The sequence below is a fragment of the Eurosta solidaginis genome, chromosome 3 (genome assembly GCF_040869045.1).
Source record: "Eurosta solidaginis isolate ZX-2024a chromosome 3, ASM4086904v1, whole genome shotgun sequence".
NCBI lineage: Eukaryota > Metazoa > Arthropoda > Insecta > Diptera > Tephritidae > Eurosta > Eurosta solidaginis.
Window position 1 is genome coordinate 160,731,095 of NC_090321.1, and position 288,358 is coordinate 161,019,452.

Sequence of the window (288,358 nt, forward strand, 5' to 3'; positions counted from 1 at the left end):
GTAATGATGAAAAGTGTAACAAACCCACTTGAAAGTGAAAGTAATACTGTCAAATGTGTTTCCATCCCTAAAAAATCTTACAAAACTTCCAGCTTTGTTGGAGGTAGAAAGTTAAACGTATAGGACATACGTATGTAGTACAAACTTTTTCAGAAGATCCACCAAAAACTCTTTACATTTTAATTCATGATGAATTACTAATTTACACAAATTATTATTTACCTTTTATTTATTTATGCGAGCCGGATTCATATATTTCAAAGGACAATGCATGTCTGTAACATTCCTCTATATTTTAGGGGGATGATTTATATGTAAAAACAGAAACAGAGGCACCAGTAATTGGGTAGCGCTGCCCATCTAAAACTCTTGGATTGATGTGACAGTTTTTTTTTTCAAAAACCTGCTTAAATTTTTTAGATTTCTACCATAAAAACCATCTAATACAATAAAAATTATCTGCCGTTCGGAGTTGGCATACAACATTGAGATCCCACCATTTTATGATTATGCGGAATTGTTTTGAAAACGGGTACCAAAATGCTTATCCTCCAATAAACATGCTTATAGGTCAACTGTGGGCAGGGGTCCAAAGCCAAGCCTTCGCTGATAGTTGTTGTTGTTATATTAATGATAAAAACACTCCGCGAAGGTTTTGTGGAGTGTTATCGATCTTGATGGTCCTTTACCTTTTATAGATCCGGAACGTTCCGGTAACAAGCACCATTGAGGTATTAGCCCGACCATCTTGGGAACGATTAATATGACCACACTAAACTTTCTGACACCATCGCCTTGCAATCGAAAAACGCAAATTTGTGGTAAGATACTTCACCGTCAAATACCGATATTCACGCTTGTGGTGCGAAAGCTTCGTCCTGATTTTAATAAGTTAATGAACGTTTCATAATTCATTTTCCAGAGCCCTCGTTCTGATGCGGAGAGAACGCGGGAATGCACAAGCACTGCCCACGCCATAACATAAGTCATGCTTGTCGAAAACGCCAAAACTGGCAAATATTGACCCGTATTAGGAACATCCAGCCCACACGAAGAGGCCCCATGGTTGTTGTTGTGTAAACAGTGCCTACATATTTCTGGAATTTTGTCCAGTTCGTTGAGCTAGGGTTTCTAAATGTTCCTCCCTTATCCAACCTCTCAAGGGGAATGCTGAGGCTGATGCACGTATGTTTTGTAGAAGGATGGTCTAGCTGGAATCATCCAATCATACCTTGATATATTACGTTGAGAGCTCAATGTAATATTAAGAACTTTGCTGGATGTTACCAACACTTCGCCTGTTTGCAGGATGTAACAAAAAATAAACTCGCTTCTCTCATTCGTATTTCCTCCTCCCATGCATTGTGGTTCACATTTGCATCCGCGCCTATAACCGCCCTTTACGCCCTTCCTCCTGTACAAGCCTCTTGCATTCCACCGTTGGTGCCTGCGCCGTATGAGCCATATAAATGCTTGCTTATTCTTCTGCTCGGCGGCCACCACTGCAACGTCATCAGTAGTGTAATGAGGCAGCATATGTAAATGCAGCTGTCTGCTTACCATGACTGTAGATTGCACCCTTCCTTCGATTTGCGCGCTAGGATGGCTAGGAGGAGTTCGCTCGACGCCACTTTACTGTGTTGGGGGTTTATCTGTAAGACTCGCAGCACCATTAATCTATTTGCCTCCTCCAGCACCCATGTGGTGACATCTACGTCCCGCTCTTGCCCTGTGGTTTTAAACTTTCGAGGTCCTCTGCAGCCTATCCCGCTTCTTGCAAATAAGGATTGTTATCCTCGGGACTTCTTTTCCGAGGCGTAAATGCTTATTCGTTTTCTGAAGGAAAACGAGAAAAAGGCATCATAATAAGTTTTGTTACCTGAAAACTTGTTGTAGATCCTGATTAAAGCGTACTCGCTTTTAGATTTATAAACCTTTTGAGAAGCATCGTTAGTATGCTACGATCATAGTAAGGTTCAGACCCTGCCACTTAATATCTAATATATAACGTTGTATTCACGACAAGGCCAAGAATCCAATTAAAACTAACCTGACTAAACAATTTAACCCATTGAATAAATTTTGAGCAACATTTGTACTGCACAGAGTTTCTCCATTACTCATTTGACCTTTCTCACGACGCGTCGCCTTCATTCTACAAGTCATTTACCTATGTACATTTACTATCCTGCCTGCGACTACAATTTGAGTGCAGTGTAACAAATCGCCAATTTCCTTTTTCCCACGTCTAATTTTTGTGCTCAAATAATGAATGCCACAAAAGGTTAATCCTATTGAAATTTTTGTTTTTGTTTTTATTTCTTTCAAAGAAATTGTTGATGCATTTTACAAAAAGGTCAATGTAAGCTGATCAAGTGAGGTAACATTCTATGGTTTATGTGCATATATATTTACTAGGTTTATATGTATGAGGCATAGTCTATAGGGCCGATCACATTCAACACGGCATCTACAGACCACAACCACAATAAAGAAGGCTTGACGACAACCGTAGCCAAGCATTGGCTTCGTGATTATTTTGAAAGCGGCAGCCACCAATATAAATTACAGCAAACAGTAGCGAACAATTTAGAAACATATATTAATTATGTTTTAAAAACGCCCAAAAGAATGATTTTAGCTTTTATTATCTGTTATTTACTTATATTTTAGTTTTTATTGACAAAATAAAAGGACGCCACTCACTGTCGCTTCTCACAAATAGAATTAGGTTTAATCTGGCTACAACGGCTGTCGTGATTGATTGTCGTGCTGCTTTGTCGCGCCGAAAATAGCGACGCTCATAAGAACATGTGTAAAAATAATATGACAGATGTGGCGGCTACACCGCCGTCGTTAATGTAGTCAGCCCCTATGAATGCATTTACTTTTACCTGCAAATACGAATATTATATTATCGATATATGTTTCAAATACGAGTTTGTACATTTAATTTATAGGGCAATAGTAAAATGTCCATAATGTAGTTAATAGCTCGAGGGTAGCCAACTAATGACAATTGTCATTATCTTGCGCAATGGAACCAAATTCCTGTACAAAGTGCTGACAATGAAGTGGCAATGATTTCTGTTCGACGCACACACACCAAATACATATTTATCTATGAATATTTTTATACTCAGTTGAGCAGAGCTCACAGAGTATATTAAGTTTGATTGGATAACGGTTGGTTGTACATATATAAAGGAATCGAGATAGATATAGACTTCCATATATCAAAATAATCAGGATCGAAAAAAAATTTGATTGAGCCATGTCCGTCCGTCCGTCCGTCCGTCCGTCCGTTAACACGATAACTTGAGTAAATTTTGAGGTATCTTGATGAAATTTGGTATGTAGGTTCCTGAGCACTCATCTCAGATCGCTATTTAAAATGAACGATATCGGACTATAACCACGCCCACTTTTTCGATATCGAAAATTTCGAAAAACCGAAAAAGTGCGATAATTCATTACAAAAGACAGATAAAGCGACGAAACTTCGTAGATGGGTTGACGTTATGACGCAGAATAGAAAATTAGTAAGATTTTGGACAATGGGAGTGGCACCGCCCACTTTTACAAGAAGGTAATTTAAAAGTTTTGCAAGCTGTAATTTGGCAGTCGTTGAAGATATCACGATGAAATTTGGCAGGAACGTTACTACTATTACTCTATATGTGCTAAATAAAAATTAGCAAAATTGGATGAAGAACACGCCCACTTTTTAAAAAAAAATTTTTTTAAATTCAAATTTTAACAAAAAATTTAATATCTTTACTGTATATAAGTAAATTAAGTCAAAATTCAACTCCAGTAATGATATGATGCAACAAAATACAAAAATAAAAGAAAATTTCAAAATGGGCGTGGCTCCGCCCATTTTCATTTAGTTTGTCTAGAATACTTTTATTGCCATAAGTCGAACAAAAATTTACCAATCCTTCTCAAATTTGGTAGGAGCATAGATTCTATGACGGTAACTGTTCTCTGTGAAAATGGGCGAAATCGGTGGAAGCCACGCCCAGTTTTTATACACAGTCCACCGTCTGTCCTTCCGCTCGGCCGTTAACACAATAACTTGAGCAAAATCCGATATATATTTACTAAACTTAGCCCACGTACTTACCTGAACTCACTTTTTCTTGGTATAAAAAATGGGCGAAATCTGACCATAACCACGCCCACTTTATCGATATCGAAAATTACGAAAAATGAAAAAAATGCCATAATTCATATAACTGGATTGGTTTATTGACGCAAAATATAACTTTGGAAAAAACTTTGTAAAATGGGTGTGACACCTACCATATTAAGTAGAAGAAAATGAAAAAGTTCTACAAGGCGAAATCAACAGCCCTTGGAATCTCGGCAGGAATACTGTTAGTGGTATTGCATATATAAATAAATTAGCAGTACCCGACAGATGATTTTCTGGATCACCTGGTCCACATTTTGGTCGATATCGCGAGAACGCCTTCACATATACATCTAAGGGCCACTCGCTTTTAAAACCCTCATTAATACCTTTAATTGGATATCCATATCGTACAAAAACATACCAGAGTCACCCCTGTCCCACCCTAATGGCGATATCTCGAAAAGGCGTCCACCTATAGACCTAATGCCCACTCCCTCTTAAAATGCTCAGTAACACCTTTCGTTTGATACCCATATCGTACAAACATTCTAGAGTCACCCCTGGCCCACCCTAATGGCGATATCTCGAAAAGGCGTCCACCTATAGACCTAGTGTCCACTCCCTCTTAAAATGCTCAGTAACACCTTTCGTTTGATACCCATATCGTACAAACATTCTAGAGTCACCCCTGGCCCACCCTAATGGCGATATCTCGAAAAGGCGTCCACCTATAGACCTAATGCCCACTCCCTCTTAAAATGCTCAGTAACACCTTTCATTTGATACCCATATCGTACAAACACATTCTAGAGTCACCCTGGCCCACCCTAATGGCGATATCTCGAAAAGGCGTCCACCTATAGACCTAATGTCCACTCCCTCTTAAAATGCTCAGTAACACCTTTCATTTGATACCCATATCGTACAAACACATTCTAGAGTCACCCTGGCCCACCCTAATGGCGATATCTCGAAAAGGCGTCCACCTATAGACCTAATGCCCACTCCCTCTTAAAATGCTCAGTAACACCTTTCATTTGATACCCATATCGTACAAACACATTCTAGAGTCACCCTGGCCCACCCTAATGGCGATATCTCGAAAAGGCGTCCACCTATAGACCTAATGTCCACTCCCTCTTAAAATGCTCAGTAACACCTTTCGTTTGATACCCATATCGTACAAACATTCTAGAGTCACCCCTGGCCCACCCTAATGGCGATATCTCGAAAAGGCGTCCACCTATAGACCTAATGCCCACTCCCTCTTAAAATGCTCAGTAACACCTTTCATTTGATACCCATATCGTACAAACACATTCTAGAGTCACCCTGGCCCACCCTAATGGCGATATCTCGAAAAGGCGTCCACCTATAGACCTAATGCCCACTCCCTCTTAAAATGCTCAGTAACACCTTTCATTTGATACCCATATCGTACAAACACATTCTAGAGTCACCCTGGCCCACCCTAATGGCGATATCTCGAAAAGGCGTCCACCTATAGACCTAATGTCCACTCCCTCTTAAAATGCTCAGTAACACCTTTCGTTTGATACCCATATCGTACAAACATTCTAGAGTCACCCCTGGCCCACCCTAATGGCGATATCTCGAAAAGGCGTCCGCCTATAGACCTAATGTCCACTCCCTCTTAAAATGCTCAGTAACACCTTTCGTTTGATACCCATATCGTACAAACATTCTAGAGTCACCCCTGTCCCACCCTAATGGCGATATCTCGAAAAGGCGTCCACCTATAGACCTAATGCCCACTCCCTCTTAAAATGCTCAGTAACACCTTTCGTTTGATATCCATACCGTACAAACATTCTAGAGTCACCCTTGGTCCACCTTTATGGCGATATCTCGAAAAGGCGTCCACCTATAGAACTAAGGATTACTCCCTTTTAAAATACTCATTACCACCTTTCATTTGATACCCATATCGTACAAACACATTCTAGAGTCACCCTGGCCCACCCTAATGGCGATATCTCGAAAAGGCGTCCACCTATAGACCTAATGCCCACTCCCTCTTAAAATGCTCAGTAACACCTTTCGTTTGATACCCATATCGTACAAACATTCTAGAGTCACCCTTGGTCCACCTTTATGGCGATATCTCGAAAAGGCGTCCACCTATAGAACTAAGGATTACTCCCTTTTAAAATACTCCTTACCACCTTTCATTTGATACCCATATCGTACAAACACATTCTTGAGTCACCCCTGGCCCACCCTAATGGCGATATCTCGAAAAGGCGTCCACCTATAAGCCTAATGCCCACTCCCTCTTAAAATGCTCATTAACACCTTTCGTTTGATGCACATATCGTACAAACACATTCTAGAGTCACCCCTGGCCCACCCTAATGACGATATCTCGAAAAGGCGTCCACCTATAGACCTCATGCCCACTCCCTCTTAAAATGCTCAGTAACACCTTTCGTTTGATACCCATACCGTACAAACATTCTAGAGTCACCCCTGGCCCACCCTAATGGCGATATCTCGAAAAGGCGTCCACCTATAGACCTAATGCCCACTCCCTCTTAAAATGCTCAGTAACACCTTTCATTTGATTCCCATATCGTACAAACACATTCTGGAGACACCCCTGGTCCACCTTTATGGAAATATCTCGAAACGGGATCCACCTATGGAACTAAGGATCACTCCTTTTAAAAATACTCATTAACAGCTTTCATTTGATACCCATATCGTACAAACATATTCTAGAGTCACCCCTGGTCCACCTTTATGGCGATTTCTCGAAAAGGCGTTCACTTATAGAACTAAAGCCCATTCCCTTTTAAAATACTCATTACCACCTTTCATTTGATACCCATATCGTACAAACACATTATAGAATCACCCCTGGTCCACCTTAATGGGGACATCTCGAAAAGGCGTCCACCGATAGACCTAAGGCCCACTCCCTCTTAAAATGCTCAGTAACACCTTTCATTTGATACCCATATCGTACAAACAAATTCTAGAGTCAGCCCTGGTCCACCTTTATGGCGATATCCCTAAATGGCGTTCATCCATAGAACTATGGCCTACTCTCTCTTAAAATACTCTTTAATACCTTTCATTTGATACACATGTTATACAACCACATTCCAGGGTTACCCCAGATTGATTTTCCTTATTTTGTCTCCATAGCTCTCAACTGAGTATGTTATGTTCGGTTACACCCGAACTTAGCCTTCCTTACTTGTTTTCTTTTTTTTTGTTCTGTTGCGTGCTCGGACTCCTTTTAAGGATATAAATTGAATTCTGTTTTGGCATGACAAAGAAGAAACATTATGCCCAAATATCTGACTAATCCTTTTGGAATTTCTCGGACAAGTACATAAATATTTGGATTGCAAAAGTCTCAAATTTAAATAGAGATTATCTTTTCAAAAATGACAGTTGTAGGGTTATCTACTTAAATTAAATATACTGTATTTTTGTAAATTATGTTTATTTTACTTTACTATTAATGTTCTTTCAAAATGAAAATTTTCAAGTTAGTTATTTTCAGAATTTTTAAAAGATATAAAAATAAACGCTTTTTGTGAAATTGATTTTCAACAAATAAAATAATAATATTTTAAAGAAATAGTTTTTGTTGGCGATCGTGCTTAAATTGTTTTTCTAAAGATGCTGAATAATTTCACGCGAATTTATAATATTTATCTGTGAAATACATTATTTTACATTCATAGACAATTAAATCTATACATGTATCTTATCTGGATGACAAAATAACGCAGAAAATATAAAAAAATAACTCATAGAGGAACATATCAATCAAATTTTAATGCAACTTCAGCTACTACAACTACCATTATATGCAACAGCAAAATAATTTAATATCACTTTCACGGAATTTAATTTTTTTTCATCAAACTTTAAAACTTTCCGAAATTTCCGTTGGTATTTTTTTGAATCAAAATACAAGCAATAACAATTAACTTAAGTGCAGCACCAAATCGTATTGGAACAGTTTATGCTAAACGGTTTTCATATGCAATAATAATAACCAATTTAAGCCATTGCAACAACTTTGAAAATTTATCGACAACAACAACAATCAATAATCTGACTTAAAGCCATTGCAACATCTTTGAGGATTCCTTGACAACAACAATCAATTATAAAAATTTTAATTGAAATTCACAGCAAGTTATTTAATCATATTTTTTATTTATTTTAATATTTTATTAATATTTAACTTTTTAATTATTTTAAAAAAAAATATATATTTTTTCTTGATTACCTTTTAATTGAATGGGATTTTTATTCATTCAATTAAATATTTTCAAATTTGTTTTTAACTTTACTTCACGTTTAAGTATTAGTTTTTCTCTTGTGAACTTCCTTTCCAGAGAACAATTACATTTTTAAATTTTAATGGTTTTACGTTCACCAATTAAAACTCGTTCTTTTACATTTTCAGAGAATTTAAATAATAACTCGAATAACACAATGTCTTTAAATCAAACACAAAATACAAACATTAATACTACTCCAGACACACATTCAGACAATTCTACACAAGGAGATAACTTTAGATTCAATTCAAATAAATCCTTTAAATTACCTCAATTTTGGTCAGATTGTCCTGAAACATGGTTTTTACTTATTGAAGGACAATTTGAAATAAATAACATTATTGATGATAATATAAAATTTCAAAATGTTCTTATTTCACTTCAATAAGAAACAATATCCAAAATTGTTGATGTTATCAATCCTCCTCCCTCTATTAATAAATATGATACAATTAAAAAAATTCTTTGCGAAAGATTTTCTCTAAGTGAAGAAAAAAGACTTGAAAAATTATTTTCAAATACTGAATTGGGAGATCGATCTCCATCTGAATTTTTTAGATATATGAAATCACTAACAAGTTCGTCATCTATTGTTAGTCAGGAATTACTTTTCAAATTATGGATCAGAAAATTACCACAAGATATTCAAATACATTTAACTTCAAGTAATATTAAAAATATTACTGATATAATTTCACTTGCAGATAAACTTTTTGATTTAATTAATAAACCACATTCTTCTAAAATTTCTTCAATAGCTAGTATTGAAAACAATGTTCTTACACAATGTGTAAAAAATTTAACTGATTTAACTACTACAATTTTTCAAAATTTAAATCAAATTACTACCGATATCAATGAATTAAAAATTCGATCTAGATCTAGAGAAAGAAATCAATCTAACTCCAGAAATTTTTCTAGATCTAGAAGTTTTAATAATGATAATAATATATGTTGGTATCATCGAAAATTTAAACATAATGCTTTCAAATGTATTAAACCCTGTAATTTCAATGTAAATAAAAATAATCTAAATTCAAAATCAAATTCTTTAAACTAAACAAATCCGTTATGACTGTGGGTAATAATGGAGTTAATAATCAATCGTCCCACCGTCTATTCATATTTGATAAATTCAATAAATTAAATTTTTTAATTGATACATGTGCTATAGTTTCAGTTATTCCTTCTTCAAAATTTAAAACTTATAAACGTTTTTCTGACCTTAAACTTTCGGCAGCTAATGGATCTAGCATAGAAACTTTTGGAACAAAACTTTTAAAAATTGATTTAGGTCTTAGAAGAGATTTTGAATTTCCTTTCATTCTTATACTGTTTTCACACAGAAACTTAATGCTCTCATTTCACCTGCTAATGAAATCGTAAATTTGTTGCTTTCACACAGAAGTAACTGCTCGATTAGTATGAAGGATGAGACAGACAATCATGGCGGAACGATACAAAGTGGGAGCATGGTGACATACCTACAAACAAAAAAAATTCCATGTTCTTGTAAATTCGATGGACAAATGTCAAAATCGTACTGCGCCGGTAGTTGATGTATCAAATCAAATAAAAAAGGTTATAATCAGCTGTTCGATGCGGCCACCTTGTATCGTTCCGCCATGCAGACAATGACATTTGCTTTGAAAACTAAGAAGCGGAAACGGAAGCGGAACGCTGCCAACAGAGTTGCATTGTGCTTTTGACTTCATTAGGCATTCGATTAGCTACTAATGAAATAATAATATATTCGAATTTTGTAGGGAAGATTGAGCTCAATAAGCGTCTTAATGTAGAAAATTGCGTTTATTAACTGTTTTCACACAGAAACTTAATGATCTCATTTCACCTGCTAATGAAATCGTAAATTTTTTGCTTTCACACAGAAGTAACTGCTCGATTAGTATGAAGGATGAGACAGACAATCATGGCGGAACGATACAAAGTGGGAGCATGGTGACATACCTACAAACAAAAAAATTCCATGTTCTTGTAAATTCGATGGACAAATGCCAAAATCGTACTGCGCCGGTAGTTGATGTATCAAATCAGGGATGCACCTTAACGTTAAGCTAATCGTTTATCAAAAAATTTCCACCGTTTCCGTTGAAACACTTCGAAATATTATCGATAAAGAAATTATCAAAATAAATTGTATCTCGTTTTTAACCGAAACGAAAAGCTTTCGTTAACGTTAAAAACGTTAACAAAAACGTGATACTTTATGTTTGAATTGTGCTGGCAATGCTACAGCCATGGTGAAGCCGTAAGGTGGCAACAACGAGCGCACATACACACACAAACTCTATGTAATTTGTTTGTGTAATTCGTTGGTGGTAATGTCAAAAATACTCTGAGAAATGTTCGTACTGTCAAAATTCAAGAGAAAAGTTGCAATCAGCTTGGCTAATGCTTTCACCTTTAATGACTCCGCCATCAATCAGCTTTGCCAGCATAGTTTGAAATTAATAATCAACATAAACGATTTGATTTCGTTTTGATATGGCAGAAAACGAAACGAAATCATTTCGTTAATTTGACGATCTTAACGTTAATAAACGAAACGAAATGAGTTCGTTTCGTTTATTAACGTTGATTATCGTAACGAAATGATATCGTTTCGTTGGTTAAGCATGCCTGTATCAAATCAAATAAAAAAGGTTATAATCAGCTGTTCGATGCGGCCACCTTGTATCGTTCCGCCATGCAGACAATGACATTTGCTTTGAAAACTAAGAAACGGAAACGGAAGCGGAACGCTGCCAACAGAGTTGCATTGTGCTTTTGACTTCATTAGGCATTCGATTAGCTACTAATGAAATAATAATAGATTCGAATTTTGTAGGGAAGATTGAGCTCAATAAGCGTCTTAATGTAGAAAATTGCCTTTATTATTCAATAAGCCGTCTGTGTGAAATTAGTATTACAGATATTTCTACTCCAATTATCGGTGCAAATTTTTTAGAAAAATTTGGTATTCTGGTAGATATAAAAAATAAAGAAATTACAGATTTGAAAACAAAATTAAAAGTTTCTGGATCTTCTGGTTTTTGCGATATATTTTCCCTTAAGATTCCTATTTCAGAAAATAAATTCACAAATATTTTAAATGAATTTCCTCTTATTACGTGTGAACCTATTTATACTGAAAAAGTACAACACAAAACAGTTCACCGAATAGAAATAAAAGGAGTATCTCCTTTTTCTAAACCTCGTCGCCTAGATCCTATTAAATTAAAAATAGCAAAAACTGAATTTGAATTTTTAGTCAAAACTGGTATATGTAGACCTTCTAACTCTCACATCGCTTCTCCACTCCATCTGGTCCCTAAGAAAGATCCAAATGACTGGAGACCTTGTGGAGATTACAGACGACTTAATTTTATAACAATACCAGATAGGTATCCCTTACCTGTTATTTTTGATCGAACAATTGAGAAATGTTTTCTAAGTTTAGTAAGAGTTTCATTTGTGTTATCAATTTCATTATTATAATTAGAAACAACTAATTCACCAGGAAGTCTAATTGTTTGTCCATATACAAGTTCAGCGGAAGAGCATTTCAAATCTTCTTTAATAGAAGTTCGTAAACCTAAAAGTATCCAAGGTAAAATCTCTGACCAATGTGTGGAGTCGTCTGAAGCTGTAATTGCAGTTTTTAAAGTTCTATGAAATCTTTCAATCATTCCATTTGACTGTGGGTGATATGGAGAAGTGTGAATTTTATGAGCCCCTAATAAAACAGTTAATTCAGTGAATAATTTAGATGTAAATTGTGAACCTTGATCTACTGTAATTTTGAGTGGAATACCGAAACGAGGAACATAATTTTGAACAAATGTAGTCGATACTGTTTTTGCTGAAATATCTTTTAACAGTGGACCAACTAGATCCATATGTATATGTTCAAATCGTCCTGAAGGAATATCAATTTTTTGCATAGGACTTTTCGTATATTTAGAAATTTTACATTTTTGACAATTGATACAACTAATTGCCCAATTATTAATATCCTTACGCATTTCTGGCCAAAAATATTTAGATTGTATGAGACGTCTAGTTGTTCGAACACTTGGGTGAGATAAACAATGAATTTTATCAAATATAATTTTTCTCATTGAATTAGGAACATATGGTCTAAAAGGTTTTTGAGTAATGTCACACCAAATATTGAGATTTAGAAGAGGAATATTAATTTCTTTTAAATTATTTTCGGAACTAAGATCTGAAATTAATTTTTTAAGAATTTCATCTTTTTGTTGTTCATCATATAATGTTTGAAAATTAATATCTTTTGTTAAAATTGTATTAATATCTGGAATTCGTGAGAGAGTATCAGCTACTGCATTATTTTTGCCAGAAATGTATTGAATGTCATTGGTGAATTGTGCAATGTATTCAAGATGACGAGTTTGACGAGGTGATCTGTCTGTTTTTGAATTTAAAACATGTGTTAAAGGTTTATGATCAGTGTATATAGTAAATGTTCTTCCTTCAAGAAAATGTCTAAAGTGTTTAATAGAGTTGTATATTGCTAGAAGTTCTCTATCAAAAGTAGAGTAATTTATTTCAGTTTGAGTTAATTTTCTTGAAAACTATGCAAGTGGTTCTAAGGAGTTGTTACTTATTTGTTGTAGAACTGCTCCAATTGCAACATTTGATGCATCTACAGCAAGTGATAGTTGACCATTTTTATCAAAGTGAGTGAGTAGTGTTTTTTTTGTAAAAAGTTTCTTAACATTTTCAAAAGCTGAAGTAGTTTTTTCTGTCCAATTTAATTCTTTAAGTTTATTTTTGATAGCAAAATTTAACATTTCATGTAGTGGACTAAGTTCTTTTGCTAACATTTTAATATATCTATGGTAATAATTCACCTTACCTAAAAATTTTTGTAATTTATTAATTGAGAGAGGTTTTTCAAAATTAGAAATTATTTCAACTCGTTCAAAAGAAGGCCTGATTCCTTCACTAGAAATTTCATAACTTAGAAAGTCCAATTTTTCAACTCCGAAAATACATTTTGTAGGTTTAATATTTAAATTATATTTCTCAAGTCTTTTAAAAACTGTTTTTAAATGTTCTATATGTTCTTCCTCATTGTTACTAGCTACTAATATGTCGTCAATATAGACAAAGATAAAATCTAAACCTGAAAATACTTCGTTTATGAAACGTTGAAATGTTTGAGCACTGTTTCGTAATCCAAATGGCATTCGTACGAATTCAAACATTCCGAATGGAGTTGTTATAGCTGTTTTGTGAATATCTTCTTCTGCCATTGTTTTTTGGTGATATGCACGAATGAGGTCAATTTTTGAAAATATCTTTTTATTTTTTAAATCTATGTTAAGGTCATGAATATGATCCTAACATTCGGTAGCAACGTTCTTCATCCCCATCTTCAGTGTCGGTCCCGACTACAGCAACGGTTTTCTTCAAGTTTAGTACCTTTTTTGAGTTAGTACAACTGCGGTGGTCATGGCCCATCTTCCAGCAACGGAAACAACTTCCCACCGGCATTTTTTCGTATGGACATTTGCTCTGAAAGTGTCCCATATGGGTGCAATTGAAGCAGCGTATTTCTGCTGCATCAGTTTCATCGTTCTTTGGCGTATTTGATTTTGATGGTTTCGGTTTTTGAACGTTGTCGTATATAGATGGGCGAGATGAGCGACGACGCTCGTATAGGTCAAGCGATTGTTTGAATTCTTTCATCGTCCTTGCGTATATTATTTTGTGATGGTATGTTCGATGTCCCGAAAAGTTAAACGATTTGGGATTTGTAGCCTACCGTTACCAATGGGGGTGTCGTTTCGTGCGTTTTGGAATTCACGTTTTAAGTCCGCAACGGATTTTTCCAACGTCAGGATTTCTTTTTCCTTTCTTAGGATTTCTATCCTTTTGTTCAGTTCACCTTTTATATGTTGTGGACTGTTACGCATTTCCCCGTATAATATGCCTGCAGCTTCTTCAGTGAACTCGGTTGTGGTATTGGCCATAGTGGCAGCGGTGGTGATGGCGTCGGTATTGGCAATGACAGCGGCGGTGGTGATGGCGTCGGTAGTGGCAGTGGCAGCGGTGGTAGTAGCAGTGGCAGCGGTGGTAGTAATGGTGGTGGTTTCAGCGTCGGGAATGGCGATGACAGCGGCGGTGGTGATGGCGTCTGTAGTGACAGGGACATCGGTGACAGCGGCATCAGTTACGGCAGCATCAGCAGTGCCGGAAGCACCAGAAATAATAACATCATTGGTAATGTTTTGGTTATCCGCGGCAAATGAATCATTTGTATTAATAGCTGAAGGAACGCGTACTGCAATATTGGTGGAAGGGATTTGGCCAGTCCCAACCACGTTTTTTAACAAATTCCGCAACTGCGTTGTTGTAGCTGTTTGAGGAAATTCCACCCCAGCATCAGCCAAGATATTGGCCATTTCCTAACGAATGTTCATTTTTCAATTGTTTTTGTGGTACGTAAGTTCTTTTTTTCACACCTGAGCTATAATTCCGGTTTATTTGTAATAACAATGCCAAGGTTGAGTTATTTATGTATATCCGTTCGCATTCAGTGCTCTATTCTCAATCAATCTTCTTTTTTTTTTCGTGTCTACATCATTGCCATATTTTCACATTTTTTTTTTTAAACATCTTTCTTATAATAAGTTACCGATGTTTTTCTACAGAGGGCTGCGTCAGCTAAGCAAGAATCAAAGCGAGCACCTGATTGGCTGATCGCCAGATTCTTGCCTAAAAGACAGCGCTGCCATACTTATATTTTTCACATTACACCTTCTGCTCGTGCAACCGATCTGACTGTTAGATGGCGTTGGCTGCAATCCATCCAGTGACTATTAGGGCTGGCACACAATTATTACTAACGACGAGTGTCAGTACCTTCATTTCTGATGGATTACAGTTGATAGCTTCACTTCCAACTGGAGTGATCCTCTAAGTTGTCATTCATAGAAACTTTTCTACTTCTTCGTAATATTCAATTCCCCACACTTCTGATGCATAGCCCAATACTGTTCGTACAGCTGCTTCAAATAGTTTGTACTTATGACTATGAGGAATGTATTTTTTAGACAAAAAAGAACTCCAGGTGCTATTTATAGCGTATTTTGCTGATTTAAGCTTACTTGACAAATGTTTATGGTACGAGGCATTGTACATAATAACTACTCCTAGATACTTGTATTCCTTAACCTTCAATATTAATAATATAACTATAACCTATAACTTTAAAGATGCAAATTATGATTCTCTGAACCAAAGAAATAAGTACTCTAAATTATACAATGCAACCTGCCATCCTGCTTTTAAAGATCAGTATACTTTTTATATGACGTAGTTTAGTTTTCTTGATAAGTTTTGGTACAATAAATATGTTTCTCGAGCCGAAGATGAGTCGAACGTTTGTCCAAAATCTTTTTGTAACTTTTTTCGTTCAAAGAAAGTTTGTTCCAATAAACCAAGCTGTGTTAAATTTAATAACATATGATCAAACAATTTGATCGGTTCGTTTGTTGTTTAGGCGAATAATTTTGATAAAAGTTTTTTTGGGTTGTTGTTTATATCTGAAACCGATATTATCAAGGATATATCTTCCCTACAGTCTTCATTTAAAAATGATATACATAGATGGATTTTTTATTTGAAAACTTTAGTATTTCAATTTGTGTGCCATTGTGGCACATTTTCCATATTTCGCTATCGAGGAGGCTGGCGTCTATTACCTCTATCTTTAAGTCTGGAAATAAAAATGAAGTAATGAATTGCAGGCCAATATCTGAATTGTAAACCTGTTCCAAACATTTTGAAAAGGTAGTGAGAGACAATTCATCATTCGCTATCAATGAAATAGTTGATCGATGCCATGGTTTTACTGCAGGGCATTCAACTGTCACAAATCTGGCTGCTTTCTCACAATTTTGGGTTTCGGCGTTTAAGGATAGATCTTAAACTTTCTCAACCAACTTAGATTTTTTGCGACGATATGCGAAGTAGTATGCCTCAGTCATCTGAAATCCGATACATACACACTCCTTAAGAATAAAAAGAATTCAGCGCAAATTCGTACGATTCGTTCTTCAACCTCTACACTTTGATAATCCCAAGCCACCCTACAATGCTAGATGCATGCTTATCAATGTCTTGCCACTTGAAGTCAGCCGTTCTGTGCAAAATTTAATGTTTATTTATTTTACATAATATTGGTCGCCATTTGGGCAGTTGACTTTCAATGTCTCTGACAGAGCTCTCCGATTTAACAAAAAATTCCGTGTTGAAGTTCTGAATTGGAATTAATTCAGCTTAGCACCTCATCTAAGAGGACTTGGAGAATTTAATCGCCTATTCAGAAGTCTTGGTCTGGACTTTGCCATGCCAAGGTCTCTGTTTAAGTCATGCATAGAGTCTTGTAACTTATCTTAGTAAATTTTATTTTAAAATGTTAAACTAGTAGTAAGTTAACTTGTAATCTAGTCAGCAAGGTAAAGATATATGAAATATGAAATCATTCCATATTTGGTTTAAAAAAATTTTCAGTCGCTGTTGATGCTCGTCGCAAAAAAGGAAAGATAAAATGAAAATGCAAAGTTCGTTGAAAATTCACCAAAAATATTTCCAATTTTGTTTTTTTTTTTTCGTTATATAAAGTGTATGAATTTTCCGTGCGAATGGCCACGTTCTAAAAAATTATAGATATTGGCACTATAAAAGGAGTCCTAAATATACCGTTATCACCGTCGACTATCTTACAGATTTTTATTTGTTCACCGAATTACGCGACTGCATTAATTATGTAACTTTATGCGAATGGAACTCCCTAGGGCTACTAAATGAAATCAGTTATCATCAGCAAGAGCTGAGTGATTTTTTGAATTGGGCCAGAGCCGTCTAGGCAGTGAAGCGCCAAGAAGAAAGATCTATACACCACTCCATAGAAGATCTACATATGTAGGTAATTTACCAAAATAAGATAAAAAAAAAAAAAAATTATGGGAAATATATGACTGGCGTTATGTGTTTGTACAAAACTGTAAGTGTACATTCATTGAGAATATAATAGATGGGTGGCCAGAGTAGTTGAGAGCCAAGCAATAAAACTGCCCAAACTTCTTCCAGTTCGGCACATTTCTATAACGTACTGTGAGATAATTTTACTTAACGAATGCTATTTTTTGCTCATTGGAAAAGTAATCGAATAGAATTTAACTGAGCAAACGAGCTGGTTATGAATGCATGAACTGTGAACACCTGTAAACAAAGCAGAGAAGAAAACGGGTTTCTAACCGAAATACCTGATCGCCTATGCATACTTTGTAATTGATAAATCGTAGTATCTTAATGTACACTCCATTCACCGATCGAACTGGTTGATCACAGTCAACTTTTGAAGAGAGTAGGTATCAACATTGATCTCCATAGATTTACGCTCCCTGCTCTGTGTTGTTCAACGAGAATTCCATGACTTCCAGTTTGAGTATTTGAATCATCTATGTAAACCATTCCGCTACACTCCCCAATTTTAATGAGTCGCGTAAAAGAAACTCATAGCCGACTCCGCGTAGGGGCAGGAACAAAGTATATTTGAAAGTAAAGTAGACTTTAGTCATCTTGGAAGTGCCGACCGTTAAGGTTGTATATAGAGCGTCAAATCGTTCTTTTGTGCGTTTTCTTTTCCCTTCTTTTATGTCGTCGGTTGCACTTGCGACTGTTTCACTTCGTATAAAGCCAACAGCAAAGCAACATTTTGAAAGTACTTGATGGCCATTATTTCAATGCAATAATAAAAGACAAACAAGCGATTGCAATTGATGCAAGTGCAAAGTGAGGTGCGTGTGTCAACTGGCAAAGCTAAAGTGTTAATATACTTACATACTTATAAATGTATATATGTGTCGTTTAGATAGCATATCCATATATGTATAAATAGTTCCAGACATGTATTCAAATTTACATTAGACTGACCTAAAAAAATTGAAGTCTCTTCGCTTTGTGGGTGCCATAGGTTTGCGTCTTGTACCTTCTCACCAAGTGCTTAGGATGTTTCGTTCTTCAAACAGTGCGTTCAAAAAGAGTAAGTTGATTAATTATTAATATCTGCACCAACTTACAGTGTACCTATTGCAAAAATTTATAAGGAGAAAGTCGTTTGTAAATAATAAATAAAAGCGGGTTTTTGCAGGTATAGACGCCTGAGTGATACATAGCCCCATTTCGGCTGCCAGTTCAAAAACGACCTTTCTCAGAATTTCAGAACGCGCTTTTAGTTTGTTTCAAAATCGTCACATCTCAGAAATTTTTCATAAACGCCCTATCTCAGCTCAAAGTGGATTGAATTTATGCTGAGATAGGTAGGACGATTATAAAAAAATTTTGATTAAGTCACGAAAATGTTTTGGGGATGACTCTTTTAAGTTATAACGGAAACTAAAAAGCCATGAGGCTAAAAAAGAGATTTATAGTTTTTCTATTTGGTCCAATATAAGTACACACTACATATATATATATATATATCTATATATGTATATATTTATATGTATAGGTATATGATCATATACGAGTTTGACTTGTGAGTAAAGAGTTATGTAGCTGGTCGTTGATCATTGCAACTTACACGTAGACGCGTATGCATAGGCAAGGGGGAGACTTATGTGTTAGTGTTGGTTATTTGATATGTATGTACATATGTACAATATTTAATGTGGCTGTGTTTAAAGTTTAAACTGACATGAGTGTTTAAATAGCGATTTTGATCTTTCTTGTTTTGCTTTTGGCATTTGTTTTCTTCATTCTTTATCGCGTTCTTGGCGTTGCGAAAAGCTAAAAGTCGAGGTAAATTCGCATTTCATCTTTTTTTTAAGTAATCGCGTTGTAATGAACATTTTCATGATTGCATAAAAGTTAGATGCATATTATAAATAAATATCTACATATATTACTCACATATCTACACACAAACAAGTTGAAAAGAAATGCCTGAATTGAGTTTTGAGTGAGCCATTTGTGTTTCTGTTTACTTAATTTTTAAATAAAATATGGATAAGGTAAAATGGCAAAAAAAATTTAACTTTTTCAATAACTGCATACTGACATGAGTTGGTACTAAATAGCGGCATATGTATGTACATACGTATGTGTGTACACGTATATTTAGAGCCATACATACATATGTACATTTATTAAGAAAAAAAAATTAGTAATGTTTATTTGGTATTTGTGTTTATCTCTTGTACGTGTTTTATGTCTTCAGTTACATTATGAACTGAGCTAGAGACTTACATAGGTAGTTATGTGAAAGTGTACATACATACATTCATTATACATAAAATAGGTAAATTTACTATTTTAAGTTAACGTCGTAACTAAAGTTGCAGATCCGAGAATATACCAGCTAATGGTAAAAATGCGTTAAAAATGAACGGAAACGACAAAATACTAAATGAATCCAAAAATAAAATTATCTTAATACCTATGAACTCAGAGTGTTTTCACTTTTGACAGTTTTGAACCATAAACAAGTGATATGAAACGAAAATGGTAAACAAAAAGAAACGGGTGACAAAAAGCCTTGGTTGTGTGTTTTTAAAATAATAAAATAAATAAAATTTAAACAAAAAAGCTGGCAAACGAAAACTAAAATAAATAAAAGTGAAAAACACTGGACAAACCACAACTCATTAAAAATTAAGAGTTGTGTGCTGCTGCATAAATACAGTTGTGAACATTAAAATAATATAGCAGTTTGTATTTTTTAAGACTCCTATTTATCGAAAGATAGACAAACTGCCTTGAGCCATTAAAACTTCAAAAGGTTCTTTCTCTAAACCAATCACGTTCAGGTCATTGGTCACTAACCGAACTTAGATGAACGGTTACTTAAAGTCCATGTAGATTGGAAACTTCGCAGTAAAGAGGATATTGAACATCTATAAACGTCACAATATCTTAATATTTTTGTCTTTGATAAGCTGTTAGAAATAGCTATGTATTTAAATTTCATCAAAAGTTATCAAAATTACATCTACGTTTATGGTCGAATTTTCCGCCATTTACCGACTTTTGTTTCACTATCTCGTTGTTCTTAACCATGTGTGAAGTTTTAAGTTTGTAGCCCACCGGCAGGGCCGTGGAGAGAAAATCCGGGCACGGGACTAAACAATTTACGGGCTCCCTATAAAAAATTCACTAATACATTTGATTAATTTGAATTAATGACGTCTCATTCATGAATCACTATTGATGGATGACCCCTTTAGAATTGGCTGAAAGTTTTTCTTCTTTTTCTAGCTTACGAAAGACGTTTTTCAGAATTTTTTCAAATTTTTCCATCCAACTCAAAAAAAGTTATGAATTAAAAAAAAACACCGTTTTTGTTTTCAAAATGCTATAACTTTTTCAAAAATTGACCGTTTGGGATCTTTTTTATTTTTTAATTTTTTTTTAAATGTACATTTCGGAAAAAATACAAAAAACTTTTTAAAGTTTTTTTTTGTAATTTTTCAGTTTTTCGAGATTTTTCGAATTTCGCCATTTTTTTTTTCTCATAAAAAACGTCAATCAATTCTGAAATCATCCCCACTAATCCCGGAGTGGGCCGTTTTTTTTTTTTTATTTACTTCAAAAAAAAAATTTTTTTTTAATTTTTTTGTATTTTTTCCGAAAAGTACATTTAAAAACAAATTAAAAAAAAAAAAAGATCCCAAACGGTAAATTTTTGAAAGAGTTATAGCATTTTGAAAACAAAAACGGTGTTTTTTTTTAAATTCATAACTTTTTTTGAGTTGGATGAAAAAATTTGAAAAAATGCTGAAAAACGTCTTTCGTAAGCTAGAAAAAGAAGAAAAACTTTCAGCCAATTCTAAAGGGGTCGGGTTCAAAATTGGTCGAAATGGGATGGAATACCTCATATATACCTATAACAAGTTTAGCAGACAACCCCCGATGGTAACCCTACTTAAAAATATTTATATTACAATACAAAGTAAAATAGCGTTTGATACCCACATTGGCAAGTACCGTATAATTGAAACAAATTCAAATAGGTGGTAACGTCGTACAGACAACCATATTGGCAAATCGGACCCGGTGTCTTTTTCCAAGCTCCACTATATAAGTGTAACAAATTTCAGGTTGTTTCAGTTGTTTATGCGTGGTGCTCTTCCCAGAATACCCACTCAAAACCTTTCACATTTATAACATAAAAATATAAGATAAAACAATTGAGAGCGTTCAAAGTTTAGTGAGCATGATTTCACACTGTAAATTTAAGTTTTTAAGAGCCAACCTCCACTTTTTTTTTTGTGTAATTGCGAAATAAGATTTTGGAACTTTTACTTATTAACTTTTTGAAAAAATGTATTAAATTCTATGGATTTTGAATTTTGTTTTCCTAAGCAAGTTGATATTTCGGTAACTATTACTTTGTGTTCCAAGGCTCCGGATTCTTATTTGCGAACTCTAAGAAATGTAGTCCAGAACATTGAAAACTTTTAGAGACTTACGGCCATTTCACCAACTTCGGGTAACACTAACTGGCACCTTATTTGACAAAAATCGTTCGATGATCTATTAGATAAGTGTCAGTTAGCGTTAACTGAAAATGTGTAAACAACCCTTACAGACAATTTTAAATCCACAAAGGTACAATTTGTCGATCGAAAAAAGGATAAATTTTTGTAAGAAAGTATTATTTCATGCATAATTTTTAGTGATTTTTTCACCCTTCAAACCTTTGGTCAGTTAATCCTTGTTGTTGTTGTTGTTGAGCAGTGCTTAGCCCCAATAGGTGCAACCGATCACAAATTGTCGTCAATATCCTCTAACGGGAGTCCAAGGAAACTTGCTGTTTCAACAAGAGTGGACCATATTACAATTAAAGAGATGGTTGGTGTCATGTGGGGACACATTGCAAGCAGGGCATACATTTAGTATGTCGAGGTTGATTCTGGATAGGTAAGAGTTTAACCTGTTACAGTATCCAGATCGAAGTTGACAGTGACTCGCGTTACCCTGGGAGTGTGCGTTCCTCTTCCGTAAGTTTTGGGTACAGTTCTTTGAGTACTGGATTCACCGGGCAATTCCTGTCAAAAAGGTCCGACGCCTGTTTGAGGAGTTCACTGAGGAACCGGCTTGTGTTTTTTTCTTCATACGGCTGAGTTCTCAGGTGCCGTATTTCCTCAATTCTTACGGAGATGACTCCTTAAGCTCCTGGACGGTGTTGGCTCATCAATCAGATGTCTGTTGGGATGCCCAGGTTTCTGGGTATTCAACAGGAACTGTTTGGTTAGCATTTCATTTCTCTCCCTGATGGGGAGTATTCTCGCCTCGTTATTTAGATGGTGTTCTGGTGACATAAGAAGACAGCCCGTGGCAGTTCTGAGAGCAGTATTTTGGCAGGCCTGTAGCTTCTTCCAGTGGGTAGTTTTTAGGCTTGGCGACCATATAGGGGACGCGTATCATGCAATCGGCTGGCCAATTGCTTTGTAAGTGGTAATGAGCGTTTCTTTGTCTTTTCCCCAACTCATTCTGGTGGCGAGGGTAGCTTTGATATGTAGAAGTTAAACAAAAGTATAAGAATATGTTAGCTTGTTTCCCAGGCTTTAGTAACGGGACCACCTTGGCCATTTTCCATTTTTCGGGAATGACAAAGGTGGAAAGAGGCAGGTTGAAGACATGCGCTAAATATTTGAAACACTCTTTCCCTAGGCTTTTAAGCATCGACATGGCTATGCCGTATGAGCACACTGCTTTGGATGGTTTAGCCTGACTGATGACATCCTCAACCTCTTTGGCGGTGATGGTAATTGGAGACGCGCTGAATTTATGTTTATGTGCGTGTCTGTTGGCCCTTCGTCTATCTTTGTCGACCGTAGAATGCATTATATATTGTTGGCAGAAAGCGCTCGCGCATTTTTTCGCATCCGACAGCACTTTATCGCCAAAGGCGATGGACATTTTGTCATTGTGCTTAGACGGATTCGATAGGGACTTTACGGTGGATCAAAGCTTACCTACACCGGCAGAGAGGTTACAACCGCTTAGGTGCTCCTCCCATTTCGCCCGCTTGTATTCATCCACAAGCAATCTGATGCTCTGGTTTATATCCCTTATTTGGGGGTCGCCTGGAGCGAGCTGTCTTATAAGGTCACGTTCTCTCGGTAAATTTGCGGCCTCCGCCGGAAAGTGAGGCCGAATTTCGGGTATTATACCGGCGGGAATGAAGCGAGCCGAGGCGGATTCATTGACATTGCGGAAAGCACGCTCCCCTTGGCGAGCATCAGTCGGGATGGGGAGGGCAGCAAAGTGGTTGTCTGTAAAGGATTTGCATTCGTCCCACTTTGAAATAAAGTGCGTTTTTCTGTGACGATGAAGTCGGCGGTAAGCTTGAGCGAAATAAGTATAGGCAGGTGGTCGGATGCCAATGTTACCATACGTGTGGGGGAGTCCCCGTTTATTGTGCAATACATCGTTTCTTCTATTTGATCCGCCAACATCTCACCCCTACTGTCTGCCTGAAAGTTTGAATGCCATAGATCGTGATGGGCAGTGAAATCGCCTAAGATAATGCGATTATTGCCAGTGAGTAAGGCGCAGATATTAAGGCGGTATACACTGGGGAAACAGGTGGCAGGAGGGATGTAGATGTTGACGATTTCTAGGTTTGCATCGGCTGACCGGACAGATAAGCCTTGACGTTCTAAGACACCGATGGCCGATGTCGGGATCAAATATATGATATTGCACAGAGTGGTGTATGATAAACGCGAGGCCGCCTCCATTTCCGATCTCGCGATATTTTCTGTGGACATTATACCAAGAATAAGTCTGCAGAGCAGATCTTGCTGTGAGTTTAGTCTCTTGAATCGCAGCAATGCGGATGTTGTGCCGCTTCATGAAATCGACTATCTCCGTGATCTTCCCAGTTAATCCATTACAGTTTAACTGCAGAATCCTGAAGTGCAACGGGCGAGACGTCGTCACGCTGGGAGTAAGTGACGGGTGACTACGCTTGGGTCGTGAAAGGCTAGGACGCAACTGATATAGTGGCCCTGGGACTGGAAGTCCTTGGGTAAGCATTGGGGTACCCGGTGTATTTGGGTTTGGGGCCTGGTAACATGGCGCTATGATACCCGTCGGGGGGTTGCCGTCGCGGAGACCAGAACATCTAGGAAAGTGGCACCGTCAAAGGTAGGAGCTGTATTGGGCGGATGTCGCAAACATATATATTCTGTGATGGCAAACGGTGCAAAAGGAGGTAGGGACTAAGAGTCTCTTTCCCTGACCTACACGATTGCTGCCGGAAAAGAGAGGGGAAGAAGACGGGGGCAGGGGCTGATGCTCGGCATTGCTCCCGACTCTACTACGGAGGTTGTAGGTATGAGTGGGAGCGGCCGTATGAGTTGGTGGTGCCGTGGGGCGCGAGCAGCAGCGGGTACTTCTTGTGCCTTGCTGAGCAGCGGGCCTGCTGGAACGTAGTGGGGGGGGGGGGGGGGGGGGGGGGCGCTAAGGCGTAGACTACGGGACGCCCTTGGGCGAGAACAGCAAGGAGCCACAAAAGATTTATAAAAGTTACGTGGACGTCGGGTTTTGGGATCTAACCCAGAACAACCTATCCGATGCAACCATCCCTTGCACGAGACACACTGGCAAGAGTATGACCGTCCTAAAAAGATTCTTTGCCGACAGACGCAGCAAAACCATGCCTCAGGACCGAGGTCAGGAGACGGACCCGGATTGGATTCGATACCTTCCCGAAGCAAGAGAATATGGAGCAGTCCTGCTGTAAGGAGCTGCTGTGAGGATGACAATTTGTGGGAGGGACGCAACAAATTAGTGGGGTTACACTGAAATGACAGTCCTTAGTCGGGAAAAATGCCGAGTCGCTCCGGTACATAGAACCAACTGCCTTGGGAAGTTAATCCTTGTCGCCTCTTTTACTCTTGCTGTACCGTCTTTTATCATCGCCATATGTGATGAATATGAATGATGAATTTAAGTGCTCATTAAGAAAAATCCCCTAGAAAACAATGAAAAATTTTGCAATCCGCTGTGGTAGTACGATTTTATATAACTTCATAGTGCCAGTAAGAGGCAAATGGCTAACATGGCCACCAAAACCAATGTGCAAAACTTCCTTATATTGGCATTGTAATTTTTTCGACAAAAAAAAATAATTTTTTTAATTTGAAGGGGATGAATGGAGAACAAAAATACGGAATCGATCCATTCCAGAATTTCAACATAATGGAATAACTCAAGCTAATCTCCAGCAGATACAAATATACAGAGTTTCAAAAAGCAATTACGAAGGCTAAACCCTAGAATCGAAGCAAACTCAAATATTTCGCCGAGAAACAAAAAAATAATGCATCTATAAAACAACAGAAAATAGTATATAAATTCATCTTTGCGAGCTGAATGCAGCTTTTTTGGCTGCCATGGTACTTAGTCCTACCAGCTAAGAGACATTTGTTTTATATTGATATTAACAACAAATAAGAAACTCCACTCAAAAACAATCATTTAAAAAAAAATTTAACCTCATTATATTTATAGAGAGCCCACTAGATTCGTAGCACATTACAGTTATTGTAAATAAAATTAAATGTTATTTCGGATTTATGCTAATATTTTATGTATTTCATTGCCCTGCTCACTTGCGCTTCTTTCTTGTCGTAGATCCGCGTTGTAAAGGTTTGCATGCATTTGTCGAATACATAAGTTTAATAATTTTATTTATTTACTAACTTATTTATGTATGAGCTCATATGTTGAGTAAATATTTTTTTCATGTCTCTTTATTCATGATTGGCACTTTTGTGTTCGGCTTGGTTTGAGTTGTTTGGTCAGCGAAGTGGGGACATGGCTTTGCTCCTACTTTAAGTTGAGTATTGGCGTCGACGGCGTCATACATGTGTTTTGTATTTAAATGTAAATTTGTATCTATATTAGGAATACCTTTTTTAAATTTTTGTAGTCCCGAGATTGCCGAGATCTCCCAGGATTTGGATATACATTATTTTGCAACTGCTTAGCTTCAAAAATATGAATTAATACTTCTAATGAAACTCCAACTGAAAAATAGATAACAAAAAGTTTTTGTTATTTATATTTGTTTTGCCGGTTCGAGGTGAATTAAAATAAAAGAAAAAACAAGTTTCCTTTGAAAATCATCCGATATATACTCAGCGGTAACCGTCTTCAGGGATATAAACTACAAAATTATATAAACAAAAACATACCACAAGCAAAAACATTGATAAAACAATTGATAATGAACATTTTATTCCACAAAAAGTTTTTTTTTTAATTTTTAAGTACTTTCTTTATATACATAAATGGACCCGAATAAAAGTAAAATGTCTCTTCAAACAAAGACATAATCTTGTCGAACTTTGATATTCAAGTTTTAACATATACATTGTCAAAATTTTTACTAGGAACCAATAGAAAGGTAAAAAAATAAAATAAATGTAAGGCGCGATAACCTCCGAAGAGATCTAAGGCCGAGCTTCTCTTCCCATTTGCATCGTGCTCCTCTTGATTTTCCCTACAAATTGGCCGGACGGGACCTACATGTGGTGATGTTAAAATATGAATATCAAAGTTGGCAAAATTTTGTCTTTTTTTAAAGAGACATTTTTCGTTTCCTCTTGTTCGTTTGTATAGAGGAAGGCCTTAAAAATGTTTATCTTCTTTTTATTTTTTTCTTTTGTTGCATTATCAAGGAGTAAGGTTTCATGTTTTTAGCTGAATGAGTAGTTACTTGAAAATCTATCGCAAGATTCCAGAATTCTAAATAGATTTTTACGCACCATCTCGACTTCTGCTCCATCTAGGAATCTCTTTTATCCTTAAAATTACAACCTAATAGAGCCCGAAGCTATATTCAAAGTTTGAGGTTATTGGGCAATCGGGAAGTTCCTTAAGGCTCTACGGGAAGTTACTCAAATAGCAGTCGCAAGATTCCAAACGTTGTAAATGGACTTCTTGGTAGCTCTTTTATCCCAAATATTAGAACCTAATAGAGCCCGAAGCTAAGTTCAAAGATTCAGGTTACCGGAAAGCTCCTTAAAACTCGAAAGCGAAATTTCCAAGATCCGATGTTTCTTAGAATTTTCACGATACTTAGACCACCTGGCAAAGTTGTATCCCCTCATATTAAATTTCCAATTGGGTTTCCATGCGTTTTCCAAGGGATGTTACTCAAAAATATATTGCAAGAATCTCCCAACCTAAAATAAAGGAAGTAAAAAATAAATACTTGGCGTGATTCAAGTCCGAGGAGATTTGGCCCAGCTTCTTAGGAAAATGATACAAACAATTTCGTCCAGCAGAGTAAATAACGTTACTTTAAGTTACACAGTGAACCAATAAATAAATACACAAAGGTGTTCGACCTTTAATTTTTCCAAAATGTTCGCAATATTTTCTATTGCAAAATACTTTTAGCGACTTTTTTAATATATAGTATTTCATTTTATAAAAGCAGGTTTTTAAATGCGAAAATGCTCAAAGTTTAAAGAATTACATGAAATTTTCCAGCTACCCATTAAAAAAAAAGTGCTGTAAACGCTATGATTTTTTAATCCTTTGCTACGAAAGGCGACTTTCGTACCCCCATTTCTTATATTTGTTAAGATGCTAGAAGGACTAGTTCCCAAAAAACCGGACACTAAAAAAGACCGACATTCCGGGATTGACATTTCTAATCCATGTCGATACTCTTGGAATTTAAAGCTGCTTAGCTATGTATGTATATATAAAAATACATATGTCTGTAAAATATAGTAAGCAAGATGGCTAATAAAAATTTATGTGCTTTCTTGAAGTTAATGTTGAAATAATGCAATTAAAGTAAAGATAAAAATTAATAAAAAAATTAGTAGTTAGCGTTAGATTAAGGCCGAGCTGCTCTTCTAGCGCCTTGGACAAATTTTATATACGACTCGATACACTGTGACTTTTACTTAGAAATTATAGCTAACAATCAATAGACAGTTTTGTATCCTCCAAACTTAATTTCCAAAAGTTTTTTTTTGTTTCGTTATAATTAATTAATTATTCTTATTTTTTCAGTTTTCTCATATTCCACCATTTTACACGAATATTAGACAAATGTCGCTTTCTATTTGTTTCATATTTTGTTTCCAATTAATTTCTTCGAGTTAAAACTGCTTCTCTTATTTCTTTCACAAAACCAACACGACTAACAAATATAAAGAAGGTATTTGTGGTTGAATGTATGGAATGTATTAGGGCGGACCAAAAAATTGTAGGCATCTAGATTTTACACACACCAAATATGAGCTCTTCATACAAACCAATTTTACACATGGGTTAGAAGAAAATCCCCATTTTTGGTTGACTTTTTGGTAAAGGTCTAGTAATACGCTACCAAAAATAACGAGAGAGGTGTCAAACGACGCGTCTTGACCTCGACAACAATAATTTTATCTCTGTCCGGAGATATTTGGAGTTGAAGTTGGCGATTATCATGTGGTTGTTGTAATGTTGTGGTACCCACAAAAAAAAGTGAACATAAGTGTTTTGCGCGGATATAGTTTTGCGTCGTTTGACCCTCTCTCGATATTTTTGGTAGCGTATTAGGACCCCTCAACTAGACTTTTACCGACTTTATTTTCTCTTAAAGTACTTAGAAAACTGCGAAAAAATAATGTTGTTTCTACTTATAAAGCTGTTTGAACACAAAATAAAAAAAATTTAAACAATTTTTTTTTTGGTTAAAAATATTTTAAATACATCAAAATCTTGTAATTAAAATACGAATTTATGTTTCTGTGAATCATAAATTAGTAGAATTAGGAAGTTTAATTTGTTATACAATCGTTTGAAATAGGATAGGGGTCATGACCCTTTAATCGCAAAAAAAACTTACTCTACCTCGCAATTTCTGATTCTGACAACAAAGCTTTGAATTTATGACTTATTTTGTTTTGTTGATTTTCCGACAGAATGGATAAATGATGTATATTGGAACGATTTTCCGTCATCCCTTGTCAAATTTGCTTTCGAGACAAACCGGTTTCGGCGTTGTGGCATCATCAGTGTCGATTTTCGTTCTGATCTGTTGTTGTCGTTTGTCTTGTATTTATAAATAAATAAAATAAATGTAAGGCGCGATAACCCCCGAAGAGATCTAAGGCCGAGCTTCTTTTCCAATTTGCGTCGTGCTCCTTTTGATTTTCCCTACAAATTGGCCGGACGGGACCTACATGTTTTATGCCGACTCCGAACGGCATCTGCAAGGCAGATGAGTTTTCACTGATAGCTTTTCATGGCAGAAATACACCCGGAGCGCTTGCCAAACACTTCCGAGGGGCGACCCCGCTTAGAAAAATTTTCTTCTAATTGAAAAACTTTATTTCTGAAATTTTGATGTTGCTTTGCCCGAGGTGTGAACCCAGGGCATACGGTGTGGTAGGCGGAGCACGCTACCAGCACACCACGGTGGGCGCCATCTTGCATTTATAGTATGTAGTATTTGACGTGTCCAACGCTTTCATTTAATTGTCTCATCAACGCCCGAGATTGATGAGAAGTGTGATGACTTGTACCTAGGACCTACCTAATTATTTTCTAGCTTTTAGTATTACTATTACTTAATGTAAGTATTGTTTTCAATAAAACCGTTTAACTAAAATTTTTTTTTTAACTATTTTATTTTCAAGTGTTTAGTCTTTATTTAATTGCCTATTGTTTCTCATTCTATTTAGTTCATTTAGTGACTCATTATTACAAGGACTCTTTCCTGACAATTTGTTACAATCTAAGTCCTCAATACATAATCCTTCCAAAGACTTTGCTCGACTCAGCGCCACATATTGTCTCTCCTCGAACTCCAAAGTATTTTGATGCCACTTCAACCGGACTGTATGTAATGTTTGTTCCAAATATGAGCCAAATCGGACATCACAGGTCGCTTTCTATTCATGTATGTATTATGTGTTTCAAATATGAACCAAATCGGAACACAAATACGATTTTAGAAATATTTCGATCCATGCACCATCTATCGGAGTTTTTTTCTTATTATTGCATTGTCTTTACCATGCCTTTACCATTTTCATCGGGTTCTGAACTATATTCCAAGTTTCAAGCTTGTAGCTTATCGCGAAGTTACTTAATTTTTAATTACAAAAATTGTAAACAATGGCACGACCGCTACGCAGAGTTAAGCTAAATAAAATCGTTTAAAAAGTGGAGCGTCCAAACAGGTTCAATTCGGTTTTTGACTAAAAAAACATCGCTGCAGAGATAAAAGTTATGTACATAATTATAATCCTTGTGGTTTATTTGCCATTCGTATAACGTTTTCATTAAGCCGCTCGTTATAAATACTTTTTTGTAAATATTAGCTTTGTCGACCGGAATATAATAAACAGTGATCTTAAAATATTTCGTGCTAAATTTCACTCGAATTGGATAATTCTTAGAACTGCCACGTTGCATTTGAATTTTTTTTTTAAACCATTGCATGCACGCAGTTTATATAAAGTAATTGACAAACCTTAATTTGATATTCATATATTACGTTTAAAAACTCAGAGAATTATATTATGAAGGTAAAAATCAGCAAACGTGTACTGGTTCTAAGATTTTGCGAAGTTATCGACTTTCGAAATACAACAAAACCCCACTCTCGTTCCATTCAAAAAATGTTGTACTTTTCAATAGTGGTACTCATTATAACGCTCACGTGCCTCGTGCATGCAATTATGTACTTGCACCACTGAAGCATTTGACAGCAGACCGTCAACCTTAACAAAAATTTGGTTTTAAAAAGTCAAATTTTAAACTTAAAACATTGTTTTATAAGTGTGTTATGCGAATTCAAAAGAATGCAATTTATATATTTTCGCTAAGGTTGTATTGCAAATTTTGTTGAAAATTTTTAATTTGTGTTCAGATTTCCATTATAAGCAATGTTGGTACTTTTGTGTGGAAATACCACCACAGAAATTTATTAATTAATTATCCCCTTTTGCATGCCTTTACCACGCGTTCTTAACTTATTAAATCGTGGGTTGATCTATGATAGTTTCTGCTGATTCATTAATTAAAATACATATGTACTTATACATAGTTCAGATTTAAGCGCTGTTCTTTCAAAAGCTCGGAGCGGCGTTAGACCTGTAGTGCGAAACTTCCCGCTTTGCATGACTGTATCCCATTTTTCCTGCAAGGTTATTTGGGTCACATTGAAATAATTAAAGAAATTCTTAGTAAAACGATAATAATTTAATTAAAATTTTCTCTTTAAAATTAATTGATTTTTTATACAAGTTTTCATTTAAAATTAACAAACTAAAATTTAAGATAAAAGCAGCTGAGAGCATAACAGTACAAACCTCTAATATATTTTGCAAGAGGGACCGAAGCGATCATAAGAGAAACAACAAACGCCACGCTAGCAGCAACTCCAAAGTAGTTTTTAATAATGAGCGGGTTGTAGGAACGTGTTTCTATGTATTATAACCTATGTATGCATAAAATACCAACAAAAGGGAAAAATAAAGTTAACAAAGAAAAGAAAAAGTGCAATTTTGTTTTGGTTAAAAGCGTTGCATATAATTGCCGTCATCCGGTGGCAAAAGCCTGAGCCAGATAAATAATTTTGCATGTAAATGCAACAACAACGATTTGAGCCAGATAAATCCAGATAGAAGTCTGGTTCAATTTGTGAGCCAGATAATTTGTTAATTACTTGTCTTTAGTTTGGCAACGCTGCCTTTAATAAACCTACTTTTTCAAAAATAGATGCCTCTGCTTAGCCTTTTGCCGTATGAGTCAAATGAAAAACAGCAGCGACATCTACCTATCACATTTAACGTGTGCGAAAATATCATGACATCTGCTTCTCAAGTCTCTCAATGATCCAGAGCATTCCCATGAGAATTGAGGGGGAGCCGGAGCTGTAAAACTACTGGATGACGGCAAATAATGGATTAGGGGAAGGGAAATGTGGTCATCTAAACTCGAATTTGAAATGGTTTTAAATGTGGCAACTATGTATGTATACGTGCATATTAGGGTGGCCAGAAGAAATCAATTTTAGATTTTCCGCTGGGGCACCCCCATAAAATATGCCAATAGATTAGAAAATGATACATACAATGTTTCAGGCCAATCCGATAATGTTAACACATGCCTCATTGAGGTCAAAGTTAGGAAAAACAGCGATTTTTCAGAAAAATTTTTTTGTATTTGCCAGTAAAAGTGAAACCATTTATGCCAAGAACTTGACTCGTACACCATTCGATAGGTAATTTTATTTGTATTGATTTTGATTTGAATAATATTTTTATAAAACGGTTATTTTTAGCAGTATTTAGCTTTTATCAGATCAGGTAATAGTGGATATCCCTAATTTTTAATTTCCATGCAAACGTCTCTGGATATTGCAATATTCAATGGTATACGAGTCAAGTTCCTGGCATAAATGGTTTCACTTTTACTGACGAAACACAAAAAAATGTTTCTGAAAAATCGCTGTTTTTCCTACTTTGACCTCAATGAGGCACGTGTTAACATTATCGGATTGGCCTGAAACTTTGCAATAATCCTTTTCTGATCTATTAGCATATTTAAGGAGGGTGCCCCGAAAGATAGAACAAAAATTAAAATTCACCATATACCTTGTAACCACCCTAGTACATATGTACATAGTTGCATGTGGCTTGCCAGCTCGCCATAACATAAGTAACTTTTATGATGTCTATTGCAAAATCGAATGACTGATGGACGGATTGACTAACAAGTTGATGGCCACAATGATCGATTAGCCCGTACAAAGCTCTGATTGTCTTAGGGCCATTCTTAAAACAAAAACAAAATTCTCTTTCGAATGCAGTATTTAAATATATAAATGTGTATATATGTAAGATGACCATCGTGGTCATCTTTATTCTTGCGTCGTAGTTGACGCAGGTTATCGCCCAAACGCTTTAACGCAACTTAAGTAAGGCACACAATATTAATTGCGTAGACTTCTCGCACACACACCGCTTTCAATACCAAAACAAGAAACTGATGAACTTTACTCTTTAAACATAGTCTTTTTAAAATTTTATTTGTTGAATATAAAAATGTTCACAAACTTAGAAATTTAATATATATGTGAGCTGCTGAAAACTTTTGCTTCTTGACGAGTTGAATGCGCGAAATTAATTGGCGTCATTCAAAGTGACGTTTATGAAGGTAACCCTCATTGTGAGTGATTGGTGTGGTCAAAAAATTGACGTGGTTAATATTTAATGATTGATGTTATGGTCACTCAACACTTATCATAAGGGTTGCCTTACATCATCCCCCTTTGGAAAAGAAGAATTGGCCAAATTCTTCTGTCCCAAACGTGATGTATTTTATCTTAATAAAAGTTTAAGACTGTTAAACTAAATTTAAATCTACATCTATGTTTAGATCTAAATTAAAAATGAAATTCTAAAGTCTAATTCTAAAGTAGGACTTAAATTTAATTTTTATAATTAAAAACAATTTTTTTGTGTTTTAATTCTACTGTATGAATTAAGTTCTTAATTTTTAATGATTGTTTAAATTTATTTGATTTCATTGTCTTTTTGTGTTTTAGATGCGCATTTAATTCAAAATTCGTAATTTTACCACTTTTATCATAACTTATTTGGGATTTTACTCTGGGTATTTTCTTTGAAAATTTGTTTGAAAAATTATCATAAACTTGTAATTTTATGTTTTCTTTTACTTTTTCTTCTTTGAGTATTTCTTGTTGCATTAATTGTTCTTGTTTTGTCTGTGATCTTGTCTGTACTGCTAAAATTGATGTTCCTGAATTTTTTATTTCTTCTATTGTGATGCGAGAGAGTGCATCTGCTCCTACGTTCGTTTTACCTTTTATGTATTCAATAGTGAAGTTGTACTCTGCCAGTTCAAGTCTGATACGTGAAAGTTTTGAAGAGGGATCTTTCATATTGAACAAGTAAACTAATGGACGATGATCGGACTTGACTGTAAAGTGTGTGCCATATACGTATGGTCTGAACTGTTTTATTGCAAAAAATATAGCTAAAAGCTCTAACTCAATTATTGATTTCTTTTGTTCTGAATTATTAAATGATTTGGACGCGAAACAAATTGGTAAGTCAATGCCATCTTTATTTTGACTTAAAATGGCACCACAACCAATTTTTGAAGCGTCGACAGTAATTATAAATTCCTTTTTGAAGTCTGGGTATTGGAGAATTTGAGGAGAAATTAAAGATTTTCGGAGTTTTTCAAATGCTATATCACATGGCTCATCCCATTTAAATTCTACTCTTTTCCTGCTAAGTTTATTTAAAGGTGCTGCTATGGAAGCAAAATTTGGTATAAACCTTCTGTAATAATTGGCGAATGCCACGAATCGTCTTACTGCATCTTTATCGGAAGGTTTCGGATATTTCTTTATTGCAATTATTTTGGAATCGTCTGGAAGTAGACCTTTTGACGAACATTTGTGTCCTAGGAAAGTGACTTCTGAACGCATGAAGTTGCATTTTTCGGGATTGAGACGCAAATTAAATTTTTTGCATGTTTGAAAGACTTGTTCTAAATTTTTAAGATGGTGAGCTTCGCTACACCCAATGACTATAAGATCATCGACATATAAAAAGGCTTGGTTTGGAGAAATTCCTGAAAAGGCAATTGACATCATTCTTGAGAATGAATTCGGAGCTACGTTTAAGCCGAATGGTAAAACTTTCCATCGAAAAGCACCACGATCAGTGCTGAATGAAGTGATGTCTCTAGAATCTTTATTTAATGGGATTTGGTGAAAACCTGAATACAGATCCAATGTAGAAAAATATTTGGCTCTGCCTAGATTATCAAGAATATCGTCTATTCGTGCAAGTGGGAATTTGTCTGCTATCAATTTTTTGTTTACGGCTCTAAAGTCAACACACATCCTGTAGGATTTCTGTCCATTTGGATTTTTCTTTGGCACAAGTATCAATGGACTATTATAGTTGGAATAGCTGTGTTCTATAAGATCGTTTTGCAATAAATTATCAACTTGTTTATTAATTTCCTCTCTCTGACAGTATGGTAAACGGTAGTTTTTTATGTAAACAGGATTTGTATCTGTCAATCGTAATTTCTGTTCATAAAAGTTGTTAAGTGTCATACGATCGGTCTTTAGTGCAAAAATATCATCATATTTTAGACATAAATCGAGAAGTTTTGGTTTGGCATAATTTGGCATTTGTTTTTCTAAAATTGATTTTAATTCCTCTGACCTTTTCGAATCTTTTGAAAGATCATTGATTTTATACACGTTATAGTTGGTGATTTCATCCGTAACTATGTTACAATTTCTTACGTATTTTACCTCGTCAGTGACGTTTAATACCTTTATTATCGGATTGTTAGTGTCAACAATACACTTTGCGGTGAACACACCACTACAAATTTCCTGTGCGTCTATGAAAACTGGATGTTTAGATTTTTTCAGCTTAAATAAGCGATAAACTTCGCATCTAGGAGGAATTATCAATGTATTATCGGTTGTATTATGTAAAATTGAAATTTTATGAATATTTTTGCCAATGCCAATTGTTATGCTCTCGTTTGCATAGTCTATGATGCAATTGTATTTTTTCAAAAAGTCTTTGCCTAAAATACCATCTGACGGTATGTTGAATTTGTCATCTACTACATTTAAAGTATGTGGAATTGAAAAATTTGAATAAAAAAGTTCTGTTTTAATGGTACCCAATGTTGAAACTGTATCTGTCGTAACACCCGTTATATTTATAATATTGTTGTTATTTATAGAAACATTTTGTTTTAAACTTGAAAGTTTTATAATTGATATATCAGCCTGTGTATCTACTAAGAAAGTACATGTTTTAAAAGAGTCATTGCAATTCAGTTCGATAAAATCTGAGTAGTTCAGGTTTAAACAATAAATTGATTTATTTTGAAAAACGTTATTTAATTCAGATTCTGGTCCCCCAGTGTTCGCTCCTGAGGGCCGTTGGCGTTTAAAGTGCGTACACTAGCGTTATTTGTAGTATTTGAACGTCGATTGTTGTTGTTACTGTTGTTATTGCTGTTGTTTCTGTTTACGGGCCTGCTATTATTTCGAAAATTACCATTATTTCGCGAGCCATAATTATTGTTGTTATTATGCCTATAATTGCTATTGTTGTTTCTGTTAAAATTGTTGTTGTACCTCGAAAAGTTGTTCCTATTATATTGATTTGACCTGACGTTACCTCGAAAACTATTATTTTGCCTGTTATGACGTGATCTAAACGCTAGTACCTGCCTTTCACTTGTTTGGTTATTTTGTTCTACGATCATTTTCGCAACTACATCCTTAGAATCAGTAAACGTAGTTGACGCTAAAATTGATTTTACTAGGTCTGAGCGAGTGTTAAGCCGACAAACGTTGACGGTTTGTTTGACTGCCATTTCGTGCGCTTTTTCCTGAGTCATTCCTTCTATAACTAATGATCGTTCTAAAGCATCGGAGAGTTCCTCAACACGTTTAGCGAATTCAGTATGATTATTATTAAAAACTTTTAACGATGCAATTTTTCCTGCAACAACTTTTGAGTTGTCAGGTTTTATTCTACCTTTTAATGCATCTTTTATTTGTTGAATTGTTGTTACTTCATTTGGAATTGCCTCACGCGCTTTCCCTTCTAACTTGGATTTTATAAACGAAATGAAAGTATTTGTCAAATTTTCTTCCATCAAATCTTCTATCAAAACTATTTTATCTATAAAGGATGCAAGTGAAAGCGGATCGCCGCTGTAGTTTTCTCTAATTATGGATGCACACATAGTAATAAAAGTTTTCTTTTGCTCTGAAGTCGCCATTGTTGGTTGTTCTTCGCTAATTGTGTCTAAATTATTATTGTGGAGTGAATTGGAAAATCCAGGGAAATCCTCAAGAAAAGATACGTGACTTTTTTTAATAATACTAGCTTTGTAAGCTGAAGTTGTCGATGCGTCGGATAATTCTTCCTCAGTGTCAAAATCCGAACTTGATTCGCTTTCTTGTATTAATTCAGAAAGATCTTTGGGTATTTTTATATTGCAGTTAATTCTAGAAAAACATTTAGTGAGTTGTTCTCTGCACTTTGACAAACTTTCGATTATTGAACTAGGCTTATCTCGATTTTCAAAATATGAATTTACTTGTATTATGATTTGGTTATAGCTTTTAATTAAAGCATCTTCATATTCTATTGATTTTTTCGCTGAGATAGATCGGTTATTTAAAACTCGTTTAGTAACTTTAGTGAAATTAGAGCGTAAATTTTTGAAATTGGAATCAAAATCTGACATTTGACAACTGACATCTGAAAACTTTATTACATTTATTGAAAATGTTTACCTCCGTGGCAGAAAAAAAAATGTTTCATAAAAAATTCGGAAAAATGTTAAAACTAACGCTGTAGGCACTGTTTATATAAGAGTGAATTTGAAACTATTCATTCGCTCAGTAATTGTGTTTTGTAATTTAAAAAAATTTTTTTTTTTTTTGTTTAAAAATCAGAGAATATTCGAAATATTCAAAATCGATGAGTTAATTGGTAAATGGTAAAGATTCGCATATTCGAAAGGCACTGTATTTAAAACTTATTTTGTAAATGCAAGTGAATGTTGAAATATTTTAACCGCACTGTATTCGTTTAATAATGCAAAGAGAAAAAACTGTTGGGATATTTGAAAGACACTGTATATAATGCACAGTTTGAAAAGAGTCGCAAATGTAAGATATGTTGAAATATTTGGAATACACTGTATTCGTGTGATGCTTCGAAGGAATTGTTAACTATTTGAATGGCACTGTATTTGTTGCAAAAAAAAATATGTAAATGTTTAGACATCTATGATGCTTAATTTCCGAAGAAATAATTGGAAAAAGAGAAAAGTAAGCTTCCACCGATAAAATAAATTTTCACCATTACCATTATGTGACTGTAACCTGTCTATATTGATATTTGAAGTCAATGAGAGATTTCAAAATTGATTAGCTTCGAATAATTATCGCAAACTTTTGGCGAAAAGATTTGATATTTTTGGTATTATACATATAGAATTGATGTATAATTTGCGTTTCAAAAAGGTTTTAAAAAAAATGTTTAAATTTGAAAAAATATTTTTCCGATTGTATTTATTACGAAGCAGTGTTCGCATTTAAAATAAAAAAATTCGAGTTCCATGTTAATGTTTGAAAAAGAAAGAATATAGTAATATATGCGTGATAATTTGCATGTGGTGGGCGTATATTTGAAATTACTTTGTTTAATGTACATTTGAATTTTTTCGAAATTTGAATGTTTATATTTCAATATAATAATTTTATGTATGTAAGTAATTTGAAAAATTCAATTTCTTAATTTAATTAGTTTAACATGTTATTGTCTTTAAAGTAGAAAAAGTATGTTGCTACATGCGTAGTAAACAAATGTTTAAGAAAAGTACGTTTATAATCAAAAGTGTCAAATTGTGTTGCTACATGCGTAGTAAACAAATGTTTAAGAAAAGTATGTTTATAATCAAAAGTGTCAAATTGTGTTGCTACATGCGAAGTAAACAAATGTTTAAGAAAAGTATGTTTATAATCAAAAGTGTCAAATTGTGTTGCTACATGCGAAGGCTACATGTGTATTACGAAAAATTGTTGCTAAGTTTATAGTATACATGTATATATACTGAGAAAGCCAAACTACCTACGTATGTACAAAGTTAAAATTTTATATACGTATATATTATGGTACTGTACCGCCCTTTTTTCTGCTTTGCTTGCTGCCTTTGCTTGTATACTGCTGAAATTTGTTGTTGTTGTCTTCCTTTGCTGGCGTTACTAAGTGAATCTTTTCCGCTTCTTGCCTCTCTTTCTCTCCTTCTAATTGTTCTCGGAATTTTGATGAATTTTAGGATGATGAGTAGGATAAGTAAATGGCGTGTCGGTGATGTTTTACCGCTATTAACGGTGCTTATTAAAGGCGTCACTGGTGGTTGTATTTTTAGTTCCACCGTTATGGCGTGGTACAGCCAGTTCAAAAATTAATATTTCCATATGCATGTATGTATGTATGTAACACTACAAAATGTCGTAGGTTTTGTGGAATTTCCAAATTTATGTTTATTAAAAATTGTATTTTTAAATTTCTTTTGGATTTGTCCAAAAAATGTATATATTTTATATAGTCCATTTTGCCATTTGTGGCTTTTTGTTTGAAATTTTAGGTATTTTTTTTTCGTATTTTTTTTGGAATTTTATATTTGTTTTGTAGGTTTTGCAATTTTATGATTTTGTATTTTTGAAGTTTTATTAAAAAATTGTTAGTAGCCTTTTTGAAATTTTGTAATTTTTTTTTTTTGTAGACTTTTTGTAATTTTGTAGAATTTTTTTTTTTGTAGTCTTTTTATAATGTTATAACTTTTTTTTGTATTTTTTTGAAATTTTATATTTTTTTTGGAATTTTATATATTTTTGTATTTTTTTTGTAATTTTTCGTAAAGTTTTGAAATTATCTTACTTCGAGTAATTTTCTTTTTTGCATATATTTTATGAATTTTGCAAACAAATTTTCTTCATATTGGCACAACCACCACGCACTTTATCGTCGCAACCACCACGCACATATTCTTCCAGATTTTATTTTTAATTATGCTGCTTTTGTAGTGCAGGGAATTTTTTCCTTCCCCGACGCCAGTTTTTGCCGCAGGCATGGCCACGGTCGCCATGTAAGATGACCATCGTGGTCATCTTTATTCTTGCGTCGTAGTTGACGCAGGTTATCGCCCAAACGCTTTAACGCAACTTAAGTAAGGCACACAATATTAATTGCGTAGACTTCTCGCACACACACCGCTTTCAATACCAAAACAAGAAACTGATGAACTTTACTCTTTAAACATAGTCTTTTTAAAATTTTATTTGTTGAATATAAAAATGTTCACAAACTTAGAAATTTAATATATATGTGAGCTGCTGAAAACTTTTGCTTCTTGACGAGTTGAATGCGCGAAATTAATTGGCGTCATTCAAAGTGACGTTTATGAAGGTAACCCTCATTGTGAGTGATTGGTGTGGTCAAAAAATTGACGTGGTTAATATTTAATGATTGATGTTATGGTCACTCAACACTTATCATAAGGGTTGCCTTACATATATGTATAAATATACATATATTTGTTTGTGTGTAAATGTGCATTTGAATGAATGCGTCAAAGGAAAACATTGCGCGCATATTGATTTTCGCCTCTACAGCCATTTTTCAATAAAACTTTCTTTGCCTTTTCGTGAAGTTAATCTAATTCTTGGTAGTTCATTGCAGTGTGCATGTGCATTATAATCTAAATAAAAATAAAATTCAAACCAAATTCAAATTATTTTAAGAACATACAAACAACTTCAATACTATACATACATATATGTATATCAAGCAAGCAACAACAAAAACAACAACTGTAGAACCGTCAAGTGTAAAATAGCAAATCAGCAAAAATCGTGTCGTGGATACCTTTTGCTGTATTTTCATAGAACAACAAAACGCCAACTTTTATGGTGCCTGTGGAATTTGTTCGGATCCTGAATTACGAATGACAGAAGAGTTAAATCAGAGGTAAGTGAATGCAAATCGAATACTAAATTATAGATTGAACATTTAAAGTGATGGAGAATATTGAAATGCAAATATACCTACACACCAGTGACGGATCTACGGTTTCACTATAGCATAGATGATAAGGAGAAAGAAGATTTTGGCTAAGGGCTTAAAATTAGTTATCCCTATGCGTTTGAAATATAAAAGCAAAATATTTTTTTTTTTTTGAGTTTTAAACTTTTACTTAAGATGTGTATGGAAGTGAAGAGTTATGGATTTATTTGGCCCTTTTTGACAAAAATTACTACATATTTTAAATATTACATTTTTTCATGTTTATTCTTATAACATACATATTAAGAATTAAAAATCATTGATATAAAGTTATTTTAAGCATAGATATTGGTTATTAGTACTTACGCCCATTTTCAAAATTTTTTATCTTTTCCATTTTTGTGTTGCAACAGCACTTTGCAAGTAAAATAGCATTGCTATAAGGTTAATATTTGAAAACATATGGGCATGGTCATCAAGCCATTTCGTTCATATTTGCAGGCCCAGAACCTATTTTAAGAATAATCTAGCTGACGATTTTTATGTTGATAGCTTAAACGGTTATTGATTTATGACCAATAATATTTTAGAAAAGATCTTTACAAAAGGGAAATTTACGAAAATTTACAACAAGGGACATTATTTATCGAATAAATAGGACGTTTTTTCCTGTTTTCTGAAATGTTAAAAACATAAAAGTTTTCGTAGCTATCGTCCGATTTTGGTCATTTTAAATATCGATCGGAGATGAGTGCCAACGACCCTACGTACCAAATTTCAAGATACCTCAAAATTTACTCATTCTCTTACTGAATTTCTTTTTCTTCCGAGAATAAATATATATGGAAGTTCATATTTATCTCGACTAGTTTTTGTCATTATAGGTTACCGTGAATTAATATACTTTGTGAGCCTTGCTCAGCTGAGTTTAAAAACAGAAACAAACGCCTAACAAAACACAAATATAAAACTCTAATTGTTTTTGCTTGATTGGCAAAGGATTCCGGCTTCGAATTCGAGCTCAAGGCTTACAACAAAACTTTTTGACTTAGCTGTGTAGTTAAACGGTTAGCGCAGGGTGCCTAAAGCCTACAAATGATGAAGGCTTAGGAACCTTCGAAATGGATCTACGCGCATCTATGCAGGTGTCTGAAACATTTTCTATCTTCTATTCCAAATTGAAAAATAATTTTTCAATTGTAGAAAAATTAAAAAAACAATAATTACCATAAAAATTATTGTTATAGGCCTTGAGTTAAAACTCAAATTTTAAGTTATTTTTTTTTTAAACTCAGTTTTAGATTATTGTTCCTTAACTCACAAACCTTACTTTGTGGTATTCGAATATAAAATAGGCTACTTAATTGAAATTTATTAAATAATTATTAAATTCAGGACCTGCTCCTTTTCAAGAGTTATCTATCGAAAATTCTTTTATAAGTTTTTCTTTATGGTCCGGATTTAGAATATTGTGATCAGAGACAATATTACGGGGAACTGCCATTCGCGTGAGGTGGATGTCTTTAGAATAGTTGTACCATCCGTGCAGCATTAATACATTTGCTTCTAAGGATATTTATGCAATGCTTTTTAACATACTGGCTAGAGATTCATGTACATGTTTCGCTTGTAGGATTTGGTTATAACTCCATCCAATATAAAACAATGCCACACATGTTTGTGCGCGGTCCCACGTAAAAAGATAGCTGCTATGACACACTTAGTAGTAGAAGTGATATCAGTAAAAGGAGTCAACTTAGCAGATCTAGATCAAGAGCATCCTGCAAAAGATGTTCCGCAGTACGCTGCAGCAATTTTTCTGTTTTATCAGTCTAGCTCCCAAGATTTGTAAACTACAAAATATAGTTGACTTATGAAAATTATGTTGTTCCAATCTCACTGAAATGAAATAAGTATTTCAGACAAAATTTTATATAATTCGTAAAACCGAAAAGTTCCGAAGATCTCGGATAAGTTGGATCGGGTAAGAGATGCCTGACTTGGCATCCCGAATACATTGTACCTATCAATCTCCAATTACTTCTACATACATATGTATGTATGTCTATTATTTAAGACGTAGTTAGTACATATAGATATTATGTATTTTTATTATTGTTGTTTAGATTTAATATTCAATGATGTATTCACATTTCAGTGCAAGTCAACAATTATTGTTTAAGCTGACATTTGTTTATTAACATCCGTTCACATATGGGTATGAAATGACTTGAGTATGATGAGAATATAAACACAAATGTTAAATTAAGCATTTGTATAAATAATTTAAGCAAATATTTGCAAGTACAAATGTATAAGCCTGTGTATAGGTTTTATATATTTTTTATTTATGTCACATCCTTAGATCTTATGCATACAACTTTTTAATGAATTCATTTGTAGACTAAATAGCGGAATAAGGTAGGAAAACAGACTTCAGATATTCAACTTTGCATAGAGAATAATAAGAAACTAAATACTTTGCTTTTTTAGCAAAAACTGAACTTGTAGGTACTAGATAGTGCACAGGTCACATTGACGCTACATAAATATGTGGGCTTAAACCACATCGTAGGTCATTTGTTATCTTACTCTTCTAGATCCCGCATGTGGATACATCTTCCGTTTTCAACAGACTGGTGAAATGAAGGGGGATTCCCCCATCCTTTGTTGCCAGCGGCATTCGCACATCTACTAAATACCAGTCATCTCAGCAGCTCAACTTATTTATGTATGCATCAAACTCATCTACAAATCTCCTTCTTCTATGTCTGTAAAGTTGGAAGTAGGTTTCAAATAGTTCTAGTTTTCCTGAAAAGGAGATAATTTTCTCTTTTTTTAATTTTCAAGTGCTTAAAAATGTTTGACTTGTGAAATATGTGAATATTCGGCGTAATTTTAAAGAACTTTTTTCTCCTTTTCAGGGACTTCAGAACCATTGAAAAGCTACTGAGATCAATTTTTTTGCGAGATTATATATACCAACTTTACAGACATACTTCGTGTTCCCAATAATATTCCTCTCTTATACTCGAGGGTTGTCCCATCCCATCATCACGAATATTAGCATCACTAAGCTGTTAGTATATAATCACACAGCAACAAAAACATGAAGCAGCCACTCTAATGTACATTTACACATTAAAGCTAGCAACATTTATGTAGAAGGCGATGAAGAGCTATCTCACACACACAGATGTGGTCATCAGCCGAAGTAGTTACTCACACATACACACGCATATGGCTAAAACTACAAATATGCATGTACTCATATAACTAATTACCAAGCAGGAGCTACAAGAGTTCTAGAAGGTGAAATGTCTAGACCTTTGGAGAAATATGCGAACGGAGCAACGATGAGTATAAAAGCAGCGCAGCATGAACAATCAGTAATCAGTTTGATTTAAACACGCAATCAGTTGCGAAGTGAAGTATAATTTTACTACACCCAAAGTAGTCTAATAAAGACCATTTTGCAATACAGAATATTGGAGTGATTTATTCAACAGTTTTGCGATTCGAACGTTAGCAGGTTTCAGAAAAGCGGGATTTCCCAAAATTCGTATGTATGTAATATGTATCATGGCAGGTATGATAAGTAGACTGGGTCGATTTACTAACCTATATCGCGTCATCGATTTTTCGATAGGATTTGGGCTCAGGAAAAAAATGTTCTACTACGCATACCCAAAAAAATAATTTTTGAGCCTGCAAAAATTTTGCAACGATTTTTTCGATTCTTTATTCATTTTTTCATTTTCAAGGCTCCAAATCATTTCTTATGTATTTTTTTGTGTCAATTGGCAAATGCAAAATTGGTAAATGCAGTTTTTAAAAAAAAAAAAAAAATTTCTTTTATGGAGATTTAGAAGAATTTTGGTCGAAAAATCGATTTTTTTTGCAGGCTCAAAAATTATTTTTTTGGGTATGCGTAGTGGAACTTTTTTTCCTGAGCCCAAATCCTATCGAAAAATCGATGGCGCGATATAGGTTAACTTTCGTCCATACAAATCGACCCAGGTTAATGATAAGAGACTTACTGAGAGTACTCCCAGCCCAAGGCAACACTTATTGGGAAGAGTGATTCTTCGTTAAGATTTTAGGCTGTCATTATTTTAAAGCTGATTTCTAAATAAAAAAAACGTCTGCACAGTTTCAAACCAGTGTGGAAAACTACTTCCAGATAGTGAGTTCAGAGTGTCGTCAGTTCTTGGCAATGGGTAGCTATCATTTTTCGTAACGTCGTTGAACCTCAGGTAGTCCACGCAAAACCTCATTTTTCCATCCTTTTTTCACAAGTACTACCGGTGAATTCCATGGACTAGCTGATGGTTCGATTACGCCGTAGTCGCTCATTTTTTGTATGATTTGACTCACAACTTCCCGTTTGGCCAGTGGAACACTACGAGGAGCTTGACAGATCGGCCTCGCATCTTCAGTGTCAATTTGATGCTTCACAACGTTGGTGCGACCTGGTTTGGAACCATCATGTTCAAACATGTTTGCGTATTTTAGGCGCAGTTGTTTTGCCTTACTCTGATATTCTTCCTCTAGCCCCTCCGTCCATGCCGTCAAGGTTATTTGGGTCACATTGAAATAATTAAAGAAATTCTTAGTAAAACGATAATAATTTAATTAAAATTTTCTCTTTAAAATTAATTGATTTTTTATACAAGTTTTCATTTAAAATTAACAAACTAAAATTTAAGATAAAAGCAGCTGAGAGCATAACAGTACAAACCTCTAATATATTTTGCAAGAGGGACCGAAGCGATCATAAGAGAAACAACAAACGCCACGCTAGCAGCAACTCCAAAGTAGTTTTTAATAATGAGCGGGTTGTAGGAACGTGTTTCTATGTATTATAACCTATGTATGCATAAAATACCAACAAAAGGGAAAAATAAAGTTAACAAAGAAAAGAAAAAGTGCAATTTTGTTTTGGTTAAAAGCGTTGCATATAATTGCCGTCATCCGGTGGCAAAAGCCTGAGCCAGATAAATAATTTTGCATGTAAATGCAACAACAACGATTTGAGCCAGATAAATCCAGATAGAAGTCTGGTTCAATTTGTGAGCCAGATAATTTGTTAATTACTTGTCTTTAGTTTGGCAACGCTGCCTTTAATAAACCTACTTTTTCAAAAATAGATGCCTCTGCTTAGCCTTTTGCCGTATGAGTCAAATGAAAAACAGCAGCGACATCTACCTATCACATTTAACGTGTGCGAAAATATCATGACATCTGCTTCTCAAGTCTCTCAATGATCCAGAGCATTCCCATGAGAATTGAGGGGGAGCCGGAGCTGTAAAACTACTGGATGACGGCAAATAATGGATTAGGGGAAGGGAAATGTGGTCATCTAAACTCGAATTTGAAATGGTTTTAAATGTGGCAACTATGTATGTATACGTGCATATTAGGGTGGCCAGAAGAAATCAATTTTAGATTTTCCGCTGGGGCACCCCCATAAAATATGCCAATAGATTAGAAAATGATACATACAATGTTTCAGGCCAATCCGATAATGTTAACACATGCCTCATTGAGGTCAAAGTTAGGAAAAACAGCGATTTTTCAGAAAAATTTTTTTGTATTTGCCAGTAAAAGTGAAACCATTTATGCCAAGAACTTGACTCGTACACCATTCGATAGGTAATTTTATTTGTATTGATTTTGATTTGAATAATATTTTTATAAAACGGTTATTTTTAGCAGTATTTAGCTTTTATCAGATCAGGTAATAGTGGATATCCCTAATTTTTAATTTCCATGCAAACGTCTCTGGATATTGCAATATTCAATGGTATACGAGTCAAGTTCCTGGCATAAATGGTTTCACTTTTACTGACGAAACACAAAAAAATGTTTCTGAAAAATCGCTGTTTTTCCTACTTTGACCTCAATGAGGCACGTGTTAACATTATCGGATTGGCCTGAAACTTTGCAATAATCCTTTTCTGATCTATTAGCATATTTAAGGAGGGTGCCCCGAAAGATAGAACAAAAATTAAAATTCACCATATACCTTGTAACCACCCTAGTACATATGTACATAGTTGCATGTGGCTTGCCAGCTCGCCATAACATAAGTAACTTTTATGATGTCTATTGCAAAATCGAATGACTGATGGACGGATTGACTAACAAGTTGATGGCCACAATGATCGATTAGCCCGTACAAAGCTCTGATTGTCTTAGGGCCATTCTTAAAACAAAAACAAAATTCTCTTTCGAATGCAGTATTTAAATATATAAATGTGTATATATGTATAAATATACATATATTTGTTTGTGTGTAAATGTGCATTTGAATGAATGCGTCAAAGGAAAACATTGCGCGCATATTGATTTTCGCCTCTACAGCCATTTTTCAATAAAACTTTCTTTGCCTTTTCGTGAAGTTAATCTAATTCTTGGTAGTTCATTGCAGTGTGCATGTGCATTATAATCTAAATAAAAATAAAATTCAAACCAAATTCAAATTATTTTAAGAACATACAAACAACTTCAATACTATACATACATATATGTATATCAAGCAAGCAACAACAAAAACAACAACTGTAGAACCGTCAAGTGTAAAATAGCAAATCAGCAAAAATCGTGTCGTGGATACCTTTTGCTGTATTTTCATAGAACAACAAAACGCCAACTTTTATGGTGCCTGTGGAATTTGTTCGGATCCTGAATTACGAATGACAGAAGAGTTAAATCAGAGGTAAGTGAATGCAAATCGAATACTAAATTATAGATTGAACATTTAAAGTGATGGAGAATATTGAAATGCAAATATACCTACACACCAGTGACGGATCTACGGTTTCACTATAGCATAGATGATAAGGAGAAAGAAGATTTTGGCTAAGGGCTTAAAATTAGTTATCCCTATGCGTTTGAAATATAAAAGCAAAATATTTTTTTTTTTTTGAGTTTTAAACTTTTACTTAAGATGTGTATGGAAGTGAAGAGTTATGGATTTATTTGGCCCTTTTTGACAAAAATTACTACATATTTTAAATATTACATTTTTTCATGTTTATTCTTATAACATACATATTAAGAATTAAAAATCATTGATATAAAGTTATTTTAAGCATAGATATTGGTTATTAGTACTTACGCCCATTTTCAAAATTTTTTATCTTTTCCATTTTTGTGTTGCAACAGCACTTTGCAAGTAAAATAGCATTGCTATAAGGTTAATATTTGAAAACATATGGGCATGGTCATCAAGCCATTTCGTTCATATTTGCAGGCCCAGAACCTATTTTAAGAATAATCTAGCTGACGATTTTTATGTTGATAGCTTAAACGGTTATTGATTTATGACCAATAATATTTTAGAAAAGATCTTTACAAAAGGGAAATTTACGAAAATTTACAACAAGGGACATTATTTATCGAATAAATAGGACGTTTTTTCCTGTTTTCTGAAATGTTAAAAACATAAAAGTTTTCGTAGCTATCGTCCGATTTTGGTCATTTTAAATATCGATCGGAGATGAGTGCCAACGACCCTACGTACCAAATTTCAAGATACCTCAAAATTTACTCATTCTCTTACTGAATTTCTTTTTCTTCCGAGAATAAATATATATGGAAGTTCATATTTATCTCGACTAGTTTTTGTCATTATAGGTTACCGTGAATTAATATACTTTGTGAGCCTTGCTCAGCTGAGTTTAAAAACAGAAACAAACGCCTAACAAAACACAAATATAAAACTCTAATTGTTTTTGCTTGATTGGCAAAGGATTCCGGCTTCGAATTCGAGCTCAAGGCTTACAACAAAACTTTTTGACTTAGCTGTGTAGTTAAACGGTTAGCGCAGGGTGCCTAAAGCCTACAAATGATGAAGGCTTAGGAACCTTCGAAATGGATCTACGCGCATCTATGCAGGTGTCTGAAACATTTTCTATCTTCTATTCCAAATTGAAAAATAATTTTTCAATTGTAGAAAAATTAAAAAAACAATAATTACCATAAAAATTATTGTTATAGGCCTTGAGTTAAAACTCAAATTTTAAGTTATTTTTTTTTTAAACTCAGTTTTAGATTATTGTTCCTTAACTCACAAACCTTACTTTGTGGTATTCGAATATAAAATAGGCTACTTAATTGAAATTTATTAAATAATTATTAAATTCAGGACCTGCTCCTTTTCAAGAGTTATCTATCGAAAATTCTTTTATAAGTTTTTCTTTATGGTCCGGATTTAGAATATTGTGATCAGAGACAATATTACGGGGAACTGCCATTCGCGTGAGGTGGATGTCTTTAGAATAGTTGTACCATCCGTGCAGCATTAATACATTTGCTTCTAAGGATATTTATGCAATGCTTTTTAACATACTGGCTAGAGATTCATGTACATGTTTCGCTTGTAGGATTTGGTTATAACTCCATCCAATATAAAACAATGCCACACATGTTTGTGCGCGGTCCCACGTAAAAAGATAGCTGCTATGACACACTTAGTAGTAGAAGTGATATCAGTAAAAGGAGTCAACTTAGCAGATCTAGATCAAGAGCATCCTGCAAAAGATGTTCCGCAGTACGCTGCAGCAATTTTTCTGTTTTATCAGTCTAGCTCCCAAGATTTGTAAACTACAAAATATAGTTGACTTATGAAAATTATGTTGTTCCAATCTCACTGAAATGAAATAAGTATTTCAGACAAAATTTTATATAATTCGTAAAACCGAAAAGTTCCGAAGATCTCGGATAAGTTGGATCGGGTAAGAGATGCCTGACTTGGCATCCCGAATACATTGTACCTATCAATCTCCAATTACTTCTACATACATATGTATGTATGTCTATTATTTAAGACGTAGTTAGTACATATAGATATTATGTATTTTTATTATTGTTGTTTAGATTTAATATTCAATGATGTATTCACATTTCAGTGCAAGTCAACAATTATTGTTTAAGCTGACATTTGTTTATTAACATCCGTTCACATATGGGTATGAAATGACTTGAGTATGATGAGAATATAAACACAAATGTTAAATTAAGCATTTGTATAAATAATTTAAGCAAATATTTGCAAGTACAAATGTATAAGCCTGTGTATAGGTTTTATATATTTTTTATTTATGTCACATCCTTAGATCTTATGCATACAACTTTTTAATGAATTCATTTGTAGACTAAATAGCGGAATAAGGTAGGAAAACAGACTTCAGATATTCAACTTTGCATAGAGAATAATAAGAAACTAAATACTTTGCTTTTTTAGCAAAAACTGAACTTGTAGGTACTAGATAGTGCACAGGTCACATTGACGCTACATAAATATGTGGGCTTAAACCACATCGTAGGTCATTTGTTATCTTACTCTTCTAGATCCCGCATGTGGATACATCTTCCGTTTTCAACAGACTGGTGAAATGAAGGGGGATTCCCCCATCCTTTGTTGCCAGCGGCATTCGCACATCTACTAAATACCAGTCATCTCAGCAGCTCAACTTATTTATGTATGCATCAAACTCATCTACAAATCTCCTTCTTCTATGTCTGTAAAGTTGGAAGTAGGTTTCAAATAGTTCTAGTTTTCCTGAAAAGGAGATAATTTTCTCTTTTTTTAATTTTCAAGTGCTTAAAAATGTTTGACTTGTGAAATATGTGAATATTCGGCGTAATTTTAAAGAACTTTTTTCTCCTTTTCAGGGACTTCAGAACCATTGAAAAGCTACTGAGATCAATTTTTTTGCGAGATTATATATACCAACTTTACAGACATACTTCGTGTTCCCAATAATATTCCTCTCTTATACTCGAGGGTTGTCCCATCCCATCATCACGAATATTAGCATCACTAAGCTGTTAGTATATAATCACACAGCAACAAAAACATGAAGCAGCCACTCTAATGTACATTTACACATTAAAGCTAGCAACATTTATGTAGAAGGCGATGAAGAGCTATCTCACACACACAGATGTGGTCATCAGCCGAAGTAGTTACTCACACATACACACGCATATGGCTAAAACTACAAATATGCATGTACTCATATAACTAATTACCAAGCAGGAGCTACAAGAGTTCTAGAAGGTGAAATGTCTAGACCTTTGGAGAAATATGCGAACGGAGCAACGATGAGTATAAAAGCAGCGCAGCATGAACAATCAGTAATCAGTTTGATTTAAACACGCAATCAGTTGCGAAGTGAAGTATAATTTTACTACACCCAAAGTAGTCTAATAAAGACCATTTTGCAATACAGAATATTGGAGTGATTTATTCAACAGTTTAGCGATTCGAACGTTAGCAGGTTTCAGAAAAGCGGGATTTCCCAAAATTCGTATGTATGTAATATGTATCATGGCAGGTATGATAAGTAGACTGGGTCGATTTACTAACCTATATCGCGTCATCGATTTTTCGATAGGATTTGGGCTCAGGAAAAAAATGTTCTACTACGCATACCCAAAAAAATAATTTTTGAGCCTGCAAAAATTTTGCAACGATTTTTTCGATTCTTTATTCATTTTTTCATTTTCAAGGCTCCAAATCATTTCTTATGTATTTTTTTGTGTCAATTGGCAAATGCAAAATTGGTAAATGCAGTCTTTTAAAAAAAAAAAAAAATTTCTTTTATGGAGATTTAGAAGAATTTTGGTCGAAAAATCGATTTTTTCTGCAGGCTCAAAAATTATTTTTTTGGGTATGCGTAGTGGAACTTTTTTTCCTGAGCCCAAATCCTATCGAAAAATCGATGGCGCGATATAGGTTAACTTTCGTCCATACAAATCGACCCAGGTTAATGATAAGAGACTTACTGAGAGTACTCCCAGCCCAAGGCAACACTTATTGGGAAGAGTGATTCTTCGTTAAGATTTTAGGCTGTCATTATTTTAAAGCTGATTTCTAAATAAAAAAAACGTCTGCACAGTTTCAAACCAGTGTGGAAAACTACTTCCAGATAGTGAGTTCAGAGTGTCGTCAGTTCTTGGCAATGGGTAGCTATCATTTTTCGTAACGTCGTTGAACCTCAGGTAGTCCACGCAAAACCTCATTTTTCCATCCTTTTTTCACAAGTACTACCGGTGAATTCCATGGACTAGCTGATGGTTCGATTACGCCGTAGTCGCTCATTTTTTGTATGATTTGACTCACAACTTCCCGTTTGGCCAGTGGAACACTACGAGGAGCTTGACAGATCGGCCTCGCATCTTCAGTGTCAATTTGATGCTTCACAACGTTGGTGCGACCTGGTTTGGAACCATCATGTTCAAACATGTTTGCGTATTTTAGGCGCAGTTGTTTTGCCTTACTCTGATATTCTTCCTCTAGCCCCTCCGTCCATGCCGTCATGTTATTTGTAAATATATGTATGATGGCAGCGACTTATTGAGGGTACTCCTTGTAATCAATCGGCTACACAGCCCAAAGGAACACTTGTTGGGATGAGTGATTCTTCGTTTTTAGGCTGTCATTATTTTAAAGCTGATTCGTAAATAGACAACGTCCGCACAGTTTTAAATTAAATACAAATAAATAAATGTAAGGCGCGATAACCTCCGAAGAGATTTAAGACCAAGCTTCCCTTCCAATTTCCGTCGTGCTCCTTTTTAATTTTTCCTACAAATTGGCGGGACGGGACCTACTTGTTTTATGCCGACTCCGAACGGCATCTGCGAGGCAGAGCTTTTCATGGCAGAAATACACTCGGAGTGCTTGCCAAACACTGCCGAGGGGCGACCCCGCTTAGAAAAATTTTCTTCTAATTGAAAAACCTTATTTCTAAAATTTTGATGTTGCTTTGCCCGGGGTGTGAACCCAGGGCATTCGGTGTGGTAGGCGGAGCACGCTACCATCACACCACGGTGGCTGCCGTTTCAAATTAGTACCTATTAAATGTGACATGGCTTCCAAGTCGAAAATGAGTGCCCTATTTTCTCTAGCATCAAATGTAAGCAGTTGCATCCTGGGTCGTCTTCCCCATTTCGTCTCTATTGCTTTAGAGAAGTTCTTCTCAAATATGACAGGTCTAGAGTGTGGCTTAACGTTGGCTATGCTGAAAGATTTTTCAGTTTTAGTGAAGTGAAAATACTTTTAGAGATTTTGTTGTGACCCTCTGGATCAGCTTTCGAGTTGCGGAACCCTGTTAAAACCTTTTTAGTCGATGCCATTTGGTAAGAATAAGTTTTTCAGTTAAAGCGTATTCCGACATAGCGGCATAATAGCGCCGGCTCTGGAGCCGCGCTGATAAGGCCCAAAGGATTATTGACGTTGGGCTGCAGTTTTTAGCACATTACATTTATGTACTAGGATCTTATATGCGACATTAATTATATTCATCTCGCAATAATGGAATCAAATCACCTTATGGATCTGGTGCATCGGGAAGTAGATCACGATGTGGCCATATTTGGTGTTCCGTGCATTGGTACTACAGCTGACGGTATTACAAGGCGAAGAAACGTCCAGCATCCTTCTCCCATTGAAGGATATCAACCAGCCGAACTGTGGTACCATTTGAATGGTATTGGAAGATAGTTACACATCCATGTAGCGAAGCATTTCATCTTAGCACCAAGTTTTGGTGGGCAGACACTGTCATCTTCAGGTAGCCCTTAAGTCGAATATGTCTATGTGGCCACACTAACGCTTCCTCTCCCTCTGCCTTACTACATACAGTGCTCGACACTGGCTGGTTACCCTCTTCGGCATATGTTGCGTTTTTGTCCGAGAAGAAGGACGCAAGAGCCGAGATGACCTACGGTGGAACAAATGTAGCTAAGTTGGCTTTCCGTTATAAGATATCGACTGAAAACGAGTAAGGGTGAAATCGCTTTCACATTCCGGAATAAAGGGGCCTTATAACGGACGAAGATTTTGTCTTTGGTAATAAGTTTCAGTTTAAAGATAGATAGATATATAGAACATTTTTTGCCTTAATGGAGTCTATCTTCAAGCCCTAATAGCTCGCTTACCATTCGATCGACTTGTATATTCTACATTTTCCCATCAACGCAAAGAACTCCGCCCTCCCAACAACTCGTATATTTTATTTTTAGAATTCTTTGTACATGCATAGATATGTATGTATGTATTAAAATATGTGTATATACAAATGTTTAATAATTATTTTTTTCCATTTTAACATCCAGGTGTAATTAGCACTAAGTCATTCACCTACTCATTTTTGGTAGAACTCCACTTTATACACATATACATACGCGAAATATTAACAGCCCAATTTATAGTTCTACTTTAAAATATATTAGTACACACACATAATTTTGTTATAAAATAAAATTTGTTTACATATCCACACATTTACACATTAAAAAAATTACGCGGCTAGGAGAAACATCATTAAAGAGTAGTCAATAAGTCGATGGAACCCGCCAATATTTAAATTCTCGACCCACTTTCTAGAGAAATTGAGTGTAAAATTCGACATAATTTGAACATTTAAGCTTTTGTTAGAAAATAAATTGGCAGAACGTGAGTACATTGCACAATTAGCTACGCGAATAAAAAAATAAAATAAAAAAAAATTAACCAAAACATAAACAGCTTTTCGAGCTTAATGACGACCGGCTCATATTACCTTATTTGTGTACTAGTGGTAGTAATAATCGAAACAAACAACATCTGAGCAACTGTTTTATTTTATTTATTTATTTATTTTTTCTTTTTGTGTGTTACATTATTTATTGGGTGTGGCGAATAACCATTTAAATTTAATGATAAATATTCGCTGTGATTTTTTTTATAAAATTATTTCTTATGTTTTATAAGTTGTTAAAATATTAATATCACAAAATTTATTTAACATAAGTTAAAGTGTTTTGGTATAAACATAATGTATAAAAAACATTATTCAAAAAACCCGAAAATTTCCAAAATCGACGTCACCGTTTTCCGAAACGAGTTGGTACTACACATTAATTTCAGAATCAAAACTTTCGAGTTAGCTTTAAAATATGTGAGTGAAAACATTTTCAGACAAATTCTCTGGACTGGTCACCTCCGTTGGAGTCCTGCTATATGCTTTACTGCTAAAAGAACTACTACTTTGAAATAGGTAATGTTCTACAAATCATCGACCAATCCAAAAATATGGCACAATGGGTTTTCATTGAATGAGGCTCAAAGTAGATTTGATTACATTGATGTATAGATATATTGTAACGAATTTAGTGCAATTCCTCTTATTTGCAACCTTCTACTAACGTTCGTATCGCTAAACTGTTGAATAAATAACTTCAATATTGTTACGAATATTAGCAAAACTAAGGAGTGCTGCCATTTCCAGGCCGATGCTAAGCAGTGACGTGAATTCACATCAATAATTCAATCATTATGTATCTACATAAACGAATCAATACGAATAACATTCCGACGAGCAACATTTACATACAAGGCAGCGAGAGATGAGATGTCACACACAGATGAATTTACTTATACGCTTATGTGTGTGCGGGAGACTGTAAACTACAAACTCACATATGTACATCTGAGAAGCGCTAAAAGGTAGACAATTGTAAACAAGTAGAAACTATATGAGAACTATACACACACGAATATAGTTGGTAAGTTCTGGAAGTGGAAGAGCCTAGAAGTATGCAGCGTAAACTATAAAAGCGGGGCAGGCGAGTAAGAAGGAATTCGGTTTGAGTTGAGCTATCAATCAGTTTGATTAAGCACGCGATCTGGCGGCCAATAGTAAAGTTTCATTTGAGTTATCAATCAGTTTGGTTATTAAGCCAGCGAGTAGCAAAGTATAAGTGTTATTGTGAAGTACTTTAATAAATGCCATTTTTCCATTATTCAATATTGGAGTTATTTATTCAACAGTTTAGTGATTCGAACTTAGCAGAGGATTGCAAATAAGAGGATTTGCAAGTAAATTCGTTACAATTGGTGTCAGAAGAGGAATTGTTGAATAAATTCCGAGGACAACAAGGACATGGCAAAGTTCAGTGAATTGAAGATCCAGCAACTAAAGAAGGAGTTGGAGAGCCGTGGATTGAATACACGCGGCGTTAAACTTGAACTTCAGGCACGGCTACGAGAGGCAACGGAAGCAGAAGGAATTGATGTGGAAGAGTATGACTTTCATCTTGATGGCGAGGAAATAACAAAAATGGAAGAAACACCGCAGACAATGGCGAACACAGACCTGAACATGATATTGGCTGCAATATCGGCACAAATGTCCGAAATGTCATCACAAATATCTACCAACATGTCATCACAATTGAAATCACAGGAGGCACGCATTTCAGAAATGTCGACACAGATAACATCCAAGATGGAAACTCAACTGGAAGAACAGTGACATATATGGCATCACAATTGGAAGAACAGAAAACACACATGGCGTCACAAATTGCAGAACAATTAAAAGAACAAGAGGCACGCATAACATTACAGCTCGAAGCACAAGAAGAACGTATCTCAACAAAGCTGGATGCACAGGAAAAAAAATTCTCATCGCAGCTGGAGGCTGTTAGTGAACGACAAAATAAAGTGGAGGCCGAGATGGATGCTTTGAAAGATCGGATTCAGGAGTTACAATTGAACCGTCCAATCACTTCAACGTCTACTCTGAAGGTAAAATCCCCAACGTTTGATGGTTGTGTTCCATTCCAGGTATTTAAGCTCCAAATTGAGAAGACGTCGACAGCGAACAACTGGAATGATGAAGATAAAGTTGCAGCTCTGTTCGTGGCATTGAAAGGGCCAGCAGCCGAAATCCTACAGACGATTCCCGAAGGAGAGCGGAACAACTATGAAGCATTGATGGACGCTGTCGAGAGACGTTACGGAAGCGAGCATAGGAAACAAATATTCCAAATTGAGTTGCAAAACCGCTACCAAAAAGCAAATGAGACATTGCAGGAGTTTGCTTCAGATGTTGAAAGGTTGGCTCATCTCGCAAATGCGGACGCACCCGTGGAATACACTGAAAGGGTAAAGATTCAGAGCTTTATAAATGGCATACGAGATGTGGAAACGAAGCGGGCTACATATGCGAATCCAAAACTAATATTTGCTGAAACGGTATCGCATGCTCTGATACAGGAAACAGCGTCGCTTCTGTGTAAGCCAGTTTTCAAAGCACGCCGTGTGGAAGTAGAAAGGCCAGAGTGGGTAGAAACAATTTTGGAAGCACTGAAGGGATCTCAACAGAAGAATGCCGGAGTTATTAAATGTTTCAAGTGCGGCAACCCAGGTCACATTGCACGTCATTGCGATCTTGGTCCTAATAGTTCCAACAATGTGGGTGGCCATAAACACAAAGCTGGAGGAGATGAGCAAGAGCGAGTAAGATGTAGACAGCTAGATCCAGCTATTGAATGCCCTGTGATATCTGTGTCGCAAATTGGTAGAAAATCGAGCAGTCTTACCGTCAGAGGGAATGTGGATGGCAAAGAACGAGTACTGACTGTAGATACGGGCGCATCTCATTCCTTGATCCGATCTGACTTGGTCAACAGGAGAGTAAAACCGTTACCTGGAGCAAAGTTGCGTACGGTCACTGGCGAGTATAACCAAGTCCAGGGAGAAGTAATATGTGAAGTCCTAATTGGGAAGGTCATGGTTCTACACAAATTCGTTGTGGCGGAGATCGTTGATGAAGTTATATTGGGAGTGGATTTCTTGGTTGACCATGACATCAAGATCGATATGCAGAGAAGGGTGATGCATTATGAGAACCAAGATGTGCCACTTAACTTCAGTTTGGAAAAAGGGTTCAGCAGTAAGCGAGTGCTGGTGGAGGAGATTCGACAGAGACCACGAAAGTCAAGGAAAGTAGATCGAGCAAAGGTTGATAGATCGAATGTGCCAAATATAGCGAAATTAAAAGTACCTCCGAGGAAAAGACCGGCATCAACAAACCCTAAAGGACGCACTAAAATGACTGAAAGAATTTTTCAGAAAGAATGCAAGGATGGTTTCAAGCCAGCGCGCACTTTTGTTGGGAAACGTCGGAACGATACTGAGTATGTGAAGCCAATCCGTCAAGAACAAGCTCTACAAAGTAGTTCTTCATTGGCCAAGCAACAGAGTGCGAGAGAACGATCCAGAATAATGAGTAGTAAGATGGAACACAGGTACGACAGGGAAAATAATTCGGAAGGTTTCCGGAATGGAGATTTGGTACTGTTAAACAACCCTCACCGGCGGAAAGGTGTTCCAGCCCAATTCCGGTGCAGTTGGGAAGGCCCGTACAAAGTTGTGAAGAAGATCACTGATACCATCTACCGCATACAAACCACTGGGAAACCAAGGATTAGAAGGGTGGTACATTTAGAGATGCTAGCGGCGTTTAGATTGGGAGATTTGTCTGATCGGGACGATCAGACTTAGGTGGAGAGCAGTGTTACGAATATTAGCAAAACTAAGGAGTGCTGCCATTTCCAGGCCGATGCTAAGCAGTGACGTGAATTCACATCAATAATTCAATCATTATGTATCTACATAAACGAATCAATACGAATAACATTCCGACGAGCAACATTTACATACAAGGCAGCGAGAGATGAGATGTAACACACAGATGAATTTACTTATACGCTTATGTGTGTGCGGGAGACTGTAAACTACAAACTCACATATGTACATCTGAGAAGCGCTAAAAAGTAGACAATTGTAAACAAGTAGAAACTATATGAGAACTATACACACACGAATATAGTTGGTAAGTTCTGGAAGTGGAAGAGCCTAGAAGTATGCAGCGTAAACTATAAAAGCGGGGCAGGCGAGTAAGAAGGAATTCAGTTTGAGTTGAGCTATCAATCAGTTTGATTAAGCACGCGATCTGGCGGCCAATAGTAAAGTTTCATTTGAGTTATCAATCAGTTTGGTTATTAAGCCAGCGAGTAGCAAAGTATAAGTGTTATTGTGAAGTACTTTAATAAAGGCCATTTTTCCATTATTCAATATTGGAGTTATTTATTCAACAGTTTAGTGATTCGAACTTAGCAGAGGATTGCAAATAAGAGGATTTGCAAGCAAATTCGTTACAATATTTAATAATGCAAAATAGCTTTTATTAAAGTACTTCACAATAACACTTATACTTCACAACCAATAGCTTGCTTAAATGAAACTGATTGCCGTGCCTCTACTTTTGCTGCCTTTTATACTGTCTGGTTTCCTCGTTGCATATTTCAAGCTGTTCTATTCTAGAATTTACTAGTTAGTTATTAGCTATAAAATTACCAGCTATAACTACGCTTATAGCTTCTCATATGCGGTTGTATATGTGAATGATACTTGCACATATTATTGCCTTCTTTTGTGAGCATCTCAGATAAGCTATATGCATGTGTCTGTGCGTCTCTTCTCCGCTGCTCGTATCGACATATGGGTAGACATAATGATTGATTTAATGATGTGCATACAAGTCACTGCTTAGCATCGGCTTAGAGATGATAGTATCCCTTAGTGTTGCTAATATTCGTCACAATATTTTCAAATTTTTTGGAAAAATACCCATAGCAATTGGAAGGTACTCTAAAATTTCGATAAATAAACTGTAACTATTTTTAACAAGTCGTATATTTTGAATCGAATATAGAACTGTCATAGCTGATTAATCAGATGTATAAGAAATTAATATGGCCGCTGTGGTGTGTTGGTAGCGTGCTGCGCTGACTACACACGAAGGGTCCTGGGTTCAACTCCTGGTCAAAGTAACATCAAAACCAATTTGTAGGGAAAATGAAGAGGAGCGCGACGCAAGTTGGAAGGGAGTGCCACTAAATCCCAAAAAAAAAATACCCAAACGCAAAATCCCCAAAGAAAAAAAAAATACCCAAACACATAATCCCCAAATTCAAAATCCCCAAAATCAAAATCCCCAAACACAAAATCCCAGTGCTATGATAAACATCATGACCGTGTAAAAAATAGCAATATCTCTTTCTCTATATATTCACGTTTTGGCAATACATATTTTTACTTATCCATATATAGGACTGCTAGTCGCTCTAATTCGAACAAGCTAACAGAAGCGTGTACTACGTAGATGGACATCACCGTGGCGGTAGCCACGGTTATCCCACACAGCTAGACTTGGCATGGCGTAGCCCAGGGTTATTTTTTATAAGCACGGCCGAAGGCCGCCTATGCAGAAAGTTGGTATGGATTATTAGCCTTTTTTGGTCGCGGCGATTTTAAACCTAATTTGAATTTATTTCACACATAAAATGGGGATTTTGTGTTGGGGATTATGAGTTTGGGATTTTGATTTTGGGGATTTTGATTTTGGGGATAACGTGGTAGACCCAAATTGGAAAAGAAGTTCGACCTAAATGTCCTCGTATGTAAACCGCGCAAAGTATTAAAAAATAATAATTGAAATAGTAATGACGATGAAACTCTTATCTGAACCGTCTTGGCGTTTCCCTCAGACAACAGTTCATAAAAAATAAATAAATAAATGTAAGGAGCCATAACCTCCGAAGAGATTTTAGGCCGAGCTTCTCTTCCAATTTGCGTGGTACTCCTTTTAATTTTTCCTACAATGAGTTTTCACTGAGAGCTTTTCATGGCAGAAATACACTCGTAGTGCTTGCCAAACACTGCCGAAGGGCGACCTCGTTTAGAAAAATTTTCTTTTAATTGAAAAACCTAGTTTCTAAAATTTTGATATTGCTTTGCCCGGGGCGTGCACCCAAGATCTTCGGTGTGGCAGGCGGAGCACGCTACCATCACACCACGGCGGCCGCCAGACAACAGTTCATACCGTATGCAAAAGCATCTGTTGAAATTTGAAGCTGAAGCTGTTAAAATAAGAAAGATATGACAAAAATCCCTCTTGCCGAAAAAGTCGGTTGTACGGGAGATATTTATGCTATATTGGCCCGATCCGGTCGGCTTTGGCAAATGTATAATCGGACATAAAAATATACCCGGTAGCCAAATTTCATCAAGAAATCTCAGACATACAGACAGACGGATATGGCTTAATCAACTCAGCTCGTCATCCTGATCGTTTCGGTATGCTATTGGTGGATCTGTCTCTTCTTCTTTAAGGACTTACAATTTTCAAAAATTCGACCGAACCAGCTTACCTACACCGGCAGAGAGATTACAGTTCTTTAAGTGCTTCTCCCATTTCGCCCGCTTGTGTATCTGCGTATCCTATCCACACAATATGCGTAATGCTTACGCTGATCAACGAGCTGGAATATTTTGCTGTTAATATTTTCCATTTTAAAACTCAGATAAGCACATGGGAGCGGCCAGACGTAGACTTCCGTTCTTATCAAATAAATGAAGATCGCAACTAGTTTGTCGGCAGCAATATTCTTTAATGAAGAGCACGAAAATTGCCTACATATTCACATCCCAATTCGCCCTCCTTCAAATTACCAACCCAATCGCAGTCATCTTTTACCGATAATATTCTGTACATCTATTTTGCTGTTGACTTGTGCCCAACATTAAGGCGGCCAGTTGACGGTGTTTAGCAAGTTCACAAGCTCGCAGCAAACTTCGCCGACACCAACAACGTGATCCCCATTTAACAGTTGCAATCAAAGACAACGCAAAATTCGATTAGCAACGCGTTAAGTGGACATTCGCATCTCAATGCCATTGAGCAGGTTTGTTGCTGTCGCTACATCCGGGACATATTAAACTGCAATCGCTCTACTAACGCCCTATAAACTGCACAATGGCAGAATTGGCCACGAAGTGCATGCTGGCATATACATTGCCCAGAGGATCGTAAAGCAACAACATAATTATATGTTCAATCAACAGTTGATGGGATGTTGTATGCCGCAAATATATCTACAGGATACTGTCGCAATAGCTCTCAACTACCACAGCCAATATTCATATGTTCTTACATATGTATGTATGTATGTTCGTTCATTCATGTGTATATGCCAATAAACTGGATGGCTGTTAGTATGGGCCCAGGATCGGAAGTATTAAAAATGAAGATCAGCAACTCTTGTTAGTCCTCTTATTGATTAGTTGACAATGGCTTTGGTGTCGGAGCCGATGTTTCTGATGGAGACGGTAGCCACGACAATATTGTGAAACCACGTAGAAGTCTTAAAAGCTTGTTTAGCATTGACTGAGTTAAGAGTTGATTGTGATATTTAACTGGTTTATTTTTCGATCACAATTAGTTAACATAGCCAAGAATATGACTGCAATAGGCAAACAGGATGTTGTAAGCACCACGTAAATGTTGTCAATTGGCGTAGTTGACGTATCGATTGTTGCATAAGCGGAATGGTGTTGCTTTTACAGTCGCCGCCGGTGTTCAGTTTTGCTCTGAGAACTCTAAAATAAATTCAAATATAACTTTAACCATCGCTTCTGTAAGAGATTTATTAGAATAAACGCCTTTAAATAGTTTCTGATAATATCCTTCCAGAAAAAAGTTTTCAATTGCTAAAAAAAAACCAATGGTTGCTTGTTTGACGGGATTACGAAAAGTAACTCACTTCTAGTTAACTATAAAGAGTTGGCCTAAATTTTAGGTACCTAAACCCATATTCGATTGAAACTTTCCGGCATTGTGGATAAGACAAGTGTGGTAACTTCTGCATAGACGTCAAAATTACAAATAGAATGGATCACCTGATTTTTTATTGACAATCGCTGTCTCATTCTGTATCTCTTTCTATCGCCCGCTGAAGATAGCCGGCCCTATGCGCCGCCATATTGAACAACCTGTCAAAACGATGCCAAAACGCTTAAAGGTAGCCATATTGAACATCTTGTCAGGCAGTTGACGGATAAGATATCACACTTGTTGTATCCACAATGCTTTCCAGCACTGCAATAATTTACCTACGTATACGATTGTCAAAACTATGCGAGTCCAGTTCGGGTGTAATCTAACATTACATACTCAGCTGAGAGCTTTCGAGACAAAATAAGGGAAAATCACCATTTAGGAAAATTAACCAAGGGTAACCCTGGAATTTGTTTGTATGACATGGCTGTCAAAAGGAAGGTATTAATGAGTATTTTAAAAGGGAGTGGGCCATAGTTCTATAGCGCCATAACGGTGGACCAGGGGTGACTCTAGAATGTGTTTGTACCATATGGGTATCAAATGAAAGGTGTTAATTAGTATTTTAAAAGGGAGTGGGCCTTAGTTCTATAGGGGGACGCCTTTTCGAGATATCGCCATAAAAGTGTACAAGGGGTGACTCTAGAATGTGTTTGTACGATATGGGAATCAAATTAAAGGTATTAATGAGGGTTTTAAGAGGGAGTGGCCCTTAGTTGTATATGTGAAGGCATTTTCGAGATATCGACCAATATGTGGACCAGGGTGACCCAGAACATCATTTGTCGGGTACCACTAATTTATTTATATATGTAATACCACGAACAGCATTCCTGCCATGATTCCAAGGGCTTTTGATTTCGCCCTGCAAAACTTTTTCATTTTCTTCTACTTAATATGGTAGGTGTCACACCCATTTTACAAAGTTTTTCCTAAAGCTATATTTTGCGTCAATAAACCAATCAAATTACCATGTTTCATCTCTTTTATCATATTTGGTATATAATTATGGCATCTTTTTCATTTTTCGTAATTTTCGACATCGAAAAAGTGGGCGTAGTCATAGTCGGATTTCGGCCATTTTCAGCAGTTCAGCAGATGAAGCGTCTTTGGGAGTGTTCGAGAGAAAAGTTCTTCGAAAGATTTATGGACCTCTACGCGTTGGCGATGGCGAGTACCGAAGAAGATTTATTGATGAGCTGTGCGAGCTATACGCAGACATCAACATAGTCCAGCGAATTAAAACGCAGCGGCTGCGCTGGCTAGGCCATGTTATGCGAATGAAAGATGATGCTCCGGCCAAGAAAGTGTTTCTATCGGAACCCGCCTATGGAAGCAGAGGTAGAGGGCGGCCCCCACTCCGTTGGAAGGACCAGGTGGAAAACGAATTAAACTCTCTTGGTGTGACCAATTGGCGCCGGTTGGCGGAGCGAAGGAGCGACTGGCGCGCCTTGTTGGACGGCCATAACCGTTTAGACGCGCGCCAATTAAGTAAGTAAGTAAGTAAAGCGAGTTCAGCTAAGTACGTGAACTAAGTTTAGTAAAGATTTTTGCTCAAGTTATCGTGTTAACGGCCGAGCGGAAGGACAGACGGTCGACTGTGTATAAAAACTGGGCGTGACTTCAACCGATTTCGCCCATTTTCACAGAAAACAGTTATCGTCATAGAATCTATTCCCTTACTAAATTTCACAAGGATTGGTACATTTTTGTTCGACTTATGGCATTAAAAGTATTCTAGACGAATTAAATGAAAAAGGGAGGAACCATGCCCATTTGAAAATTTTCTTTTATTTTTGTATTTTGTTGCACCATATCATTACTGGAGTTGAATGTTGACATAATTTACTTATATACTGTGAAGATATTAAATTTTTTGGTAAAATTTGACTTTTTTTGTAAAGTGGGCGTGTTCTTCATCCGATTTTGCTAATTTTTATTTAACACACATATAGTAATAGGAGGGAACGTTCCTGCCAAATTTCATCACGATATCTTCAACAACTGCCAAATTACAGCTTGCAAAACTTTTAAATTACCTTCTTTTAAAAGTGGGTGGTGCCACGCCTATTGTCCAAAATGTTACTAATTTTCTATTTTGCGTCACAAGTTCAACCCACCTACCAGGTTTCATCGCTTTATCCGTCTTTGGTAATGAATTATCGCACTTTTTCGGTTTTTCGAAATTTTCGATATCGAAAAAGTGGGCATGGTTGTAGTCCGATTTCGTTCATTTTAAATGCCGATCTGAGATGAGTTCCCAGGAACGTACGTACCAAATTTCATCAAGATACCTCAAAATTTACTCAAGTTATCGTGTTTACGGACGGACGGATGGACATTGCTAAATGAACTCCTTTTTTCGCCCAGATCATTTTGATATATAAGTATAAGTCTCTATCTATCTCGATTAGTTTATGCCGTTACGGATTACCGTTATGCGAACAAACTTAATATACTCTGGGAGCTCTGTTCAGCTGATATAATTAAAGAATTTTTTTAAATTAATTTTTTATTTATTCTCATCAAACATCAAAGGTGTCAAACCTGACTAGGTTGAAAACGTTCCAGTGATTTAGGGTTTTTCCTATTTAGGTAGAAATTTAGGTCAACTCGCGAACTCGCACCCAGCCTAAGTCAGAAAACAATTTGTTAAACAAACAAATTTAAATGGGAGACATTTTTGGAAAAAAAATTTCACTGAAATAGTTCTAAATCTGAAGGCAGAGTGCTGGCCGGAAGTCAGCTGATTGATATTTGTTTATCTGATTTACAAACACACTTTATTTCAAATATTTTTTTTTGGATTTGGACAGTCTCTAAAAAATAATAAATAAATGATTTTTCCCCAATGAACAGATCTGGGCCCGTATCGTGTTAAACGATCACGTATCGATAACCAATTTCAATCAAATGATATGTATGAGTCTGTCAAACTATTCATAAAAATAAAATACCTTATCGACTTGGTATTCGTAGCCGCCACCATTCCACGTATTACCTCTATTCGAATCACCATTTCAGCGATTTAAAGAGTGAATTCGGCCACACGATACGGGCTCTGATTTCAGGCACCCAAAATATGTGTTCCAGACATATAAAGTTGTATATCATCTGCATAAGCATGCATTTGAGCATACATACAGGTGGTAAATATGTCATTAATAACGGTCCAAGTACTATATAACCTTGGGGGACACCATTAGATAACATCTTATGACTAGAGACTTGCGATCCCACCTTCACTCGTTGCGCTCTACCACCCAAGTAACTCCTCATGAGACCTAAAGTAGAGTCCCCAAAACCGCAATAAGACTTTAGCTTCGTGCATAACAACGTGTGGTTGACAGAATCAAACGCTTTGGAAAAGTCGAGCAGACACAACGTTGTTATCTTGTTACTGTCATAGGGGGCCCGAAGATCATCCAAGATTTTTTTTTGTCATTTATTGTGAAATATTTGCTACAAAAAGTGATGGCTTTTAAACAAAGTTAATCTTGAGTACTACAATTAATTTATGAGGGTACAAATTGTTAAAAACAATCAGTAAATGTCAATTTGTATGACAAAATGTCAAAATGAAATGGAAACAAACAAATGGCATCTGTATTATTTCTTTTTATATTTAGTTCATTTAGTGACTCATTGCCACAAGGGCTCTTTCCTGACAATTTGTTACAATCTAGGTCACATAATCCTCCCAAAGACTTCCGAAGGCTTTGGGGAGTGTTATCGATGTGATGGTCCTTTGCCGGATACAGATCCGGTACCACAGCACCATTAAGGTGCTAGCCCGACCATCTCGGGAACGATTAATGTGGCCACATTAAACCTTCAGGCCATTCCCTCCCTCCCCACCCCCAAGTTCCATGAGGAGCTTTGGGTCGCCAGAGCCTCGTCTGTTAGTGAAACAGGATTCGCCGCGGATAGGTGAGGTTGACAATTAGGTTTGGAGAAGCTATATATTGCGCTGGCAACCTGAAGGGTTGCGCTAAACAGCCCCTTGAATCTGGTATTTTAGTCGCCTCTTACGACAGGCATACCTACCGCGGGTATATTCTGATCCCCTAACCCGCTGGGGTAGCTTTACTCGAACTCCAAAATATTTTGATGTCACTTCTTCCGGACTTTATGGAATATTTGTTCTGAATGTGAGCCAAATCGGACCACAAATACGAGTATTTTTAATACCTCGATCCTTGCCACACCTAGCAGAATTTTTTTTCACGAAGTGATTTCTATTTCTATATGTAATATGTGTTCCAAACATGAGCCTAATCGGACTACAAATACGATTTCTTTGAATATCTCGTTCCTTGCGCCACCTGGCGGCGATTCTCTTTCATATGTCACTTTCTATTCATGTATGTATTATGTGTTCCAAATATGAGCCTAATCGGACCACAAATACGATTTTTTGAAACATTTCGATCCATGCGCCACCTATCGGAGTTTTTGTCATATTATTGCATTGTCATCGGGTTCTGAACTAAGTATACTCCAAGTTTCAAGCTTGTAGCTTATCGGGAAGTTACTTAAATTTCAATTACAAAATTCGTGCCGCCCAACCAGCCTGTCAAGTCAACCTAAATAAAACCGTTTAAAAAGGACATACTTATTGCCTTAAATAATTAAAAACAAGCAGTGCAGCGCTAATTGTTTTGTAATAATTGTTTATCTGCCGCTCGGTCCGTATTTACATGGCACATGTATGAGACGTTATTAGGAGCATCTTTCGATCTTCGCTGGCTACCGAGCATCGAATTTCAAATTCGTATCATAACAGTTCATCGCTGTCGAAATTTTCGTTGTCTATCTAATTTTGTTGTCGGGGGTTTATCGAATGAAAAAAAAGTTGTTTAAAATGTAAGTTTTTTATGTTTACCCTCTACTTTTTTGCTATATTAAAATAATTTTAAGCTATTTGTATTGTAGCGAATTTTCTGCAAATCCTCTTATTTGCCCTTTTGCTAGGTTCGTATCGCTAAACTGTTGAATAAATAACTCCAATATTGTATAATGGAAAAATGGCCTTTATTAAAATACTTCACAATAACACTCAAACTGTGCAACGAATAGCTTAATAACCAAACTGATAGCTTAAAGGAAACTGACTTTCAAAATAATACTGCTATTGCTCGCTAGATATCGTCTTAGTCGTAACTGCTTGACAACTCAAATCAAACTGAATTCCAGCGCCTCTACATCTGCGGCCTTTTATACTCTCTGGTTTCCTCGTTCGCATCTTCTAGAATCTACTAGCATGGTCCATGAGCTCTCAAACTTCTCAGCTATAACTAAAATTGCACGATTTTATAGCTTCTCTTATACCCCATGCTTGTATGTGTGAGCGACACTTCCACAATTATAATTGCCTACATTTAGGAGCATCTCAAATAAGATGTCTGCATATGGTTGTGCCTTGCTTCTCAGCTGCGTGTACCTACATATGTGTGGACATACCCTGCTAACCATGAGTGGATAAAAAATCGGGTAATCGTATACTGACGATATCCAAAAAATTGGATAATAAGTTGGATAATTTTGTTCGGCGAGGCGCCGATATTATCCATGGTGAAATGGGATATTTCGTGTACGTGTGATCTTCCATCTCTGTCGCACTCATTCAGAACCGCCATATCAAAAACGAATAGCTGAACTGCTCTCAAAATGTCATTTTAAAGAGGCTGCATACTTTTAGGCGCTCCAGAGTTGCCAGCCCGATGATCAAATAACCTATAATGCGAATTGAAAATACTTAAAAAATTCCAAAAACCCCACAAAATAACCAAAAACCGCCCACAAAATGTCCAAAATTTTTCATTCTATGTTTTTATTAAGAAATTATGGTTTTCCATTTAAAAACACAACAAATAAATTTTAAGGGAATATGAATAATTTAGATATATGCATATTTTAGATATTTACAATAAAAAATATTAACAAAAATTCGTTTTAATTCATTCATCTCTATATTAATACATTTCATTTTTCTTTTGGTTAGTGTTACGTTTGAGTTTTGATTTTGATTTAAATCATTGGCTTAAAAACTAAACTTTCAATTGAATTTAACATATACTCTTACTTTCAAAATTTAGTTATAATAATTTAAGAAAAGTTTTTTATTGAATTAAAAATAAAAATACAAATTTAAACGCCGCAGGTTAACATAATGGTGTCATCCACAAACTCCCCAACGTCCTTGTTCTTCCACTTTCGGCATATTTGTCACAGTTTAGACCACCTTTTTTGAATTGTTACCTTTTCAGTAATAAAAAAATTTTGTTAAACTTCATTAATTTTAGTAGCAATACTATAAAAAATAAGGAATTTAAGTGAAAAAGTCACGTTCCTTACAACATAACATTATTTGATCTGAAATTCGCAAAATTTTCGAAATATTATTTAATTGGCTCTATGAAAGCAATTGGATTACCTTTCTTTTGATGCATGTTAACATTTAAAATTCCTTAAGGATCATCAAAAAAAATTACTTTCCTTGCAACTTTACATTATTTGCTCTGACTACATATTAATGTTTCCGAATTTCGCAATATTTAATTGGCTATAAGGAATTTTCCATCAAAAGAAAAGTAATTGAATTGCCATTCTTTTGATGCATTTTAACATTTAAAATTCCTTAAGGATCATCCAAAAAAATACTTTCCTTGCAAATTTACACTATTTGCCCTGACTACATATTAATGTTTGCGAAATTCGCAATATTTTCCAAAAAATATTTATATGGCTATAAGGAATTTTCCATCAAAAGAAGAGTTCATTAAGGATAATCTAAAAAAAATTACTTTCCATCTAAAAAAACTACAACTTTACATTATTTACCCTGACAACTTATCCAATAATTTAAATAACTTTCCTTATGTGAAACAGTCTCCAAACCACTCTGTCACTCACTGCATTTAACATGGGTCGATGCTCCGTTCTTCTCCAGGGCTTTCTTGAACTTGCCTGTAAAAAATTAAGGACATTAAAATTAAGGTCATTAAAAACACTTGATCAGCCAAATCTTTACTTTTGCATCAAAAGTTCCATTATAAATTTATTCACATCGAACAAGTAGCAAAATAACTTGATAATCAGGTCGATATTAATACAGAAAATTTTCATTGCATTACAATAATTTGAGGAAATCTTTTAGGTGGAACTTGTGATCACATTGAAGTTAAAATTTGGGTTATAAAGCTAGCGTTTAAGTGTACTGAATGTCCTGCATGCGATGTGTCCCCACATGACACCCACCATCTTTTCAATTGTAATGTGAAAACTACGCATCTAACACTATTCTCCCATGGTCCATACCTGTTGAGACTACCATTTTCCTTTGTCTCCCGTTATAGGACTTTGATGACAATTTGTGAATGGCCGTGCTCATTAAATGGGCGAAGCATAGTTAACATAACTACAACATGATCCTAGAAGTATCCATAGTGGTTCTGCGTTGGCGTTCGCCTGAAGGCCGCTTAAAAAAAATCACCCTTAGTCTAAAATCGAATTGGGAATCAAAATAAAAACCTGAAACCTTTCAGCATTTGTGTGTATACAGCAAAATCAAACCAATTAGAAAAACCACTTGCAAAAGTCATTTCTAGCTCAAATCCATGTGAAACCCCAAAAAGTTGGAATGGGGTGAAGCACTGGTAACACAACAAAATACATTTTGGATAAAACAATGACAAAATAATTGACTATTTGCTGTTTCAGCAGTTTGTTTATTATTTTGCCATAACAGCTGATTTGAGCAATCTTACCTCGTGTTCCAATGGTACATGAACCAGATACGGATATAGATTTAACATGCAAATGCAACAACAATGTACCATTGGAACACGAGGTTAGTGTTCTCGTAGGCACGCGTACACGATATTTCATGAAGCTACAATTCCTCTACGCTTCAAGATCTGCATACGTAGCTACTTCCAAGCGTCGCTATAAAATGAAAAATATTTCTAAAAAAAATTAAGCAAATTAATTTATGCTGTATAAAACAAAAGTTGATTGTGTATTAAATTAAAATCGAAAGTTTTCACCGCCGCGCATAAGTGAAAAATAGAACTTTAGCAAGTTTGCAAACGAAAAATTGTAAACATCTTCTTCTTGCTCTTTTCTAGGCGTATATACGCCTAGCGACCAAAATTGCTGTACGGCTAGCTACACATGAAACTTTCATGCTTTGTCGCTTTCATGCAGCTGACGCCTCGTACGCAGCTCTTCATCCAAGTACATGTGTTCGACATCAAAGCGTACAGATTTCGCCTTCAGCGTCTATGAAGCGTAGCCTCGTGTGTACCTTGCCTTAATCAGATTATGCTACGCTTCACATTTTTACAAACTTTTGTGCTGTGCTTCTGTTGCTATAAAGATATAGTGAAAACTTTCCTTTTTAATTTTATATACAATCAACTTTTGTATAATTGCAATTATACGGTATAAATTAATTTGTTTATTTTTTTAGAAATATTTTTTTTTTTTGTAGTGACGCATATCTTGAAGCGTAGAAGAATTGTACCTACATGAAATATCGTGAACGCGTGGATGACGCGTAGCCTTATGTGCACCCTGCCTAAGTGCGATTAATCCCCTGATAATTCACGAAACACACTTTGGGCTTATTGGGGTAAACGCAATATGTTTGAGGATGGTAATTTACAAGCGATCAGCTGCAAGCAGCAAACAATTCAACTTCAAGAGCATAGATTAGATTGATACGAATCTTTTGTTTACGCTCTCATATTTTCGCTCTCACGAGGGATTTATCTTCTAGTTGTTGCTGGCAGCAATCACAGATAAATCCCTCGCGCCAGCTGAAGCGGGTGCCAGAACAAAAAATGTGCCAGCCAAAACGAAAACGTGCCAAAAATTTTGGTAAACTTTAGTTTGACCTACAACTGTAGAATAGCGTTCAAAAATTATGGGAAAAAGGATAAAAATACTTGTCTTAGTGTAAGTATTATTAGTTCGAAGGCGGAGGGTAAATATTATTTCCCATTCAAAAGTTATCACTAAAAACAGGTTTTGTAAATATGAACTCCCGATCACATGATCACAGAACCTGGAACGCCAGATATGTAGGATAAGCCCTATCCATTAAATAATGTTAACTATTATATCATAAGTCCGATTTACAGAAATTTCAAAAGAATATATGATTTTCACTGCGAGTTAAATGCGTTACAATATTTTACTAATTAATTTAATCGAAATGTTAGTTTTACTTAGATTTGTTTATATTTAACTCTAACTAGTCGTATTATTGTAAAATAACTTTAAGGAAATAAATATTTTACGACTATCATTTTATTAAATGATTGAAACTATAATCGCCGAAATGTATGTCAAAAATCCCCATTTTCAGATCTATTCATTTTTGTTTGGAGTGGCATCATTGATAAATGTTATAAAAAATGTGCATTTTGACAGCGCTCTCTCGAAACAAAGAGCTGCAAATCCATTCATCTATGTTCAAGAGAATCCAAGTTGTTTATGTTGTTCCATGTATAAAAATGTTAAAGAAATAAAATTATGTTACGTTTATTTAATACGGAGGCCTCGAAAGTGTTGGCGTTAAGTATGTTACCCCAAGAAAATACTGTGATGTCATTTATTTGATCCTGTTGACAAACAAAGAATGTGGACATACATATTAAAAGATACTGTTTGTGAATTAATTTAGGTAATTCTATACAAGAGCATAAACCTATAAATACAAGTCCAAAAATATCGGAAGATGTATCAAAAGATGCGTCTTGGACCCAGAATGGGAATCCAAAAACGGAAAACAAAAATTGTGAGTTGTTCAAAAGATGGTAATTCTATACGAAAGCATGACACTCTTAATACACGTCCAATAAACGCTGGCCGGTCCCCCAAAGGGGTGCAATCAAAATTTAATCCGTGCAAAATCCCTTTGTACACAAAATTATTTCCTGTGTACACCAACATTACAACAACCACACAAAAAGTTGCAATTTCTTTTGCAAGTATCTCTTCACAGACTCAAAATTTGTGTTTTTATATTCGCGTTTCTGGGTCCAAAAAGCATATTTTGATACATCTCCTGATATTTTTGGGCGTTTATTTAGGGTTTGGTTGTTGTTGTAGAACTGATTTATTTAGAGTGTATAGAATTACCTAAATTAATTAACATACATATCTTTAAATATGTCCACATTCTTTTTCTTTGCCAACAAGATCATAAACAAATGACACCATAGTATCTGCTTGTTACCACAAGCGGACTAACACTTTCGAGGATGGTATAAAAAGGCGAGCGTTTCATCCCGTATTAAATAAGCGGAACATAATAGCTATTTATTTCACATTTTTATAAAAAAAAAAAAAAACAATTTTCTTTAGCTCACAATTGCTAAACCTAGTCAAAAAATATCGGGAGGTGTCAAGAGGCGCCTTTGAACTCAGAACAACGAATCTGAAAGCGGAAATTGAAAAGTTTATATCTGTGCAGAGATATTTTTAGTTAAAGTTGGCATTTTTCATGTGATTATTGTAATGTTGTTGTTCACAGGAAAACATTTTATGTACGAAAGGAATTTGCACTGATTTAATTTTGATTCCACCTCCTTGGTGGTAATTTTTTATAAGCGCGGCCGAAGGTCAAAATTCTATGGATCACACCGCCGGTTTCGGAGGGAGCAGGGGTAATTTTTCAGGTTTTCGTTAATACATTTTGGGTAACTGCAAATATCTCTGCACAGATATAAAATTTTCAATTTCCGCTTTCAGATTCGTTGTTCTGAGTTCAAAGCGCTTCTATTGACACCTCTTCCGATATATTTTGACTAGTTTTAGCAGTTGTGTGCTAAAGAAAAGAATTACCAGCAAAAATTGTGCCATCAAACACATGTATGTATATAACTACATACCCATATTATGGTGATGAAAAACAAAGTCAGTCCTGCGTTGGACGGACAAAACTTCAACTAATTTGGCTATCACCATAATACCCGCATTTACTCAGAATCTTTCATATTATGACGACACCAAACAATATTCCTGATCCCTGTCAGGTCCATAATATGTAACACTGATTTGGTATCTTCATAATAAGGGTAAGTTCTGCAATATATTTCCAAACTTGCACTGCTACAACAACAAAAAAGTTAGTTACACTAAAATACCTAAACATTTACTTACCTCGGATAATCCAACGTGGAAGTGGCGTCTTGGAAGCCCTTTTGTGGCTGATGAAAGCTGGAAATTTTTTTTTTGAACGTTCGCCCGTTTTTCTTTAGCGAATCCCGAATTATTGCGCTAAAATAATGTCGCAAACTTTTCTGTTATATTTATTTTTTTATTTTTAATGTTCTTACTCACTTGAACACTTGTAAAATTCATTTTTATTAAATTCTTTCGCAATGAGACGAGTTTTGCTTAAAAATTTACATAAATGGTGGCGAAATCTGTAGTATCTTATTGTTTCATTCCTACATCATACTACTGTTTCATTCGCACATCTTAGAGATTTACCACAATTATGAAAAATGTCCCACAAATGTGAGTTGGTGTTGTGTCCAAAAAGAAATTGAGATAGTGTTGGTTTTTGAGGTGAAAATAGCAAAATGTGGTTAGCCATGGTTAGCAGGGTAATGATTGAATCAGAGCCGGCCACACAAATACTAAAACAATTGCATAAGTGTGTGTAAAAATTGAGTGACAACTCCCCACAGTGTGCTAAAAGAAAATGTGGACTGTGAAGTTCGAAATTAAAAAGGACTGGTTATTTGATTTCAAGTTAATCCTAACAATATTTACTTATATTCATATAACTAAGAACGCGGAGGTCGAGCTAGCCAGATAAAATTTTTTTATAAAAGAAGGTATGGTGTTTCTTCAATGCAAAATTTACTTTAAAAAATCACTTTTTCATTAAGAAGGAACTATAAAACAAAGTAAATGTAAAGATAGAAATATATATTTTCAAAACATAAAGTTATTCAATAAAAAAAAAAATGTAGAAAAATTAATAAAACTAAGTAGAACGTATAAAATGTTACTTATATTAAATTGTCAATATTTATTAACAATTAATTAATTATTATTCATTATTAATATTTAAATTGTCAATATTAATATGTATGTTCAAAGGAACTTATTAATACTAACTAAGACGTATTAAAAGTCACTTTAACATTGCAGCATATTGATTTATTATGTGCCCAAAAAGTAGCATGGACTTTTCCTTTTGCATTCACTGTTGATTTTAGCGAGTGGCCAGCGAAAGCAAACGATCGTATTCACACATCGTTAGTGTCTGTGTGAAAATACAAACTCAAATTGCACAATGTGCAACTTTTGGCCGGCTCTGATTGAATTATTGATGTGAATGTTTGTAGTTTACAGTCTCTCGCGCACACATAGGCGTATAAGTAAATGCATCTGTGTGTGACATCTCTCGGCTGCCTTATATATGTGTATACATGATTTCATTATTGACGTAAATATCGCTTAGCATGGCCTTAGCATCGCCTTAGTGATGGTATAGCTTAGTGATGCTAATATCCGTGATAGTATTAATTTAGCGGTGAATACAAACAAAAAAAAACAGCTTTGAAGGCCGGCTTCAAAAATGGAACAATATCCGCTTATAGCAAATTGAACTTTCACAAAGGATCACGCACCAAAGAAGTCCAAGTGCATTCTCGTCCCTAATGCTCAGTTGGAAGGATCCCTGAACGCAAAATCTGAGAATTGTTGCCAATTTCAAAATGGGTGGAATAGACTTGGCTCTTGTGCATTGCTACAGCACCTGTATTAGATATCAAGTCCATGACCACTTCTTTGCATAGAACGAAGTTTTAAATAAATCTGTAAACAAAATTTGTAACTCTTAACAGTTTTAACATATTTAGAAAGCTACAATTAAGCGGTGAAATTTATTTCAAACGTTTTCTACTTCTGGCTAGTTCCAGTAAGCTTTCCTCTTCATGTGACCAATCATCAATTCCGTCGTAGTTATTCTTTGATTTGCTTTTTTTCACTTAATAAATAATTTTGTACTTATTTACCTATTTATTTTTATAGTATTTGACACCTGATGGGAATGTGCTATTTCGAACGGTTGAATTTACCGAGTAATCGAACATCGCATTAGCGTCATAATACCGCATGAAAATTCGTTCGACTAAATCACAATTGCTATGAAATGGTTAATCGGATTAGGAAAATATGTGAAATGGTGGCTACCATTACTCATTAGATCTATACCTGATTACAATTTTTACGAATCCCTTCACATATTCATATTTATCGTTTGAGTGAAATTGCTTTTCGATACGTGATCGTACCTATAACACGATACGGGCCCAGCTCTTTCGACCACAGTCGCAGATCGAATTTGTCTCATAATGGGGGACATTTACTTATTTACTATCCAAAATTCGATTACGTAGTAGGCATATTGTATACCTTAACCCTTATTTACAGAGGCCTAAATCAAACAATTTTTTTAAACTGCGTTTTCTATACATTTTGGTAAAATATATGAACGTGCACCCACAGAGAAAACTGGAAAATGTAAAAACCATATCTGAATATGCCTAGTAAAAAAGGAATCTTTTTTGCTTCTCCTGCTAAATTTGTAGGGTAGGGCCTTTGTGAGTTAAGCTAAGTTGAGCCGCTATTACAAAGCAGTTTTAATTTCATATGGAATGCTTCTTTTTCAAATCGGAAACAACGAAAGTTGGTGCTTTTAAACGGTCTACATATAGATAAACTGTTAAATCTAAAATAAACTCCAACCTTTAAGAATAAGTAACCTGATGGGGAACAGTTTCCACTCTACAATACATCGACTTAACGAAATCGACATTTGCTGCCGTCCAATGGAAATTATTTCCATCTAGGGTAGTACTAAATGCAATATCATAAAATAAACACAAAATTTGAAATTAAAATTTGCTTGGTTTTTTATTCCACATTTTCGCCTGTGGCGTTGTTTTTGAAATTTCGGAAATTAGTGTGAAGAAATATCTGAAAATCTTATCGTAATATATGTAACAGGAAATATATGGCCGATGATTCCCATTTACATAAGCCACAGTACTTTTTGGGCGGTCTAACAACCGCAAAGTACTTAACAATTTTATTACTACCAGATCCTCTTTGCGTGGTTGGCGGTTTGGACTCCCAAAGTGAACTTAAGTCATTAATTCTCTTTCGAGTAGCGAATATCACTGACATCAGTTATATTTCAAAAGATGAATAATGACAATTGACTTTAAATGTCACTATTGAACTTCACCCGTGCGAACATCTAAAACACTAGAAGTATGCCGTCCTTTTATCTCAAAATGATTGCGTATTGCGTATCGTATTGGAGTCATAACATTTAGTTAATATTAACCTAGGTACATACATTTACTTAGGTCGTTTGATTTGTGTTGCGTAAACCGGTCAGTGAAATAATCGATCGCACTTAAGCAAAGTCATGTTCTGCTTTTTTTGTAATAAACCACAGTACGTGGTTTTATTTAACGCTATTTAGTATATGTATCAGACAGACACATTATACATACATACAAAAATATAGTATACCTACTTCTTTATGACTAAAGAAACTTAGTATTATTTGAACGAGAACTAGTTTCGAACTGTTTAAAATGTATCACTTAATGACAGGCCGCTGATCTTTTTAAAATCTTGCGTATCGAAAATTGAGCGGAAGGTCCTTATCTCGACTGCTATTCCAAAAATGCTATAAGTTTTTTGTGAGAAACGCCATATCTCAGAATTTTATGCAATAATGCCATTTCTCAATAAATGTAAACATACATGCATACATACCTAAAAAAATATATTTAAACGAATGAAATCAACACAAAGGCGTTAGACCGATTAAAAGAATTAATATCTACACATACCTTCATACGTTCATACATACATACAAGCACAAAGCCGCTGATCGAAATACTCAAAGAATAACAGCACCTACAATCGGAATATCTTATAAAGGACCTTGACAAGTATTTGATATTTAATTATTGTTGTTTTACGGCGCAATTTTTAGTTGGAAAGATTTGTACGTGAAAAGTAAATAAAACAAGTAAGGAAGGCTAAGTTCGGGTGTAACCGAACATTACATACTCAGCTGAAAGGGAAAATCACCATGTAGGAAAATGAACCTAGGGTAACCCTGGAATGTGTTTGTATGGCATGGGTATCAAATGGAAGGTATTAAAGCTTATTTTAAAAGAGAGTGGGCCATAGTTCTATAGGTGGACGCTTTTTCGAGAAATCGCCATAAAGGTGGCCCAGGGGTGACTCTTTAATGTGTTTGTACAATATGGGAATCAAATGAAATGTGTTAATGAGTATTTTAAAAGGGAGCAGCCTTAAGTTGTATATGTGAAGGCGTTTTCGAGATATCGACCAAAATGTGGACCAGGGTGACCCAGAACATCATCTGCCGGGTACCGCTAATTTATTTATATATGTAATACCACGAACAGTATTCCTGCCAAGATTCCAAGGGCTTTTGATTTCGCCCTGCAGAACTTTTTCATTTTCTTCTACTTAACATGGTAGGTGTCACACCCATTTTACAAAGTTTGTTCTAAAGTTATATTTTGCGTCAAAAACCCAATCGAATCACCGTTTTTCATCTCTTTTTTCGTATTTGGTAAAGAATTATGGCATTTTTCGAAATTTTCGATATCGAAAAAGTGGGCGTGGTCATAGTCGGATTTCGCCCATTTTTATTACAAGGATTGGTAAGTTTTTGTTTGACTTATGGCAATAAAAGTATTCTAGACAAATTAAATGAAAAAAGGGCGGAGCCGCGCCCATTTTGAAATTTTCTTTTATTTTTGTATTTTGTTGTACCATATCATTACTGGAGATGAATGTTGACATATACTGTAAAGATATTAAATTTTTTTTTAGAATTTGACTTTAAAAATTTTTTTTTAAAGTGGGCGTGTTCGTCATCCGATTTTGCAAATTTTTATTTAGCACACATATAGTAATAGGAGTAACGTTCCTGCCAAATTTCATCATGATATCCTCAACGACTGCCAATTTACAGCTTGCAAAACTTTTAAATTACCTTCTTTTAAAAGTGGGAGGTGCCACGCCCATTGTCCAAATTTTACTAATTATCTATTCTGCGTCATAAGGTCAACCCACCTACCAAGTTTCATCGCTTTATCTGTCTTTGGTAATGAATTATCGCAGTTTTACGGTTTTTCGAAATTTTCAATATTGATAAAGTGGGCGTGGTTATAGTCCGATTTCGTTCATTTTAAACAGCGATCTGAGATGGGTGCCCAGGAAACTGCATACCAAGTTTCATTAGGATACCTCAAAATTTACTCAAGTTATCGTGCATACGGGCAGACGGACGGACGGATGGACATGGCTAAATGAACTTTTTTTTCGCCCAGATCATTTTGATATATAGAAGTCTATATCTATATCGATTAGTTTATGCTGTGAGCTCTGCTCAGCTGGGTATAAATATTGTATATATATGTAAATATTAGGGGTCTTGTTTACAATCGATTATTCGTCTAATCGCAAGAGCCAAATGTAAAATATGTTTCCTTACGCATCGTAGAACTCATTGAAAAAAATTACAAAAAACGATTAGTGATAATATTTTATTTTGCTAAACAACTTTTGCTGATCGATTAATAGCCAATAAGTGATAGGTGATAATTGATTATTTTACTAAAAAACTTTTGCTAATCTACCAATCGATTATTCGAATATTCGATCATCAAGAGCTCTAGCAAATATACATACATATGTGTATTGGGACTGGGGATACGATTGATCCAACAAGCCGATTAATCAAGTTGTTTCATTAAATAATAATTCAGAGAATAAATATTATCGATTCAATAAATAAGGAAATTATTGCGATTACTGATATAATACTATGTTCAAACAGAAAAGTAAATTGAGGAAATTTCGATTTGAATTGAGTGCTGTTCATACAACTCGATTTAGCTAACACAATAGTAATTTGATAGCTGGTTGGCTCATCTCTACAGCAAGAACATACCTTTGTTCAGACTGTCAAAATGAACACGCACATTATTAGGCGAATGAAATGGAATGAAAACATAAAACTTTGAAATTTGTGTGTGTTGTAAGAAAATGTGTTCAATGTTTTGGTTTCATTTTGATTTTGTCATCTTCTTTTGACAATCCGTACTCCAGTGAAATGAAAGACATAAAATCAGCTGATTAGATCAGCCAACCATATAGTTCAGCCATGCGTAACTGACGTTTAAGTATACTCAATAAACACACTTTACAATGTTGCATTTGCAGTTTGAAACAATTTATTACGCAATTTTTTTTAAATTGGCAATTTATTATTACAATTTATTATATGACAAATTGCGTAATAAATTGCCCAAATAGTATAAATTGCCAATTTGGTGTGTGTTTGAACCTAGTATAACCGAGTTATCAAAACGTTGTTATAAATTATTTACATTTATGGTAAATAACATAAACAGTTCTATGGGGCATAATAACGACAAATCACGGTATGATTTGGCAATCTTCTTGAATAATCAGATTAATAATTTCAAAACTTGCTTCAACCGATAAATCGTACATCCCTGGCAAAAACTTACGTATATGTGCGATTTTTCGCAGTCAGATTTTCAATTGAGCAGAACAGGTTATGAGAAGTCTGCTAATTGCTTGATTGCAAAATAGGCGTTGGATTGAGGGCGCGGCGCTATTTTTATTTACCTGAGCACTGGCAAACTCAATAAATAACACTGCTCTACAAAATTAAACTTTTTGTATTACCCTGGATCACCAATATTTTTTTTTTATTTGCTATAGTCCCCTAATTATAAAAATGGTCGAAATTTAAAATGCTATGGATACGTTTTTGTTTTCTAAAATTTGCCTTTTTTGAAAAGGGAGATCCATAGATTTTATCATATCTCTGGAACGGGTTATCCGATTTTATTGGAGAAAACAGCATATAATAACAAATGAAATTACCTTAAAATTGTTTAAATACCATTTTTTTTTTAAATACTTATTGGTTTAAGAGTTATTAGCATCGCATTATAAAAAAATCGAATTTTTGTATTAAAAATTTCCATTTTTTTTTTCTTCTTTAATTCGTAAAAAATTGAAGGAGACGAAAACTTACAACTTTTGTTAGATGATCGTAAAACTGTGAACATTCCAAATAAAGCAAGTTTTATTTCATGAAAAGCCGTGGATAAACGGTAATATTATTAACAATTTAGTGAATGAAGCGAAAATACGTATTTTTAATATTTTTGTGTATTTAGCTATTTAAGATACCTTTATTAAAGAAAAATTGTATTTTGTTTTTAGAATAGTAAGTAGAAAATTTTTCATACAACCTGCCATAACTGCGCAGATAGATCCATTTCGAAGGGTGCTAAGCCTTCATCATCAGTACGGCCTATTGATAAATGATTCAAGGTTCGAAATGGATCTATCTGCGCAGCTATGGCAGGTTGTCTGAAAAATTTTCTACTTACTATTCCGAAAACAAAATACAATTTTTCAAATTTAGAAAAATTTAAAAATAACAATAATTATGATTAGAAAAAAATTATTGTTCTGGCCTTGAGATCGAATCAAACCTTGAATCATTTATCAATAGGCCGATAAAAACAAAAACAATTGTTTATTAAAGAAATTCTACAAAATTTAGAACTTGAAATATTTAAAAATAGTTTCTACTTTTTGCTTGTCTACTGTAATTTTCTGAATTTGATTCTCGTATAAGAAACCAATTACAATCCCCCATCATATTTTCGTTCCAGAATCCTTGATAACGCTCCTCCATTGACTTAAGTAGTTAGTGAAATCGTTCTCCAAGCTCGCCACTGACTTCACCAAGATTTGAAGGGAAAAAATTCAAATGGGAGTGTAAGAAATGCATTTTTAGAGACATGTTTGCACCTGAAATTACATGTATATGTAATTTAGAAGTTAAAATTATGATGAATATACAAAAATCATATCATATTCCTACTTACCGATTTTCGAATAGTTGGTTAGTAAATCAGAAATGATTTCCTTATAATTTGGACCCCGATTATTTCCTAAAAAGTTTGAAACAATCAGCCTAAATGAGTCCCAAGCAGCCTTTTCATCGGGTGATACTAACGTCTCGAATGTTGAGCTCTTTCGTATTTGTGGGCAATCAAAAACACCTTCAGAAATTTTTTAAGCGGATAATTTTGGAAATATTGTTTGAATATAATGGAATGCTTTTTCATTTTTGTTTAGCGCCTTAACAAAATTCTTGACTAATCCAAGCTTGATGTGTAATGGCGGAAAAATCACATTCTCCTTTTTTACTAGAGCAGCATATTTTATATTGTGTGTGCCTACTTCGTGATTGGTTCTTGCTGGCCAGTCCTTCCTTACATAATGTGCGCTTCGATCTCGGCTATCCCAAAGGCAAAGAAAACAACAATGTTTTGTGTAACCACCTTGTAGTCTAGTTAGTAAAGCTACCACTTTCAATTCGCAACTTATTTTCCAATCGTGTTTTTCATAATGAATATATTTTAAAAGTTTTGACATGGTTTCATAAGTCTCCTTCATATTTACGGCGTGTGCGAAAGTTTTTTGTTTTTATGATTTAAGTATTCTAATAACATCGCAAGATATGCCTCAAGGAAAAAGTTGTATATATTTGATAAAAAAATATATTATGACCATACTTCTTTCTTACGAAAACCCGCGTTGGCAACTTAAATTTTCCATACAGTATGAGAAATTTTTTCTTATGATCTGCGTTTTGCCTTAAGAAAAATTGATGGGGAAAAATTTCTTGAGTGTCATTATGGAGTTTTCTCATTTCTGGCGATGCCCGTAGTAAGCTTTAAAAAGACAAAGTTGCGCAAAATGACATACCTAAATAATTTGTTTGTCAAAAACTATAATAGGCTTGATATGCAAAATTTTCGCTAAATTGGATATTTTCACTTTATTGTCAATAAAACCAACATTTATTCATGTATTTTCACGAAATAAGGTTTCAATTATTTATAATGTTTACAGTTTTAAGACCGTGAAATAAAAATGGTAAGTTTTTAAAACTTTCGATTTTTTATGAATTTTTGAAAAATAAAAAAATGTTCGATTTTGCAAAAAAAAAAATTTTTTTATGTTTATGTCAATAACTCCAGAACCGTCGATCATACAAAAAAATTTTCTTATCAAGACTTGAAGAAAATTTTGCGGTGAATACACTGGTGTTTCTCTCAACGAATTTAGATAAAGACCTCTGTGAAATTTCGTGATTTTAGAAAAAGAAAAAAAAAGAAAAAATCGTATCCATAGAATTTTAAATTTTGGGTGTTTTTGTACTTAGGGGGCCATAATACATCGAAATTAAATAGTTAGACTTGAAAGTAATTTCTCGTGTTGACTAGTGTTATGTATTCATTTAACAAGTGCTGAGGTTTACTCGGCCGTGCGTAGCAAAAAGACATTAAAGCTTCTTGCTGTCTTAAGAATTTTGATACCAATAAATTCTGCAATTTTAATTCACTCGTTAACTAAACAAATACTCCTTCAAAATTCATATACAAAATTAACAGCATTAACAACAAATTTAATCTGTACTTAAAAAATTTAAAATTTTATAAATATGTATAAGATTTTCTCGAATTTCTTTTTCAAACTTCACTGCCTTTTTTGCTATGGACAAGCAGTACATGGCAATTGTTAAGCGTTGAAAAAGCTCAGCGCAATTTCAATTTTACATCTGGCACATTTTTGTTTTGCTTTTTTGTTCACTAAATAACATAGTTGGGGGTAGTGCGTAGTTCAATATGGCGGCGCATACGGCTGGCTATCTTCAGCGGGTGATAGAAATAGATAAAGGATGAGATCACAACAATCACTTTAAAAATCAGGTAATCGGTACTTTTTGTTATTTTGACGTCTTTGCCGAAGATATCACACTTGTTTTAACCACAATGATTTAGTAACTGGGAATAAAAAAATCGTTGCTAAGGAAATTAGGGTTTCTGATTATTTGATTTTTTCTTTTTCCTTTTTTTTTTCTATACCAAAGTTTTTATTATGTTTTTTCTGAATTTCAAGTTATTCTACCTTGGTACGTTGAGGTGTGATATACATATTTAAAATATATTATATATATATATATATAAATATATAAATACATATTCCTAATTATCTCATTACACTGCGGAACAAATAAAGGTTAACAAAAGTTAGGTCGATTCTGAGAGTGAGGGGTGAAAATAGAGGCTAAATTAGAAGACCAGTATCGCGGCGTTTGTTTATGTTAGTTAAAATTTTTTTTAATCGACCTTCGAACTTTGCAGTTCCAATAATTACAATGTGGAACAAATTCAGGTTAGCAAAAGTTAGGTCGATTCTGAGAGAGAAGGGTGAAAATAGAGGCTAAATTGAAAGACCCGTATCGCGGCGTTTGTTTATGTTAGTTCGAATTTTTTTTTAATCGACCTTCGAACTTTGCAGTCAAATTGAAGAAAAATCGGCATTTGACTGCAAAGTTCGAAGGTCGATTAAAAAACAATTCGAACTAACATAAACAAACGCCGGGTCTTCTAATTAAGGCTCTCTTTTCACCCCTCACTCCCAGACCTAACTTTTGCTAACCTGAATTTTTTCCACATTATAGTTATTGCAACTGCAAAGTTCGAAGGTCGATTAAAAAAAAATTCGAACTAACATAAACAAAAGCCGCGATACGGGCGTTCTAATTTAGCCTCTTTTTTCACCCTTCACTCTCAGAATCGACCTAACTTTTGCTAACCTGAATTTGTTCCACAGTGTAATGAGATAATTAAGAATTTGTATTTGGTATGAAAGACCGAGTTTAATTAGGGCTTTAATATAGGAAACTTGACTAATTATTTCATTAAGCCTCTGCGTGAAATTGGCATAAGTCTTTTCAACCCAGTTATGTGAAAATTTAAACTTGTAATGAGAAAGCATAGATTCATTAAGAAAATACATAAAACTTAATGGTAAAAGTTAATTTTGTATTGAGAGAACGTAAACTAATAATGAGAAAGGGTAAATTAATATTGAGAATGCATAAGTCAGTGATAAGACTGATTCTTTTAAAATTTGTAACAAATTCGTCCCATTACACATCTCCCTTGTTTCTTTATAATTCTATGCGAAGAGCTCCAAATCAAAACGCAGGTTTGAGAAAATTAAGAAAATTTAATAAAAAAAATTCAATGTTTTAGTATAAATACAATTTTTTAATATGAATTTTAAGTAGGTTAGACCAATATCGTTATACTTTTCAGTTGCTATCTTGAAGATATTGGAAATAAGAATCAAAACTCATCAAAATCCGAAAAAAAGTTTATGTGTACTTATTGCGTTTTTATATGGAACTCCTTATGTTTTCCCAGTAACAACTTACGTTTATAACCTTAATAGAAATGTGTGAAGAGTATAAAAGCAGCGCAATCTGAGGAATAATAAATCAGATTGATTTTAACACGCTGTTAAATTCAGAAACGATTTTTTGAATATTTATGCTATGTAGTCACAAAACGTGTAATTATTCTTTATTGAATTTATTATTTGCGTGTACACAGTAATGAGCGTGGTAGAAGAACTAAAAAAAATATTTTTACCTTTTTTGCTTATTGCTGTTATGGAAAAAGAAGGTACATGTAAAAGCAATGGAAATTAACCCGTTAGGCTCGTGGCCTGATATAGCGATGTAAATCTAAGAGAACATAAAGCATAGTTCACATTACTTTGGTGATTAGAGTTATTGTTTAACAGAATATGTATGTAAATGAAGTTTAAGTAATTTTTAATCTAATATTACAATATTAATAAACAAGCATAAAAAATAGATTCTGAAGGAGCATTGCTGCTACTGAACATGCCGCCCTCCTTGAAATATACTTCAGTATTTTCAATGTTCGATGGGTAAAGGGTAAAGCTTCGCTATAGCCCGTTTGTAAACTCCGTGCTGTGTTTTTATTTCAGCAAAGCGATGAACTCCATCCCGTCCAGGGATTAATGACAAAATTCGACCCAGGGACCACTTGTATGGTGCCAAGTTCTCGTCTTGAACTAGAACCAGGGTGTTCGGCAGTAAGGAATCAGCCCTTGAAGTCCACTTGTAGCGCTGTTGGAGCAGTTGCAAGTACTCCCGAGACCATCTGCGCCAAAAAATCTGTTGTAGCTGTTGCAGTCGTCGAAAACGCGAAAGGCGATTGTAGTTCACATCAGTCAGATCAGGTTCTGGGAACGCAGTTAGGGGCTCGCCAATGAGGAAGTGACCCGGTGTTAATGCTTCCAAATCTGTGGGGTCAGATGAGAGTGGTGTCAATGGGCGAGAATTTAAAATGGCCTCAATTTGAGCGGTGATGGTTGCAAGCTCTTCGAAAGATAGAGTAGCATTTGCAACAACTCTGACCAAATGATATTTTGCCTGTTTAACCGCAGCTTCCCACAAGCCGCCAAAGTGGGGTGATTTTGGTGGGATAGTCCGCCATGTTATACGATTTGTTTGACACATCTTTTGTACTTCCTCTTGATGGGATTTGCTTAAAAAGAGGCGATGCAGTTCAGCAAGCTCGTTTTTGGCGCCCACAAAATTCGTAGCATTGTCGGTGATGATCGTTGTACAAATACCTTGTCGAGCAATAAACCTGCGCAGCGCAGCAATAAACGCTGCCGTTGAAAGATCGCTAACTGCCTCTATATGGGGCCTTTGTGCTGAAGCATACAAATATTGCTACGTACGCTTTTACTGGTGCCCTTCCACGGATCTGCGAATACACTGGGACAGGACCGCAGAAATCAATACCGGTCGTAAGAAACGCGCGCCCAGATTGTACTCTCTCCTTTGGGAGGCTACCCATAAAAGGATCAGTTTTGGTTGGTTTAGTCCGAAAACATCTGATGCACCGATGTACCGCGTTGCGGCAAAGATTTTTCCCATCAATAGGCCAATATCGTTGGCGTACAATTGTGAGCAGCGTTTGTGGGCCGGCGTGCAGATGCATGTAATGATAAGAAGAAATTATAATTTTTGTTAATAAACAATTTTTTGGTAATATTATTTGGGTTTGGAGCCATATTCAAGATTGCTGTGCTGAAGGCGTCCACCAACTCGTATGAGTCTTCTGAGCTTAAGAATGGTTCCAAACTTCGGGTTCGGCTAGACTTTTCTACAGCAATATTTTTTGATAACGAATTGTATTCCGAAGCAAGATAACTGCGCTGGGTATTGAGAATTAAAGCTGTAAGTGCCGCTTCCAACTCAAGTATAGTTAATGGACCTTTAACGCGTTCGTCTGCTGACGTTTGGGCATTATTGACAAATCGAAAGCAGTAGGCAATAATTCGTTCGAGCCGATGTAGCGACATATTATGCTGTATATCAGTTGTTAAGTCGCTGTGCTCTGTCTTTGCTGATAGCAGCACAAGCTTGTTAGGTCGACGCTCGGGAAATGCGTCCAGCTGATGTAGTTGAGGTTGCTCTTGACGGATGAACTCCGCTACGTGTAGGAATTCTGGACCATTGTTCCAAAGTGTTGAGTGTACGAATTCTTCCGGTAGGATGCCGCGAGATATGATATCTGCAGGGTTTTCCTTGGTGTTGAGGTAGGACCATTCTTCTGTGCGTGTAAGTTCTTGGATTTTTGCCACTCGATTTGCGACGAATGTTGTCCATGTGTACGAAGGCCTTGCTATCCAAGCCAGCACGATTTTAGAGTCGGTGTAGAAATATTTTTGTTTTATGGGCATGGGAAGAATGTTTTGCAGGCGCTCAACCAGTTCTACCATTAACACAGCTGCTTGCAGCTCTAATTTCGCAATAGATGTTGATGATACTGGTGCGACCCGCGATTTAGAGCATATTAACTTGACAGTGACTTCGTTATTAGCATCAATGCTGCGCAAATAACAGCAAGCACCATAGGCTGCTTCACTGCTGTCGGAGAAAGAATGTAGCTGTACCGAATTGCTTTCCGCTGAGGACAGTATATGTCTGGGAATTTGTAACGAATTCAGGTTTTCTAGTTGCTGTACATAATACATAATTGCTCCATCGCCGGTTGTAATCTTCTGGCAAGGGTTGATCCCAAGAAATACGGAGTTTCCAAAGTTGCTGCAAGAAAATCTTTCCTAGCACTACGATGGGCCCGATTAATCCGAGGGGGTCAAATATTTTCCCTAGATTGGAGAGTACTGTTCGTTTGGTTGTTATTTCTGGCCGAGTAAAGGCAAAATGGTATGAGAACGTATCAGCGGTCGGATGCCAGATTAAACCTAATGTTTTCACAACATCGTTGTCTCCGATTCGCATAAATGGTTCTTTGTGGTTTTCTGGAATTTTTTTTAGCAGCATAGGCGTATTAGAGCAGTATTTGCGTAAATCTAATTCAGCTGATCCAAGCAGTCGTTGGAGATGTGACAAGAGAGTTGCGGCTTGCGCTAAATTATTTGAACCGGTCATAATGTCATCGACGTATGTTTCTGACAATAATGCGGCAGAAGCTGAGGGGTATTTTTCATAATTTGGAATAATTTTCTTCAGCTAATTTCGTGAGACAACGCGTGGCTAAATATGGTGCAGCAGAGGTTCCGTATGTGACGGTGTTTAACTGATAAACTCCGAGTGGATCTAGTGGATTTTCCCTCCATAGAATAAGCTGGTATGGACGGTCTTCAGGATCAACCAATATTTGCCTGTACATTTTACTGATGTCTGTTGTGAAGACAAAGCGATATGTTCGAAAGCGTGTAATAACTGAAAACAGGTCAGCTTGGACGGTGGGGCCGGTCATTAAAATGTCATTGAGTGACACATTTGAAGTTGTTTTTGCTGACAAGATTCATACTCACGCATGAACTGAGTATATTGCTCTCTTACTAAAGGCTCTTTAGCCAATCTACGTTCCAGCGAGGCAAAACGCCGTTTCGCTACTGTGAACGAGTTACCTAATGACATTGGTGGCTCGCGGAATGGTAGTCGAACGATAAATCTACCTGTCTCCGTTCGTACCACTGTTGACAAAAAGTGGGATTCACAGAGTCTCTCTTCTGCCGTCATAACCTTAGCCTCGATTTCCCAAAATTGGCGAAGCAACTTTTCTAACGATGCCACCGATGGCGAGGGGACTTTACTGCACTGCAAACTTTGCTGTGTTGTTGTAGATAGTCGTCCAATAACTATTCAGCCGAGCTTTGTGTTATGAAGAAGAGGTAAATCCTCAGTCAACCGAATCTGTTCGTTGATTAATAAATCATGGTATATTTCAGCACCCAGTAACACGTCAAATTTTCGGGATTTAAAAAATGTAGGATCAGCTAGTTGTAAGTCAGCTGGAATATTCCATCGGGTTATGTCAAAATTAATTTCGGGATGATCCCCGCCAATGCGTGGTAGTATCAAAAAGGTGAGGTCAGCTGAATACGAAGATGTGTTGGATTTTAATGTTGTGGTGATAGAGTGACGAGCCGTAGTGTTATTTTCGCCAACGCCGCATATTTCGACGTCGGTTAGCTGGCGTTTTATGCCTAGCTGGACAGCGGGGCGCTCTGATACAAAATTTAGCTGAGATCCAGAGTCTAGAAATGCTCGGCAAATTACTGGCATTCCCCATTTATTAACCAGATGAATGAGTGTGGTAGCTAGTAGGACCGTAAATTTGCAAGTATGTGCTGAAGATTTAGATCCATTTACAGGGCTGCTATTGAGCGAAATTGATTGAGAGGTATACACATTGAGTTTAGTTGTCATTGCGCTGTCACCACTACATTTATTTGCAGCAAGAGGGATGTTGGCTGAAGTTAATTGTCAATCATTTTTAGAAGTGCTGCAATGAGCCGGATTGTTAGCAGGGATTGCATTTACCGAGCATTGGTTGTTATGCAGTAAAGTGTGGTGGCTGGTTTTACAGGCTCTGCATCTTTGGGAGTCACAGTTCAAATGTGTATGACCCGCTTTAAGGCAGTTATTGCATAAATTTCGCTGTTGGATAGCATCACAACGCTCTTTTGGGCTTAGACCAAGAAATTTTCGGCAGCGATAAATGATATGGTTTGTGCCACTGCAATATGTACACTTCCGCTGCGACCTTGCAGTCCCCGTAGCAGCAAAAGTTGATCGCTGCTGCGTCGACCTAACTTGTGCTGAGCCTTTAGACGAATTTGGAGTTGGGTTAGAAAGCATTTTTGGCCGCTGAACTGATGACCGTTCTTCCAAATGAGTACAACGTTTTTCGAGAACTTTTAAAAGCTCGTTTAGGGTAGGAAGCCGGTCTGTTGAGCACTCATCATTCCATTTTTCAAGGGTGACATTGTCAAGCTTCAATAATACTAACTCAATAACCAAGTCATCCCAATGTTCTACTGGTCTCCCCAATGACGATAAGGCTCTTAATTGGATACTTACCGAGTCAATTAAGTCTCGCAAAGCGATTGGGCCAACCTTTGCGCAATAGAGGGTATGTTGAAAAGTTGTCTTATATGCTCCCGTACGATGATATTACGTCGTTCATATCGATCCACCAGTAGCTTGAGCGCAACGCTGTAGTTGTCAGCGGTGACTTCCATTGACTGGATTCGGCGAAGAGCGCCATCTCTTAAGGAGGAACGTAAATAATGGAAACGAGTGACGTCATCAAGCGCCGCATTGCGATGTACCAGCGCCGAGAATGTTTCGTAATATGACAGCCAGTGGGTGTAATCTCCTGAAAACGTAGGCACAGGAATTTCAGGCAGCTTGAGTGACTTACCACGGAAGGATGCCTTCTGATCATCTCCCCCAGTCAGACCTTTAGTTTTGAGCTTGATGGTGCTTATTGCAGTCATTAATTTTGGTCGTAATGAAAAATAGAGTTCTTCATATGTTGGACGTACCGCCTCTGTATCACTATTTTCCAACTCCTCCAAGTGTCCTTGAATAGTTTGAAAGTCTGCAAAGTATTTTTCTAGTGCCTGAAATCTGGTATCAAGTTCCTCCACCGATGCATTGGCTAAATTTTTGTCAACGAATTCTTTTACGCGTTGTTGTTGCCCAATAATTGTAGTACGTTTTACTTTTAATTTAGCTATTTTCGCGTCGGTCATACTGAAGGTTATTGAAGGTTATACTGAGAGGAACTTTCTGCCGTTATAGTTACCGAAGGTGACCTGATGGCTAATTTGTTGTTAGGCATGTACTGCTATAGAGTGTCCCTAACTTGCCAAGTGGGCTCCAGCTCTTAGGTTTTTTTTGTAATTTTGTTTCTTTTTAGAAACTTATCCACAATTTTTAAGAATGTCTTAGCGTATGACAAAATATGAAAAACCGGCGTACGTTTACAGTTTCGCGGCGTGTATTTTGCGATCTGAATTTACCGACTTAGTATATTTTTAATATAGATTCGCTTTAAACAAACTTAAATCCCGTGGACTAACGTGTCCTGTCACGGTCGCCAATGTTAAATTCAGAAACGATTTTTTGAATATTTATGCTATGTAGTCACAAAACGTGTAATTATTCTTTATTGAATTTATTATTTGCGTGTACACAGTAATGAGCGCGATAGAACTAAAAAAACATTTTTACCTTTTTTGCTTATTGCTGTTATGGAAAAAGAAGGTACATGTAAAAGCAATGGAAATTAACCCGTTAGGCTCGTGGCCTGATATAGCGATGTAAATCTAAGAGAACATAAAGCATAGTTCACATTACTTTGGTGATTAGAGTTATTGTTTAACAGAATATGTATGTAAATGAAGTTTAAGTAATTTTTAATCTAATATTACAATATTAATAAACAAGCATAAAAAATAGATTCTGAAGGAGCATTGCTGCTACTGAACACACGCTTTAGTAAAATACGCGATAATTGTAATTGTGAGGTACTACTTCCAAAGTAGTCTAAATATAGAACTTTTTGTTATACTGAATATTTGTGTTGTTTATTCAACAGTTCAGAGATTCTAACGATAACAGAAGCTGCAAAATAATCAGGAATTTCCGAAAATTGGTAAAATTGGTGTCAGCAGAGGAATTGTTGAATAAATTCCAGACTTTTAGAGGGCAACAAGGACATTGCTAAGTTGAGTGAATTGAAGATTTAGCAACTCAAAAAAGAATTGGGGGACCGTGGATCGCATACAACCGGCAATAAGTCCGAACTTCAAGCACGGCTACGAGACGCTATGTAGTCGGAAAGAATTAATGTGGAAGAGTATGTCTTTCATCCTGACAGGGAAAAGGCAACACCAAAAATGGAGAAGAAACACTGCAGACAGTGACGAACACAGACTTGAATATGATATTGGCGGCAATATCTGCCCAAACATCGACAGTGGCATCTCAACTGGAATCGCAGGAGACACACCTAACATCCAGACACGTGTAGCATGTAAGATGTAAACACAACTGGAAGTAGAGAAGACATACATGGCATCCCAACTGGAGTCCCAGGAGAGACGAATAACATCCACGATGGAAACACAAGAGCAGCGCTTACCATTGCGGGTGGCACAAATGTCTTCGATGTTAGAAGCTCGGGAAGCAGGGCATCATCAAAGTTGGAGGCACAGGATACAACGATTTTACAACTGGAGGGAAAATTTGATGCCGAGGTAGAAGCTTTGAGAGGTCGTATACAGGAGTTGCAAATAAATCACTCAATTGATGGCCACTGTCGAGAGACGTTTCGAAAGCGAGCATTGGAAACCGATATACTAAATTGAGCTGCAAAACCGCTACCAAAAAGCGAATGAAACATTGCAGGAGTTTGCGTCGGACATTTCGGCTTCATTTCGCAAATCCGGACGCACCTGTGGAATAAACCGAGAGGGTAAAAATTCTAAATGAAATACGGGACGACGAAACGAAACAAGCTACATACGCAAATTCAAAACCAACATTTGCTGAACCGGTATACATGCACTGACTCAGGAAACAGGCTCAATTTTAATTAAGCCAGTGTAGAAAGCTCATCGTGTGGAAGTAGAAAGACCAGAGTGGGTGGACACAATTTTGGAAGCATTAAAGCGAACGCATTGCACGTTATTGCAGCGCCGACCCTAATAGTTCCAACAGCATGGGTGGTCTTAAGTACAAAGCTGGAGGAGATAAGTAAGAGCGAGCCAGATGCAAGGATCGAGAGCTAGCTCCCGCTATTGAATGTGCGGTGTCTCTGTATCACAAATCGGAAGAAAATCGAGTCTTACCGTTGCAGGATCGCCACACTGGCCTCCACCTAAGCCTGATCGTCCCGATCAGACAAATCTCTCTATCCAACCGCTGCTAGCGTCTCCAAATGAACCACCCTTCTATTTCGTGGTCTCTCAATTGTTTGTATGCGGTAGACGACATCACTGATCCCCTTCACAACTTTGTATGGGCCTTCCCAGCTACACTCAAATTTTGATGGAAAACCTTTCGGACGGTGAGGGTTGTATAACAGTACCAAATCTCCCTCCAGGAAACCCTCCGATTTGTTGATCTTGTCGTACCTGCGTTTCATCTTACTACTCATTATCCTGGTAAGTTGCCTTGTACTCTGTTGTTTGGAAAATGGACTACTTCGAAGAGCTTGAGCTTTCCACCCTTTCTTTCTGCGAAATTATTTTCTTCGTTGTAGTGCGTCTGTTTCGGTTTGTCAATGCCAGTATTCTTCCCGCAGGTACATTTGGTTTGGATTTGTGCGTTCCATTCGTTCCACCAATCTTTGCCCGGTCTACTGCTTTTGACTTTTGTGGTATTTTTCGAATCTCCTCCATCAGCACTCGTTTTCTGCTTAACCCCTTCCCAAAGCTGAAGTTAAGTGGAACATCCTTGTTCTTATATCGCATAATCCTTCTCTGCATATCGATCCTGATGTCTTAGTCAACTAAGAAATCCACTCCCAACATGACTTCATCAATGATCTCTGCTACAACGAATTTATGTAGAACCGTGACCTTCCCAATTAAGACTTCACATACCACTTCTCCCTCGACTTGGTTATACTCGCCAGTGACCGCACGCAATCTTGCTCCAGGTAATGGCTTTACTCTCCTGTTGATCAAATCAGATCGGGTTAAGGAATGAGATGGGCCTGTATCTTCAGTCAGGAAATGCTCCTCGCCATCCACAAATCGTCAAGCGGTAAGATTGCTCGATTTTCTTCCGATTTGTAATACAGAGATAACAGGACATTCGACAGCTGGAGCAAGCTCTCGGTCTTTACATCTGGCTCACTCTTGCTCATCTCCTTCAGCTTTGCACTTAAGACCACCCATGCTGTTGGAACCACTATGATCACGATCTCAATGATGTGCAGTGTGATCTGGCTTCCCGCATTTGAAGCTTTTGGCATGTGATACCGTTTCTGCGAATGTTGGTTTTGGATTTGCATATGTAGCTCGTTTAGTTTCGATGTCCTGTAGCTATAAATTGCGCTGGCAACCTCTTGAATCATTTAGGTATTTTAGTCGCCTCGTACGCCAGACATACCGGTATATTTTCAAGCCCCCTAACCCGATGGGGGGCGAAATATTGATTTTCCTCACTTATTTGAAAATTTTGAGTATTTCAATTATAAGATATTATTATTTTAAGGAATGCATTTCTGAATAAAATTTTAATTGGATCGTTGTCAGAAAAATTAATTGCATTTACTTGTTTCTTTTGTGCACCTAAGCGTAAATGCACTGTAAGTTTTTGGTGTCAGTGAAAGTTTTTACTCCAAATAAGACTTTCCTCCAAAAATCCCCTCCTTTTAACACGCTTATATTAGCTTCACTTGTATGTATGCTTGTCTCTTACTCTCTAGGCTAGGCGCGCAAAGGAGAGTGAGACCCATCTAGAGGCAATTATTGAAGACTCGCGGCAGTGGTTAACAATTCGCAACTCGTTGTGCTTAATAGCGGAGGCACGAACCTCTGTCCTATGGTGCTATCAACATCAAATATCTAAGTGGATTTTAGATACTAAGACGGCACCATATTTCCGTGTTTTTTAGTTTTTTAAACTATATTTATTGTTAAAAGAAATCCAGCATCAGAATGTTACGTGATAAATTAGGTAGGTACTTACGGTCAATTTTTATGGTAAGGCAAATGTGTGTATGTATATCACCATTTCTTTTTATGCTGAAATAAAGTTAATAAATTTCACTGTTATAAAGGTGAGTTATTATTTTTAAAAAGACAGATTCTGAATCATTCGAAGAAGGGTTACTGCCTTAAGAGCGTGTATATTTGTTTGTATGTCATAGTAAATGGAAACAATTTGCCGAAATTCCATATCCAAGTTTTGGGGCTAACCATGCCAAAGATATATGTAGATGTGTACGCAAATGATTACTAAAAAGCAGAATCACATTTATTCGAAATGAATAATTATTTTTGGGAATTCTTGATTGCCTAATATTTTAAGCCAAAGATCTTTTGAACTCGCCTTCCAAACTCCACTGTTCAGCTGTATAACTAGTTGTTTTTAGCACAAACGGTGTTATAACTTTAGTAACCTAACGGTGGTTTGTAAGGGCATGAACCGATAGATATGTATAAACAAACCTCCGTATGGGCCATTCCAGCGAAGAAAATTTGAAATACTTGCATTTTATTTTAATTTATGGAAAAAATTAATCAGAATAGGATATCTTCGAGGAATCCGCGTTTACTAAGTTTGCAACTTCTTTACATATATACTCGTAGATACTTATATAAGGGTGCAGTGGGCTATATTTATTAGTGATGAGAATCAATGCAATCTTCTACTTATGCGTAATGTTAGTTTTTCACGTTAGTTACGCTTCTAAGATTTTTTCCATAAGTTCTGCTATAAAAGAGATGCCCGCCTTTAGGCCCGTAATTTATTAAAGAGAATTTACTTAGAATTAAATCGGGCACGAGTCAAAACGTCCAATTCATCGCTATAAAAACCCGATAGAAATAACTAACTGGCAGATCTGGTGCACCTTAACTTTGGTTTATATGCATGATCTTTAAGAGATTTTTCTATCTTACTCCTCTCTCTCTCTCCCTCGCTCTCTTTCTCCCTCTCCCACTGGTCTTCCCTTTCACTCACCCTTATTATTTTCCTTTTCACCCCCTCTCACTCCCTCTCACTCCCCTTTTCACCATCTACCTCTGCGCGGCTTAGTTCCTCTCCGGCGTTTTCTCGCAAGTCCTAACTTTTTCTGTCTCCATCTCTCACTTCTTCTCTCTGTTGGTCTTGATCTCTCTTTTTATCTTTAGTCTCCAAATTTTCCTTTCTCTTGTTCACTCTATTCAAATTTCTAGCAATCCCTTTCCTCAAATAAAGTCTGCGAAATATTTATATAGGCGAATTACAAAAAATCGCACCATAAATAAGATGTTTTTTATAGACCGGCTTCTAGTCCACTACCCTGGAAAATAGAGACCTAACTACGCGAGCACACGAGTCTTAAATTCTGCTTACTCCAAACTGCAAAAAGAAGCTGAAAGGATGGGTTTAATGGTGAATCAGGACAAAACGAATCATTTGCTGTCATCAAGTATAGAGGCAGCACATTTGCGTCTTGGCAACCAACCCACACTTGGCAGCCATAATTTCGAAATAGCAAAGGACTTCGTTGAGTTTGGGACCGGCATTATTAGCATTAGCACCGACAACCACATCAGCCTTGACGAAATACTACTTTGGAATAAATAGGCAATCGAAAGGCAAGGCGAAAATCATGCTCTACAAGTCAACTATAGTATCCGTCCTGGTATATGGTGCAGAAGAAATTATTATAAATAAGAAATTAGTAAATTAGAAAAAAATGAGAAAATATTTTAGATACAGATATAAATAAAAAATAAACGCGAGGCGCGATACACATCCCTAGAGTTCGGATTCTACCGGGTATTTACCATTTTTATGGGTAATTACCAGGAAAATACCCGGAATATTCCTTTTTTGTATCTTTTTTTGGGTATTTAAAAATCATTTGAATCGAGGCTGCTTGGAATTACAATTCAGCAATTAATTTTATACGTCATTTGAAATTAAAAAAATTTCATTTTGATTTTAAACAAACAACCCAGCAAACACTCGGGGTCAGCAATTAGTCTGAAAGCATTTAGGAGCCTGAAGCGAATGCTATATGCTCATATTTTGCCTCTAACATGTCTTATATAGGCCTTCTTCCGATATCATATATTCCAATATCATTATTGGCGTCATATACTGCTAATTTTGAGTCTTTGAATGACACTACTTCAGGGATTTTATGAAGGATTTTTGACATATATGTATGCGAAGCGGAAAACATAGGGGAGAAAATTGTTGTGTGTTATCCCATGAGGATAAGATAGAAATGAAATAAGTATTAGTTGAATTAATTATTTATTTAGAATAAATTGTAGCAGAACATTTTCTGAGTTGTTATTCCGGAGCTACCTAGTTTACTGATTTTAATATTTTTCGTTTGTTCATAATTTCATTATATTGCAGTCATAAAAGGCTCCAAAGTGATAGTATTTTTGAAGCTAATATTTTTCATTTTTATATTGAACTCCAGAACTGTAAGAGAATGTTTATGAGGAACACATATTTACGCAAAAAAAGCTACCCGTCAAACATGCTCACGGCGCTCATAATTTAATAATCCAAAACGAGTCCAAAATAAGTGGGCAATGTAGGAATCAGAAAAGCGTCGAAACGCGTAGGATGGTAAAAGAAAATTTAATTTTTGCCTTTTAGTTAACTGTCTAAAAGCTCCCAACCTAGCGTGCAAAAATTATCATTTATCAACTATTTATGTTCGTCACAGCGAGTTTGGAACAAATTTTGAGACTTTGTTACGACAATTTTTCATTTTAATATAAAATGAATTACATTTGTGCATTATCGTTACCCTTGCTATTCTTTTTTTGTATAAGCATCGACGTTTTTCCGCTCATGGACGCTTCTCGATATTTTTACTGTGACCGCAAATCTGCCACCAGGTGTTTTGAAATATATGACCCCAATAAGCATTGACGATGCCTAATAAATAGGCCATATAGGTTTTAGATAATCAGAATTTATCAGAGTTAAAAATGACGCCAGAGAGTTCCAGTAGAGTATAATATGAGCTATTTAAACGCCTTTTAAGACTTATTTCGGACTCTTATTTAGGCTCAAATAATATACGTTAATAGGCTCATATAGGACGACCATTGCAAGATGGGAAATACATTGGTTTCGGCCTCCCAAATGAGCACATACCGACTGTAATCGCTGCATTTTAGATATTTTCCGACTCTTTTTTGATTTAAAATGTTTACTGGGTAAACTTAAATTTTTGCAACGGCATGCATTATTGGCTAAATATTTTTGAAAAACGCTGGATTACAGGTTAGAACTAATTCAACCGATAGCGTAATGGATAACTACCCATCAATATGGGACAAATTGGGTACACTTTGGATTGAATTAGTGTGTTTGTTTCCCATGTTTCCCTAAAGATTATTTTTACCCTTCTTTTGGGTAAATATTTGGGTATTTACCCATTTTTACCATAAATAACCAATTTACCGGGTATTTACCATTTGGGTATTACCCCTTTCCCATCTCTACACATCCCGAAAGAGTTTAGGCTGACATTCTCTTCCAGTTTGCGTCGTGCTCCTTTTTAATTTTTCCGACAAATTGGCGAGACGGGACCTACATGTTTTACACCGAATCCAACGCAGTTGAGTTTTCACTGAGAAGCTTTTCATGGCAGAAATACACTCGGAGTGTTCGCAAAATCACTGCCGAAGGTCGGCCACGCTTAGAAAAGCGTATTTGTAACTGAAAAACCTTGTTTCCAAACTTTTGATGTTGCTTTGCCCGGGGCTTGAACAAAGGATCTTTGGTGTGGTAAGCGGAACACGCCACCATCACATCACGGCTGGCGCCAGTACAGATATATGCCCGGGATTATAAAAAATCGACTAAAGGGCGGTTAATATTGCAGCGGTAATTCATGTTAATGAATACCAAAATCCAATGACTGAGCCTTCATGCACTATTTGTGTGAAGCCATTTGCACTTGCTTCAGTAAGTTAATGGGAAATATTAAACTGTGACTACTAGTAAAATTGCGTGACATTCCACAATAGATCACAACTGAGTATATAATGTACAGTTTCACACAAATTTAAACTTTTTCTTTATCTCTTTTAACGGAGCGGCCGGCTATAAGCCAAAAAATCGGAAATTGTCGTCAAAGGAGACATTGAGGAACGAATTCCAAGATAAGATAACAAACATAAAAAATTACTGTAAAAAATTTGCATGCGCTTGTGTGGTTTTCTGCCGAAAAAGTCACCTCTCAGATAGCGATTCGCATACACACATATGTATATGTATTTGCAGTGAGTGGGTTTTAGCATGGGTTAACACATACACATGTATATACAAATGACACACCTTTAATTTTAGGAAGATGCGATTAAACTTACATTCCATGACTTCATTTTATATTCATACCTACATTTGTAGATATTTTATCGCACTTTGAAGCATTTTATAATTTTTGATTTATCACGCAAAAATCACAAGTTTGAATATTTTATGTACCCAGCAGGGAAAATCTTAAGTCCAAGTGAATAAAACCGATAGTCTGACTTTAGCTTGCTTTAATTAACGTTCCGCGGTACATACCTGAATTTGTGAATTTCCTAGATAATGCTGATGGGTATCACTCATACTTATTTATGTTTTAGAACTCTAGCAATAAACATCAGCGAATTGAGTTGTATTTGTCGTTGCTAAACCCAGGTGTTTTACATTTTTGCTTACCGCTTTTGCAACTACGACATACATTTTTGATTTTTCCAATGGATACCCCTTCAATTGCTAATTATTTAGCTTTAAGATTCATAGATACAAAAATTGGTAGTTATATTCGCCCTAAAGTCCGCCGTTAAATTTGAAGCTTATCATAAGAAGGTAGAGGTTTATTTTTATTGTTTTCGATTTTTGAAAATGATTGTCAATAATTTGATCTTGAGGAGCTCAAAAATTCCATGTAATGTCCTTTTGAGCTCTGCTGATGTTTTCATGAAAGCGTGTTCAGAGGTCAAAAGGTCATTGAAGGAATTATGGAGGTTGTCGCGGCCAATATCAAAGAGATATAAAATAACTATTTCGTCTTTATTTGCAAGAGCCAACAAAAAAGTTTCCGAGACCCTCTTTTAATTTTGTGATGGACTTTGTATACCTTTAATAAAAATTAAATGGTACATTAAGTTTGGTCCGAATCTCGAAAATTATATCAAAATGTTTCATAAATTTTGTTTTACTTTTATACAAGCGGTATTCATGTATAAATTGCCATGGATCGTGAAATGCCAAATTAAGTATGGAACGTTTGAATATTTGTTTTCTTTGGATATTTCATTTGGGGGGGGGGGGGGGGGGGGGGGGTGAATTTCCCCTATTTCCCCCCGTAGATCCGCGCCTGACTCCCTTAGAATTATGTTGAAAAATACTCCCTTATGAATGTCATGTGCATTAGGGTTCGTCTTATTTTCTCTGATAAATGTTTGGCTGGTCATAATAACATCGTACACTTACCTCTAGTATATTAGAGTATTTTTGATACACTTTCATATGCCATTTTCGAGTTATTGGATATAAAACTTAAATTGGCAGCATGTTCAAAGTATCTAGAAATCGTGTTTTTGGTTAAGTTTAAGAAATCTGTTGCTGAAAGAAAATTTACTTTAATCTGAATGTCTCTCATTGCCACTTATCGAATAGCAAGAACCGTCGATACTTTTTTTCAATTAATTCACCCATCCAGGCTTTGCAGAAATATCAAGATATGCTTATGTATGAAGCCACACGTTTTTACGGTCAAAATAAATGAATGTGAGAATATATAAGGATTTTTCGAAAACACTAAATTTGAAAACTTAGTTTTCAAATATTTTGGTTTTTGCACAAATATGTTTCTAACAAGATGGCGACGATATTTCCTATTTTCAGAAAATCAATTTCCGCTATTTTTACAGGGTGGCGGATATGTTTTAACAATTTTTGAAATCCTCACCTACAAACCGTGTTGGAGTATTTTAAACGTTTATTTATGATACGCCCAATTAACATTTTTGTACGATTAAGTAGTATGCAAATGCGTAGACGCACATGACACACCTACATTGATAAACTCCAACCGATAAAGCTTACACTAAAACATCATCGAATTCCTACGTACTAATCCATGCCAACCAAATTTAAATCAAACTATAATCTCCTATAATGCACGTGCTCGTGTTTGTTGCATAGCGTGGCTTTTGGAACTTAGATATCGCGGTTTATTGTATTGTAGTGTATGAATTGTATACATACAGAAAACACATTTATCGGAGGCAAAATGTGCTTACATATATGCATTTCTATATGCCCATATGTACATTAGGGTGGCCCTTCGTTGTTTTAAGAAAAAAAGAAAAGCTTTTGAATATTCGATCTAACCCTCTAGAAAATGCGAACACAAAGTCTTATGCCAATCTATAAAGATTTAGAGGTTGCAAAAGGAGCTTGAAGTCCTGAAAGAGGACGAATTTTAAACATTTCAAGTGTTCATAGTTCTTTATCCTGGAAATGTTTACTCCTTTCAAAGCAATTTTCATGTATTTAATTCCTTGCTTTTTTAAAATGACTACAATCTTAGAAATCGGTCAGTTAATAACAGAGCAGCAGACTAAAATATAATATATGTAAATGATGAGCTACAAACCTACGTACTCGAATTTTATTTTTTTTATCTTATTGATAACAAGTGCCACAATTAATGAATTAGGGTTGACCAAAGAAATGTAAAAAATCGCCCCACTCACGGTTTCAAGCTGCTTGCGCAAACTTAAAATGTTTTTTGATTTGCCTAACATCTTGCTCACACAAATGGCTATTTTCGTTGGGGACGAGATTGAGAATCAGAACACTTTGGAAAATAAGAGTCACCCTAATGTACATATATATGTAAACACATTCGACTGACATTTTTTTTTTTTCGAAATCGGTCCTAGTTTCTTGATATCATGTTGCTTTTGGCCCTGCTGATTAAGAATCCGAAGTAATTTTTTCAAAACTCAAAATGAAGAATCCACCCAAATTTTTAAAAATTTACCACCAATTGCATCGTCATTGTAAATTTTGAATTTGAAAAAAATATATAAATAATGTAATATACATGATCTTAGAAAAATTTTTGAATAAAAATATCGAGGCAACGGATTGAAGTCATCAAACAGTGATTTATGAGGTGATCTTAGATGTTTACTATTGTGATCGTTTTTTTTTTTTCAAGTTTTCTCCACTTGTAGGAATTCGTAATTGGCACTTTCAGCAAAATCGTTGAGTGATAATTTTCTGAACGCATCGTTGAGTATTATAGACCACCAACGTTTGGGACTTTACGTCAAATCCTTTCCGCTGCATTTGCTCAACGTGTCTATTCGGCTATTTGACCTTTTAAATTCTTGACTATGAATAAAACTTTTTCCTCTTGATATTATAGTGAAGTAAGAAAAATAATTTAAGAAGTCCTTTTCCTTTAAGTTTAAGGATAATTAAATTAATTACTTAATTTGGCAGTTGGCATTCAGAGAACAAATATTTTATCACTCAACTGACGCAGACATGTTTGCAACGCATCAACAATAAAAAAATTTTAAGTTAAACGGTTTTATTGAAAACAATACTTACATGAAGTAATAATAATACTAAAAGCTTGAAAATAATTAGGTAGGTCCGAGGTACTAGTCATCACACTTCTCGTCAATCTAGGGCGTTGATCAGACAACGCGCGCGTTCGGCGCGTGAAATTTCTAAAAACGTGAGGCGTATCATATCCCTGATTAAAGTTAAGTCGGTCTTATATATGACTATCAATAGAAATTTGACGCGTCCAACGCTTTTATTATTATCTGATCAACGCCCTAGATTGATGAGAAGTGTGATGACTAGTACCTAGGATCTACCTAATTATTTTCTAGCTTTAAGTATTATTATTACTTCATGAAAGTATTGTTTCCAATAAAACCGTTTAACTTAAACATTTTTTTTTTTATTTTATTTTCAAGTTTTTAGTCTTTATTTATTTGCATATTATTTCTCATTCTATTTAGTTCATTTAGTGACTCATTATTACACGGACTCTTTCCTGACAATTTGTTACAGTCTAGGTCACATAATCCTTCCAAAGGCTTTACTCACTCTGCGCCACGTATGCTTTTGAAGTCACTTCTACCGGACTATATGTAACATTTGTTCCAAATATGAGCCAAATCGGACAAATAGGATTTTTTGAAATATCTCGATCCTTGCGCCACCTAGCGGTGATTTTTTTCATAGGTCGCTTTATATTCATGTATATATCATATGAGCCAAATCGGACCACAAATACGATTTTTTGAAATATTTCGATCCATGCGCCACCTATCGGCGATTTTTTTCATAGGTATCTTTCTATTCTTATATATAGATATTATGTGTTCCAAATATGAGCCAAATCGGACCACAAATACGATTTTTTGAATATCTCGATCCCCGCATCACCTAGCGGTGATTTTTTTTCATAGGTCGCTTTCTGTTCATGTATGTTCTAAATATGAAAAAAATCGGACCACAAATACGATTTTTGAAATATTTCGATCCATGCGCCACTATCGAAGTTTTTTTATAATTATTTCATTGTCATCGGGTTCTGAACTATATTCCAAGTTTCAAGCTTGTAGCTTATAGGGAAGTTATTTAAATTTCAATTACAAAATTCGTGCCAACCAGCCAAGTCAAGCTAAATAAAACCGTTTAAAAATAGGGTTCGCTGAAAGCGCCCAACGCCAGTGACTGAAAAACTGTCACAGTTTAAGAGGTTGATCTCCTTTGAAACGGCTCGACCGAGTTTAGTGGTTTCAGCGTCTAAATGGGAAACAAATGGCAATATTCCTTTAATGATATAAATAACAGATTCTTAGTATATATCTATATAGAACAAAATTTCTCTATCTGTTTGTTGGTATGTACACATTTTGGAAATCGTATCGGTGATTGTAAGAAATGAGTCATATGACAGCAACGCTTCTTGCTGGCATGACAAATAAAGTTTGTATGTGCCTAGTAAGTTAGTAAGTTCACTGTACTCACCTCAAAGCTTTATAATATTGGCTTATATAAGCTTTAGTTAGATAAACTATCAGATAAACCTTTAACCTGATAGCATCAGTACACAAAAAATCAGACCTGTTAAATAATGATTACTAATGGTAATCATTAGCCGTTCCATTGATTATATTCTTTAAACGCCATTTAATGATTACTTGCAATTATTTTCTATTTTTAATGATTACTTTTCAATTAATTAAAAAAAATAATCAAAAAAAATCATGATTTTTTCCGATTATTGAAACAAAATCAAAAAAATCAAAAATAATCAAAAGTAATCAAAAAAGGCCCTTTTGATTACTTTTGATTATTTTTGATTTTTTCGATTTTTTTTGATTTTTTTTGATTTTTTTTTTGATTTTTTTTATTATTTTTAATTATTTTTCTGCTTTGTTGAAAGAAAAAATCTCGTTTGTTGCATGCACGGAATAATTTCTACATACAAGTACATTTTAGGATGCAATATTAAATCGTAACCGCTTATCGAGGCAAATATATACATACATGCACCATATAGGATAAGTATATATACGTGCATAATTTGCTACACCCATTGTATAAAATAATAACGATACTCTATGGTTCGTCCTTAAGCAATGCCAATTTTGTTTTGTATACAAAATTAATATATCCACTATTTTGGATTACGTTATGGCAATGCACTGATTGTTTTGTAATGAAAGTTTATCATATTGTCCGCTTTATTAAGTAATATTGGTTTCATATCATCGCATAAGGTGTTGCTGGTTTTTGGCGTCGTTGCAGCAGGCAGAAAAATTCGGTATGATGCAAATTCCTATACAGCGATATACATTAGACTGGTCGATTTATTAACCGATATCGCGCCATCGATTTTTCTATAGGATTTGGGCTCAGGGAAAAAAGTTCCACAACATGTATATAAAAATGCATTTAAATATGTAAAAGGTGGTAAATTTGATTTTGAGAATTTGTTCATTTTAGTATGTGGGCCCGTATTTATTTTGCCCCCGGGCCCGGATTTTGTCTCGGCGGCTCTGTGGTGATAACTTTATACAATGGTGGCCACATTATTACCTTTAGATTGAATAGATCCCACTTAATATAGTGCGTCCAAAGCAAAAATTACACATTTTTCGTTTCTTATTTAACTTGTTTATCATAAGTCCCACTCGTCACTCTAAGTATGTTTTCGATAATCACATAATTGAAACGCACTTTTTTTACAGGTTTTTGAAAAGTGCAATAATTTGTGGAAGAAATGAAGGTGGCCAAAGTCCTCGGAAATAATTATATATACTTTAGGCTGTTCGTTGATTGTACCAGTAGTTACACGCTGGAACTCCCTCTACGATTCTGTTGCAAAGCTTCTTTTTTATAAAGAAACTCTGAACGACCTTAACGATAGACTAAGTCTTCCGCATATATCGTTAGAGGAGATTGATTATTTGGAGTCTTTTATATCTTTAATGAAGCCAATTTCCGAAGCTTTGGACTTTTTAGAAGGCGAAGAAATGTATTTTATGGATATCTTTTACCTATACTTATGACCTTAAGTAACAAATTAATGAAAGTAAGTAAACTAAATAAGAATCTGCTCTGTTTTATTGCTGGAAAACTGGAGATGCGTTTAAGGCAACGATTCGATATTTTTTTAAAATTTTCATCTGAAGCAAACATTGCCATCACTGCATCGGTTTTGACACCTGATGTTAAGTTAAACTGGTTAAGAGTATTGCAAAAGGACAACAAAGAAGCCAGCGAAGAAAACATTTTAAGAAGAGTATTGCAAACAATAAATTTGCATATCCACAATGGAAAAATTTCTTTCCCTAACAATTACATAAAAACAGAGTGTTCTACAATGCGGAGTGCATATTTCAGTTTTGATGACGATGGTATATATACACACATTTGCATGTGCATATCAAATTGAAAATACCTATTTTAAAAGGTTAATTCTTTTTTTTCCAGACGACGAAAATATTTCCAGTGTGGGGCAATGTTCTCCAACAAAAGGTGGGCTGAAAAATTTGGTACAAAATGAGCTGTATAGCTATCTGGGTGATTCATGTACTAGCACGGACATTTGGAAAACACGAAGTGCGTTGAAAGAAGCTGCAAAACTCTTCAACACGCCCTTAACTTCTTCTGCTCCTGTTGAGCGACTATTTTCCTTTGCAGGAATTATAAATGCTGCAAGGCGTCAGTCTTTGTCGGACGTTTCATTCGAAACCTTAACTTTACTGAAAGCAAATGCAAATTTGTTATAAAGACTAAAACAACTTTTAGATAATGAATATAACTCTTATTTTCTTTCTTTTAAGTTTTAATTTCCATCGAAATATCGTTATTTTTGGCAATGTTAATTTAATGAAAAAATTTGTAATTGATTCAAATAATTATTAATTAGATACACATTTCATAACATCACTACTTCCTTTTAAAACATCAACTTATGCAATTTTTATGTTTACAAAAACACATACATATAAAATTAATAAAAAATAACATGAAATTACCACAGCTTACATTTCCTAACTGTACCATTGAACATGTATATTAGATTAGTACGAAATCTCACTTTTCTGTAATTTCCGTGGTTAATACTAAAAATATGGTTCACTATGCAAAACTTAAGATTTTATAGGAAATATCCTAGACGTAATCAAAAGGAAATAAAAAGAAACTTTAATCTAATGTACATGGACATCTGTTAATAAATTTATCTGGGACACAACAACCTTCGGTTAGACAGCTAATCATGATGATGAATGACAACTTAGAGGATCGCTCCAGTTGGAAGTGAATCTATCAACCTAAGTAGTATTACTCAAACCTATTGTATGAGCATAAGCGCTCACGATATACCGGTACATCCTCCAATGTTCTGGTATGTACAAAACAATCAGTGTATAGCCATAACGTAATCCAAAATAGTGGATATATTACTTTTGTATACAAAACAAAATTGGCTTTACTTAAGGATGAACCATAACGTTATTATTTTTGATAATGAGTGTAGCAAATTATGCACGTGTATATACTTATCCTATATGGTGCATGTATATATTTGCCTCGATAAGCGGTTACGATTTAATATTGCATCCTAAAATGTACTTGTATGTAGAAATTATTCCGTGCATGCAACAAACGAGAATTTTTCTTTCAACAAAGCAGAAAAATAATTAAAAATAATCAAAAAAAAATCAAAAAAAAAAAATCAAAAAAAATCAAAAAAAATCGAAAAAATCAAAAATAATCAAAAGTAATCAAAAAAGGCCCTATTTTTGATTTTTTGATTTTTTTTTTTAATAATCGGAAAAAGTCATGATTTTTTTTGTTTGATTTTTTTCTAATGGTAATCAATTAGTAATTGCTTTTTACGGAAAACAATTGAAATAATGATTGGGCATTAAAATAGGCATCTAATTAATTGATTACTAATGCTAATTCAAATTTAACAGGTCTGCAAAAAATTACAGTCACTACAGGGAATGTTGCATAAACTTCATTCTTTATAAATTGTGTATTTAAACAAAATTAAAAAATATAAGAAAATTATGTAATCAGACATTTCATTTTCTGGGTGTAATTATCAGTTAGAGATCAAATAACGATATTTACATACATATTTATACAATAATTTCCTATGTTTTACTAATCGTTTGATTTATCTTTTTATTCTTGCAGGTTAGTTTTGGAAAATTTTCACATTTTTGTAAGTAACTTAATATTTATAATATCGTTTACCACGCTACTAAAATGTTTGTAAATATTAATTTTATTTCACGTTCACACAAAAATACAATTTGTCAGCTTAAACTCATGTCACACTAGCACAAACATACATAATTCCCGGCCTTGGCTCTCAGCTCACCGCAAAGTCAAAGAAATTTGAGTCTGTGTGTCAGGTTCAAAGCTCTCTTCAAGCTTTAGATGCTTTTGTAGTTAATATGTGCATTCACATCAATCTACATTTTTAATAACCATAATTGAATTGTTGTTGCTCTCTTTGAACGTTTTGACATTGCTTTGGCTTTGAAAGGGTTTAATAAAAGTACACGAGCGAAGACATTCAATGTTTAAAGAGTTTCACTTTTAAACTTTTCAACCAATACAAGTGTGTCTCCTCTCCAGCTGCTCGTCTTCTCACAAGATCATTACATTTTTTTTGTCATTAATTCGAAGCAGAAAAAATCGCAACCAAATACTGATTAATAAAGAGTATTGCGCAAATGACATCGTTAACCACAAATAAACTTTAATCCATTAAAAATAGAAAACATTACAAAGTTGAATGAAGTTTAGCAAAAACCTACATATATGTATGTGCATTAGGCCGGGTCGATTTGTGGGGAGGCAAAAAAATCGCCCATTGCTCTGTGAAAATCATATCCTAAGGATCAAAATAAGAAACTTTGCCGAAGGAACCATACCTCTAAAACGAATTCTGATGTCCCCCCTTTGGGTCGTAGGGGCAAATTTTGAAAAAATCCCACTTTGAAATGCCTATGTTTTTTCTTTTTGGAGTTTATTTTTCTCTTTAGAAATTTATTTAGTCAGAACATATGTAAATGAAAAAATGAATTTAACTTAGTAATAGAAAAGAAATTAAAAAAAAATTATTTGAAATTAGCGTTTTTACAACCCCCTTTTAAAACCAAGGCATCACTGTGATGCATTTGCATGTCGTAAACATAGTTATGTGGGTTTTTTATTCAACCGTTTTAAAAAATGAAGGTATCACTGTGACACAATTGAAGATCGTAAAATTGCTTGTGTTGTTTTTTTTTAAGCCACCACAAGACACAGCAGGTAGAATTGAAATTGCCCATCAGAATTCGTTTTAGAGGTATGGTTCCTTCGGCAAAGTTTCTTATTTTGATTCCTAGAATACGATTTTCACAGAGCAATGAGCGATTTTTAAATCGCCCGCCCTAATGTGCATACATATATCGAACACTAAGCCCGGTTTTTCAGTACAAGTTCAACTTAGTTTGTCAGTCAAACTACGCTTAAACCTATTCAGCAGTTTTTCAGTCTACTTTATCTGAAGTTTAAGCGACCGATCTGCCAGGGTTAAACTCTAGTTAACCTATCAGTTATTTGCGTTCGTTCGAAATCGGGTCGAATATACCCAAAAAGCATTTGGGCTTGAATACCATTACAGCTCATGTTGATAACTAGGCATACTTCAAAAAACTCAAGAGTTGCTTCGAAACAGTGGCTCAACTCGAGAATCATAGCTTATTCAGCAAAACAGGGAATTTTTTATAAAGCAAAAAATGCTATTACTTAAATCGAAAAAATTTAATTCCCAATTTGTGGTTCTCTAACTGGATTTAAATGTAAGTTTCCATATTACAGTATTTTCACGAAAATAAAACAAAATATGTATATTTTATTTTTAATTAATTACCCTTCATTACTGCTATCAACCAGGTGTTTATTTCTCACAATAAACAGTTTCTGGTTTTGGTGGTACCACCTTGGACTGAAAAACTGCTCAGTAGTTTAACTGGAGTTTAAATTTGACTAGAGTTTAAGCAAGCTTTGCTGAACCAACTACGAATAACCGGGCCTGAAGAAAAATAATATGGCATTCATGGCCGAGCCACAATAAAGTTTTTCATATGCACATGTAGATGTGTTCAACGCATTCTTGTGCGTATGTTCGTAGTACAAATAGATTTCTTTGTGTGTTCACAATCGTTTATTTTTAACAAATTATTTTAATAAAATATAGCTAAACAAAAGCACTACGACTAAAATTGCCCCAAGCTCGCTAATAGCCCGAATCTCCATCTTTACAACCAAAACTTTATTTATAGATTTGGATTCCAAATAAGAGCAAAAAAGGGACCCGTACATAAGCAACAGCAATTAGAAATAATATATATGATTGGACGTTGTGGCAGCACACTGCCCTGTTGTTGTTGTTATTGTAGCAGTGCTTCGCCCCATCCAATAGGTGCGACCGATCACTAATTGTCATCAATATCCTCTTACGGGAGTACAAGGAAACTTGCTGTTTCAACAGGGGTTGACCATAATGTGAGGGGTGTTAGAGGCGTTGGTTCCACATTAAAATTAAAGAGATGGTTGGTGTCATGTGCGGGCACATTGTATGCCCTGCTACATTTTGTAAGTCGGGGTGATTCTGGATAGGTAAGAGTTTAACCCGTTACAGTATCCAGATCGAAGTTGAGCTAGAGTGACTCGCGTTTCCCTGGGGAGTGTGCGTTCCTCTTCCGGAAGTTTTGGGTACTATTCTTTGAGTACTGGATTCACCGGGCAATTCCTCGCATAAAGGTCCGACGCCTGTTTGCGGAGTTCACTGAGGACCTGCTTGTGTTTTTTTGCTTCATACGGCTGAGTTCTCAGGTGCCGTATTTCCTCATAATGCTTACGGAGATGACTCCTTAAGCCCCTGGGCGGTGCTGCCTCATCAATCAGATGTCTGTTGGTATGCCCAGGTTTCTGGGTATTCAATAGGAACTGTTTGGTTAGCATCTCATTTCTCTCCCTGATGGGGAGTATTCTCGCCTCATTATGTAGATGGTGTTCTGGGGACATAAGAAGACAGCCCGTGGCGGTTCTGAGAGCAGTATTTTGGCAGGCCTGTAGCTTCTTCCAGTGTGTAGTTTTTAGGCTTGGCGACAATATAGGGGACGCGTAGCATGCTGGTCAATTGCTTTGTAAGTGGTAATGAGCGTTTCTTTTTCTTTTCCCCAAGTACTGCTAGCAAGAGATTTGAATATTTTATTACGTTTCTGGATTTTCGGTACAATTGCGGCTGCATGCTCACCAAAATGTAGATCCTGATCAAACGTCACACCCCAGATTTTGGGGTGTGGGACAGTGGGAAGCGTAGTGCCATCGTCGTGGATGTTCAAAATGGTCGACATTTCAGGCGTACGCACTTCCCTCAAGTGTCGAGTCATTGATGGGCAGTGGTTTGTCAAGCGTCGAGATCTAAGACTGCTCAGCTAGAGAAGAAATATCATCAGCTGAGGGTAAAACTTAAATTAGTAGGATATAGAAACAAAAATATAAGCATTAACGATTAAAAGAGGTAAGGACAGTATTTTTTATAGAAAAAAGGGAGTCCGACACATTAAATGTGTTTGAGTGAGAGTTATAATCTTGGCACAAACACCGGAAAGGTTCGTTAAGTTCGAAATTCGTTCTACATTGTTTTAAAAGGAGGGGTTTGTAGTGTCTCGTAGTGCAACAGGGAACACTAAAGTTCACTTCGTTCAGAAGAAATGGGCTTGAAATCGATCCATTCAGTAGTTTTTTCATAAATATTACGCCAGGCATTTCTCTACGACTAGCAAGAGTTGGAAGCTTGATAAGTTTAAATCGATTAGTATAAGGTGGAAGGTTAAATGAAGAGTCCCATTGAAAATTCCTTGTTTCGAGCCTGTCAGTATGGACTTGAAAACGCAGATTCCAGACTATTGAGTCATATTCTAATATCGGTCAAACCAATGTTGTGAAGAGGGTTTTCGTAACGTAGGGGTCGCTAAACTCTTTTGACCACCTTTTCACAAATGCTAAGACTCCTTTAGCTCTATTGACAGTGACACTTATATGAGTGTTGAAGCTAAGTTTGCAGTTCATTGTAACTCCCAAGTCTACAAAAAAATTAAAACGTTCAAGGTTTTGGTTGTTAATTGTGTAAGCAGCTGGTTGTAAACTCCTGCGCGTAAAACACATAAATTTACATTTCTGAATTTTAAGCGGCATGTGATTCGCATTACACCAAGCAGCTAAGCAATTTAAATCCGTCTGAAGTAAAGAACGTTCTTCAATCGACGCGTAAGTCTTAAAAAATTTTACATCATCAGCATACATCAAGATTTTAGAATATTTTATAGTTGTAGAGATATCGTTTATAAATAGCAAAAACATAATCGGGCCAAGATGGCTGCCCTGAGGAACACCACAGGTGACACTAATGATACTCGAAAAAATATTTTTAAATATTACTCTTTGTGTTCTGCCACAGAGAAAAGAAGAAATCCAACGAGTGAGACTAGGTTGAAACCCAAGCATGTCAAGTTTATATACAAGTAAAGAGTGGCATACTTTATCGAATGCTTTACTAAAATCAGTGTATATAACGTCGGTGTGAAGATTTTATCTGAACCCGTTCGAAATGTGAGTTGTGAACTCAAGTAAATTAGTTATGTTTGCGAAAAAGAGCTTAATATCAATGGTATTTTATTTTCTAAATGAGAGTATAAAGGTACGTCCACACCGGTAACGAAATAGCAAATTTTTATAATAATTGTTTTAAAACAATAGCAACTTGTTATACAACCAAGTTATCTAATTCCTTTGATCATTACCGACAAACTCTGGGTAACACGCAACCTGCTATAAAAACTGGAAAAAAGTTACACAACATCGTGTTATACAACATTTTTCAGTTGAATTTCTAACAAGTTACATAACATTGGTTATATAACTGTTTGTAACAAGTTTTGTTACTGGTGTGGACGCACCTTAACAAAAAGTTAGAAAATATTAAAAATTTTGAAAACGGGCGTGGCGTAGCCTGTTTTTGAATAAGCAATAATGTTTCCGGAGACATAACTCGAACAAAAATTAACATATCGTAATAAAATGGGGAATACATATTTTCGTTATAGCAGGAAATATTTCTAGTAAAAATGGAGGGGATCAGTTAAGGACCACGCTCACTTTTATATACAAAATATTTAAAAGGGTGGTAAACTAGAATAATCAGCTATATCTTAGCAAAAAATAGTCTTGTATTAATGATATTTCACTTACCAAGTTTTATTGTAACACGAAATCGGGATTTTTTTTTAAATGGGCGGTGCCAAGCCCCTATTTCGATGAAGCATTACACAACATTTCTAGAGCCTCGACAAAAAAAAAACCCCCCTATACAGATGTTAGGCTTCCCTGCTAGACAGCTGTCAGTCAATTGAGGCATCAATTGACAGATATGGCAGATAGAAATTTACATCAGGGCGTAAAGCAAAGTTTCTATCAGGTTGTTAGAAGCGACATGACAAACCTGATGTAAACATTCTGTATACGTGTATGCATACCCGTACATACCATGGTTTTCCATAGGAATAAAAGGAAAAATTTATGCGAGTGTATTAGTGATGTCAAAAATTCTGTTGTTGTGTTGGAGCTTCCGTTAGCTCTGTCTAGCAGGGTTATAACAAGAAATATTTCTAGTAAAAACGGCCTATATCAAATTTAAACATTCTGGGTGTATTATATATTGAAAGGGAGATGAGTGGCAAGGAACCCATGTGGCTCGAATTTTCTCAAGTGGGCCACTTTAAATTCGATTATCTCAGTTTTCATTGACTAATACGGCTTTTAGTCGGTTTGGAGGTAGAGACGATCTCCACAAAATATTTTTGCAAAAAATTTTATTTTACATTAGTTATTAACCGTTAGAGTTTTTGATAATGTTATTATCATGTTATTTTAAAAAATTTATAACTCGTGAACGGTTTATCGAAACTCAACGTTTTATACATCAAAATTTTCGTCAATTAATACACTTTGCCATAAAAAAATTTATTTTTATAACAAATTATTATTTTGCAAAAAAAATTCTGTTTGTTCTAAATAATTAAAAATTAATAAAACTTCTCCGCCTGTGAGAAAATTTGAACACATTTCATTATATTCTACAATCCCTTAAAAAAATTTTGGTGAAAAAAAAATCATTATTTTGCATTAGGTCAAAAGTTATGCATGTTTTTGTGACCGCGCTCCTACCTCCAGCGTTAGACGAGCACGTTTTGACGCTCGCGACAAACATACTTACTTTAATAAGTATTAAATAAAAACGATTGATTTTTTATGTTAACTCCGATGATATCGTTTTATTGGCAATATCATGCAAACAGCGGTCAAAAGGAGAAATGTACTTATATATATACTTGATCTTACTTACTAAAGTTTATCACTAATTAGGTACTAATAGTTAGAAATAAGAGAAAAGGATATGTCGCCTAAAAAAGAAGTTATGTAGGCAAGTTAACGTATGTAGCAATAAGAGTAAATAATAGATGAAGAAGAGAGAGTAGGTGGGTAGAAGGATGTAGTTCGCGCCCTGAGTCATCGTACGACCGAAATTTTGTGCATGATTTATGCTGATCTGGAAAATTCCAAGACGATGGAAAACAAACGAAGAACCGTGATAATGCTTGCATATTGCCGTGTTTCTCAGTTTCGTGGAAGCTTTGTTTAGAGCAACGTCAATAGCCGTATAAAAAAAATGAATCCACAATATTTTAAATAGTTAATGCTCGATAATGCCTACGACGAATTCATGCTGAAATCCCTTAATGAAAAAGAATCACGGAAGAGTTCGTAAAAATATTTCATTGATTACTGAGAAATATGATTCGAAATTTGATAAATTTGTTGGAAAATACATGTGCGTGTCGTGTAAAACCCGAATGTACGTCCCGAGTGAAGTAGAAAAAACAAATAATTCCGAAGAAGAAGATGATACTTATTCAACCGACGAAGAAGAAGATGATGTTTCTCGAAACAATTCTTTTGTTCAACATGAAATGGAACGAGGAAAAATCATTGGTATCGTGCAAGAGATCACTTGTTCATCTAATAAGAGAGCGAAGCTTGATATTTCGGACAATGAAAGGAGAAATGTAATGGAAATTACAGAGAAAATACAGTCAAAATTAAGAAACGAAATTCCTAGAAACAACGATCAGCTTCTTAAATGGGGAAAAGACTTGAAAGAAGCAATCTCAAGACAACCAATGAGATCTGAGAAAATGTTTCTTCTACCAACAATGCCAGTGGAGTGAAGTGTTCGTAAAACGGCAAAAGTGTTTGGTGTTTCTCGTCGTTTGGCTACTCGAGCAAAAAAATTACGGGCAACTAAAGGATTCGCAGCCCGGGTAAATCCAAAAACTGGACATCCCTTAGATGTGTCGATAGTAGAGAAAGTGAAAAATTTTTATTTATCGGATGAAATTAGTCGTGTTTTACCTGGAAAAAAAGATTCGAAGTCAGTCGTCATTGACGGGAAACGTCAGCATGTCACGGTGAGTTTTCTTCGATTGAAAAGGGTTTTTTTTTTTTAATTTTTTGAATATTGAAATACCCTTACAAATCATTGCAGAAACAATTGTTAATGAGCAACCTTGATGAATTACACTCGCGATTCTTGAAAGATTACCCCGATGTGCAAATATCTCTCACTAAATTTCGGGAATTAAGACCACCCCAATGCATATTAATCGGAGCAAAGGGTAAACACATTGTTTGCGTTTGTAAATCTCACCAAAATGTGAGATTGAAAATACAAGCCTTGAAACAAGAATTCATAAAGTTTAAGATAGACTACCCAGCAACATACCGCGATTGGCTCCATAAAATCGTTTGCGAAAATCCAACATCGGAATGTTATCTTTTGGAGTGCAAAAAATGCCCTGGTACAAAACTTATTATACACGAAATCAAATCAATTTTGATGAATCAGAAGATTCCAAAAATTTCATTTCATCAGTGGGTTTCAACTGATAGGTAAACCCTTTTTTAATTCCCGTTAGAAAATATAATTACACTTGCTGACATTGCGTACACGCAACACTTTTTTTAGATGCCATTTTTCACTGGTCACAGAATCAAGAAAAGTTTTTTTGGAACACCTCGCGGAAGATTTGTTAAAACTTCTGAAACATGATTTCATAGCGAAATCCCAAACAGAATACTTGGCAAAACTCAAAGATACCGTAGGCGAAGGCGAATTCATTGTCACTGAAGATTTTTCACAAAATTATACATACCAAATACAAAATGAAATTCAGTCACAACATTGGTGCAAAGATCAAATCACGCTTCATGTTTTTGTTGTCTATTATAGAGAGAACAACATTTTACGTAATGAGAATTTCGTAATTTTCTCAGAGAATCTGCAGCCCGATTCAGTAGCTGTACATTTGTTTAACGGGAAACTAATTTCCCATTTAAAAGAAAAATTCGGCGGTACTATAAAGACATTTTTTTATTTTTCGGATGGGGCAGCGTCACAATATAAGTACAAACAAGTACAATTTTTTGAATTTGATTTATCATAAGAATGATTTTGGTATTAATGCAGAGTGGCACTTTTGCGCTACATCCCACGGCAAAGGTGCTTGTGATGGAATAGGGGGCACCGTCAAGAGACACGCGTATTTCACAAGTTTGCGAAAAGATACAGATTTTTTACTAACATCTCCTGAAAGACTGTTTCAGTGGGCAAAGCAATTTTTCAAAAAAAATTCATTTTCATCTCTGCACCAACGAAGAGCATGAAAAGCATAGAGAATTCTTGAAATCACGATTCTTGAGTGCAAAAACGATAAAACAAACACGTTCATTTCACTGTTACCAGCCTTTAGAAAACAAGTTATTGTGCAGAATATTTTCTGCTCACGAAAAAGCAGCTACGATAATTTACACGTAAAAGGGCTTTTCTGCATCGACGTTCGGTGAAACACAACACATTTTTATCGAAAATTGTAAAATTTTTTTCAAATACTGTAATAAACAAAATTAATAAAATCGGTGGCTCTTGCTGAAAAAGAAAACAATTTTTTGCAGCTCCTAATGACAGTAATAATGATGATATTGATAGTTTTCAGTCACGATGACTCAGCGCGCAAGCTCAAAACGTGCTCGTCTAACGCTGGAGGTAGGAGCGCGGTCACAAAAACATGCATAACTTTTGACCTAATGCAAAATAATGATTTTTTTTTCACCAAAATTGTTTTAAGGGATTGTAGAATATAATGAAATGTGTTCAAATTTTCTCACAGGCGGAGAAGTTTTATTAATTTTTAATTATTTAGAACAAACAGAATTTTTTTTGCAAAATAATAATTTGTTATAAAAATAAATTTTTTTATGGCAAAGTGTATTAATTGACGAAAATTTTGATGTATAAAACGTTGAGTTTCGATAAACCGTTCACGAGTTATAAATTTTTTAAAATAACATGATAATAACATTATCAAAAACTCTAACGGTTAATAACTAATGTAAAATAAAATTTTTTGCAAAAATATTTTGTGGAGATCGTCTCTACCTTCAAACCGACTAAAAGCCGTATTAGTCAATGAAAACTGAGATAATCGAATTTAAAGTGGCCCACTTGAGAAAATTCGAGCCATGTACCAAATTTCAATAAGATATCTTAATATTTACTCAAGGTACTGGATTAAAAAACACGGACGCACATGGCTAAATCAATTCGCTTTTTCATCCTGAGCATTTTGATATATGGAAGACTATATTTATCTCGATTCTTTTATGCCGTTACGATCAACCGTTTTGTTACCAAAGCTCAAAATATTGAAACTAGCGAAAGCTTCAAGTTTTAGGTATGTTTCTTTAAAGTACAGATGTTTAGTTTGTTTTTGAAATGTGCCTCAGTAGGATAAGAAAAGTAATTTATCTTAAATGAACTATACAATTGGAACTCACCTGAGTATTGAATTTTGGTCCAAAATGAAAACATGGTCTGGCAACCGTGATTGGTAGTAAAAAGCTATATTGTGTGTTCGCATGCACCCAACCCGGCTTATTTGGTTAACATATTGTAACGAATTTAGTGAAATTCCACTTACTCCAAACCTTCTGCTAGCGTTCGAATCACTAAACTGTTGAATAAATAACTCCAATATTCAATAATGCAAAATGGTCTTTATTAGACTACTTTGAGAGTAAGTCACAATAACACTTAACTTCACAACCAATAGCGTGCTTAAATCAAAACTGATTACTGACTACTCAGCTTGTGCTACTTTTATACTCTCTGTTTTCTCGTTCATCCATTTCTCCGAAGGTCTACTCATTTCGCGATACTGTATTCCAGAACAATTGTATCTCTGGCTTGGTTATTAGCTATATACATGTATATTTGTACTTTATGTCTATCTTATAGCCATATGTGGGTGTATATGTGAGTACATGTATTTATGAGTATCTCCCCGTTGCCTTGTATGTATGTGTGTAGATGATGATTGATTTGTTTACGTACATACTGCTTATTATCGGCTTAGCGATGGTAGTATCGCTTAGTAATACTAATATTCGTCACACTGCCCTCCACCTAAGTCGGATCGTCCCGATCAGACAAATTTCCTGATCTAAACTCTGCCAGCCTTTCCAAATGAACCAATTTCATTTTAGTTCGTGGTTTGCCAATAATTTGTATGCGATAAACTACATCATTGATCCGTTTTACAACTTTGTGTGGGCCTTCCTAATTACACTGTAATTTCGGGGACAAACATTTTTTTCGTTGTGGATTGTATAACAGCACGAAATCTCCTTCCCGAAAACCTTCCGAATTAATTGCTTTATGGTGTCTGGCTTTCACCTTGTCACTCATAATCTTCGTTTGTTGCCTTACAAGATCGTGTATTTCTCTCATCTCTTCTTCCAAAACACCAGTTGATTTCTTGGTATTTCTCTCCGCATCGGCATCTATCCCAAACTTCAAATCAGCTGGCAGTCGAATGCCATTGCCAAAAATTACCTTTGCGGGAGTTTGGCCTGTTGTCTCATGCAATGCCGATCGGTAAGCCATCAAGAATAATGATATGTGCGTATACCACTCTTTATGGTACTTGTCAACTACTTTCCTTAAGTGCTCCTCCAAGGTTCTATTGAATCGTTCCAACCATACCATCCGACTGAGGATGCAATGCAGTTGTCCATGTTTTCGAATGCCCAATTTCTTACACATTTCTTGAAACACCGCTGATTCGAAATTCCTGCCTTGGTCAGAATGTAACTCCATTGGTATACCATACCATTCAACCCAATCGTTTGTAACTACTTCTGCTACTGTTTCCGCTTCTTCATTTGGGATTGGGTATACCTCTAGCCATTTACTGAAATAATCCATAACCACCAGTACGTATTTGTTTCCGCGGTTGCTAGTAGGAAACGGACCTGCGACATCCTTTCAAATGGTGCACCTGAAATATACTGCTTCATCTGACCATGACTTCGTGTTTTGGGCCCTTTGGCTCAGCTGCAAACCTCGCAGTATAGAATCTCTGCTCTTTTTTCTTGCTCGCTGAGCACGTCAGGAATCCTTTATGTGGGAACAACTATCAGTTTCTTCTTGCATTGACCATTCTTACTCTCCCATACTCGATGCAAGCAACCGGATATCAGTTCTAAACTGTTCCGATGCGCCCAATATGACTTCGCAATGGGACTCTCTGCTGACACCTCCTCTCTATTTGGTCTTTCATTTCGTTCGAACCCTTACATAACATGTGACCGATCTGTATCTTCTAGCTGACACTTCCTTAGTTTGTCCTTGTCCCATTCATCCGTACATGTTATAGTCATTAGCCGGACATATACAATGTCTTCTTTAGCCTCGGCCTTTGAACAGTGCTTTCATTCCAAACTACATGGTCTTAGTGACATTGCATCAGCATTTCCATGGGTATTCCTTTTCGATGCTCAATGGAAAAGTCATAGCTTTGTAGTCGCTCGATCCACCGTGCCAATTGTCCTTCTGGATTACGGAACTGCAAGAGCCATTTTAATGCTGCGTGATCTGTCCTGACGCGGAATCGCTGCCCGTAGAGGTACTTGTGAAAATGTTTAATGCACTCTACCAATGCCAACAGCAATAGTTCCTCTCTGCTTTTCCAATTGATCGGCTGTAATATGCAACTACCTTCTCCTGTCCATCGACCAGTTGTGATAAAACGCCTTCTATAGCATATCCGCTCGCATCTGTATCTAGAATAAATGTTGCTCCTGGAATCGGATATGCCAACATTGGGGCAGTGCACAAACGCTCTTCCAATATTTGGAAAGCCACTTCTTGCTCCTTCTTCCATTCAAAAGCTTTATTTTTTCTTGTTAGCTCGTAAATTTCCAAAGACCATCACCGACACTGAAGGTTAACGCTGTTTTCTCTTTGTCTTCCCCCTTAACTTCCACTTGCCAGTAGCCGCTATTCAAGTCCAGTGTGGAAAGCCAGTTTGTACTAGATATCGAGTCCAGAATGTCGTCAATTCTTGGCAATGGGTAGCTATCCTTTTTCGCGACGTCGTTCAACTTGCGGTAGTCCACGCGAAACCTAATTTTTCCATCCTTCTTCTTTACAAGTACTACCGTGAGCTACATGGACTAGCTGATGGTTCGATGATACCGCTGTCGCTCATTTCTTGTATGATTTGAATCACAACTCCCCGCTTCACCAGTGGAACACTACGTGGAGCTTGACGGATCGGCCTCGCATCTCCAATGTCAATTTGATGTTTCACAACGTTCGTACGGCCTAGTTTGGAGCCATCTTGGTCAAATATGTTCGCGTACTTTAGGAGCAGTTGTTTTGCCTTACTCTGATAGTTCCTCCGTCCATGCCATGATGTCATCTGAAAGATCACTATTGCTAGTTGAAACCTCCTCCAGGAGCTGTTCACAATTGATTATCACTTCAGCCTCTTGGCATCTTCCTAAAATAGGTTCTCTGGTCAGTTTCAGTTAAACTCATTGAGTACTCTTACCGGAATACGTCTATCTTTTGTCATAGCCAGGGTTTTTCCTACAAGTATGTTCGGTGTCGATTTGTTTGCTGCCTCGACAACCCACAATTTGTTAGTCCCACAATCTCCATCAACCTTTACCCAGATGACTGCTTCTAATTTTGGTGGTATTTGCTGACTCTCTTCCACCAGCACTTGTTTACTGCTGCAGCCTCTCTCGTAGCCGAAATTAAGTGGCACATCCATGTTCTTATATCGCATCGTCTTGCTTTGCATATCGATCTTGATGCCATGGTCAATTAAGAAGTCCACTCCAGTTATGATTTCAGTAACAATCTCTGCCACTAAAATTGCGTAGTACCGCGAATTTCCCAATTACTACTTCACATGCTACTTCTCCAATTACCTGGGTGTCCTCTTCCGTGGCTGTACGTAATCTTGCTCTAAGCAATGGTCTTATCTTGTTGACTAAATCTTATCGAATGATGGAATGAGATGCACCCGTATCTACAGTCAGTAAACGTTTCTTTCCATCCACATGTCCTCCGACAGTAAGATTGCTTGACCTTCTTCTGCGAGATAGAGATTATGGGGCATTCAATTGCGGGAGCCAGCTGTCGCCCCTTGCGGCTGACTCGCTTTAGTTTAACGATTAAGTAGATTTGGAGATTTTGTCATCTCCTTCAGCTCTGCGTATACGGCCACCCACATTACTGGAACTATTAGGGTTGGTACTGCAATAACGTGCAGTATGCCCTGGCTTTCCACACTTAAAGCATTTGACGGCACCATCGCTTTTCTGCTGCGTTCCTTTTAACGCTTCCAAAATTGTGTCTACCCAATTTGGCCTTTCCACGTCCACGCGATGAGATTTGTATGCGGGCTTACTCAAAAGTGAGGCAGTTTCCTGAGTTAGTGCATGGGATACTGTTTCAGCAAATGTTTGCTTTGGGCTTGCGTATGTAGCTCGCTTCGTTTCGACGTCCCGTATGCCATTTATAAAACTCTGAATCTTTACCCTTTCTGTGTATTCCACGGGTGCGTCCGCATTTGCAAGATGAGCCAATCTTTCAACATCTGAAGCAAACTCTTGCAAAGTCTCATTAGCTTTTTGGTAAAGGTTTTGCAATTTTATTTGATATATCTGTTTCCTATGCTAGCTTCCGTATCGCCTCTCTAGAGCACCCATCAACGTTTCGTAGTTGTTCCGCTCTTCCTCGGGAATCGTCTGTATGATTTCAGCAGCAGATCCTTTCAATGCCACGAATAGTGCAGCAACTTTATCTTCAGCATTCCAATTGTTCACTGTTGCGGTCTTATCAAAATGGAGCTTAAATACCAGGAAGGGAACAGAGCCGTCAAAAGATGGAGTTTTTACCTTCGTGTTGCTTGCTGAAACAACTGTGCGATTTAGTTGCAACTCCTGTATACGACCTTTTAAAGCATCTACCTCAGCCTCGATTTTGCTCTCAAACTGCATTATTTTTTCGTCCATACGGGCTTCCAGTTGTGCAGAGATCTGCGATGATACCTGTGCTAAAATTTTTCCCGACATTTCGGATATACGTGCCTCTTGTGCTTCAATCCTGGATGCTATTTGTGACGACATTTCGGATATACGTGTCTCCTGTGATTCCATTGGGGATACCATATATGTCTTCTGTTCTGCCAGTTGAGATGTTATATTTGTCTTTTGTTCTTCCAGTTGAGTTTCCATCTTTGTTGTTATACGGTTCTCCTGGGATTCCAGTTGAGATGCCATTGTCGATGTTTGTGCAGATATTGCAGCCAAAATCATGTTCAAGTCTATGCTCGTAACTGTCTGCGATGTTTCGTTTTTCTCTTTAATTTTTTGTTGTTGTCTCGTCCCCATCAGGATGAAAGACATCATCGGCCACTTAATTCCTTCCGACTCCATTGCCTCTCGAGGCCGTGCTTGAAGTTCGATCTTATCGCCAGTTGCATTCAATCCACGGTTCTCCAACTCCTTTTTCAGTTGCTGGATCCTTAATTCACTTAACTTTGCCATATTCAAGTTGTATTCGAAATCTTCGGAATTTATTCAACAATTCCTCTTCTGACACCAATTATAACGAATCTAGTGAAATTCCACTTATTCCAAACCTTTTGCTAACGTTCGAATCGCCAAACTGTTGCATAAATAATTCCAATATTCAATAATGCAAAATGGTCTTTATTAGACTACTTTGGGAGTACTTTACAATAGCACTTAACTTCACAACCAATAACGTGCTTAAATCAAAACTGACTACTGACTACTCAGCTTGTGCTGGTTTTGTACTCTCTGTTTTCTCATTCATCCATTTCTCCGAAGGTCTAGTCATTTCGCGATACTGTATTCCAGAACAATTGCTTGGTTACTAGCTATATACATGTATATTTTTACTTTATGTCTGTCTTATAGCCATATGCGGATGTAAATGTGAGTACTACTTCGGCTGATGATTACATGTATTTATGAGTATCTCTCCGTTGCCTTGTATGTATATGTGTGGATGATGATTGATTTATTTACGTACATACTGCTTAGTATCGGCTTAGCGATGGTAGTATCGCTTAGTAATACTAATATTCGTCACAATATGGTACCGAATTTATAATTTTATTCTCTCTTCTTGATCAACAGACTTTTAACAATTGTTATTCCTTCGGGTTTTCTGTGTAGTTCGCTCTATGTTTAGAATATAAATTATTTAAATAAAATCAACACCTATTTGAAGAATAAATTTATCCGTATTTCGCATTACAGGTATAATGACTACCACCGTACTAGTTAGAAGCGGATACAGAGCGGGACAAATCGCAGCCACACTTGTACCCATTGCACTGAAGTCTGAACAATATGTATTTTAATTAATTAATCAAAGTCTTTTTCAGAACCACTACGACTGAATAAGTTAAGAAGGCCTCCATGAGGTCAGAAAGGAGAATAACTCCATTTCGTAGGACAACAAAAGCTAAAAGTGTCAGTTGACAGCACTGCGAGGAGGCAGAATAAGAGTTAGTACTGTCTGCCTCTTTACGCGATAGTGCGGTTCCTTGTGCTTTTCTAAAAAATGTACAATTAAAAACAAGTTGGTGCGATATACCTCGAAGTTTATTTAGGCCGCTCTTATTTGTGGGGTGCTTCTTTTAGTTTTTTCTGAAAATTGGCATAACTAAATATTTTGTGCCTACTCCGAATGTCATCAGCAGAGAAGTTTTAATGGTAGAAATACACTCCCAGGGTTTTTGCACACCAAAGTAATTTATGCACGAGATGTACAAAATACTTTTATCAAAAACACGGGAAGGTTGAATTATAATTCAAACTGATTATCTATCAACCGGGATAAAGTCATAAATGAAGTTGCATGTTTAGTATTTGATTAAAATTTTGGAAAATTTGGAATATACTTATTATTTCAAAACGGATCAGCTAGGATATCCATTCAAACAGATTTGTAGTGAGGTAAAGAACCCAAAAGAAGTGGCATTGCCAGTTTTGGTGACTTTTTTTAGTAACCCATCGTTCGTTCAGAAACAATGTGTCTTTGGGGAAATGGTCTGCGAAAACGCACTTAACACGGCAAGTTAGCAATGAAGTATTAGCAGTGGAATTACCCGTGTCATCTGCCATTGATCTGGACAAAGGACTTCAAAGACCAGTTAAAAATATAAAATAGGTTTCTTATACCAATATGATTGAACTGCCTTTACATTTTGTCGGAGTTGACCGTAATTAATTGACACCCGTAGAGAGGTTAAGGTTACTTAGATGTTCTTCCAATTTGGCAAGTTTGTGTTCATTTACCAGTCGCGTGATGGCCATGTTGAGATCTCTGCTGAAATTATTGGATGATTGAAGCTTTGATGGGAAACTAGTCAATGGGCTCTATCCGGTACGTGTCAGCATACTAAAAAATCCTCTTGATGCAGCGGTATGGAGGATGGTGAGCTGAATTCTCGAGGCAGTTAATGTTGGACTGTAAAGCTTTTGCCAGAACTATTTTCGACGGAATTATCCAGAACTGAGATCCGTCCTATTCTATGAAGCTAATGATTGCATCGCCGATATTTTCTGTGGTCTCACATCGGACCTTAATCTTGTTCAAATGAGCTTTTTCCTGCTGGGGTTGCTACCACCACAACCTAACCTTTCCTATGAAGAAGATACATATTTAGAATTTACAAATTCGATTATATTAACTTTAATAACTCTTCTTTTTATTGGTTTATCCTCAAAAAGATATTTACTTATCATCGTATTTGGTCCTTTTTTCGATGAATTTTGGTCCGAAATGAAAACATGGTGTGGCAACTGTGTTCGCTTTACCTAAAATGTCTCACTTGTAGATACGAGGTTAACGAATAAACGGGCGATGTGTATATGCATATTATGCATGATAAGTTTCTACATAGGTATATTGTAATTTATTCTGTGAAAGTACATAATGTAAACAAATATGTATAGCAAGAGGCAACACTTTTTTACTATTACCTTTACTTATTTGCGCTTACAATTCTTTATTTTTCAGTTTTGCCTTTTTCTAAACAACAGCTGTCGTGTGGTTATTACGATGTAACCACCTACTTTTGTGGGTAAAAAATTATCCGACTACTTTCACGGGTAAAATACCAAAAGGGTTTAAAAGTTGCCACATGATTTCGTTACCGTGGTGAAGAATGTTGTTACCACACTAGAATAGGGGCGTTAGTTGAATTTTAAAGCCATCGAATAGGGCCAATCTCGTAATATCATTATTTTGAGCAGGTTTGGATAGCTATATGTTTTCATTAACGCCCCGATTCCGAGCGTTACCGGTGAAATAGTACCCAGAACATTATGTAACCGAATATCGTTACCAGTTATTTTATCCGCGATTCTGGCCCAAGTGGTAACGCTGTCATCACCGAAAAACTCACCAGTGTGTGTGGAGAAATTTGAAAGATAGTTTTCTTCGCTTTCACGGTTGCCACCTTGGTCCATTTGGACCAAAAATGGTCCCTTCCAACCCCATCTGGTCCGCTGGTCCCTTTTCTTCAATTTTGATCTTTTTAGGCAGTAGCCACGATTGGTACTTTTCTTTCTTTTTTATTTTTACTCAGGTAAAAATTCACAATATTGCCCAAAAATTCGCCACACTTTCGTTAGCCCCCATATAATTTTGAATTTACTTTAATGGAACTCTCACCATAAAAAATTGCTCAGTCAATAAAATGTACCAGAACAATTACATTTCACCTAGGATATAATTTATGCCGGGCATTAAAAAGAAAAGTGTTGGCAAACACATTGTCATTAATTGTTGATGAAATAACCGACTAATCAAAAAAAACTCTTGTTTCATACAGGCCTGTTCCTGATTTTCCAAGCTAAACAAAGCGATTCTGGTCGAAAGGAAACCGATGTGTTCTCATTTTCGATCGATCGATTTTTGCGATTTTTATGCACAATTACACGTCTTCTTGCCTCTGCATTTCCGAAAACCATTGGTTCTGGCATTTTGTTAAAATTTTTGCACAATTTTAATTTAACTAAAACCAAAATAAATAAAAATAGCTGTTTCACTTGATTATCGATTCGAAATGAAAACGATTCGAAATCGACTTCGAATCGATTTGTTTCAATCGGAATGGAGAACACCAAAAAGAAATCGACTCGGAATCAGCCTCGTATTACTTTTCAAAACGAGTCGGAATTCAGAACAGGTCTGATAATAATATTAATAACGGCTAGATATTTCGATCGGTTATACAACACTATGTAAAATATATGAAAGTAAAAAATTGATTCTCGCCTAGCATAGCTTATAGCGAGCACTTTGCCGTGAGCCTAACACTTTCAAAACTTATACAAAGAAATTCTATACATTATTTCTCGTTTGGCCCTTTGATATATAAATCTTTCTCACCCAGCTCAATGAGTTCGAGGAATTTCAGGACTATTTGTGTTAAGCCACGCAAGGAAATTGAAAATTAAGTACCTTGGCATAAGAAATATTTTAACTCGAAGACAGAAGGAAGGAAATGCAAAAGGGAATGGATTTCGGAAGAAATGTTTTGTATAAAATTTTTCCCGTAGGTGCTAACAGAACCCCTCAGGCCTGGATCAAAACTCACACTTACTGAATCTAGGCTCTGATATGAAGTTCAAACATTAAGGGAAAATGTAAGCATCTAAAAATAGCACTAACAAAATTGCCTAGTCTCATTTTTGATTTACTGAGTTTTCCACATACATAGTTCGGCAACACGAGAACGCAAATTTTGAACCGTTTCTTACTAAAACCTAACTGCACTATACATTTTATTTCATTGACATCAACAAAATAATGCTAGAATCAAGAGCTTTGTGACCAAAGCTATGTTCACAACATTTGGTTGGTGGAAGACATAGACTTATCCTATGTCAAAATATAGAACCATTTTTGTTTGCATGCACATATATTTGTATGTTCAGCTTGAATTAAAGGAAAGTCTTCACTATGTTTAGTAAAATTTTATATGGAAACATCCTAAAATTTTGTATTTTATACTAATTAAATAAAACAAAAATTTGGTCCTTTTTTTGATGAATTTTGGTCCCAAATGAAAACATGGTGTGGCTACCGTGTTCGCTTTACCGAAAATGTGTCCCTTGTAGATACGAGGTTAACGTATAAACGAGACGATGTGTATATGCATATTATGCATGATACAATTCTTTATTTTTCAGTTTTGCCTTTTTCTAAATAACAGCTTTTGTGTGGTTATTTCGATGTAACCACCTACTTTTGTGGGTAAACAATTATCCGGCTACTTTCGCGGGTAGAATACCAAGAGGGTGTAAAAGTTTCCACTTGATTTCGTTACCGTGGTAAAGAATGTTGTTACCACACTAGAATCGGGGCGTAAAAGGAAAAAAAACTGTAGACAACTATTGCGTTAGCCGAGTCATCACTTTAATCGTACTAATACATGACTGGAGCCAGGATACGAGAGAACCAGGCCTGGTCTTCTTGCCTTGAAAAGGATGAGGCTGCTGATCATTATATGTGCCCCTCCGCCGCCGTTGTTAACTTATACGGATTTTTGAATAGATTTATTTGAGAAGGATTACTTTCTGATATATACAATTGAATTTAGTTCTACTATTAGCTGCTGCTGTAGAATGAGTAAATTTATTGCTAGTTCATAAACTTCTGCCCTAAACCTAAATCAAATCTTCCCTCAGCATTGCTTATTTGTATCTTCCCTGTTTCTAAAAGTATGCAGGCTAATGAAATTACTTTTAAAATCGAACTCTTTATATGCCTAGTGCGAAATTTATTTCCTTAAAGTCCAGGATGTTATAGTTATAAGGACGGACAATCACCTTCATCTATGAATCTATAAGTAACAAATGTTTCCGCAATGCTTTGTTTAGTAAATAAATAGAGATAGATTAAGACATACTTGAATATATGAAAGACCTGTCATATTCAAAAAACTTTACATGTCAATAAAATAATATTAAAAAATTGCAAATTACGAGATAAAACTAATAAGGTACAGAAAAACGAAAAAAGTCAAATTTAAACATCAAACTGAAACTAGTTTTTTACCATGAGGCTTACAATATGTAAATGCATGGTTAGTGTGCATATTAGGGCGGGTCGATTTAAAAATCGCTCATTGCTCTGTGAAAACTTTGCCGAAGGAACCATACCTCTAAAACGAATTCTGGTTCTGGGTAGGGGCAAATTTTGAAAAATCCCACTTTGACCCATTTAGAGTGCTCCAATCGAGTCCAAATGTATGACCGACCCCCACTAACTTTGGAGGCCCGACCCACCGATGCCAGTGGCACACCCCCCGAAACTCCCTGGGGGTTCACCATACAAACATTTCAAAAAATCGCCGGTTTTGCACTTTACATGAAAAAATCAGCTAAATGGCTATGTTTTTTCTTTATTTTTATTTATTTATTTATAATAATATTTATTATTTATTTATAATAATATCTATTTTTTCTCTTAAGAAATTTATTTAGTTAGAACATATGTAAATGAAAAAATTAATTTAAGTGAGTTATAGAAAAGAAACTAAAAAAAATTATTGTTTGAAGTCTTTTTTACTTTCAAGTCTGGGCAATTTCGCACGGCTCTCTAATGTCGTCGCCATAACAGCCTCTACATTTTCCGGTATAACCCGTTTGGAAACGCTAGCTAGCAATTGAACATGTCGTTCCGTTCCTTGTATGTGTGATGGAATTTTTGGATCATTAAACGGTGGATCATGTTGATTTAAATATTCTTTCAATGTATCGTACGAAATGCTTCGCGTGAATGGTGGTTCAAATACGATATTTATATCATTCAAATTGATCATTTCCATATAACTTGTGCAATTAATGTTTATATCTGGTTTTTTATAAACTCTAAGTTCCATTGGCTCGTCAACATCGGTTCGATAGCGTAGAATTTTCTTGATGGCGTAGTCGCGCTTTTCTTTGCTATCATCAAACAACATTGATAACAAGATATTTTCCGAATGCGCATAATATGAATTATCTTTAATTACTTGATTGACAATTTTGCGTAAACGAGGTTCTAGAAATCGTGACCAACCAATGAACTTGAAAAATAATGCACTGCCGTACACGACAGAGCTGTAATACTTGATATTGAAGTACATTGGCACATAACATTTAATTATAAATTCAACCAGAATTCTTAAATTTGCATCTAGATTTTCCGTTGTCACATATAATCGCAATAATCTAGCGGTCTTGGTGAGCCACCGAGAATGTACAACTTTCCCTGGTTTGATGTTAGCCAGATCCACCGGAACCACGCCGCTAGAAATTGCATGGGCTTGTCGTATAAGTACTTCGAATCGGTGGAAAATTCAATTTTTTCTGGAGCAGGGGGCATATTTTGCAACTCAGTTTTCTGGAAGCCGTCCACCACCTGAAAATATATAATAATAAAATAATTAAAAATGGTTGACAATTATAATAAATGAGTGATAGCAATAGTTTACCGGAAGAGTTTCACAAGTAAAAAATTGTTTCCAGAGATTTTACATACTCTGTAAATTGTTGGGTGTTGTTTCTTCTCTTGATTTGCTCTTGATACTTGTCAAGCAATTTATTCAATTTATTAAATACACTTTTTTTCAGCATTATTTCCATACCAAGTTTTTCCCAAATTCCAATCAACTTATCTTGTACTTGAATAGTGAATGATTTATGGGAAAACTTTTTTTGTTCTGTTTTAGCACGTTCGCTTAAGAAAAAATAATATATCAAGATCTCCAGGTGGGTTGGTAAATTAAGATCAGTTAAATCAGTAGACACACCAAAAACAGTAACATCATGCTTGGGTATATGACTCATTGGGTTTTCGATAGTTGTTGATGTAGTTGCTTCATCTTGCGGTGTATAGTATGGTGGATTCATTGTAAACTTTTTGATTTGGAATGGTCACTTCACTTATTATTTTTTTTGAAATATTTTATTATCTGAAATTAGCACTTCACACTTTGAATTCTTCACAACGACTTAATGCATTCACAAAAACTGTTGCGTTATATATGGTCTACGAGACGAGGTAATAAGAATGAAATGGTAATTTCAATTCTACCTGCTGTGTCTTGTGGTGGCTTAAAAAAACAACACAAGCAATTTTACGATCTGCAATTGTGTCACAGTGATACTTTCATTTTTTAAAACGGTTGAATAAAAAACCCACACAACTATGTTTACGACATGCAAATGCATCACAGTGATGCCTTGGTTTTAAAAGGGTTGTAAAAACGCTAATTTCTAATACTTTTTTTTAATTTGTTTTCTATTACTAAGTTAAATTCATTTTTTCATTTACATATGTTCTGACTAAATAAATTTCTAAAGAGAAAAATAAATAGGCATTTCGCTGATTTTTTCATGTAAAGTGCAAAACCGGCGATTTTTTGAAATGTTTGTATGGTGAACCCCCAGGGGGGTTCCAGGGGGCGTGCCACTGGCATCGGTGGGTCGGGCCTCCAAAGTTAGTGGGGGTCGGTCATACATTTGGACTCGATTGGAGGACTCTAAATGGGTCAAAGTGGGATTTTTCAAAATTTGCCCCTACCCAAAAGTTCGACCCAAATTGGGAGACATCAGAATTCGTTTTAGAGGTATGGTTCTTTCGGCAAAGTTTCTTATTTATATAGAATATGATTTTCATAGAGCAATAGGCGATTTTTTTGCCTCCCCACAAATCGACCCGGCCTAGTGCACATGTACATACATACATAAGTACTTGTATATGTATGTATGTATTTCCTAAAAACGGCATTAATCGGCATATTTAATTAGTTTGTTGTAGCTTAAGTTTCTTAGAGCTAATGCGGTACCACCAAGCTAAGGAAGCAAGGTGAGCGATAGAAAACTGGTTTTGCAAATGCTTAGCTTTGCTTATGCCATGAATACGGGCGTCTGGTTAATGCTGATAGCTGAAGGCTGCTTAGTGTGAACCATGTAAAGAAGCAGATGAATCATCACAGCTCAATGGTTTATTATTTGGTGGGCTACTGACAGACTTACTTGATTGCCGGTTTAGCTAGTTTTCAAGTTCGGTGAAATTCGCTAAAGGATTTAATTTTTTCTCTTCTCAATTTGACATAAGTAACAAAAATGAGAGTGTTTCAGTTGTGAAGTAATATGCATTGACGAACGAAATATTTCATTCACTCTCTGCATGGCTTGGATAATCGAGTATTGAGATAATCTGAAAGCCATCGAAACAACTTGCTCAGCTAGTCTTAATTAATTTCGCAGATATAAATTGTTTTTGTATGTATATATGCGGGTATAATTAGGGGTAGAAATGGATATGGTGACCTGATTAGGTTAATAGCTAAATTCATCAGATGCGGAGATAAGTTCCAGGGTTCAGAAAACCATAAAACTACGCTTTTGCTCCGATAAGTATTTATTTCAAAACATACTTATCGTTTTAAAAATCTCGAAGCACGGTTGCCACACCAAGACCAAAATTCATCGAAAAAGGACCACATTTTTGTTTTACTTTATTGGTATACAAACAATTCGGCAATTCACAAAAGTGTCGTTTTCGTTATAAAATATAAAATTTTAGGATGTTTCAATGGTTTCGTATATAAAAATTTATTAAACATATTGAAGACTTTAATTCAAGCTGAACAAACAAAAATAAAGTGTACTTCAAGGTATTATATTTTCCCGTTTCTAGGATAAGTCTATGTCTTTCACCAACCAAACGATGTGACCCTATGTAGTTTTGCTAACAAACCTCTTAGTTCCAGCATTATGTTGTTCATTGCAATGAAATTAAATGTATAGCGCAGTTAGGTTTTTGTAAGGAACGGTTCAAAAATTAGTGTTCTGGTGTTCTCAGTAAATCATAAATGAAGCTAAGCAATTTCGTTAGTGCTATTTTTATATATGCTTACTTTTCTCCTTAATATCAGAGCCTAGATTCAGTAAGTGTGAGTTTTGTTCCCAGGCTTCTGGGGTAAATGGAGTTCTGCTAACACCTGCGGCAATAATTTTACACAAAACATTTCTTCCGAAATCAAGTATATTTTGCATTGGCTTCAAACACTGAATATAAACATAAATTTTGTTAACCGCATCTCGTTGTACAATTATAAAGTTATCGCCTTAAAGAAGTATTTCTGCCTTCCTTGTTGGACGGCCATAACCGTTTAAACGGTTAAGTTAAAATACTCCTTGTTTCAAGATACTTAGTTTTAAAGTACCTTGCATGACTTAACTCCATAATTTTCCTGGAGTTCGTTGAGCTGGGTGAGAAAGATTTAAATATCGACGTGCAAAACGAGAAGTAAGATTGCTCGCTATAAGCTACACTAGACGAGAAGCAATTTTTATTTCCATATATTTTACAAGCTCGAAACGTTTCTGGCACTGTGCCAACTTTTACAATTTTCCATAAGAATTCATTTTCAAAGATTTTTTTTTTTTTTGATAAGTCGCTTGTTTCATCAACAATTAACGACAATGTGTTTGCCAACACTTCTTTTTAATGCCTCGCCTAAATTATCGCCTATGTGAAATGACATTGTTCTGGTACATTTTATGACTGAGAAATTTTTTGTGGTAAGAATTCCAAAGTACCAAAATCGTTGCTGCTGCCAAAATGGAAAAAAGGGACCAGCGGACCAAACGAGGTTGGAAGGGACCATTTTTGGTCCAAATGGGCCAAAGTGGCAACCGTGCTCAGGAGCATGTTCATACAATTTTCTTTCACAATCTACTCTTCACTTATATGTGCCACTCATGAACGAGCATATGAAGGGAGTGCTCGGCAGTCTCAACAGAGAAAAGCAATGAAAGTCTGAGCGTGATATATCAAGGCATGATTCGAAGCCTTTAGGAACCCTAGGTTAACGAACTGGATCAAATTGCAGGAACATATAGCAATAAAACTGGGACAACCCATAGAGGCTGTTGTTGTTGATGTAGCGATAAAAAGGAGGTTGCCACTATAGACGAACGAGTGGAATCCAATAACTTCTTATAAAAGACACTTATGATAACACAGCTTGTTCTCTAAACAGATTCAGACGAAAAGCAAAACCGCCATGCAAGGAGCTGAGTCTTCTTAGGAACAGGTAAAAGAAATGTTTTAGATGACAAGGGTTGCGGAAAGCGCAGCGTGCAAAGATAAGTATAGGGATCTGTTGAGGATATGCAAGTGTTATAACCACAGGACGAAGAGCGTGTCATGGAAAAGTTTTGAGTACGGACATCGATTGCTTCAGCGAAACAGCACTATCTATCTCAAAGGACGCTATTAAGCCTCTCTTACAGTGAAGTTGGTTCATTTGTTGATAAAAGAGATAGAAAAAATATTTATTGTAATTTTTTATAACTTAGGCTTTATTAGTTTGTGGCTTCCAGAAAAAGGAGAAAAATTAATAAATGTAATCATCCTCATTATTTTACTCCCAACCGCTTAGGCGATTTTTGCTGTTGCGTAACAAGTCACATAATCTCTCCCTGTTTTACGATAACTGACATAGATTTCGAGCACCAACGGAGATCAAGTCGTCTTCCACCTGCCTCTCCCAACTCATTTGCGGTCTTCCCCTTCGTCGGCTACCTTGTGCGGGTGACGATAGAAATACCTTCTAAAGAGGAGCGTATTCACCCATTCTGGGGAACTTTTCTCTCGAACACTCTAAAGGACCATCCCATCGTTTCTCGATACCGTCCATGGTTCCGAGCCTTACGTCAGGTCAGGTTTGATGAGAGACTTATAGATAGAGCGTGATAGAGGACTTTTAATTGCCTTTGTTACTTAATGTTATTCTCCGTTTTATTTCTAAGCATGACATTTCATTGTCATGCTGTTATTTCTTGTTTCCAGATAAACGTAGTCATTCAGTCTCGAATTTATATCCGCCAACATTGATGTGTCTGCTAAAGCACGTATATGCCAATTCTTTCTTCTATGACAGCAAGTACTACGTCCTGGCCTCATTCACTCCTATACCTCTATAAAAATTTTGTAAATTCTCCTTTGTATAGAGAGACGCTTTCTCTATTTTTTGATATGAAAAGCTGCAAGAAAAAAAAATTATGATATTCTAATATCGAATACACCAAGCCCAGAATTTTCAAAGCGAGTTTAAGTTAACCAAAGTTAAACTTTGCATGTATGTATGTAAAGCGCGAAGATAGCATGGTAAAACTCTAGCCAAACTTGGTTTTAGTCGCACTGAAAAACCGGGTCTAATAATCCCACACCTGCGAGTGGGCCAAGTGAAGAACCATGTGGAGCCATAAGTGGTAGTGTGCTCGCCTCCCATGCCGAAATTCTTGGTTTCAAGCTCGGGAGAAAGCAACATCAACATAGTTTAGAAACAAGCTTTTTCAATTAGAAAACAATGGGTCGCTCCTCCGCAGCGAGTTGGCAAAACTCCGAGTGTATTTCTACCAGAATATCTACTCTGTGAAAATGCAACTGATTGCAGACGAAAGAGAAACCCGGCCTTAATCTCCTGGGATGTATAGCGTCCTCTATTTGTTTTATCTTTTCAAACACACCATGAGCTTTTGTTATTAAATGTATATATATGTGATAAATAGGAGAGTCGTCTGAATATGCAGCCACACGTAATACTTATGGCTTAGAAGTATCCGAATGGTAGAAACTTTAATTAGCAATTAATGCTATTGTACAATTGTATATAAAATTTTTAACTGAACTGAAAAAACCGCAAGTTGCATGCCACACGCGCCAATAATAAAAGTTCCAGTTAAACTCTGCACGATGTCTGCGGCCAGTTGGTCAAGAGCGTAAAACTTATTTAGTAAAAACTTGATATTCATTTCTAAATATGTATCTGTGTATGTAGGTATGTATGTACAGTATGCTATTCTTCAATAAAATTTTAATTACTGTTATTTATTCGTATTTGTGTGGGTAGATTTCTGTTATATTGAATATATTGCAAAAACTTTTAAATATCTACACACACGCATGTATGTATATATTTTTATCTTCGAGCTTATCTCGTATATATTGTTACATGAACACATACATAAATCTTTGTTTATACATACATCTTTTGTTGTCATAGAGGGTTATCTTAAGCTCATTTTAATTATAGAAATTTGCTAAGAGCAGCTGGAAACTCAATGGGAGTTAAACATTTGCTTCCTGGAGATGAAATTAGTTTCAAGTCAATATTTGCATTTTATGTTATGCTATCTGGTTGGCAGTTTAATTGAATTGTGCAGCTCATAAATGTCACAATAATTGAAGTTAGCTTAACCGCCTAGGCGATTTTGACCGCTGCGTAACCACCGTCAAACACGAGAAAGGAGTTCAAGTCCTCCTCCATCTGTTCCTCCCAACTCAGTGGAGTCTCCATATCTCTCTGCTTCCGAATACGTGTGCGGACAGGAATACTTTCTGAGCCGTAGCGTCTTTTTTCATACCTATAGCACCGCCTCGCCAGCGAAGCCCTTGGTCTTTTTTTCGTTACACTATGCTCATGTATGCGGGAAGTTCATTCAGTTTTTCACTAAACCGTCTTCGATACTCTCTGTCTTCCGGAGTATTTTTCCCTCTAGTACTACAAGAGCCAACCTATCTTCTATCGATACAGTATATGATTCCGTGCCGTGCATAATAATAGGTATGATGAGAGAATTATTGCGCTTAATTTTTGTTGTTCTTTTCAATATCTGTTTCTGATTTAAGTTTTCAATTACCTACGCAGTCAAATTTCGACTTGATATCAAGAGTAGTTTTATGTTTGATTTCTAAGCTGACATTATTTTCGTTGTTCATGTTGGTTCCAAGATAGACTAAGAGCCGTTTTCTCATGTTAACATTCAAAATTTATCCACCCTATAAAAACAAATTTTGTTGACAAAATATGTTTTATGGGACAAATGAACCCTAAAGTTTACTTGAAAATACGGCTCAAAGCACTTCACAGCCCTTTTATTTATGTTCCTTAATAGTGTCGTATGTACCGGTCATGGCCCGAATTTACCGATTCCTTCTTTGATGACAGCAAGTATTTCGTCTTGGTTTCGTTCATCGCAGGCTCCCCAAAAGTAAACCTGTTGACAGCTGTAGGGACCTCGCCCAAAAAGTTCTGAATCGAAGACTTGACATATTTTAATCCATACAAGGTTGTCTAGTAGATCGTATCACGATGCATGTAAAAAATGTTGAAGTTGTGCCCAGGGTTTGAATACTTACCTCATGAGGAGTTCGCTTTAAAGACAGCGAATTTGTTTCCGTATCTAGTTTTGGCACTGTGGTAAATACTCAGAGGGAAGTAATCTATTTACTTAGATAATCACAAACGAATAATACTGCATCCATCCTTTCTTCATTCTATTATTTTTTGTTTTTGATATATGGCTCGAATAATGGGTGTCGGCTTTAAGAAAACGTCCATAAAGCTGAACGTTACAAGATAGGTTAGGGACGAAATTTGCCCTGAGTGTATGCATTTATAGCAAGGTGCCAGTGATTGAAATCAATGATCCAATAGTAAGTTACAAAGAAAAAATAAAAAGAAAAAGTTATTTCGCTATTTTACAGACTGCTGAAGTTTTTTGAAAGGGTAAATTTTACGATATCGAGTTTGTCACCTTCTGAACCTAGGCACATTTTCGTCGAGTAGCTAGCACTCTGCAAGTGGATAATCAAACTTGGTTACTAGCCTATATCCACTTGGTTACTAGCCTATATCCAACTTGGTTACTAGCCTATATATGCCTTTCCACTTTCGCTTAAGAGCAGCTAATTAGCCCCGACCTAACTTAGTCTAACCAGCAATTTTAATGCAATGCAGAAGAAAGTGCGCAGAAATAATAATAAAAGTTATGTATTAAGGTATATATGTACATATGTATGTATATATACAATGAAGAAATGAAAGTGCGTATGCATTATACTCAAATGTGAAATTATTTAAATTTTGAACAATTAATCACGTGATAAATTGTAATTCCCAATTACATGCCAACTATGTGCAAAAAAATTGTTATTAATTCTGATCATGGACGTGTCGGCCTTTTAACCACAAAAAGCAAAGTACGGCATACAAGAAAGAGCTGAAATATGGAGTTAACTCACTTTCCAAAAATTTTCAAAAATATACTGATATGTACATATGTATGTATGTAGACAAGTATAAAGGAATTAGGGTCGGATAGTAGAAGCAGTCAAAGGCTCAGAGCTTAATCAAACAAGTAAGGAAGGCTAAGTTCGGGTGTAACCGAACATTACATACTCAGTTGAGAGCTGTGGAGACAAACTAAGGGAAAATCACCATGTTGTAAAAAGAACCTAGGGTAACCCTGGAATATGTTTGTATGACATATGTATCAAATGGAAGGTATTAAAGAGTATTTTAAGAGGAAGTGGGCCACAGTTCTATAGGTGGACGCCTTTTCGAGATATCGCCATAATGGTGGACCAGGGGTGACTCTAGAATTTATTTTGTACGATATGGGTATCAAATGAAAGGTATTAATGAGTATTTTAAAAGGGCGTAGGCCTAAGTTCTATAGATGGACGCCTTTTCGAGATATCGCCATAAAGATGGACCAGGGGCGACTCTAGAATTTGTTTGTACGATATGAGTATCAAATGAAAGGTGTTAATGAGTATTTTAAGAGGGCGTGGGCCTTAGTTCTATATGTGGACGCCTTTTCGAGATATCGCCATAAAGTTGGACCAGGGGTGACTCTAGAATTTGTTTGAACTATATGGGTATTAAATGAAAGGTGTTAATGAGTATTTTGAAACGGAGTGGGCCTTAGTTCTATAGGTGGACGCCTTTTCGGAATATCGTTATAAAAGTGGACCAGGGTTGACTCTAGAATGCGTTTGTACAATATGGGTATCAAACGAAAGGTGTTAATAAGTGTTTTAAAAGGGAGTGGGCCTTAGTTGTATGGGTGGATGCCTTTTCGGGATATCGCCATAAACGTGGACCAGGGGTGACTCTAGAATGCGTTTGTACAATATGGGTATCAAATGAAAGGTGTTAATGAGTATTTTAAAAGGGCGTGGGCCTTAGTTCTATAGGTGGACGCCTTTTCGAGATATCGCCATAAAGGTGGACCAGGGGTGACTCTAGAATTTGTTTGTACGATATGGGTATCAAATGAAAGGTGTTAATGAGTATTTTAAAAGGGAGTGGGCCTTAGTTCTATAGGTAGATGCCTTTTCGAGATATCGCCATAAAAGTGGGCCAGGGGTGATTCTAGAATTTTTTGTACGATATGGGTATCAAATGAAAGGTGTTAATGAGTATTTTAAAAAGGAGTGGGCCTTAGTTCTATAGGTGGACGCATTTTCAAGATATCGCCATAAAGGTGGGCCAGGGGTGACTCTAGAATTTGTTTGTACAATATGGGTATCAAACGAAAGGTGTTAATAAGTATTTTAAAAGGGAGTGGGCCTTAGTTCTATAGCTGCATGCCTTTTCGAGATATCGCCATAAAGGTGGGCCAGGGGTGATTCTAGAATTTTTTGTACGATATGGGTATCAAATGAAAGGTGTTAATGAGTATTTTAAAAATGAATGGGCCTTAGTTCTATATGTGGACGCCTTTTCGAGATATCGGCATAAACGTGGCCCAGGGGTGACTCTAGAATGTGTTTGTACGATATGGGTATCAAATTAAAGGTATTAATGAGGGTTTTAAAAGGGAGTCGCCCTTAGTTGTATATGTGAAGGCGTTTTCGAGATATCGACCAAAATGTGGACCAGGGTGATCCAGAACATCATCTGTCGGGTACCACTAATTTATTTATATATGTCATACCACGAACAGTATTCCTTCCAAGATTCCAAGGGCTTTTGATTTCGCCCTGCAAAACTTTTTCATTTTCTTCTACTTAATATGGTAGGTGTCACACCCATTTTACCAAGTTTTTTTCTAAAGTTATATTTTGCGTCAATACCAATACAATTACCACGTTTCATCCCCTTTTTCGTATTTGGTATATAATTATGGCATTTTTTTCATTTTTCGTAATTTTCGATATCGAAAAAGTGGGCGTGGTCATAGTCGGATTTCGGCCATTTTTTGCACCAATACAAAGTGAGTTCGGATAAGTACGTGAACTGAGTTTAGTAAAGATATATCGATTTTTGCTCAAGTTATCTTGTTAACGGCCGAGCGGGAGGACAGACGGTCGACTGTGTATAAAAACTGGGCGTGGCTTCAACCGATTTCGCCCTTTTTCACAGAAAGCAGTTATCGTCCTAGAATCTAAGCCTCTACCAAATTTCACAAGGATTGGTACATTTTTGTTCGACTTATAGCATTAAAATTATCCTAGACAAATTAAATGAAAAAGGGCGGAGCCACGCCCATTTTGAAATTTTCTTTTATTTTTGTATTTTGTTGCAACATATCATTACTGGAGTTGAATGTTGACATAATTTACTTATATAATACTGTAAAGATATTAACTTTTCTTTTAAAATTTGAATTTAAAAAAAAAAATTTTTAAAAAGTGGGCGTGGTCGTTCTCCGATTTTTCTAATTTTTATTAAGCAGACATATAGTAATAAGAGTAACGTTCCTGCCAAATTTCATCATGATATCTTCAACGACTGCCAAATTACAGCTTGCAAAACTTCTAAATTACCTTCTTTTAAAAGTGGGCGGTTCCACGCCCATTGTCCAAAATTTTACTAATTTTCTATTCTGCGTCATAAATTCAACTCATCTACCAAGTTTCGTCGCTTTAGCTGTCTTTTGTAATGAATTATCGCACTTTTTCGGTTTTTCGAAATTTTCGATATCAAAAAAGTGGGCGTGGTTATAGTCCGATATCGTTCATTTTAAATAGCGATCTGAGATGAGTACTCAGGAACCTACATACCAAATTTCATCAAGATACCTCACAATTTACTCAAGTTATCGTGTTAACGGACGGACGGACATGGCTCAATCAAATTTTTTTTCGATCCTGATTATTTTGATATATGGAAGTCTATATCTATCTCGATTCCTTTATATATGTAGAACCAACCGTTATCCAATCAAACTTAATATACTCTGTGAGCTCTGCTCAACTGAGTATAATGAGACGAAATTTTTCATCGCGAATTAAGGCTTTGTTGAAAGTTCGAAACCATCCTGCCAACATATTCATAAATACCTGCCCATAAATGAATTTAACTTGCCAAAAATAAGATAGTTTTCTATAGTGAAAACAGTACATCTACTTATTGACAATGTTTTTTAACATTGAACACGCTAACAAGATGAATCCAAAAACACATATTTCATTCAAATTACTTAAAAAAAGTTTCACATGAACACAATGCCAGTCTTAATGAAATAGAAAAAAAACAGTCGGAAGGAGTCCATTTGTCGTGTATCAAAAGGCAATAGGAGCTTTAATTTATTTTGTTGTTGCTCTTCTGCTTTTAGTATCTGTACCGATTTTCAACTGCAATAATAACCAATAGATACATGCCAATACATACATATGTACAGTAACCTGGGTCGATTTGTATGGACGAAAGTTAACCTATATCGCGCCATCGATTTTTCGATAGGATTTGGGCTCAGGAAAAAAAGTTCCACTACGCATACCCAAAAAAATAATTTTTGAGCCTGAAAAAAAATCGATTTTTCGACCAAAATTCTTCTAAATCTCCATAAAAGAATTTTTTTTTTTTAAAAACTGCATTTCCCAATTTTGCATTTGCCAATTGACACGAAAAAAAATACATAAAAAATTATTTGGAGCCTTGAAAATGAAAAATGTATAAAAAATCGAAAAAATCGTTGAAATTTTGCGGCCTCAAAAATTATTATTAACTTAATGTCAAGTTAAACCACTTATCCTTTGACTCATGTTGTCTTTGCCATAATCAACTGACGTCGAAATGAAATGAAAAAGTAAAATTTCAACATGAATGAAAATCTCATATTAAGGCATTACTCCAGTTGAAAAGAGTAACACGAACATTTTGGCGGCAAAGAAAGGTGCACAACAACAAAGAAAAGAAGAAATGACGAAACCCCGTATTTGAACAATCAGTTGTATGGGATATATATAATATACATATATACGACCGCTTTCAAAATCTTTTGCAGATAGCAGTGTATGCTAAATACGTTTGCTGGTGAAATTTGGAGCTTCTAGCTGTAAAAATGAGAAAGAAACTCTCTTATCTAAACAATCGGTTGCACTACATGTACTATCGATCCTAGCGGTTTTCTCAGAAAGAAAATTTAAATAAAATGAAACAAATATAGTTTGAAGAAACTAAAAAAAAAAACCGCAATTATAGTGCCGTTTTAGTATCTACAATCCACTTAGAAATTTGATGTTGATAGCACCGTAACACAAAGGTTCGTGTCTCCGCTATTAAGCACGACTCGTTTAGTAGCAAGTTATTTAACCACTGACGCACAAACAAGCATACATACCAGTGAAGCTAATAGCCATCATCCGGTGGCAAAATCCTGAGCCAGATAAATAATTTTGCATGTAAATGCAACAACAACGATTTGAGCCAGATAAATCCAGATAGAAGTCTGGTTCAATTTGTGAGCCAGATAATTTGTTAATTACTTCGTTTTAGTTTGGCAGCGCTGCCTTTAATAAACCTACTTTTTCAAAAATAGATGTCGCTGCTTAGCCTTTCGCCGTATGAGTTAAATGAAAAACAGCGGCGACATCTGCCTATCACATTTCATCTGCTTGTCAAGTCTCTCAATGATCCAGAGCATTCCCGTGAGAATTGAGCGTGAGCTGGAGCTGTAAAACTCACTAAAAGACGGCAACTATAAATGAAAAATCTTTTGTATGATCAATCTATGCTATACTGCCGTCCATAGCAAAAAGACAGTAATGTGTAAATAATTTTATTTGGAAACCAACAAAAATGTATGAATATGACCAATTAAATGCCTTTATGGAGAGCCATTATCACGTGATTCTGGTATGTACATAATTCTGAGCCCGAAATTAGACGCTTTACTGCTTTTTTGGTTGGGAAATTTAAGGTATTCGTAAGATCAAACAAATTTTAAAAGTTGTTTTGTCTTTAAATTTAAATTTTTAGTAATTAATTTTTAAGTATGAATTAAGCGGGGATTTCCTTCATACCTTGAAAATCCTTTCAAAGTCTTTTCTTCCGGGAGGGCGATTCGAACCTACGATATTTTAACTGTTACAAACACATTAAATTTTTCCCAAATTATTAAATAGATTGATTTTTAAGTTAATAAGTAAATTGGTGTTGCGGAGTATATTGGCATCAAAATTCCTAAAAGGCAATAAGTTAACTTTACTGTCGTTTTGCCATTGGCGGCAGTATAGTGGTCGGATTCAGTCGGTTCCGACAAATGTTTATTCGGTCATCAAAATATACTCAAAATACGCTCAAACGGACAAGACTAAATCAACTGAGATCCTAATACTATCTACTTCTTTGAAAAAAACTTAACCACGCCCTCTAGGCAAATACTAGAAATTTTCTAAGGCCCTGCTTAAATGCACCATCGAAATCTGGCAACTGTCTCTTCCTGCAGACTGCACTTCCTACGTCTGCTGTTACTGACAAAGCCTTGTTATAAACATGTGACGCAGGCAGTGCCCTGTTAATACATCTTCATAAGCCATAGGTATTCTCTCTTTAGAGGTTTGAGCAGCTTTGGGAGTCTTATATTGTAAGACTTGCACATGATCATATACCACTCCTGTCTACATTTAATTTTTTAAACGGATTGGGACTTCAACTGTATATTCACAGAGTGCTGCATCGGCGTACCCACTCCAGGGCACTTCTGGAGAAAATGCTGTAAGAGATTAGTGTCTTAATAGCCACCCGGCTATCAATATATGTAGGCATGTATTAACGTGTGCGCAGGTTAGCTCGCTTCCTTCAGAATTCCTGATGCTTTTATCTACTTATTTCTTACTCAACACAGTATACAGCAGACCCTTAACCTTCAATTAACTTGAAACCACAGGTGTATACGTGTATCGTATGTTCTGCCTTTTCCGTAACCCTGTATCAACCCTTCACCTATATTGTTCCTTCCCAGTTAAGCCGTTACAGGTTAACTGCAGCATTATGAAGTGCAATGGAGAAGACGTCGTCAATCTGGGGGGTAAGTGACTGCGCCTTGGTTGATGGAGACTAGGTTGCAAGTGTTGTTGGGGTCTGGGACTAAACGTCCTTGGGTAAGGTGCGATAAAAACCGTCGGGGGACTATCGTCGCTGAGATCAGAGCATCTAGGAAAATGGAACCATTCAAGGCAGGAACTGCATTGGGCAAATGTCGAAAATATATATATTATGTGCTGGCAAACGCTGCACAACGTGATAGGGACTAAGAGTATGTAACCCCATTTAATTTGTTACCTTCATATTGTTCCTCCAAGATCTCTTTCGATGCTCAGGCGCACGGGGACATGTAGTCTTTCACCCTATACTAAATGACGCCATACGGCCTGCACATAAACCGTTCAGTGGTTTCAAGCTTTGTTGCAGTTTTTAACGCTATATTCTTGGCCATAAGAATTGCAGATGTGATGTGCAGAATGGCATGCAATGCTTGTAGATTTTAAGGCTCTCTTTATACTAATCATTGACTGTCTGCATACGCCGTCTAGTTTGTATGTACTCTTTGTGGCAATCCACCAAACAAGGCCGATAATAAAGAGTAGACTTGACAATCGCCGTAAATACCCAATAAGAGAGTTTAGGTGATAGGCAGCACGTGCGTCATACATTGTCGTATTTTCGCTATCTCTTTTACATGAAATTTCCTATCTGGTGTAATTTATAGATAATTTGTGCTGTGCGAGCCCAGCGTAGGCCGTTCCGAGTCGGGGCCTAATATTCCTTTGTAAGCAAGATAAGATCGCTTTTTCGCATTGGTGTTTAATCCGATTTTAGAGACGGTGCTTTATGTGAGTAAAAAATGCTAATTCGTATGTTCTTTAAGTTATAAAAGCAATGTTATGATTTTAGTGTGTAAGTTTTAGCTACAAAATAACACATAAAATTTTATTTTGTACAACTTAATACATATGTACATAGGTATGCAGATAAGTGGATATGAACGGTAATACATAAATAGGTATCTAAAGGACTCCGGCGATTAACTACGAGATCGACTGAATTTTTTGTGTGGTAGTGCAGTCGGGTGGCTTCGTAACACACGTATTTGTTGTCGGCTACACGTTGATGCAGGCATGCTTATCCAACGAACCGAAATCATTTCGTTACGATAATTAACGTTAATAAACGAAACAAAGTCATTTCGTTTCGTTTATTAACGATAAGAACGTCAAATTAACGAATTGAGTTTGTTTCGTTTTCTGCCATATCAAAACGAAATCAAATCGTTTATGTTGATTATTAATTTCAAACTATGCTGGCAAAGCTGATTGATGGCGGAGTCATTAAAGGTGAAAGCATTAGCCAAGCTGATTGCAACTTTTCTCAGGAATTTTGACAGTACGAACATTTTTCAGAGTATTTTTGACATTACCACCGACGAATTACACAAACAAATTACATGAAGTTTGTGTGTGTATGTCCGCTCGCTGTTACCACCTTACGGCTTCACCATGGCTTTGCCAGCACAATTCAAACATAAAGTATCACGTTTTTGTTAACGTTTTTAACGTTAACGAAAGCTTTTCGTTTCGGTTAAAAACGAGATACAATTTATCTTGATAATTTCTTTATTGATAATATTTCGAAGTGTTTCAACGGAAACGGTGGAAATTGTTTGATAAACGATTAGCTTAACGTTAAGGTGACAGTCAAAAATTTTTGATTTTTTCATTTGACGCTGGCTTATTTGATAGTCGCAGGGTGTGATTGACAAACCGCAGTCTTGTATTTAGTTTGTGTCGACATTCAAAATGAACAAATAAGCGGAAGAACAGCAATTCATATTAAAATTTATTGAAAATTGTCAATGTATTACGTTTTGCGTATAAGCTTTTCGTCCACAATTTCTTTTTATCACTCTTTTTCCTTTTCTTTTTATTTTTTTGGTAATTTTTATAGCCTTATGCGTTTACGTTATGTTAATAATAATGAGCTTAATTTAATAAAACTGCTGTAGTTGCAAGTAAAAAAAATTATCATCCGATGACGACATATTCACGTCCGAACGCTGCGGTTTTTCAATGCAAATGTTGATTTATGGCTTTTTATTTGATAGTCGCGGGGCAAGCGTCAAATACCCGACACGCACACATATACAAATTCAGTCAATTTCGCTGTTAGTCGCCGGAGCCCTTAAGATATTAACAATTGTTATTTCAAGTTTAATTCGAATTTCCTTGGTAACAAATGCTGTTGAATAGAATGGAGATCTATTTACATACATATAATGTATTTCTTAACGGATATGCATACATACACACACATTATTCAAATTTTGCTATTCATATTTTTATACTCAGCGTGCTTTGCATTCAGAGTATATTAACTTTGATAACATAACGGTTGATCGTAACGGCATAAACGAATTGAGATAAATATAATCTTCCATATATCAAAATGCTCAGCTTTAAAAAAGGAATTGATTTAGTCATGTCCGTCCGTCTGGCCGGCCTTCAATCCGTCCGTCTGCCTTTGATCACAACACCTTGAGTAAATATTGAGATATCTTATTGAAATTTGGTATATGTGTTTCTTGGCACTCATATCCTATCGCTATTTAAAATGAGCGAAATCGGATGATATTAATACACCTAGAATGTTCAAATTTGATGGGTGGACTGATATTGAGAATCTTGATAAAAATTTAAAAAAAAAATAAAAAATTGAAAATGTGATAAAATCAATTTTGCAAATAATATTAAACATAAATCAAAAACCGTTAAACCTATCAAACAAGGTTGCCTTTACTATAAGGAATGCTTCAAAAAAAAATTAAGGACATCGGTCCAGAACCACGCCCACTTTTATATAAAAGATGTTTGAAAGGGTTGTGTACGAATAAAATAAGCTATATCTTTATAAAAAGAGCTTTATATCAATAGTATTGCTTATTACTATATCTTTTATGACCAAGAAAATCGGTTAAGGACCACTCCCACATTTATATAAAACACTTTTAAATGGGTCGTAGACGAATAAATTCAGCTATACCTTTGCGAAAAACAGCTTAATATCAATGGTATTTTACTTTCTAAATGAAATTATAACAAAAAGTTAGAAAATATTAAAGTTTTTGAAAATGGGCGTGGCTTTGCCTATTTTTTGACTAAGCAATTTTTTATGTTTCGGGAGCTATAACTCGAACAAAAATTAACATATCGTAACAAAATTGGGAATACATATTTTCTTTATAGCATTAAATATTTCTAGTAATAACGGACGGGGTCGGTTAAGGACCACGCCCACTTATATATAAAAGATTTTTTAAAGGGTGGTAGACTAGAATAATAAGCTATTTCTTAGCCACGCCCCTATTTCGATGAAGCATTACACAACATGCCTCAACAAAAAATAAATCCTTAGTAACAGAATTCGATTCAGGTGTTAGGCTGAAAATAAGAAATATTTCTAGTAAAAATGGCCTAGATCAAATTTCATCATTCTAGGTATATTATTTATTGAATGGGAGATGAGTGGTAAGGAACCCATGTACCAAATTTCAATAAGGTATCTCAGTATTTACTCAAGCTATCGTTATTACAGACAGACGGACATGGCTAAATCAATTCTTTTTTTTGTCCTCGGCATTGTGATATATGGAAGTCCATATTTATCTCGATTCGTTTATGCCGTTACGATCAACCGTAATGTTACCAAAGTTCATAATATTGAAACATATCAAAGCTTCAAGTTTTAGGTATGTTTCCTTAAAATGCAGAATGTAAGTAAATATGTAAAATAAACAGCAGCGTAAAACCAACATCGGTTACGCCCGAACTTAGACACCCTTACTTCTTCTGTTTAATTTTTTGCATAAAATGAACTTAGTGGCGGAGGAGGGCACCATTTTTGGTGTTCGTGGGTAGCAGTTGCAGACTCAACACATTGCTACAAAAGAAAAAATGTAATGTATGGAAAATGAACGAACTTTTCTAATTAAAATGTAGGAGTAAAAATAAATTTCCCCCAATTTTTTTTAATTCTTAGCAAAAACCAAAAGGTTTCACTACGCAAATTGGAGTGTCTTTATCGCTACAACAATAACAACGGCGACGCAAATCGGAAAACAAGTTCGACCTAAGTCTCCTAAGATTTATATCGCGACTTGTATTTATTATTATATTTTTCTATGGGCTACAGCAAAACAGAATATCTCTGTGAGAACCCTGTAGCCGAGTGTAACTATACATACGTAAGCATACATACATACATATAAATATGTGTGTGAATATGAGATTATTTCATTGTTTTGCGAATTGCGTTTGCATTGCCAATCTATTTGCCATTGGTTTTGTTTGCTTTCATTTTGCCACCTTTATTCAAATTTTTATAAGACTTGCTAAGAATATGAACTTCGTTTGATCAAAGTTAAGATGCCCATATACCTTGAAAGAGCAGCTTTAAAACGTTTCAATATGTGGATAACATCCAATCATAAATAAGTTTTGAAATAGGAAGGAAAATTGGTGTTCTTGTTGTCGTTATTAAAGCCCTGTAATATAGCCTTGTTGGTTTTGGAGAGTACCCAATGGTATCAATCTTCTTCCGAATATGAATTCAGGTACTTCCTATTAAAAACTTTATCCCCAGAGAGTCCTTGAGGCGGCTTAAATCCAAAGATCGAGAGCGTACCGGATTCATATCTGGCAAAGGACTGACCACATTCGTCACACTCCCATAAACCTTTGGCGAGTGTTTTTGAAGCAAAACGTACAACATAGCACGATTGCCACTTTGGTCCAAAAATGGTCCGTTCTAACCTCATTTGGTCCACCTCTCTGAAGTTGGCAAGACAGCTTTTACGTGGAAAAAAATTACCTATTGGGAAAATTGCCGTGAATTTGCCGTAATTTATCCGTGAAACAAAAAAATTTGCCGCGGCCATATTTTAGAAAATATAGGGTGGCACGCCAATTTCACGTGAAGTTAGCGTGCCACACTCAGAAAACCACCTTAGCTATCAGCTAGGAAAATAATTCTTGCACACGAATTTGTCGAAAAAAAAATGTATATTTTTTTTATGGTGCACCGCCAACTTGAATGAAGTTAGAGTGCCACTTTTCGAAAACCACCTTAGAGACCAGTTAGGAGAATAATTCTTGCACGTGAATTTGCCGTAAATTTGACGTAGATAAGTGCCATATTTTATAAATTCGGAAAAAAAATTAAAAAAATTTTTTTATGGTGCACCGTATGGTAGGTGGCATATTTTATAAAAATATATAGGCGCATAGTCATAGTCAAAATAAAATAGGTTTTAAATTTAGTTACAGCTTTTTGATATAATTTTCTATAAGCTATCTATTTTTGTATTTGAGTTAGGTAGAAAGCTATGCAAATTTTCTGCATTATGCCTGGTTTTTATGCTCAAAAGAGTGTGTCAGGATGGAGCGTCCGTAACGTGGGAAACACCCATGCTAAGATAAATAGATGAAAAAACAGTAGCGATCCTGTTCATCTTTTGAAGCAACTGTTAAGGATAAAAACACGCTGATGCCAATGTCTAGTATTGTACTTATTATTAAGAATTCGTGAGCTTAACACCGGCTTATAATAATTCAATTATTATGTTTTTCTAAGAGAAACTGAAAAGAAAGAAAGAAACATTTACTAGCATATTGCGATAGTACTATTTCGAACACCGCCACGAATTTATCAAGTATTGTACATTTGTTGAAATGTTTGTTGTTGTATTAGTACAGTGGTCACCAAAATGAAAACTGAGCTGTGTGAGTAAAACTAAAATCAACTTATTGGTAGTGGTTTAGTTGTTGATGAAATATCAATGAGGTAGGAAGTATGCACGCATGTTTGTTAACACACAAAAAGTAATTCGTAAATATGCCATACTACTTTATTGCTTGAGTCTAATAGCTTCGTCACATAAGCGGTTTTTGATATATGTAGATGAGTTTAACACATCCCTAAAAGACGCGCAAGCAGAAAGTTGATGTGTTCACCAACACATTCACATAAAAGTATGGCGATTACTAATACATACAAACGTTGTGTTGTTCATTTTTTTCACGTTTGTCCGAAACTGTGCGTACCTGCCCATAAATAACTCAATTTGTGTTCCTTTCCATTATTTCAGGTCTGTTTTGGGAACACGAAGACGATATTTGGAAAATATCAGAACAAAGCTATTATTTTCTGAAACGCAAAGAACTTAAAAATTTCAGAGCGCGACGTGATTTTTAAATTAATTAATTAATAAATAAAATAAAGGTTATTAAAATAATATGAAAAGAAGGCATTTTGCTAATTGCTTATCGAAAGAGAAAAAGCTCTTTGACGATAACGTTAAAATGTTTAAAGAACTTGAGAAGTCCTCTCAATATAAAGTGCAAAGTGTTTCTAATTCTTTGGAAAGTGTTGCTAATCCTTTGGAAAGTGAGGCTAATCCTTTGAGTAGTGAGATTTTCCAAAGTCAGTGTTTACAAGTTGAGAGTGTTCGAAGTGATAGTGATGAAAACGTAGAAGAGTGTTTAGGTGCCCAAAGTTATTATGTAGAAGAGGGTGCAGGTACGGATCTGAACGACTTGTTAAGAAGTTGGGCCATAGATTTTAAAGTTCCTCATAATATTATAGACGGACTTCTTCAGGCACTCCAAAAGGGCGGGATAAAGGATGTGCCGTTGTGTGCCAAAACTCTTTTAGACACTTTTCAAGAAAAAATCAGTGTAGAATCTATGCCAAATGGTGAATTTTTGTACTTTGGTATACAAGACCAACTAGTTTCTAAACAATTTTCATTTTTGGAGGCACAAGAAGAGATTTTAATTGATGTGGGAGTAGATGGCCTGAAACTATTTAACAGTTCAAGTCGAGTTTTATGGCCTATTCTTGGAGCACTAGTACATTTTCCTAGTGTTGATCCTTTTGTTATAGCTAGCTTCTCAGGTTTTAAAAAGCCTGAAAATATTAATGATTTTATGGCTAAGTTCGCTTCAGAGGCAAAATCCCTGCGAGAAAACGGTATTGCTGTCGGTCCCAATAAAGTGTTGTTAAGATTTGATGTGCGTGTGTTCATTTGCGACTCCCCAGCTAGAGCGTTTGTTAGTGTTATGTCATTTAATGCCAAACATGGATGCCCCAGGTATCATATAGGGGGTGACTGGGATGGGAAAGTATATTTACCCTCAACGTTCGGTATACCCAGGACGGATATAAGTTTTGAGAAAAGAGATCATGTGTCTCACCACAGTCCTCAATTCAGGCAACAGAAAACCATTTTAGAAGATGCCGGCTTTAAAATTGTTTCTCAGTTTCCACTAGACTGTATGCATTTGGTATATTTAGGTGTCGTAAAAAGGTTTTTAAAAAATTTGAATAGCGATGCAAATATCCAAAAGATAAATGAAAATATTAAATTTATTTCGAATTACTTTCCGTCTGAATTCTGTCGTACTGCGAGAAGTTTAGATAAAGTTAGTCGGTGGAAAGCAACGAAATTCAGACAGTTCCTGCTATACACAGGCATTTTTGTTTTAAAAGACTGTATTAGTAGTGAGTTGTACTGCCTTTTCCTACTACTACATACCGGCATTCGACTTCTTTCAAGTGAGAGGTCGTTTAGGTCTGAGGCTGATGTTGCCCAAGATATATTAGAGCATTTCGTCACGCAGTTCAGTGTAATGTTTGGGAAGGAAAGCGTTACTTTCAACATTCATGGCTTATTACACTTGTCAGAATGTGTCAAAAATCTTGGTCCTTTAGATTCCTTTTCTGCTTACAGGTTTGAAAATTTTATGCAATTTTTAAAAAAGATAGTAAGAAAACCAAATCAAGTATTTCAACAGCTGTTTTTAAGGTTGAAAGAAAGGCAGGATGTGGGCTCATCGATTCACAAACCGTCCAAGCTAGGCTCTTTCGATATTGATTTAAAGAAAGATAAAGACTGTTTTTGTTATAGCAAAAAAGTCGGCCCTATAAAGGTAGTAGAACTTATAGGGTCAGGAGAATTGGAAATAGTACAATGTACTGTTTTTCGGAAAACAGAAAATTTTTTCGATGTACCTGTTAACTCCTCCGATAGTTTAGCTATTGTTGTTGCAAGTGAGCCAAGCTTAAATTCGGTTGATTTAAAGAGAGAGGATCTTGATTACAAGTACTTCTGTATCCCTCAGGAAAGCAACTTTTTGCTTATACCCCTTCTTCACCACCTATTCCATGAGTTTTCTAATTAAGCCACTTTTTCCTAACCCTTGTTTCATAAACTTTCAATAAAGTAACACTTTCCACACTTTCGAATAAAGAAATCTTAAAAATATAATTAAAACGTTTTTAGCTTTTGATTCTAAAATTTTTGAAGAGTGCAGTTACAAGAAGTACAGTTATGGAATCTACAAATAATGGTAAGAAAATCTCTTGTACATGATTTGTACATAAATTAACTTTCAATAATTTTCAGCAAATTCTATCAATAAGCTATTTGCAACGAACAGATGTTTCAATGAAGCTACATCTGAAGCCGAAGGTGCTGCCATTTCCTCAGCAGGAATGGTAGTTGATCAGGTTGAAGGACTGCTACAAGGAGATCAGGCTGAAGATGTTGGAACCAACCAAATTGAAGTCAACGTGGCAGGACCTAATGGAGGTAAATTTTTTAAATTTTAATTTTGTTTTAACCCGCCCTTCTAGAGTATTAAAAATAAATAAATAAATGTAAGGCGCGATAACCTCCGAAGAGATCTAAGGCCGAGCTTCTCTAGCAATTTGCATCGTGCTCCTCTTGATTTTCCCTACAAATTGGCTGGACGGGACCTACATGTTTTATGCGGACTCCGAACGGCATCTGCAAGGCAGATGAGTTTTCACTGAGAGCTTTTCGTGGCAGAAATACACCCGGAGCGCTTCCCAAATGCTGCCGAGGGGCGACCCCGCTTAGAAAAAATGTCTTCTAATTGAAAAACCTTATTTCTAAAATTTTGATGTTGCTTTGCCCGTGGTGTGAACCCAGGGCATACGGTGTGGTAGGCGGAGCACGCTACCATCACACCACGGTAGCCGCAAGAGTTTTACCTTTCGTTTATACACAAATCATTTGCCCACATATAGTTAAAAATCAAATATTCCCATGTTATTTGTAGGTGAAAACAAAAATCGTGATAATACACCACTTAACATTAAAATTAAAAGCTTAAATGTTCACAGCCATCTCTTTAAATGTCCTTAACCATATTTTCACTATACCAAAAGAGAAAGCTTTATATTTATTCAGCCCGCCCTAATACATTTGCACATCGATTGCTGCCCTACCTCAGAATGGGATTGCACACCGACCTATTTCAGACTTATTTTTTAGAAAACAGATAATCCAGATGCAATATTTCTATATTTTTCCACTGTCCAAGCAAGGAAATGATTGCCAAGATGAAAGCTCCATGTAATATTATGCCAGAAGTTACATTTACAAGTATAGATGCACCCTTTAATACAAAGACGGGTATAATATCCAGGTGTAACATCATAATTAAATTTAATAGCGCAGGATTGAATAAAGGGCCCTCTGGTTTAGCATAAGAATTCCCACATTGCAGCAAGTCATAACTGGAAACATTCCCCGACATAACGTCGCTGCACTTTCCACCACTTTTAAGGCAGAACCAGATATAATAATCACAAAAAAATTTGCTATGTAGAGCACCCCATTGCGGTAATTCTTTACTTTAGCTCACAACTGCTAAAACTCGACCGCGTTTTGATCCCAGGACCATGAATCCGAAAGCGGAAATTCAAAATTTTATTTGGTAATAGTCTAGTTGAGGGGTCGACTGCTAATACGCTACCAAAAATATCGAGTGAGGTGTCAAACGACGCGTCTTGACATCAGTATTAATAATCCGAAGGCGGAAAATAAAAATATTAACTCGTTCAAAAGATATTAACGAAAAACCGAAAAAAGACCCGCGGGTACCTCCGAAACCGGGGGTGGGATCCATAGTATTTTTGCGCAGAACACATTTTTGAGTTGGCGGCCTTCGGCCGCGCTTATAAAAAATAACCCTGGGCTACGCCATGCCAAGTCCGGGTGTGTGGTATAACCGTGGCTACCGCCACGGTGATGCACAATTTTTTTTGTGGGTACGAACACAACAACAACCATATGAAAATCGCCAACTTCAACTGCAAATATCTCCGGATATAGAAAAAATTTTTCTTTTCCGCCATCGGATTATTGTTCTGGAGATTAATACGCGTCTTTTGACACCTCTCTCGATATTTTTGGTAGCGTATTAGCAGGCGACCCCTTAACTAGACTATTACCTTTTATTTCTGTAAAAAGATATTTCCAAAAAACCAAAAAATGGCCCCGGAGCACTGCGAAACCGGGGGTGGGATCCATACTTTTTGCGCAGAACACCTTTCTGCATTGGCGGTCTGCGGCCGCGCTTATAAAAAATTACCCTGGGTGGGTCCAACACCGATTTGGAGACCACAACTATATCCGCGCAAAACACTTTTACCCACAGTTTTTCTTGTGGGTACCACAAAATCATCAAAACAACAACAACCACATGAAAATTTTCAATTTTGTTTGCAAATGTCTCCGAAACGAAATAAACTTTTGAATTTCCGCGTTCGGATTCGTGGTCCTGGGTCCAAAGCGTGTCTTTTGACATCTCTCCTGATATTTTTGGACGAGTTTTAGCAGTTGTGAGCTAAAGTAAAGAGTTACCGCCCTTGCTATCAATTCACTGCACTATTTATTTATTTTGCATTATAACAAAAGTTTTTTGGGCTTGAGAACTGTCTCACATCCAGTTTGATATGGGTTAGAGTTATTTAATTACTCTATACACCAAGTTAGTCACCAGTAAAGTTTTATTTATTCCCAAATGTCTCTTAAACTTGCACGAATATTTTAGCCAAAGGTAGATATGTGCAACAAAATTAGCTTGATCAGCTGACTTCTATCGTTTTCAATGCCCCAACAAGAAAGCTATCGGTTAGGTAGCTGTGATGTATATTACATATTGCGGCATATTCATAGACGAAATTTAGTTGGTACATAAAGTTAGTTGAAGCTTTTTCGACAGATAGCCAATAGAAAATTATGTCAAAAAGCTGTAACTAACTTTTAGTTCTTAACTAAGTTTGACTATGAATACGCCCCATTGTTTTGTATAAGATATTAAACGTATATTATTCTTTTTATACTCAGTTGAGCAGAGCTCACAGAGTATATTAAGTTTGATTGGATAACAGTTGGTTGTACATATATAAAGGAATAGAGATAGATATAGACTTCCATATATCAAAATAATCAGGATCGAAAAAAAATTTGATTGAGCCATGTCCGTCCGTCCGTCCGTCCGTCCGTCGACGGACGATAACTTGAGTAAATTTTGAGGTATCTTGATGAAATTTGGTATGTAGGTTCCTGAGCACTCATCTCAGATCGCTATCTAAAATGAACGATATCGGACTATAACCACGCCCACTTTTTCGATATCGAAAATTTCGAAAAACCGAAAAAGTGCGATAATTCATTACAAAAGACAGCTAAAGCGACGAAACTTGGTAAATGAGTTGAACTTATGACGCAGAATAGAAAATTAGTAAAATTTTTGACAATGGGCGTGGCAACGCCCTCTTTTAAAAGAAGGTAATTTAGAAGTTCTGCAAGCTGTAATTTGGCAGTCGTTGAAGATATCATGATGAAATTTGGCAGGAACGTTACACCTATTACTGTATGTACGCTTAATTAAAAATTAAAAATTAGCAAAATCGCCCACTTTTAAAAAAAATTTTTTTGAAAGTTAAATTTTAACAAAAAATTTAATATCTTTACAGTATATAAGTAAATTATGTCAACATTCAACTCCAGTAATGATATGGTGCAACAAAATACAAAAATAAAAGAAATTTTCAAAATGGGCGTGGCTCCGCCCTTTTTCATTTAATTTGTCTACGATAGTTTTAACGCCATAAGTCGAACAAAAATTAACCAATCCTTTTGAAATTTGGTAGGGGCATAGATTTTATGACGTTAACTGTTTTCTGTGAAAATGGGCGAAATCGGTTGATGCCACGCCCAGTTTTTATACACAGTCGTCCGTCTGTCCTTCCGCATGGCCGTTAACACGATAACTTGAGCAAAAATCGACATATCTTTAATGAACTTAGTTCACGTGCTTACTTGAACTCACTTTATCTTGGTATGAAAAACGAACGAAATCCGACTATGACCCCGCCCACTTTTTCGATATCGAAAATTACGAAAAATGAAAAAATGCCATAATTCTATACCAAATACGAAAAAAGGGATGAAACATGGTAAGGTAATTGGATTGTTTTATTGACGCGAAATATAACTTTAGAAAAAACTTTATAAAATGGTTGTAACACCTACCATATTAAGTAGAAGAAAATGAAAAAGTTCTGCTGGGCGAAATAAAAAACCCTTAAAATCTTGGCAGGTATTACATATATAAATAAATTAGCGGTATCCAGCAGATGATGTTCTGGGTCACCCTGGTCCACATTTTGGTCGATTTCTGGAAAACGCCTTCACACCACTCCCTTTTAAAACTCTCATTAATACCTTTAATTTGATACCCATATCGTACAAACTCATTCTAGAGTCACCACTGGTCCCCCTTTATGGCGATATCTCGAAACGGCGTCCACCTATGGAACTGAGGATTACTCACTTTTAAAATACTCATTAACACCTTTCTTTTGATACCCATATTGTACAAAGAAATTCTAGGGTCACCCCTGGTCCACCTTTATGGCGATATCTCGAAACGGCGTCCACCTATGGAACTAAGGATTACTCCCTTTTAAAACACTCATTAACACCTTTCATTTGATACCCATATCGTACAAACGCATTCTAGAGTCACCCCTGGCCCACCTTTATGGCGATATCTCGAAAAGGCGACCACCTATACAACAACCACCACTCCCTTTTAAAACCCTCATTAATACCTTTAATTTGATACCCATATCGTAGAAACACATTCTAGAGTCACCAATGGTCCACCTTTATGGCGATATTTCGAAACGGCATCCACCTATAGAACTAAGGCCCACTCCCTTTTAAAATACTCATTAACACCATTCGTTTGATGCCCATATTGTACAAACAAATTCTAGGGTCACCCCTGGTCCACCTTTGTGGCGATATCTCGAAACGGCGTCCACCTATGGAACTAAGGATTACTCCCTTTTAAAATACTCATTAACACCTTTCATTTGATACCCATAACGTACAAACGCATTCTAGAGTCAACCCTGATCCACCTTTATGGCTATATCCCTAAATGGCGTCCACCTATAGAACTATGGCCCACTCCCTCATAAAATACTCTTTAATGCCTTTCATTTGATACACATGTCATACAAACACATTCCAGGGTTTCCCTCGGTTCATTTTCCTACATGGTTATTTTCCCTTATGTTGTCACCATAGCTCTCAACTGAGTATGTAATGTTCGGTTACACCCGAACTTAACCTTCCTTACTTGTTATAGATGTGCTGAGAGTTTTGATGGAAATTATTTATAAGATGGATCAAATTGAACAGAATGTAAGAAGTAGGGTAATAGGAGACGGAGGAAAAATAGCATTAAAATTCACAATGATTTTGTATTTAACTAGATATTTGTATTTTACAATATTCATGCAAAGTACTTTTTGTATTCTTTAAACTTAGCAACGTACACTCAGCTATAATCAAAGCGTACTAGGAAATAAAGCAAGATGTAAGTATTGTTTTTATTTAATTAATTTTACTTTTCACTTCAATTATTCTCTAATTGCTTATGCTTTTTTGTGTATATACAAATCTTTGCTATGCAGAATATTAGTTTCATTCCCCTAACGATAGATTACTTACTTCTTACTTAATTGGCGCTTAACCGTCTAAACGGTTATGGCCGTCCAACAACGATAGATTATTATCTTAAATATACAGCCCAATTCTCAATCTTTTTCCCGGGGAGATTTCTCCCGTTATTTGCCATCTTCAACCATTTTTGTATGGAGAATGGGAAAAATCTCCCCGGGAAAAAGATTGAGAATTGGGCTGATAACGAAAAAAGGGACCGGACATGTCTCAACCAAAATAATTTGTTGCTAAAGCTCACATCTGAGTATATAATGTTTTTTAACACCGATTTTCAACTCGTTTCTTGTTAATATTTATACTTTAACAATAAACCTTCATTTTAAACAGGCGGTACCGAAGAGTGAAGTTTTGGCGCAACAGCACTTAATGCTAGAGTGCAGGGTGACGCTGAAGAAGGTGGAAAGCTCTGTGTGCTAAATTACTGGGGAAGTCAGAGACAAGTACATGGATGAAGTTGCCAGCGCATTGCCTCTCCAGAATGTATTAGAGGTTCTAAGGGTGGAAGAAATATTGAAGTTAGAGGAGTATGCTGTAGCAATGGTAATTTGACTCAAAAAGTTCTCTTTTACCATAATTTAATTTCGTTTTCATACTTTAGAACGACTATAAGGAGTTTCAATTTTAATTCTTTATTGTGTGAGTCGTTTACCGCTCTATATTAATTATTTAGTTTAGAAGGCTCATATGTTCAAAATTAAGGGCATTTCAGAGGACATACCCCGGGTAATAAAAGAAATTTTTAGTGACACGTTGATGGAAGAGTACAACTGGGCGGGAGCAGCTGGAAAGAAAAGTCTCCAAAAGCTTTCCTTGTTCGAGACATTTCTTCGCGGTAAGATGTTATAAAGAGGGATGTATTATAAATTGAATTCCTATTTTGGTTTTTGGTACGTTTTTAGATGTATTCATACACCAAGGACATACATCGTATGAAAAAGGAATGAGAAAGGCGGTTGAACTCAGCCACCACAGGATGGCACAAAGGAAATTCGGCAAAAAGCAAAAATTAGTTACTGCACAGACAAGTCCACCAGCGCAATAAATTTTTTCCTCTTTTCTTTTTCATTTAAGTTGTAGCTTTTGAATTTTCGGTTTTTTATATGTTTTTGCATTTTTTTAGTTTGCGGAATATATTTAAGTTAATTAGTTACTGTTTTTAAGTTAGGCTAATGTAATATATAAATGAAGTTTTTAAGTTTTCGTTATATTTTTAAGTTAGTCAGTTAATTTTTTTAAGTTAGAATAATGTGATATTTAAATGAAGTTTTCAAAATTTTTTTAATTTAGTCCCAATGTTTAATTGAATTTTTTATATAGTTTTTATCATAACTACCTGAGACAAAAAGGACAAATAACTAATAAATAAAAGCCTTTTTGACAAAACATGTTGTGAACAAAATTTAAAGAAATGAAATTTTAATTAATAATATTAATAAAAACACATAAAGAAAAGCAATCTGATATATATGTAAATAGTTGAAATTAAAATTAAAAATGCAATTTATGTTTTTTTAAAGAAATACAATTTTTATGAATGAAAAAAGTTATAATAAGTAATGCAATATATATATATTTTTTTATAGTTTTTTTTATCATAAGTACCTGAGAATGAAAAGACAAACAATTATTAGCTTTTTAAAGAAATGAAATTTTAATGAATACATAAAGAAAAGCAATGTGATATATATGTAAATAGGTAAAGTTAGAATAAATAATGTAAATATACTTTATTTCAAGAAATGAAACTTTAATGAACAATGAAAACATTAAAAAAAGTAATCAGATATACAAGTAAAACTAAGTTAGAATAAATAATGTGATACATATATTTAATTGGACGTTTTGGGATCTTTTTATAGTCTTTTATCATAAGTACTATATAAAAGTGCATATATATTGAATAATAAACGAATTTGTGTATACATCTATATATTTTTTATTTATTATGCATCCTCTGTGATTGATTTGCACATCCGGTTTGATGGAGCCGCCCTGACTAATGTTTACATCATGTTTGATGGTTCCGCCCTGACTAATGTTTACATCAGGCATGATCCTCCGCCCTGACAATTGTTTACATCCGGCATGATGCCTTCGCTTTGACGAATGTTTACATCCGGCATGATGCCTCCGCTCTGACAAATGTTTACATCCGGCATGATGCCTCCGCCCTGACAAATGTTTACGTCATGTCTGAAGTCACACGTATACAGCCAAACCCATCAGGTTTGTCATACTGCTAGAGCAAACCTGATGGGATATTCGTACTGCGCCTTGATGTGACTTTCTTACAGCACTTCCTGACAGATGATCAATCATCTGATTGTCAGCTGTCTAGTAGGGAAGCTTCTCCATTATGAGTAGATTGCACGTATTTTTATGGAGAACGGTAGAATGAGCGACACTGGCGCCATCTGATATTGAATAGTAGCCAACTCCCCAATTTTGTTCCAAGCAAATCATAAGAAGAAGAATTCGACATTTGCTTTGGCTAAGGGTGTTGGCACACTTTGCAAGTGAAATTATTTTTCCCACTGGTTGGTAAATTGTCTAACATTTTTCGCAATTAAATACTGCAATATAACAATCGAATACGACACAAAATATGTTAGCAAGTATTTTTTAGGGAGCATGTTTACAACAGTACTTCGCGAAATTTTGTATTTGATGGGGCAAGGCGTAATAAACTTCAATTGCGAAGTCTTAAGTTCCTTCATATTTACAAACGCAACATTTTGGTTGGTTGTGGCGATGTTATTGGAATGCATAAGCTTGTGTTAAACGCATCTTTATGAAAAATGTCATTGTGCCGCGGCCTGTAGGAAATGCTAAATACATTATTTGTTCCTCTTTAGCAGCAGTGATTAAAAAAAATTACACACATGAAGTAAACGAACATCGGAAGGTCATATATATACATATGTATGTACATTAGACTCGGTCGATTTATTAACCGATATCGCGCCATCGATTTTTCGATAGGATTTGGGCTCAGGAAAAAAAGTTCGAGCATGCGAAAATTAATTTTTTTGACTTTTTTTCGGCTTTGAGTTTTAAGGTTTGATTCATGACCTACTAAAAAATTTTCATTTGATTGTAAAATTATTATTATTATTATTATTTTTTTTTTTTAAACTGTTATCGCCAACGTTTTTAGCGAACATTTTTTGGGTCGGACAGGGCATACATATGAAAATTTTTTAGTAGGTCATGAAAATTATTTTTTTGGGGTATGCATAGTGGAACTTTTTTCTCCTGAGCCCTATCGAAAAATCGATGGCGCGATATCGGTTAACTATCGCCCATAAAAATCGACCCAGCCCAATGTACATATGTACGTGTGTACATGACCGTAACTGTCCACTTAGTTGTCCTATTTGTGATACTCAAGAATGAGGAGTATAGAGAACATTTTCTAAGATTTGTGCCGCAGCTTTTCCCTAGTTTACGTTGCATTTTACGAAACCTTTAATCCGGTTATTGCGCAAGCGCGGCAGAATTTTTTTTGAAAGGGTTGAAATTGTTACTCGTGTGGTAAGTGCGATGACAAATGTTGATATCTATTGAAATGGCACATGGAATAGAAATTGGGTTACCCAAATCACTATCGTATCATTCTTTGATTTAGACGTTTTGGTTTCACTTAGCAAGTGCGCGAAAAGTTTTATTACAAATTTTAATATTTATATGAACAATGGCTTGACGTCCCCGCGGTAAACCGTGCAACATTTACCCAACTTTTTTAGCCAGTCGAATTTTTTTTTAAAGAATGCAAGAATAATTTTTCTTACTGGTCTCTAAGGTGGTTTTCGAAACTTCACATGAAGTTGGCGGTGCACCATAAAAAAATTAAAATATTGTTTTTCTAAATTATAAAATATGCCACTTACCTACGGTAAATTCGTGTGCAAGAATTATTTTCCTAGCTGGTCGCTAAGGTGGTTTTCTGAGGGTGGCAAGCCAACTTCACTGCAAATTTTTTTGTTTCACGGATAATTCACGGCAAATTTACGACAATTTTCCCAATAGGTAATTTGTTTCCACGTAAAAGTTGTCTTGCCAACTTCAGAGAGGTATTTGGTCCGCTTGTCCCTTTTTGTCAGGTAGGTAGGTTGAACTGGCCGGTCCATGAGGACCTCACATATACTGATTGAGTCCGTAGTATTACCAGAAGTTTGTTTTAACGACCAAACTGAAAAACCCTATCAAAAACCAGGACCTATGTTATAAAATAACTCCGTCCTCTTGGCAAATACTAGAAGCTTCCTAGGACTTAAGCCACTTGCTGCTTCTAGATCTGACAGCTGTATCACTCCTAATAGCTGGAGTCTTAGCCTGGCAAGTGCAGGGCACGAGCACAGAACGTGCTCGATCGTTTCCTCCTCCAACCCGCACTTCCTACACCTGCTATCACTGGCCAAGCCTAATTTAAAGGCATGTGACGCCAGAAGGCAGTGTCCAGTCAGAATACCCGTCATGAGTCTACAGTCCTCTCTTTTTAATGATAGAAGCAACTGTGTTAGTCTAAGGTTGTAAGACCTACACATAATCTTCGCCACTTTACAGCCCCGCGCTTGAACCCACGCCTTTTCTGCTTGGTCGATCATGTGCACCTCTCGCATTCGCTTAATCTCGCCCAATCTAATTGGGACGTCTACGGAGCAAGCTTCAAGGGATGCGCCCTTTTTAGCTCATTCGTCCGCTTTTTCATTCCCATCTATTCCCATATGCCCTGGGACCCAATATAGATGTATGCTTCTCCCTGTCCCGATTCTCTCCAGAGACTGCTTACACTCTAACACGCATTTAGATGCTGTGCTATGCGAGATTATTGCCTTAATTGCTGCTTGACTGTCAATATAAAAGTTAACACGGTTGCAGCTTATGCTATTCTCTTCCAGGGTTTCTACTGCTTTGGTTACGGCTAATATTTCCGCTTGGAAAACGCTACAGTAATCCGGCAGCCTGTAGAATCTGCTTAATTCCGGATCAGCGCAGTATACCGCAGACCCTACTCCTTCCACTATTTTGGAACCATCGGTGTACACATGTATCGCCTCGTCCGCCATTTGCGCACCCTTGCGCCAACCGTCCACCTCTATTGTGGCCTTAAGATCTCCCTCAAAGTGCAGGTAGGGAATCATGTAGTCTGTTTGTCTTGTGACTGAGGACGCTATACTACTATGGCCATATGGTCGGCGCTCAAGCTGCCCCGAAGCATCGAGCCTGGTTGCGGTCGTTAACGCTTTGTTCTTTGCTACCAGGTCTACAGGTAGAATGTGCAGAATGGCATACAGTGCAGCCGTCGGGGTTGTTTTCAGGGCTCCCGTAATGCAAAGCATCGATAGTCTGCATACCCCCTCTAATTTTTTGAGGTATGTTGTTTTTTGTGTGGCTTTCCACCAAACAAGAACTCCATAGTATAGAATAGGGCTTACAATCGCTGTAAAAACCCAATGAGAAAGAGAGGGCGATAGGCCCCACGTACACCCCAGCATTCTTTTACATGCATAGAGTGCCGTTGAGGCCTTCTTGACCCTCTCCTCCAAGTTGAGCTTCCATGACAGCTTACTGTCTAGGATGATTCCTAGATATTTTGTGCAAGGTTTCTCCTGTAAGGTCACCGCTCCTAACTTAGGCCTGGTCCAATTTGGGACCTTGTACCTCTTTGTAAACAAGACCATATCCGTCTTCTCCGCATTGACTTTCAGCCCGACATTAGATGCCCAGGTATGAATATCCCGAAGCGCCCCATCCATCAAAGAACTAATCGTTGGAAGGCATTTTCCACTTATGACAATTGCAACGTCATATGCGTAAGCCGTAAGTTTTACGGGTCCCTCATCGAATTGCCTGAGCAGTTGGTTGATGACCAGTGTCCACAGCAGAGGTGATAGCACCCCTCCTTGCGGCGTGCCCCTGTCCACTGATTTCGTGGCCTCGTACAATCCCCATTGTGATGTAATCTTTCTGCAATTTAACATGCAGCCGATCCATCTGATTAAGGCAGGATGTACTTTAATGTAATTAAGACCATCCATAATCGCCCATTTTGCAACATTATTGAAAGCCCCGGCAATGTCCAAGAAGACTCCTAGAGCATACTCCTTATATTCCAGGGATTTCTCTATGCTTATTACCACCCTATGCAATGCGGTGTCTACCGACTTGCCTTTGGTGTACGCATGCTGTGTTGTGGAGAGCAGCTTTTCATCCACGTTGGACTTTATGTACACATCTATCAGCCTCTCAAAGGTTTTGAGCAGAAAAGATGTTAAGCTAATGGGTCTATAGTCTTTGGGATACACGTGACCGATCTTCCCCGCCTTTGGTAGAAAAGCTACACGAGCAGTTCTCCAAGAGTGCGGTACATGATTCAGTCTTATGCACCCATCGAATATTATTTTAAGCCATTCCACGACCGCCCTACTTGAGACTTGTAGCATGGCCGGGAATATACCATCTGGGCCCGGCGATTTAAACTTAGAAAACGTCTTCACTGCCCACTCGATCTTGGTATCGGTCACCAAGCCCGGCACCACTAGCTCCGTGATCGAAGTGTGAGTGATGTCTGCTGGTTCTTCTAAACCGTCTCCCGATGGGAAATGTGCATCGAGAAGCACCTCAAGGGATTCCTCACTATCACGTGACCATTCCCCGTTCTCTTTCTTTATTAGTCCCTGGACTATGTTTCCCTTTGCTAGGACTTTTTTCAACCGTGCTGTTTCACTGGAGCACTCTATGTCCGTACAGAAACTTCTCCATGAGTTTCTCTTCGCCCTGGTAATTTCACGCTTGTAGATCCTCAGTAGATCCCTGTACTCGTCCCGACACGCTTCGCTTTCCGCGGTCTTTGCGAGTTTAAACATTTCTTTTACCTGTCTTCTTAGAAGACTCAGCTCATTGCTCCACCATGGCGGCTTTGCTTTTCCTCTGAATCTTCTTAGCTTAGCTTTGTTATACGCAGTCATATCCATCTTAGGGCAAGCTTTGTTATACGCAGTCATAAGCGTCCTTGTTAGGAATTCATTCGACTCCTCCAGTTCCTCTACATTAGCAACCTCTTTGGGTTGTCCCAGTTTCGTTTCTACATGTTTCTGGAATTTAGTCCAATTCGTTGCCCTAGGGTTTCTAAAGGTTCCTCCCTTCTCTACCCTCTTTAGTGGGATGCTGAAGCTTATATACGCATGGTCGGAGAAGGATGGTCTATCGAGAACCATCCAATCATACCTTGATATATCACGCTCGGAGCTCAATGTAATATCCAGAACATTGCTGGATGTTGGACCAATGTATGTAGGAACATTTCCCCTGTTGGCTATCTGCAAATTGGTTTGCAGGATGTAACAAAATAGAGATTCGCCTCTCTCGTTCGTATCTGCTCCTCCCCACGCATTGTGGTGCGCATTTGCATCCGCGCCTATGACCAACCGCCCTTTGCGCCCTTCCTCCTGTACTAGCCTTTTGCACTCCATCGGTGGAACCTCCGCAGCATGGGCCATGTAGCAGGACGCCAGGATAAATGCCTGCTTATTCTTTTGCTCAACGGCCACCGCTACGAGATCCTCGGTGGTGTAATTAGGCAGCATATATGAATGCAGCTGTTTCCTTACCATTACTACAGCTCGCACCCGTCCTTCCGTTTGTGCGTAGTAAACGCCAAACCCGCGCGCGCTAAGTCCAGAAACCTTTCCTCCCGATGAGAGCCACGGCTCCTGGATCAGCGCCACGTCAAACGAACCCTCCTCAAGGGTTAGGAGGAGTTCGCTCGACGCCACTTTACTGTGTTGGAGGTTTATCTGTAGGACTCGCAGCACCATTGGGCTGTTTGTCCCCCTCCAGCACCTTCGTCTTGACGTCGTCGTCCTCCTCTTGCCCATTTTGGTTTAGAGTATTCGAGGCCCCCTTCAGCCCCTCGTGAATGTTGTGCCGTGTGTTCCTCTGTGCGAGTCACAGCACCATTTAGCGGTTGGTCCTCTTCTAGCACGTTCGTGGTGACGTCGGGGACCTCCACCTGTCTTTTTTCCCTTAGGCTTCTGAGGTCCTTTTCGACTTCGCCCACTTCCAGCGTGTTAGGATTTTTATCCTCGGGACTTCTTTTCCTGAGTCGCATGTAAATTTTGCCAGTGCCAAAGGACATTTTGCCAAGCTGCGTGTACAAAATATCCTCCGCCTGCATGTTTATTTGGAAGATGTAGAACTGACCATCCTCGGTAGGCCGAGATACAGTAAGTACCTTCCAATCCTGTGTCGGTATGTTCGGATTCTGATTCTGCAGAAGTCGCAGTGTATCCTCCGACTTCATCACGCATGGTATCCATACCTTAACTTTTGGTACCGTGGGGATTTGCGCTTTATCAACCACCTCAAACCGCGCGTTCGTGCCTTGCCTTTGGAGGTTTGGAACGACTTCCTCCAGCCACCGCAAGCTCGCGATGTTGTCGCACGCTATCATCTTCACACCATTATACCATCCCCCCGAATCAAAGGTTGGAAGGGGCTTACTTGGTTGTTCCCGCATCATCTTAAGCATTAAGCTAATAAGCTCCCTTTCCACAGATCTCCACCTTTCAGTAGTCATTTGTCCGAACGGACTGCTACGATCAACCAGCGCCACAGTCAGTGACTGCTTTGCCACATCACTCATCTTCTCGGGAAAAGCAGGAGTCTTAGTGTTATCTCCCTTTGGAACCTCCGAGAACACCGGAGTCTTCGCGTTAACTCCCTTTAGCGCCTCCGAGAAAGCCGGAGTCTTAGCGTTATCTCCCTTTGGCTTATCTCCTACTTCCGTAGTTGGAACTTCCCTCTGACTGGCAGCTTTCGAGGTAGTTGCTACCTCGCTATTGGAACCCATCTGTCTTACAGCTTTGGGCCTACTTGTCTTGTCTATGCGACTGCCCTGCCTCGCGGCTCTAGGACTGGGTCCTTTCTGCCTCTTGAAAGCAGGCTTGTCGCCTTCTGCCGAACGTTGCCTCTTCAGCCCTTTTTGTCAACTTTGGTAATTTTTAGGGAAGTAGCCATGATTTTAAAAATTTTTTTCAGAGGTAAATATGCAGAATGCTCTCCAAAACTTGTCTGACTAAGCAGCTTCGTAATTGCAATCGGTTCCCATCTTCCATTTACTTAAATTGATTTCTTCCCACAATTGCTAGCTACATAATAATTTTGCCCTTGTGAATCAGTTAGTAAAACCTTGCTCATTTCCTTCATAATATTTTTAGAAAAAATTCGACTCATTGGGTGTGTGCATATACATAAGTTTATTTTATTGTGGCATTGTATTAAAGCTCCTTACTCGGTCTCTTACAAAATATCAAAATTATTTAAGTTGAGATACTAAAAATAATAATTAGCATCAAACTCACTCGATACCAATCATCCATTCAGCTTTTAAGTAAGTGGACTTAATCAGCAATGATTTCCGCCCAAGTTTTTTAGAAGTAGTTTAAATTAAGATATTTAATAGACCTCAACTGGAGACAGTGTAGGTAAAAAGTATAAGTTGTAATTATCTCAACAGTAAAAGCTCGAGTTAGAGACATAATATCAAGCTGCTAAGCAAAATTCTAAGTTTGCTCAATTTCCTTTCAACGGAACCTGCTTTTTTCATAAAATTTTATAAATAATATATATCGTCGTATCCTAATAGAAAGGTCGTAACTTAAAGTTTTGTTAAAAACGACGTATCTTAAACATTCTTTTAATAAGTCCGTATCTCAACGAAGTCGGTAATAAAGTCGCATCTCAGGAGGCCGACTAAAATGATTTTGATTGAAATAAAATAATTTTTAGCAGAAGAGATATGAAATAAATTTAGTTCAATTTCTTTTGAAAATTGGTTAAATGATAAAATTCTAAAATGCTGAACTATACTATAGAAGACGCAATCTGGTTTACCAATTTATGTCTTTTGCAAATTGTGAATAGGAAATAAAGTTAAATTCAGCATAACTATATAGTTAACAATCCTAGTAGCAGTCTATATAACGTTTAAAATTGGTTCAACCATTTTTTTACATAAATTGTGTAGCTTCGTGAAAAAGGCATCAAGTAATCGTCAAAGGCATAGGGGCATATAAAACCCATCGCGAATACTAATAATTTGTTCATTGCATTCAAGCAAATACATCACAGGCAGTACATGCTTTGACATCAAAAGTCACCAACACCACGCCACGGGAATCATGCCTTGAACCGCGCTCGCATTTTTTATGCACAGTGTTGTTTCACAAATCTTTTTTTGGGAGTGGCTTGTTTTGGCTTTTGATTGCAATCATGCAGATCACTGGTAGGGATACAATTTCCACACTTTTGGGGGCACTAACTGGTCATTGTCTTATAGGTAGGCATGCAGAAAGGTTACGAGCGGCATATCGTCGATGCTGCAAGAGTTGTAAATAGGATGAGGAGGAGGAAACGGTGGTTCATCTCATTTGCAACTGACCGGTACTAAGCGGAGCACGGCCGCGCTTTCTGGGTGCTCAATTTCTAGATAATCTGAGCCAGATTGTGGGGCATGACGTCAAGGACTTAGGATTTTCATGGAACCAACGGGCCTAATATCACTGGTCTAAGTGTGCCCTCGGGCAGCCACCCTAACCTAACCTAAATTGCTGCATTGTGAATTAGACGTTCATGAAAAGATTTCTGCAATGCAATGCAAATGCAATCCCAATGAACACTTAGAGTATATACCTACATACATATTTTTTAAGTCAACCAGTCAGCAGTCAACCAGTCAGCAAAACGAACAGTCAGTAGTGAATGTAATAGTGCACAATGTAATAGACAATGGTTCGAAAAGTATTAATAAGTACGGATTTAAGTTGCACATTTTGTTTTATTCAAGTTTTTCATTTTTCTAAATAAGTTAATAATTACACTGAAATATCACTTCAGCTTCGAAACATTCATAGATGCGGAAATAGTAAATGTTAGTAATTTATTGTGTGTTGCAACGAAGTGTGCGGTAAGTATACGTGGAAACTTATATACATAGCTACTTGTTAAACTTTAATTTATGTTGGCCAATAGATTTGTGAAGTTTCGCCACTGTGCGCCTTTGCATAAGTTTGAATGCAATTCTTGTTACGGGCTGGAGCAAAGATGCGCCGCCTGCATGCTAAAGGGGGTTTCAAAAAGAGCTGTTTGAAGTCTACGGGCGCTAGCAGCGGGTACAAGTCGTTCGTAAGGGACTTCCGAGCTATTTCAAGAAACATATTTGTATTATTCTCAGCAAGGCATTCTGAGAGCGATGAGGTGAAAGTGTCTATAGGAGCTGCTGAAAATTGTGTAATGAAGGGTTTATTTGCGCAGCGAGCAAGTTCTTTCAAAATGTTGCCCCGTAATACCCCCAAAGTGGCATTCTCCTGTGCTAGAATTCGAGGAAGTCTTTCATGCGACAACCTGAAGCAGCGAGCAACATAGATCAAACTTTCGTAGTTTGTTAGTATTTTCATTTAAGACCTAGTGCGACATGCAATATATTCTATTTTGTTAAAATAAATATACGTGTATCTACTACTATTCGCCCACTCCAATTGAAACTCCTTTATTCCGTTGTTATGCCATATTTTAGCCGCAACTGCTCATTGCGCGCAACAGTGCATAAATTTTACAAAAATACATGCAAACATACCACAATGCAATTAACCTTATTGTATAATGAAGGTGTTCACAGTAGTGATTGGGCCCCGTCTAGGTATTGTGAAGGTTTCTCAAATCATTTGTTTTATTACTGACATAAGCACTCCATGCCAAAAAAGTTATTAAACACTATGAAATGATTTTTGCGTAATTTATGAATGGCTTCATGTTGAAAGCTCTCGAATACATAAAGCATTGGGTATTGCGCAGTCGTATGTCCCCTCATATGTATGACCGTCCAAAAAATTGCGCCAGTTAGAAGCACCACTCGTAAAACGTAATACGAGCCTTGGGTTTTAATTCGTCCAGCTCATCATTAAAGCAACTTCGGTACTGTTGTTGCTCCTCACCCTATCCCATTGGGTGACCAAAGGGGGGTTTGCTGTTAGAAGCTTTGGTTCTACATTACAATTGAAAATATGGTTGGTGTCATGCATGCAGGACCTTTATCACGATTGCCGGGGATGATTCCTAATACGTAAGATAACGGTGTTCACAATTTGATTGTGCTTGAAAATGGATATCAGCACTGAATGGGGTGGTCGTAGACTTGGTCGCTGACAATGCCAAATAACCCGAGACGAAAAACTGGAAAGACTAGGGAGATAACCGTTTGCTGTGAAGCATAGACCACCCAACTATGGAAGTTCCCGTTGCCAATATTGTGCAGTCTTCTGTTGGGAAACAATGATGACACCATCTGATGCGAGAGGGAGCTTCGATATGGGAAGATTAAAATTCGAGACTGACATGTTTCACTTCCACATTGCATTCCTGCCGAACATTCAGATTATTTTCGGTCCACCTTTCAGAAGAGATCCCTATACATGTGTCGTCGACTATCGAGTCATAACTGAAATTTTTGTTGGGGTGTTAAACCTCTCACCGCAAAATTTTTTAATATCGCATGGCTATTCTATCCGAGTATAAAGCTTTATAAGGTTGGTCTTTTGAATGGCTCCCTTCCTGGTTGTAATGGGCAACACGCTATTTTTGTGTTTCGTTGACCATTTCTTGGCTCATCGGATGGGTCTGTGCTTTGAATATTGCATCATCGAATCCGGCAGAACTTTATCGATGCCGAGGAACTTTACTATCAATATTTCACAAAGCACATTTTAAACTAAACGGTCAGAATTTTTATACTTAAATTATAAATGATCACACAAGAAAGGTCGCAATGCTGGCTTGGAAAAGTGTCTTAACTAAAGTGAATAAAATTAATGTGGGAAAAATGTTATGGGTATAGAAATTTCGTAGTCGCTGCAGATGTCTAAACAAATCCATACAAATAACTAACTGAAGTAAACAAAATACAAACAGATTATAGTGTATTGTGTATATTGAAGATATGTTTTTACAAGAATGGGTCGATTAAAGTAATGAGAAACATTTGTGCCCGTGTATAGGTATGTATATTTACACATGTATACATACCCTGTAAGAAGAGTTTTCTTCTGAGGCGGGTATAATGAAAAACTTGAAAAACATGATTTTTGTTCATGGAGAGAACTTAACTTTTAATTTGTCTAGGCAGTCTAAAGTGGAACTTGTAGACAGAACTTACATCGCGTCTGTCAATGTCAATATTTTCAATATTACATCACCATATGCCAGCAATTGCCGCTCTTGTATTATATTGTATCTTCAATGTTAAGAGCTGCTATATATGTATATGCATGTATATGTTGTTGTTGTTATTGTATTATCGATAGAGACACTCCCCGAAACCTCGGAGTTGATGGTCCCTTGCCCGATACAGATCAGGTACGTTCCGGTAACATGGCACCATAAAGTTACCAGCCCCACCAACTCGGGAACGATATGCATATATATTTTCTCTACATCCAATTGCATCGTTGCCCCACTTCTCAAAGAACGGTAACCAGATCTTGAACATGGTTAAGAAATTTTTTTATTTTTCCCATGTAAGCTAAGCTTGACGTTTTGTTATTTTAAAGTATGTATATATTTTCTGTTTTATTATTATTATTTTATTTTACATAATTTCGTCCGAGATGCGTCCTTGATGATCAATTTAAATGTGTAAGGATTCCTTAGGCATTTTGCAAAGATCCAAGGAATGCTTAAACAACTTGCAGGCTTAAATTTATGGTTGAAGCACGAATTTCGAAAGAAATTCTGAAAATAAAATAATTATGGAAAACACAATAAGAATAGACTTACCATGATTCAATTACAAGAGGTTTCGGATGCAGCATTTTTGAAAATTTGACACTCCGCACTAGTGGTCGTTTTTCAGAAGGAAGGGAAAAACGGGAAAAATGTAACCCCTTTATTAAAAAGGTATTTAATATACAAAAACATTTGCATAAAATTTCGTAAAATTATATTAAAATAACAAATTAATTCTGATATATCAATGAAATAAAGGCATCATAATTAATATCGTTCCTTTATTTTATTTCAACTTAAATGTATAGTTTTCGTGTAAAATAAGACCGTTCTACAAAAGAAAGAAAGAATTGCCAGAACAAATTTACTTGCATCGCAAGACTCAGAAATCAGAAATGAAAAGATTGGTTAAAGTTCCAGCCACTTCATTTAAAATGGGACAAATAATAGACAGTCTTTGCACGATATAAATACGCAGTAGTAGCCGGTATTTTTCCATTATTCGTGCAGAAATATTTATAAATTTCAAGGGTAAGGGGAAGGGCAAAAGTCGTTTTCATAAGTAATACAGGCAAAAAGTACCACTACTTAGATAAGTCTTTCGTAAAAATTAGTTTAAAATTTTGTGTTTGAAAACAATTATGAAGGTTATAGACTTCGGGTTCGGATCAATCAAACTGTAGCGAAAAATTCAGGCAGGCTGCCTACACGACGAACAAGTGGACAAATACCGCCATATATTACCCTCTGACAGAAATTCACTGCCCACAATAGTGATAAAGAAAGATTCAGAGAGAAAAGAAAAAATTCAGTGAGAAGATGCTGTTCGAGGCAGCCCCTCTCCCATAGTGATTGCACAGAAAGCAAAGTCCTCTATGCTTAACAAAGCTAAGGAGACAAAGTGATTCATACATACAAACACTGATCATATGTGTGGTAGAACACATATTTATCGAATAGGATGCCATTGCGAAAAGAATATACCATCCTCATTGAGACACACACTTCTTGAAGGCAAATACTTGATTACTCGGGGCGGTCGTCTTAGATGAAAAAGACTACAAGTAGCCAGCAGACCTCCTGATTCCGTACTGACAGTAACCCTTTCAAACAGGATCAGCTGTAATCCATCATCAATTGAGGAAGACCAGAATTCAGGAACTTCATATTTCCGCGTTCCGTTTTACTAGGGTTAACAGAAGTACCTCTTCGTAATGCCACGCAAGGTACCCAGAAACTTACCTCTAAAAATTACTGCCAAGACATCAGGGAATGCCAAACCTTGGCAGCTTCTACATTTAAAGTTCTGTAGCATTTCGCTTAAGTCCTTTGTTCAGAGTAGATCAAAAGTATCTTTCTTAAGAGTCAAAACATAATCCAATTCCGGGTAGTACTATGAAAATAAGGCCATAAGCCGCAGAGTATAATCTCAAAATTCATTATATGCAATGCAGAAATAGCCGCTGCACATATAGACGGTATCTGCGAAAGAAATACACGGCTAAATTTAACACAGTTATAAAAAAAGCTTTTAAATTGTTACTTACAAGAGTTTTGCGCACATTTACTATTTTTTTAAACGAATGTTAACAAAAGAAAGTAACAAAAACCAAAAAGTGTACGCAATCAACAATTTTTCTCTGAAAACTAAAATTTTCAATGCTATTTCAAAATTATCTATAATATTCTCAAAGGATTTTGAAAAGAAGTAATACTTGATATTTATAGGAGCAATGTTGGAGTTTGGATTGTTAAGAGTACAGGGTGACATAGCGCTACGTGGGTAACCTTGTATAATTAAACCATGAGACTTACAAGAGAAAAATAAGGAGACAATTTGCAAACTTGGTATCGATTTCCCTGTAGGGTATTGTAATAAATTTTGTATGCATTTATTCATAACAGAAAAGAAGAATAAGCACGAAATGCTCAAAAATGAATAAACACAATAAAATTTGAAATCAGCAAAAAAATTTACCACTCCAAAGACTTTGCTTTCTCATTGAATTTAATTACATATGATACGTGGGTACGTACATATGAAGGTACGTTGATAGTTAATTATTCCGGTCTACGTTTAATGATAATGACAATAATTACGAAATAATTAAGGCTTGAGTTCAAAGTTGGCAAATGCAGTATTTAGCAAAAAAAAAACAAAAAACAACAGCTTATTTGGAATAACAAAGAAGTTATGAATGAATAATTTCGTTGTTCTAATATAAATAAAATAACCTGAAGCTTCTGTGTAAGTAAAGAGGAAATGTTGAAACATCACATCTCACATTGTTTTAAGACAACTTAAACATATCACTCAAATCTAAAAAGTTGCGATCAAATATACAATGAGCGAATTCAAGCACAAGTCATTTCTTAGAAAATGTTTACAAAGACGATATTACCAATGAACATACATTATAATCTAATTAATTTTTTGCTTTTTTATATTTCAGATACGAAACTTATGTAGATCTCTTGTATTCATGATAATCGATTAGGTGAGTCCACAAAATGTATTCACTATTAAATAAAAATCCAGACCTGCTTAAGTTAAGGTTGAACTGGCCGGTCAACAAAGACTTCACATAGACTGAATGTATCCAAATGTTACCAGAATTAGTTTGATAACCAAACGTAAGAAGCCTCGACCTGGCGAGCGCAGCACACGAACACCAAACGTGCTCAACCGTTTCTTCCTGCAGCTCGCACTTTCTACATCTGATGTTACTGGCGAGGCTTAACTTACGAGTATGTGACGCCAGAAGCAGTGAGCTCTGTGAAGTTGGCACCTACTTGGTCGAATAATTAAAAAAAAACATATCTCATTCGTTCGTCCACCGTTTGTCCAGGAAAAATTTTCGTTTGTCCACCTTTTGTTAAAAAGTTATTTCAAAAAAAAAAAAATCGTGTGTGAAGTTGGCACGTCCATTTGCGAGTATTTAAAAAAACTAAATGCCATTCGTTTGTCCATCGTTTGTCCACGCTTGTCCAGGAAAAATTTTCATTTGTCCACCTTTTGTTAAAAAGTTATTTCAAAAAAAAAAATCCCGTGTGAAGTTGGCACCTCCATTCACGAGTAATTAAAAAAACCAAATGCCATTCGTTTGTCCATCGTTTGTCCACGTTTGTCCAGGAAAAATTTTCGTTTGTCCACCTTTTGTTAAAAAGTTATAACAAAAACATTTTTTTCGAAAAAACCCAAAAAAATGTTTGTTTCGCTTTATTGTGCTAAATCGTTTGTCCGTCGTTTGCCCATTGTTTGTCCATGTTTGTCCAGGAAACATTTTCGTTTGTCCACCTTTTGTTAAAAAGTTATTTCAAAAAAACAAGAATCGTGTGTGAAGTTGGCACCTCCATTTACAAGTAATTAAAAAACCAAATGCCATTCGTTTGTCCATCGTTTGTCCACGATTGTCCGGAAAAATTTTCGTTTGTCCACCTTTTGTTAAAAAGTTATTTCAAAAAAAAAAAAATCGTGTGTGAAGTTAATTAAAAAAACCAAATGCCATTCGTTTGTCCATCGTTTGTCCACGATTGTCCAGGAAAATTTTTCGTTTGTCCACCTTTTGTTAAAATGTTATTTCAAACAAAAAAAATCGTGTGTGAAGTTGGCACCTCCATTTACGAGTAATTAAAAAAACCAAATGCCATTCGTTTGTCCATCGTTTGTCCACGTTTGTCCAGGAAAAATTTTCGTTTGTCCACCTTTTGTTAAAAAATTATAACAAAAACATTTTTTTTTCGAAAAAAACCCAAACAATTTTTTGTTTCGCTTTATTGTTCTAAATCGTATGTCCGTCGTTTGCCCATCGTTTGTCCAGGAGAAATTTTCGTTTGTCCACCTTTTGTTAAAAAGTTATTTCAAGAAAACAAAAATCGTGTGTGAAGTTGGCACCTCCATTTACGAGTAATTAAAAAAACCAAATGCCATTCGTTTGTCCATCGTTTGTCCACGTTTGTCCAGGAAAAATTTTCGTTTGTCCACCTTTTGTTAAAAAGTTATTTCAAGAAAACAAAAATCGTGTGTGAAGTTGGCACCTCCATTTACGAGTAATTAAAAAAACCAAATGCCATTCGTTTGTCCATCGTTTGTCCACGTTTGTCCAGGAAAAATTTTCGTTTGTCCACCTTTTGTTAAAAAGTTATAACAAAAACATTTTTTTTCGAAAAATCCCAAACAATTTTTTGTTTCGCTTTATTGTGCTAAATCGTATGTCCGTCGTTTGCCCATCGTTTGTCCATGTTTGTCCAGGAGAAATTTTCGTTTGTCCACCTTTTGTTAAAAAGTTATTTCAAAAAAACAAAACTCGTCTGTGAAGTTGGCACCTCCATTTACGAGAAATTAAAAAAACCAAATGCCATTCGTTTGTCCACCTTTTGTTAAAAAGTTATAACAAAAACATTTTTTTTCGAAAAAACCCAAAAAAATTTTTGTTTCGCTTTATTGTGCTAAATCGTATGCCCGTCGTTTGCCCATCGTTTGCCAATCGTTTCTCCATGTTTGTCCAGGCGAAATTTTCGTTTGTCCACCTTTTGTTAAAAAGTTATTTCAAAAAAAAAAAATTGTGTGTGAAGTTGGCACCTCCATTTACGAGAAATTAAAAAAACCAAATGCCATTCGTTTGTCCACGTTTGTCCAGGAAAAATTTTCGTTTGTCCACCTTTTGTTAAAAAGTTATAACAAAAACATTTTTTTTCGAAAAAACCCAAAAAAATTTTTGTTTCGCTTTATTGTGCTAAATCGTATGTCCGTCGTTTGCCCATCGTTTGTCCATGTTTGTCCAGGAGAAATTTTCGTTTGTCCACCTTTTGTTAAAAAGTTATTTCAAAAAAAACAAAACTCGTGTGTGAAGTTGGCACCTCCATTTACGAGAAATTAAAAAACCAAATGCCGTTCGTTTGTCCACGTTTGTCCAGGAAAAATTTTCGTTTGTCCACCTTTTGTTAAAAAGTTATAACAAAAACATTTTTTTCGAAAAAACCCAAACAAATTTTTGTTTCGCTTTATTGTGCTAAATCGTATGCCCGTCGTTTGCCCATCGTTTGCCAATCGTTTGTCCATGTTTGTCCAGGCGAAATTATCGTTTGTCCACCTTTTGTTAAAAAGTTATTTCAAAAAAACAAAAATCGTGTGTGAAGTTGGCACCTCCATTTACGAGCAATTAAAAAACCAAATGCCATTCGTTTGTCCACTTTTGTCCAGGAAAAATTTTCGTTTGTCCACCTTCTGTTAAAAAGTTATAACAAAGAAATTTTTTTTTTGAAAAAACCCAAAAAAATTTTTGTTTCGCTTTATTGTGCTAAATCGTATGTCCTTCGTTTGCTCATCGTTTGTCAATGTTTGTCCAGGAGAAATTTTCGTTTGTCCACCTTTTGTTAAAAAGTTATTTCAAAAAAAACAAAACTCGTGTGTGAAGGTGGCACCTCCATTTACGAGAAATTAAAAAAACCAAATGCCATTCGTTTGTCCATGTTTTGTCCACGTTTGTCCAGGAAAAATTTTCGTTTGTCCACCTTTTGTTAAAAAGTTATAACAAAAACATTTTTTTTCGAAAAAACCCAAAAAAATTTTTGTTTCGCTTTATTGTGCTAAATCGTTTGCCAATCGTTTGTCCATGTTTGTCCAGGCGAAATTTTCGTTTGTCCACCTTTTGTTAAAAAGTTATTTCAAAAAAACAAAAATCGTGTGTGAAGTTGGCACCTCCATTTACGAGAAATTAAAAAAACCAAATGCCATTCGTTTGTCCACCTTTTGTTAAAAAGTTATAACAAAAACATTTTTTTTCGAAAAAACGCAAAAAAATTTTTGTTTCGCTTTATTGTGCTAAATCGTATGTCCGTCGTTTGCTCATCGTTTGTCCATGTTTGTCCAGGAGAAATTTTTGTTTGTCCACCTTTTGTTAAAAAGTTATTTCAAAAAAAACAAAACTCGTGTGAGAAGTTGGCACCTCCATTTACGAGAAATTAATAAAACCAAATGCCATTCGTTTGTCCATGTTTTGTCCACGTTTGTCCAGGAAAAATTTTCGTTTGTCCACCTTTTGTTAAAAAGTTATAACAAAAACATTTTTTTTGGAAAAAACCCAAAAAAATTTTTGTTTCGCTTTATTGTGCTAAATCGTATGCCCGTCGTTTGCCCATCGTTTGCCAATCGTTTGTCCATGTTTGTCTAGGCGAAATTTTCGTTTGCCCACCTTTTGTTAAAAAGTTATTTCAAAAAAAACAAAACTCGTGTGTGAAGTTGGCACCTCCATTTACGAGTAATTAAAAAAACCAAATGCTATTCGTTTGTCCATCGTTTGTCCACTATTGTCCAGGAAAAATTTTCGTTTTTCCACCTCGTGTTAAAAAGTTATAACAAAAATATTTTTTTTTTCGAAAAACCCCAAAAGTTTTTTTCGCTTTTTGTGTCCGTCGTTTGCCCATCGTTTGTCAATATATTTGTCTACGAAAGATTTCCTATTGTCCACCTTTTGTTAAAAAATTATAACAAAATCATTTTTTTCGAAAAAATCTAAACAATTGCTGCTCATGAAATTATGTGTAAATTTATTTGCGGCATTTAGTCTTTTTTTATGTGGAAATATATGACAAACATTTGCCAACATAACGTGTTATAAAATTCGGCTCGCTCTTCTAACTATCGAAGATCATTTTTCCCGGAAACTTCAAATTGCGTCGTGCTGGTTTTTTGTACTAACTCTGCATGTGTTAAAACAAGTAAGGAAGGCTAAGTTCGGACGGACCCGAACATTATATGCCAGCTTTGATCTACATGTTACACAGGATTTATTAATTTGCCACCTATGGCGTTAGAAGTATTATGGAAAAAATTGAAAATGCGTACGATTTTTGTTTGTCTAAGAACAAGTTTTGCTTATTAACCTATTGTTTACAATCTGTAAACTAATAATAATAAACCAAAATTTCATTCGTTTGTAACAAAAACATTTTTTTTCGAAAAAACCCAAAAAAAATTTTGTTTCGCTTTATCGTGCTAAATCGTATGTCCGTCGTTTGCCCATCGTTTGTCCATATTTGTTCAGGAGAAATATTCGTTTGTCCACCTTTTGTTAAAAAGTTATTTCAAAAAAACAAAAATCGTGTGTGAAGTTGGCACAATAAAGCGAAACAAAAATTTTTTTGGGTTTTTTCGAAAAAAAATGTTTTTGTTATAACTTTTTAACAAAAAGGTGGACAAACGAAAATTTTTCCTGGACAAACGTGGACAAACGATGGACAAACGAATGGCATTTGGTTTTTTTTAATTTCTCGTATATGGAGGTGCCAACTTCACACACGATTTTTGTTTTTTTGAAATAACTTTTTAACAAAAGTGGACCAATGAAAATTTCTCCTGAACAAACATGGACAAACGATGGGCAAACGACGGACATACGATTTAGCACAATAAAGCGAAACAAAAATTTTTTTGGGTTTTTTCGAAAAAAAATGTTTTTGTTATAGCTTTTTAACAAAAGGTGGACAAACGAAAAATTTTCCTGGACAAACGTGGACAAACGATGGACAAACGAATGGCATTTAGTTTTTTTAATTACTCGTAAATGGAGGTGCCAACTTCACACACGATTTTTGTTTTTTTGAAATAACTTTTTAACAAAAGGTAGACAAACGAAAAATTCTCCTTGACAAACATGGACAAACGATGGGCAAACGACGGACATACGATTTAGAGCAATAAAGCGAAACAAAAAATTTTTTGGGTTTTTTCGAAAAAAAATGTTTTTGTTATAACTTTTTAACAAAAGGTGGTCAAACGAAAATTTTTCCTGGACAAACGTGGACAAACGAATAGCATTTGGTATTTTTAATTACTCGTAAATGGAGGTGCCAACTTCACACACGATTTTTGTTTTTTTGAAATAACTTTTTAACAAAAGGTGGACAAATGAAAATTTCTCCTGGACAAACAGGCACAAACGATGGGCAAACGACGGACATACGATTTATCACAATAAAGCGAAACAAAAATTTTTTTGGGTTTTTTCAAAAAAAAAAAATGTTTTTGTTATAACTTTTCAGCAGAAGGTGGACAAACGAAAATTTTTCCTGGACAAACATGGACAAATGATGGGCAAACGACAGACATACGATTTAGAACAATAAAGCGAAACAAAAAATTTTTTGGGTTTTTTCGAAAAAAAATGTTTTTGTTATAACTTTTTAACAAAAGGTGGAAAAACGAAAAATTTTCCTGGACAAACGTGGACAAACGATGGACAAACGAATGGCATTTGGTTTTTTTAATTACTTGTAAATGGAGGTGCCAACTTCACACACGATTTTTGTTTTTTTGAAATAACTTTTTAACATTTTTCCTGGACAAACGTGGACAAACGAATAGCATTTGGTTTTTTTAATTACTCGTAAATGGAGGTGCCAACTTCACACATGATTTTTGTTTTTTTGAAATAACTTTTTAACAAAAGGTGGACAAATGAAAATTTCTCCTGGACAAACAGGCACAAACGATGGGCAAACGACGGACATACGATTTATCACAATAAAGCGAAACAAAATTTTTTTTGGGTTTTTTCAAAAAAAAAAAAATGTTTTTGTTATAACTTTTCAGCAGAAGGTGGACAAACGAAAATTTTTCCTGGACAAACGTGGACAAACGATGGACAAACGAATGGCATTTGGTTTTTTAATTGCTCGTAAATGGAGGTGCCAACTTCACACACGATTTTTGTTTTTTTGAAATAACTTTTTAACAAAAGGTGGACAAACGAAAATTTCTCCTGGACAAACATGGACAAACGATGGGCAAACGACAGACATACGATTTAGAACAATAAAGCGAAACAAAAAATGTTTTGGGTTTTTTCGAAAAAAAATGTTTTTGTTATAACTTTTTAACAAAAGGTGTACAAGCGAAAATTTTTCCTGGACAATCGTGGACAAACGATGGACAAACGAATGGCATTTGGTTTTTTTAATTACTTGTAAATGGAGGTGCCAACTTCACACACGATTTTTGTTTTTTTGAAATAACTTTTTAACAAAAGGTGGACAAACGAAAATGTTTCCTGGACAAACATGGACAAACGATGGGCAAACGACGGACAAACGATTTAGCACAATAAAGCGAAACAAAAATTTGTTTGGGTTTTTTCGAAAAAAAAATGTTTTTGTTATAACCTTCTAACAAAAGGTGGACAAACGAAAATTTTTCCTGGACAAACGTGGACAAACGATGGACAAACGAATGGCATTTGGTTTTTTTAATTACTCGTAAATGGAGGTGCCAACTTCACACGGGATTTTTTTTTTTGAAATAACTTTTTAACAAAAGGTGGACAAACGAAAATTTTTCCTGGACAAACGTGGACAAACGATGGACAAACGAATGGCATTTAGTTTTTTTTAAATACTCGCAAATGGAGGTGCCAACTCCACACACGATTTTTTTTTTTTTTTAAATAACTTTTTAACAAAAGGTGGACAAACGAAAATTTTTCCTGGACAAACATGGACAAACGGTGGACAAACGAATGAGATATGGTTTTTTTAATTATTCGACCAAGTAGGTGCCAACTTCACAGAGCTAAAGCAGTGTCCAATTAATATGCCCATCGTGAGCCTTAAGTCTTCTCTCTTCAGAGATATGACCATATGCAACTCCTGTATCCTTTTGATTTATCCCAAACGGATTGGGACGTGTACCGTCGATTCCAACTTTTCGGTACCTTCTAACCCTTTATTACCGGGAACCCAGTAGGGATGTATGGTCCGGCCGGTGCGAAGATTTTCCAATGCTTCTTTGCATTCCATGACACTTCTTGATGAAGTACTGTGTGAGGTTATTGCCTTAATCGCCGCCTGACTATCAATATATGTGTATATTGACTCGACTGCAGCTTAAGCACGATTCCTCCAGAATTTCTGCTGGTTTCTTCATGCCTATAATTTCCGCCTGAAAGAAGCTGCAGTAATCTGGCAGCGCGTAGGATCTACTTATTTTAGTTTATTGAAAACAATAACGGTTACATGTTGCCCTAGAAAAATCTATATCAGAACTATAGATTTTTCCACTTTCCCGTTATTTATGTACAAGATCGTAAAAATTTATTGTTTCCTTTTATGCTTGGTTTCGGGGTTTTAATATAATAAAGAATATTCAATGGGCAACCTACACGGTTACAAGTTTGGGACTAAGTTAAACGTATTCATCGGTTTAAGCATTTTTTGAATTTTTTCACCTAAATTACAGACACAAATAAAAACAGCAAAGTCAGACATTTACAAGTGGACTGATTCTGATGGACTTCGTCGGTGTTCGAAACAAGGTCAAATCCATATTCAGGTAAAAACATGAAAAGAACCATCTAGCTGTTACGATGAAGAAAGCCGCGCTGCAACCGAAAACACACTTTGTCTAAAGGCCTCAGAAATACGGAAATCTTAAGACAACTAGTCAGCAAGAACAGCGCTCGTTTTGACCTAAAACTTCTTCGAAATATGAAAGGTTTCAATCCCAGAATAGATTCCTGTAGACAACGGCGACTGATAACCCATGTCTAGAAAGTGCTTGCATTTTGGCGGGCAGCAATAAACACCCAGTCAAGATGCTGATCTTGAGGTTGAATTGGCCGTTCAGTAAAGACATCAAATAGACTGAATGTGTCTATGGTGTTACCAGAATTTGTTCGACAACCAAACGTAAATCTTCAATGTACCAGGACTTATGTTATCTTATGAATGACAAATACTAGAAGTTTTCTAGGACCTAGCATAGCTACTGTGCGACTTCAGACCTGATAATTTTTCCATTTCACAGTGCAACAAATTTAAAACAAAAATCCTGTAAAAGGAAACGACACATATTAATTCATCTTCTAGTTAAAGGGCACCATTTTTGAACACTTTTTTTGTCCGTTGTGCTACCACAAACTCTAGCGATGATACTGGCTTCCAGTTGTAATAATAACAAACCCAATGGATTACTAGCCTCCAAAGCCCTCTCAACCGACCCGAGGGACGCATCCGCATGACGCATGGATTTTGTTTTTGCCGAGTTGTTGATAAGCGGAGGTTTGTTACTGCTCAGCTACAGTACAAAGATCATCAGCTAGGTATTATACATAACAGTTAGAAATTATACATACATACTGGAAGACCCGGCAGACGTTGTCCTGCACTAAATTTGGCCTATCTGCATACATTTTAATAAGCTTTTTCCGTCTGACTCTGCCCTCCCCCCTCTTCACTTTTTCCTAATCCTTTTATTCACTCCTCCCTCCGTCATTTTCGCTTCATCTATCTCCATCTTCGTCTCATTCTATCTCTTTCTCAATCTCCTCCTCCTTCTCTCTTTTCTCTTCTCTCAATTTATTCTCATTCTTCTGCATCCCTTATTGCCTGTCCCAGAGGGTGGTATGTATTTTATTCCAGTCCCAGTCCCAGTCCCACTCCGAGTCTCAGTCCCAGTCCTAGTCCTAATCCCAGTCCCAGTCCGTCTGTGGATAATATATTATCGATCATCATTTGACATCCATATTGTATAAAACCATTCTAGGGGTGCCCGGGTCCACGTTTTGGCCTATATCTCAAGACCCTAGTCACCAATAGGTATGAAAACTACCCTGTACTAAAGCACTCATCAATAGCTTTCATTTGATATCCATATTGTATAAACCCATTCTAGGGGTGCCCGGGTCCACGTTTTGGCCTATATCTCAAGACCCTAGTCACCCAGACCTTAAGTCATGACACAAACACCGAAAAGGTTCATTTAATTCGAAATTAGTTCTACACTGTCACTAAAAAAGTCGTTTGTAATGTCTTTCGTTCGAGATGGGACGTTGAAGTTTACTTCGTTCAAAAGAAAAGGGTTTGAAAGCAACCCATTTAGTAGCTTAGCCATAAATGTTATGCCTAGCATTTTCCTACGACCTTCAACCGACTAGTATAAGGGAAAAGATTATACGTAGAGTCCCACTGAACATTCCTTAAAAAGAGAAGAGTAAAAATTGCTTTTGTATTGATTCTAATCTATCTGCATGAACTCGATAACGTGGATTCCAGACGATTGATCCGTATTGTAGTATCGGTCTAACATATGTGGTAAAAACGGCTTTAGTTACATAGGGGTAACTGAACCATCTTTTCACGAATGATATAACTCCTCTAGACAGTATGAAGATTGAAACTAAGTTTAGCATCCATCGTCACTCCCAAGTCAACAAAATAATTAACTGATATATATATTTTTTTATGTACAAATATCATTAATAAATAGCAAGAACAGAATTGGACCAAGATGGCTGCCCTATGGGACGCCGGAGGGAATGTCAATGACATTGGAAATAGTATTTTTATACTGAGTGTACTTTGCACACAGAGTATATTAACTTTGGTAACATAACGGTTAATCGTAACGGCATAAACGTATCGATATCAATATAGACTGCTATATAACCATGTCCGTCCGTCTATCTGGGGTCACGATAACTTGGGTAAATATTAAGATATCATATTGAAATTTGGTATATGGGTGGCACTCATATCCTATCGCTTTTTAAAATGAGCGAAATCAGCTGATAACCACGCCCCCTTTTTATATATATAACATTTTAGAAATCACAGAAAACCTGATTATTTAGTAATTAATACACCTAGAATGTTGAAATTGGATGTGTGGATCGATATTGATACTCTTGATTCAAATTTGAAAAAAATTTTAAAAATGGAATGGAAAATCAATTTTACAAATATAATTAATCATACATCAAAAATCGTTGAAACTATCATAACAAAGTTCGGCAGGTTGTCTTTACTATAAGGAATGCTTCGAAGAAAGTTAAGGAAATCGGTTAAGAACCACGCCCACTTTTATATAAAAGACTTTTAAAAGGATCGTGGATGAATAAAAAAAGGCTTCTCTCAAAAAAGGGCTTTATATCAATAGTATTTCTTTTGTCAAGTGGAATTTTATTAAGAAATAGGTTAGGTAGGTTGGGTTGAACTGGTATGTCCATGAGGACTTCACATAGACTGAATGAGTCCGAAAAGTTACCAGAAGTTTATTTAACGACCAAACTTAAAAACGCTATCAAAAACCAGGACCTATGTTATAAAATAACTCCGTGGTCTTGGCAAATGCTGGGAGTTATGCAACTTGCTGCTTCTGCTGCTGGATCTGACAGCTATATCACTCCTAATAGCTGGAGTCTTAGCCTGGCAAGCGCAAGGCATGAGCACAAAACGTGCTCGATCGTTTCCTCCTCCAACCCGCACTTCCTACATCTGTTATCACTAACCAAGCCTAATTTAAAGGCATGTGACGCCAGAAGGCAGTGTCCGTTAGCAGAAGGTGTACAATAATCAGAAATTCCCATAATTCATTACAATAGTTTATGAAGCACAAAATTGCTTTCTTTCTGGAGACATATGTATAAGTTTTGTTCGTAGACTGAACAAAAGTAAGTTACAAGCCCATATATGAGTCAACCAATGAAAGAGGGGTTACAGGTGTGACAAATTTTAGGCACCAACAAAATATCTTACTCGAAGTTCTGAAAAAAATGATTTCATTTTTGTTTTTTGTTTTTTTAAGAAGTACACATAATTATTTGACATTTGAAAGCTTTTGAGTTGCAAGTGCACGCTTGCTTATTAGAAAAAATTTTGTAGTTTTTTTAGTAACTTACGCTACACAATTTACAAAAACTCCATTTTCCAATATTTTTTTTTTCTAAAAAAAAAACTTAAAAAAGACCAAATATATAGATCTGGGTTGAACTATCCAACTATATAAAGAAATCACATTATGTTTTGTTAATAAAACAGACGAATTAGCAAAACTGTGGGATTTCAACAAATGGAATAAGGAACTTTGTTATTTTCTACTTTAAATTTTACTTTAAATAGATACTCAGCAAGCTTTTATTTGTATTAGAAACATGAAAAATTGTATGTCAAGATTTTTTCACTTCAGATAAAATTGTTACTGAATTAACTTCACAATAGGTTATAGACCCAGCAGTTTGCTTCCACTGCGCCGAACAATTATTGAATACATACATACATGCGTGTGATTCGAGATGAGCTACACCGCAGATTCAGGCTCTTACGATGAATAATGCCTGGAAGTACGTGAATTGTACGTGTGCAAAACCAGAATCTCCTCCTAAAAAAGTTGCCGAATGGAAATCCGAGGATGCAAAGGCAAAAGCGGATTTTATATTTTCGATTTCAGGTACCGAATTGAAGCAGAGCAGAAATTTCATCACTTCAAAGGATATATGGAACAAGCTTCACAGGTGCGTCTTCACATATGTGGGGTACTTGGGCCGTCGGATACAAATATTTTACATTTGACCAATAACGAGTCCACGAAGATTCATGGAATTGGTACCGTGAAACTCGTCACGTCCGAAGGCATCACAGCAAAATTTAAAGATACGCTAATGTAACATTTACTGCCAAAGCGGCCACAGTCGTACGTCCGGAAACAGGTAAAAAAGTAATGGTGGCTACTAGATTTTAAGATTTGCACTATGTTTAGAAGAAACTTGAAAAATGTAGCCTAGCACACCTGGTCATCTGAACGAGAAGGATCTAAAAGATTCTTTACGCAAAGCTGGCGCTGGAAAAAAATTTCAACGAATAAATACCCGAAATCGACGGATCTATTGAAGTTAGTTCACACTGATCTCTGTGGACCAATGCGTACAAATTCCCTGAGGGGATCTCGATATTTTGTCACATTCGTTGATAAAAGATGGTGCGATACATACTTTATCAGAAAGAAAAGTGAAGTCATGACAAAATTTGAAAAATACAAACGCATGGTCGAAGAAAGGACTTACTTAATTGGCGCTGAACCGTTTAAACAGTTATGGCCGTCCAACAAGGAGCGCCAGTCGCTTCTTCACTCTGCCAACTGGCGCGAATTGGTCACATCAAGGGCGTTTTGCACCTGGTCCTTCCAGCGGAGTGGGGGCCGCCCTCTTCCTCTGCTTCCATAGGCGGCCGGAGCGTCATCTTTCATTGGCATAGCAGCTGCGTTTTAATTCGCTGGACTATGTTGATGCCTGATGTTATCATGATCCATGCTTCTGCACCCCTCATGGGTACGATAAGTGACTTTATTAAACACGCAATAGAACGACGTTGCAGAGGGAAATAGAACACTAAGAGAGATGATGATTCAATCTGGGCTACCTGCAATTTGCAGATGCCCATCTCGTATTCTGGGTGGTGAAACCCTATTTAATTTAAAGAATTCGGACTAGTAAAACTTCAACCACAGTCCAGAATGTAGTATTTATGTTGACCTTTGCAACAACAAAACATGTACAAGAAGTATCAGTGTTGAAGAAGACAGCAAAAAACCAAAAGAAAAGTTAATTGATGAACGAAATGAACGATATACATAATTCACCTTCAGAATTGGAAAATGATGAGCATTACGCTACTCCCATAACTTCTGTACGAGGACCAAGCAGGCCTAAGAGAGTTGTCACTGGTAGACGAGGAATACCCCGAAAACTCTTCAATATGGTAAGTCAACCGAACAGAGATTGATGAAGATTACGGAATACAGCTGGATAAGCTGTTGAGTGTGATCAACTGTCAACAGCTGAAGCGCTATCTGACCCAGAAGCAGATGACGATGCCTTGGATCTGCTACGATATGTAGAAAATTTTAATGTCGAAACTAAAAATACCGAAAAAAAATGTGGAAATAAATATTTCGAATACCAAAAAGCCCGAAAAATAAAATGTTGAAAAATAAAATGTCGACAAAAGAAATCTCGAAAAAAATGTCGAAATAATTCAATGAATTATGTGTAAATTCGCGCGAATTTTACACATCATTCATTGAATTATTTCGACAAATTGATTTTTCATATAAAACATTAAATATGTAATTATTGCAAAAATCATAAAAATTCGGGGTACTTTAGTGGTTCAGCACCACCAAACCTATGTAACGTCCCACAACTATTTATGTTCAGAGTTCAAATTTGTTAAGAAAGAAAGATATTTATGTATATAAAATGTATACAATATATTCAATTGTATTCAACTCAAAATATTTATACAACTAAAAGCTAACATTTGGAAATTCATGAGGTAAAATACTTACATATTTAAATAGAAAATGAAAAGGAAAAACAATTATGATAATGTAGTGTAATATGCAAAATTTTTTAAAAAATGGAGTTTGGAATACTCTTCTTTTTTATTTAAAATTTTATTTGTTATTTCCTTTTTTCTTTGATACGCTTTTTATTTTGCGATCTAATTAAATTTATTTTGTTTTTAACAACAATATATTCTTCTTTTAGGTGATGTATAAGTTTGTATACTCCAAAATGGTCCTTGTCGATTATCACTTGGATTCTTCTGTGCCAAGCTTCTACAGAGTTTTGCGTTGTTGGTATGTTTATATCCATTTGTTCATGTATTGACCAAAACGATGGTGGTTAAACTGAGAGATGATTTTTACTGGTATCACGCCTTTTTTTGGACTTATATGCTGTGGCTATGTAGTTCTTTTCCATCCAGTTTAATATACCTGCAGTTTGATTGCTCATCGATTTCTTAATTTCCTCGATGTATTGTGGTATTTCCTCTGCTTTCAAGAAAGCTAAGCATTTTAGCATTATCACCTGCAAAGAAAAGTGTTCAGCTTTTCCGTAAATCGAGGAAAGTTTTTCGCTTTGAACTTTCCGCCACAAAATCTGTCCAAAATGGAAAAAACCTCATTTATTAATAGAAATAATCAGAAATAATATAATCGGGGTTTAGGTGTATATTTTCTCGCAAGCTAGCTTGAGGATTTCGTAAAAAACTTCCTCGTAACATTGTTTTGTTTTTTTTGCTACTCATTAGGCAGTAAACGACAGGAACCACATTTCCGTTTAAATGGGCAAGTATAGTAAATATTTGTCTCAAAATTGTTGGTACAACTTTGAAAGTCCCATCCACAAGCCATACCCTCGAATCCCCCAGAACCTTTAAGTTTTCTATTGTGCTAAAAACTAAAATTCGCTCATTACCAAACTCTTCATCCGAGAGTAAAAACTTTTCTCTTCCACGAGCTGAAGGTCTTCTGGAACGTTGATTTCATCCAAAGTTGAAGGTTCCGTCAGTATGCTTGTTCTTAATCTTTTGATTTTTTGCAAGATGCCCTGGGAATTCGGTAGGTATATCCCGCATTCTCTTTTATATCCAACTATAGATGCGTTTATTATTTGTGATGGTTTGCTCTTGCTAGTTTTGGTTTGTTGCTTTAAATTAGCATTTGCTTTGTAAATTTCAGCTTCATATGCCAATGGATCGTGGACGTGTACTGAGGCAGGCTTTTTTACTATATGCACGTTTCCAGCTAACACCGTCGTAACGCGAGCGTTACATTTAAATTCATTTTTCTTCTCGCACTTCCAGTAAAACACATCTTTATACGACTTTTCTAAATGATATACATATACGGTCAGAACAAGCTTACTCTTGCCCTTATTAGATGTAACAATTTCGGCACTTATTCTTTTGGACGTTGCAACGAACAAAAATCGACTAAATTGTTTAAATAAAGATTTCAACTAAAACAATCAAAAACAAGTAAGGAAGACTAAGTTCGGATGTAACCGAACATTACATACTCAGTTGAGAGCTGTGGGGACAAAGTAAGGGAAAATCACCATGTTGTAAGAAGAACCTAGGGTAACCCTGGAATGTGTTTGTATGACATGTGTATCAAATGGAAGGTATTAAAGAGTATTTTAAGAGGAAGAGGGGGACATAGTTCTATAGATGGACGCCATAAAGGTGGACCAGGCCTGACTCTAGAATTTGTATATACGATATAGGCATCAAATGAAATGTGTTAATGATAATTTTAAAAGGGAGTGGGCTCAAGTTCTATAGGTGGACGCCTTTTCGAGATATCGTCATAAAGGTGGACCAGGGGTGACTCTAGAATGCGTTTGTACAATATGGGTATCAAACGAAAGGTGTTAATAAGTGTTTTAAAAGGGAGTGGGCCTTAGTTCTATGGGTGGACGCCTTTTCGGGATATCGCCATAAACGTGGACCAGGAGTGACTCTAGAATGTGTTTGTACGATATGGGTATCAAATTAAAGGTATTAATGAGGGTTTTAAAAGGGAGTGGCCCTTAGTTGTATATGTGAAGGCGTTTTCGAGATATCGACCAAAATGTGGACTAGGGTGATCCAGAACATCATCTGTCGGGTACCGCTAATTTATTTATATATGTAATACCACGAACAGTATTCCTTCCAAGATTCCAAGGGCTTTTGATTTCGCCCTGCAAAACTGTTTCATTTTCTTCTACTTAATATGGTAGGTGTCACACCCATTTTACCAAGTTTTTTTCTAAAGTTATATTTTGCGTCAATAGACCAATACAATTACCATGTTTCATCCCTTTTTTCGTATTTGGTATATAATTATGGCATTTTTTTCATTTTTCGTAATTTTCGATATCGAAAAGTGGGCGTGGTCATAGTCGGATTTCGGCCATTTTTTACACCAATACAAAGTGAGTTCAGATAAGTACGTGAACTGAGTTTAGTAAAGATATATCGATTTTTGCTCAAGTTATCGTGTTAACGGCCGAGCGGAAGTACAGAAGGTGGGCGTGGCTTCAACCGATTTCGCCCTTTTTCACAGAAATAAGTTATCGTCCTAGAATCTAAGCCTCTACCAAATTTCACAAGGATTGGTAAATTTTTGTCCGACTTATGGCATTAAAGGTATCCTAGACAAATTAAATGAAAAAGGGCGGAGCCACGCCCATTTTGAAATTTTCTTTTATTTTTGTATTTTGTTGCAACATATCATTACTGGAGTTGAATATTGACATAATTTACTTATATACTGTAAAGATATTAACTTTTCTTTTAAAATTTGAATTAAAAAAAAAATTTTTTAAAAAGTGGGCGTGGTCGTTCTCCGATTTTGCTAATTTTTATTAAGCATAAGTATAGTAATAAGAGTAACATTCCTGCCAAATTTCATCATGATATCTTCAACGACTGCCAAATTACAGCTTGCAAAACTTTTAAATTACCTTCTTTTAAAAGTGGGCGGTGCCACGCCCATTGTCCAAAATTTTACTAGTTTTCTATTCTGCGTCATAAGTTCAACTCACCTACCAAGTTTCATCGCTTAATCCATATTTGGTAATGAATTATCGCACTTTTTCGATTCTTCGAAATTTTCGATATCGAAAAAGTGGGCGTGGTTATTGTCCGATATCGTTCATTTTAAATAGCGATCTGAGATGAGTGCCCAGGAACCTACACACCAAATTTCATCAAGATACCTCAAAATTTACTTAAGTTATCGTGTTAACGGACAGACGGACGGACGGACGGACATGGCTCAATCGAATTATTTTTCGATACAGATGATTTTGATATATGGAAGTCTATATCTATCTCGATTCCTTTATACCTGTACAACCAACCGTTATCCAATCAAAGCTAATATACTCTGTGAGCTCTGCTCAACTGAGTATAAACAAGTAAGGAAGGCTAAGTTCGGGTGTAACCGAACATTACATACTCAGTTGAGAGCTATGGAGACAAAATAAGGAAAATCACCATGTAGGAAAATGAACCTAGGGTAACCCTGGAATGTGGTTGTATGACATGTGTATCAAATGGAAGGTATTAAAGAGTATTTTAAGAGAGAGTAGGCCATAGTTCTATGGATGGACGCCATTTAGGGATATCGCCATAAAGGTGGACCAGGGCTGACTCTAGAATTTGTTTGTACGATATGGGTATCAAATGAAAGGTGTTACTGAGCATTTTAAGAGGGAGCGGGCCTTAGGTCTATCGGTGGACGCCTTTTCGAGATATCGCCATTAAGGTGGGTCAGGGGTGACTCTAGAATGTGTTTGTACGATATGGGAATCAAATGAAAGGTGTTACTGAGCATTTTAAGAGGGAGTGGGCATTAGGTCTATAGGTGGACGCCTTTTCGAAATATCGCCATTAAGGTGGGCCAGGGGTGACTCTAGAATGTGTTTTTACGATATGGGAATCAAATGAAAGGTGTTACTGAGCATTTGAGTATTTTCAAAGGGAGTGATCCTTAGTTCCATAGGTGGACGCCGTTTCGAGATATCGCAATAAAGGTGGACCAGGGGTGACTCCAGAATGTGTTTGTACGATATGGGAATCAAATGAAAGGTGTTACTGAGCATTTTAAGAGGGAGTGGGCATTATGTCTATAGGTGGACGCCTTTTCGAGATGTCGCCATTAGGGTGGGCCAGGGGTGACTCTAGAATGTTTGTACGATATGGGTATCAAACGAAAGGTGTTACTGAGCATTTTAAAAGGGAGTGAGCATTAGGTCTACAGGTGGACGCCTTTTCGAAATGTCGCCATTAGGGTGGGCCAGGGGTGACTCTAGAATGTGTTTTTACGATATGGGTATCAAATGAAAGGTGGTAATGAGTATTTTAAAAGGAAGTAATCCTTAGCCACCGTGGTGTGATGGGTAGCGTGCTCCGCCTATCATACCGTATGCCCTGGGTTCAACTCCCAGACAAAGCAACATCAAAATTTTAGAAATAAGATTTTTCAATTAGAAGAAAATTTTTCTAAGCGGGGTCGCCCCTCGGCAGTGTTTGGCAAGCACTCCGGGTGTATTTCTGCCATGAAAAGCTCTCAGTGAAAACTCATCTGCTTTGCAGATGCCGTTCGGAGTCGGCATAAAACATGTAGGTCCCGTCCGGCCAATTTGTAGGGAAAATCAAGAGGAGCACGACGCAAATTGGAAGAGAAGCTCGGCCTTAGATCTCTTCGGAGGTTATCGCGCCTTACATTTATTTTTATTTATTTATTTAATCCTTAGTTCTATAGGTGGAAGCCTTTTCGAGATATCGCCATAAAGGTGGACCAGGGGTGACTCTAGAATGTTTGTATGATATGGGTATCAAACGAAAGGTGTTACTGATCATTTTAAGAGGGAGTGGGCATTAGGTCTATGGGTGGACGCCTTTTCGAGATATCGCTATTAGGGTGGGCCAGGGGTGACTCTAGAATTTGTTTGTACGATATGGGTATCAAACGAAAGGTGTTACTGAGCATTTTAAGAGGGAGTGGGCATTAGGTGTATAGGTGGACGCCTTTTCGAGATATCTCCATTAGGGTGGGCCAGGGGTGACTCTAGAATGTTTGTACGATATGGGTATCAAACGAAAGGTGTTACTGAGCATTTTAAGAGGGAGTGGACATTAGGTCTATAGGTGGACGCCTTTTCGAGATATCGCCATTAGGGTGGGCCAGGGGTGACTCTAGAATGTTTGTACGATATGGGTATCAAACGAAAGGTGTTACTGAGCATTTTAGGAGGGAGTGGGCATTAGGTCTATAGGTGGACGCCTTTTTGATATATCGCCATTAGGGTGGGCCAGGGGTGACTCTAGAATGTTTGTACGATATGGGTAAATAACGAAAGGTGTTACTGAGCATTTTAAGAGGGAGTGGGCATTAGGTCTATAGGTGGACGCCTTTTCGAGATATCGCCATTAGGGTGGGCCAGGGGTGACTCTAGAATTTGTTTGTACGATTTGGGTATCAAACGAAAGGTGTTACTGAGCATTTTAAGAGGGAGTGGGCATTAGGTCTATAGGTGGACGCCTTTTCGAGATATCGCCATTAGGGTGGGCCAGGGGTGACTCTAGAATGTTTGTACGATATGGGTATCAAACGAAAGGTGTTACTGAGCATTTTAAGAGGGAGTGGGCATTAGGTCTATAGGTGGACGCCTTTTCGAGATATCGCCATTAGGGTGGGCCAGGGGTGACTCTAGAATGTTTGTACGATATGGGTATCAAACGAAAGGTGTTACTGAGCATTTTAAGAGGGAGTGGGCATTAGGTCTATAGGTGGACGCCTTTTTGATATATCGCCATTAGGGTGGGCCAGGGGTGACTCTAGAATGTTTGTACGATATGGGTAAATAACGAAAGGTGTTACTGAGCATTTTAAGAGGGAGTGGGCATTAGGTCTATAGGTGGACGCCTTTTCGAGATATCGCTATTAGGGTGGGCCAGGGGTGACTCTAGAAATTGTTTGTACGATATGGGTATCAAACGAAAGGTGTTACTGAGCATTTTAAGAGGGAGTGGACATTAGGTCTATAGGTGGACGCCTTTTCGAGATATCGCCATTAGGGTGGGCCAGGGGTGACTCTAGAATGTTTGTACGATATGGGTATCAAACGAAAGGTGTTACTGAGCATTTTAAGAGGGAGTGGGCATTAGGTCTATAGGTGGACGCCTTTTCGAGATATCGCCATTAGGGTGGGCCAGGGGTGACTCTAGAATGTTTGTACGATATGGGTATCAAACGAAAGGTGTTACTGAGCATTTTAGGAGGGAGTGGGCATTAGGTCTATACTCTAGAATGTTTGTACGATATTGGTATCAAACGAAGGGTGTTACTGAGCATTTTAAGAGGGAGTGGGCATTAGGTCTATAGGTGGACGCCTTTTTGATATATCGCCATTAGGGTGGGCCAGGGCTGACTCTAGAATGTTTGTACGATATGGGTAAATAACGAAAGGTGTTACTGAGCATTTTAAGAGGGAGTGGGCATTAAGTCTATAGGTGGACGCCTTTTCGAGATATCGCCATTAGGATGGGCCAGGGATGACTCTAGAATGTGTTTGTACGATATGGATATCAAATTAAAGGTATTAATGAGGGTTTTAAATGGGAGTGGCCCTTAGATGTATATGTGAAGGCGTTTTCGCGATGTCGACCAAAATGTGGACCAAGTGATCCAGAAAATCATCTGTCGGGTACTGCTAATTTATTTATATATGCAATACCACTAACAGTATTCCTGCCAAGATTCCAAACGCTGTTGATTTCGCCTTGTAGAACTTTTTCATTTTCTTCTACTTAATATGGTAGGTGTCACACCCATTTTACAAAGTTTTTTCCAGTTACATTTTGCGTCAATAAACCAATCCAATTACCATGTTTCATCCCTTTTTTCGTATTTGGTATAGAATTATGGCATTTTTTTCATTTTTCGTAATTTTCGATATCGATAAAGTGGGCGTGGTTATGGTCGGATTTCGGCCATTTTTTATACCAAGATAAAGAGAGTTCAGATAAGTACGTGGACTAAGTTTAGTAAAGATATGTATATCTGTTTTTGCTCAAGTTATTGTGTTAACGGCCGAGAGGAAGGCCAGACGGTGGACTGTGTATAAAAACTGGGCGTGGCTTCCACCGATTTCGCCCATTTTCACAGGAAACAGTTACCGTCATAGAATCTATGCCCCTACCAAATTTAAGAAGGATTGGTAAATTTTTGTTCGACTTATGGCATTAAAAGTATTCTAGACAAACTAAATGAAAATGGGCGGAGCCACGCCCATTTTGAAATTTTCTTTTATTTTTGTATTTTGTTGCATCATATCTGTTTAGTTATAAGCATATTGTACATACATATTTAAAAGTATAAGCTGCTAATTCCTTATTACTACGTTTTGTCATGTACGATCACTGATAACTTTATTTTCTTATTATCACTTGCAATTTATAATGTTCATATGGATATACATAAACTTCATAAACACATATGCTAACATTTCCTTACTATAAATCTGCACTCCCACTAAACGCTATTGTTATCAATGCATACAAACCTGTTTACCATTGATCTGTAATCATTGTTCTACATAAAACATACATACATATGTACATATGTATGTTAGCATAAAAAACCTATTGTGCACTACCGCTAAAGCAGCTGACTTTGTCAGCATATGTTTGTATATAACTAGTTAAATCTCTTGTTTTTGTTACCGTTAAATCAGGCAATATTTTTGCACCAATGAAAGTGCTCTTTATACAATAGATTCATAGAATAATGATATGATAAGCTGTATAAGGGTAAATGCTAACAGCAGTTTTTTTGCCAGTCGTCTTATGCTCAAGGTGCAAACAACATGTCAAAATAAATTTAATATTTGCATATATCGTGCGGTTTTCTTCATTGAAAAGTAACACGGGTAATAAAAAAGCTTATTATCCTAAAATTCATTGGTGACCCCGACGTGATCGCGGAATCGGTTCAAATATAAAAAGTAATTATTTTCGAACACCGTGTTAAATCGTCAAAATAAATAAAATAAAAATTTTCGTAAATGGCACCAACCAAGAAAATCGACTCAGTTGAAGCCAAGAAGAAGCTGGAGTCACTAGTCCATCAAATTAGCCAGATCAGCAACTCACTCACCTTTGATGTTCTACATGAGTTCGACGAAGCTGCAGTAGAGGTACGCATCGAACAAGTGGATCGCCTAGAGAAGAGGTTCGATGCTACTCATGCCCAAATGGAAGACAGCGAAGCTGATGACATTTTTACTACGTTTACAAACCATTATATTGAGGTAAAAACGAAGTTGACTCGACAGATGCACACATGCCGAACTACAGAAGGTCACAGCTCTACGTCGCGGGTATCTGCTGGAGATCAGCCGTCGTTCATCGTTACTCAACCTAAGCAAAAGCTGCCCATCCTGCAAATTCCCAAATTTAGCGGTAACTATGTAGATTGGCCAGATTTCTTTTCGATGTTCAACACCGTTGTGCATCAAGACACAGATTTAACAAGAATAGAAAAATTTCAGCATCTTCGTTCAAGTCTACGTGATGCAGCGTTAGACACAATTCGATCGTTGGAAATATCAGAGCAAAATTATGATAAAGCTATTGTTTTGTTAAAATCTAGGTTTGACAATAAGCGCTTAAATTTCCAAGCTCATATCAGGGACATTGTGCAGCTCAGAAAGGTAGAGGGTGATAAGGTTGCCAAACTTCGAGAAATTAGTGATACCATGAATGCTCATTTACGTGCCTTACAAACCATGGGAACAAAGGAACAGATAGCAGATTGTCTCTTGATTCAACTAGTTGCACAGAAGTTAGACATAAAACCACGATCCAAGTGGGAGGAAGAAGCACCTACAAACGAAATACCAACGTGGAATTCAATGGCCAAATTTTTGGAGCAACGTTGCCAACGCCTCGAAAATGTTGAAAACGCTTTTGCATTGCCGGATAAGCGAGTAGGAAAGAAACTGTCCTATGACAATAACAATAAAAAGGTTCTATTGACGTCAACTGTAGCTGGCTGCACCTTATGCCGCTCTAGCGAACATAGGATTTCAAGATGCCAACAATTTTTAGGTCTTTCCCCTTTAATGCGCTACAAAGAAGTGAAAAAACTACAACTTTGTCTCAATTGCCGCAGAGGAGGTCATTCTATCAAGGAGTGCAAGTCTGGTCATTGTAGACATTGCTCGTCGAAGCATCATAGTTTGCTTCATCAAGGTACTACTTCATTTGAGAATTCGTCTCAAGTACCTAAGCCACTATCACCTGCACATATGACAACTACACCGACCGCTCCTGTTAATTCACATTTTTCATCTCCATCTTTCGTTCCTCCATCTTCAACACTTGTTAGTTCAACAGAATCTGGTGTTGCTGACAGAGATTTCGTTCTCTTAGCTACCGCTGTAATATACCTAAAGGGTAAAACTGGCTCTCTAATTCCTTGCCGAGCTCTATTAGATTCTGCGTCACAGCTCAATTTCATAACCAATCGGCTAGTTAATCAATTGCAAATCAAGAAAATTAAATCATCGCAGTTCATTTCTGGTATTGGCCAAAATGATTTCGTCGCTAATCATATAGTTGATTCAGACCTGCATTCTCGTATTACTGATTACGCAGCCAAATTGACAGCAGTCGTCACATCTACTATAACAGATGTACAACCAAGTCGTTCATTGAAAGATGTTGATTGGAACATACCTTCTAATATATGCCTTGCCGACCCGCTATTTTTTGAACTTCAACGGATTGATATGCTTATTGGGGCTAGTTTATTTTTCGACCTACGTTGCGTTGGTCAGATAAAGCTAGCTGAAAATTTACCAGTTTTACAAAAAACCAAATTAGGCTGGATTGCGTCAGGCGCAACCACATGCAACGCTTCCAAACTATCGTGTTTGGCAGCCATCGATATGGCTCTCGAAAATGATATATATATTGAGTTAAATAAACTAGTCGAAGGCTTTTGGACTATAGAGAATTGCAATGCCTCTTTACCGAAGAATACAGCAGAGGAAGATTTATGTGAAGAGCATTTTATAAAAAATTACAGGCGTTTGGAAACTGGCGAGTTTTCTGTTCGCTTACCAACAAAATCGCCTTCATGCGAATTAGGAGAGTCGTACGAGCAAGCAGTAAATCGCTTTAAAGCCCTAGAGCGAAAGTTGCAGCGTAATGCTGACCTTAAACAACAATACTCTTCGTTTATTAAGGAGTATCTCGATTTGAATCACATGTCTGTCGTTGACGGCATACCAAACAAAATTCCCATATACTTTCTACCGCATCACTGTGTGCTAAAAGCTGATAGCACAACAACCAAACTACGTGTGGTGTTTGATGGTTCTGCGCCGACCAGTAATGGGCATTCGCTGAATTCCATTCTTATTAAAGGTCCTACCATTCAACCCCAGCTTTTTGATACGTTGCTCAGGTTCCGAAGTTTTAAAATTGCTCTTACCGCCGACATTTGTAAGATGTATCGCTGCGTACGAATCTCGCATCCTGACAACTTTCTTCAATGTATAATATGGAGGGGTAACCCTAATGAAAATGTTCGTATTTTTAAATTAGACACTGTCACATATGGAACAAAACCACCTTCTTTTCTAGCTATTCGTTCAATGCAGCAGCTTTCTCTCGACGAAGCTCACATTTATCCAGTCGGAGCTCAGACAGTACAAAATGGGTTTTATGTAGACGATATGATATCCGGCGCTGACTCCATTGATGATGCCAAAATAATGTTAAGTCAGACAAAAGGGTTACTTTCTCTTGGGAACTTCCACTTATGAAAATTTTGCTCAAATGACATTACCGTTTTGGATGATATTGCTGCAAATGATAGGCAGGAATTCCGAACATTCGATGATGGTACGAGTATAACAAAAACACTTGGATTGGTATGGGACCCAAGCATGGACGTCTTCATATTCTCATTTTCACCCTTTGCCCCACCTAACAAGGTAACTAAACGTACAATACTTTCAGCTGTAGCTAGACTTTACGACCCACTTGGCTTGATTGGGCCCGTAGTGGCCAAAGCAAAGATATTCCTGCAGTGTTTGTGGAAAGAGAAGCTACATTGGGACGAAAGTCCATCTCAGGCAATAGAAACGGAATGGTTAGAAATGTGCAAGCAATACAAATTAATTACTCGTTTTAGCTTTGACCGGTACTTGCTTATACCCGGATCTTACATACAAATACATGGATTTTGTGATGCGAGTGCTGCTGCTTATGGCGCTTGCATATATATACGTGCTGAAAGGGATGGAAATGTACAAACCAATCTTCTCTGTTCCAAATCTCGTGTAGCTCCTCTTAAAACGCTCACGATACCGAAGCTTGAGCTTTGCGGAGCATCCCTTTTAGCCGAATTGATTGCAAAGGTAGCCGATTCAATTCACTTCAAAGCAAAGGGAATATATTGCTGGTCGGATTCTACAATAGTGCTATCATGGCTGCGAAGTGAACCAGCTAACTTCAATGTCTTCGTCGCAAATCGTATTAACACGATCCAAACCCTAACGAAAGGTATGATTTGGAGCTATGTTCCAACCGCTTCCAACTCAGCCGACATTCTGTCAAGAGGGGCCAGCCCGAAAGAGCTTTTAAACATGCCCTTATGGAAGCACGGACCGTCGTATCTTAGCAGTGATCTACGAGACTGGCCGGAATCTCTTTTACCTTCAAAGGACTTACCAGAATGTCGCAAACGAGCGTTCGCATTTACTACTACGTCTGATATTTCTTTCAATTCCAAATTTGTTAACTCGTTTGATAGATTGCAGAGAGTATATGCATACATTTATCGTTTTTCTAAATTAGCTAAAAGTAGAACATCTGGACCACTCAGTACAAAGGAATTACAAGAAGGCACTTTCCTACTAATTCGAATGATTCAGAGAGTGCATCTTCGTGAAGAATACAAAGCCATCGAAATTGGACAAACGATCAAAACTTCGTCTGAAATTCGTTCACTGAACCCCTTCCTTGACGAGCGTGGACTGCTTCGTGTTGGCGGAAGACTTCAGCATTCAAGTATGGACTTTTCAGCAAAGCACCCAATTATATTGCCGAAACGGCACCCTGTGACTGATTCAATCATCAGCAGTTTTCATAACAAACTTTTACATGCTGGACCACAATCTCTAGTAGCATCCATTCGTCTTCAGTACTGGCCAATTGGCGGTCGTAAAACCGTAAGTCGAGTTATTAACCAGTGTGTTCGGTGCTTTCATGTCAAGCCAAAATCTATGCAACACTTAATGGGAAACCTGCAGGCAGCAAGGGTTGAGTGCAATCGTGCATTCCTAACGACCGGATTCGACTTTTGCGGTCCGTTTTTCTACAAATCCGACGTACGAAATCGAGCTCCAATCAAGTGTTATATCTGCATATTTATTTGCTTCGCAACTAAGGCTATACATATGGAGCTGGTCAAAGATTTAGCAACCTCGTCATTCATCGCGGCCTTAAAGAGATTCATTGGTACTCGCGGCAAGCCGCAAGTCATAACGCATAGTCGGACAACGCCACTAACTTTGATGGAGCCAAAAATGAGCTATCTGAACTAAAAAACTTATTCTTTGATCAAGGGAATGTGAAAGTAATACATGAGCAGTGTGCTAGCGACGGAATTGAATGGAGGTTCATACCCCCACGCTCTCCGCACTTTGGCGGCTTATGGGAAGCCGGAGTAAAAATGGCCAAATATCATTTTTATCGCGTAGTTGGTCTTTCCCTATTAAATTTTGATGAGCTTCGCACACTTGCGTGCCAGATTTGTGCAATTATAAATTCACGTCCTCTATGTCCCATTTCAGAGAACCCTGATGACATTGAGGTGCTTACCCCTGGGCACTTTCTTATTGGCGCATCTTTCACATCAGTGGTAGAACCTGACCTTACCGCAGTAAGCATAAATCGACTTAGTAGATGGCAGCGTGTATGCTACATACAACAACAGTTTTGGAAAAAATGGCATACCGAATATCTGACTCTTCTTCAGCAACGCCAAAAGTGGAATTCATCAGCAATAAATCTAAAACCTGGAGACTTAGTTTTGATGAAGGACGAAAACCAACCGCCGCTTAAATGGCCACTGGCCAGGGTCATCGAAACTATTAGTGGGAAGGACCAGGTGGTTCGGGTTGCCACTCTGAAGACTGCAAGTGGGATCTACAAACGGTCGGTGACAAAATTGTGCCTACTTCCAATTGACGATAATGTATTGAAAGCCTAAGCCTTTCAACGGGCGGAGTATGTTTAGTTATAAGCATATTGTACATACATATTTAAAAGTATAAGCTGCTAATTCGTTATTCTACGTTTTGTCATGTACGATCACTTTATTTTCTTATTATCACTTGCAATTTATAATGTTCATATGGATATACATAAACTTCATAAACACATATGCTAACATTTCCTTACTTTAAATCTGCACTCCCACTAAACGCTATTGTTATCAATGCATACAAACCTGTTTACCATTGATCTGTAATCATTGTTCTACATAAAACATACATACATATGTACATATGTATGTTAGCATAAAAAACCTATTGTGCACTACCGCTAAAGCAGCTGACTTTGTCAGCATATGTTTGTATATAACTAGTTAAATCTCTTGTTTTTGTTACCGTTAAATCAGGCAATATTTCTGCACCAATGAAAGTGCTCTTTATACAATAGATTCATAGAATAATGATATGATAAGCTGTATAAGGGTAAATGCTAACAGCAGTTTTTTTGCCAGTCGTCTTATGCTCAAGGTACAAACAACATATCAAAATAAATTTAATATTTGCATATATCGTGCGGTTTTCTTCATTGAAAAGTAACACGGGTAATAAAAAAGCTTATTATCCTAAAATTCAATATCATTACTGGAGTTGAATTTTGACTTAATTTACTTATATACAGTAAAGATATTAAATTTTTTGTTAAAATTTGAATTAAAAAAATTTTTTTTTTAAAAAGTGGGCGTGTTCTTCATCCAATTTTGCTAATTTTTATTTAGCACATATATAGTAATAGTAGTAACGTTCCTGCCAAATTTCATCATGATATCTTCCACGACTGCCAAATTACAGCTTGCAAAACTTTTAAATTACCTTCTTGTAAAAGTGGGCGGTGCCACGCCCATTGTCCAAAATCTTACTAATTTTCTATTCTGCATCATAACGTCAACCCATCTACCAAGTTTCATCGCTTTATCCGCCTTTGGAAATGAATTATCGCATTTTTTCAGTTTTTCGAAGTTTTCGATATCGAAAAAATGGGCGTGGTTATAGTCCGATATCGTTAATTTTAAATAGCGATCTGAGATGAGTGCCCAGGAATCTACATACCAAATTTCATCAAGATACCTCAAAATTTACTCAAGTTATCGTGTTAACGGACAGACGGACGGACGGACGGACGGCCATGGCTCAATCAAATTTTTTTTCGATACTGATGATTTTGATATATGGAAGTCTATATCTATCTCGATTCCTTTATACCTGTACAACCAACCGTTATCCAATCAAAGTTAATATACTCTGTGAGCTCTGCTCAACTGCGTATAAAAATACACATACGCCTTGAGTGACTTAAAAAACATAACAAACGCAAAGGTAACGTAGATTAAAAAAGCAAAGTAAAAAACCCATAATATTAAAAAAAAAACCTCATTGTTTTTAAAAATTACTCATACATATGTACCTCGTGCATACTTAAAAATGAAAAAATAAGGTAACTTAGATTGAGAACTGAGTGACAAAGTGGAAGTAGTACATCTTTTGAAAAAAGAAACATACACAATTATTGGCTGACTCAAAATATTCAGACTACTATTACAAAATGAATCTAAGATCTTATAAAGCGCAGATTGCGACCGAAGTCGACATATTAAAACACCTATTTTAATATAAACGTTTCTTGAAAATTATTGAAAAAAATGGATTTGGCATGAAGTGCACCACAAGTATTCCACAAAACAGCAATGACATTTTTTCAGGAAATTGTTATAACTACGTATATATCATATTATAGATAATTGAAAACTTAATTGTCATTAAAAAAATTTTTTTGAGTTTCTAATTTTTTCGGCATGTTGTATTTTTTTCGGCCTTTTTTATTTCGACATTTTGCGTTTAGGCAAAAAAAATTACAACTTATAAAAAATATTAAAATTCGACATTTTTTTTTTTCGATATTTTTTTTTCGACTTATCGTACGGATCCCGAAGCCTTGATGAAAACCCATACTTCGAAAGTAGTTGAGCCTCCAGTTAACAAGAAAATAATTGAATGTAAATGGGTCTTACGTACTAAGTATAAAAATGACGGTAGTATAGAAAGACGCAAGGCTAGGCTTGTTGCAAAAGTTTTCACTCAAATACCTGGAATTGCTTTTGATGAAACATTTTCACCTGTTGCCAGATTGGATCTATCCATTTATTGATAACTCTTGCGGCTGAATATGGCCTGATTTTACATCAGCTAGACTTTATAACTGCATATTTTAACATCGAGGAAGAAATTCATATGAGAATAACGTAAGAATTCGATCAAATTTTAAACAAGGACGAATTGAAAAAAGACCACGGAAATAAGGTGTATTTGGTTTAGAAAGCACTTTATGCTTCGTAGCAGTCTGGTAGACAGTGGTACAAAAAAGTAGATGAAAAATCTAAATTAATGAAATTCCGGCCATTGCAATCAGATCCATGTGTGTTCCTGAAGAAAACAGGAAAAAATATTGTATTTGTGACAGCTTACGTCGATGTCTGGTATCTCGATTCCTTACATCACTAAAGCATATACTTAAACAAATAATTTAATGTGATTAATACACACACGTGTACGTCCATAAATATCTACTTACAAAAGATGTAAGCTTTTGGGTCACACAAATTTCACTTGATTAAATTAATTCATAATTTCATAATCGCTTAACATGAAAGAGGCATTAGCATACTTAAATATGTATCTACATATGTAGGTAAGGTAGTCCCCGAAATGATCAATACACTACTACGATGCAAGCACAAAAATATGATAAAAAATTTAAAAATATTACAAAGTGTAGAAAGGTAAAAAGAATATTAAACGTCCGACATCAACGCATCTGAGTATTTGTGTTTTTATGTACATATGTCAGCATGCATCTGATCACAACTATGCCATAAATTCGGAATGTGTGCCTGCATACATTTGGTTGTTCATTAACGAATTTTACACATACTAACCCATATACTAGTTACACACATGAGAAAAAAGCATATATGAGCCGTTTATTTTGAAAGTGGCATAAGTCATTTCATGTCGTTTAGGTTCAGTGGTAATTTGTTTGTATCTCTCCTTGCCTCCAGTTTTTTAGAGTCCAATATCCAAAAGATGCTATTCTTATTATTATTTTATAATTGTAGAACCATATATATATATGCATTCGTTAAAAAATAACAATGCATTTAAGACCATGAATTGGGAATGACTTATGCCACTTTCAAAATAAACGGCTCATATATACATGAGTAGCACGTGAAAAGTCGAACATATTGATCAAGGCATCGTTCAGCAAGTTCGATAAGAGGTTGAGCGTGCGCATACCACCAGCTTGGTCAAGCGTCTGGACTCCAGCGGGAAGTTGCCATGATTTGCTGCATATCTGACAAGCAGATTGACCTCACTTGTAGAGTGCACACGTGCCTTGCACACAGAGTATATTAACTTCGGTAACATAACGGTTGATCATGACGGCATAAACGAATCGAAGTAAATATATACTTCCATATATCAAAATGCTTAAGATGAAAAAGAAATTGATTTAGCCATGTCCGTCCATCCTTCCGTACGTCTGTCTGTGATCACGATAACTTGGGTAAAAAACCTGATTATTTAGTAAATAATACATCTAGAATGTTAAAATTTATTGTGTGGACTGATATTGGGACACTTGATAAAAAATTTTTGAAAATGGGCGTGGCACCGCACACATGTGATAAAATCAATTTAACAAATATTACTAATCATAAATAAAAAAACCGTTAAACGGATCATAACAAACTTCGACAGAAAGGTTGCCCTTACTATAAGGAAGATTTGTAAAAGGGAGGTTTTCTAAGCGGGGCAAGTACTCAGAGAGTATTTCTGTCATGAAAAGCTTTTCAGTGAAAACTCATCTGCCTTGCAGTTGCCGTTCGGTACATACAAGTATATTTTAGGATGCAATAGTAAATCGTAAGCGCTTATCTAGGCGTATAGATTACTTGCAACATATAGGGCGAATAGTATATGAGCGTTGATTTAAACATATTCTCAGGTAAGTATATACACATGTGCATAATTTGCTACACTCATTATATAAATACAAATACTCATCCCCAAGAATTTTGTTTGCGTGTGGCGAATAAAAATCTGACTTCAAAGTACAATGACAAAGTTAATAGTACGAGCATTCCATGGATAATCGTTAATTTTCGCCCATTTTCTAATTACTTTCCTTATTCATTTTCAATGCCAATATATTTTAAATATATCACACCCCAACTTACTAGGGAGGAAGAATTTTAGTTAGTATCAGCTTGAGAAAAAACCAGTTAAAAAAAAGGTATAGAAAAAAAAGAAAAAATCGTTAGCTTAATGTGAAAATGTGCTAAGTCACTTTTTTTGAAAAATTGTATTTTAATGCAGTTTTAAAACTAAATTCAAAATACATCGATCACAAAAAAAAAATATTTCAATTTTTCATTTTTACGTGCTGTGGACAATGATGTAAAAATGTGCTAAGTCGTCAGCTGTTAAAAAAAATGTGCTAAGTCAACCTGTCAATAATATCAAACTGAATTACTAGTCATTTCTTTGTGCGCGCATTTTATTTATTTATTTAATTCATTCAGTCTAAAAGTACATGCTTTGTTGTTATTGTTGTATTAACGATAAAGACACTCCCCGAAGCCTTTGGGGAGTGTTACCGATGTTGATGGTCCTTGCCGGATATAGATTCGGTACGTTCCGGTAACAAAGCACTATTAAGGTACTACTAGTTCGACCATCTCGGGAACGATTTATATGACCACATTAAACCTTCTAGGCCATCCCGCCCTCCCCACCGCCTAGTTCCATGAGGAACTTGGGGTCGCCAGAGCCTCGGCTGTCAATGAAACAGGATTCGCCACGGTTAGGTGAGTTGACAATTGGGTTGGAGAAGCTATATATTGTGCTGGCAGCCCCTTGAAATTGGACCCAATTGAGACATGCCTTTGGTGTATGATAAATGCCTTGCGCTGACTATAATCTACTTCAATTCTTACATGTCGATAACTACATGCTTGCTTACAGACTAGTTAAAAATAGAAAACAATTCAATCTTAAACTTATATAAGCTGTTATTAAAATTAATAACACTACTGAATCGATTTGTTAGATGTATAGTCCTAGTTATAGGTTTATTCATAGCATAATTCGTTTTATGAGTTATTTCGATAAATATCTATTTTGCCGAATATCACGCAGTGGAATATATGGAATGAACAAAGTAGATAAATCAGAGCAATTTATGCTCAAGTTTATTACATTATAGGCAAGCATGAGTGAGATAAAAGTTCTTCTGTCATGCAAAGCCTGAAGACCAAGCAATTTGTGACTGCTGGTATATGATGGGAGCCCGCCTGGCCAGTGAAGCATACGTAAAGCAATTTTTGTAAAAATTTTTTGAACTCTCTCAATTTTGTAGGAATTAGATTCATAGAAAGGATTCCATATTATTGAGCAATATTCAAGACGACTTCTGTCCCAGGATATATAAAGTACCTTCAACGTCATACGGCCCTTAAAGTCACTGGTGTTACGTCTACTGAACCCAACCATTGCAACAAATTTTGAAACAACGAAATCAATGTGACTAGAAAAAGAGAGTTTGGAGTCTAAAATTACAACCAAGTCTTTACTCTACTGACAACGATTAAGAGATTTAGCATTTAGTTTGTAGATAAAATATGTGGCAGTTGTCCTTATGGAATAAGACACAAAACACAGCATTTGTTTGAATTTAAAAATAAGTTATTGTCTGCGTACCATCCGGCAAACGAGTCCAGATCAGAAGCGTTAGAAATAAAATAAATAAATAAATGTAAGGCGCGATAACCTCCGAAGAGATTTTAGGCCGAGCTTCTCTTCCAATCTACGTCGTGTTCCTTTTTCTTATTTTTTCCTACAAATTGGCGGGACGGAACCTACTTGTTTTATGCCGACTCCGAACGGCGTCTGCGAGGCAGATGAGTTTTCACTGAGAGCTTTTCATGTCAGAAATACACTCGGAGTGCTTGCCAAACACTACCGAGGGGCGACCCCGGTTAAAAAAATTGTCTTCTAATTGAAAAACCTTATTTCTAAAATGTTGATGTTGCTTTGCCCGGGGTGTGAACTCAGGGCATTCGGTGTGGTACCACCAGAGATATGTCCCCCTTCTAAGAAGAAAGAGACTTCTTGTACGTCTCGCGTCCCATTGAGGCCACACGAGCTTAGTGTGGTAACAGTATACGAGATTGCTCCATCTCATACCCGCTTCCCTAAGGAAAATTCCTTTCAAAATGAGCTTACAGGTAGCGAGTGGCATGCTCAATCCCTTCCAGGACGACGAAAGCGAAACGGATGTGCCCCACTTGCAAGTTCGTCAGCCATCTCAATGCCCGGTATTTCCGAGTGTCCAGGCATCTATACCAGACTGAGGGAAGTTTGCTCAGCGATCTCGTTAAGAAATTTGCGGCCCTTCTCCACTGTCCTGGACTTACATGTGACCGATCCAAGCGCTTTTAGTGCAGCCTGTCTGTCAGAGTAAATACAAATTTTATTATAGCCGTGAACAGCATTCCTCAGGTGATCAACGGCCTCATTTATAGCAGCCACCTCCGCCTGGAAGACGCTGCAATGATCTGGTAGGCTGAAGGATAGATTCCACCTTAGTTGAGGTGCAAATACCTTGCTGTCCTCCTTTTCGGAGCCGTCAGTATAAATCTGCAGCCTATCGCGCAGGTCCGGCGGCTTCTTCGACCAATAATCCCTATCCGGGATAACAACCTCGTACCTCATATCGAAAAAATGCAGTCGGAGCGCAATACGCGCAAACATTTAAGTTACTCATACTCGTACAGTGTGGCACATAAGCTATGATAAAACATGTCAACGTCTCCTGATTTCACTGAAATTTTATATTAACCCCCTTACCTAGGAAGTGGGGCACATAAAAATTTCATTGACGACCACTTTTGCTTCTTATTCTATGTAAAAAGGTAACATATATCTCCAATTTATTTCGTCGTTTTTGTCGAAAATTGTCAAAAACAGATTTCTCATTTCAACTATTTTCGTAAAATAAGAAAATATTTCGACGGATGTCCGCCAATAAAGCAAGCGGCCGTGTGGGAAAAGGAAAAATTTATTATTTCATTAAAAGAAAATGTGGCTCCACTAAGCTTCTATGTGAAATTAGTTTAATAAGCATTAAACAAATACATATACATATATGTATGTATATCCATACAAACATTCATTTTGACAATAACTGCTCATGCACCTACAAACTATAAATATAAGACAAACGACAACAACAAATCCGAAAATGACACTGGTGATAGCGCAACGCCGAAACCGGTTTGTCTCCAATCCAAATTTGACAAGGGATGACGGAAGATCGTTCCAATATACATCAATTATCCACCCTATCGGAAAATAAGCAAAACAAAACGAACCATTAAAATAGAAAAATGTTCCTAGATAGTCTCTTGCAATTTTTTTTTTCGACCAAGTGTGGTTGCGTATTGGGAGCATCACTCTACTAAGATTTTAAGTCAAACCGGAATCCAATTTGCTGCCAAAAAAACCAATTTTCTTAACCTTTTTTCTGATAAAATTGGAAAACAGCGACATTTCCAATAATCGATGAGTGAAAAACTAGTTGGTGATGTGGGTCAGGGATATTTTATACCGGATCTGACCGGCATTTGCAAGGCAATTCAATTTTCGGTGGAAAACTTTTCAAGCCAGGAATAAACAGAGCAAACTCCATTAGATTAAGATCCGCTGTGCGTTGTTTACTCTGCTATTAAATACAAAAAATGCATTACTGAAAACATACAGCACAATTAAATATCATAAAACTCTTATGTTATATTTCACTATAAATCCACGCAAATATACAATGTACTTCTACAGAGTATATTTAAAATTAATATTTCCATGTAATTATTAAATATTTCTTTTATCTTGCAGCATCAATTTACTCAAACGTCAAAGAGCAGCCAAATCGAAAACAAATTTGTAAATATGAAGTAGTATGAGTTGAACTCAGATGTCCATTAGGAAATAAAACTTGGAATAACTGTGCATACGTAGCACGTTTCTATTACCTTTGAACTCTACCCTTTCGTTTCCTTCAAGTGATTACGCAACAATATGCCATATTTTCCAAATAACAATAAAAGTCAACATGTCAAAATGACAAGCAGCAATACGTCTTTGGACAACACATCTGATCAAGATTATAGCGAATTTTTAAATGAATATCAGACCAACTCCCCAAATAATGAACCAGAGACACAGTACGAAGGTATATATGAAAATACCCCCCTACTATTTATTTTGTACTCATAATTAAAAATTATATATTCCAAAGAGGGTGAGTTGGAAGCTGAATGGCTGATTTCTGCTGGTTTTCCACAACTTACAAAACAATTTCAACAGGTAAGTTGATTAGAACATACTTCTGGGCCCACTTGCAGAATGACAAGTTTTATTTTTAACTCCGAGTTAACTGCTTCATCAGGAGTTAAATTTCTAAATTATTAGCAAAATTTTAAAATTAACTCTGAGTAAAAAGGTAACTTTCCATTTTGCAACTGAGCCTTAAAGCATAACTCCACCTAGAGCTTTAACTGTGAAAATTTTCCATGTTCATATGTTCTACATACCAAAAAAATATGTAAATATTCTATACATTTTTTAATTTACTCACATTTGGCCATAAAAATCTTAGTTTGAATATCTTGAAAAATATTCTGTCATATATGAATTTCAAATCTGCTCCTACCTTAAACATTTTCGTATCAAAGTATTACATGACATAAATTGTAGATTGAAATCTAAGCGGAGATATGCTATTCGACCTAGTTTACATATAACGAGATTAACTTCCTTTTCCTACATAAACTCCCAATCGGTAATTAAATAAATAAATTTCCCTTAAACGTTTTTTGTTTCGATAATAGGACATTATGAACAAATATTAGAGATATCGATTTTTTTCCTAACCCTAGAACGGTTTCTAGGGTGTGATCTCTATATGAAAGCATGAAATAAAAGAAAAACATGAAGCTTTGACAGCCTAGTTCCTGGAGATGGGACACATGTGAACGGCTAGATTAACTATTGTAGATGTATTGTAGACTAGTTGCTAGTTGTCTTAGTTTTTTTTTTTTCATTATGGGTTTATTATGCTTTTATTTGAGTGAACTGCAAGCAATCTACCTTATTTATCTCTCATCTCAAGTTGATGATAATAATTAATTATATTTACTTTTTGTTTAAAAAAAAAAAAATTTATTTTATTTTTCGGTAATACTACGAAGATTCTATTCTTCAAATTGTATGACGTTCGTTAATGAAAAAGCAAAATTACAGCCGAGTGTTGCTCGATGTCTTGGCAGGCGTCTTCAATATTCGAAGCCGCTTTGAATTCGATTATTAATTCAGAGGCCGATAACAGCATAAAACATAATGCAAAAAGTTTCGATAGGTGGCGCACGAATTGCGATATTAAGAAAAATCGGACGGAACGGGGGAATCCTGCGATCAATTTTCAAGACTCTTCCCATTGAGCTACAATCTTTGAACTTTATCCACATACTCACTTGTAGCAATGCAAGCTTGGCATATATGAACAATTTTCAAGTAGCTTAAAAACTACTTAATGTAGCTTAACGTATTTTTCTGATATGTACTATATTATATACATAAAAGTATTGCATGCATTCTAAATTAATAAAAGTAAGTTTTTCACCTTGTAATAAATAAGCCGCTACTCTTTTCCACCTAGAACTAAAAAGGAGAAAATAAAAAATTTTAAGCATTTCCCTTATATAAATGGACAAAATCAGCGAAAAATGTATCCTGATATATAGACATATTCTTGCTGAACTTTGATTTTAAAATTTTGACATAGAAATTGTAAAAATATATATGAGAAATAAAAATATAAAGGTGGAGCGGAATTAATTCATTATATATTGATAAATTGACTCCTTTTCTGCCGAATTTCCATTCCAAGTAATGTGTGCTCCTATTTTATATTTTTATTTCTCATAAATATTTTTACAATTTCTGTGTCAAAATTTTAAAATCAAAGTTGAGCAAGAATATGTCTTTATATAAGGATACATTTTTCGCTGATTTTGTCCATTTATATAAAGGAAATGCTTAACATTTTTTACTTTCTTTTTATTTTTTGATTGCCTTTAAAGTAAAAGAGGAAATAGCTGTTATCCATTTTAACTATATTTTTAAAACAGCGTAATATTTTTTTCAAGTAACAGAATGGTGATGACATGAAGTTTCTGGGTGAAATTGGTATTACACTTTATTCAAAATAGCAACTGATTTTTAAAGTAACTATCGTGCTCTCATCCTGCGTCACTTTCTATCACCCGCTGAAGATAGCCGACCGTATGCGCCAAAAGATATCACACTTATTTTGTACACAATGGGATAAAGTAACGAATGACACAAAAATATTATATAATTTTCAACATTTTTAAAAAAGGAGCAAAAATTTGACTTAGAATTTGTAGGAAAAGATATAATGACTAATAAGCGCATGTATGGTTATATGTAATATCTACGAATAATCGACAAACCCAAAGAGTAGATAGATGGCTGTTTTCCATTTGAACTGTTTTTTTTTTTATATAAAATCCAAGTATTTCTTAAATGCAGCTCCATATGTTGGTTGTTGAATAAAGTGGCTCTGTGTGAAAGCCATATTATAAATGCTTAATTAAAAAGCTTAAGTCTTAATGAAACTGGGTAATATAATTGTGAAATTTATCAGTCAGCAACATTTGTCTACACCACTGCTTTAATTTTTCCATTTTTTATTATCGCACGGTGATTTTAGGGTTATGAATTACGTGCTTCGGACCTTGAACCAATACTTGCAACACTCTCCACACCTTACGCAGAAGCAATTAAACAGCGAGTTCGGACATTAAATCACACCGTTCGTGGTCGCACGAAAAATCGACAAAAACGTAAACCGGACATTAGAGATGTGTTCCGAGATTTTGATGTAAGTAGATCGTATTATATATCTTAGTCTTAAATCGTAATGAGTAATGAACCGCCTTTATTATTTGCAGGAATCGAGTACGGGAACACGATCACGCAGCGCAACCCCTGACTCGCTTGACTCAAATCATGGCGATGAAGTTTGGGGCAACGCATCCATGTAAGTATTTCAATATAATACGGATGCTCTTGTACGTATGTAAGTGCACATATATGCTTAAAATGTCGAGTCGCACTAAATGAAGTGATTTTTTGTTAAACAAGTATACGTACCTAAGTTCGTGTATACTTACCCTAGAGCTTTTGTAGCACAGTTGATTTACGGCTGAATTCTGTATTTCAATCTCACCTCCAGTCTCTAAACTTGAGTTCATTCATTTGAGATAAGTTTACTCATTAAGCGAAAGTCACAAAATAACTCACTTGATAAGTCGTATTTCTGTTTGAAAAACACAGATTCGGATCTCAGTGGCGCACATTGGAATCGATGTACAATATTTTTTTGGTTTGTATTTTTGTGCTAATTGTAAGTTGTAAGGTTTTAGGTATGACATAATAATTTTCATACTTTGCTGTAGTTTTATAAGACTAGAAACGCGAGACAGTTTACAGAATATCAAACTGTTTCAAAACTGGTTTCCACCCCAAAATGTCTCTAATTTAAATTTTTTTACGCCAAGTAGAGATGTGCTTCCCCACTTTTATTAGAAAAGTTCCTTTTTATATAGAAAATGGGTGTAGCTAGTTTTTTCAAGATAGGTCAGTTATGCCTCCCGAAAATCAGAAGAATGATCCCGATCATTTTGGGATATGGACGTCTATATTTATCTTGAATAGTTTATGCCGTTACAAGCTACGGTTATGCGGGGCAAAACTAATGTAATCTGTGAGCTTCGCCCAGCTGAGCATAAAGAGTAAGGGATTTTGCATTAATTTCTTAGTTCAAATATATCTGCCGAATCCGTAAATTTCAAAAAGTAAGTATGTATTTGACTGAATTCTTCCTTTTTCAAAAGACTCGCTTGTATCTTGGGGAACGATTACAGTTTTTCCTATACATACGTACATTAGGGCGGGTCGATTTAAAAATCGCGCATTGCTCTGTGAAAATCATATTCTAGGGATCAAAATAAGAAACTTTGCCGAAGGAACCATACCTCTAAAACGAATTCTGATCTCCCCCCCCCCCCCCCCCCCCCTTTGGGTCGAACTTTTGGGTAGGGGCAATTTCAATTCTACCTGCTGTGTCTTGTGGTGGCTTAAAAAAAACAACACAAGTAATTTTACGACATGCAAATGCATCACAGTGATGCCTTGGTTTTAAAAGGGGGTTGTAAAAACGCTAATTTCTAATAATTTTTTTTTATTTCTTTTCTATTACTAAGTTAAATTCATTTTTTCATTTACATAAGTTCTGACTAAATAAATTTCTAAAGAGAAAAATAAACTCCAAAAAGAAAAAAACATAGGCATTTCAAAGCGGGATTTTTCAAAATTGGCCCCTACGACCCAAAGGGGGGGACATCAGAATTCGTTTTAGAGGTATGGTTCCTTCGGCAAAGTTTCTTATTTTGATCCTTAGAATATGATTTTCACAGAGCAATGGGCGATTTTTTGCCTCCCCACAAATCGACCCGGCCTAATGTACATATAAATAAAATAAATAAATGCAAGGCGCGATAACCTCCGAAGAGATTTAAGGCCGAACTTCTCTTCCAATTTACGTTGTGCTCCTTTTAATTTTTCCTACATGTTTTATGCCGACTCCGAACGGCATCTGCGAGGCAGATAAGTTTTCATGGCAGAAATACACTCGGAGTGCTTTCCAAACATTGCCGAGGGGCGACCCCGCTTAGAAAAATTTTCTTCTAATTGAAAAACCTTATTTCTAAAATTTTGATGTTGCTTTGCCCGGGGTGGGAACCCAGGGAATTCGGTGTGGTAGGCGGAGCACGCTACCATCACACCACGGTGGCTGCATATGTACTAACCTGGGTCGATTTGTATGGACGAAAGTTAACCGATATCGCGCCATCGATTTTTCGATAGGATTTGGGCTCAGGAAAAAAAGTTCCACTACGCATACCCAAAAAAATAATTTTCGAGCCTGCAAAAAAAAATTACGAAAGGGTAAATTTTTCGACCAAAACACTCCCCAAAACCCAAAAAATATTTTCATTTCAAAAAACTGTTGTAGAAACGTTGGCGATAACAGTTTTTTGAAAAAAAATATTTTTTGGGTTTTGGGGAGTGTTTTGGTCGAAAAATGTAACCGTTCGTCATTGTTTTTTGCAGGCTCGAAAATAATTTTTTTCCTGAGCCCAAATCCTATCGAAAAATCAATGGCGAGATATCGGTTAATAAATCGACCCAGTCTAATATGTACATATATACGAGTATAATTGTACATTACATGATTTAACAATACTGAAGAAAAAAACAAACGAGACATCAATCCTTATGATCTAAGTAGTAGTGGCAGGGGCAAACTTGCTTAATAGTTCGCCCAAATGTTAAGAAGCTCATTGTGATCCATAAAGTAAAAAATTGCATCACGTCAGCGCCATCTTCAAGAGTAGAAAAGGAGCAGCCAGGGTATTTTGCTACACCGTAGCACAACGGCGTCATAGATACCAATTTCGTATTTCGTTTTTAGTAGACAAATTACACAAAATTCACACATTCACTTAAGTAGACCGGAGAGAACTTTTTTTGTTCATTCCTTTGGAACGGGTAAACAAATTTAGATTTCGACTTGGATTCTTAGTCTGGTATGGAGACGTGTCTTTGGATGCAGAATTTAAACAATTTGTTTCACTTTTGTGTGGGTTCCTGTAAAGTGCGACACTAATGGCGGAAACCATTTTCTGCTTATGACTTTTGAACGAATAAATATTGTAACGAATTTAGGGAAACTTCGCTTATTTTACACCTTCTACTAACGTTCGAATCACTAAACTGTTGAATAAATAACTCCACTATTCAATAATGCAAAATGGCCTTTGTTAGACTACTTCCAAAATAACACTACTATTGCTCGCCAGATAGCGTCTTAAATCAAACAGATTGTCGTGCCTCTACTGTTGCTGCATTTTATACTGTCTGATTTCCTCGTTGCATATTTATAGGCTTTTTTATTTCCAGAATAATGGCGCAACCATACAAGGTGGCAGCATGGAACAGCTGATTATAAACTTTTTTTTATTTGATTTGGTACATCAACTTCCGGCGCAGTACGATTTTGACATTTGTCCATCGAATTTACAAAAACAAAATACATGGAATTTGTATTTATGTTTGTAGGTATGTCACCATGCTGCCACCTGTACCATTCCGCTATGTCCAGAATTTACTAGTTAGTTATCAGCTATAAAATTACTCAGCTGTAACTACAGATGCATGATTTTATAGCCTCTCTCACACCCCATGCACTTGTATGTGTGAGCGACACTTGCACAACCATTGCATACTTTCGGGAGTATCTCAGATTTATGCATGTGGTTGTGCGTTGCTTCTGCGCTGCGTGTACGTACATATGTGTAGACATAATGATTGAATTAGCATTGACTTAGAGATGATAGTATCCCTTAGTGCTGCTAATATTCGTTACAATATGTTAGTTACCGAACCCATAATTTTTTGCAAGGTTTTTTTTCAGACGTCTTCATATAATTTGATATTTTAGGCGACATCACATATCAAAATTTTTTGTTTTAAATTTATCAAAAAATATATGTACATATTTTTAAATCATATTTTTTGTTCGTTTTATACTAACCAAAAAAAAAAAATGTTTTCATCCTTAATTTCTTTGTGCAGACCAAGTTTCGTCAGCATTTTCGATCATGGCTCTGTTACTGATCCTGGAAATAGTCATCAGACATTACAGTTGGGCAAAAATCAAAAGCAACGACTTCGGCGGACACCAAGTGCACCTCTTAAACCTTCCCAAGACATATTTCGGGGGTCACATGTTCGATGCGATATTCCAATGTTTGCTGCTGAGGGCATTGAGTTATTGGGATTCTCACGCATTGGTACAATTCACATACCCCGCAATCGTTCCGGTTCAGACCCGTCTTGCTCAGTGGGGTAAGTGTAATCATTTCAAAGTTCTGGTAGAACTCAAAAACTAATACACGTAATATAATGCGCTATTACAGGCGTGTGCACGGTCAGCTAATAGAATATGCGAATAGTGACAACAATGGATCGGGAGATTCTAGTGACGAATGTCTATCGAATACGACACGACTATCAAGTGCTTCTTCGACGGAGAGTACTCCACAAAAAATTCTGAGCAAAATCAATTTGGACACACCCCCACAAAGCGTACAGAATTCGCCTTCTTCGCGGGACGGTATCAGTTTTGAAAGTATGTGCCGTGAGACCTCTAGTCAAGATGGAGTGGTATGTGAATAGTTGTAGTTCATTTGCTAAAATTTTTTGAATGTTTTTTTTTGTTACAAATGCATGTTGTAAATTGTTTTCGGTTTTATTATTCTTAGGATGTTGTGGATTGCAGTGACACTTCCTTAGAGTTTTGTACAGATATAGATACAATTACTGAGACCGAATTGAAGCGTCTGCAAGCTGTATTTTGGTTAGAACTAGCAGCTATATTTGATCGCAATCATGTATCGCTCGACAAGCGGAAACCGTTCAAGCGACGCCGCAAAGAGGAAGGGAATCTTTTTGGTGTTTCTTTAAATGCGCTTATACGTCGTGATCAACAGATAACTGGTAAGGACTCTACACTGGTGCCGTTGTTCCTAGAAGGGCTCCTGGAAGAGCTTACAAAACGTGGTGCTAGAGAGGAGGGTATACTTCGCGTAGCCGGACACAAGCAAAAGGTAAAGAATCTAAATTGAGTTTTATGTCTAGAGCCTGGTGTATAAAATATTAAATCTTTGATCGGTTAACGCTGGCTTTTAGTGACTTGGGACTTTTTAAAAAACTCTGAGTAGAGAATCGAACAAGCCATATTCGTCCACAAAACTGATAAGGAATATGAAAACTTATGTATTAGGCTATTCGAATCCAAGGATAAATTTACTTTCACCTAAAAAAGTACATATCGACTGCTGAGTGAACAATATCTCTTTGTGTTTGAAAAACCCCCTTTATCAGAATTGTTTTAAAGAACTATGTTGTTCTTGTGTTAACAATGCCTCGCCACATTCAATAGGCACGACCATTCACAGTTTTTTTCTAGGATGTCCTGGCTTGTAAGAGTTTAGCAAAAACTGCCAGTTCAGCATTTCGTTGTGCTCTTTCATGTTGAGCCCTTTGGCGTCACTATGTAGGTGTTCAGTGGTCATAAGGAGATATCCCGTGGCAGTTCTCTAGGTGTTTTAAAGACCAGTCGTAACAGAGTGGCTGATAATTTTGTTAGTGATAAACCAGATTTTGCGTGGTGAAGAAACAAGAAATACCGGGGAGATAGCTGTTTACTTTAGAAACCAATTCATTTATTGAAGGGTTAGATCCCGTTGCCATAATCGTGCAGTATTCGGCATAGGAAATGATGTAACTCCTTCTGGCGGGGAAGAGAGCTTTGATATGAAGAAATTAAACAGAAGCGGGGATAGGACGGCGACTGGGCTATGAGATTTCGTTCCGAAATTGAACCGACGCTTACCAAACATTCACATAATTTGCGCTCCACCTTTTTAGACAGGTATGAGCCTTCTATGTCCTAGAGAAGCGTGCCGTGGTTGGGTATGGAGCAGTCTAGGTGCAAAAATCTGCTCTGAGGATGACAGTTTCTGGGAGGGACGCAACAACTTAAATGGGGTTACACTGAAATGACAGCCCTTGGCCGGGAAAAAAATCCCGAGTCACTACGGTACAAGCGTGAAATTACCAGGGCGAAGAGAAACTCATGGAAAAGTTTCTGTACGGACATAGAGTACTCCAATGAAACAGCACGGTTGAAAAAAGTCCTAGCAAAGGGAAACATAGTCCAGGGACTAATAAAGAAAGAGAACGGGGAATGGTCACGTGATAGTGAGGAATCGCTTGAGGTGCTTCTCGATACACATTTCCCATCGGGAGACGGTTTAGAAGAACCAGCAGACATCACTCACACTTCGATCACGGAGCTAGAGGTGCCGGGCTTGGTGACCGATACCAAGATCGAGTGGGCAGTGAAGACGTTTTCTAAGTTTAAATCGGCGGGCCCAGATGGTATATTCCCGGCCATGCTACAAGTCTCGAGTAGGGCGGTCGTGGAATGGCTTAAAATAATATTCGATGGGTGCATAAGACTGAATCATGTACCGCACTCTTGAAGAACTGCTCGTGTAGCTTTTCTACCAAAGGCGGGGAAGATCGGTCACGTGTATCCCAAAGACTATAGACCCATTAGCTTAACATCATTTCTTCTCAAAACCTTTGAGAGACTGATAGATGTGTACATAAAGTCCAACGTGGATGAAAAGCTGCTCTCCACAACACAGCATGCGTATACCAAAGGCAAGTCGATAGACACCGCATTGCATAGGGTGGTAATAAGCATAGAGAAATCCCTGGAATATAAGGAGTATGCTCTAGGAGTCTTCTTGGACATTGCCGGGGCTTTCAATAATGTTGCAAAATGGGCGATTATGGATGGTCTTAATTACATTAAAGTACATCCTGCCTTAATCAGATGGATCGGCTGCATGTTAAATTGCAGAAAGATTACATCACAATGGGGATTGTACGAGGCCACGAAATCAGTGGACGGGGGCACGCCGCAGGGAGGGGTGCTATCACCTCTGCTGTGGACACTGGTCATCAACAAACTGCTCAGGCAATTCGATGAGGGACCCGTAAAACTTACGGCTTACGCAGATGACGTTGCAATTGACATAAGTGGAAAATGCCTTCCAACGATTAGTTCTTTGATGGATCGGGCGCTTCGGGATATTCATACCTGGGCATCTAATGTCGGGCTGAAAGTCAATGCGGAGAAGACGGATATGGTCTTGTTTACAAAGAGGTACAAGGTCCAAAATTGGACCAGGCCTAAGTTAGGAGCGGTGACCGTACAGGAGAAACCTTGCACAAAATATCTAGGAATCATCCTAGATAGTAAGCTGTCATGGAAGCTCAACGTGGAGGAGAGGGTCAAGAAGGCCTCAACGGCACTCTATGCATGTAAAAGAATGCTGGGGTGTACGTGGGGCCTATCGCCCTCTCTTTCTCATTGGGTTTTTACAGCGATTGTAAGTCCTATTCTATACTATGGAGTTCTTGTTTGGTGGAAAGACACAAAAAACAACATACCTCAAAAAATTAGAGGGGGTATGCAGACTATCGATGCTTTGCATTACGGGAGCCCTGAAAACAACCCCGACTGCTGCACTGTATGCCATTCTGCACATTCCACCTGTAGACCTGGTAGCAAAGAACAAAGCGTTAACGACCGCAACCAGGCTCGATGCTTCGGGGCAGCTTGAGCGCCGACCATATGGCCATAGTAGTATAGCGTCATCAGTCACAAGACGAACAGACTACATGATTCCCTACCTGCACTTTGAGGGAGATCTTAAGGCCACAATAGAGGTGGACGGTTGGCGCAAGGGTGCGCAAATGGCGGACGAGGCGATACATGTGTACACCGATGGTTCCAAAATAGTGGAAGGAGTGGGGTCTGCGGTATACTGCGCTGATCCGGAAATAAGCAGATCCTACAGGCTGCCGGATTACTGTAGCGTTTTCCAAGCGGAAATATTAGCCGTAACCAAAGCAGTAGAAACCCTGGAAGAGAATAGCTTAAGCTGCAACTTTTATATTGACAGTCAAGCAGCAATTAAGGCAATAATCTCGCATAGCACAGCATCTAAATGCGTGTTATAGTGTAAGCAGTCTCTGGAGAGAATCGGGGCAGGGAGAAGCAGGAGGAAAAAGCGGACGAATTAGCTAAAAAGGGCGCATCCCTTGAAGCTTGCTCCGTAGACGTCCCAATTAGATTGGGCGAGATTAAGCGAAGGCGAGAGGTGCACATGATCGACCAAGCAGGAAAGGCGTGGGTTCAAGCGCGGGGCTGTAAAGTGTCGAAGATTATGTGTAGGTCTTACAACCTTAGACTAACACAGTTGCTTCTATCATTAAAAAGAGAGGACTGTAGACTCATGACGGGTATTCTGACTGGACACTGCCTTCTGGCGTCACATGCCTTTAAATTAGGCTTGGTCAGTGATAGCAGGTGTAGGAAGTGCGGGTTGGAGGAGGAAACGATCGAGCACGTTCTGTGCTCGTGCCCTGCACTTGCCAGGCTAAGACTCCAGCTATTAGGACTGATACAGCTGTCAGATCTAGAAGCAGCAAGTGGCTTAAGTCCTAGGAAGCTTCTAGTATTTGCCAAGAGGACGGAGTTATTTTATAACATAGGTCCTGGTTTTTGATAGGGTTTTTCAGTTTGGTCGTTAAAACAAATTTCTGGTAACACTACGGACTCAATCAGTCTATGTGAGGTCCTCATGGACCGGCCAGTTCAACCTACCTACCTACTCCGGTACATAGAACCGACTGCCGTGGGAGGCGTTTAAGAACTATCTTATTCGGAAAGGTTTCCATGCTTTACCACGTCGTACCGCAAATATTTACTGAATAACGCCCGATCTCAAAATTCGGTTGAAAAACGTCCTATGACAAAAGTTTGCTTTGTTTGCCCTATCTCAGTATCAATTAAACTCATATGTAGCTAAGAAAGTGCGTTTATTAAATTAAATTCCGAGATAGGGCGTTCTTCAATCGAGTTTAGAGATAGTTGGACAATCCAGAAGAGTGTCGCATTCATGTAAAATTTTAAAGTGTGAGTTATTTCATGGTTTCCAATTTAAAACTTGATTAAAGCTGAGCACATACGGCGAATAGGAAACCTTGGGAAAACATACAGACATAGGGCGTTTGCAAACTGATAGCAGAGATAATAGGACTCAGCCGGGCTTAAAAACCCGCAAAGAGTCGGCAAAGCCCCATACCGATAATTGCCCGGCGAACCCCTTTCTGCAGAGTCCAATAGCCGAAACTCGAAGACGTGCGTCACTCTGGCACAACTTTGAGCTGCATACTGTAATGTGTTAAATTATTACTTAAGTATCCGGAAAACCCCCGATATGCACATCAATAAAAAAGAATTTCAAGTCGAGTTGCCACCCAATTTTTTTACTTACTTCACTTTATTGTCTTATTAATTTCATTTCAGACTGAAATACTTTACCATGAACTGGAATCGAGCTTTTATCAAAAGCCAAAAAAGTTTACACAATTATTGAGCTCAGCCAGTGTGCATGATTTAAGTGCGTTACTTAAGCGATGGTTGCGGGAACTACCTCAGCCGCTGTTAACCAATGAATTTATTCAATTATTCTATCAATGCCATGCTTTACCACTATCGGACCAATCAAAAGCTTTATCAATTGTTTGTCAAATGTTGCCACATGAAAATCGAAATACATTGCGATCTTTGCTACGTTTTCTAAATAATGTAATTGAACAAAAGGAATACAATAAAATGAATATGCATAATGTTGCAACAATAATTGCACCATCCTTCTTCCCGCCACGTTACATACATCCAACGGATAAGAATAGCATCGAGGAGCAAGTCAAAATGGCCGCACAATGCTGTCGCCTTACAAATATGCTCATCACCCGAGGTGAATTATTGTTTCAAGTGCCAAATAGCTTAATTGCAGAATCCAAATCAAGCAAAACACGACAGGTAAAATGGATATTTTTCATTTTGTATTGGTATTGGAATTATATTAAGGTTTACTTACTTGACCTACAACTCATCTTACAGGGTAAACGCAACTTGCATCGAAAATTGAAAGTCACATCTTCTCTAATTGACCAAAATAACAGCAATAATATTCGGGACCCAAGCCATCATCACCATATACACCTGCAGTCGACGAATAATCAGCCAAGTAGTCACATCGTTAACGTAGTCAGTGTCGATGGCAGCAATATTCTTAAACGTCAACAGTCGATTAATCCAAGTCATGTGCATCGTCTAATCATTTGAACCTCATCATGGGTGATTGTCTCCTTCTGACATCAACTTGTACATGCATTGCATACATATATATAGGTATATGTATGTAGTAAAACTCTTTAAAAAGTGCTTTTTATATTTTACTATTTGGAACAAATGTTTGAAAACAAATAGCTTTAGAAATAATAACAATTTTGTGTAACTTTGCCACTTTAATTTACTTTCTACTCTGGACAAAATATATATTTTTTTTGCAAAGCAGATTAAAACATCGATATTAAAAATTGTTAAACAAATACAAACTTACATGTGTAAGACATTTTAATCTATATTCTATTTGAAGACATACTTATAATGGAAACCATAATGTATAATGGAAATAAATTGTCACAATAAATTTAGTCATCGGCGCATGTTGTGCTATGAATATTAATTTACGACTTATTACTTTTTACTCTATACAAGGTTACCGGCAAGATCTTATTTTTATGGTTACAATATTTTGCCCTGTTTGATCAGTATACTCACACGCTTCACAAGTCAGCCAGTTCTGAAAACAAGAGCGGTTAGGGATTTTTACGGACCAAGGGCAGTCATTTCGGTGCAGTGGCGTAGTGAGGTTTTCTTGTGCCCGGGGCAACATTTTTTTTTGGTGCCCACCCCCTACACTCAAATACATATTTAATAATAATATGGTTATAACCCATTAGTAAAACTAATAAATAAATATATTAATGATATCATCAAAATTTATGATTTCAAATTTTTCTTTTTCCGCACTTAACAATGCTAGGTCAATTAGGTTACCTTGCCGCATTGTTGATCGCAATTATGTAATATTCTTTTTTCACATTTTGCAGTCACATATTTCGATAAAAAGTTCTGTTCCATCGAAATCTTTATTATAAAATTCACCCAAGTTCTTACAATTTCTTTCTAAGTCGTTATTGTCCTTATTTAACAAGGTATAAGAGAAATCTAAATTTAAAATTAAGGTCAAGGTTAAGAGAAGGAGCAACTGGTGCGCCTTGTTGGACGGCCATAAGAACACTTTTCATAACGGGAGATATTTCACGTTCTGCGGAAAGACCAACATCTTTAGCCGATTCTCCGGGCATTTGCGGCACCTTTTTACACGTTTTACTATATCAATATCCCATTTTTCACAAAGAGACTTCGCTTTTTCTATTGCTTCTTCACAGAAAGTGTCTCGAATTTCGGATAGTTCAGTCGCTAATGATTTAAGATCATGACACGCTTCTCTAAAATTTATCCCTGCTCTTGTAATCTGAGCTGCGCACGATCAATTCTCCTTAAGATTTCATTCCAGAAATGAACTAATGCTATGAAACTGAAATTTAGTATATTTTACAACAGGATTCTAGCTTCACTTCTGGTGTCACTTGTGGTGTTATCTAGTGTCCTATCCTAATTGTTCTAAGTGTTCTCTACATTCTTCATCGCGTTTCAGATTCAAGCTCTTTTCAGTTTCTCTTAGAAAAAAACAAAATAATTGAAATTCAATTATTCTTAAATTGACAGTTTTTGTTAAAGAATTTTTTCCCATCGTAACATTGAACGTGAATAAAAAAGATGTATGCTTTCAATTATTCCACAACCTGTCGCAAGTGTTCCGGATATATATATGCATGCATCTTTTAGTATAGAACATTTTTTCCAGAAATCAGTTATAATAAAAAAACTAATTATCCAGGAAGTTCTCCCTGGTCCCTCGTAGGTTTGTGTATTCCTTTCACAAAATATTTCCCCCGGAACGAGTAAAGAAATATCATTACCTACGAACGCAACCATTTTTCAGAACTCTAAGTAATCTAATTCAAAAGTTACAAATTAAGAGTGTAACATCAGGGTAGCATGATTTTTCGAAAAGAAAACGCAATTAGATTAGTTTGAATGTGTCCATGGTGTTGCCAGAATTTATTTAACGACGAAATGGAAAAAACTTAATTGGCATACCAGTCCTCTTTAAGAAAGCTGTTTTATGCCATAAATTGATGTGCGTAAGCCAAGTGTTGTCAACGTTTCTAATTATGTTATATTTCAGTGATAATATAGCTGTATCAATATCTTTAGGCTCGCAGAGATTCTTAATTTTTTGAATTGACGGTATAACGAAACAGCTTTTTGAATATAATTTCGAAATCACTGCATAAGACAACTAACTTCTTAAGCGTTGAGATGCTGATTAGCAGCATTCGATGGGTTCCTTCTTTTTCTTGAAGTATTTCATTAATTTAGAACCAATTGTCTACAATAGATTTAAACATATTAAAATTTGAGTTCCAGCGGGTAGGACATTCACTTTTCAAAGAGGTTTTCAGCTGATGTTGTAAATTTGCCTTTTTAAAATATTTAACAATTTTTTTGCAAGATTGTACAAGCCCGGACAGCTCTTCGGTTTCCTTAAAAGAGCGTTCCAAAGTATTTGCAAGCAAATGACAGCTACAATTTAAACGAGTATTATTTTCCAAAGCTTTGACTATGTTTGAACCTCTGTCCGTTACGAATTTAACCTCATTTATATTGTCTATTCCGAACTCACCAAACAAAGAAGTCAACTTGCTCAAAATGTTAACACCAGTGGAACGTTCGAAGTCCATATACTTCATACCCAAGACGACGTCATATAATTTTAAATTTCTTTGGTAGTACAAGGCAACTCCCAAAAAATTCCTTTGCACATAATTATCCGTCCATAAGTCGATTGTGGCAGATGCACCACCGCTTTGAACAATTTCGTATATTTCACCACTGATTTCTTTTCTTTTTTCATCTGCTAGCTTCTGTGCCTTCCGCGAAAGAGTTCTGGGATCTGGAAGTAAGTCCTCAACATCGACACCTTCGCCGTATTTTGCTCCGATTTTAATAAGCCATTTTGTTAGCTTTATAAATCTGGAACCGCTAACAGCCGAAAATGGTTGCATGTCTTCACTTGTCCATTCGATACCCGTAAAAATGGTTGTATTTTTATCCTCTGTGGAAACTATTTTTAAGCATTTAGTTTCTTTCAGTAACTGGCAGCATTTACGATGGCTCAAATTTGACGATTGCTTTGGTGAATATTTAATTAGTTTTGAGCACGTTCGGCAGTGTACATAACCCTCCAAAATAGTTCCGTCGTCTTTAATAATTTCAAATAATATACTCCATATCACACTTCTGCCCTGGCGTCGCGGCGACAAGGTGTAAATACTTTTATTAATTTGTTCTAACACAAACACTTGGTCGTCTGACACTGTATGCCGAACTAATCGTTACTGATTGTCGTGATTTGAATTTATTCTACACCAGCCTTCGTTTGATCATTCATGCTTATGTATAACATGTTCGATCATTGGTGCGCAATCATACCAATGGAGTCAAGCAAGCAGATATGCTGAGTTTAATCATTTCTGAGTATATTCGCATGATTAAATGTGAATAATAGAAATTTTGTTGTATGATGAAATCAAGCAATCTGTGATTTTGTCCGTTCTCTGATTTGAGTAAATGAAGCAATGACGTATATCATTAATAACAAGTAAGGAAGGCTAAGTCCGGGTTAACCGAACATTACATACTCAGTTGAGAGCTATGGAGACAAAGTAAGGGAAAAGCACCATGTAGGAAAATGAACCCAGGGTAACCCTGGAATGTGTTTGTATGACATATGTATCAAATGGAAGGTATTAAAAAGTATTTTAAGAGCGCCATAGTTCTATAGGTGGACGCCATTTAGGGATATCGCCATAAAGGTGGACCAGGGCTGACTCTAGAATTTGTTTGTACAATATTGGTATCAAATGAAAGGTGTTAATGAGTATTTTAAAAGGGCGTCGGCCTTAGTTCTATAGGTGGACACCTTTTCGAGATATCGCCATAAAGGTGGACCAGGGGTGACTCTAGAATTTGTTTGTACGATATGGGTATCAAATGAAAGGTGTTAATGAGTTTTTTAAAAGGGCGTGGGCCTTAGTTCTATAGGTGGACACCTTTTCGAGATATCGCCATAAAGGTGGACCAGGGGTGACTCTAGAATTTGTTTGTACGATATGGGTATCAAATGAAAGGTGTTAATGAGTATTTATAAAGGGAGTGGCCTTAGTTCTATAGGTGGACGCCTTTTCGGGATATCGTTATAAAGGTGGACCAGGGTTGACTCTAGAATGCATTTGTACAATATTGGTATCAAATGAAAGGTGTTAATGAGTATTTTAAAAGGGCGTCGGCCTTAGTTCTATAGGTGGACACCTTTTCGAGATATCGCCATAAAGGTGGACCAGGGCTGACTCTAGAATTTGTTTGTACAATATTGGTATCAAATGAAAGGTGTTAATGAGTATTTTAAAAGGGAGTGGGCCTTAGTTCTATAGGTGGAGGCCTTTTCGAGATATCGCCATAAAGGTGGACCAGGGGTGACTCTAGAATTTGTTTGTACGATATGGGTATCAAATGAAAGGTGTTAATAAGTATTATAAAAGGGAGTGGGCCTTAGTTCTATAGGTGGACGCCTTTTCGAGATATCGCCATAAGGATGGACCAGGGATGACTACAATGCGTTTGTACAATATGGGTATCAAACGAAAGGTGTTAATGAGATTTTAAAAGGGAGTGGGCCCTATTTCTATGGGTGGACGCTTTTTCGAGATATCGCCATAAAGGTGGACCAGGGTTGACTCTAGAATTTGTTTGTACGATATGGGTATCAAATGAAAGGTGGTAATGAGTATTTTAAAAGGGCGTGGGCCTTAGTTCTATAGGTGGACGCCTTTTCGAAATATCGCCATAAAGGTTGACCAGGGGTGACTCTAGAATTTGTTTGTACGATATGGGTATCAAATGAAAGGTGTTAATGAGTTTTTTAAAAGGGCGTGGGCCTTAGTTCTATAGGTGGACACCTTTTCGAGATATCGCCATAAAGGTGGACCAGGGGTGACTCTAGAATTTGTTTGTACGATATGGGTATCAAATGAAAGGTGTTAATGAGTATTTATAAAGGGAGTGGCCTTAGTTCTATAGGTGGACGCCTTTTCGGGATATCGTTATAAAGGTGGACCAGGGTTGACTCTAGAATGCATTTGTACAATATGGGTATCAAACGAAAGGTGTTAATGAGTATTTTAAAAGGGAGTGGGCCTTAGTTCTATAGGTGGACGCTTTTTCGAGATATCGCCATAAAGGTTGACCAGGGGTGACTCTAGAATTTGTTTGTACGATATGGGTATCAAATGAAAGGTGTTAATGAGTATTTTAAAAGGGAGTGGGCCTTGGTTCTATAGGTGGACGCCTTTTCGAGATATCGCCATAAAGGTGGACCAGGGGTGACTCTAGAATTTGTTTGTACGATATGGGTATCAAATGAAAGGTGTTAATGGGTATTAGTTCTATAGGTGGACGCCTTTTCGGGATATCGTTATAAAGGTGGACCAGGGTTGACTCTAGAATGCGTTTGTACAATATGGGTATCAAACGAAAGGTGTTAATGAGCATTTTAAAAAGGAGTGGGCCTTAGTTCTATAGGTGGACGCCTTTTCGATATATCGCCATAAAGGTGGACCAGGGGTGACTCTAGAATTTGTTTGTACGATATGGGTATCAAATGAAAGGTGTTAATGAGTATTTTAAAAGAGCGTGGGTCTTAGTTCTATAGGGGGCGCCTTTCGAGATATCGCCATAAATGTGGACCAGGGGTGACTCTAGAATTTGTTTGTACGATTTGGGTATCAAATGAAAGATGTTAGTGAGTAGTGGAATTCACTAACTTTTTTAACGACATTTGCCATCGCTTTATTTGCGAATCGATAACTATAACGATTTCATTATTCAGTAACTATTTCGTATCGATATTCGTTTATCGACGATCAGCTGTGTCGTTAAATAAACGGAAAGTAAATTGGCTGCGTTAAAAATCACGATATTAATATTTCTGGCAATTTTAGTTAAAAAAGAAAATCGGAACTTTAATTAAATACTTTCAAACACGAAAAGCTGCTTTATTTATACATCCAATGGCATTTGAGTACTTGGCGTACGTTTTATCACAAAATGAAGAAATACTAAGTCCATCGCCAGTGGTTCATAGAGAAGTAGATGACCCATTCCACTTGAATGCAACGAAGTTTCTAAAGCTGTACCGACTAACCCTAGACTTGGCTCATGATATTATTTCTCAACTTGATGGTCAATTAAGGGGTACAAGAATAACTGCCATATCAACAGAGAAAAAGAAATTAATACCGCATTTACTTACCTTTAGTTAAAATATGTAAAAACTTTTAAAAGCAGTTAGTATGCGGAATTTATTTATTTTTGGCACTCCTTTTGTGCTTTTCGCATTTCTTAGGTTTCGTTAAGCTGTGCTGCCACCTTTATATTATTAAAACGAAATTTAAATGTAATTTATTTCGATTCGTTAAAACTAAGTTAGTGAATAGCACACTCGATAAGACAAGCGACAAAATCGTTAATTAAAATCTCGACAAATCGCATCGTTATAAGTTAGTGAATTCCGCTACAGGGTTGACTCTAGAATGCGTTTGTACAATATGGGTATCAAATGAAAGGTGTTAATGAGTATTTTAAAAGGGCCTGGGCCTTAGTTCTATAGGTGACCGCCTTTTCGAGATATCGTCATAAAGGTTGACCAGGGGTGACTCTAGAATTTGTTTGTACGATATGGGTATCAAATGAAAGGTATTAATGAGTATTTATAAAGGGAGTGGCCTTGGTTCTATAGGTGGACGGCTTTTCGGGATATCGTTATAAAGGTGGACCAAGGTTGACTCTAGAATGCCTTTGTACGATATGGGTATTAATGGGTTAAATGATTAATATATGCCACTATGTCTGATTTGGTTTCCCCGCAAAACTTATACGGCTGTGCAAAATGACGTTGGGCAAGACCATCAGCTCAGTCAGAATTGGGATGGACCTCTCCTAGCCGTTCGAAACTAAACGAGGCTTCAGACAGGGTGACCCCCTATCGTGCGATTTCTTTAATATGATGCTGGAGAAAATTATACTAGCTGCAGAGCTTAACCGCACTGGAACAATATTCTATAAAAGCGTGCAATTATTGGCATATGCTGATGACATTGATATCATCGGGCTTAAACACCAGCGCTGTTAGTTCTGCTTACTCCAAACTGGGAAAAAAATGGTAAAGATGGGTTTAATGGTGAATGAGGACAAAACAAAGTACCTGCTGTCATCGAGCAAAGAGTCAGCGCATACGCGCCTTGGCAACTACGCTACTGTTGGCAGCCATAATTTCGAAATAGTAAAAGACTTCGTTTATTTGGGAACCAGCATCAACACTAGCAACAACATCAGCACTGAAATCCAGCGAAGAATCAATCTTGCCAATAAATGCTACTTAGGACTAGGTAGGCAATTGAAAACTAAAGTCCTCTCTCGACGAACGAAAATCATACTCTACAAGTCACTTATCGTATCCTGCTATATGGGCAGAAGCTTGGACCATGACAACAGCAGATGAAGCGGCGTTGGGAGTGTTCGAGAGAAAAGTTCTTCGAAAGATTTATGGACCTCTACACGTTGGCGAGTACCGAAGAAGATTTAATGATGAGCTGTACGAGCTATACGCAGACATCAACATAGTCCAGCGAATTAAAACGCAGCGGCTGCGCTGGCTAGGCCGTGTTATGCGAATGAAAGATGATGCTCCAACCAAGAGAGTGTTTCTATCGGAACCCCCCTATGGAAGCAGAGGTAGAAAGCGGCCCCCACTACGTTGGAAGGACCAGGTGGAAAACGATTTAAACTCCCTTGGTGTGACCAATTGGCGCCGGTTGGCGGAGCGAAGGAGCGACTGGCGCGCCTTTTTTGACGGCCATAACCGTTTAGACGGTTAAGCGCCAATTATGTAAGTAAGTAATGAGGGTTTTAAAAGGGAGAGGTGGTAGTTGTATATGTGAAGGCGTTTTTGAAATATCGACCAAAATGTGGACCAGGGTGACCCAGACCATCATCTGTCACGTACCGCTAATTTTTTTATATATGTAATACCACGAACAGTATTCCTGCCAAGATTCCAAGTGGTTTTGATTTCGCCCTGCAGAAATTTTTCATTTTCTTCTACTTAATATAGTAGGTGTCACACCCATTTTACAAAGTTTTTAAGCTATTGCATAGATTTTATCGCGGGCTTGGCGACTAAATCAAAGAAACAGTAACGGATATTTGTCAAAAAAGGTTCGAAAAGATACGAAAAAGTTCGGTGTTAGCAACAGGTCAAATACATAAAATTGGATCTCTATCATAAAGTTAAAGTAAAGTTAAAGTGAATGTTAAAGTTAAAGTGAATGTTAAAGTTAAAGTGAAAGTTAAATTTAAAGTTAAAAATAAAGTTAAAGTGATAACTAAAGATAAAGTTAAAGTTAAAGTGAATGTTAAAGTTAAAGTGAAAGTTAAATTTAAAGTTAAAGCTAAAGTTAAATTTAAAATTAAAGTGAATGTTAAAGTTAAAGTGAAAGTTAAATTTAAATTTAAAGTTAAAAATAAAGCTAAAGTTAAAGTTAAAGTGAAAGCTAAAGTTAAAGGTAAAGTTAAAGTTAAAGTTCAAGTTAAAGTTAAGGTTAAAGTTAAAGTGAAAGTTAAACTTAAAGTTAAAAATAAAGTTAAAGTTAAAGTGAATGTTAAAGTTAAAGTGAAAGTTAAAGTTAAAGGTAAAGTTAAAGTTAAAGTGAAAGTTAAATTTAAAGTTAAAAATAAAGCTAAAGTTAAAGTTAAAGTGAAAGTTAAAGTTAAAGGTAAAGCTAAAGTTACAGTTAAAGTTAAAGTTAAAGTTAAGGTTAAAGTTAAAGTAAAGTTAAAGTTAAAGTGAATGTTAAAGTTAAAGTGAAAGTTAAATTTAAAGTTAAAAATAAAGTTAAAGTTAAAGTTAAAGTGAAAGTCAAAGTTAAAGGTAAAGTTAAAGTTTAAGTTAAAGTTAAACTAAAGTTAAAGTGAATGTTAAAGTTAAAGTGAAAGTTAAATTTAAAGTTAAAAATAAAGTTAAAGTGAAAGTTAAAGATAAAGTTAAAGTTAAAGTGAATGTTAAAGTTAAAGTTAAAGCTAAAGTTAAAGTTAAAGTTAAAGTGAAAGTCAAAGTTAAAGTTAAAGTTTAAGTTAAAGTTAAACTAAAGTTAAAGTTAAAGTGAATGTTAAAGTTAAAGTGAAAGTCAAAGTTAAAGGTAAAGTTAAAGTTTAAGTTAAAGTTAAACTAAAGTTAAAGTTAAAGTGAATGTTAAAGTTAAAGTGAAAGTTAAATTTAAAGTTAAAAATAAAGTTAAAGTTAAAGTGAAAGTTAAAGTTAAAGGTAAAGTTAAAGTTTTTTTTTTTTTTTTTTTTTTTTTTTGTGTTTCGTGGAAGGAGGAAATGCTTTATGCACTGACCGGGATATTTAAGCCTCACTGCGAGACTCTCCGAGTGTAGGACTCCCTTCTTCCATGAAGGCCTACCCACTAAAACCTAACCTCCCACGGCCCGCGCTAATCCCCGTACCTGGGACCGCATTTAGCATTACTTCGGGTACGGGTGCGCGCTACGTGAGCTCTATGGCTACTCTCACGCTAATGGGCTAGGCATCCGTCTTCTCGTTTACTGTTAAGTATATGCCTCACATATGTGCTGACCGTATCCCATCTGTCTCTTCGACAGGTCATGTTATTAATGACACTGCCCGGGGATAGGTCGCCAAGTACATCTTCTACCCTCCTTCGCTGATGGGAGAAGTGCCTGCATTCGAAGAAGGTGTGGCGTACATCGTCTATTTCCCCACAGTACAGGCAGCTCGGGCTATCAACCTTACCCATTCTGTGTAGGTATTTGCGGAAGTAACCATGTCCCGTTAGAAACTGGGTCAGGTAAAAGTCTACCTCTCCGTGCGGTCGCTTCAACCATGGATTCAGTTCAGGGATTAGTTCCCTAGTCCACTTTCCTACGATGCTGTTGGTCCACTGATCTTGCCAACGTCGGATCGATTCTTCTCGCGCCTGCATGGCAACAGCAGCTCTACTTGCTTGCGATCCGTTGTCATATATTGTTTTTCTTTCCTCAACGAGAAGTTATATCGGTATGGTTCCCGCAACGACCAGGACAGCTTCAGCTGATACCGTGCGGTAAGCCGAAGATATTCGCAGCGCCCCTCTGCGTTGGACCGAGGTGAGGGCGACTCGGTTCTTCCGGTATTTCATTGCGTTCGCCCAGATTTCTGCACCATATAAGAGTATAGAATCCGAGGCTGATGCAAGCAACTTCCTTGTGCATGGCTTTGGGCCACCTGTGTTTGCCATTAATCTACTCAACTGCGCTATTATGCGCGCAGCTCTTTCGCAGGCCCCTCGTATGTGATCCGAGAAGTTGAGTTTGCTGTCTAACCTCACTCCCAGATATTTCGTTGAAGCGAGTGTTTCTATTGGCTGGTCCCCAACCATCATGTTCCTGGTAGTGGGAATACGTCTCTTTGTGAGGATGACATCTCCGTTTTGGCTGTTGCTAACTGGAGACCGTGGTCAGCCATCCAACTATTTACATTACGCATGACCTGGTTTAATTTTAGCTGTGCCAGCTCGCAGCTTGGTGCTGTTATCACAGCTGCCACGTCGTCTGCAAAGGCAACGAGGAAGGTGCTTTCTGGCATGTCTAATCGAAGAAGACTGTCGTAAGTTATATTCCAGAGATCGGGACCTAGTACCGAATCCTGGGCTGCTCCACCTGTTATTTTTACCTTTTTTTGACCGTGAATACTTTCATATATTAGATAACTCTCTCTTAGGTAGTCCCTTAAAATTTCTAAAAAATATTGCGGTACTTTGAAAGTGCTTTCTAGTGCCTCAAGCATGTCCTCCCACCTAGCTGAGTTAAAAGCGTTTTTGACGTCCAGCGTGGCCAGCAACACTATAGGTCTTGCTCTGTGGCACGCTGTCTCGGCTTTCTTGACTGCGTCTATAACTTCTGCTATGGCATCGATTGTGGAGTGCCCCCTCCGAAAACCATGCTGTCTGGGCGACAGTCCTCCGGCGTCCTGTAACGCTCTGGTGAGGCGTTGCTTCAGGAGACTCTCCATCAATTTCCCTGCTGTGTCCAACATACATAGGGGACGGTAGGATGATGGAGTGTTGGGATCTCCTTTCCCTTTTGGAATGAGAACCAGTCGTGCTGTCTTCCATATGGTGGGGAAAGTTCTTTCTTCGAGACATTTGTTGTACATGTGCAACATAAGTTCTGGGCAGTCGTTTGCAGCTAGTCTAATTGCCTCCGCGGGTATTCCGTCGGGCCCAGATGCTTTCTTAGGTTTCATAGTTCGCACGGCAGTTTTAAGCTCTTCTTCTTGGAATGGTTCCACGTTGCGATCTTCATGGGTAACGTACCCGCCCTCCCTAGGCAGTTGGGTGGGAAACAGGCCATCCACAATGTTCCTTATTTGGTTCTCGTCCATCAGCTGGTTTGGCGGACGGAACTTCTTCATTACTATCTTACATCCCTGCCCCCATGGGTCTCGATCCACTTCCTCGCAAAGCGCTTTCCAGCACTTAAGCTTGCTTTGCTTAATGGCAGCACTAAGAGCTTTCTTCGCTCCTTTGTACGCTTCCGACTTTTCTAGAGCCTCAGGCATGCCGCGCGCGCGAGTTGCTGGCCTTCGCATCCTGTGGCATATTTTCCGCAGCTCCGCGATTTCGCTATTCCACCAGTATACCTGCTTTTTACCCCTCCACACTCCCCTCCGTGGCATAGAGAGGTTGCAAGCGTGGCGAAGACAGCTCATTGTCTTTTCAACCGTCTCTTCCGTCGGACTGGAGTTGTTGATTATCCGTCGTGCATCCCCCAGTACTGATGCGGAGAACGTGGCAGAGTCGACCTTGGATGCGTCCCATGCTTTTGTTCTGCGTGGCCCGTTCGGAATCTGCCTCTGACCGGGATCGTTTAGGTGGAAAGTGATGTAGTTGTGATCGCTGCCAGTCAGATCCTCTATGACTCTCCATCCAGCAGCGGTCAGCAGCAGGCTTTCTGACACTAGTGTTACATCGGGGATCGAGTATCCAAAGCCTGGCCGTCGGTATGTAGGGGTCGTACCAGTGTTAAGCACGTTCAAACGGAGCCTGGCTGCCATCTCAAGGACTAACCTTCCACGGGTGTTAGTCTGCGGCATTCCCCATTCGACGGCTCTTGCGTTAAAGTCTCCCGCCACAACCAGGTTACTAGTTAAGTCCCTCAGGTCGTCTTCAATAAGTTCAAGCTTGTCCCTGAACGTTTGAATGGGATCATTCGGGGACAAGTAGCAGCTTACTATTGTGGTATTATTCGTAGTTAGGCGGACGTAGCCTTGTCCGGCAACACGGTTCACAATATTGGCGTTTGCATCATCCAGATTGCGGCGGTGCCGGTGTTAGGTAGGTAGGTAGGTTGAACTGGCCGGTCCATGAGGACCTCACATAGACTGATTGAGTCCGTAGTGTTACCAGAAGTTTGTTTTAACGACCAAACTGAAAAACCCTATCAAAAACCAGGACCTATGTTATAAAATAACTCCGTCCTCTTGGCAAATACTAGAAGCTTCCTAGGACTTAAGCCACTTGCTGCTTCTAGATCTGACAGCTGTATCACTCCTAATAGCTGGAGTCTTAGCCTGGCAAGTGCAGGGCACGAGCACAGAACGTGCTCGATCGTTTCCTCCTCCAACCCGCACTTCCTACACCTGCTATCACTGACCAAGCCTAATTTAAAGGCATGTGACGCCAGAAGGCAGTGTCCAGTCAGAATACCCGTCATGAGTCTACAGTCCTCTCTTTTTAATGATAGAAGCAACTGTGTTAGTCTAAGGTTGTAAGACCTACACATAATCTTCGACACTTTACAGCCCCGCGCTTGAACCCACGCCTTTTCTGCTTGGTCGATCATGTGCACCTCTCGCCTTCGCTTAATCTCGCCCAATCTAATTGGGACGTCTACGGAGCAAGCTTCAAGGGATGCGCCCTTTTTAGCTAATTCGTCCGCTTTTTCATTCCCATCTATTCCCATATGCCCTGGGACCCAATATAGATGTATGCTTCTCCCTGCCCGATTCTCTCCAGAGACTGCTTACACTCTAACACGCATTTAGATGCTGTGCTATGCGAGATTATTGCCTTATTGCTGCTTGACTGTCAATATAAAAGTTAACACGGTTGCAGCTTAAGCTATTCTCTTCCAGGGTTTCTACTGCTTTGGTTACGGCTAATATTTCCGCTTGGAAAACGCTACAGTAATCCGGCAGCCTGTAGGATCTGCTTAATTCCGGATCAGCGCAGTATACCGCAGACCCTACTCCTTCCACTATTTTGGAACCATCGGTGTACACATGTATCGCCTCGTCCGCCATTTGCGCACCCTTGCGCCAACCGTCCACCTCTATTGTGGCCTTAAGATCTCCCTCAAAGTGCAGGTAGGGAATCATGTAGTCTGTTCGTCTTGTGACTGAGGACGCTATACTACTATGGCCATATGGTCGGCGCTCAAGCTGCCCCGAAGCATCGAGCCTGGTTGCGGTCGTTAACGCTTTGTTCTTTGCTACCAGGTCTACAGGTGGAATGTGCAGAATGGCATACAGTGCAGCCGTCGGGGTTGTTTTCAGGGCTCCCGTAATGCAAAGCATCGATAGTCTGCATACCCCCTCTAATTTTTTGAGGTATGTTGTTTTTTGTGTGGCTTTCCACCAAACAAGAACTCCATAGTATAGAATAGGGCTTACAATCGCTGTAAAAACCCAATGAGAAAGAGAGGGCGATAGGCCCCACGTACACCCCAGCATTCTTTTACATGCATAGAGTGCCGTTGAGGCCTTCTTGACCCTCTCCTCCACGTTGAGCTTCCATGACAGCTTACTGTCTAGGATGATTCCTAGATATTTTGTGCAAGGTTTCTCCTGTAAGGTCACCGCTCCTAACTTAGGCCTGGTCCAATTTGGGACCTTGTACCTCTTTGTAAACAAGACCATATCCGTCTTCTCCTCATTGACTTTCAGCCCGACATTAGATGCCCAGGTATGAATATCCCGAAGCGCCCGATCCATCAAAGAACTAATCGTTGGAAGGCATTTTCCACTTATGACAATTGCAACGTCATCTGCGTAAGCCGTAAGTTTTACGGGTCCCTCATCGAATTGCCTGAGCAGTTGGTTGATGACCAGTGTCCACAGCAGAGGTGATAGCACCCCTCCCTGCGGCGTGCCCCTGTCCACTGATTTCGTGGCCTCGTACAATCCCCATTGTGATGTAATCTTCCTGCAATTTAACATGCAGCCGATCCATCTGATTAAGGCAGGATGTACTTTAATGTAATTAAGACCATCCATAATCGCCCATTTTGCAACATTATTGAAAGCCCCGGCAATGTCCAAGAAGACTCCTAGAGCATACTCCTTATATTCCAGGGATTTCTCTATGCTTATTACCACCCTATGCAATGCGGTGTCTACCGACTTGCCTTTGGTGTACGCATGCTGTGTTGTGGAGAGCAGCTTTTCATCCACGTTGGACTTTATGTACACATCTATCAGCCTCTCAAAGGTTTTGAGCAGAAATGATGTTAAGCTAATGGGTCTATAGTCTTTGGGATACACGTGACCGATCTTCCCCGCCTTTGGTAGAAAAGCTACACGAGCAGTTCTCCAAGAGTGCGGTACATGATTCAGTCTTATGCACCCATCGAATATTATTTGAAGCCATTCCACGACCGCCCTACTTGAGACTTGTAGAATGGCCGGGAATATACCATCTGGACCCGGCGATTTAAACTTAGAAAACGTCTTCACTGCCCACTCGATCTTGGTATCGGTCACCAAGCCCGGCACCACTAGCTCCGTGATCGAAGTGTGAGTGATGTCTGCTGGTTCTTCTAAACCGTCTCCCGATGGGAAATGTGTATCGAGAAGCACCTCAAGGGATTCCTCACTATCACGTGACCATTCCCCGTTCTCTTTCTTTATTAGTCCCTGGACTATGTTTCCCTTTGCTAGGACTTTTTTCAACCGTGCTGTTTCACTGGAGCACTCTATGTCCGTACAGAAACTTTTCCATGAGTTTCTCTTCGCCCTGGTAATTTCACGCTTGTAGATCCTCAGTAGATCCCTGTACTCGTCCCGACACGCTTCGCTTTCCGCGGTCTTTGCGAGTTTAAACATTTCTTTTACCTGTCTTCTTAGAAGACTCAGCTCATTGCTCCACCATGGCGGCTTTGCTTTTCCTCTGAATCTTCTTAGAGGGCAAGCTTTGTTATACGCAGTCATAAGCGTCCTTGTTAGGAATTCATTCGACTCCTCCAGTTCCTCTACATTAGCAACCTCTTTGGGTTGTCCCAGTTTCGTTTCTACATGTTTCTGGAATTTAGTCCAATTCGTTGCCCTAGGGTTTCTAAAGGTTCCTCCCTTCTCTACCCTCTTTAGTGGGATGCTGAAGCTTATATACGCATGGTCGGAGAAGGATGGTCTATCGAGAACCATCCAATCATACCTTGATATATCACGCTCGGAGCTCAATGTAATATCCAGAACATTGCTGGATGTTGGACCAATGTATGTAGGAACATTTCCCCTGTTGGCTATCTGCAAATTGGTTTGCAGGATGTAACAAAATAGAGATTCGCCTCTCTCGTTCGTATCTGCTCCTCCCCACGCATTGTGGTGCGCATTTGCATCTGCGCCTATGACCAACCGCCCTTTGCGCCCTTCCTCCTGTACTAGCCTTTTGCACTCCATCGGTGGAACCTCCGCAGCATGGGCCATGTAGCAGGACGCCAGGATAAATGCCTGCTTATTCTTTTGCTCAACGGCCACCGCTACGAGATCCTCGGTGGTGTAATTAGGCAGCATATATGAATGCAGCTGTTTGCTTACCATTACTACAGCTCGCACCCGTCCTTCCGTTTGTGCGTAGTAAACGCCAAACCCGCGCGCGCTAAGTCCAGAAACCTTTACTCCCGATGAGAGCCACGGCTCCTGGATCAGCGCCACGTCAAACGAACCCTCCTCAAGGGTTAGGAGGAGTTCGCTCGACGCCACTTTACTGTGTTGGAGGTTTATCTGTAGGACTCGCAGCACCATTGGGCTGTTTGTCCCCCTCCAGCACCTTCGTCTTGACGTCGTCGTCCTCCTCTTGCCCTTTTGGTTTAGAGTATTCGAGGCGCCCTTCAGCCCCTCGTGAATGTTGTGCCGTGTGTTCCTCTGTGCGAGTCACAGCACCATTTAGCGGTTGGTCCTCTTCTAGCACGTTCGTGGTGACGTCGGGGACCTCCACCAGTCTTTTTTCCCTTAGGCTTCTGAGGTCCTTTTCGACTTCGCCCACTTCCAGCGTGTTAGGATTTTTATCCTCGGGACTTCTTTTCCTGAGTCGCATGTAAATTTTGCCAGTGCCAAAGGACATTTTGCCAAGCTGCGTGTACAAAATATCCTCCGCCTGCTTGTTTATTTGGAAGATGTAGAACTGACCATCCTCGGTAGGCCGAGATACAGTAAGTACCTTCCAATCCTGTGTCGGTATGTTCGGATTCTGATTCTGCAGAAGTCGCAGTGTATCCTCCGACTTCATCACGCATGGTATCCATACCTTAACTTTTGGTACCGTGGGGATTTGCGCTTTATCCACCACCTCAAACCGCGCGTTCGTGCCTTGCCTTTGGAGGTTTGGAACGACTTCCTCCAGCCACCGCAAGCTCGCGATGTTGTCGCACGCTATCATCTTCACACCATTATACCATCCCCCCGAATCAAAGGTTGGAAGGGGCTTACTTGGTTGTTCCCGCATCATCTTAAGCATTAAGCTAATAAGCTCCCTTTTCACATTATTTGTCCGAACGGACTGCTACGATCAACCAGCGCCACAGTCAGTGACTGCTTTGCCACATCACTCATCTTCTCGGGAAAAGCAGGAGTCTTAGTGTTATCTCCCTTTGGAACCTCCGAGAACACCGGAGTCTTCGCGTTAACTCCCTTTAGCGCCTCCGAGAAAGCCGAAGTCTTAGCGTTATCTCCCTTTGGCTTATCTCCTACTTCCGTAGTTGGAACTTCCCTCTGACTGGCAGCTTTCGAGGTAGTTGCTACCTCGCTATTGGAACCCATCTGTCTTACAGCTTTGGGCCTACTTGTCTTGTCTATGCGACTGCCCTGCCTCGCGGCTCTAGGACTGGGTCCTTTCTGCCTCTTGAAAGCAGGCTTGTCGCCTTCTGCCGAACGTTGCCTCTTCATTCTGCCATTCGACGCTTCTTCCTCCTCGTACCGGTTGCAGAACCGAGGGTTTCTCGCAGCAAACCTTTTGAACTGCCTTCGACCTACTTCTACCGCTTCATGGGCCCATTCCAAGCGCTCGATCTCCACTTCTGTTGGGTCGACCACTGCTCCCAAGCGTTGCACAATTCTTAGTGCTGCACGGTACTGCGAGAGAGCTCTTTTACTTCCTCTGCTCCGTACCCTTCTCCACTCTTCTACTCCGTTTTCATTTGTGTGCTTCTCCAACACGGAGTTCATTGAATCAGCACTACTCTCGCTCCCCGAGTCCGACGCATCGCTTAATTCGTATTTGTCGTCCCTGGATTGCGACTCAGTCCTCCTCTTTACATCCTCCTTATTACGTTCAGGTAATGAGTTGTTCATCTTGGTCGTACGACCACCTGCCCGACAAGGCGGGCTCAGCGGTCCAGTATTATATACGGGGAAAGAACCGTCCGCCACAGCAGCGCCCCTTACTGCGGTAAGGCCATAAATACTTCCCGAGATGGCCCGGTATCGGGAAGGCTCCGTTCGAATACAGCCGAATTTATCCCCTGGCTGCAAATCGTCCAATAGGCACGGTCCGCATAACACCCTGGATTAGGGGTTGGCAGTTCTTGGTCACCGACATCCCGCCGCCCTCCTATGAGGCGAAACGGCGTGGATGTCAGTCCTAAACAGCTCCGCCTCATAGTCGGGCGCTATGGAGTTCGGCTAAGCCCTCACACCAACGACAAGGTGCCTACCCTAGTGAGGGGGTGCCGGTGTTGTCTATATGCCAATCATTTCGGGCTCTATAGGTTTCGCTGATGATAACGCTGTTAGCTTTATGATCTAAGACCAACTGTTGTAGTAGCTCATCAGCAAGTCTGCTCCGGTTTAGGTTGCCTTGGATTGAGAAAGTTAAAGTTACAGTTAAAGTTAAAGTTAAAGTTAAAAAATAAAGTTAAAGTGAATGTTAAAGTTAAAGTGAAAGTTAAAGTAAAGTTAAAGTTAAAGTTAAAGTGAATGTTAAAGTTAAAGTGAAAGTTAAATTTAAAGTTAAAAATAAATTTAAAGTTAAAGTGAAAGTCAAAGTTAAAGGTAAAGTTAAAGTTTAAGTTAAAGTTAAACTAAAGTTAAAGTGAATGTTAAAGTTAAAGTGAAAGTTAAATTTAAAGTTAAAAATAAAGTTAAAGTTAAAGTGAAAGTTAAAGATAAAGTTAAAGTTAAATTGAATGTTAAAGTTAAAGTGAAAGTTAAATTTAAAGTTAAAGTTAAAGCTAAAGTTAAAGTTAAAATTAAAGTGGAAGTTAAAGTTAAAGTTAAAGTGAATGTTAAAGTTAAAGTGAAAGTTAAAGTTAAAAATAAAGTTAAAGTTAAAGTTAAAGAGAAAGTTAAATTTACAGTTAAAGTTAAATTTAAAGTTAAAGTTAAAGTGAATGTTAAAGCTAAAGTGAAAGCTAAAGTTAAAAATAAAGTTAAAGTTAAAGTGAAATTTAAAGTTAAAGTTAAAGTGAAAGTTAAAGTTAAAGCTAAAAATAAAGTTAAAGTTAAAAATAAAGTTAAAGTTAAAGTTAAAAATAAAGTTAAAGTTAAAGTGAAAATTAAAGTTAAAGGTAAAGTTAAAGTTAAAGGTAAAGTTAAAGTTAAAGTGAAAGTTAAATTTAAAGTTAAAAATAAAGTTAAAGTTAAAGTGAAAGTCAAAGTTAAAGGTAAAGTTAAAGTTTAAGTTAAAGTTAAACTAAAGTTAAAGTGAATGTTAAAGTTAAAGTGAAAGTTAAATTTAAAGTTAAAAATAAAGTTAAATTTAAAGTGAAAGTTAAAGATAAAGTTAAAGTTAAATTGAATGTTAAAGTTAAAGTGAAAGTTAAATTTAAAGTTAAAGTTAAAGCTAAAGTTAAAGTTAAAAATAAAGTTAATAAAGTGAAAGTTAAAGTAAAGTTAAAGTTAAAGTTAAAGTGAATGTTAAAGTTAAAGTGAAAGTTAAATTTAAAGTTAAAAATAAAGTTAAAGTTAAAGTGAAAGTCAAAGTTAAAGGTAAAGTAAAAGTTTAAGTTAAAGTTAAACTAAAGTTAAAGTGAATGTTAAAGTTAAAGTGAAAGTTAAATTTAAAGTTAAAAATAAAGTTAAAGTTAAAGTGAAAGTTAAAGATAAAGTTAAAGTTAAATTGAATGTTAAAGTTAAAGTGAAAGTTAAATTTAAAGTTAAAAATAAAGTTAAAGTTAAAGATAAAGTTAAAGTTAAATTGAATGTTAAAGTTAAAGTGAAAGTTAAATTTAAAGTTAAAGTTAAAGCTAAAGTTAAAGTTAAAATTAAAGTGGAAGTTAAAGTTAAAGTTAAAGTGAATGTTAAAGTTAAAGTGAAAGTTAAAGTTAAAAATAAAGTTAAAGTTAAAGTGAAAGTTAAATTTACAGTTAAAGTTAAATTTAAAGTTAAAGTTAAAGTGAATGTTAAAGCTAAAGTGAAAGCTAAAGTTAAAAATAAAGTTAAAGTTAAAGTGAAATTTAAAGTTAAAGTTAAAGTGAAAGTTAAAGTTAAAGCTAAAAATAAAGTTAAAGTTAAAAATAAAGTTAAAGTTAAAGTTAAAAATAAAGTTAAAGTTAAAGTTAAAAATAAAGTTAAAGGTAAAGTTAAAGTTCAAGTTAAAGTTAAAAGTGAATGTTAAAGTTAAAAATAAAGTTAAAGTTAAAGTGAAACTTAAAGTTAAAAATAAAGTTTTTTTTGAGTGTAGGACTCCCTTCTTCCATGAAGGCCTACCCACTAAAACCTAACCTCCCACGGCCCGCGCAAATCCCCGTACCTGCGACCGCGTTTAGCATTACTTCGGGTACGGGTGCGCGCTACGTGAGCTCTATGGCTACTCTCACGCTAATGGGCTAGGCATCCGTCTTCTCGTTTACTGGTAAGTATATGCCTCACATATGTGCTGACCGTATCCCATCTGTCTCTTCGACAGGTCATGTTATTAATGACACTGCCCGGGGATAGGTCGCCAAGTACCTCTTCTACCCTCCTTCGCTGATGGGAGAAGTGCCTGCATTCGAAGAAGGTGTGGCGTACATCGTCTATTTCCCCACAGTACAGACAGCTCGGGCTATCAACCTTACCCATTCTGTGTAGGTATTTGCGGAAGTAACCATGTCCCGTTAGAAACTGGGTCAGGTAAAAGTCTACCTCTCCGTGCGGTCGCTTCAACCATGGATCAAGTTCAGGGATTAGTTCCCTAGTCCACTTTCCTACGATGCTGTTGCTCCACTGATCTTGCCAACGTCGGATCGATTCTTCTCGCGCCTGCATGGCAACAGCAGCTCTACTTGCTTGCGATCCGTTGTCATATATTGTTTTTCTTTCCTCAACGAGAAGATATATCGGTATGGTTCCCGCAACGACCAGGACAGCTTCAGCTGATACCGTGCGGTAAGCCGAAGATATTCGCAGCGCCCCTCTGCGTTGGACCGAGGTGAGGGCGACTCGGTTCTTCCGGTATTTCATTGCGTCCGCCCAGATTTCTGCACCATATAAGAGTATAGAATCCGAGGCTGATGCAAGCAACTTCCTTGTGCATGGCTTTGGGCCCCCTGTGTTTGCCATTAATCTACTCAACTGCGCTATTATGCGCGCAGCTCTTTCGCAGGTCCCTCGTATGTGATCCGAGAAGTTGAGTTTGCTGTCTAACCTCACTCCCAGATATTTCGTTGAAGCGAGTGTTTCTATTGGCTGGTCCCCAACCATCATGTTCCTGGTAGTGGGAATACGTCTCTTTGTGAGGATGACGATCTCCGTTTTGGCTGTTGCTAACTGGAGACCGTGCTCAGCCATCCACCTATTTACATTACGCATGACCTGGTTTAATTTTAGCTGTGCCAGCTCGCAGCTTGGTGCTGTTATCACAGCTGCCACGTCGTCTGCAAATGCAACGAGGAAGGTGCTTTCTGGCATGTCTAATCGAAGAAGACTGTCGTAAGTTATATTCCAGAGATCGGGACCTAGTACCGAACCCTGGGCTGCTCCACCTGTTATTTTTACCTTTTTTTGACCGTGAGTACTTTCATATATTAGATACCTCTCTCTTAGGTAGTCCCTTAAAATTTCTAACAAATATTGCGGTACTTTGAAAGTGCTTTCTAGTGCCTCAAGCTTGTCCTCCCACCTAGCTGAGTTAAAAGCGTTTTTGACGTCCAGCGTGACCAGCAACACTATAGGTATTGCTCTGTGGCACGCTGTCTCGGCTTTCTTGACTGCGTCTATAACTTCTGCTATGGCATCTATTGTAGAGTGCCCCCTCCGAAAACCATGCTGTCTGGGCGACAGTCCTCCGGCGTCCTGTAACGCTCTGGTGAGGCGTTGCTTCAGAAAACTCTCCATCAATTTCCCTGCTGTGTCCAACATACATAGGGGACGGTAGGATGATGGAGAGTTGGGATCTCCTTTCCCTTTTGGAATGAGAACCAGTCGTGCTGTCTTCCATATGGTGGGGAAAATTCTTTCTTCGAGACATTTGTTGTACATGTGCAACATAAGTTCTGAGCAGTCGTTTGCAGCTAGTCGAATTGCCTCCGCGGGTATTCCGTCGGGCCCAGATGCTTTCCTAGGTTTCATAGTTCGCACGGCAGTTTTAAGCTCTTCTTCTTGGAATGGTTCCACGTTGCGATCTTCATGGGTAACGTACTCGCCCTCCCTAGGCAGTTGGGTGGGAAACAGGCCATCCACAATGTTCCTTATTTGGTTCTCGTCCATCAGCTGGTTTGGCGGACGGAACTTCTTCATTACTATCTTATATCCCTGCCCCCATGGGTCTCGATCCACTTCCTCGCAAAGCGCTTTCCAGCACTTAAGCTTGGTTTGCTTAATGGCAGCACTAAGAGCTTTCTTCGCTCCTTTGTACGCTTCCGACTTTTCTAGAGCCTCAGGCCTGCCGCGCGCGCGAGTTGCTGGCCTTCGCATCCTGTGGCATATTTTCCGCAGCTCCGCGATTTCGCTATTCCACCAGTATACCTGCTTTTTACCCCTCCACACTCCCCTCCGTGGCATAGAGAGGTTGCAAGCGTGGCGAAGACAGCTCATTGTCTTTTCAACCGTCTCTTCCGTCGGACTGGAGTTGTTGATTATCCGTCGTGCATCCCCCAGTACTGATGCGGAGAACGTGGCAGAGTCGACCTTGGATGCGTCCCATGCTTTTGTTCTGCGTGGCCCGTTCGGAATCTGCCTCTGACCGGGATCGTTTAGGTGGAAAGTGATGTAGTTGTGATCGCTGCCAGTCAGATCCTCTATGACTCTCCATCCAGCAGCGGTCAGCAGCAGGCTTTCTGACACTAGTGTTACATCGGGGATCGAGTATCCAAAGCCTGGCCGTCGGTATGTAGGGGTCGTACCAGTGTTAAGCACGTTCAAACGGAGCCTGGCTGCCATCTCAAGGACTAACCTTCCACGGGTGTTAGTCTGCGGCATTCCCCATTCGACGGCTCTTGCGTTAAAGTCTCCCGCCACAACCAGGTTACTAGTTAAGTCCCTTAGGTCGTCTTCAATAAGTTCAAGCTTGTCCCTGAACGTTTGAATGGGATCATTCGGGGACAAGTAGCAGCTTACTATTGTGGTATTATTCGTAGTTAGGCGGACGTAGCCTTGTCCGGCAACACGGTTCACAATATTGGCGTTTGCATCTGTCATCCAGATTGCGGCGGTGCCGGTGTTGTCTATATGCCAATCATTTCGGGCTCTATAGGTTTCGCTGATGATAACGCTGTTAGCTTTATGATCTAAGACCAACTGTTGTAGTAGCTCATCAGCAAGTCTGCTCCGGTTTAGGTTGCCTTGGATTGAGAAAGTTAAAGTTACAGTTAAAGTTAAAGTTAAAGTTAAAAATAAAGTTAAAGTGAATGTTAAAGTTAAAGTGAAAGTTAAAGTAAAGTTAAAGTTAAAGTTAAAGTGAATGTTAAAGTTAAAGTGAAAGTTAAATTTAAAGTTAAAAATAAATTTAAAGTTAAAGTGAAAGTCAAAGTTAAAGGTAAAGTTAAAGTTTAAGTTAAAGTTAAACTAAAGTTAAAGTGAATGTTAAAGTTAAAGTGAAAGTTAAATTTAAAGTTAAAAATAAAGTTAAAGTTAAAGTGAAAGTTAAAGATAAAGTTAAAGTTAAATTGAATGTTAAAGTTAAAGTGAAAGTTAAATTTAAAGTTAAAGTTAAAGCTAAAGTTAAAGTTAAAATTAAAGTGGAAGTTAAAGTTAAAGTTAAAGTGAATGTTAAAGTTAAAGTGAAAGTTAAAGTTAAAAATAAAGTTAAAGTTAAAGTTAAATTGAAAGTTAAATTTACAGTTAAAGTTAAATTTAAAGTTAAAGTTAAAGTGAATGTTAAAGCTAAAGTGAAAGCTAAAGTTAAAAATAAAGTTAAAGTTAAAGTGAAATTTAAAGTTAAAGTTAAAGTGAAAGTTAAAGTTAAAGCTAAAAATAAAGTTAAAGTTAAAAATAAAGTTAAAGTTAAAGTTAAAGTGAAAATTAAAGTTAAAGGTAAAGTTAAAGTTCAAGTTAAAGTTAAAGTTAAAGTTAAAGTTAAAGGTAAAGTTAAAGTTAAAGTGAAAGTCAAATTTAAAGTTAAAAATAAAGTTAAAGTTAAAGTGAAAGTCAAAGTTAAAGGTAAAGTTAAAGTTTAAGTTAAAGTTAAACTAAAGTTAAAGTGAATGTTAAAGTTAAAGTGAAAGTTAAATTTCAAGTTAAAAATAAAGTTAAAGTTAAAGTGAAAGTTAAAGATAAAGTTAAAGTTAAATTGAATGTTAAAGTTAAAGTGAAAGTTAAATTTAAAGTTAAAGTTAAAGCTAAAGTTAAAGTTAAAAATAAAGTTAAAGTTAAAGTAAAGTTAAAGTTAAAGTTAAAGTGAATGTTAAAGTTAAAGTGAAAGTTAAATTTAAAGTTAAAAATAAAGTTAAAGTTAAAGTGAAAGTCAAAGTTAAAGGTAAAGTAAAAGTTTAAGTTAAAGTTAAACTAAAGTTAAAGTGAATGTTAAAGTTAAAGTGAAAGTTAAATTTAAAGTTAAAAATAAAGTTAAAGTTAAAGATAAAGTTAAAGTTTAATTGAATGTTAAAGTTAAAGTGAAAGTTAAATTTAAAGTTAAAGTTAAAGCTAAAGTTAAAGTTAAAATTAAAGTGGAAGTTAAAGTTAAAGTTAAAGTGAATGTTAAAGTTAAAGTGAAAGTTAAAGTTAAAAATAAAGTTAAAGTTAAAGTTAAAGTGAAAGTTAAATTTACAGTTAAAGTTAAATTTAAAGTTAAAGTTAAAGTGAATGTTAAAGCTAAAGTGAAAGCTAAAGTTAAAAATAAAGTTAAAGTTAAAGTGAAATTTAAAGTTAAAGTTAAAGTGAAAGTTAAAGTTAAAGCTAAAAATAAAGTTAAAGTTAAAAATAAAGTTAAAGTTAAAGTTAAAAATAAAGTTAAAGTTAAAGTTAAAAATAAAGTTAAAGGTAAAGTTAAAGTTCAAGTTAAAGTTAAAAGTGAATGTTAAAGTTAAAAATAAAGTTAAAGTTAAAGTGAAACTTAAAGTTAAAAATAAAGTTTTTTTTGAGTGTAGGACTCCCTTCTTCCATGAAGGCCTACCCACTAAAACCTAACCTCCCACGGCCCGCGCAAATCCCCGTACCTGGGACCGCGTTTAGCATTACTTCGGGTACGGGTGCGCGCTACGTGAGCTCTATGGCTACTCTCACGCTAATGGGCTAGGCATCCGTCTTCTCGTTTACTGGTAAGTATATGCCTCACATATGTGCTGACCGTATCCCATCTGTCTCTTCGACAGGTCATGTTATTAATGACACTGCCCGGGGATAGGTCGCCAAGTACCTCTTCTACCCTCCTTCGCTGATGGGAGAAGTGCCTGCATTCGAAGAATGTGTGGCGTACATCGTCTATTTCCCCACAGTACAGACAGCTCGGGCTATCAACCTTACCCATTCTGTGTAGGTATTTGCGGAAGTAACCATGTCCCGTTAGAAACTGGGTTAGGTAAAAGTCTACCTCTCCGTGCGGTCGCTTCAACCATGGATCAAGTTCAGGGATTAGTTCCCTAGTCCACTTTCCTACGATGCTGTTGCTCCACTGATCTTGCCAACGTCGGATCGATTCTTCTCGCGCCTGCATGGCAACAGCAGCTCTACTTGCTTGCGATCCGTTGTCATATATTGTTTTTCTTTCCTCAACGAGAAGATATATCGGTATGGTTCCCGCAACGACCAGGACAGCTTCAGCTGATACCGTGCGGTAAGCCGAAGATATTCGCAGCGCCCCTCTGCGTTGGACCGAGGTGAGGGCGACTCGGTTCTTCCGGTATTTCATTGCGTCCGCCCAGATTTCTGCACCATATAAGAGTATAGAATCCGAGGCTGATGCAAGCAACTTCCTTGTGCATGGCTTTGGGCCACCTGTGTTTGCCATTAATCTACTCAACTGCGCTATTATGCGCGCAGCTCTTTCGCAGGTCCCTCGTATGTGATCCGAGAAGTTGAGTTTGCTGTCTAACCTCACTCCCAGATATTTCGTTGAAGCGAATGTTTCTATTGGCTGGTCCCCAACCATCATGTTCCTGGTAGTGGGAATACGTCTCTTTGTGAGGATGACGATCTCCGTTTTGGCTGTTGCTAACTGGAGACCGTGCTCAGCCATCCACCTATTTACATTACGCATGACCTGGTTTAATTTTAGCTGTGCCAGCTCGCAGCTTGGTGCTGTTATCACAGCTGCCACGTCGTCTGCAAATGCAACGAGGAAGGTGCTTTCTGGCATGTCTAATCGAAGAAGACTGTCGTAAGTTATATTCCAGAGATCGGGACCTAGTACCGAACCCTGGGCTGCTCCACCTGTTATTTTTACCTTTTTTTGCCCGTGAGTACTTTCATATATTAGATACCTCTCTCTTAGGTAGTCCCTTAAAATTTCTAACAAATATTGCGGTACTTTGAAAGTGCTTTCTAGTGCCTCAAGCTTGTCCTCCCACCTAGCTGAGTTAAAAGCGTTTTTGACGTCCAGCGTGACCAGCAACACTATAGGTCTTGCACTGTGGCACGCTGTCTCGGCTTTCTTGACTGCGTCTATAACTTCTGCTATGGCATCTATTGTAGAGTGCCCCCTCCGAAAACCATGCTGTCTGGGCGACAGTCCTCCGGCGTCCTGTAACGCTCTGGTGAGGCGTTGCTTCAGGAGACTCTCCATCAATTTCCCTGCTGTGTCCAACATACATAGGGGACGGTAGGATGATGGAGAGTTGGGATCTCCTTTCCCTTTTGGAATGAGAACCAGTCGTGCTGTCTTCCATATGGTGGGGAAAATTCTTTCTTCGAGACATTTGTTGTACATGTGCAACATAAGTTCTGGGCAGTCGTTTGCAGCTAGTCGAATTGCCTCCGCGGGTATTCCGTCGGGCCCAGATGCTTTCCTAGGTTTCATAGTTCGCACGGCAGTTTTAAGCTCTTCTTCTTGGAATGGTTCCACGTTGCGATCTTCATGGGTAACGTACTCGCCCTCCCTAGGCAGTTGGGTGGGAAACAGGCCATCCACAATGTTCCTTATTTGGTTCTCGTCCATCAGCTGGTTTGGCGGACGGAACTTCTTCATTACTATCTTATATCCCTGCCCCCATGGGTCTCGATCCACTTCCTCGCAAAGCGCTTTCCAGCACTTAAGCTTGCTTTGCTTAATGGCAGCACTAAGAGCTTTCTTCGCTCCTTTGTACGCTTCCGACTTTTCTAGAGCCTCAGGCCTGCCGCGCGCGCGAGTTGCTAGCCTTCGCATCCTGTGGCATATTTTCCGCAGCTCCGCGATTTCGCCATTCCACCAGTATACCTGCTTTTTACCCCTCCACACTCCCCTCCGTGGCATAGAGAGGTTGCAAGCGTGGCGAAGACAGCTCATTGTCTTTTCAACCGTCTCTTCCGTCGGACTGGAGTTGTTGATTATCAGTCGGGCATCCCCCAGTACTGATGCGGAGAACGTTGCAGAGTCGACCTTGGATGCGTCCCATGCTTTTGTTCTGCGTGGCCCGTTCGGAATCTGCCTCTGACCGGGATCGTTTGGGTGGAAAGTGATGTAGTTGTGATCGCTGCCAGTCAGATCCTCTATGACTCTCCATCCAGCAGCGGTCAGCAGCAGGCTTTCTGACACTAGTGTTACATCGGGGATCGAGAGTCCAAAGCCTGGCCATCGGTATGTAGGGGTCGTACCAGTGTTAAGCACGTTCAAACCGAGCCTGGCTGCCATCTCAAGGACTAACCTTCCACGGGTGTTAGTCTGCGGCATTCCCCATTCGACGGCTCTTGCGTTAAAGTCTCCCGCCACAACCAGGTTACTAGTTGAGTCCCTCAGGTCGTCTTCAATAAGTTCAAGCTTCTCCCTGAACGTTTGAATGGGATCATTCGCGGACAAGTAGCAGCTTACTATTGTGGTATTATTCGTAGTTAGGCGGACGTAGCCTTGTCCGGCAACACGGTTCACAATATTGGCGTTTGCATCTGTCATCCAGATTGCGGCGGTGCCGGTGTTGTCTATATGCCAATCATTTCGGGCTCTATAGGGTTCGCTGATGATAACGCTGTTAGCTTTATGGTCTAAGACCAACTGTTGTAGAAATAAAGTTAAAGTTAAAGTTAAAAATAAAGTTAAAGTTAAATTAAAGTTAAAGTTAAAGTGAAAGTTAAAGTTAAAAATAAAGTTAAAGTTATATTTAAATATTTAAAAAAAATTTTGAGCTATTGCATAGATTTTAAGGCTTTGAGCGTAGCGACTGAATAAAAAAAACCGTAACTGATATATGTACATAAAATCATGGAATAACATCTGTTAATAACAGCAAAAGTTTCAGTGTTAGCAACAGGCTGATTACATAAAATTGGATCTATTTATATTGGTTGTTGTCTTTGGTGTACATTTATCTTCGCTACTGCGCTGTAGATGGCACTGGTAACCGCCAATGCCAGATGAACTGCACGCTAGATGATGCACACCAACACACACACACACGCTGTACATAATTGCCTTTGTTGCTGTTGAACTTAGTACAGTTTTTGCGGTTGCAATTATCACTTCAAATTGTGCGTAAAATAAAAAAATAAAAATATGTATGAAGTATGTGTGCATCGTGAAAAGAACGGATTCCCCCATTTTCGTGTAAAGTTTTTGCAAGGATTACTACACCTTGATCAGTGAATTTCTACTGTCTTTGTGTAAACACGTATAATGCCGAAGTTAAATTTCTTAGAGAAAAAAATGAAAGCCTTAAAAGTGAACTTAAAGAGCTTAAAAGAAAAAAAGTCTGAAAGATGTGAAGAAAAATGAAAAAAAATAAAAAAAAAAAATAAAAATATAGTACCAAAATCAAATGCTCAACGCCAAAGGATACTTCGTCAACGTAATGCAGAAGAAACTTACGTGAATATGTAATTTGATTTAATGGTTTAATTATAAAATATTTAAAAACAATTTGTAATATATGTGGCCACAAGTCAAAAGTCTAAGTCCAAAATCACGCCACATTGCATAAGTTGATAATATGCAATAGCTTTACCGCGGCAGTCCCCGAGTGCCACACGTCTTTTTTTCTAAAGTTATATTTTGCGTCAATAAACCAATCCAATTACCATGTTCCCTTTTCCCTTTTTTCGTATTTTGTATAGAATTATGGCATTTTTTTAATTTTTCGTAATTTGCTATATCGAAAAAGTGGGCGTGGTCATAGTCGGATTTCGCCCGTTTTTTATACCAATACAAAGTGAGTTCAGATAATTACGTGAACTGAGTTTAGTAAATATACATCGATTTTTGTTGAAGGTTTCCTGTTAACGGCCGAGCGGAAGGACGGTCGACTGTGTATAAAAACTGGGCGTGGCTTCAACCGATTTCGCCCTTTTTCACAGAAAACAGTTATCGTCCTATAATATAAGACCCTACGACATTTCACAAGGATTGGTAAATTTTTGTTCGACTTATGGCATTAAAAGTATCCTAGACAAATTAAATGAAAAGGGGCGGAGCCACGCCCATTTTGAAATTTTCTTTTATTTTTGTATTTTGTTGCACCATATCATTACTGGAGTGGAATGTTGACATAATTTACTTATATACTGTAAAGATAACTTTTTTTTTTAATTTTTTTTTTAAGTGGGCGTGGTCGTTCTCCGAATTTGCTAATTTCTATTAAGCACATATAGAAATAGGAGTAACGTTCCTGCCAAATTTCATCATGATATCTTCAACGACTGCCAAATTACAGCTTGCAAAACTTCTAAATTACCTTCTTTTAAAAGTGGGCGGTGCCACGCCCATTGTCCAAAATTTTACTAATTTTCTATTCTGCGTCATAAGTTCAACTCACCTACCAAGTTTCATCGCTTTATCCGTCTTTGGTAATGAATTATCGCACTTTTTCGATTTGCGTGGTTATAGTCCGATATCGTTAAGTAGCGATCTGAGATGAGTGCCCATGTTAACGGACGGACGGACGGAGGGACGGACATGTCTCAATCAATTTTTTTTTTTTGATATTGATGATTTTGATATATGGAAGTCTATATCTATCTCGATTCCTTTATACCTGTACAACCAACCGTTATCCAATCAAAGTTAATATACTCTGTGAGCTCTGCTCAACTGAGTATAAAAATTACGAATAGAAGAGGTCCTAGGACACTCCCTTGAGGAACACCAAAGGTCGCGGCAAAAGAATGAGAAGTGACACCATCGACCACAAGAGCACAACTCCGATCCGCCAGGTAAGACTTCACCCATGAAAGAATATTGGAGTGAAATCCCAGATCAGCAAGTCTTAAAAGCAGTGATTTATGGCTAACTTTATCGAAGGCCTTAGAAAAATCAGTGTAGATGGTATCTACTTGTGCTCTATTATTAAAGACAGAGAGACCATATTCATTAAAAACAAAAAGATTAGTCAAAGTCGACCTACCGGACATAAAACCATGCTGGTTGGGAGAAATAATACTTTTTGCCGCAAACGATATCTTTTCCTTAACTATAATCTCGAAAAGTTTCAATATTGTGGAAAGTTTTGATATTGGACGGTGGTTGGCAATATTACTCTTATTACCACTTTTGAAAGTTGTAGTAATGGAAGTTACTTTCCAGGTAATATTGCCCCCGCTTTAGAGATTTATTGAAAATTAATAAAATCGGATAAGCAATTGCAACAGTTTTTTTAGCAAAAATGAACTCAGTCCATCCACATAAGATTATTTTGAGGACTTTAACACCGAAATTCCCCGAATAACATCATCAAGTGATGTGGAAAGTTCACCAAAATTTATTTGAGTATCAGCATCAGTATGCTCAACCACATCAGGCAAAACAGTATCAGACTCGAAATTTGAGCTGAAGAAATCTGCAAAAAGATTGACGGCATCAGTAAGAGAGTATGCAGAGGTTTCATTATAAAAAACATGAGGTGGAATGCTAGAGCATAACTTTTTAGCTCTCACGTAGCGCCGGAAAATTTTCGGATTCGACTTAATGTCGCATTCAAATTTCTCAACATATTTTTTATGAATCCGATTTCTTAGGGATTTCAATTTCTTTGAATAATATACATATTTTTCCTTAAAAGCAGGGAGTTAGACAGTTTGTGCTTTTTAAAGAATTTGTTTCTTAAGTTCTGAAGTTTTTTTAACTCCATCGTTTACCAAGAAATTTTATGGCAATTTTTCCGCATTCGAGGGATCAAAATACTATAAATTTGGTTGACTTTACCTTTGAAAATATCAAAGCACTCACTGACACCAACACCAGAGAATATACTGTCCCAATCAATTATGTTTTTTTTGGCATTGATAACATCAAAGTCACAGTTTCTAAAATTGTAGTTTCCTGAGTTCATATCTAATAGAATTTTTTTAAACTCATAAAATTCTAATTGCAAAACTAGTGAAACATGATGTAAGCCAGGGCAAGGGAGAGGATGAAAACATTCGGAGAGTGAAAAATTCATGGTATCACTAATAAAAATTAGATCCAACGTCCTAGACAGGTTATTAATAAAGGTGTTTACCTGGGCATGATTCGCGTTCAATAAGTTATCAACAACTGTAATGTTAGGTTGAATGCCATGTGATCTTTGTGCTCGCTGGCTCCTTAATGGGAAGCCAAAGATGTAAGGTTATGTACCGATGTGTCATAGCACAACGGGATGTGGCAAGGTGATCTCACAGGAGCATTTAGTTTAATGTAGGTGAATGCAAGCTAGTGTCAAAAGACTGAGCTAGACTCCTAGCATTCTCGACTACAAAAGGTTGAAGGGGTCTCGGCGGATGGAGCTCTCTCGTGCCTTAGCTCTTTCGGCGTGGGGTGGGTTCTTGCCGATACTCAAACCCAGTTACACAAACTTTATTTTATAGAACTCCGGGCAGAACCGAAGAAGGGAGAAACCTCCTCGGTTTAAACAAGCAAATATCAAGTCATGATGAAGTCACAAATAAAAATTAGATTTAAGAATATTTGAAACTTCCCCCTTATGAGTGTGTATTAGGGTGCAAGGTCTAAGGTGACATTCGACTCTTGCATTCTGCACCCTACCCTACCATGATCTTCAATCTAAACGTGCACTGGAAGATACCCACGTTAATTTCTCTTACCTTTTTATGTTGCCATGCCTACCAGGAATTAGCAGAAAGACTTAACACATGATAGGTTGTTTTCTTGACAACTTTATAAATTCATATTTGTGTTTTATTAAACACTGATTACTACTAAACTTAGCTAAACAAACTTGTATGACGAGTAACCCTCGTAATTTCAAATATCAAGAAACTTCAACTACATGATTTGATTCCTAATAATAACAACTTTTCACCTACATACTTATGGGCTTTACAAGGGGCTAATAAAAATTTGAAGTTTAAACTCTTATCTCTCTATGGATTTGGGTTTCCCATTCAAAGCGAGTTCTGCATAAAAAAGCAAAGGCAATCCCAACTAGATCAATTGGATCCAAGGCACACTAAAAAAATCGAATACAACTGCCCATGTCTCTTTAACAATTATCAACTCGATGTGGAATTTTATCCCTTCGGTTGGGTTTTCAATTAAGGTTTTCCCGGATTTTATGTAAGTGTTTAGCTGTCACCAAATCGACTATGTACGTTTGTAATTATGTAGGTATGTAGGTATGGACACCAACTACCTATTCTGAGCGAGTGCGAGTGAGCTTAGAGCGAAAATACACGATTCTTTGATTGTCCGCAGCGAGATATACCAACATTTACTTGATTGAATCTGATTCTGATTTAATTGAGATTTTTGCGCTTGCTTTTCTAAGCGGGGGGTTGGGATTGGCAACAACACCGAACACAATAGGACCGGCAATGACTTTTACATTGATTATTTATAGGCACTAGCTGGTATAAGTGATTGGTTTTCTTTTAGCTACTCAACCTTTTCGGATGTTTTTAACTGATTACGAGTATACATTGAATAATACCCTTCGCATTTAATTCACACTTTTAACTTAACTAATCTTCGACTTATTTCTTTCTTTTTTTGTCTGGTTGTAACAACTCTTTGTTTTCTAATGTTCGGTAGTTGTTGCTGTCACTCTTTTTGGTTGCCACAAATCTCTTTGGCTACATATATTTAGACTTTCCGCACTCTATCGCGTTTTCGTTTCAAATCCTTTCCTAACGGTTTCCACTTATTCTTCCCTACTCTTGTTTAGTGCGAATGGTTGCTGGTACCACCGATCCTGTCCTCTTGCCTCTGGCTATTGAGATGGGATTTGTCTTGCACCTGATTGGATGGCAAAGGCCTGAATGGGTAACGTACAACACCTAGGCGCAGGGGGGCCTGTACATTGGTACATATGTGTGGTTGGTGCCTGTACAGAACAGAAGCACATGGCTGTTGCTGCCCCGTTATAGGTTGCTTAGTGTTCTGCCTTTTCAACTTGTAATAAAAATGTATCCACACCCACCCCTGTCGTGGATGTAAGATTTTGAGTGTCGGGTGTGGTTCTTCCCTCCACTGCAATTTCTATGGCACTGGGAATTCGTAAGTGGGACTTTAAAGTCCGAATGAGGCGGCAATCGAATAAGGTACTCGGCGATGACTTGGCGGTTGTCCAAAGAAAAGGGTAACTGTTAGGTGTTCAGCCTTTTTATAGCTTCTGAAATTGCCGCTCTTTATATATATATTTTTTTCTTTTGGAAAGTCTCTATTGAAGTTAGCTGTGGTTTATAGTACGTTCAGTGCGATATAAGTTAGATCAAATACCAACAGCAGCGCCATCCATTAGTCGAACTAGAAATTCATTTTATCGCAGGCGACAAGTTTTTGTCGTGAACTGTATGCGATGAAAATGTTTGGCATTAATTTGATAGCGACCATTACACAACATATGTTTCAGAAAAACTGTTAACGTTGTTCGGATACAAGACTAAACTATCATCCACAGCTGCCCAGCCTACATTCCCTAAATTGAAACCACCTAAAATACAAACATTATTCTCATGTCTCTTAGATACTAAATCTGCAATATTATCTATGTACATGCGCCATGTACACATGATCTTCACTTCCTGGTGGAATGTAGGAGACACATATAAGGTAAAGCCACATTAGGCTGCACTACGCAGCACTGCACTGCACTACAAAATATTCTTTGCATGTATTCTTATGAGGCAATTCACACCTAACGTCAGCAGCACTGCGCGACCCGGCACAGCGCGGCAGATTTGATCAACTACCCTACAAGAAACGCTGATAGTTTTACTAATACACTCACACTTGTAATTGACAATGCTGATCCTGCGATGACGTAAACATTGATACTCAAATTTATGTATGTTCCTTTGTTCGCTCACGCATGTCAGCATATTTCCAACGACAGCCTATAATCATGAAAAAGGACTCAAACTGGGAAAGCTTCGGACACCTGGTACAGAACAAAAGAACATACAGCAGATACCATTATGCATGTGAGACAGATACATAATTCTCAACGGAATTTTATGTATGCGAGAACAGTTTATCCGATTTAATCATGTTGTCACTAGTGACTGTCATATGACAATCAGAGGATTATCACGGTTGTTTTGTTATTTTTTAAATTCCGCCATTTTCAACAAACGAAAACCATATAAAAAATAAGTTTAAAAAATGAAAAAGATAGCATTTCAAAGCTCCATGCTAAAAGAAAAAAAATCGAAAATAATATTAAAAAATACCAAAAGCTGTCGGAATGTATGGGGCGCACTCAAAAATTTGATACGCGAAAAATAATAGTGGTTAATGGTGATTCATTTTTAAATGTGTTTCCGCATGAGGAAAGCGCTCTTCTGTTGTTTTGTTATTTTCTGAATTTAAATTGAACGTTCTGAACTCGAATTCTTATAAAACTATTTATTTTAAACAAATAAGAAACACGTATGCTTTTATCACGTACAAAATTAAAAACGTAATGAAATAAAGTAAATAAAAAGCAAAAAGCATTGTTTCATTTTTGGCGGAATATATCAATGGTCATTTATGATAGTATAACAGTCAAACCTGATATCTGTAAACTATCATTTATGACACTTTTTGATAGTTAGAGTGTCAGCACTGATCCAGGAAAATGAATGAGAGTGAGCAGTACGGCTATATACTTAATCAGTAGGCCATGTTGGTGTATAAGAAGGAGACAAAAGCTCACACGTACACAGTTGTTTACATCACATTTGCTCAAGTTGCCTTAAGTTTGTGATAGAAAGTTTGTATGAGGCGCTGATCGTTAGGTTGACATTGCTGACAAACAGATGATAGTCATATGATAGTCATATGACAGCAGCGTTGCCATATATTTTTTTTCCAAGTCGTCAAACGCTGCCCAAAAAATCGTCATATCTATGCCAACAGCCAAAGTCGAGTTAGGACGAAATTGGGTTATTACCAGGTGCCGTACGATGAGATCGCCGGTTTCATTCAACAATATTATCTTTAAAAGCGGTTTCCTGAAAATTGTCTTTGGTTATTATTTCTTGTTGCCACATATAACATGTAAAAGCCTTTTTTAATTTATTCCGTATTACGCTGGTTGACAGATTGACGACGCCGTCGTCATTTTGACGATTTTAAACTAGAATGACGCTTGGACGATTTTGTAATGAAAAATTAAGATTTAAGCCTGCCTTCTATGTAAAATTTATTTTAAATATTCAACACCAAGAAATTGCATATATTTAAAATTGAGAAACAAGCTTTACTGAACATTGTATACCTTATACTAAAAATATGCTAACTTTTGCTGCAGACGGAGCTAATAACATGACCGGCTCGAAGCATTCGGTCGCCCGAATAATTCCTAACTTAATTACTTTTAAATGTATATGTATGTCATTCTTTGGCGCTTTGATCTTCGTATGCCTGCTTAAGGTAAGGCCACATTAGGCTGCACTACGCAGCACTGCACTGCACTACAAAATATTCTTTGCATGTATTCTTATGAGGCAATTCACACCTAGCGTCAGCAGCACCCGGCACAGCGCGGCAAATTTGATCAACTAGGCAAAAAAGCCGCGTTGGGAAGTTTCGCGCAGTGCTGCTGCCGCTAGGTGTGAATTGCCTCATACGAATACATGCAAAGAATTTTGCACCATCTTTTTTCAATCTGGGCAAAAAATTGTGGAACTCTCCTTCCTCATATCTTGAGGATGAGATGTCTTGGACCCATAGCCACGACCTTTTTCTTTTCCTTTCCTCTTCTTCGCACAAAAATTAAATAATTACAGCTTCAAAAACTGTGTCGTCCATTTTGCAAACAAAAATAAACACAAACTTTTGCCGCAATGTGTCGCTCGATTGCCGCTTAATGTGAAATGCCAAAATATGTCGCTCTGTGAGGCGCCGCTGCCGCTACGTGTCGCGCAGCGTAATGTGCGCGTACCTTTAAAGCTATCCAGCAGTGTAGAAACATTGGTGCGAAATGTATATAATCACGTTTCCAATAGTTCTCAGAGAATTACGTACTCAATTGAAAAATATAATTGTGCTATTGGAATTGCAGCCGAAAAAGATGCTACATCAATTTCAAACTCGCTGGCTATCCTTAGAGGCAGTAGTATACAGAGTACTAGACCATTGTAAATTTTACCAAGTAGGGTAACTAACAGCTGATCGGTGAAAATTCGCACATTCACTCGCACAGTTTTCGACTCAGTTTCAAAAAAACTTTAGATTATTAAACTCAAATTTTAAAGTGAGATAATCCTTACAAATTTGTGTATATAGAATATATAAGGCGTTTTTTTGTTATTAAAACAATAGTTTTATTTATATTAAAGCGTTTATCATTTTTTTTTAACTTTGAAAAAACTCCGAACACCATTCCTCCATTATATGACATTCGACTGCCTAGTCCACTGCCTTCCACTCTTTTCGCAACATAACCTCTATTTAAGCTGCCAAACTATATAGTAAACAATGACTAGAACTTTATGAGCCATTAAAAATATTTTTTAACTTCGCTGTTAATGTTGACAAAATAGACAGTGCAAAAACGTTGTGAACAGAGCCTTAGCTATCATATGTACAATACTTCTTACTTCCACCAGCTGTCAAAATGTGCGCCATATTCCTTTTTGTTTTTACTTCTTCTGGGATATAATAAAAACTTTCTTCCGTTTTTGCACTTGAAGATCTCGCACGCGTTTTTATTTCAACAAAAAACCATTCTTGATAACTTGGATGATATGAATGAAATTTATCTCTCCTTCTTGAAGTATATCCTTTAAAATATTAATAAAGTTGATAAAATTTTCCAGAGGAGCTTCAAGTACATAATGTATTCAGAAATAAAAAGACTTCATTTAAGTATATTGCATAATTGTGTACAACCGGAATGTTTTACATTAAACAACATAGAAATTATAGATTATAAAAACATTTCAAATATATTGCCTCTAATATATCCGAGCAAGAAGAAGCCAAATATAAACAAGATTGTATTTTCTTTTATATTGAACTGTGTGATCAAATTAGAAAGCGTTTTGATTTTAACAATGTTGTTCTACAAAACTTAATTTTCATGGTTCCCAAAGAAGTTGCTGGAAAAAATGTATTCTTTGCATATGGTCTTGCAACATTTTTCCCACATAATCGATCAGAAAATTGTGCGGGTTATTGATAGCGAGTATAGGGAATTATAGTTTTCAGAATTTAAGACACATTTTCAAGACATTTCTAAGGTTCCTCCAGAAGTTTTTTGGAAAACTATTTCTACTATCAAAAGAGCTGACTCTACATAGGCTTTTTCTAATTTATGTGCATTCGTTGCAGATCTAATGTGCTTGCCACACTCTTCAGCGAATGTAGAACGAATTTTTTCTAAAATAAATTTAAACAAAACAAAAACTCGAAACCGTCTGGAAACTGATACATTAAAAGGATTAAATTGCTAACCCAAGATTAATTAAAATTGAATAACTTTTCCTGTCATAATATTGAACCGCAAATAAATATGCTAAAAAAATGAACGCGAAAATGTATAACTAAGAAACTAAAATGATATAGGAGTTGATGCGAGGCTCAATTTGAGCTCAAAGAAAACAAAAGCAGAATAATTGTTAAAATGACTGAAAACAAATACATTTTGTATGTAATACAAAATTTATCTTTTAAGACGTTTTTGTTATTTATAAAATAAAACGAAATGAATTAAAAATTAGTTTATATGTTGTATGTGGCAACAAACAACAAGTAAGGACGGAACTGTCTTCGGCTGTGCCGAAGGCTTCATACCTTTCATGAATGGGGCTGAACAATAATCTTATCCCGTTCGTAATCTCCAAATAATCGGATGTATAAGGTAATATATAGTAAACGATTTTTAAGATTAATATAAAATAAAAAATGGCAAAAAACCCCCTTATATGAACGATCGGTTGTATGGGATATATATTATATATAGCTCCGATCAAAGCAATTTTTTAAGAAAATCTTCTATGATATATTGGAATAAATATCACCAAGTTTAACGTTTTTATATTGGAAATTAAGGGAGAAATGGCTAAAAATCTTTCTATCTGAACGATAGGTTGTATGGGATATATTATATATAGCTCCGATCAAGGTGATTTTTTCATGAAATTTTCTATGATATATTAGAATAAATATCACCAAGTTTAACGTTTTTATATTGGAAATTAAGGGAGAAATCGCCAAAAATCTTTCTATCTGAACGATCGGTTGTATGGGATATATACTATATATAGCTCCGATCAAAGTGATTTTTCCAGAAAATCTTTTATGATATATTAAAATATATCACCAAGTTTCACGTTTATACTTTCTAAATTAAGGGAGAAATGGCCAAAAAACTCTATCTGAACGATCGGTTGTATGGGATATAACTATATATAGCTCCGATCAAAGTGATTTTTTCAGGATAGCTTCTATCATATATTAGAATATATATCACCGAGTTTCACGTTTATACCTTCTAAATTACGACAGGAATGACCAAAATCGTCTTATCGGAACGATCGGTTGTATGGGAGATATATGTTATAGTGGTCCGATCCCACCGGATCCGACAAATGTCTAATATAATACAAAAATACATCCTTGTACCAAATTTCATTGACATATCTCAAAATTAGGGACTAGTTTGCGTTCAAACAGACAGACGGACATGGCTATATCAACTCAGTTCGTCGCCCTGATCAATTCGGTATACTTAATGGTGAGTCTATCTTCTATATTTCTCAACGTTACAAACATCGGACCAAAGTTAATATACCATTTCATGTTCTTGAAAGGTATAATAACAATCAAAGACAATTTTCAGAAAAGCGCTTTTAAAGTTAATATTGTTGAATGAAATCCGGCGTTCTCATTTAGATTTCCGGCGAATACAATCGTACGTCCCCTGGTAATAACCCAACTTCGTCCTAACTCAACTTTGGTTGTTATTGGTTGTTGCCATAGATAAGACGATTTTGGACGATATTTTGTGCGGCGTATGACGACTTGGAAAAAAAATATATGGCAACGCTGACCGCAGCACCTTTTTGCATGCCTGCGTCTGAAAGATCATTAGACAAAGTATCCAGAAGAGAGTTCGCAATTGTACTCTTATTTTTTATTATTTTCTGATTCTCAGTCAAAATTTGACGACTTTGATCACTTTTAGCGACAGGGGGTGTCGGTCACTGCGCTCACCCTTTAGCTTACAATAACAAGGCAATCACGAATACCGTTGAATCCATATCACACCTTATTTTATTTTCGGGTAGCGACAGCGAATGGCGTCCTTTTTATTTTGCCAAGAAAAACTAAAATAAAAGTAAATATCAGATAATAAAAGCTAAAATTATTATTTTGGGCGTTTCTTAACCTTAATAAATTTTTTTTTTTTTAATTTTTTGCTGTTGTTTGCTATAATTCGTAGTAGCTAATCGTGGCCACGGTTGTCGCAAGCTTTGCTTTATTGAGGTTGTGGTCTATAGACGCCGTATTTAATGTGATCAGCCCTATTGACTGTTTGCTTTACTAAATTTCTGTCGCAGCGCCAGCATCAGGTTAAACAATTCGTATGATAGGGAGTCGCATTACCTGGAAAACCGTTTCGCTCCAAAAGGCCGGTCGAGGTCCTTCCCAAAACTTACGACGCGGGTATTACTAAACGTAATTTGGATAAGCCTTGCAGGGAATTCAAATTCAGACAAACCGGCAAACAAGAAACTCATTTTCGCTCTCTCAAAAGCTGCTTTGAAGACAGCAAAAAGATAGTGCATGTCGATTTCTTATGACGAATTTGGTCGATATTAGATTTATCAGGTATTTAGCCAGGCTGGTAAGGTCGAATCAGTTCGTTGACTTGTGGTTTCAGTCATTCCGTCAAATGAATATGATCGGTGGAATCCTATACGCAAAGTGAGCGGGGCTGATTCGCGGGTTGGGTAGAGCAAACTTAAATTACAATTTCAGACATGCGCTTCTCCGCTCATATTTGCATACTCTCGTCCGACCGTGTTTGAAGAGCTCGGCCGGTAACCCGCTCTTTTCCAGCGTATTTTTATTCTCTAAAGTTAGGTGTTGGAACGCATTTTCCATTTCCAGGGATTGGGCATCTCTCGAGTACTTCAGCTCCCTTGCTACCAAGCAATGATGTGAAGTGTTTCCATTCCAGCATTTCCCCGGTCTGAAAATCTTCCGTCGTTCGTCAGATTTTGTAGAGAATTTTCGGTATTTTTTCCTACCATAAAGCTCCTGGCACTCACGCCGTGCGGTCTCCCGTTTCTTTGTTCTACACCAGATTGGATTCAGTACGGTACCGGTGAAAGGCTCCCTCGGATTTGTTTTACTCCTGAAACCATCGAACCTGCCGATTTTAGTTTTCTCTAACGGCATGCTTACATTAGGAATAATCTAAGACCTTAACGCCATGGGGGCTTAACGTTTCTTTCTTTTACGTAGGCCGCCCTTCATGGCCTCACTATAACACCCGTTGCCGTGCCCGGACGCTCCGTCACTCCCAGAATAGCGCCCATCATTTCCTAGTTCGCTGAAGTCCTATAATGGCAGCAGTAGCAGTATGAATTGACTGAGAAATATGCTCCTGCTCGTCGTCACGAAAATGTATCTCAGTAAGCAGGTGTGAGGGCCGGGTAGAGTAAGCTGTCTGTCTATATCTCCCTCGGATAGTGTTAGAGATGCAATCTATACATCGATGTTTTCGAAATATCGATGTTTTCCCCATTAATATCGATGCTAGCATCGATGTTTTAATAGACGATACATCGTCGATACATCGGATAAAAAATCGAGAAGCATCGATATCGTCCATTCCTTACTATTTATAGAAAAAACGTGCGTGAAATGTTTGGAGAAAAAAGAATTATTCCTTGCATTGCGCGCACGATTAATTTAGTCGTAACCAAATCTATTGAAGAGTCAAGGGACTGGGCCGATTTTGATAAATAAAGATCGAGAAATTGTAAAGTTCATAAATAAGAGTGTTAGTGCAAGCGACGAAATAAGAAAATGACAAAAGGAGATGGTGTTAAAAGGTCAAATCAAAAAATTGATACTCTATGTTCGCACACGTTAGAACTCGTGCTCTTACATGTTACAGCGGTTCATTGAATTGGCGCCCATTGTATGAGCACTAATTTTGAATAGAATCTAGCTCCCGCAATGATATAAAGTCACGAAGCAGACTGTCTTGATGAAATTGTAGAATTACTTCGTCTATTTGAAAAATTAACAAAAGAAGTATCTGGAGACAGCAACGTTACGTCGAGCAAAGTCATTCCATTAGTAAATTGCGTCAATGAAGTCTTTGAAAATATTAAACCGAACAATACAATAATTTTGAATTTCAAACAGAAAATCAAAAAGAATTTACTAAGAAGATTTGCTGATTTGGAACATTCTGCAATTCTTGCCATTTCAACTGCTCTAGATCCTAGATTCAAGTTTATGCATTTCAAAATTGCCTTGGCCAAAGCAAAAGTAATTAACTATTTAAATAAATATGTGCGCGAATACAATAATGATGACTCCGAATTTGACTTTTGTGGAGGAATGGTATCGAAAATTTTCATAAGTTTTGTTTTATTTTTATAAAAGCGGTATTCATGTATAAATTGCCATGCATCGTGGAATGCCAAAATTTTGTGCCTACTGCTATTTTCATGCTAAAGAAAAATGCAAAATTTTTCTTGAATGTTTGCTTTTAAACTGCGTACAGTGCTTAATAATACCAAAATGTAAGCTTTCGATTTCAAAGTATTTTCGAAAGTATGTATGTATTTTGTTTTTAAATACTTTTGTATTTTTTATTTGGTAGTTTTATCATCACTGGGTGTGTACATTTCATACTTATATCTAATCTAATCTAATCTAATCTAATCTAATCTAATATCTAATTCTAATATTCTAATCTAATATATCTAATATCTAATATCTAATATATATTATAAATGGGAAAGTTTGGATGTTAAGATGTTTGGATGTTTGGATGTTAAGATGTTTGGATGTTTGGATGTTTGGATGTTTGTCCAGACGTTTGTCTTTGTGACTCAATAACGCAAGAACGGCTGGACCGATTTGGATGAAATTATGCGCACATATAGCCAATAGTCTAGAAGGATCTACTAGCTATATATTTTTCAAACGGGGCGTGGTCCCCGCCCCCTAGGAACAGTTATAATTTAATTATTATATTTTTTCGTCTTTGCGACTGAATCACGCCAGAATGGCTACACGGATTTTGATGAAATTTGGGACACAGACAGTAGTCTACTAGCGAAATTTTTTTCGAACATGGAAAGAGGGGTGGGGGTCCCACGACCCCTTTGAGAAATTATTTTTCATAATTTTTACACATTATAACTTTACGTATACTGGCCTTCACCAATATCACAGACTCAAGGGGTCAAATAAGTCGAGGGCTTACAAAGTAAGCAGTGACACCCTCCGCCCGCCCCCTTTATCTCCCCCTCTGGTGTAAAATCCATAAATTGTTATAACTCAATCTAAATTTTCTCCTAAATCAATAGTTTTTGGTATCTGGTACATACAGAACGAGATCTAGACAATTTTGGAGGAGCGATCAGTGGTCCTCTCCTCTACTCCCGCCATCCACCCTCCATCAATTGTTTTTATTAGCACGCTTTTATTAGCTTTACCTGTATGTTTCTATCTAACTTTTTATTCGCTCCAATGCGCCTGCTGCCTTATTAACATGGTTTTATAATTAGCTTCACCTTATTTGTAATCCCGTAAGGGTCATATCGAGACCCTTCCGGGATCATTTCTGGATGGTTTTCGGGATCGGTCCGGGATTACGCCGGAGTAATTTCGGGACTTTTTCGGGACTATTTCGGGATCATTTTGGGACCCTTCCGGGATCATTTCTGTATAGGGATCGGTCCGGGATTACGCCGGAGTAATTTCGGGAATCATTTCGGGACTATTTCGCGATCATTTGGGGACCCTTCCGGCATCATTTCTGGATGGTTTTCGGGATCCGTGCGGGATGTCGTCGGGGTCATATGGGGACTTTTTCGGGATCATTTGGGGGCTCTTCCGGCATCATTTCTGGATGGTTTTCGGGATCCGTCCGGGATATCGTCGGGGTCATTTGGGGACATTTTCGGGATCATTTTGGGGCTCTTCCGTCATCATTTCTGGATGGTTTTCGGGATCCGTCCGGGATCTCGTCGGGGTCATTTGGGGACTTTTTCGGGATCATTTTGGGGCTCATCCGGCATCATTTCTGGATGGTTTTCGGGATCCGTCCGGGATCCCGTCGGGGTCATTTCGGGACTTTTTCGCAACTAATACGGGATCATTTGGGAACCCTTTCGGCATCATTTCTGGATGGTTTTCGGGATACGTCCGGGATCTCGTCGGGGTCATTTCGGGACTTTTTCGCGACTAATGCGGGATAATTTGGGAACCCTTTCGGCATCATTTCTGGATGGTTTTCGGGATCCGTCCGGGATCCCATTAGGGTAATTTCGGGACTATTAGGGGATCATTTGGGAACCTTTCCGGCATCATTTCTGGATAATTTTCGGGATCCGTCCGGGATGCCGACTAGGTCATTTCGGGACTATTTCGGGATAATTTGGGATACCTACCAGCATCATTTCTGGATGGTTTTTGGGATTCGTCCGGGATCCCGTCGTGGTCCTTTCGGGACTTTTTTTCGACTAATACGGGATCATTTGCGGACCCTTTCGGCATCATTTCTGGATAGTTGTCGGGATCCCGTCACGGTCATTTCGGGACTATTAGGGGATCATTTGAGGACCTTTCCGGCATCATTTCTGTATTGTTTTCGGAATCCTTTCGGGATCCCGTCAGGGTCATTTTGGGACTTTTTCGGGGCTAATACGGGATCATTTGGGGATCCTCTAGGGGTCGTTTCGTGCCTTTTTCTGTTTTACTTCGGGATCATTTGGGGACCCTTCCGGCATAATTTCTTGATGGTTTGCCGGATCCATCAGGGTCATTTCGGGACCATTTTGGGATCATTTGGGGACCCTTCCGAGATCATTTCTGGATCCGTCCGGGATGCCCTAGGAGCCATTTCGGGATTTTTTGTTACTTTTCCGGGATAGTTTTTGGACCCTTCTGGGATCATTTCTGGATCTGTGCGGGATCCCATCTGGGTCATTTCCGGACTATTTCGGGATCATTTTGGGATCCTTCCGGAATCATTTCTGTATGGTTTTCGCGATCCGTCGTTGATTCCCTCGGAGCCATTTCGGAACCTTTTCTGGAGTATGTCGGGGTCATTTGGGGACTTTTTCGGGATCATTTGGGGCTCTTCCGGCATCTTTTCTGGATGGTTTTCGGGCTCCGTCCGAGATATCGTCATTTCGGGACTTTTTCTCGACTAATACGGGATCATTTGCGGACCCTTTCGGCATAATTTCTGGATAGTTGTCGGGATCCGTTCGGGATCCCGTCACGGTCATTTCGGAACTATTAGGGGATCATTTGAGGACCTTTCGCATCATTTCTGGATAGTTTTTGGAATCCTTTCGGGATCCCGTCAGGGTCATTTCGGGCCTTTTTCGGGATCATTTAAGGATGGCTTTCAGGATTCGTTCGGGAACCCGTCATGGTAATTTCTGGACTTTTCCGAGACTATTTCGGGATCATTTTGGGACCTTCCCAAGATCATTTCTGGATGGATTTCGGGATTTGTCCGGGATGCCCTCAGGGTCATTTTAGGACTATTAGGTGAGCATTTGAGGACCGTTCCGGCATCACTTCTGGATGGTTTTCGGTATCCGTTCAGATTCCCGTCGGAATAATTGCGGGACTTTTTCGGGATCATTGGGGTCCCTTCCGACATCATTTCTGGATGGTTTTTGGGTTTCGTCCAGCATCCCGTCGGGGTCATTTCGGGACTTTTTCTCGACTAATACGGGATCATTTGCGGGCCCTTTCGGTATCATTTCTGGATAGTTGTCGGGATCCGTTCGGGATCTCGTCAGGGTCTTTTCGGAACTATTGGGAGATCATTTGAGGACCTTTCCGGCATCATTTCTGGTTAGTTTTCGGGATCCTTTCCGGGTCCCATCAGGGTCATTTCGGGACTTTTTCGGCATCATTTAAGATTGGTTTTCAGGATTCGTCCGGGATCCGTCAGGGTAATTTCTGGACTTTTCCCAGACTATTTCGGGATAATTTTGGGACCCTCCCAAGATCATTTCTGGATGGATTTCGGGATCTGTCCGGGATGCCGTCAGGGTCATTTTGGGACTATTAGGTGATCATTTGAGGACCTTTTCGGCATCACTTCTGGATGGTTTTCGGTATCCGCTCAGGATCCCGTCGGAATTATTGCGGGACTTTTTCGGGATCATTTGGTGTCTCTTCCGGCATCATTTCTGGATGGTTTTTGGGATTCGTCCGGCATCCCGTCGGGTTCATTTCTGGACTTTTTCTCGACTAATACGGGATCATTTGCGGGCCCTTTCGGCATCATTTCTAGATAGTTGTCGGGATCCGTTCGGGTTCCCGTCAGGGTCTTTTCGGAACTATTAGGTGATCATTTGAGGACATTTCCGGCATCATTTCTGGATAGTTTTCGGGATCCTTTCGGGGTCCAGTCAGGGTCATTTAGGGACTTTTTCGGGATCATTTAGAGATGGCTTTCAGGATTCGTCCGGGAACCCGTCAGGGTAATTTCTGAACTTTTCCGAGACTATTTCGGGATAATTTTGGGACCTTCCCAAGATCATTTCTGGATGGATTTTGGGATCAGTCCGGGATGCCGTCAGGGTCATTTTGGTATTAGGTGATCATTTGAGGACCTTTCCGGCATCGCTTCTGGAGGGTTTTCGGTATCCGATCAGGATCCCCTCAGAATCATTGCGGGACTTTTTCGGGATCATTTGGGGTCCCTCCCAACATCATTTCTGGATGGATTTCGGGATCTGTCCGGGATCCCGTCAGGGTCATTTAGGGGTGCGTTCGAGATACCGTCAGGGTCATTTCGGGACTTCTTCGGGACTATATCGGGATCATTTCTGGATGGTTTATGGGATCCGTCCATGACCCCTTAAGGGTCATTTCGGGACTTTTTCGGCATCATTTAAGATTGGTTTTCAGGATTCGTCCGGGATCCGTCAGGGTAATTTCTGGACTTTTCCCAGACTATTTCGGGATAATTTTGGGACCCTCCCAAGATCATTTCTGGATGGATTTCGGGATCTGTCCGGGATGCCGTCAGGGTCATTTTGGGACTATTAGGTGATCATTTGAGGACCTTTTCGGCATCACTTCTGGATGGTTTTCGGTATCCGCTCAGGATCCCGTCGGAATTATTGCGGGACTTTTTCGGGATCATTTGGTGTCTCTTCCGGCATCATTTCTGGATGGTTTTTGGGATTCGTCCGGCATCCCGTCGGGTTCATTTCTGGACTTTTTCTCGACTAATACGGGATCATTTGCGGGCCCTTTCGGTATCATTTCTGGATAGTTGTCGGGATCCGTTCGGGATCTCGTCAGGGTCTTTTCGGAACTATTGGGAGATCATTTGAGGACCTTTCCGGCATCATTTCTGGTTAGTTTTCGGCATCCTTTCCGGGTCCCATCAGGGTCATTTCGGGACTTTTTCGGCATCATTTAAGATTGGTTTTCAGGATTCGTCCGGGATCCGTCAGGGTAATTTCTGGACTTTTCCCAGACTATTTCGGGATAATTTTGGGACCCTCCCAAGATCATTTCTGGATGGATTTCGGGATCTGTCCGGGATGCCGTCAGGGTCATTTTGGGACTATTAGGTGATCATTTGAGGACATTTCCGGCATCATTTCTGGATAGTTTTCGGGATCCTTTCGGGCTCCAGTCAGGGTCATTTAGGGACTTTTTCGGGATCATTTAGAGATGGCTTTCAGGATTCGTCCGGGAACCCGTCAGGGTAATTTCTGAACTTTTCCGAGACTATTTCGGGATAATTTTGGGACCTTCCCAAGATCATTTCTGGATGGATTTTGGGATCAGTCCGGGATGCCGTCAGGGTCATTTTGGTATTAGGTGATCATTTGAGGACCTTTCCGGCATCACTTCTGGATGATTTTCGGTATCCGTTCGGGATCCCGTCGGAATCAATGCGGGACTTTTGCGGAATCATTTGGGATTCCTTCCGGCATCATTTCTGGATGGTTTTCGGGATTTGTCCGGGATCCTGTCGGGGTTATTTCGGGACCTTTTCGGGGCTAATACGGGATCATTTGGGGATCGTCTAGGGGTCGTTTCTTGACTTTTTCTGTATTATTTCGGGATCATTTTGGGACCCTTTCGGCATAATTTCTTGATGGTTTGCCGGATCCATCAGGGTCATTTCGGGACCCTTCCGAGATCATATCTGGATCCGTCCGGGATGCCGTAGGAGCCATTTCGGGATTTTTTGTTACTTTTCCGGGATAGTTTTTGCACCCTTCCGGGATCATTTCTGGATCTGTGCGGGATCCCATCTGAGTCAATTCCGGACTATTTCGGGATCATTTTGGAATCCTTCCGGAATCATTTCTGTATTGTTTTCGCGATCCATCGTGGATCCCCTCGGAGCCATTTCGGAACTTTTTCTGGAGTTAGTCGGGATAATTTAGGGACCCTTCCTGGATATTTTCTGGATGGTTTTTGAGATCCGCCCGGGAGCCCGTCAGGGTCATTTCGGAACCTTTTCGGGATCATTTTGGAACACCTTCAGGGATCATTTCTGTGTGGTTCTCTGGATACGTCTAGAATCGTGTCGCTGTCATTTCGGGTTTTTTTGGGACAACTCGGTGAACTTTTGGAGACCCTTTCGGGGCATTTCTGGATGGTTTTCGGGATCCGTCCGCGATAGCGTGGGGGTCATTTCGTAGCTTTTTCTGGATAATTTCGGGATCCTATCAGGTTATCAGCTCATTTAGTTCTTTTTTTTACTCAATTACAAAAATAAAATGCATTAGACAGAAAACAAAATTTAAAACAGATAATAAGCAGGCTAACGCGAATAGCCCATATATTTAAATTTCTCCTTGCGGACGGGGCCGCGGGTAAAGGCTAGTATATTATAAATGGGAAAGTTTGGATGTGAAGATGTTTGGATGTTTGGATGTTTGTCCAGATGTTTGTCTTTGTGACTCAATAACGCAAGAACGGCTGGACCGATTTGGATGAAATTTTGCACACATATAGCTAATAGTCTAGAAGGATCTACTAGCTATATATTTTTCAAAAGGGGCGTGGTCCCCGCCCCCTAGGAACAGTTATAATTTAATTATTATATTTTTTCGTCTTTTCGAGTGAATCACGCCAGAATGGCTACACGGATTTTGATGAAATTTGGGACACAGACAGTAGTCTACTAGCGAAATTTTTTTCGAACATGGAAAGAGGGGTGGGGGTCCCACGACCCTTTCGAGCAATTACTTTTTAATAATTTTTACACATTATAACTTTACGTATACTGGCCTTCACCAATATCACAGACTCAAGGGGTCAAATAAGTCGAGGGCTTACAAAGTAAGCAGTGAAACACTCCGCCGCCCCCTCCCCCCTTTATCACCCCTCTGGTGTAAAATCTATAAATTGTTATAACTCAATATAAATTTTCTCCTACTTCAATAGTTTTTGGTATCTGGCACATACAGATCGAGATCTAGACAATTTTGGAGGAACGATCAGTTCAATTGTTTTTATTAGCACGCTTTTATTAGCTTTACCTGTATGTTTCTATGTAACTTTTCATTCGCTCCAATGCGCCTGCTGCCTTATTAACATGGTTTTATAATTAGCTTCACCTTATTTATAATCCCGTAAGGGTCATATCGAGGCCCCTCCGGGATCATTTCTGGATGGTTTTCGGGATCGGTCCGGGATCCCGCCGGGGTAATTTCGGGACTTTTTCGCGACTAATACGGGATCATTTGGGAACCCTTTCGGCATCAATTCTCGATGGTTTTCGGGATCCGTCCGGGATCTCGTCGGGGTCATTTGGGGACTTTTTCGGGATCATTTGGGGGCTCTTCCGGCATCATTTCTGCATAGTTTTCGGGATCCGTCCGGGATCCCGTCGGGGTTATTTTGAGACATTTTCGGGACTATTCCGGAATCATTTCGGGACTATTTCGCGATCATTTGCGGACCCTTCCGGCATCATTTCTGGATGGTTTTCGGGATCCGTCCGGGATCCCGTCGGGGTACTTTCGGGATTATTTGCGTACCTTCGAGAGATAAATTCTTGATGGTTTCCGGGATCATTACGGGACTTTTTCGGGGTTATTTGGAGTCCCTTTAGGCATCATTTCTGGATGGTCTTCGGGATTCGTCCGGCATCCCGTCGGGGTCATTTCGGGACTTTTTCGCGACTAATACGGGATCATTTGGGGACCCTTTCGGCATCATTTCTGGATGGTTTTCGGGATCCGTCCGGGATCTCGTCAGGGTAATTTGGGGACTTTTTCGGGATCATTTGGGGGTTCTTCCGGCATCATTTCTGGATGGTTTTCGGGATCCGTCCGGGATCCCGTCGGGGTCATTTGGAGACTTTTTCGGGATCATTTGGGGGCTCTTCCGGCATCATTTCTGGATAGTTTTCGGGATCCGTCCGGGATCCCGTCGGGGTCATATCGGGACTTTTTCGCGACTAATACGGGATCATTTGGGAACCCTTTCGGCATCAATTCTCGATGGTTTTCGGGATCCGTCCGGGATCTCGTCGGGGTCATTTGGGGACTTTTTCGGGATCATTTGGGGGCTCTTCCGGCATCATTTCTGGATGGTTTTCGGGATCCGTCCCGGATCTCGTCGGGGTCATTTCGGGACTTTTTCGCAACTAATACGGGATCATTTTGGAACCATTTCGGCATCATTTCTGGATGGTTTTCGGGATCCGTCCGGGATCCCATCAGAGTAATTTCGGGACTATTAGGGGACCATTTGGGGACCTTTCCGGCATCATTTCTGGATAATTTTCGGGATCCGTCCGGGATGCCGACGAGGTCATTTCGGTCCTATTTCGGGATCATTTGGGATACCTACCGGCATCATTTCTGGATGGTTTTTGGGATTCGTCCGGGATCCCGTTAGGTTCATTTCGGGACTTTTTCGTGATCATTTAAGGATTCGTCCGGGAACCCGTCAGGGTAATTTCCGGACTTTTCCGAGACTATTTCGGGATCATTTTGGATGGTTTTCGGGATCCGTCCGGGATCCCATCAGGGTAATTGCGGGACTATTAGGGTATCATTTGGGGACCATTCAGGCATCATTTCTGGATAATTTTCGGGATCCGTCGCGTCATTTCGGGACTTTTTCGGGATAATTTGGGTTCCCTTCCGGCATCATTTCTGGATGGTTTTCGAGATTCGTCCGGGATCCCGTCGGGGTCATTTCAGGACTTTTTCGCCACTAATACGGGATCGTTTGGGGGCCGTTTCGCCATCATTTCTGGATGGTTTTCGGGATCGGTCCGGGATCCCGTCATGGTCATTTCGGCACTATTTGGGGATCATTTGGGAACCTTTCCGGCATCATTTCTGGATAGTTTCCGGGATCCGTCGGGGATCCCTTCAGGGTCATTTCGGGACTATTAAGGGATCATTTGAGGACCTTTCCGGCATCATTTCTGGATTGTTTTCGGTATACGTTCGGGATCCCGTCGGGGTAATTTCGGGAGTTTTTCGGGATCATTTGGGTTCCCTTTCGGCATCATTTCTGGATGGTTTTCGAAATTCGTCCGGGATCCCGTCGGGGTCATTTCAGGACTTTTTCGCCACTAATACGGGATCATTTGGGGGCCCTTTCGCCATCATTTCTGGATGGTTTTCGGGATCCGTCCGGGATCTCGTCATGGTCATTTCGGCACTATTTGGGGATCATTTGGGAACCTTTCCGGCATAATTTCTGGATAGTTTCCGGGATCCGTCGGGGATCCCTTCAGGGTCATTTCGGGAGTATTATGAGATCATTTGAGGAACTTTCCGGCATCATTTCTGGATAGCTTTCGGGATCAGTCCGGGATCCCGTCGGGGTCATTCCGGGATTTTTTCTCGACCAATGCGGGATTATTTGAGGACCTTTCCCGCATCATTTCTGGATGGTTTTTGGGACCCGTCCGGGATCCCGTCGGGGTCATTTCGGGACTTTTTCTCGACTAATACGGGATGATTTGGGGACTTTTCGGCATCATTTCTGGATGGTTTTCGGGATCCGTCCGGGATCCCGTCAGAGTCATTTCGGGACTATTAGGTGATCATTTAGGACTTTTCCGGCATCATTTCTGGATGGTTTTCGGTATCCGTTAGGAATCCCGTCGGGGTCATTTCGAGACTTTTTCGGTATCATTTGGGTTCCCTTCCGGCAGCATTTCTGGATGGTTTTCGGGATTCGTCCGGGATCCCGTCGGATACATTTCAAGACTTTTTCGGGATCATTTGAGGACCTTTCCGACATCATTTCTGGATAATTTTCGGGATCAGTCCGGGATCCCGTCGGGTCATTTCGGGACTATTTCGGGATCATTTGGTGTTCCTTTCGGCATCATTTCTGGATGGTTTTCGGGATCCGTAAGGGATCCCGTCGGGGTCATTTCGAGACTTTTTCTCGACTAATACGGGATCATTTGAGGACCTTTCCGGCATCAGTTCTGAATAGTTTCCGGGATCCCGACTGGGTCATTTCGGAACTATTTCGGGATCATTTGGGGTACCTACCGACATCATTTCTGGATGGTTTTCGGGATCCGTACGGTATCTCGTCAGGGTCATTTCAGGACTCTTTCGGGATCATTTGGATCCCTTCCGGCATCATTTCTGCATGGTTTTCGGGATCCGTAAGGGATCCCGTCGGGATCATTTCGGGATCATTTGGTGTACCTTTCGGCATCATTTCTGGATGGTTTTCGGGATCCGTCCGGAATCCGGTCGGGGTTATTCCAGGACTTTTTCGGAATCATTTTGGGTACCTTCCTTCATCATTTCTAGATAGTTTTGGGGATCCGTCCGAGATCCCGTCGGGGTCATTTCGGGACTTTTTCGGGATCATTTAAGCATGGTTTTCAGGATTCGTCCGGGATCCCGTCAGGGCAATTTGTGGACTTTTCCGAAACTATTTCGAAATCATTTTGGCCAAAAATGATTCCTGGATGGATTTCGGGATCTGTCCGGGATCCCGGTGGGGTCAGTTAGGGAGCCGTTTGAGATCCCGTCAGGGACATTTCGGGACTTCTTCGGGACTATTTCGGGATCATTTCTGGATGGTTTTCGGGATCCGTCCGGAATCCGTCGGGGTTATTTCACGACTTTTTCGGAATCATTTTGGGTACCTTCCTTCATTATTTCTAGATAGTTTTGGGGATCCGTCCGGGATCCCGTCGGGGTCCTTTAGGGACTTTTTCGGGGACAATACGGGATCATTTTTGGACCCTTCCGGCATCACTTCTGGATGGATTTCGGGATCTGTACGGGAACCCATCAGGGTAATTTCGGGACTTTTTCTGGACTATTTCGGGATCATTTGGGGACCACTTAGGGGTCATTCCATGACTTTATCTGTATTGTTTCGTGATCATTTGAAGACCCTTCCGGCATCAATTCTTGATCGTTTGACGGATCCATCAGGGTCATTTCGGGACCATGTAGGGATCATTTCTGGATCCGTCCAGGATGCCGTAAGATTCATTTTGAGATTTTTTTTGTTACTTTTTCGGGATAGTTTTGAAACCCTTCCGGGATCACATTTGGATCCGTGCGGGATTCCATCGGGGTCATTTTCGGCCTATTTCGGAATCATTTTGGGACCCTTTCGGAATCATTTCTTTATGGTTTTCGCTATCCGTTGTGGATCCCTCGGGGTCATTTCGGAACTTTTTCGGAGCTTTTTCTGGACTATGTCGGGATAATTTAGGAACCCTTCCTGGATGGTTTTTGAGATCCGTCCGGGAGCCCGTCAGGGTAATTTCGGAACTTTTTCGGGACTATTTCGGGATCAATTTGGTACCCTTCAAGGCATCATTTCTGTGTGGTTCTCTGGATAAGTCTAGAATCGTGTCGTTGTCATTTCGGGTTTTTTTGGGACTACTTCGGGAACTTTTGGAAACATTTCCAGGGCGTTTCTGGATGGGTTTCGGGATCCGTCCGCGATAGCGTCGGGGTCATTTCGTGGCTTTTTCTGGATAATTTTGTTATCATTTTGGGATCCTATCAGGTTATCAGCTCATAAAGTTCTTTTTGTTACTCAATTACAAAAATAAAATGCATTAGGCAGAAAAAAATTTTAAACAGACAACTTTATAAGCAGGCTAACGTGAATAGCCCACATATTTCATTTTCTCCTTGCGGACGGGGCCGCGGGTAAAGGCTAGTATATATTATAAATGACAAAGTTTGGATGTTTGGATGTTTAGATGTTTGGATGTTTGGATGTTTGTCCAGACGTTTGTCTTTGTGACTCAATCACGCAAGAACGGCTGGACGGATTTGTATGAAATTTGGCATGCATATAGCCAATAGTCTAGAAGGATCTACTAGCTATATATTTTTCAAAAGGGGCGTGGTCTCCACCCCCTAGGAACAGTTATAATTTAATTATTATATTTTTTTGTCTTTGCGACTGAATCACGCCAGAACGGCTTCACGGATTTTGATGAAATTTGGGACAGAGATAATAGGCTACTGGCGAAATTTTTTTCGAACATGGAAAGGGGGAAGGGGGTCCCACGACCCCTTCGAATAATTACTTTTTAACAATTTTTACACATTATAACTTTACGTATACTGACCTTCACCAATATTACAAACTCAATGGGTGAAATAAGTCGAGGGCTTACAAAGTGAGCAGTGATACACCCCCCCCCCCCCCCCCCTTTCCCTCTCGTGCAAAATCTATAAATTGTTATAACTCAATGTAAATTTTGTCCTAAAATCAATAATTTTTGGTATCTGGCTCATACAGATCGAGATCTAAACAATTTTGGAAAAACGATCAGTGGTACTCTCCTCCTCCCGCCATCCGCCCTCCTTCAATTGCTTTTATTAGCACGCTTTTATTAGCTTTACCTGTATGTTTCTTTGTAACTCTTCATTCGCTCCAACGCGCCTGTTGCCTTATTAACATGGTTTTATAATTATCTTCACCCTATTTGTAATCCCGTTTGGGTTATCTCGAGACCCTTCAGGGATCATTTCTGGATGGTTTTCGGGATCCGTCCGCGATCCCGCCGGGGTCATTTCTGGACTTTTTCGGGACTATTCCGGGATTATTTTGGGAGCCTTCCGGGATCATTTGTGTATAGTTTTCGGGATCCGTCCGGGATTCCGTCGGAATTATTTTGGGACATTTTCGGGACTATTCCGGGATCATTTCGGGACTATTTCGCGATCATTTGGGGACCCTTCCGGCATCATTTCTGGGCGGTTTTCGGGATCCTGTCGGGGTCATTTCGGAACTTTTTCTCGACTAAGACGGGATCATTTGGGGAGCCTTTCGGCATCATTTCTGGATGGTTTTCGAGATCCGTCCGGGTCCCGTCGGGGTCGTTTCTGGACTTTTTCTCGACTGATACGGGATCATTTGAGGACCCTTTCGGCATCATTTCTGGATGGTTTTCGGGTTCCGTCCGGATCCCGTCAGGGTCATTTCGGGGCCCTTTCTCGACTAATACGGGATCATTTGGGGACCCTTTCGGCATCATTTCTAAATGGTTTTCGGGATCCGTCCGGGATCCCGTCTGGGTCATTTCGGGACTTTTTCTCGACTAATACGGGATCATTTGGGGACCTTTTCGGCATCATTTCTGTGTGGTTTTCGGGATCCGTTCGGGATCCCTTCAGGGTCATTTTGGGACTTTTTCTCGACTAATACGGGTTCCTTTGAGGTACCTTGCGGCATCATTTCTAGATGGTTTTCGGGATCCATCAGGGATCCCGTCGGGGTCATTTCTGGACTTTTTCTCGACTAATACGGGATCATTTGGGGTAGCTTCCGGCATCATTGCTAGATGGTTTTAGGGATCCGTCCGGGATCCCGTCTTGGTCATTTCGGGACTTTTTCTCGACTTATACGGGATCATTTGGGGACCCTTTCGGCATCATTTCTCGATGGTTTTCGGGATCCGTCCGGAACCCGTCGGGGTCATTTCGGGACTTTTTCTCGACGCTTTCGGCATCATTTCTGGATGGTTTTCGGGATCCGTCCGGGATCCCGTCGGGGTCATTTCGGGACTATTTCGGGATCATTTGGGGTACCTTCCGGCATCATTTCTAGATGGTTTTCGGGATCCGTCCGGGATCCTGTCGGGGTCATTTCGGGACTTTTTCTCGACTAATACGGGATCATTTGGGGACGCTTTCGGCATCATTTCTGGATGGTTTTCGGGATCCGTGCGGGATCCCGTCTTGGTCATTTCGGGACTTTTTCTCGACTTATACGGGATCATTTGGGGACCTTTTCGGCATCATTTCTGTATGGTTTTCGGGATCCGTTCGGGATACCTTCAGGGTAATTTTGGGACTTTTTCTCGACTAATACGGGTTCATTTGAGGTACCTTCCGGCATCATTGCTAGATGGTTTTCGGGATCCGTCCAGGATCCAATCAGGGTCATTTCGGGACTATTTTGGGATCATTTGGGTTACCTTCCGGCACCATTTCTATATGATTTTGAGGATCCGTCCGGGATCCCGTCGGGGTTATTTCGGGACTTTTTCTCGACTAATACGGGATCATTTGGCGACCCTTTCGGCATCATATCTGGATGCTTTTCGGGATCCGTCCGGGAACCCGTTGGGGTCATTTCGGGAATTTTTCTCGACTAATACGGGATCATTTGGGGACGCTTTCGGCATCATTTCTGGATGGTTTTCGGGATCCGTCCGGGATCCCGTCTTGGTCATTTCGGGACTTTTTCTCGACTTATACGGGATCATTTGGGGACCCTTTCGGCATCATATCTGGATGCTTTTCGGGATCCGTCCGGGAACCAGTCGGGTTCATTTCGGGACTTTTTCTCGACTAATACGGGATCATTTGGGGACGCTTTCGGCATGATTTCTGTATGGTTTTCGGGATCCGTCGGGGTCATTTCGGGACTATTTCGGGATCATTTGGGGTACCTTCCGGCATCATTTCTAGATGGTTTTCGGGATCCGTCCGGGATCCCGTCAGGTTCATTACGGAACTATTTCGGGATCCTTTGGGGTACCTTCCGGCATCATTTCTATATGGTTTTGAGGATCCGTCCGGGATTCCGTCGGGGTCATTTCGGGAATTTTTCTCGACGAATACGGGATCATTTGGGACGCTTTCGGCATCATTTCTGGATGGTTTTCGGGATCCGTCCGGTATCCCGTCGGGGTCATTTCGGGACTATTTCGGGATCATTTGGGGTACCTTCCGGCATCATTTCTTGATGGTTTTCGGGATCCGTCCGGGATCCCGTCGGGGTCATTTCGGTACTATTTCGGGATCATTTGAGGTACCTTCCGGCACCATTTCTAGATGGTTTTAGGGATCCGTCCGGGATCCCGTCAGGGTCATTTCGGGACTATTTCGGGATACCTTCCGGCATCATTTCTGGATAGTTTTCGGCATCCATTCGGGATCCCGACGGGGTCAATTCAGGACTTTTTCTTGACTAATACGGGATGATTTGGGGACCTTTTCGGCATTATTTCTGGATGCTTTTCAGGATCCGTCAGGAATCCCGTCGGGGTAATTTCGGGACTTTTTCGGGACTAATACGGGATAATTAGGGGAGCCTTTCGGCATCATTTCTGGATGGTTTTCGGGATCCGTACGGGATCCTGCCAGGGTCATTCCGAGACTATTTCGGGATCATTTGGGGTACCTTCCGGCATCATTTCTATATGATTTTGAGGATCCGTCCGGCATCCCGTCGGGGTTATTTCGGGACTTTTTATCGACTGGTATCGGATCATTAGGGGACCCTTTCGGCATAATTTCTGGATGGTTTTCGGGATCCGTCCGGGATCCCTTCCGGGTCATTTCGGAACTTTTTTGGGACTATTTGGGGATCATTTGGGGTATTTTCCGGCATCATTTCTGTATGGTATTCGGGATCATTTGGGGTCCCTTCCGGCATAATTTCTGGATGGTTTTCGGTCATTTCGGGACTATTAGGGGATCTTTTGAGGACATTCCGGCATCATTTCTGGATAGTTTTTGGGATCCGTGAGGGATCCCGTCGGGGTAATTTCTGGACTTTTCAGATATTGTTTCGGGATTATTTTGGGTTTCCAAGATCATTTCTGGATGGATTTCGAGATCTGTCCGGGATCCCGTCAGGGTCATTTAGGAGTCCGTTCGAGATCCCTTCAGGGTCATTTCGGGACTATTAGGGGATCATTTGAGGACCTTTCCGGCATCATTTCTGGATAGTTTTCGGAATCCGTCTGGGATCCCGTCGGGGTCATTTCAGGACTTTTTCGGGACTAATACGGGATCATTTTGGGACCCTTCCGGAATCATTTCTGTATGGTTTTCGCGATCCGTCGTGGATCCCCTAAGGACCCTTCCTGGATATTTTCTGGATGGTTTTTGAGAACCGTCCGGGAGCCCGTCAGGGTCATTTCGGAACTTTTTCGGGACTATTTCGGGATCATTTTGGTACCCTTCAGGCATCATTTCTTTGTGGTTCTCTGGATAAGTCTAGAATCGTGTCGTTGTCATTTCGGGTTTTTTGGGACTATTCCGGGAACTTTTGGAGACCCTTCCGTGGCATTTCTAAATGGTTTTCGGGATCTGTCCGCGATAGCGTCGGGGTCATTTCGTGGATTTTTCTGGATAATTTCGGGATCATTTGGGGATCCTGTCAGGTTATCAGCTCATTTGGTTCTTTTTTTACTCTATTATAAAAATAAAATGTATTGGACAGAAACATCTTTTTAAACAGATAACTTGATAAGCAGGCTAACGTGAATATCCCATATATTTAATTTTCTCCTTGCGGACGGGGCCGCGGGTAAAGGCTAGTATATTATAAATGGGAAAGTTTGGATGTTAAGATGTTTGGATGTTTGGATGTTTGGATGTTTGTCCAGACGTTTGTCTTTGTGACTCAATAACGCAAGAACGGCTGGACCGATTTGGTTGAAATTTTGCACACATATAGCCAATAGTCTAGAAGGATCTACCAGCTATATATTTTTCAAAAGGGGCGTGGTCCCCGCCCCATAGGAACAGTTATAATTTAATTATTATATTTTTTCGTCTTTGCGACTGAATCACGCCAGAATGGCTACACGGATTTTGATGAAATTTGGGACACAGACAGTAGTCTACTAGCGAAATTTTTTTCGAACATGGAAAGAGGGGTGGGGGTCCCATGACCCTTTCGAGAAATTATTTTTCATAATTTTTACACATTATAACTTTACGTATACTGGCCTTCACCAATATCACAGACTCAAGGGGTCAAATAAGTCGAGGGCTTACAAAGTAAGCAGTGACACCCTCCGCCCACCCCCCTTTATCTCGCCCTCTGGTGTAAAATCCATAAATTGTTATAGCTCAAACTAAATTTTCTCCTAAATCAATAGTTTTTGGTATCTGGTACATACAGAACGAGATCTAAACAATTTTGGAGGAACGATCAGTGGTCCTCTCCTCTACTCCCGCCATCCGCCCTCCTTCAATTGTTTTTATTAGCACGCTTTTATTAGCTTTACCTGTATGTTTCTATCTAACTTTTTATTCGCTCCAATGCGCCTGCTGCCTTATTAACATGGATTTATAATTAGCTTCACCTTATTTGTAATCCCGTAAGGGTCATATCGAGACCCTTCCGGGATCATTTCTGGATGGTTTTCGGGATCGGTCCGGGATTACGCCGGGGTAATTTCGGGACTTTTTCGGGACTATTTCGGGATCATTTTGGGACCCTTCCGGGATCATTTCTGTATAGTTTACGGGATCCGTCCGGGATCCCGTCGGGGTTATTTTGGACCATTTTGGGGACTACTCCGGAATCATTTCGGGACTATTTCGCGATCATTTGGGGACCCTTCCGGCATCATTTCTGGATGGTTTTCGGGATCCGTGCGGGATCTCGTCGGGGTCATACGGGGACTTTTTCGGGATCATTTGGGGGCTCTTCCGGCATCATTTCTGGATGGTTTTCGGGATCCGTCCGGGATATCGTCGGGGTCATTTGGGGACTATTTCGGGATCATTTGGGGTACCTTCCGGCATCATTTCTATATGATTTTGAGGATCCGTCCGGCATCCCGTCGGGGTTATTTCGGGACTTTTTATCGACTTGTATCGGATCATTAGGGGACCCTTTCGGCATAATTTCTGGATGGTTTTCGGGATCCGTCCGGGATCCCTTCCGGGTCATTTCGGAACTTTTTTGGGACTATTTGGGGATCATTTGGGGTATTTTCCGGCATCATTTCTGTATGGTATTCGGGATCATTTGGGGTCCCTTCCGGCATAATTTCTGGATGGTTTTCGGTCATTCCGGGACTATTAGGGGATCTTTTGAGGACATTCCGGCATCATTTCTGGATAGTTTTTGGGATCCGTGAGGGATCCCGTCGGGGTAATTTCTGGACTTTTCAGATATTGTTTCGGGATTATTTTGGGTTTCCAAGACCATTTCTGGATGGATTTCGAGATCTGTCCGGGATCCCGTCAGGGTCATTTAGGAGTCCGTTCGAGATCCCGTCAAGGTCATTTCGGGACTATTAGGGGATCATTTGAGGACCTTTTCGGCATCATTTCTGGATAGTTTTCGGAATCCGTCTGGGATCCCGTCGGGGTCATTTCAGGACTTTTTCGGGACTAATACGGGATCATTTTGGGACCCTTCCGGAATCATTTCTGTATGGTTTTCGCGATCCGTCGTGGATCCCCTAAGGACCCTTCCTGGATATTTTCTGGATGGTTTTTGAGAACCGTCCGGGAGCCCGTCAGGGTTATTTCGGAACTTTTTCGGGACTATTTCGGGATCATTTTGGTACCCTTCAGGCATCATTTCTTTGTGGTTCTCTGGATAAGTCTAGAATCGTGTCGTTGTCATTTCGGGTTTTTTGGGACTATTCCGGGAACTTTTGGAGACCCTTCCGTGGCATTTCTAAATGGTTTTCGGGATCTGTCCGCGATAGCGTCGGGGTCATTTCGTGGATTTTTCTGGATAATTTCGGGATCATTTGGGGATCCTGTCAGGTTATCAGCTCATTTAGTTCTTTTTTTACTCAATTACAAAAATAAAATGTATTGGACAGAAACATCTTTTTAAAGAGATAACTTGATAAGCAGGCTAACGTGAATATCCCATATATTTAATTTTCTCCTTGCGGACGGGGCCGCGGGTAAAGGCTAGTATATTATAAATGGGAAAGTTTGGATGTTAAGATGTTTGGATGTTTGGATGTTTGTCCAGACGTTTGTCTTTGTGACTCAATAACGCAAGAACGGCTGGACCGATTTGGATGAAATTTTGCACACATATAGCCAATAGTCTAGAAGGATCTACCAGCTATATATTTTTCAAAAGGGGCGTGGTCCCCGCCCCCTAGGAATAGTTATAATTTAATTATTATATTTTTTCGTCTTTGCGACTGAATCACGCCAGAATGGCTACACGGATTTTGATGAAATTTGGGACACAGACAGTAGTCTACTAGCGAAATTTTTTTCGAACATGGAAAGAGGGGTGGGGGTCCCATGACCCCTTCGAGAAATTATTTTTCATAATTTTTACACATTATAACTTTACGTATACTGGCCTTCACCAATATCACAGACTCAAGGGGTCAAATAAGTCGAGGGCTTACAAAGTAAGCAGTGACACCCTCCGCCCACCCCCCTTTATCTCGCCCTCTGGTGTAAAATCCATAAATTGTTATAGCTCAATCTAAATTTTCTCCTAAATCAATAGTTTTTGGTATCTGGTACATACAGAACGAGATCTATACAATTTTGGAGGAACGATCAGTGGTCCTCTCCTCTACTCCCGCCATCCGCCCTCCGTCAATTGTTTTTATTAGCACGCTTTTATTAGCTTTACCTGTATGTTTCTATCTAACTTTTTATTCGCTCCAATGCGCCTGCTGCCTTATTAACATGGATTTATAATTAGCTTCACCTTATTTGTAATCCCGTAAGGGTCATATCGAGACCCTTCCGGGATCATTTCTGGATGGTTTTCGGGATCGGTCCGGGATTACGCCGGGGTAATTTCGGGACTTTTTCGGGACTTTTTCGGGACTATTTCGGGATCATTTTGGGACCCTTCCGGGATCATTTCTGTATAGTTTACGGGATCCCGTCGGGGTTATTTTGGAACATTTTCGGGACTACTCCGGAATCATTTCGGGACTATTTCGCGATCATTTGGGGACCCTTCCGGCATCTTTTCTGGATGGTTTTCGGGATCCGTGCGGGATCTCGTCGGGGTCATATGGGGACTTTTTCGGGATCATTTGGGGGCTCTTCCGGCATCATTTCTGGATGGTTTTCGGGATCCGTTCGGGATATCGTCGGGGTCATTTGGGGACTTTTTCGGGATCATTTGGGGGCTCTTCCGGCATCATTTCTGGATGGTTTTCTGGATCCGTCCGGGATATCGTCGAGGTCATTTGGGGACTTTTTCGGGATCATTTGGGGGCTCTTCCGGCATCATTTCTGGATGGTTTTCGGGATCCGTCCGGGATCCCATCAGGGTAATTTCGGGACTATTAGGGGATCATTTGTGGACCTTTCCGGCATCATTTCTGGATAATTTTCGGTATCCGTCCGGGATGCCGACGAGGTAATTTCGGGATTATTTCGGGATCATTTGGGATACCTACCGGCATCATTTCTGGATGGTTTTCGGTATCCGTTCAGATTGCCGTCGGAATAATTGCGGGACTTTTTCGGGATCATTGGGGTCCCTTCCGACATCATTTCTGGATGGTTTTTGGGATTCGTCCGGCATCCCGTCGGGGTCATTTCGGGACTTTTTCTCGACTAATACGGGATCATTTGCGGGCCCTTTCGGTATCATTTCTGGATAGTTGTCGGGATTCGTTCAGGATCCCGTCAGGGTCTTTTCGGAACTATTGGGAGATCATTTGAGGACCTTTCCGGCATCATTTCTGGTTAGTTTTCGGGATCCTTTCCGGGTCCCATCAGGGTCATTTCGGGACATTTTCGGCATCATTTAAGATTGGTTTTCAGGATTCGTCCGGGATCCGTCAGGGTAATTTCTGGACTTTTCCCAGACTATTTCGGGATAATTTTGGGACCCTCCCAAGATCATTTCTGGATGGATTTCGGGATCTGTCCGGGATGCCGTCAGGGTCATTTTGGGACTATTAGGTGATCATTTGAGGACCTTTTCGGCATCACTTCTGGATGGTTTTCGGTATCCGCTCAGGATCCCGTCGGAATTATTGCGGGACTTTTTCGGGATCATTTGGTGTCCCTTCCGGCATCATTTCTGGATGGTTTTTGGGATTCGTCCGGCATCCCGTCGGGTTCATTTCGGTACTTTTTCTCGACTAATACGGGATCATTTGCGGGCCCTTTCGGCATCATTTCTAGATAGTTGTCGGGATCCGTTCGGGATTCCGTCAGGGTCTTTTCGGAACTATTAGGTGATCATTTGAGGACATTTCCGGCATCATTTCTGGATAGTTTTCGGGATCCTTTCGGGGTCCAGTCAGGGTCATTTCGGGACTTTTTCGGGATAATTTAGAGATGGCTTTCAGGATTCGTCCGGGAACCCGTCAGGGTAATTTCTGAACTTTTCCGAGACTATTTCGGGATAATTTTGGGACCTTCCCAAGATCATTTCTGGATGGATTTTGGGATCAGTCCGGGATGCCGTCAGGGTCATTTTGCTATTAGGTGATCATTTGAGGACCTTTCCGGCATCACTTCTGGATGGTTTTCGGTATCCGATCAGGATCCCCTCGGAATCATTGCGGGACTTTTACGGGATCATTTGGGGTCCCTCCCAAGATCATTTCTGGATGGATTTCGGGATCTGTCCGGGATCCCGTCAGGGTCATTTAGGGGTGCGTTCGAGATCCCGTCAGGGTCATTTCGGGACTTCTTCGGGACTATATCGGGATCATTTCTGGATGGTTTATGGGATCCGTCCATGACCCCTTAAGGGTCATTTCGGGACTATTAGGTGATCATTTGAGGACCTTTTCGGCATCACTTCTGGATGATTTTCGGTATCCGTTCGGGATCCCGTCGGAATCAATGCGGGACTTTTACGGAATCATTTGGGATTCCTTCCGGCATCATTTCTGGGTGGTTTTCGGGATTTGTCCGGGATCCCGTCGGGGTTATTTCGGGACCTTTTCGGGGCTAATACGGGATCATTTGGGGATCCTCTAGGGGTCGTTTCTTGACTTTTTCTGTATTATTTCGGGATCATTTTGGGACACTTTCGGCATAATTTCTTGATGGTTTGCCGGATCCATCAGGGTTATTTCGGGACCATTTTGGGATCATTTGGGGACCCTTCCGAGATCATTTCTGGATCCGTCCGGGATGCCGTAGGAGCCATTTCGGGATTTTTTGTTACTTTTCCGGGATAGTTTTTGCACCCTTCCGGGATCATTTCTGGATCTGTGCGGGATCCCATCTGGGTCAATTCCGGACTATTTCGGGATCATTTTGGAATCCTTCCGGAATCATTTCTGTATGGTTTTCGCGATCCATCGTGGATCCCCTCGGAGCCATTTCGGAACTTTTTCTGGAGTTAGTCGGGATAATTTAGGACCCTTCCTGGATATTTTCTGGATGGTTTTTGAGATCCGCCCGGGAGCCCGTCACTGTCATTTCGGAACCTTTTCGGGATCATTTTGGAACACCTTCAGGGATCATTTCTGTGTGGTTTTCTGGATACGTCTAGAATCGTGTCGCTCTCATTTCGGGTTTTTTTGGGACTATTCGGGGAACTTTTGGAGACCCTTTCGGGGCATTTCTGGATGGTTTTCGGGATCCGTCCGCGATAGCGTTGGCGTCATTTCGTAGCTTTTTCTGGATAATTTCGGGATCATTTGGGATCCTATCAGGTTATCAGCTCATTTAGTTCTTTTTTTTACTCAATTACAAAATTAAATGCATTAGACAGAAAACAAAATTTTAAACAGATAATAAGCAGGCTAACGCGAATAGCCCATATATTTAAAATTTTCCTTGCGGACGGGGCCGCGGGTAAAGGCTAGTATATATTATAAATGGGAAAGTTTGAATGTTAAGATGTTTGGATGTTTGGATGTTTGTCCAGACGTTTGTCTTTGTGACTCAATAACGCAAGAACGGCTGAATCGATTTGGATGAAATTTTGCACACATATAGCCAATAGTCTAGAAGGATCTACTAGCTATATATTTTTCAAAAGGGGCGTGATCCCCTCCCCCTAGGAACAGTTATAATTTAATTATTATATTTTTTCGTCTTTGCGACTGAATCACGCCAGAATGGCTACACGGATTTTGATGAAATTTGGTACACAGACAGTAGTCTACTAGCGAAATTTTTTTCGAACATGGAAAGAGGGGTGAGGGTCCCATGACCCCTTCGAGAAATTATTTTTCATAATTTTTACACATTATAACTTTACGTATACTGGCCTTCACCAATATCACAGACTCAAGGGGTCAAATAAGCCGAGGGCTTACAAAGTAAGCAGTGACACCCTCCGCCCACCCCCCTTTATCTCCCCCTCTGGTGTAAAATCCATAAATTGTTATAGCTCAATCTAAATTTTCTCCTAAATCAATAGTTTTTGGTATCTGGTACATACAGAACGAGATCTAGACAATTTTGGAGGAACGATCAGTGGTCCTCTCCTCTACTCCCGCCATCCGCCCTCCGTCAATTGTTTTTATTAGCACGCTTTTATTAGCTTTACCTGTATGTTTCTATCTAACTTTTTATTCGCTCCAATGCGCCTGCTGCCTCATTAACATGGTTTTATAATTAGCTTCACCTTATTTGTAATCCCGTAAGGGTCATATCGAGACCCTTCCGGGATCATTTCTGGATGGTTTTCGGGATCGGTCCGATATTACGCCGGGGTAATTTCGGGACTTTTTCGGGACTATTTCGGGATCATTTTGGGACCCTTCCGGGATCATTTCTGTATAGTTTACGGGATCCGTCGGGGTTATTTTGGAACATTTTCGGGACTACTCCGGAATCATTTCGGGACTATTTCGCGATCATTTGGGGACCCTTCCGGCATCAGTTCTGGATGGTTTTCGGGATCCGTGCGGGATCTCGTCGGGGTCATATGGGGACTTTTTCGGGATCATTCGGGGGCTCTTCCGGCATCATTTCTGGATGGTTTTCGGGATCCGTCCGGGATCTCGTCGGGGTCATTTGGGGACTTTTTCGGGATCATTTTCGGGCTCATCCGGCATCATTTCTGAATGGTTTTCGGGATCCGTCCGGGATCCCGTCGGGGTCATTTCGGGACTTTTTCGCGACTAATACGGGATCATTTGGGAACCCTTTCGGCATCATTTCTGGATGGTTTTCGGGATCCGTCCGGGATACCGTCGGGGTCATTTCGGGACTTTTTCGCAACTAATAGTGGATCATTTGGGAACCCTTTCGGCATCATTTCTGGGTGGTTTTCGGGATCCGTCCGGGATCCCATTAGGGTAATTTCGGGACTATTAGGTGATCATTTGGGAACCTTTCCGGCATCATTTCTGGATAATTTTCGGGATCCGTCAGGGATGCCGACGAGGTCATTTCGACACTATTTCGGGTTCATTTGGGATACCTACCGGCATCATTTCTGGATGGTTTTTGGGATTCGTCCGGGATCCCGTCGTGGTCCTTTCGGGACTTTTTTTCGACTAATACGGGATCATTTGCGGACCCTTTCGGCATCATTTCTGGATAGTTGTCGGGATCCCGTCACAGTCATTTCGGGACTATTAGGGGATCATTTGAGGACCTTTCCGGCATCATTTCTGTATTGTTTTCGGAATCCTTTAGGGATCCCGTCAGGGTCGTTTGGGACTTTTTCGGGGCTAATACGGGATCATTTGGGGATCCTCTAGGGGTCGTTCGTGACTTTTTCTGTTTTATTTCGGGATCATTTGGGGACCCTTCCGGCATAATTTCTTGATGGTTTGCCGGATCCTTCAGGGTCATTTCGGGACCATTTTGGGATCATTTGGGGACCCTTCCGAGATCATTTCTGGATCCGTCCGGGATGCCGTAGGAGCCATTTCGGGATTTTTTGTTACTTTTCCGGGATAGTTTTTGGACCCTTCCGAGATCATTTCTGGATCTGTGCGGGATCCCATCTGGGTCATTTCCGGACTATTTCGGGATCATTTTGGGATCCTTCCGGAATCATTTCTGTATGGTTTTCGCGATCCGTCGTTGATTCCCTCGGAGCCATTTCGGAACCTTTTCTGGAGTATGTCGGGGTCATTTGGGGACTTTTTCGGGATCATTTGGGACTCTTCCGGCATCATTTCTGGATGGTTTTCGGGATCCGTGCGGGATCTCGTCTGGGTCATTTGGGGACTTTTTCGGGATCATTTTGGGGCTCTTCCGGCATCATTTCTGGATGGTTTTCGGGATCCGTCCGGGATCCCGTCGGGGTCATTTCGGGACTTTTCGCGACTAATACGGGATCATTTGGGAACCCTTTCGGCATCATTTCTGGATGGTTTTCGGGATCCGTCCGGGATCCCATAAGGGTAATTTCGGGACTATTAGGGGATCATTTGGGAACCTTTCCGGCATAATTTCTGGATAATTTTCGGGATCCGTCCGGGATGCCGACGAGGTCATTTCGGGACTATTTCGGGATCATTTGGGATACCTACCGGCATCATTTCTGGATGGTTTTTGGGATTCGTCCGGGATCCCGTCATGGTCATTTAGGGACTTTTTCTCGACTAATACGGGATCATTTGCGAACCCTTTCGGCATCATTTCTGGATAGTTGTCGGGATCCCGCCACGGTCATTTCGGGACTATTAGGGGATCATTTGAGGACCTTTCCGGCATCATTTCTGGATTGTTTTCGGAATCCTTTCGGGATCCCGTCAGGGTCATTTTGGGACTTTTTCGG

The 288,358-nt window shown here is 37.7% G+C and overlaps 1 protein-coding gene across 9 annotated transcripts; it reads left to right on the forward strand.

Annotated features, from left to right (window-relative positions):
• The first annotated feature begins 18,040 nt into the window (after positions 1 to 18,040).
• conu (Rho GTPase-activating protein conundrum) lies at positions 18,041 to 221,535 on the forward strand. Of its 9 annotated transcripts, none has more exons than XM_067773543.1 (12): positions 18,080 to 18,550; positions 107,481 to 107,508; positions 173,084 to 173,128; positions 208,043 to 208,379; positions 208,446 to 208,513; positions 210,942 to 211,112; positions 211,183 to 211,271; positions 214,931 to 215,203; positions 215,275 to 215,521; positions 215,620 to 215,964; positions 220,308 to 220,826; positions 220,908 to 221,535. In XM_067773543.1, exons 4-12 carry the CDS (start codon positions 208,226 to 208,228, stop codon positions 221,130 to 221,132), a joined length of 2,091 nt encoding a protein of 696 aa, XP_067629644.1. In that variant the 5' UTR covers positions 18,080 to 18,550; positions 107,481 to 107,508; positions 173,084 to 173,128; positions 208,043 to 208,225; the 3' UTR covers positions 221,133 to 221,535. The 9 variants fall into 9 exon arrangements, 6 of the variants coding, with proteins under 6 accessions (XP_067629644.1, XP_067629649.1, XP_067629646.1 ...); XM_067773548.1 differs by having other exon boundaries at positions 18,080 to 18,305; XM_067773545.1 differs by lacking the exon at positions 173,084 to 173,128.
• Positions 221,536 to 288,358: the final 66,823 nt, after the last annotated feature.

Excerpts from the sequence above, each read along its gene's own strand:
- conu (XM_067773543.1), top strand. The coding sequence starts at position 208,226 with ATGCCATATTTTCCAAATAACAATAAAAGTCAACATGTCAAAATGACA. Across the intron at positions 215,522-215,619 it reads CCTCTAGTCAAGATGGAGTG|GATGTTGTGGATTGCAGTGA; the intron begins GTATGTGAATAG and ends TATTATTCTTAG. Across the intron at positions 220,827-220,907 it reads AATCAAGCAAAACACGACAG|GGTAAACGCAACTTGCATCG; the intron begins GTAAAATGGATA and ends CTCATCTTACAG.